Below are 276,358 nucleotides of genomic sequence, written 5' to 3' on the forward strand. Positions count from 1 at the left end.
TTGAGGATGTTTTGTGGATGTAAATGTGTACAGTGTGTGTGTTTGTGTGTGTTTGTGTGTGTGTGTGTGAAGGGGACGGCCAGACAAGGGTCCATTATTACTTGTTTATTATGCAAAATACACAACTCCACGTATGACTGAATAATGATTGTGTGAAGTTGTGTAGAGAGACACAGAGAGAGGCAAGGAAATCAGCCCAAACTGTGAGCCTGGATCTGGGTGACTGCTGAATGAGATTCCTGTGGATTTATGACCTGGTTCAGGATATTTCTCACTTCCTGAGAAAAGAGTTGCAGCCCACCACATGTAAGCCTGTCACAAATAAACCACTTTCTCCCTCCATCAGGTTACAGCTGGCAGAGAGAGGAAGGACAAGGCTGCGAGGGAGAAGAACTATACGTCCCCTCCAGACAAGACACAAGAAAACACAGTGTTCCTTCCCCAAACACGTCAACTTCAAGCCTGCCCTGCAACACAATTATATACAAATTGTCATTATTGGTCAGAATTCGTAAAGCAGGATTAGGCTTGCCCACTACTTTCTGTCTCAAAGGAATAGTCCGAGCTGTGTTTGTAACATGTACACACACAAAAGGCCCAGTTTGGGAAGCGTGGGAGAGCAGTGACACAAGGCAGGCTAACGCTCTGCTCCTCTGCCTGTTTGTTAATCAGCAACTTTTTGACGGTGCGGTTCCAGGAATCAGCTGTCGTTCCCATTCCCAATCACCTGGTTTTAGTGGAGAGCAGGAACGTTGGGGGGGAGGGGTCCTGTAAGAGTGGCACCTTCAGTGACTCTGTTGGGACAGCTTAGACCTGGAGATGGTGTGTGCTGTGCTGTGCACCCACCCACATACACACACTCACATACACACCCACAGACACACACACAAAGACATTCAGTGCCAAACAAAAACACACATTCCCATCCTTATTCTGTCACACAGCCTCACTGAACCAAGCTTGACACGCACACAGCTGCTCCTCCTTAGACTCAGCACACACTGACTCTGCTCCTCCTTAGACTCAGCACACACTGACTCTGCTCCTCCTTAGACTCAGAACACCCTGACTCTGCTCCTCCTTAGACTCAGAACACACTGACTCTGCTCCTCCTTAGACTCAGCACACCCTGACTCTGCTCCTCCTTAGACTCAGCACACACTGACTCTGCTCCTCCTTAGACTCAGAACACCCTGACTCTGCTCCTCCTTAGACTCAGAACACACTGACTCTGCTCCTCCTTAGACTCAGCACACCCTGACTCTGCTCCTCCTTAGACTCAGCACACACTGACTCTGCTCCTCCTTAGACTCAGCACACACTGACTCTGCTCCTCCTTAGACTCAGCACACACTGACTCTGCTCCTCCTTAGACTCAGCACACCCTGACTCTGCTCCTCCTTAGACTCAGCACACACTGACTCTGCTCCTCCTTAGACTCAGCACACACTGACTCTGCTCCTCCTTAGACTCAGAACACACTGACTCTGCTCCTCCTTAGACTCAGCACACCCTGACTCTGCTCCTCCTTAGACTCAGCACACCCTGACTCTGCTCCTCCTTAGACTCAGAACACACTGACTCTGCTCCTCCTTAGACTCAGCACACCCTGACTCAGCACACCCTGACTCTCTCCTATCAACCTGGCTGAAGATGAGTATCTAACCCTAACCCTGCTCAGTGGGGGGAGCTGTGTGTCCCATCTGTCCAACCCTTCAGCCTCACAGCCTCACGGCCTCACAGCCTCACAGCCTCACGGCCTCACGGCCTCACGGCCTCACGGCCTCACGGCCTCACAGCCTCACAGCCTCACAGCCTCCAGTTTCCAGGCCCAGGATGGCTTCCACATGTAGGGAGTGTCCCAGGCAGACTGGGGGGACTCGGGGGCAGACTGAGAGGCATACCAGGGGTCACATGTAACAACAGCAGGTTCATGATCTTGGTAAAGCCTGGCTGTCTCCTGCTCCAGCCCAGTAACGTTTTGACAAACAGGTCAGTACCAATGCTCCCTGCTGGGAGGCCGAGCAGGCAGTAGGGCCAGTGGAGACAGCACACACAGGTCTGGGGGTTGGTGCTGTCCAAACTATACTAATCCAACACTCTTTCCATTTCTCTCACATGTTCAGTATGTTCATACAGAGAGAGATACGCCCTCCTTTCCTGTCGTACTCTTTCAGTTCTCACGTTACTGAACATGACTGGCACACAGGAAGTTATCACAGGAATTAATCAAAACTTAATTTCAAAACAACCCTATGATAAGACTATGTCAAGGACAGGATTCAATGATTGACTTCTTCATTGGATTTCTGGTCCCGCCCAGGCCACACACCCTGAGGCTGTCACATGACTGAGGAACTGACTGGATGTGCTGTTGTTGAGTGGGACATGGAGTGTGACAAGTTCATGTTTGGATGACCACATGTCTTACGGTCACAGGGTTTAGCAAACATCTTTAACCTTTGAAAATGACCATCCCTTCCCTCATTGTTTACTGTGGACTCCACGAGAAGCCATGACACTTTGACCTTTAGGAAGTGACATGTGACGACTGCTTCAACATAGTTAACAGTGAGGCCAGAGGATACATCGGAAAATATAAAAAGAGCATGGACAACTGCTCATTAGTGAACACCTTTGCTAAATGTCGAATTAGTAGTGGTGGGCATAGATTATTTTTTTAAATCTAGATTAATCTCAATGTAATCTTGGAATTAATCTAGATTAATCTAGATTAAAATAGCTCATTTGATTTCCGCCGAAGGCATTCAGAATATGTGTGCTACCTAAATAATGCCTGATATTATGTCTTTGAGAACGGGTTTCTCAAGCCAGGTGAGCGGGGAGATTAGTTAGCTTGGCTGATAAAGCTGTGCTGACGGACATGCCTCGGTTGCACTCAAACATCGTAGTTTGACGATGACTCTTTCCCTGCGCTACATCAGTGCTTGGCCCGGCATCTTCCGCAATAGTTAAGGGATGCTTTGCGTTTAGGTGGTATTTGAGGTTGGAAGATCTCTTACAGTAAACTAATTCCGCATCGCACAAGGTGCAAACGACCTTAGTCTTGTCGAGGTTTCCATTGGGAAGCTTCTTTTTTTTTTTTTATCACCGAAGCAAACCCGGCGGCTTCATAGCTGCATCCATGGTAGCATGTCACGTTTGATGTGGTAATTTCATACACAAGGCATACACGCAGGTTCGAAGACTCGTTCTCGCCCCCTACAGTGCAATTTGGCTAGGTATACATCCGTGCTAAAATATCAAGGTGAAAGTCATCATAGCTTGCGTAGTACAGACCCAGCTCCCAACACAACTTTGAGAATAGATGAACAGCAATATTTTATTTTCGCCAAATAAGAGTCTCACATTAACGCAGCACGTTAACGCCGATAACGGCCCACCACTACTTATTACATTTTTATGAAGCGAGCAAGCGTCTATATAAAGGGTCTTGACACTACAGCAATGCAAGTTGTGTCCTCGTCTGGATTAGTATTTCAACACTGGATTCTCTAACGCATGTTAGACAAGGCCCAGCCAGGCCCCACTGTAACCAGGCCCAGCCAGGACCCACTGTAACCAGGCCCAGCCAGGACCCACTGTAACCAGGCCCAGCCAGGACCCACTGTAACCAGGCCCAGCCAGGACCCACTGTAACCAGGCCCAGCCAGGCCCCACTGTAACCAGGCCCAGTCAGGGCCCACTACTGGAGTAGGGAATGGAGGATGTTAGGAGTGGAACTGTGGTCGGGCCGAGGATAGATGGTTTAGAGGTTTGTGACGGTGATTGGGCTTGACAAAGGTTAGTTTTCGTCACAGAGAGAGAGGGGGGGGGGCAGATGGAGAGAGAAAGAGAGCGAGAGAGCGAGAAAGAGAGGGGGGGGGCAGAGATAGAGAAAGAGAGAGAGAGAGAGAGAGAGAGAGAGAGAGAGAGAGAGAGAGAGAGAGAGAGAGAGAGATGGTGGTGAAGAGATAAAGACCTGGGGGTCTAAGTGGGAGCCTTCTCATTTTCAGCGGTGGAGCAGAAACCAAGAGGGGGAGGGTGGTGATGGAGGGGGGTCTCTTAGCCATGTGAGCTCTCTCTCTCTCTCTCTCTCTGTGACAGTCTCTCTTATGTGGCTTCCTGACACAGAGATGCCTGGAGAGAGACACTGCAGGCCACAGGGTTTGGTTGCCTGGCTTTGTTGTTCTGAGGTGGAGGCTGGCTGAGGGAGTGGATGGTGGGGGGTCTGAGAGGATGGGAGTTCCTTGGACAGATTGTTTGCTCCAGCAGATAGCCAAGGCCTGGTTCCAATAAAAGAATTGAGGACAGATAATCTGTTCCCACAATGTGTCTGTGGGGTGGGATTGGCTCTGGTTGTGGATGAGCAGACATGCGACATTCATTAGCACACTACTCTTATTAACAACTCATGATATTCCTAGAACTCTGTTCAACTTTGAGTCATGTCATAAGAGTTTTATAAGCCCTATCTTAAATAATAAACAGTCCCAGGGCCCTTGTAGTACTGGGGCAAAGTACACCACATGGGGTAGATGACTGCCAAGGAGCCGATGCATCACATACTGTAGTTTACAGTGTGTGATCAAAGGCTGCCCTAATCTAGGGATCAGAGTAAGGGAAAATACATCACCTCACCATTGCGTTCCAGATTTACAGTAACACAGAGTCAACACAAGTAAATCAGCTGTCAGCCACTGGGGAAAGTACCAACTGCTGGAAGGAAGGCCGAACTGCACTACGCTTCTGTGACAGTGTGCCGGTGGGCTCTCTACGGTGACATCATCACAACAGAATCTGTGCAGCCTGAGTAGGGTGGTGTAGGAGGGCCCTGTTAAGGACGTCTCCATCCCTCCTGGACATGTAATGAGGCACACAGAACAGGATCCAGCCCTGTCTCTCCCACATGATCACGATCAGTGATCCTGTCCAAAGTTCCCATACCGGAGAAGACTGATAATGCTGGTCTGATTACACAGATGGGAGTTTGGACTCAAACAAAATAGATTTGTGCCGGGTAATTCAGAGAACCAATAGAGTACTTAGCTAGAACGTCACGGAGGTGTCTTCCACCCAGCCAGAGTAAACATACGATGAGGGACTGATAAACTACAGTGAGTTTACAAACCCTAGTATCAACTCTACAGGTTTCACAGACGCCAGTATAGCTGGTCAGTTCAGCCATCAGTTTAAGCACTATCGGTGTACCTATCAGCGTTTGTGAGCACATCACCGGTAGACCTGGTGAAACAGGTGGGCTGTGTCTTGATGGATTAACCCGTTGGCCTAATGTTCTTGAACACCCATTACTCTTGCAAATGGTGTCCAATTCCCCTCCACACCTCTGTGTTTCGTAAGCTGGGCTCTCTGAGGAAGGGACCAGGACTGAACCCTGACGGTGATCCAACATGGCCTCTTCCAGAAGGCAGCCGTCAGCCAGGAGAGGAAGACAGACACAGACCAGAGGGCTGTTTGGGGAGGGAGGCTCCCTGCATTCTCTATAAATCTTCCAGCTTTTCACATATCAGCCAAACCCCATTAGTTCACTCTCACCACTTCATCAGAAAATATTGGCCTGACTTTGCATGGCAATGTGTGTGTTTGTGTGAGAGAGGGAGCAAAAGAGTCAGTGTGTGTGATTATGTCTGTGTTTGTGTAAGAGAAAAGCTGTGTGGGTGTGCCTGTGAGTTCTCTTTGTGGCCTGGTTGATTGCAGTAAATAATCCACTTATTAAAAATATGTATCCAACATTATTTCCAAGATACACACCCCCCCACACCCACTCACTCCCTGACTCACACTCTCTGAGTAAAGTTAGTAACTCCAGGGCTGGAAAGAGTATTATGGTTTCACTTTAGGCAGTGAGCCAATATCTCACCCGGGTAAAAGTTGGATAAATCAAGGATGCCATTCAACCGCCGATTTTCTATTCTTCTTTCTCCTCCTTCCATTTCACTGCGTCTGCTGTAATGAACAGAAAGAGACTGGGGGGCTGGGGGGTAGGGGGTGGCTGACCAAAAGAGGTCATGTTTTGTGGTTGTGAATACAGAGACCAGAAAAGGAGTGAGGGATGCAGAGAGGGAAGAGAGAAGCACCAGGGAGGGGGGGTGGGGTGGGGGTGGGGGGTGATGAAAGGAGGGAGGTGTGGGGAGAGGACTGGAGGGTAGGAGGTGTGGTTGCGTTGAGAAGGGACTCCTGCTTTTAAAAACAGTGTCTCTGCTGTCTTGCACTGTGTTCTGGGTGACAGGTGACAGGTGACAGGTGAGTCACAGGGAGGTGTCCTCTCTGACAGCCCCTCCCTGCTGGTCTCTGTCATGTCTCCATGGAGACGTGCTTGTATTCAGCGCTGTCAGCCCTCTCTCTTCCAGATGAGGATAGTCATCACAGCTCCCGTTCCCTCCAAACAAGCAGAAGGGTTCGCTAACACACAAAAGGCGTCTTTGTTTCAAACTTCCCCTGTGACAGAGCCCTTGAGCTTTGAAGCTTTGAGCTTAACAAACCCTTTACAGTAGCTACAGTAGTAGGATAGCCTTTATTTTCAAAACAAACACCCAGTCCCGAAACAGATTAGGTTGCCTCTGTCCTGGTCTCCAGGATAAGAGTGGACCTGTGAGGCCAGAGGGTCAAAGGTCATCCAAGTGAAGGGCTGGCGCTCTGCTGGGCCAGGGGTCAACCTCCTGTTGTCTTAGTAACTCTACACAACTTGTTTCCGCATGACACAAATGACTGTCTTTGTCATCTCCAGCTTCAGTAAAGGAGGGACCCAAACCCATCTGCTTCCAAGTGCCAAGAGCCCCTCAGCTCCTCGTGACCAGTCAGTGTTGTGGTCCCTGAGGGTCTTATCGCCTCGGTGACCAGACCAGGGTTCAGGCCCTGCCCTGAGAACAACCGCTGTTGAGCAACGCTGGCCAAACTCCCTGAACTGTGGTCAGAAGGGGAGGTCTCCTCCATCGCTGTGGTTACAGCTCCAGATCAGCCAGGAGTGCTGGCCAATGCTTGGGCCCAGGGGAAGGGGAGGGCGGGGAGGAAGGAGAGAGAGGTTGGGAGGTCTGGTCGCCTCTTGGTCAGAGGCTGGACCTGGCGGAGTCTTGGCAGTCATTGAGTCTTCAGAGAAGCCAATGTGTTTGTTTAAGGATATCAACCTCTCCATTTACAGGAACAGAGCCCGTGGCCTGACTGCATCCTTCAAGCCACTAACAACTGCGTGACACCAGCTAGTTCAACTGCCACTGAATACTTAAGACTATACACAAATGAGGTTCTGTGCTGTGATTATAGCACTGTCAAACTTTTTTTATATCAGTGATGGTCGTGAGGATAAATACAGACATTCTTCTCAAGGACAGTATAGTCTTACATGAGAAAGTAAACAGATATGAGAGTAATTGAACACTACCGTATTTCCACTCCGTGATGTGTTTACCGGTTGCCAGAAAACATGAGAAGTCTTGTTTTGTTTGAGTCTTATCCATTAAACATACTCCAGCCTACATAGACAAGTGTCATATGCAGATGTGGAGCCAATCTGTGTCGAAACTGTCGAGCATAGTTGAGGACGTAGTATGTAAATTCAAGTTTGCCTGTGGCCTGAAAAAGCCCTAGTTTCCATTCACAGACTGGGCTTGTGGGCTATTCTCTACCCTATTTAGCATAGCACAGCGTAATTACATAACCTCATGTAATTACTGAGATGGAACAACATGCCTGTCCGCAATGTTGGACACCGTTGTCTTGAACTAGCATAGTACTAGAGGAGGAGGCATTTTGGGTGTCTCTTTGGGTGAGATCTTATCCTCTCGTTGAACAACTGATGTTTGGGTCCAAACTCTGAGTGTGTTTTATGTGAAGACGGAGTACTCCATGTTCTGTTTCATGGTTTTTAGATGCTCCACCTTATCTAATGAATTCAAATGAATGTGCTCCCTGCCCGGCCTTTCAAGACCCTGCTGATGGGTACTGATATGGAGCACCGGGTCACACAGAGGGCCTTGTGCTGGTATTACCCATAATAATGGGAGAACTGGTGAGACTGGGAGAGAGCCAGAGATAGAGCCAGATACAGAGACACAGGGGGAGAGAGAGATAGAGAGAGCCAGATAGAGAGACACAGGGAGAGAGAGATAGAGAGAGCCAGATACAGAGAGCCAGATACAGAAACACAGGGGGAGAGAGAGATAGAGAGACACAGGGACAGAGAGAGAGAGAGAGAGAGAGAGAGAGAGCCAGATAGAGAGACACAGGGAGAGAGAGAGAGAGAGAGAGAGAGAGAGATAGAGAGAGCCAGATAGAGAGACACAGGGAGAGAGAGATAGAGAGCCAGATAGAGCCAGATAGAGCCAGATAGAGAGAGACAGATAGAGAGACAAACTTCCATCTTGTCCACCTTCCTCTCCTTAACTGTCTCTCCCCTTCCTTACGCGAGAACACAAAAAACAAATTGTGAGTTTGACCACCTGACCTACAGTGCCCTCTGTTGGAAAAATGATGGAAGCGCAGTCAAGTTATCCAAACTCTAATAAACCATAATTTTTATTTAAAAAATAGATATTTCAGAGGATGATTAACTTCTGCAGTAGGCCTCTCTCAGGACATCCCTCCAGCACTCCAAACACACACCACAGCAGACTCCTCAACGCTGCCCTGCATGACAGATTACACCAGGTCAAAGCTATCCACACCGCTTCAACGACTACAACAACCACAGAAGATGTAAGGTGTACCTTTACCTGATGGACACTGAGATGTGACCACTGTGATTCCATACAGGTGAGATCTATACAGGGGTAGATACTGGTCTGTCTGGTTGCTCTCCCCTTTGTCTACCATGACAACCCCATCCCTGAAAGAGAGACCACATCAAACCAGGACCGAGGTATAAAGAGCTCTACGCACAGAGATGTGTTGAACATCAACCCTTCCCTGTCAGTCAGGGATGAGGTCACCTCTCCCAGTCTGTGTAGTAAAGGGTGTCGCCATGAATAACGATACTGAACGGGTAGTCATCTTGACATCTGTAGATCTCTCTCCTCTCTGAACCATCGGGGGCTATGCACTCCACTTTCATGGAACCTAACAATGAAAAACTGAATATAAATGTATTCATTGATATAGTATACTGTGTGATTTCATCCGTTTGGGTCAGTATTGTTGCAGAAGATTAAAAAAGCATGTCCAGGAGACCACACCTGCGTCTGCCCAGCACACATGCTTCGTCTGGAGGTCAAGGGTCAGTCCAGTGAGTAGCGTGACCCCCTGCTGGACCAGCAATCGCCGGTTCTGACCCGACACAGAGCAGCTCTCAATCCGCGGACCGTCGCGGTTCCAGTCAGTCCAGAACAGGGTTCTGAAGTCAAGCACGACGTGTTCTAAGTTGCCACTCCCCTACCTCAAACAAAACTCTTATTTCAAAGGACCTTTGACACAACTGATGATGCTGTGATAGACGTTTTTAAAGTATACATAGTACAAAGTGCCAGCAGACATACCCACTGGTAGAGTCCACAACGATGGCTCTGGGGTTGCTGAGGTCAGAGTTGATCAGGACGGCTCTGTCTCCACCAGCCAGAGACGCCACCTCTATCCTGAGTGAGCCACTGTCCACCCAGAACAGCCTTCTGGACCGCACACACACTGCCACGCCCTCGGGACGGCTCACACCTGGACCGCAGGCAGGGCTTACTGTTACTGTCTACGTGTGTGTGTGTGAGTGAGTGAGTGAGTGAGTGAGTGAGTGAGTGAGTGTGTGAGTGAGTGAGTGTGTGAGTGAGTGAGTGTGTGAGTGAGTGTTTCCTGTTAGATGACCTGAGTGGATGATGCTCTCTGGCTGTGCTCCAGCCTCCAGTGTGACTCTGCTGATGGTGTGACTGGCCACATCTGACCAGTACAGCTGGTTTTCCCTGCAGTCATAGTCCATCCCGACCACTATGGCATCCTACCAGGTGCACAACAACAACATTAGGCCCATTGTCTCACCTCTGATCCTGACTTTGATACAAATCTATGTGCCTCATAATTCATGTTCACTGAAACAGAGTGCCGTTCGGGGGTCAATATATTTCCAGGTTTGTGCGTTAACTGCAGTAGAGCTGAGCACACCTTCAGAGACAGCAGCAGCACAGCCTTCCTCCAGACTGCCCGGTGTCCGTCCAGAGGAAGAGCTGTGATCTGGTGTCCCTGAGAAAACACCACTGCCGGCCTTGGGGGCGGGGACACAACACCTGGATGGACCAATGGCTGAGGGGCTTGCGAGGGCACGGTTGGCAGGCCTACCAATCAGAAAATAAATGTATAAGCAACATAAAGGGTGGATTTAAAAGGCTGGAGAAAACAAAATTCTAAACAAAGTTTATACAAAACGTTTTTTTTGCGGGAGGGGGGGAAAAATATGTTTTGAAAGGTAAAAACATGTGTTTTTAAAGGACTTGAGATAAAAGTTTCCAAAAAACTAGTAACTTTTTTGTGTTGTTTTGTGTGACAAAAAAAGTTTGGAAAGGTTGAAAAGAGTGAAGGATGTGTGTACGTTAGCTAGCCTTCTCTGATGAACACAGACGACTCCACCTCACAGAGCACGTGCAGGAGGAGGGGTCTCCCTTAGCGACTCACAGGAGAGAGGTGCTCCCTTAGCGACTCACAGGAGGGGTCTCCCTTAGCGACTCACAGGAGGGGTCTCCCTTAGCGACTCACAGGAGGGGTCTCCCTTAGCGGCTCACAGGAGGGGTCTCCCTTCAGCGACTCACAGGGAGGGGTGTCTCCCTTAGCGACTCACAGGAGGGGTCTCCCTCACAACTCACAGGAGGGGTCTCCCCTAGCGACTCACAGGAGGGGTCTCCCCTAGCGACTCACAGGCAGGCTTGACGACGTGTCGCGAGCGTGTTCCCAGAACCTCTCTTCCATCTGGGTCGACACACCAGCAGAAGCTGCTGTCCCCATAGCACTGGACAGGCAGGAAGTGACCCTGAGCGTCACACTGGGGGATGTAGTCCTGAGGAGACTCCTGGCCACCATACTGCTCCTCCAGATCACGCCTCCAGCGCTCACACATGCTGTCTGCCGTAGGAGGGACGGGGGGGGGACACACACCTGGAACACGTGGTCATGGGGTGATTACGTGTCCGATTGTGATGTCATCATAACACATTTGTAGTTAGGATCGGAAGAACTGTAAATATTCCCAAATGATCTCAATCACACACAACGTAGTGGAAGTGTTTCCTCATCTCTTTGAGCCACTGGATCTGCAAGCCAAAAATGTGTTTTGTGGCACGACAGCGGAGAAAGCCATTGGAATGACTGATTACAGCTGTGCTTTCAGACTACGTCATTATCTTAAATTTAGAAATGCTGTGGTTTCCTTCAGTACATGCCGTACCGACCATGCAGCCAGTGGCAACAACATCTTGATTTAAAAAAAGTTCAATCAAGAATAAGCAGTGATTAATACTAGTGACTTAATACTAGTGACTTAATACTAGTGACTTAGTATCTGAAGCCAAAAGTTGACACATATCAAAAACATACAGTGCGTGTAAAATATATGTACACTTCAAAGTGTGAAGAGGAGTGAGCATACCTGCTGTGACACAGCTGGCTGGAGGGCTGCCAGGGTCAGTCATGGTTCCTGCTCTCTGCTGCCCCCTGCTGTCCACACACCAGCACTGCCCAGTCGAGCCGTGGCACTGCAGGGGGAGGTACTGGCCGTCCTGGTCACACTGGGGCAGGAAGGCCTCCTGTGAGGGCGGGCCTCCCCAGACACCAGGCCCCTCCCCCAGCAGGCTGGCCCTGTGCTGCTCACACAGGCTCGGAGGGCGGATCACAGGCCCCGGTACCACAGCTGGGCGCGGAGCGATGACTGTCAATAAATAAGGAAGCTATCAGGAAGGTTATATGATGTTTTAGAATGACTATCTCTGTGTACTCTTTAGCCGTCATCGTGTGCGTTACATCATATGTCCGTCATGCTAAACATATTTGACCAATCAAGATAAGATATATAGGCGTAAGGTCATCCATACCTGATTGGCCACACACCAGTCCATCTCCATGGTAACCGGGCCAGCACTGGCAGTGGAAGGAGCCCTCAGAGTTGGAGCAGGAGGCTAACGGGTGGCACTGCTTCAGATAGCACTCATCAATGTCTGGCCCGGGGACAGAGACAGAAACAGTCAAAGGTTCTAACAGTCACAACGTTGGCCCTGAAACCCATCCTTGAATGGCTCGACATCAACCCACCACAGTGGTCTGTTCTCAGCCACACAGGTGTGATCTGCTCTTACCCACACAGGTTCGCCAATCAGGGTCAAACTCAAAGCCGGCGTTGCAGACACAGTGGTGGCTCCCTTGCATGTTGACACATTGGGAGTGAAGCCCACAGCTGTCCAGGCCCTCAGAACACTCGTCCACATCTGTCCACCACAGACACACACACACACACACACACTCACACAGACACACACAGAGCACATACAGAGCACATACAGACACACACAGACACACAAACACACACAGAGCACATCACAGAATGAATACAAACACTTCTGCTCTGCCAGATCTTGCTCTTGAGATGTGAGTGAACGTCACCATAACAACTGCGTCCATCTCCTCTGTATCCAGATGCACACTGGCAGTAGTAGTCAGTTCCAGTCCCAGGCACACAGATGGACATGGGGTCACAGTAGTGTGCCCCAGCAGAACATGGGTTCACCCAGTCTGGGTCAGGCAGCCCCCCTGACAACACAGAACCACAGACACACACAGACACACACAGAGCACACACAGAGCACACACAGAGCACACACAGAGCACACACAGACACATCACTTCAGACTGGCATCTTTGTTAAAACTCCCCCTCTTGCAAATAAAGTAAAAACATAAATATATAATAAACTCTAATCCTGTACTGTACTATGTGTAGCATATAGTAGTATCATGCAAATGTAAGGACAAACTAACTACTGCAGTGTGTTTGCTATAGGTGGGTAGAACACCATGTCATTTGCATGGTTGACAGTTTACCTCCCACAGGACCAACAGCGTTGGAGATGGAATACATCAGACTTTGTGTTTCCTTGTTGTACATGACCAAGAGACGCTCAGTGCTGAGCTGCTGGAACTGGGTGTCAGGAAGCCATCTGTGGGCACAGCCCTTATACATCACATCCTGACGCAGGAAGTAGGACAGCTTCTCAAACCCTCGGTTGTCAGACACCACTGAGAAGTCTCGCTGCGATGAGGAAGTCAACACTGCCAGAACAAGACCATCCATCACTAACCTCTACACCGAGGAATTATCTTCTGAACTGTTTGCAATTGATAGCTTGATTTCAGTGCTGCTTACAGAGACATTCAGTTCAAGATACAAGGCAGTGCCTGGGGGTTTCTGGTTTACCCGAGTGGTTGTATTGGTAGGTCTCCTTGTATGGCTCCAGCTGCACCGTGGCACCAGCTGGGATGAGGGGCAGCTCTCCCTGGAGGAGGGTCTCCACCCAGGCAGGTTGGAGGGAGCCCAGCCCCTGAGCTTTCTGGGTAATGGTCAGATTCTGTTTCCCGGGGTGGAACGTCACTCTTGCCTGATGTGTACACTCGCCACCTTGAAAACACAACACACCAAGGGCTTCTTGTCGCTGAACAGTTCCGTTGAAAGGTTATACGCCACAAACTGAAAGTTGACAGGCTTTGACATACCTGTGAGATGGAAGCCATTTTTGTAGTCCTGGAGCTCTTGGGCAAACAGCCAGCCGAACAGGCCAATGAGAGGGCTGACTGTCATTAGAGCCCAGCCCACCTTTTCTGGGACGGGGCTGACTGACACATGGACCCGACCATCGGCCACCACAGCGTAACCATGGAGATCCACCCCCTTCAGCAAAACCTCAGTCCCGTCCAAAGTCAGTTTCCCGCTCACCTTGCCGTTCAGCCGCTGGGGGACACCTGATAAGACACAGGTCTCTCACACCGTGCTCCCCACGCACACTGCAGTTACTCAGTGACACTGCAGTGACACTTCAGTGACACTTCAGTGACACTTCAGTCACTCAGTGACACTTCAGTGACACTTCAGTGACACTTCAGTCACTCAGTGACACTTCAGTGACACTGCAGTGACACTTCAGTGACACTTCAGTGACACTTCAGTGACACTTCAGTGACACTTCAGTCACTCAGTGACACTTCAGTGACACTTTAGTGACTCAGTGACACTTCAGTGACACTTTAGTGACTCAGTGACACTTCAGTGACTTAGTGACACTTCAGTGACACTTCAGTGACTCAGTCACACTTCAGTGACTCAGTGACACTTCAGTGACACTTCAGTCACTCAGTGACACTTCAGTGACACTTAAGTGACACTTAAGTGACACTTCAGTGACTCAGTCACACTTCAGTGACTCAGTGACACTTTAGTGACTCAGAAAAAAGCCACAGTTGCCATTAACGTATCACAAAAGCTTATCAAGTGCTTATCACCAGCCAACCACAGACAGAGACCGAACGACTCACCCTGGGGCAAGCACCGTCTCCCGTTGCCGTAGTGACCAGATCGGCAGCGGCAGCAGGGGCCTCTGGGGTGGTCTGTGCAGTAGGCGTCCTGGGAGCAGAGGTGCAGGATGTGGCCACATGCGCTTAAAGGCCCGGGGGACACAGGGGGCCTTGTGGGGGGGGAGGGGCTCTGGGTGGGGGGGGAGGGGCTCTGGGTTGGGGGGGAGGAGCTCTGGGTGGGGGGGGAGGGGCTCTGGGTGGGGGGGAGGAGCTCAGGGTGGGGGGGGAGGGGCTCTGGGTGGGGGGGGAAGAGCTCAGAGTGGGGTTCCCCTGGAGGGGGGTTCCCTGGAGGGGGGTGGAAGAGAGTTTTAGGGGCAGAACTGGAGGAGCTGGTTTGGTCAAAGGGGCATTACTGTCGGACAGGACGTAGTAATCATCCACTAGATCTGCCACAACTGAGGCGACAGTGTCTGCTGCTGGTTCTCTGTGTCCAGCCCTGGCCTTGGCCCTGGGCTGAGCCGGGGGGAGGGAGGGTCCTGGCCCAGGGCTGAGGATGTCCTCGAAGGCAGAGCTGCTACCGATCTGGAACAGCCACAGCCCTCTCACACCCGCATTCCCCTCCCTGAACAGGGGAACACAGAGATAATCGTCACAACATCATCAACACAGTGTAACATTTCATACAGCATTTGGTTCATGTGCAGAGAACACAGTTGTCCCATGTCTGTGCGCTGCCTGTGCACACTGACTGGTCCAGTCTCCTAACACTCTGCCTGTGCACACTGACTGGTCCAGTCTCCTAACACTCTCTGCCTGTGCACACTGACTGGTCCAGGCTCCTGACACTCTCTGCCTGTGCACACTGACTGGTCCAGTCTCCTAACACTCTCTGCCTGTGCACACTGACTGGTCCAGGCTCCTGACACTCTCTGCCTGTGCACACTGACTGGTCCAGTCTCCTAACACTCTCTGCCTGTGCACACTGACTGGTCCAGTTTCCTAACACTCTCTGCCTGTGCACACTGACTGGTCCAGGCTCCTAACACTCTCTGCCTGTGCACACTGACTGGTCCAGTTTCCTAACACTCTCTGCCTGTGCACACTGACTGGTCCAGTCTCCTAACACTCTCTGCCTGTGCACACTGACTGGTCCAGGCTCCTGACACTCTCTGCCTGTGCACACTGACTGGTCCAGGCTCCTAACACTCTCTGCCTGTGCACACTGACTGGTCCAGTTTCCTAACACTCTCTGCCTGTGCACACTGACTGGTCCAGTCTCCTAACACTCTCTGCCTGTGCACACTGACTGGTCCAGGCTCCTGACACTCTGCACAGGGAGAGGGTAGCTCCGCTCTTCTGAGGTGGAGCTTTGCCAGCCGCTGAAGCCTGCTCTGGCCAGGAGCTCCACACCCGGGCTGTGGGAAGTCTTGGGCATGGTCCCCAGGAACTGCAGCCCCTCGGCGGGGTACAGGAGCAGGGCATAGGAGTCCTGGGAGTCAGAGGCCAGCACAGCTTGAAAGGTGTTCATCTGAGGGACACAGAAGAGCACCTGTGTCAAAACACAAACAGCAGCTAACTGGGCTGACTTCTGTCATTTTGGAGCCACCTTCACATATTCCAAATGTCACCACATCTATAATGTGACGCATGATCCTGACCGTGTCATCAGGGAGTCCTGTGTTAGACATGTCTGATGTGTCACCTTATCTGAGGACTCCGGCAGGAAGGGGAACTCCAGGTGGCGGCCGACCTTGTCCCAGGTTGTGATCACAGCCTGTTTTGGCATGAAATGAACTTTGGGAAAACTCCTCAGGATGAGCCCAGCCACGTGGTTAAGTATGTCCACCGACTCCTCCGTCCGGTAATACACAGACCCCCTCCGCCCGCTGGTGTCTATGTCCGCCAGAAAAGGTGCGATGGCAGGAAATCCCAAAGGAAATGCCCTGTCAACATATCCACTCTCTCTGGGGGGAGGCTGCAGGAAAATGATCCCATTGGTCGCTATCTGATAAGGAAAAAATTATAGATAGAAGCAGTCTTGTTAAAATCTGGTTAATAGGTATTTTCTTTCGTAGCTCAAGGCGCTGCTATGTTTGCTGAATTAAATAAACGGACAAGTGCGCTAACGTGATTACCATAGCCTATAGGCCTACCAAAAAAATGCAGAATCTAACCAATATTTCCACATGCAGCCTACACAAACTAATACCATAATCGAATTATCTCTATTGTATATATCGTTTAAATTATATTTCAGTAACAATGTTTGTCATTTGACATGCCCTACTTACGTAAAGATCGTAGTACTGAGCGTCATAGAAAAACAAAGGCTCTTTCAAGCGCAGAACTTCTGACACTTCATCATCGCCATTGCCCAAAATTGAATCACCAAACCGCTCTCCATAAGGTAAAATAATTGCCTCACTTTGAAAGATTGTTAAGGCATAGTTCAAAAAAAGTATCTCAAACGTTCGAGAGCCCTTCATCGTGCGTCTGCTCAAGTGAATCTGGATGATAGTAATTTACCAACAGTGGAGAGGAGGCGTTGGAAGGCGGTAATTTCATGGATCCAAACCGCTACCCACAGCCTGAGAGCCTGGGACACAGAAAGTGGAGGACACATGGTGATCTTGATGTCTGATCACGTTTAGTTAAAGTAAGACAAGTCAAGGTGTAAAGTATTTTAACCTTTAACCTGAAGTGGCCTTGTGCTGCAGTGTTGTATCCTGCTGTACTTTGCGTGGTCAAAATGCGTAAAATAAAGATTTCCACTGGGAGTCACTATTTTCATGCAGTTGCCTGTTGACATTTCTTTTCTGATACGCGCTGTGTTTAGTTGAGTGACGAAGACAATCCTCCGTTGACGAAAGGTTAGCTATCACCTCCTTGAAGCGTGGGTGGGGCAATGTGAACACTTCTCCTACCATATGTGTTTGCAGCATCTGAATGTTTCCTCGCTGTCATTTGAATTAAGTCTACGCTGCTTGAGGAATGGTCATGGGGCCAGACGATAAAATATGTTATCACTCTTTCGCTGTATCACAACACGTGTTGTCCGGGAATCCCACCACATCTGCGGTTATGTTTGCCACCGGAGTTCTAGGCAACTTGTCAGCTTTGGTGTTCTTGGCGATGCGGTGTAACAAGCAACGTCTGTCTCTGTTCTACGTACTGGTAACAGCGCTTCTCATGAAGGATTTACTGGGGACCCTGTCAGTCAGTCCTCTCGTGTTGACTTCTTATGCAACTAATACGACGTTGAAGGGAATGAAGAATGGCGAACAACTGTGCACATATTTCGGATTCAGTATGACATTTTTTAGCCTTGCTACTTTGGCCACGGTGTGCGCCATGGCGCAGGAGCGATACCTCGCCATTGGTCATCCCTACTTTCACGAGCGGCATTTAAACAACCGCTGTGGCTACTTCACCATTCCTGTTATCTACCTCTGCTGCATTATTTTTTGCGTGACACCTTTCATGGGCTTTGGATCCTACGTACAGTATTGTCCGGGGACGTGGTGCTTCCTTGACATGAACCCAAAAGATCTTAGGGGTAAAGTATACGCTGGCCTTTATGCCACTATTACCCTCGTTATGATTTCGGGCACTGTACTTAGTAATATAAGTGTCATTTACCACCTCGTTAAGATGCGCCAGAGGCGCAGAGCGCGCGGGCAGTGGTCCAGACAGAAGCGGTTCTACAAGCGGTCGCTGTCTCTGACCGATGAAGTGGAACATCTACTGCTTTTGAGTTTCATCACTGTGGTTTTTTGCATATGCTCATTCCCTTTAGTGGTAAGAGGGTCTTTGATACTTTTCGTTTCTCTTCCTCACATGTTATGTCATTTTCAAACCTCGAAGTCATCATAATGAATAGAGCAGCCCTATAGCTATATCCCGCTAACCCGTGTTGTGTTTGTGTACCACTGTAGCTCAGAGTGTATTTCAACTTAACAAACAGAGCGGAGGAGAAACACTACGCCGATCTAGCTGCTCTACGTATGCTGTCATTCAACTCCATAATCGATCCTTGGGTCTTCATCATATTCAATCCTTCAGTGCTGCGGTTCTTCTGGAGGAAACTACGAAGACCCAGAACCCCTCAGCCCTCCACGATAAAGGCTTGCCCCATTCAGCCTAAGCTGGTCAACTCGAGCTCCTCAACCATGGAGGCAGCAAACATGAACGCAGACCGGTGTCATGACCCTTGAGCAGGATTATCAGTGGGGTCCTCTCCTCTGACTAGCTCGATGACAAACCAAACAGGAAGTCATCTATCTTAGTTCTGCGGTAGCAGTCAAAAAGGGAATTGCATAGAGGAAGTAGCCTAACCCTTCACATGATGTAAGATAAGCTTGCGATCATGAACTGACAATAATGTAAAATATATTTGGGTGTAGCTTTTGGATATGAATATCTTGTCTGTTTTGTTGAGCTGTTGACCAACTGATATGCGGATTGTGCAGTTTCAAAGCAACATTTTTGAATTTCTATTCATCTTAAAATAGGTTGAGCCTTGTAATATTATGATTCATTTACTGTAAAATGTTATTTCTTTGTGATACTGTGCAGTTAATTTAAAGTGAAATGCAGCATCTAGTAAATACCATACATACTGTACATATTATACATATAAGGACAAACAGGCCATCTACAAGCATTGTCTTATGCTAAGGCTGAATTTAGGAGGTCTTATTCAAAATCGTGTTCCTTTTGGTACTTTGGTTTTAACTGTTCTTAGTATGCTTGCAGAGTATTAGATGAAGATATCCTTTTTTGTATTTTCAGTTCTCTAATTAATTGAGCATGTGCTATTCTCTCAGATCCCAAAGTTGACATTCAAAAATGGTTTCCAAATCAAAATAACTGTTTACTTAAGCTACTATGGCTGTTAGCAGATAACATCTGTGAGAATTGTTACTTTCTAAAATTGTGTAAGAGCTTTGGTTTCCCAAAAACCCAAACGTGTGGCTTGAAGGTCATTTCTCCAAAGTCTTTATTCCGCTCAAATGGCATTAGACCTTTATGTAGTGTTTTGTCACTTCCAGTCTGGGAAATGAATAAGAGACGTTGAGTTTGCCATATCCTTCCTGCATTGTCCTGCCATCTTGGCTTGTCTAACTTTGAATAGGTTAGGAAACAGCTGTTATTGTAAAAGGTCTTTATAGGACTGGTTTTTTTATTACTTGAAAACCTCTGACTCACTGGGAAAGAGATCTTAAACAGTTATTTATCAAGATGGAATGCACAACCGCCAGTAGCCCGCCAGTAGTTCACACAGGTTCTCCTGGAGCATCACAAGCATACACATCTGTGTTGTGTGAACAGCTCACATAATAACATGCAGTATGTCCCAACTGGAAATCATTCACAGCCTTTGCACTTGTTAGTGTCTTGTGCTGCCCAACATTAACAAACACTGACTAGGATAAATAAAAACCCAGTGAACTGTGAACAGGACAGTAACGTGTGTGCATGCATGAGCAAGCTGGGGCAGTTTGGAAAACACAGTCAGTCTTTGAACACTGACACCTGTGGTGGTGTGCTCAATGCTGCTGCCCTGAACCATCATACATCTCTCAGACTGGGTTACAACAGCTGATTTAATATGGAATTCATATAAGTATGTCATTTTAGTCAAGCATTATGTTCATACATATTAGCACATAGATTTGAGTAGTAATAAGGATTATGTAGTGGTTAAAATAGAACAGCATTACTTGTTGTCTTAGCACAGATGGCTCTGTTCAAAAGGACGTCTGTTGCCTCAGTCGTTATTGGAGGGCTTTTCATAGACATGCAATATGGGGGGTGGGGTGGGGTAGCAACAGCAGCACTAAAATCAGCATCATCTGATATTGTGTGTGCAGGCTTCTCAGAGCTACGTCAGGCTAAATTTGCGAAGCTAGCTATTTTAGCTTCGGTTTGACACATTCAAACCAAAATGTTGCACCACCTCCCTTCAAAGCCACTGCAGTGGCAGAGTGTGCGCAGGCAGGCAGATAGGTACAGACAGGTAGCCCGTCCAATTATTAGTCGTACGACTTTTAATGATTACGAAAAAGAAGCATACTTCAAGTTTAATTTGTAGGTATACTTAAGTATAAAAAGTATACTGTTATCATGGTACTTATAGTATACTAGCAATGTACTCATTTATATACTATTTTTGTACTAAGTAAACTGAATTGGCCCACTTTTTAGGTCATTTAGTACACTTTACAGTACACTTATAGTGTATTTGAGGTTTACTTTTGAATACTGTAAAGTAGCCTGTGTAGTGCACTTTTAGTTTATGAAGTATACTTCCTAAAGTACTTCAAAGTATACCTTGGAATACTCTAAAGTAGCCTGTGTAGTGCACTTTCAGTTCATGCAGTATACTTTCTAAAGTACTTCAAAGTATACCTTGGAATACTCTAAAGTAACCTGTGTAGTGCACTTTGAGTTCATCAAGTATACTTCCTAAAGTACCTCAAAGTATACTTTGGAATACTTTCAAGTGCACTTTCAATGAATGTAAATACTTCAAAAAGTAAACTCAATGTCCATTTACTATGATTTAATAATATATTTAAATGTTTAGGGGGCCTCAAACGCTGCCAATCTCGCGTCACTTCATGAGGAAGGGGGCCTTAGGGTTAGGGTTAGCCTTGGCCAAGTGACACTGCAGATTATTAGCTGACAGAAGCTAATTCCTGGGTACTCATGTTGGAAAATCCTGCTCTGTGATCAAATGTAACAGTCATTTCACTCATGGTTACTATGGTAAACCAGCACAACAATGACAATTAACCCACACCAAAACACTACATTCGAAGCAGACACATTTAAAAAACGAAATTCATGAAGTTACATTTGCATTTAGAACAAACGGCAAACTTATCAGTGAATTTTAACACTATTTACAGCCTTGCATCATGAGAATTGACCAGCCAAGGAGCCACGCTATCTTAATTTTTTCACTTATTCAATCCTTCTGCCTGCTTTCTCAAGTAGCTTTTTCCATTAATACTCAAATTGATCATTATTAGTATACGAGTATAGGGCTTCAAAATGTTTTGGCAGTAGTTAAGGTTACAGCTTCAGTACCAAAACAGATTCAATGTGCAATGCATAATAGATTTTCCTAGACATAAAGAGTTAGAATATACAAGATGGATCTACATTTTTTTACCTTGATGTACTTTAAAAGTATTTGGACTGTTTTTGCTGTATAATAATAGAAAATTTACATCCTACTCCAGAAGAAATGTATACCGTTTCTAAGCATTTTCCTTAAAAGTATATCAAAAGTGAACTATTTTCAAAGCATACTTAAAATTATATCAAAAGTAAACTATTTTCGAAGCATAATTCTTAAAAGTATATCAAATGTGAACTAAAAGTGTACTAGCCATATTTAAGTATACTTACAGTATACTTTTAATATACTTTTTTATAAGGGTAATTTGATATTACCGTCAAACCTTTATAATTAGTTGCTATTAAGATGTGAAGTTTATTTAGGCAAATATGACAAGAAACGCTTCTCAACAATATTGCCTATACCTGCCTTTAAATAACCACTAGGCCGACTTTCGATACTGCTACGCTGAATTTAGGCTAATAATACACTGTTGTGGGTTTCTTGGTTGACTGAAATGCAGTGTGATGTGTTTAAACCTCCCCAGCAGGACATTTCTAGGTAATGCAGCCTGACAGACCACAGAGTAAATGTTTGTACTGAATTTCAGAGCTTGGCAAAACACGGAGAACCTAAGACTTGAAAGGAACTATTCACATTGAACCTGTAACTTTGCCGTGTACCGATACGCTACATTCCTTTGAAGCCCTCTGTAACATGCTTGCGTGTAAAAAGGGCTATACAAATACATTTGATTTGATTTGAACATGGTTTCACAAATCAGACTTTTGAATGAATCAACATGGCGTTCTGATGGGATGTGGGTTTGAATTCTGTGTAAATGAAGAGATATACTTTGTGTTACTTCCCAACAGATTGCGCCATCATTTTATCAATACTTCCTGCAGAGATCTTCCTCCGTTGTGTTAATTCAACCAAGCTCATTAAATGGACCGGCAATACTTTTTTGTAGCGATACAATAATCAAGCACAACCGCAGCACAGTTGTAAAAGGCTTGGATTTTGGATTGGAATTACTACATTATTGATCATTACTGATCAGTAGAGTTGGTGGGGCTGCTTTCAAGTAAGGCATATCAAAACCGTTTCTATCACTCGCCTAAAAACTGATCACTCTGTCATGGCGAACTGCCAATTTCGTAATGGATGGCGCAAGTCCAAACTGACTAGCAGAAAAGCTTGTTTTGGAGAAGTTACATAGTTGTCATCTTTTGCTTTCAATCCATCTTGTGAGACTGTAGACCCCTCTTACCAGCACACTGGATACAATCCCATAGATCTTCAAGGCTTGCTGTAAGTGTACAGTAAGCCTGCTGAGACCCCCGTAGTGCAATACTCATGCTGTTTGTAGTGCCATACTCATGCTGTTTGTAGTGCCATACTCATGCTGTTTGTAGTGCCATACTCATGCTGTTTGTAGTGCCATACTCATGCTGTTTGTAGTGCCATACTCATGCTGTTTGTAGTGCCATACTCATGCTGTTTGTAGTGCCATACTCATGCTGTTTTCTGTTCCAGACAATCCTGTCTCTCCTTCGGGAAGTGCCCCTCCTGCAAAGGGAAACAAATGTTTGTGGTTTAGGCCTGCTAGTTACAGATCAACCCCCTGAGACAAGCTTCCTGTCACTGCAGTGGGTAGCAGAAAGGGGATATTAGTTGGGGTGGCCATTCTAAGGGAGACAGTTGATGAGAACCAGGCTTGAAATGACCTATTTTACCCCCTGACTTTCTCCACGCCATCAAGTGTTTACATTACATGATGATTCAGAACGGTTGGCTGGATTCAGTTCACACGCGTTTGATTAGGGCAGCAATGGCAGCTATCCAAACCACCAGGCTTGTGGATCTGCTACTTAGCATGTTCATGTTTCTGGCCCTTTTCCTAAGAGGTAGTGGGAAGGGTTACAAAACAAGTTGCAATGTTAGATCAATTACACTTGAGGTCTCACAAGTTCTGCTAACCAAAACATGCAACACAATTGTTTGAATAACTGACTTTATCTCCCATCTTTGGCTGTTGTAAACAGACGATACAAAACATCAGACAGATCCAAGTATCTCGTTCCTAGACTAAACACCTGCCAGGACACAATCCTTGAAGGGAATGTTGGTAGGGTTAGCATTCTAAAAACTTAAGGACATTTGAGCTTTTCTGAAGCTCCTTAAACTCAAGCATTTCCCAACAACAGGAGATTTTGGGTGAGCACCAGTTGATTGTTATAATTCACCTGTGCTGGGCCAACAGGAGAGTTGGATAGATGGCTAGTTGAGCCCTGGACCCTTGTCCCAGGCCCCTTGTCCCAGGCCCCTTGTCCCAGGCCCCTGGTCCCAGGCCCCTTGTCCCAGGCCCCTTGTCCCAGGCCCCTTGTCCCAGGCCCCTTGTCCCAGGCCCCTTGTCCCAGGCCCCTTGTCCCAGGCCCCTTGTCCCAGGCCCCTTGTCCCAGGCCCCTTGTCCCAGGCCCAGGCCCCTTGTCCCAGGCCCCTTGTCCCAGGCCCCTGGTCCCAGACCCCTGGTCCCAGACCCCTGGTCCCAGGCCCCTTGTCCCAGGCCCCTTGTCCCAGGCCCCTTGTCCCAGGTCCCTTGTCCCAGGCCCCTGGTCCCAGGCCCCTTGTCCCAGGCCCAGGCCCCTTGTCCCAGGCCCCTGGTCTGAGGCCCCTGGTCCCAGGCCCCTTGTCCCAGGCCCCTTGTCCCAGGCCCCTTGTCCCAGGTCCCTTGTCCCAGGCCCCTGGTCTGAGGCCCCTGGTCCCAGGCCCCTGGTCCCAGGCCCCTGGTCCTAGGCCCCTTGTCCCAGGTCCCTTGTCCCAGACCCCTGGTCCCAGGCCCCTGGTCCCAGGCCCCTGGTCCCAGGCCCCTGGTCCCAGGCCCCTGGTCCCAGGCCCCTGGTCCCAGGCCCCTGGTCCCAGGCCCTCCTCTAGGTCCTCCAGCTAAGCTGCTGCCCTCCCACACTGCAGCTTCATGGGGGTTCCCCAAACATCTGCTAAGAGGTTCTGGGACTTACTGTTGGGATTCAATGAAATACATATCAAGTTGTTTTATTTAGCTGTGTTTTAAAATGTTTACAGTAGTTGTTTAGAGTAGTAAAGTATAGAATAAATCCTTAGACCTTAAAACAGATACTGTTGCCATGTTACTTGTTATTATGTCTCGATGTAAAATCTTGTAATTCTAATGAGTTACCATTTTGTATTCATAATAAAACCCTATGTGTAGGCTCAGGCTGTATTGACTTAATACTGTCCAGGAATGTATTTGTATTATTGTTATTTATTTCAAATAACATCAAAAAGGTAACACTCTGAAGTCATATGTTCAGAAAGACATGCATAGTTCTTAATGGATTAACAGTTAGTAGGTGACTGAAATATGTAACCAGAAGGACAGAGCAAGTGTCCCATCATTTGATGTCACAAAGCAAGGCCACCCCACGCAGGATCCAGTGGTCTGGTGACTGGACTGTCTTTATCACCACCCCTGTGATGTAGGTGAGGTCTGTGCGTCGGGGCTTCTTGTACACGGGGCAGATGTACAGCTTGGGGTCCTTGGGGGCCGTGGAGTTGATGGCAAACATGTGGATGACGGGCAGCGGGGTGAACAGGACCTTTGGCGTGGACTCGATCAGACGGCTGTTCCTCCGGTCCCAGCCTGCCCCGTCCAGGAACAGGCCATACACAAACACCCCCTCCTGAGGAACACAGGGGACAACTTCAACCAGCTCCAAGATATCCACTCATTCTGCTATGGTGCCTGTCCAGAGCTCAAGCTGAACACTAATGAAGATGAGCACAGGCACCCGTGTGTGTGTTTCTATCTTGAGGGTTACAATAAGAAGCAGCAGTGTTTGTTCCTGTATTTGCTGGTTAAGACAGTGAGCGTACAGCGGGCGGGGCGGTGATCTCCTCTCGGCTCTGCTTCAGCACCTCGTTGTGCAGGGTGACTGTGTCCAGAGCCCAGCCCTTATGGGCCCTGGTCACCTCCTGCCTCATAGCAGTCAAGAACCCTGATATCATAAAAAGGACAAACATGGATTCACGTGAAGTTTGACATTACTTTAATTAAATGGACTGTCATAAAACTGATATTATAGAGCAAAGAACATGCTAAGATATCCAATGGCATTATGTTAAGTCAATAAAATTCCATGTTACCCATCGCCTGGGAACCAGACCAATCTGTCAGCTCATGTTTATTTGATCTGGCAGATTGGTCTGGACACCTACCCTTGAAACAGATTCCCCTCCAGCATGGTGAGCCCTGCCAATCACAACCCTTAATCTGATACAGGGTTTCATACGGTGACTGAACAGAGGACAGACGTAGAGGCTTTTTCATAAACAACCAAGATCATGTTTCATTGCTCTGGTTGGTCGTATCCATTTGTGTCCCTGGCATTTTGATCTGAATCCGTTGATAACAACCCCTGGAAATGTAAAATGCAGAACTGGGAGGTTCAATCACCCACCCTGTGGGTTGAAGAAGCCAGTCATCCAGAAGGTTTTGGGTCTTCCATCGAACACCCAGCTGTAGAACTGGGAGTTCCTCTCCAGCAGCTCAGTGAACCAGAAACCAATTGTGGAGGATTCCCAGGAGATTTTCTTCCACAGGTTAGGAACACGGGCGTCAAACATGTTGTCCAGAGCATCACGGAGGTTCTGAAATGAAAAAAACACTCAAGGTCAAAATAATCACTTAAATCTACTCATCAGTTCTATGATAAAGGCCAAAAATCTTGCTGCTGACCTCACTCATGATGATGGTGCCTTCGATGGCGAGCTTGAGGTCGACCAGGCTGGTGCGCACCGCGCCAATGATCCTCTGCATCCGGTCTACCTCCTGCCGGAGGAAGATGTTCATGGAGCTCAGGGCTCCCATCTTCAGCAGTCTGGCTTTCACCTGCACCACACAACAACATCACAACATACAGAGCATGGTGAACAGACACTTGTGGTTGGACCTGGACCGGCCATCTGAGCATGTGCGGTGGAGGCGTGGTTATCTCTGAGCATGTGCGGTGGAGGCGTGGTGATCTCTGAGCATGTGCGGTGGAGGCGTGGTGATCTCTGAGCATGTGCGGTGGAGGCGTGGTGATCTCTGAGCATGTGCGGTGGAGGCGTAGTGATCTCTGCACATGTGCAGTGGAGGCGTGGTTACGGGACCTCGTGAGGGACGTAGTTAGGAGGAAGCTTCTGCAGCATCTCATCGGCCAGCCTGTACACGATGGATTCTCTGGTCTCCCCGGCTCCTCCTCCGCTCTCCTTGGGCTGGATGTTGGTGATGGTCTCCAGCACGTTGGCCGAGGTGTTGGTCTGGTACCTGACACACACACACAGAGCCTGGTCACTGTACCAGCTACACACCACGTTAAGGACCATGGCTGGAAGTCTCCTGGGACTCACGTGATGTCAGCATTGGGGTGCAGGCCGAACACCTGGGGTGAGTCTGTTGCAGGTAGGGTCTGGATGTACTCCATGTACTGCTCTACGGTCTTACACACCGGGACTTTATACCCAGAGTAGAAGCAGAACGTTGGCTCAAAGATCTTGTCATGGAACCACACCTGTGGGTACAGTTTTCACCCAGTGGAAACCTGTGAGCATTACCTGAGGTTTCCATCTACTGCACATCGTAGACCCAATCCAGGAATTTATACAATCGCATCAGGTTGATGACATTACCCGTGAGAAGCAATTGAGCAGTCGTTTGTCATAGTCGTCAGTAACCCTTCCTCCATACTGCACCTCTCCTAGCATGTAACGCACTGTCACCCACGACACACCCTGCATCAGGGGACATGTCACATTAATGTGGGGATCAGTGAGGGGAAACAAATGCCTCATAACCTCAGACTATTTAGACCACACACCTTCTTGGGGGTGCATTCGTCTAAGTGGTTCTGAACAAACTGGACACTGGCAGTGAAGTCAGCAGAGTTGAACTCGTATGGAATGTTCCATCCCAGCGGCCCAAACTTCCTCCGTTCCTAAAAGGGTGAATGAAAGCTAGATCACATGACCTGTGGGACCTATTCCCAGCAGGTGTGAGTGCTGATCACATGACCTGTGGGGGAGCAGCACCTGTACGACGGTGTGCAGGAAGGCCACGTTGTACAGCATGGGCTTCCACATGCGCAGGCTGCTGACGTCCAGCTGATCCTGAGAGATCCCAGCAAACGTGCGCTTCAAGCCAGCTCGCACGCCCTGTGGCGGATCGTTGGTGAACTTGATGGAAGACTGGAAACAAGCAGAGAGGGTCAGCAGATCTGACAGAAGCACAGCCGCAGCCTGATGGAGGAGCTTCTGGGACTAACCTGTAGCATCAGGATGGAGGAGCTTCTGGGACTAACCTGTAGCATCAGGATGGAGGAGCTTCTGGGACTAACCTGTAGCATCAGGATGGAGGAGCTTCTGGGACTAACCTGTAGCATCAGGATGGAGGAGCTTCTGGGACTAACCTGTAGCATCAGGATGGAGGAGCTTCTGGGACTAACCTGTAGCATCAGGATGGAGGAGCTTCTGGGACTAACCTGTAGCATCAGGATGGAGGAGCTTCTGGGACTAACCTGTAGCATCAGGATGGAGGAGCTTCTGGGACTAACCTGTAGCATCAGGATGGAGGAGCTTCTGGGACTAACCTGTAGCATCAGGATGGAGGAGCTTCTGGGACTAACCTGTAGCAGCGTGATGGAGAAGCGTTCGTGGGGCTCAGTGGTGATCCACACTCTGAAGCTTTGGTTCATGGTCTCCGTCACAGTGATGGTCTCAAGCAGCTCGTCCATGAACTCAAGACCCAAATGGCAATTCTGAAGTAGGACCCAGCCACCCTGTGTACAGGATAGAAACATGTCCACTTGACCTGCTTCTTGCTGTGTGCCTGCAGACAGGTGGTGGCTGGGGGCTCTTACCTGTGCTATTGACATCTGGATGAGCTTCCTAGCATGCACCTCCTGCCCCTGTCCCATGGATATAGCTCTACACTCTGAACCACACACAGGCAGGAGGTCACACAGTTGAACATGTGGATCCTGCATGTGACAGAATGGGAGGAGGTCATGGGAGCAGGGCTCACCCAGTCTGAGCTTCTTGGCCAGAGCATCGATCTGGTTGGTTGGATCTGAGCCCATGGACAGGAAACAGATGAGAGGGGTGCGTGTGTCACTCTCCTCCCAGGTGTGCTCCAGGTTCAGGATGACAGGATCAGCAAACCTCATGCCCATCGAGTCTCCTACGTACTTCCGGGCCTGGGAGATGGTGCGGTCCGGGCACCAGGACCTGTGAGAGAGAACCTGGTCTGTAAGATGACTGAGTTGACATGGAGCACTGTCCACCTGCTGGTGAAAGGTCACGTGATCAGTAGCAGCTGGTGGAAGGTCACGTGATCAGTAGCAGCTGGTGGAAGGTCACGTGATCAGTAGCAGCTGGTGGAAGGTCACCTGATCAGCAGCAGCTTGTGGAAGATGTCCAGAGAGTCGTTGTATCCGTCGGGGATCACGCCCTCTTCTGGGGAGTCCATGTCAAACCACATCTTCCAACACTTCTCATTGCGAGAAACCTGTGGAATCAATATGGTGACAAGGATGCCATGTGTCCTCCAAGGAGCTTATTAGGATGACATAGTGGAACCTCATTTGAATTTTTTACAGACCTGGTTCATGATTTCAGTGAACTGGGGTAGTTTGCTGAGTTCCACCAAGTTCAGCCAGGTCAGATCCAGGATCCAGCGGAACGGCTTAGCGGGAGAAGACTTCAGATTTAAGGCAGCCCCCCCTGAAAACACAAAAGTCAAGTATACTTCCTGTATTGCAAAAACACTGGTTTACTTTCATACCGTTTATATAATTTGGATTGTACCTTTAATGAGGATTTGGAACTCGTTGTGCTTGACGTTGCCCTTTTGTAAGTCGATCTTGAGAGCCAGCAGGAGAGTGAAGATGAACTGGTGGGGTTCATACAGGCCTCGGACTGAGTACTTGAACACCTGGTAGGTCAGGTATTCAATGATGTTGCCAATGCGCTTCTGAGTCAGGGGAGATTTCTCTGACCTAACACAACAAAACACATCCAAAAAGGGATTTAAAAAAAAGGAAAGAAAAGTAAAGTATTTTAGTCACAGAACGAAGGAAGCTGCTGACTAGCTGGGGGAGGTGAGTGTCATACTTGGCCATGGACAGATCGAAGATCTTCAGGAACTGAGCCAGGGAGGTCTGGTACATGACGTTGACCATGCTCATCTCTGTGATGAGGAAGTAGAGGGTGCTGCCTCGCGAGGCGGCGGGGCGGTACTCCTCTGAAGCCAGGGTGATCTTCACCTCCGTCTCTGCTGCCACGTGCAGCTTCTCACTCACCTCCGCCGCCGTCAGCTTGGTCACGCTCAGGATCCCGATCATAGACTCATCGTCAACCAGGGAACCTTCAAGGGCACACGCGCACACACACGGGTAAATTGTTTAACACTGACACTAGGTTATTACAGTGTTTCAGAGCTACAAATAGAAAACTGTCTGTGTTCATCAGGGTGATCCTGGTAGCTCAGGGTGAGTGTACCAAGCAGGCTAAGACCTAACCACAGAGGACCAGGTTCTGTTCCAGCCAATCACTGCATGTCTACCCCTCTGTCCACTTTGCCATTCCTGTCTCTCACTAGCTAACTGCCTCATCCAATACAGCAGAAAAGGAGCAGAAACACGTTTCAACAGGCCAGTTCCCACCCTTGGTAGAGCTGAGCTTGTACAGCAGGTTGTCCTCCAGCTCCTTCATCTTCCTCTTATTGGCTGTGACGTCCTCCATCAGCTTCACTCTCTCTGCCTCCAGCTCCTTTAACATGGACACATACATGAGGCTGGCACCAGGCTGTCTTCTTGGTGGGTGTGACAGTGTTGCTAAGAGACGAGACTGACGTATTTCTCGGTGAGGATGACCCTGCCCAGCAGCTGGTTCTCCAGACCCTTCATGGTGACGGTGAAGTCGATGATGGAGGTCTTGGCGCTGACCTCTGGTGTGTATGCAGGGTTAGGAAGCTTGGTGGTGATGTAGAGCCGGAAGCCCTTCATCACATCCGTCTCTTTGTCTCCCACTTTCACCTAAAACCAACCACAGCTGGCTGGAACAGGATCTTTGTTTCCACAACAAGACAAGCTATGTTAGGAGTGTGTACCTTGAAGGTGGAGCCAGACTTGATGAAATTCTTCTCCAGCACGTTGTCCAGAGCAGGGTCCAGCTCCTCGCGGATGTCCTCTATGAGCAGGGGCCGTCCCTGAGACAAGCTGTCCTCCAGGTGGGTACGGAACATCTTGTGGTTCAGGGATGTGACCTGGCAACACACCCCGCTCATGACTGACTGAGGACACTCAATCACTTTGTGTGTAGTGTTCAGTTAGCAAACTAGTGTCCCAGCTGGGTGGAACACAAGAGGCCTGCCTGCAGATTGTTGACTTTTTCTTTCTGCTTGATCCAAGCCTTGCCCTGGGTCTGAGGGTCCATGAGCAGGGGGAATCTGGTGGCTTTGGTGACTATGATGCCATTCTGCACCGATAAATCATCTCCAGGTAATCCTTGCAGGTTCCATTCACTTATCTGTCAACAAACAGTACTTGAGTATGTTGATCTACCATGACAAGCTAAGGTTGTGTGAAATCCCAGGGAGCAGCACAGTAAATCAAACAGGGAGCCCTTGTGCTGGCTCTTACAGTGGGAGGGTCCACCAGCATGGAGATGACATTGAGGTTTTCTGAAAAGGGGATCTGCCGCTTGCGGAGCTCCGATTCCCAGATGTCCTTTAACAGCATGTTGCGGAAGTTCTGGTTGAAGGGTCCACAGTAGGACAGGAAGCCGGTCAGCTGCAGGACATCCCCCACCAGTCTGAGCAGAGACCACAAGACAGGCCACAATGTGGACACCTCTCAGAGAACCATATCGCATGACAAAACATCCTGCATGTATAGAAAACTATTACAGAATATCGACTGCAATATCAACGTTATACTGTAAAATGGTTACATGCGCTATTTAAGGGCATTTCCTTAGAAACGTGTCATGTTCCAGAATATATATATAATTGTTTTTATTTACTTTTAAGCCATATTACATTTCTCTTTGTGAAATGCTGTTTATCTGTGACCTGCCTGTTGATCTGGGATTTAAACTCTTTGCTCTGCTGAGTCCAGCGAACTTTCTCTCCACTCAGCCCATCGATAAGAGTGGAGGCTGCCTGCATCTTTTTCCTGCACGATTCAGCATCGTCCAGCAAGTCCTGAAAAGCACAAGCTGCAGAGTAGTACGCACAGCACTTGAATAACATCACTTCCTTAAGCAAAGGAAACCTCACCTGTTTTTCTTTCATGGCAGCGTCAAACTTGGCCTGCACCAAGTCCAGCTCGGCCTGCTTTTCATCCAGCTGAGACTGAGCCGAGGCCAGCTCAGCATTGGCTAACGTCAGCCTGCCCTCCTGGATGATCAGGTTAGCCTGTTCGCACACACACAAACTGTGTTTCACTGAGCTTTTATAATATCACCAACGCATGCAATGTCATCTTCTTATTCTATACTGAGGTGTAACCGGCCCTTCACCTTGAGTGGAAGTACTTCCTTGTTGATGCCAAAGAAAGTGCCCATAGCCTTGGTCCAGGACAGCAGGCCGGCTACATTACCGCACACTTTCTTGGCATTTTCAAAGGTGTAGTCCTCCATACGGAAGTAGGGCTGCAGAAGTTCCACCATCTCCTCGTTGATGTTGTCCTTGGGGAACTGCTGGAGGGAGGCCATGAAGCCACTGGCACCCATAAGCTGAATCACACACACTGAAAATCAACCTGAGGAAGCAGCGTGGTATGCAAACAGGGTGAACAGGAGGTAACTAACGGGGGGAGTGCAGTGACTGTCTTGCCTTGAGGGCCTCTGTCCATGAGGGCTTGTGACAAGGCCTCTCTGGGTCCATAGTTATGGTGTCCAGCTTCTTCTGGAACAGCAGGACGGCACAGTCCATAATCCTCATGATTAGATGGGGCGGTTTGGCCAGCTTCCTCACAGTGGCAATGTCAGCAGCCTTGATGGTCTGTGGAGATGGGGAACACGCGGGTCACAATATGAACAGCTTGCAGGGATGATGTTTTGCCAGGGTTTGGTGACCAGTGTGTGTGGAGGATCCTGAGCGTGATGACAGACTCACATTCAAAGCAGCCTCTGCCTCCGCTAGAGCTGGTTTAGCAGCCTGCAGTTTGACCTCTGCGTAGGCCTTCTCCGATTCTATTCCCTCCACTATTTTGAGGGCTCTATCTTTCACAATCTGGACCTCATTTTTCACAATGGAGGCTGCCGCAGCACTTACTGTCACCTCTGCCAGCACCTGAGTTTAGAGAACAGTTCAGGAGTGGTCCTGGCAGTTTGGATGTGATGACTGAGCTCAGACTGCTTACCTTGTCTGCTTTGATTGAGGCGACAGCCAGCTCTTTCTCCTTCAGCACCAGGTCTTTGGACAGTTGTGCTACAGACTCACTGGCCTCCATCAACTTAGACAAACCTGCGATCCCACATGTACTCACAACACTGACATCTAGCAAGAATAATCTTACTCCTAAAGTTCCTCACAGAGTTTCTGCTCTTGTTCAGTGAAGCTTGACTGGTAATGTTCCTGCATGTCCTTACCTATGTTCATGCGCTCAGCCAGGTTGTCAATGTAGTTGTGCTTCTCTGAGTAAACTGTTTTGTATCCATTAATGAAGGACAAGTATGATTTAGGAGTGACGTGAGTTCTTCTTCTGAACCTGGAGGAAACAAAGGAAAACAAGGCTGAAGGTTAACTAGTATCCGTCATAGACACAATATCACACACATTTTCACAGGTGCAAAGATGCATAATTGGATGCATTTCTCCTCCATACCTCTCAAAGTAGCTGTCGCAGGCTTGGGACACCTTGTCGTGGTACACCCCCATGGTCTGCACCACGCCAGCCTTGACCTCTGCAGAGCACACCATGTGGAACTCAGACAGGAAGTAGTTGGACACGGCCACCAGGGCCTCACTGGGCCAGGGAGTGAACCAGTCCATGGTGCAGCCGGATATCAGCCCTGGGAACTTCAGAGAGCGGGAGCGGAATTTCTCCCCAACCTGCCAAGGAGGAGAAGGGAGGAGATGAGCTGGTACTGTGGAGAGGAGTTCCCACTGTGTTGCACGTCAATACAGTTTGACCATCATATGTCACAGTCAGCAAGGTAAAGAGAGAGACAGGGTCCAAAAGTAACTTTTTGGATTAGCAGCCAAGGCATCCGGTAGATGAAAAGCCTAGATTTACCAGCCTGATACAGTTTTTAGCATCCCAAAAATACATTGCATTTACTATTGCGATTTGCTATCAGTAGTATTTAGCATGTCATCTTGCGATTCTCAATCCATATTATAGGAGCGTGGTAGTAATGGTGGTCAACACACAGTCAGTCATACCGGCGAGAAGCACAGCACCACGTGCAGGTTCTTCCTCGCCCGGGAGATGAAGTAGTCGTACAAGTTATCGAAGGTTGGCGGTATACGAGGCTGCTCCTTCTTCATGACATTGATCAGGTTCTGGGTGATCTCATCCAGCTCATCCCGAGCAAACAGGTTGGACACCTGCATTCAAACCACAGTGGAAGAAGAACGTTGAAAGCGGCCTTCTTTCATGTCTTAGATGGGTCCTGAGCGCCCTTACCTCCCCAGATGACAGCACGTTGTTGAGGTACTCAAGGAAGGCCTCATCCTTGATTTCGTTGTCTGTGAATACGAAGGTGATGCCTTTCCCATCAGCTCCTGCTGTTCTGTACAGTAGCTTCAGGTCATCCATCAGGTTGCTGATATTATATGTTCTAGAGTAGAAACCCAACAGACATGGCCCCTGTTGATCACTCTGTCCACCTATTATGAGCCTTAATGAAGATAACTGTAAAATAAGTCCAGCCCAAGTCCTATTTCATGTTGTTTACCTGGTCAGAGTGATTTGAAATATGCTGTATCCAGCAATGAAGGAAGCCAGTCGGGTGAGACTCTGCTTCCCTGACCCTCCCACCCCCACCAGCAGAGCATTCCCACAGTCTGTCCGGATGATACGCGAGATCTGTGTGGAAAAAGCAACAGACAAGAAAAGAATTGGACGTGTGTCCAGATCCAGACAGGGGTGCTGGAGGTGAGGCAGGAGCAGAGACCAGACCCAGACAGGGGTGCTGGAGGTGAGGCAGGAGCAGAGACCAGACCCAGACAGGGGTGCTGGAGGTGAGGCAGGAGCAGAGACCAGACCCAGACAGGGGTGCTGGAGGTGAGGCAGGAGCAGAGACCTTGATGAGGTGGGTCATGGCGTCGGTGAAGAACACCAGGTCTAAGCTGGCTCCTCGGACTGCTTCGTTGTACTGGGTCTGGTACGTCATGAGCTTGTCACTAAGGAAGTCAAAGCCGGGGATCTGAGAGAGGACATCACAGTGTGGTTATGATGCTGAATGAGTGGTTAAAGACAGAACGTAACTTTCCATTTCTGACTACAACTTGTGTTCACCAGCTCGTAAATTTTAGGAGCATCAAAGTTGGAGTCCTCGTTTTCCTCTCCAGTGGGTTCTGGGGCTTCTCTCAGGAAGTCCACAAAGTAAGGATCTCCATGGAGCTCTGCCCCCAGGCTGGGGTCCACATGCTCCTGGATCACCCTGCTGATTCCCTTCTCAAACCAGCTCTTATCCTCATGGCACACAAACCTGCAACACAAAGAAACCTACAGCTGAAAAAAAACTGGTTTACTATTAATAGGAGTATGAACTCGTACTTTGTGACTGGGATGTGATTGAGGTACCTATCTGCGATCACCCTGGTGCATTCACTCTTGAACAGAGCCAGGAGCGTGTGGACATCCTCACACTCCTCTGCTCGGATGTTGAGCATGCCCTGCCAGATTCTAGATAAGTCTCTCAAGTTAAACACGTAGTGGAACTTGGATGGTGTGGGCAGCATTTTGACCTGCGAGTTCACAAGTTAGAAAATGATTGTGATTTTAGATTTAGTGCCATGAACTGTACATAAGGACGGAATCTTTTCTAAAGGGTCATAAATGGGATTCATGGAAAGTAAGTACCTTGGTCCACTGCCACAGAATCCTGCCAGCAGACACAAGATACTTGACCATCTCAGAAACCTCAGGCTTGAATTCTCTGCATTCATGGAAATACCCACCGCCCATGACGCCTGTAGGAACGATTATTAATCATGTTTTTCAGTAAGATACTTCAATACACTCATCAAAAGCAGGGGTTCTTTTCAACACTTTTTAAGTCATCCATACAGTCGTGGGGCTCAAATCAATGTCTGAATTTCAATGTGCGCCCACCACCAACCAAGCCCCTTATACAGCTCCCTCCATGCCCCTTATACAGCTCCCTCCATGCCCCTTATACAGCTCCCTGCATGCCCCTTATACAGCTCCCTCCATGCCCCTTATACAGCTCCCTCCATGCCCCTTATACAGCCCCCTCCATGCCCCTTATACAGCTCCCTCCATGCCCCTTATACAGCTCCCTCCATGCCCCTACACTCACCTCACCAGCGCCCCCTAACTCCACATTAAAATCCACCCCAATCACCAAACCCTATTTGTGGCACAGTGAGGGGCCACACAACCCCCAAACCCAAGTTTCGAAAGGTGAAAATTATTTTATACAAAAATGTTTTTAAAATATTTCCAGTTTTGAAAACTTTGAAAAATACGTTTTGAAAGAAATGACAAAATATTTCCAAATTCTTTTCAAAATAGGTTTGCATCATTGATGAGTACCTGATGAGGACTGAACTTTTTCCCTTAAGAGCTAAATTAACCATCCCAAACTGTACTGACATTTTTTTCACGTCCCGGAAAAACTTTGGTCGTATGCATGTTATATGAAAACGTACCAAAGATCTTGTCGATGGATGTGTTGGAGGGCAGAGTGCAGTTAAAGACAGAAAACTGTCTCTTTAGTCTCTGGGGGATATCGTTCCTCCCACCCCCAGGGTGAATCATAGCCGCCAGCATCTGCAGGTCCACTATGGTGGTGAAGTCCCCAGGTTTGTCTAGACTGTACATCCCAGTCATCTCCATCATCTGACGGACTATCTCATTGGTGATCTGTGCATCGTACAACATGGTCAGTTAGAATACTCCATTTACCATTCCTGCTCCTGTTAAGCGGCCAGAAGGCCAGATATGCTTGTGGCTCCTATACCTGGTCTCCCCACGCGTTCACAACAGGCATGTTGATGTCATCTATGAAGATGGTCATCCTGCGCCCTCCTGGAGGGCCGTAAGTACTGCCCATTCTCTTCTCAATGTAGCTCTCCACTGTGCGCTGGGACAAAATATATCGACAACAACGCTCATCACAACTAGGGAGTCGGATGGCTGAGCGGTTAGGGATTCGGGCTATTGATCAGAAGGTTATTGGATCAATTCACGGCCATGCCAAATGACGTTGTGTCCTTGGGCAAGGCACTTCACCCTACTTGCCTCGGGGGGAATGTCCCTGTACTTACAGTCGCACTGGATAAGAGCGTCTGCTAAATGACTAAATGTAACTCAACAGAGGCTGTAGAGGGACAATAAGCAGGCCTCACGTAACCCTCTCATACCTGGAACATGGTAGGCTCAGTCGCGGAGGAGAAGTTAAGTGACTTTGAGAGGTCTGTTTCAGGGTCATATTTCTTTGTGTAGCCTTTTATCATCACTGTCTTTGCAGTTCCTTGTTCGCCGATGAGCAGCACAGCCTGTTCAAATCCATACAGACCTCAGTGAAGACTCACAAGAACCACTAATTAAAGTAGACGTGACTTCTTAAGAACAAAGGGTACCTTGCGTTGTTTTGCAATCGTCTCCAACAGGAAACTGGTTCTGGTGTTATCCACGTTAGGCACAAGAATGGAGGCATAGTCTGGCACACAGTCAGTAGGATAGATGTACTCTACCACATAGTTATCCCAATGGTCCCATTCACCTGAAATAGAAAAGTCTGTTTTATCAACAGATCCAAGCCTACCAGCATGGCAGCTCAGTATCCATGTCCTACTGTGAAAAGATGAGCATGGAAAAGTTACAGGTATTAGAAGTTACCCTGTGGGTTAACCATGTACTCAAAGATGGTCTGTCCCTCCAGTGTTTTGGGCAGGCTGACTTGGCTCTTGTGAGCCCTGAGGAAGGCCTCCAGCTTCTCCCGGTCCTCCAGCTCCAGCAGGGCCCCCAGGCTCCACATGAGGGAGAAGACGAACAGGCGCTCCAGCTGCATGGGGCTCAGCAGGCCCCCGGCCTCCTTGGTGGGGATCAGACCCTCCAGCAGGTTCACCGACTAGCACAACACACAGGAAGAAGGAGGCTGGCAGGGGGGACTTAACACTGTCAGCTGGTGTGTGTACTGCGTCCAGCTGTGTGTGTGTGTGTGTGTGTGTGTGTGTGTGTGTGTGGGGGGGGATTGAGATGTGAGTCTCAAACATGCCTGCATGATGTAATTGCACTCCAAAAAGTCCATTTTAGGTTTTAGACTTTGATTCATAAACACGTAAGCATCCTCAAATATCTTGTCGTACAAAGTCATGATGTTGTCAGCCTCCTGAGCACTGCGTTTGTTAGCCCATCCCTATTAGACCAGGCAGGAAACAGGCATGAACAACAAAGAAGAAGATCCTATACTGTATTGGTTCCCAGACCGTGTATAGACCAGAGCAGCCTCCCTACCTGAAGGATGGGCCTCCAGCTGAGAGCAGAGGAGCTCATGAACACCATGCCCACTCTGGACACTGTGGCTGGGGAGGCATTGTCCATGTTGTGCACCTCAAACACCAGCTTACACACGGGAGACATGACGATCCGGTCCCCGTTAGCCAGGGTCAGAGTCTTATTGTCGTCTAACACAGAGTTGAGGTTCTCTATCCAGATGGCATCTACAGGGCCGTCGAGCACAATCCAAATGAACTCCCCTGAAAAGATTAAACACAAGTCAGCTGCAATGTAGAGGTCAATTACCTAGGTCAATGACCTACCTTTATGTGTAGCTAAATGAGATGAACATCTGTCAATGGAGCTGATCTCCAACCAGTTAAAGATATGGGTGTACATGGCGTACCCTTCTTAGCTTTCAGGGTCTTCCTCCACAGAGTGGAGAAGATGCCGTCGGTCCAGTCATTAGTGGCTGCGTCAAGACGCCCAAACATCTGCGGGGCAGTGATGGCCTTGGGGTTCATACGCATCTCCCTGTGAGGAAGTCCACACTCTGTCAGAGCACGCATCAGGGTGTTGATGACCACCGTCTTCCCTGCGCCGCTGGGTCCTAGTGTCATCAGCCCGTGGCGCACACGTGACGACTCATACAGCTGGAAGCACACACATACAAAATATATCAATACTACTGCTTAAACTTGTAAAGGTCTACGAATAGATCAAATACTAATGAGGGGTGAGTGGTGTTTCAGAGGCACCTGGACGAGCTTCAGGTTCCAAGGTGGGTGGTTGACTATGCCAGCCAGCTGCACCTGGTTCTCCACAGCCACCTGCAGGTCGGCGTAGGTGCTGCCGTCCAGCTGGATCCCAGGGAACAGGTCACTGATGAGGCTCAGGAACAGAGGCTCGTCCTCGTCCACCTGGAACACACAGAGCCCACAAGCTGCCGCTGGTGCTTGACCTAGCAGGGAGGTCCACACTAGACCCAGAGTCCTGTTGTCCTACCAGTTTGGAGAGGTTCATGTCCCGGAGCACTCTCATGACGGTGCTGGACTCAGTGTCGGCCGGACGCGCTCTCTTATTAGCACCCAGAGTTCTCAGAACTGACAGGATGTTCCTCAGACCAAAATCATAATGGACCTGGCGCAAGAACGGACAACAGTCAACGTGGCTCAACATGATGGTGAATGGCTGTTCTGCTGAGGTTAGGGAGGTGGTGAGGTCAGTGAGTTTAGTGAGGGCGACAGCAGCACAACTGCTCACCTGTTTAGTCAGTTGCTCCTCACACAGTTTGTAGAGGACAAAAAACTTCTGAGCCAGGACGACGTTCTCAATAAAGCCACAGCTGGCCAGTTTGACTCTCATGATGATCTGGGAGAAGATGGTGGACACAGTGCTGACCCCGAGTGCTGAAGGAGTGGGTTCATCCACATAGAGGGTGTGTGGGAGCCTACCTGTCGGTCAGGCACCATCATGGACACAGTCCTGAACTGGACCTTCAGGTTCTCAGGGAGCTCCTGGCGACCAGCGTAGCCAGGGTTCTAAACAAGGGAGGTTAGCTGGACCCTTCAGAGTGTTGTCTGGGTTACACAGCTGTTTGTAGCATACGTTCTGTGGTCTCCCTCTCACCATGGTAATGAAGAGCCCAAACTCTGGGTTGAGGTCCACAAGGTCCCCATCAGTGAAGATGAAGTTCCGTTTTTGCTCCTTGCGGGATGACAAGACGACGTAGATCTGCTGAGCAGCTACGGACAGCACAGGAAGGTCGATCCTGTTGAACTCATCAAAGCAACCCCACGACCCTGACTGGGCAAGTCCTGAAAGCAAACACACAGCATTCCTAGTCACAGTGTACGCAGGAAGCCTGAAGTTAAAGTCAATACCTTTTCAATACATTTTAAGAGCTTTTTTTTTTGAGTAGTTTTTTTGCCATTACTTGTATGGACTAGTGTATCAATCCAACATAACTGCAAGTGGCTGGGAGGGACTAAAGCTCAAGAGAATAAATGACTAACCCACAGGCACGGTTTCTTCAAAGTAAAGAACAACTAGCCAATAAAGACCTCTCAAAGCCATCTGCATTAAAGTGGAGCTTAGTTAGTTATCAACCTTTATAAATCCTGCCCAGTCCTCTGAAGTCCATCTGGTCGGAGCAGTTGAAGACCACCACGTACTTCCCCAGACAGCGGCCCATGTCCTTGGTGGTCTCGGTCTTGCCCGTCCCTGCGGGCCCTGCTGGGGCCCCCCCCATGCTCATGCCCAGAGCCTGAGACAGCGTGATGTAGCACCTGGGCAGCATGGAGCACACAGGGGCAGCGTCTTCAGCCTGCTTCACAGAACGCTCATCTACCTCTCCCATCACCTGCTCCCCTTACCTGTCAGTGAGAGGGGTGATGACCAAACGATCTGTGCAGCCCAGGAACTCGTTCTGATATACGAAGTCGACATCAGTAATGGACACGAGGACGTGATCCACATCCTCCTTGAAGTAAAACCTGCTCTGCTTCAGCCACTCAAAGTCACTGGTGGATCTGACGTGCATCTTTACCTGAGGAGCAAGCAATCAAAAATATGAGTGGAGAACGACATGACTCCAAATGGTTGTCTGGTTTTCCAGTGTCTCACCAAGTCGTCAAAGATGTCCCTCTGATGCACATGGATGGTGACCAGAGTCTCAAACTTGACCCGGTCAAACTTGGTCAGGTCATGTGTGGTCTGTGAAATGAGCATGTTGAGCAGATCAAGGAACTTCTGGTTCATGAGAGGCATGATCTTCTTGTCATCTTTGGCGTTGCGCAGCGCTTCTTCTGAGTCTCGTGTCCACAGCATCTGGATCCCCAGCAGGCCCACCTGACCACACAAACACAGCACGCGCATTCTGTCACTCACTTTCACTTCTCTATGGACTATTCAACCCATTTTAACTCCCAAACCATGTTTGGTTTGAGTGGTAGTAGGATGGCCCTTTGAGCTGCTACCCCCACCTGTGCTTGGAACTGGTTGAGGAAGGTGAGGAGCTGGAAGCCGGTGTCGTTGATCTGGATGTCGGCTGCTTTGATGACAGAGTGCAGGGAGGACTGCTGCTGTTGCTGCAGCTCCCCCAACCACAGCTCCACCGGCCCCCTGGCCATCACAGGGTGGTCCAGCTACACACACACACACACACACACACACACACACACACACACACACACACACATGCGCGCGCGCACAGGCAGTCTAAGGATAGTTGGAGATGCTGCTATGTTAGTCAAATAAAAAGGATGCTACATACCGGCACTTTTTCTCCCTCTTGGGAAACTACAGCTATTATCTTGTCGTAGTCTTTGACATGGAATTCAACTTCGTTGACATTGTCAAACACTCCGAGGAGGTGAGGCTGAAATGTTTCACTTATCAATATATTTGTTTTAATTATTATCATAAAGATGAATATTGAGGATGTAGGATGTGAGGGGTCATTCATACCTGAATGGTGTGTGAATCACTGGCCTGTCCAAGGATCTCCAGAAGAGACGGATCAGACACAAAGAAGAACCTGGGGAACTGAAGCCTCTTTTTCTCCAAGTACCTGTTGATGCAGACAATGTTGTAGTTATCAGGAAAAATAGCCTCGTCATTTGTGTTTAAAAGATGGCATATGCAGCTTAATACTGTTTGGTTCGATTGACTGTCTTTCTAAGTTGCCATGGTACTGAATGAAGAGGGAGTGTGTTAGTGAGGACTGACCCTGTGAGAGACTTCTGACAGAGCTCCAGTTGCTCCTGGAGGTACGGCAGGAGCTGGCCCATGGTTTCATCTCCCACACAGCACTGCACCACATTGGGGATCTCATGAGCTCGCTGCATGATCTTGATCCAGGCTTTGTCAATGTTCTGAAAGCGCTTTGCTTCCTAAAGAGAAATCGTAATAGAGTGCATCTCAAGAGATGAGTGCATATTTATCCTAATGAACACTGTAGTGACTGTTTATATATTACAGATGTATAAAGACTGATGCTGTACTTGTGGTAGCTGTTTGGCAATGTCTCCTCCAACAAACACTGCCTCCAGGTAGACCCACAAGTTCTGGACAATGAGCCACAGCTCAATGATGTCAGAGGAGGTGGAGAGCTTAAAGACCCAGTTCTGGATGTCCTTCTTGAAGGGGGCATTATATCTGGGTAAAAGTGTTATGGCACCAACTCTTAACTACTGCTGTTTAAATCAGTTTGAAAACAGTTTGGATCCCAGTCAGTGGCCTTCTTGCTTCTGCAGTGAGTGTGTGAGTGTGTGTTGTTACCTGTTGCTGAGCAGTGAGCCCAGCAGCATCAGGCTGTCCTCCATGGCAGTGACAATCTCAGCTGTGTCGGTGCCTCGCAGCATCAGCTCTCCTCGGCCCTTGAAGTTCATGAAGCTGAGGGACAGGCTGGACCACACGTCCACCACCTGAGACAGCTTGGCTTCAATGTCCTTCTCCTTCACAGCTGAGATACAGATATCCTGAAACACAAACAGCGCTTCAACGAGGGAACTACGGACAGAGTAACACAACCACTGAAGTGTTATTAGCAACGTGAAAACTTTGCAGCGTGAGACCTTACTTACCTCAATGTCCTCCTTGTACTTCAACAGGGGTGCTTCCATAATGTTCTGCAGAGAGAAGGTGTCTGAATCCACTTCAAACTTGTGTCCCGTCAGCCCAGTGATGCGGTCCCAGTGCCTCTGCTTCATGGCCTTGTTGGCCATCATCTCCAGCAGGGGGCACGACTCGCTGAAGTCATCAATCCTCTTCTTTAGATCCTGGAAGGCCTTCCAGTCCTTCAGACCCTTGGGCAGCTTTCGACACCTAAAGGTTAAACATGTGCCTTCAAATCTCAACGGGAGAGGAAACACAGTAAGGTCTTCAGTACGCAGCAGGAGCACAGAGCCACATTACCTGTTCTGAAATTCTAACAGCTCTGCATTAATCTTCTCAATGTCCACCTCTGTCCACAGGATGTCGTAGTACCCACTGATGTTGTTCATCACCGTGTCATAAAGGCCATACAGCTTCTGCAGAAGGCCCAGCTCTTTCCTGTGATGATGACAAAAGTCAGACCAGCATCATTTTGTTTTTAAAGCCCATCCGGTAATAGATGGCTACAAACAAGGTAAGTGGATGAGTCACCAAATATTTACTCGTATGACCTCTCACTTAGTTTGCTGCAGAGTCTCGTAATCAGTGACTGGCAACCCAAACAGCTGCTCTCCTGAGGAATATGTGATAAACTTCCTGTACAGGTCATCAAATCTGGCCTGGGGATGAAAACCAAACAAGTGACCCACGCTGATAAGGTCTGTTCAGATACCTAAAAAATGACAATGCCAATGTGCCTCATCAGGCTCTACCTGAGAGATCTGAAGCCTCGCACTGGCCTCTTTAGGAGCAATCCCTGGTACCATTGGACCTTCCTACCAGGAGTAATGACAGATTAACATGTACTTATTCAGCAGACACTTATCTAAAGGGACTTGCTGCAGGGGATCTCGATCTGCAGTTAAATACTCATGTACCACTGTACCCATCTCCCTAAATGACATATGGTATGGTTTATTACGGAAATATGATTTTGAAACTCTCTCTTTACCTTTTCATACTGGTCTGAAAATGACGTAACATCCTTTTGGAAGACAATGACTGATTCCAACATGTTTTGCTTGAACTTGGGTTGAACACGAACTAGCTCATCTTGCACTGATCTCTGGAGAGCAAATGTTGAATTCATTGATATCACAGTCATATGTGTACAGCACACCAAAGGATCCTATAATCAACTGACCGCCTTGGACTGCAGTTTGATGAAGGAGTATCTGAGAGTATCCACCCCTTCTGCCTCCTCTTTAGTCACCTCCACTTCAAATCTATTCAGGATGCCATAGGCCTCCTGAGAAGACAGACACACACAGAGCAATGTGACAGCAGGTCCAAATCTGGGAGCACCATGATATACAGGTTATGCTCATACCTCGATGGGGCCCAGAGTCATGTCTATCTTGATCTCAGAGTCCCTGATGTGGGCCAGAGCTTCCATGGCGAAGCGGACATCCTCCAGGTCAGCAATGGGTCTGGAGAGCTTTTTGAGGTGCTCTGTAGTGAACGCTGAGATCTCCATCATCTTGGTCTTGTATTCCTCGTTCAGGTATCTGCACAGCAGCTTCTTCCAGGCCTTCGCCTCCACTGTCAGGGACATTTTTAGCGGAGCTACGAGGGAATCAGGGAATGAAATGATTCAATGTTCATGAAATTTGTTAGAAATCAACAGCTACAACACTAGTGTAGCAACAAACACAGTGGGCCTACCTGTTGACAATTCAATGCATCCCAGAATAATTGTCCCCTTGATATCCTCAATCTCTTGTTCAAAAGACAAGTAGTGCAGAATCTCAGACTTGATCTGAGTCAGGTATGGGCCACTGTCCATAAATTCCTATTCAGTTACCAGAATTAAGAATTGTATGAGTTATAAGTACCGCATGATGGAAGAACAGACACTACAACAACGTGTCTGAAATAACAAGTGTGTATCAGTAAGCCCCTCCGACCCACCTTGACTTTGGCTTGTCTGTCCTCCGCCCAGATCACCTTGAATGGGAGGAACAGCTTCAGGACATCACTAGCTGGTTTCCTCAGAGAGTTGACCGATGACGTCAGAAGGGCCACTAGCTTGCACACGTCTTTGTGCTCAGCCACACTCTGGTAGAAGTTCTTCAACTTGGCTACGCCCACAAAAACACAAAAGATGTTTTCAGTGCCAAACAAATCTCCTGATAGCAGTTCCTGGATCTGTGCTCCTCTAGGTAGCATTGATCTGTGCAGGTGGAAGATGTGGTTTGCATGCTGAGCTTTGAGTGGCCTCACATTTGGCACAGGGCTTGTCATCAACATAGCGCTCCTGCCCCCAGCGTGCTACTCCTCGACTGACCTCTAGGATCAGGTGCACCAGCCGGATGATGGCCTGCTGGATGTCATCCAGACTGGGCACCATAACCTGGAACCAGATCCAATAAGATTCTGACAAAGTGATAGAAGACAGTACACCTAAAACCTTCGTCTCCTTAAAAATAGCTTGTGTTGGAAAATGACATTACCACATTAGGAATGGCAAGGTGTACTTCAGACTGGATGAAATTGACCAGCTCATCTGACTTTGAGGTGAATCTGCCTTTTCTTGAAGACAGCCTAACGGATGTTCAAACAAATAATGAGTACTTCATAACACTAAGGTTAAGTAAACATTTACCTGATATAAAGACTACTCAATAAGAGTAGCATTCATATTTACGTTGTAACAAAAATCCTTCTCTTCAAAGTATCCAGAGATAATCTTGTTGCTTTGACCAATGCATCCAGTAGTTTGGAGCTGAAGCATGTGTACATCTCTTTGCACTCCTGAAATTATAAAAGGAGTTATTGATCCAACCTCTTCTGTCAGCATTCCATGTACTTTGCATCAGGACGTGCCTTTTCAAAGTCATCATCTTTGTCAGCTTCCTGGGAGTCTGAATTCAGTCCATCCTCGTCAGCCGACGCCTCAACTTCCTCTGAGAATGCAACACGTTTCTTTTCTGTAATGCAGAATTTGGAGAGGTCAACATAAACACGAATGTAACATGGAGTGTTGTGCAATTCATACTTTTGTCTTCTTTTTACTATTTTTAAAAAGTACCTGTAACAATTGGCTCCTCTCCAGTTTTTTTGTTTTTCTTGGACTCATAGATCAGCTTGAACGTCCAAATCAGCTCCTTCACTGCCTCCTCAACTTGTACGCTTCTGCGGTCTAAAGTATTCGCCCACTCTGCAGACTTATTCTAAAAAGCACGGACACAAACATTTTCTGACACTAGATTGACTTTTTTGACGTGGTTAAACAGTAAACCCTTGTGTGATGTGATTTCCTACCTCATTGATGCTGACCAGGTCTTTGAGCGAAGAGGACCTGGCCTCTGGGAGATCCAGCAGAACAGTCTCTGAGATGTCTTGAAGGGCAGCATCAACATGCATGTCACAGATGTCACGCACCTACAGAAACAGGCCAGGGCACACGCTCTAATGAAGAACCATCTGACATAGGGTTTATTTTACATTCCAACATCTCTCACCCATGTTTATTTTTACCTTTTGGAGCACCTGGGTCAGATCTGCCATAGCAACATCAACATTTTTGAAGAAGTTGTCTAGGATGAGAGATGACCAGTTTAACAGAACCAACCCATGACGAAGAACGCACTCCACCTAAACCAGATAGAAACACAAGTCATGATAAGCAGCAATACTACAACTACAGTCAAATGAGAGGGTTTAAATATTAAGTTTCAACAGCTTCACATTTGAAAATGTGTACAATCTCACATTTTTTATTTTGGATGCCATCATATTGTAGAAGAAAGCAGGTATCTTTTCACAGGTTTCCTCATAATGGGCAAGAATAGTCTAGAAGGAAAGAAGTCAAATAAATTGGACGGTTGTCTCTGCGTACTATTCCTGAACATGTCATAATGTGAGTCATGTGACCTCCAAGCGGAGGCTCTATTCCTGAACATGTCATAATGTGAGTCATGTGACCTCCAAGCGGAGGCTCTATTCCTGAACATGTCATAATGTGAGTCATGTGACCTCTAAGCGGAGGCTCTATTCCTGAACATGTAATAATGTGAGTCATGTGACCTCCAAGCGGAGGCTCTATTCCTGAACATGTCATAATGTGAGTCATGTGACCTCTAAGCGGAGGCGGTTGGACTTGATGGTGCGCTCCGTCTTGACCATTCTCAAGGCCTGGTCAGGAACCTCCAGGCCCATCTTCAGCATACACTTGGTCTCTCGGATGATCTCAGTGATTTTAGGATCAAAGTTAACAAGTAGTTTTCCAGTGCTTGGGTGGCGAACTAACAACGTAGCTTGTAGAGCTGTAATGTAAGAAAGTAAAAGTTTGCTGCTATATGACATTTTAAAAATGTATTCAACTTTTCCCTCTTGCTTGAAGGGCAGCAACATAGAATCCTATGTACATACAGTTGATTGTCATTTTGGGAAGACAACCCGAATTCCTCGTTAAAACCAGCATTTTGTGCAAGATAACTTACGTAACTGCCAGCTACCGGAAGTTGTTGACTTGGTTTACGCAATATGAGGAAGTGATGTGTGCCTAGTGAATTGAAGTGGGCATATGCAAGTTGGAAATTAATTGGTCTTTTGTCAACGTGCCAAGCGTAACTATTGGTGTTTCGGTCACAATGAATTAAAGGCAAAATGTCATTTTAAAATGAGTATGAATTTTCTAATCATGTACTAACAGTAAATATTAATATTTTCATTTATTCATAATTTAGTTTTCATTGGTTAGGCGGGCCACCTGTATTACCCTAGCAGTACACTAGTTTGGGAATCTCTGATCTTCAGGTTGACAAAAAACATGAGGTCATCACGTGATATAGAGACTTTTCAGAGTGACTTCTGGTGATATTTTTTTCCCAATAGGATGTAAAAAATAAAAGGATAGTGGTGGATGTTGTAGGAGTATGATGTAGTGCAAGTCTATAATAATAATAGGATGTAAAAAATAAAAGGATAGTGGTGGATGTTGTAGGAGTATGATGTAGTGCAAGTCTATAATAATAATAATATATGTCAGATAAAAGTAGTGCGGCTTGCAGAGAGAAACCACACATCTTAATTGGTTTAGAGTATGTCTAAAATATTTTTCTTCACAGATGGCTTACCATATTGGAGTTGTGTGACCTCCCTGATCCAGGCTCTGTAGTAAAGAAGCTCAAACTCGACAAACACTGCTGCAGTGCGGTTAAACATCTTGACCACCTCCTTTCCCTCCGCGGTAGACAGGATGTTTGAGTTTTTCTATGGATAACATGATTACACCTCAAGTTAACCTACAGAGTGAATTTGTGAGCATACATGTTAAGGTTTGAAAGCTAATTAAGCTCATAGTCCTACCTGTATGTAGTCTATGGGTTCCTCTATTCTCCTGTACAGCTGCTTGACCCAAACAATCCTACCAGCTACTGGAGGCATGTTCCTGGCTAACGGAGGGTCCTCTCTGTGTGTCTGGTAGAGCTATAGGTGCCAAGTTTTAGATCCACAGTTATACAGAGGTTAGACACATGCAACTCTGCAACTTGAATTGCAAACTGTTAGTGAACAGACCTTCTTCACATACTCCAGCTCTGAGACATAGTGCTGAAAGATAAGGCCCACTGTGTTGGAGGTTTCTGCTTGTAAACAGGGCATGTTCAGCTTCTGAAATCTGTGGATATTAAAACTATTAATTTGCCTGATATCACAGAGTGTTGGACTGACCGTTCATTAATGAGCCACTTAAATCTTAATTAACATTTTAAATGGTTGCAGCTGGTGCTCCACACCTCTGAAGGAGACCAAGGGCTTGCTGAGAAGATAGGATTTTGGAGAAACAGGAATTCATGAAAATCTGTAGCTGGTTCTAATGGAGAGAATGTAAATCATTATCAGTAATAAGCTTTTAATTTAAGTCACACACCAATTCAAACATATTTTTTTCAAACGAGTAGTATCTGAAAAACCAACCTCAAGGTTATTCATCTGAGTCATGAATTCAGCAAAGTCCACTTCAAACTCGGCTTTCCTCGGAGCCAAGATATCATACTGCTTCTTCTTCATGGTTAAGTACATGTTCTGGAACTTCCCAGCCAGGGTATCGATCCCTTCAATGGTTGATACTCCAAGAACAGAGAATGTCTTCACTGCTGTAATCATTTGGGTTATCTAGACAAAGAAGAAGTGAGTAAAATACCCTCAGGATCAAAATAGCGTGATGGAATTTACAATGTTGAAAGATAGCACAAGAACGATACACACCTTTTCCAGTCTTTTGCAAAACCCTTCAAACTTGCCAAATATGTACATCTCAGACACTTGGAAAGGCTTTTCCCCAGGCCTCCCCATGGTCTGTCTCCTTGTCTGGTGGAAGCATGTCTGATACTCCCCATACAAGCTGATACAGTCCTAGAGACACCAGAGAAAAGACAGACTATCTGTTCAAAGCACTGGATGATTTTCATGTTGTGCTTGACTGTTGTGTGATGAACATGTTTACCCAGTCACCTGTATCTTGTTGATGATGCCCTGTGTGTCCTGGTCCCATACTCGACAGGACCCCTTGTCAGTAATATAGGCTCTGCATGCTGTCACCATCTGATTTGTCACCTGGCACAGTTTACATCCACATTTGATAAACACTTCCCATGAATTAAAACTCAGTCCCCAAGTTGTCGATAGCCTCACAGGAAAACATACTTTGATGAAGAGTGAAGTCATTCTCTCGGATGTATTGTAATATTGTGAAACACTGTGAATCATTCGAATGGCATTGATAAGGTTCGGAATGCTCTTGGCCATGGTGACCTGAAAAAGCACATGCACGCATTACACACAAACAAATCAAGGCTCAAATTAGTGTACAACCAGAATTCATCTTAAAATATACCGGATCACAGTTGTAGAGAGGTTGGCAGACTTTTTCCAGGGTATACAGGAATTTCACGTTATCTTTGGCCTCGTTTGCACAATTTGTTATCCTGACATCCAGCTCCTTCCATGTCTGCATTATTGAAGAAAGATTTGCCAATAAAAGTTGTTTTTTTGTTATCTTAGACATTCATTATATCGCTTGACAATGGCTTTACAGCAGTCACCTTCAGCATTTTGGAGCGGTTGATATTGAGCACGTTCACCACTGCCTTGCACTCCGGGCCCTTGATATGCTCAATGATTGAGTTGAACTTGGCTGACATCCTCTTCCAGTGCTCTAACTCAGTCAGTGGTCCAGAAGCATCAGCCTCTTTCCTCATCTGGTCGCTTTCTGTGAGGACCTGGAGAACACAGAAAAGGCTGTCTTACAAGGTACAACACAATCATAGAATATATTAGACTTTTAAGTAGAAGTGGGTTTAAAATATATCAATGCAAGCATGTGACACACTACAATATGTACCTGTTCAATCTGTTTGTACCACATCATCAACACTCCTTCCAGTTGATGAACCACGTCATTATCTGCAGCTGCTGTCTTAATGTCTTCAAAGGACACCAGCCTGGAGAAGTCTACACCTTCAGCTGGCTTCAGCTCAACAGTGCCTTCCATGCTTACTTGGATTCCTGAAGTGTATCATAGCAGTAATAGCAGACGACATACGTTTACATAACATATCCACTGTCATTATATTTATCTAACCTAATGACAATACTGTAAATAGGCTTATGATTACAATTTAGACTTCTCTCTTACCATCAAGGAAACTAACATAGCGGGTGATGGTGTCTTTGAAGTTTTCTTTAACTTTTTCTCCATGTTTAGACTGATTTAATGCTCCCCAGTTTTCTGTTGCATTGACAGCTGGCAATAAAATCTTTGAGTACAGATTCATGGTGCCTTTTAGAAGACCATCAGTGGCATCAAGCATGGAAAAGAATACCTCCTGTAAAGCAAAGGGTTATGACTTTTCTGGTTGTCTTTTCCACATCTCTCACATACTTAATATAAACTGCTTCTTCAATGAGAAATGTCCCTTTAACAGAATCTCACCTCATGTATGCTCTTTGGGTTGACGGGCGTGTCCACTTTAGTTCGCACAAAAAAAAGGCACAACCCTTTAAGACATACTTCTGACAAATTGGCCACAAACAGTCTCATTAGCTTGGCTCCTTTTGCAGTTCCAGGGAAAGTGCGTCCGCATTCTGAAATGTAATTCAGCTGTCAATTTAGGTAGATGATAAAGAGGTAACTTTTGGGCAATGAGTGACATTAATTAAGTTAAAAGTCATGATTGTGAGTGATGATTAATTCACCTATTCCTGGGACCTCAGTCTCCTGGTACACAAATGCAATAGTCTTACGTCCACCTTTGGCAAAGAACTCATCAAATTGGGCAAACTGTCAAGAAATCAACGTCAGTTTTCGAACCCCCACTTCGTGAAAATACAATATATAATTTGGATAAAGGAAGGGAGCTGATGTTCCAGCATAAGTCTCAAACGCTTGACATAAAGTGACAACTCACAGACGGAGCGTCCAACATAAAGTCCTCCACTGCAGATAGCTCAAGGGAAAGCCTGTCGGACAGAACCTCAAAGATGTACTTGTGCCCAACGGTAATCTGTTTCCTCCTAATCTCTCTCGCTTCCTTGTACCTGGCCTAAAAGGGCAGACAGTCAGTGTCTTTCTGAATGTTCTCACCAAATGTGTTGATAAAGCACTGGCGAGCCAATGAATGACATCTAGACAGTAGTGACCTGCTTCTCCTTCATTGTCTCCTGCACAGCCTGAACGTTGCTGCCGGACCGACGGAACTTGCTTGCCCTTCGACCAACTGCTCCTCGAAATTCACCTTCCTCAATGGTGTCCGCCATACGGCTGGAGTCAGCTGTGCTTTCTGGATTATTCATTGTTACCTGAATACCCAGTAGTTTATTGATAATAGCTATTACAGTAATATTAGTAATAAACACTTAGCTAACACTGTTATCTTAGGTTGTCTACTAATCTGGCAAATATGCATATGACCGTGGTAGGCTACTTACGATAACAGTAGTTAGCTAGGCTACAGTATGTATAGGCAGTTTGAACAATACTGTAAACGTACTGTAGCACTACGCTAGTTAGACTAGGTTAGCTAGCTCTACTTTACAGCTACTAAATATTTGCTAGCTAGTGAGAAAACTCGGCTAGAGTAGATTTAGCACCATGAAGAGCTAGTACTAAACGGCGATCGGTTAAACCACCTAGCTAGCTAGCACTAGCTCCAGTAGCTAAACTAACTCTTACCAGTTACCTTGCTAGATTAAATGTTCCTTTTTATTCAGAGTTTACGGTTGGTGTTCCATCTGGCGACATTGCTCATATTTATTTCGCTCGTTTGTAAGTTTTCGTAAATTATAAATCTCACTTTTTGTTCATTTTCTCGTCAGCTATAGGCTTACAGAAATCAAGATAATTTAGTGACTAACTTTCAAACGGTTAATTTATTTAAATTCTAACCGCCGCTTAGCAAATACATAGTGCTCGAGACGGCATTTCCATCTAGCAGAGACCGGAAGACTGGATTTATTAGCGTCTTATTATAGTTCCATACTTGGCATCTAGATAGCATCCGGCTAAACCAAATATGGGCATTTTTGAGGTGAACATACATTTGAAAGACGAGAATTACCCACGTAAATCTGGGGTGTGCCCACTTTCCACGCCATCCAAAATGCAAGAACCAAACCGTATCAACCCATTAATATGTCAGGCATTTGGACCCAACGGCCAAATAAGTGTAGAACAGCACTGTTTCCGCCCTGTAGTAGGTTGTTTTGGATTCATCTTGGGTTGGCTACCTAGAAGTTTCTACAAATTGACTCATAAACCTGTGAGTCATCTAATTTTATGCACAAGACAAGAGGGAGGTTGTTTTGGTTAGAATAATTACATTGTATAACTACAATTACTTAATTCGGCTAGCTACCGTGAAAGTAGCCTAGCAGTAGCTAGCTCCACTAGTAAACTACTAGTGCCACTGTAGTGGTCACGAAACATCACGGAATGTTACTAGAAATGTAATTTATGTATTATAAGTTGAATGCTGGATTTTGTCTGGTGACACGGATGTTAAAGTAAAGCCAAATATTATACATCAGATAGGCAATCTAATCCACCAGAAAAATATAACCTAGATTATGACTGAGAGGTACAGTATGTTACAGATTTAGGATTATGCAAGAACAGGTATGTAAAACACACACAGGTAACAATACTTTGCTTAAGGCACAAAGACACACAGTTTTAAGATGCCTTAGCTCAGAGTGACACAGCATATACCGCTGGCCTTTGCCCCAGTACCTGAACAAGGTGTGTTGTTTAATCAAACATGTTAAAGGAGACCTGACTAGGAAGAGGCACTGAGAAACAACTGTGCTTTACTTCTGTCGACCAGCCATGTCGGGAAACCCAGCCGTTGTGATGCGCCTCGTGGCCTCAGCATACGCTGTAGCCGAGAAGGCTGGAGCCATCACTCGGAGGGTCCTTCAGAGTGGAGACCTTGGCATTGTGGAAAAGGTAGGCTGAGATTCAATGGCATTTCAATGCGTTACAAGCAGTGAAACGCATGTATTGTCTCTCTTATTGAAGCGTTATCGCGGTGGTACTCCTGTGTTCCAGACAGGAGCCAATGACTTGCAGACACTGGCTGACAGGCTGGTCCAGCAGAGCATCTGTGCTTCTCTGTCGAAACACTTTCCCCTAATCACCATCATTGGAGAGGAGGTAGGCGTGTGCAAGAACAGTCAGGCTACCAAATTAAATTAGGGTCCACAATAACTCATAAGTCTGATCATCACCCATTTGAAAGGATCTGCCAGAAGAGGAAGTTAAGGAAGATTTGATTGAGAGCGGGCAGTTTGAAGAGATCCTGCAGAAGGCCTGCCCAGTTGAATACAACACCCTGAAAGAGGAGGAGGTAAGAGGGGCATATGTACAGACAGATGTGGTTCTGCCTTACAGTATATGCTATACATGTCAGAAATCAATTGTGTGTGTTGTGTTTCCCATCTTAGTTGGTGGTCTGGGTTGACCCCCTTGATGGGACTAAAGAATATACTGAAGGTAAACTGGTTCAAGAATTTTAACAGTGGTTTTTGTTACTGCAACTTCCCTTCTCCATCTCTCTGGAGCCTGTGTGTATTAGCCTTCACGTCTCCACACCCTAAAGACAAAAAGGATGGAGTTCCTCCTTCCTTGCATGACGTCAGAGATAGGAGGGTTTTGATTGACTTAGTTGTCCATCGCATACAGTTACTTTGTCAATGTAGCTGGTCGTCACAGCGACACCTCATGACCATGCAGTGGAAAAGTGCTTTCAGGATTGCTCCTGTTCTTTTACTCTTACCTCTCTTCCCCTCTCACCTCTCCCCCTCTCTCTTCCCCTCTCACCTCTCCCCCTCTCACCTCTCCCTCCCTCTCTCTCCCCCCTCTGTCTTTCCCTCTCCTCCCTCCCTCTCTCTCTCTCCCCTTCTCCTCTCTTCCTCTCTCTCCCCCCTCTCCTCTCTCTCCCCCCCCTCTCTCTCTCCCCCTCTCCTCTCTCTCTCCCTCCCCCTCCCTCTTTCTCCCCCCTCTCTCTTCCCCTCTCCTCTCTCCCCCCTCTCCTCTCTCCCTCCCCCTCCCTCTCTCTCACTCCTTTCTCTTCCTCTCTCCCCCTCTCCTCTCTCTCTCTCCCTCCCCCTCCCTCTCCTCTCTCTCTCTCCTCCCTCCCTCTCTCTCCTCCCTCTCTCTCCTCCCTCTCTCTTCCCCCCCTCTCCTCTCTCCCTCCCCCTCCCTCTCTTCCTCTCTCTCCCCTCCCTCTCTCTCCTCCCTCCCTCTCTCCCCTCCCTCTCTCTCTCCCCTCCCTCTCTCCCTCCCCTCTCCTCTCTCTCTCCCCCCTCCTGTGGGTCCGTCGCTGCTGACCAGCGGCGCGGTGTCTCTACCTCCCAGACCAGGCCGAGGTGTCCCACACCAGGCTGGATGCTTCTGAGCTTCGACGCACGGCTCTCCGTATGGTGACCGGAAGAGGGTCTTGGGACATGGAGGGACATGTGCTGGATACTGGGGTGGCTTTAGTGAGGAAGGGGAAATAGCAGTAGAGGGTTGTGGGCTTTCGTTTTTAATTCCAGCTTTATGTAGTTGACGGTTCCTCTACTGTCTTCTTTAGGCCTCCTATTGGAACATTCTGGATGTGTGAGTGCTGTATTCCGGTTCAGCTCAACTCAACTCACTGTTATGTCATCTGATCTTAGGGCTTTTGGATCATGTGACTGTGCTCATTGGAATCGCGCATGGAGGAAAGGCTATTGCTGGGGTCATAAACCAGCCATTTTACAATTATGAGGTACTAAGATATTGAAATGAAACATGTTATCCTGCCTGACTGATGAAGTCCTTTATGAACAGCATGTGTGTGACTCGTAGCTTGGGGCAGGTGCGCAGATGGGCAGGACCCTGTGGGGAGTGCTAGGACTGGGAGCCTTTGGGTTTCAACTACAGGAGGTCCCAGATGGGAAGCGCATCGTCACTACCACCCGTTCCCATAGCAACAAGCTAGTCACGGATTGTGTCGAGGCCATGGAGCCTGACGAGGTGATCAAAGTGGGCGGAGCTGGAAATAAGGTAAACATAGGTGAACAATCCATGTAAGATAGTGTGTTTGCTATAAATGTGATATTGAGTTGCCCTCCTTGATTCTTCCCGCTTGTAGATTATCCAGCTGGTGGAGGGGAAGGCCTCTGCCTATGTATTTGCCAGTCTGGGGTGTAAGAAGTGGGACACATGCGCCCCTGAAGCTATCCTGCATGCAGTGGGAGGTAAACCACATCCTCTCTGTCCAGCCATAGGATGAATGCACCTCTCATGAACACCACACAGAAATCTCTCCTCTGTGTCACATTTCTCTCTCTCTCTCTCTCTCTCTCTCTCTCTCTCTCTCTCTCTCTCTCTCTCTCTCTGTCTCTCTCTCTCTCTCTCTCTCTCTCTCTCTCTCTCTCTGCAGGCAAACTGACAGACATGCATGGCAATGCCTATCGTTATGACGCCAATGTGAAGCATATGAACTCCACAGGAGTGCTGGCCACTCTACGCAACCACCAGTACTATGCCAGTAGGGTGCCCCAGTCTGTCCTCCAGGCCCTGAAGACCGACTGACACAAAGAACCTCAGCTGGACATGAATGGGCCCATACGATATGTGGCAGGGGTAAAGTGGGATATAGATATTGTTAGAAGATAGTTATTTGCTTATTCACAATCATGTACCTCATGTTCTTGTAAGTGAATCAGAATGCATGTTGTTTTTGATATCTGTTGTATAATAAAAACACTGGTGACTGAACAGTAACATTCACATGACAAGCATGGCCGAACATCAACATCACTCTTCTGTTTATTTCATTCAAAGGATCTGAAACACTTGTACAAATCTTTAGACACTTACAGTTTCCAACTTGAATAGACCAACAGATTAACAAGGAAAAAGGCAAGATTTGAACCAAAATCTACATTTGTTTTTAAATCATTAGAATATTCCTGTAAATGTTCATTAGTTGGATGAAAATGACACTGATGCGCAGTGTGATCTTATATGAATGTACAGATAGCATGAACACCCATGTTTACATTTGATATTTGGATCAGTCACTTTCACACGTTCTTACAAACATGCACCAGTAGGTGGCGCACTGTTTAATGCCAGTGCCATCTCTGCCTTCCACTGCGCTTGGTGAGCGTGTGCACAACCTCGCTATGATGATGTCATCTGCTATGTTTACATCAACTGAAAGTACAAAAAAGTAGCAGGATTTTACAACTGGTAACAACACATTTGTGCCTTTCATCTCTGAAGTGTCCTATTGCACTTATCAAGATCAATGCATTCCTACAGGCAGGCACAGCGGAACATGTATTTCCATAACAAACAGTCCTTAGTAATGGAAGCAGGATCAGAGAAGTTGCTGGTATGCTTGATTTAAACAAACAGGCATGATAACACACATCTGATGTGCAGGTCCAGGGTTAGGACCCAGACACTGTAAGGTTGCTTATCAGCCAACAGAATTTCATACACAGATATGTAGTAGAATGTTTACTTGCAATGAGTCCGCTTTCATACCATGGACCAGTTGTTTAATATAAATTTTATTTGCGTCCTGTTAAAACATTTTCATCTCCATGAGGAGAAAACATTCTGGAGTCCAACGGGTTGGTATGACACCATACTATTCGTTACCATACCGAATCAGTGTTAGTAGAAGGCTGAGATGTCTAGTACCAACAAGGTGTTAGTGCCTGGGAGGGGAGGCTCTGACTGCTGGGAACTGCAGGGGGCGCTCCAAAAAGCATGGTTCTTAAATCAGCCAACCAGGTTTGAACATTACAGCTCTTGAAATTAGCAAAAAAATATACTTTAATGAGTTACCAAGAGCGTCAATTATTTAGACAATTCAAAAGATAAATAAAGCACACAATGTTTTGTAACATCTGTCTGGCCGACTAACAATTCTGGCTTTCTGGAACGCCCCCAAAATCTGGAAGAACCTGGAGCAGGGGGCCCATCACTCAACTCTCTCTAACTCGCGCGCACACACACACACACACACACACCAATCAAATTCCCCATTTGTTGATCAGAAGGCAGAAAAGTGTCCTCTCCAAGAGACTGTCCCCTTACACTAAAGGTTAGGTTCATATTGCTGCACTTTGGAATAGCGAGGGCAGAGCAACACGTCGTTGAAAAAACACCATCGTAAAAATACCAACAAACAAGCCAAAACAAAAACATTATTCACAGCAAAATGTATGTTAACACTTATATGAAAGAGCTGATGGGGAGAAGGGGTGGTGGAGAGCTCCCCATTGGCTAAGGAGGGGGCTTGGCAAGGGGGGGGCAGGGAGTGGGCCAATCATTCACCTCTTCTTGGGGACTTGGGCAGTACGGGGTGGAGTGACCGGGCGTCCAGAGTTCACCCCTCCGTACTGGTACTTTGCCTTTTTCTCTGACGGCTTCAAGATCTAAGGGAGACAGAGGCACAGCTGAGCAGCAGACTAGCGAAGCATCGTGTCATCCACAGGGCCGCGGTTCTACTGTGTTTGGGGTTCTTACCTGAAAGGAGCACATGAGAGACTCGTCCACACTCATCATGCCTCCAGCGTTGTCAAACTCCCCACAGTAGTTGGGGGCGGAGAACAATGTCACCAGTTGTCTTTTGGCAAAGAACTCATAGCCGTCCTCAACCACCTGTATCATAGCAGAGGGCAGGACGGAATCTCTCAACAACCTTCCCTCCTAAACAAGGACCTTGACATGCAAATCAATGAAACTTGTCCAGTGACCACAGCAGGAGGACTGCTACGGAACAGAGGCCAGATAGGGAGCTGTACCTGGTGGGCTCTGCAGATGAGGTCCAGGTCGTGCCGGTTGAGGAACTTGCTGACGACGTCGGCCCCGAACGTGAAGGAGACCCCGCGGTCGTTCTCGCCCCAGCCCTGGACGTCCTTGTCGGGGTCGGACCACAGCAGGTCGCACAGCAGGCCTGCCGGGGGAGGACAGCGGTCACATCACAACTCAGACAACACCATCATCCTCCACCAGCACGTGGTGATGACACACCTGTGTCAGGAACATCAGTAGGTCTCATGATGCGGCGGATCTGCTCCATGGACTGTAGGTCAGGGGACAGACCTGCAGGACAGGAGAACAGCACGATGGACAAAGACTTGAATACAACTCACACACAGGAAGAAACACGTCACACTACATGTGTGAGGGAAGTCACTGGGGAACAGCAAGCACACCTCCGTGACAGCAGAAGATCTTCTCGTCGATGATGGCGGCAATGGGCAGACAGTTGAAGCAGTCCGTGAAGGTCTTCCACAGCTTGATGTTGAACCTGCGCTTGCCTGGGAAACACAAACGCATGTCAGTCAGACAGCATCACAGGCACTGGGGAACACAAACACGTCAGTCAGACAGCATCACAGGCACTAGGGAACACAAACATGTCCTTCAGACAGCATCACAGGCACTACGGGAACACAAACACACGTCAGTCAGACAGCATCACAGGCATTAGGGAACAAACACACATCAGTCAGACAGCATCACAGGCACAAGGGAACACAAACACACGTCATTCAGACAGCATCACAGGCACTACGGGAACACAAACACACATCAGTCAGACAGCATCACAGGCACAAGGGAACACAAACACACATCAGTCAGATAGCATCACAGGCACTAGTCAGTCAGACAGCATCACAGGCACTAGGGAAGTCACATGAGCACACACAGAACGCAACCTCAAACACTGGACCACTTAAAGTGACGTGTCAGGAGGATGTTCCCCGTCTCACACTCATCGTAGAAGCCGTAGATGCGGTTGATGGAGGCACACTCGTGGTTCCCCCTGAGCAGGAAGAAGTTCTCGGGGTACTTGATCTTGTAGGCCAGCAGGAGACAGATGGTCTCCAGGGACTGCTTCCCCCGGTCCACGTAGTCCCCCAGGAACAGGTAGTTAGCCTCCGGGGGGAAGCCTCCATACTCAAACAGCCTCAGCAGGTCTGTGTACTGGCCATGGATGTCACCTGGTGGGGGTTTTGGGGTGGTGGTCGGGGGACAGAGAAACGAGAGATGGGTGTGAGAGGAGAGACTGAAAGCAGTGAAGAGGAGAGAAGGGTGGGAGTCTGAGCCATGACTGTACCTGCCTGAGGGGAGACTGAACTGTCGTTCTTCTGCTCTCGCTTCACTGCCACACAGACACAGGGGAGTCCCCCTTATAGATCTCCCTGCTCTACTTCCAAAGCACCAGCTCTGCTGCTGTAGGGAACCCTAACTACCAACTCCAGCCTCTACACCACGTGCATGCCAACGTGTGTGTGAGTGTGGAGGAGGCCATTCAGGCCTCTTCAGAGACAGCAGGTTGGCATTAAGATCTGTTGACCTCTGGTAGAGGAAGTAGGGACAGGCACCAATAATATGGTAAAAAATGATCTAGCCGTTATTTAGACTACAGTACAGTCCGAGGGCTGTATGGCAGGCAGGGTGCAAAATGTACTGACCACAGGGCTGCAGTGTGTACTGACCACAGGGCTGCAGTGTGTGTACTGACCACAGGGCTGCAGTGTGTACTGACCACAGGGCTGCAGTGTGTACTGACCACAGGGCTGCAGTGTGTGTACTGACCACAGGGCTGCAGTGTGTGTACTGACCACAGGGCTGCAGTGTGTGTACTGACCACAGGGCTGCAGTGTGTACTGACCACAGGGCTGCAGTGTGTGTACTGACCACAGGGCTGCAGTGTGTGTACTGACCACAGGGCTGCAGTGTGTGTACTGACCACAGGGCTGCAGTGTGTGTACTGACCACAGGGCTGCAGTGTGTGTACTGACCACAGGGCTGCAGTGTGTGTACTGACCACAGGGCTGCAGTGTGTGTACTGACCACAGGGCTGCAGTGTGTGTACTGACCACAGGGCTGCAGTGTGTACTGACCACAGGGCTGCAGTGTGTGTACTGACCACAGGGCTGCAGTGTGTACTGACCACAGGGCTGCAGTGTGTGTACTGACCACAGGGCTGCAGTGTGTGTACTGACCACAGGGCTGCAGTGTGTACTGACCACAGGACTGCAGTGTGTACTGACCACAGATCTTGAGAGGAGCCTCCAGCTCCAGCAGGATGGGCTGGCTGAGGAAGATCTCCCTGGACTTGATGCACAGCCCCCTCACCTCCGCCTCGGTCATCTGAACGATCTTCCCCGGGCGACATCCCCGCACTGCAGAGGAAGGGTCACCACCATCTTCATTAAAATGACACGTGTGCTCGGCTTTGCATATCGACGGATTAGACCGTTATCATGTCCATGCAACTGATTTTCACTATCCCCATGTCACGTGTTACCCATGGTAACATAAGCCCCAGGCAGAAGCAGATATCCAGTGCACCACTAAGGTGAAATATTTACATCAAATAATAATCTGTCAAAAGTACTTTTTGTCAACTAAATGTGACCAATATCAAGAGTAATGGCAAATGACAAAAAAAAAAAAAATAAGATCTGTAAAATCCTCTCCTGTAAAATTATGAAGTGTGTGGGAAGAATAAAGAACCTCTGAATAGTTTTAGGCAGGTTTTTAAATAGTATTTCAGTCAACAGAAATGTTGATGATGTAGGTGTGACCCAGAGCGCTGAGGGCCTGGTGCTTAGCTACTGGTGTGAGAGGCAGTGGGAAATGTTCCAAGTGGGGCAGGCCGAGTGCATGGAACCAAACACCACACTTAACACAACTCAATGTTGGCCTATTTAAATGCTATTGACTCGGTAACTGTGGATATTACTCTCCATTTAGGATATTTATTATCTGCCTAGCTGAACTAATTAACCTTCCTCTTGTCTTGAAATAATACCAACACATTACACTTAGTTTACTTCGACCCAGGGACCCAATTCTTTCATAACAACTCGACTTACCTGTGGATACAAATGTGACATTTGGCACAATTACAACTATATGTTTAGAATACAACCAAATAGTCCTAAACAACATCAGCTGTCTTGTTAACTCTCAACCCCCCGAAGGTAAAACTTTAAAACATATGAATGCCAGTGTACTTAAATTCAATGTTTTATATCATAGACATAATCTTAGATTTTAATAAGATTTCAGGTCATTATGACCCCAGGACAACAAGAGGGTTAAGTGAGTGGAGACCAGTGGACGAAATGTTAATAACTATCCGCTGCGTTACGTTAGTGTTATTGTAGTGTGACCTTCGTAGCCACAGCCAACGATACGGGCTGCAATGACAAAAATCGCTATTCTACGTACACACGGTTAGAAAACAGCCTTACAGCAAAATACCTTAACTCACGTCATGAAAAAAAAACCATCAACCGCTAGCACATTTTTGTCTGGCCAGAAATACTGATTTATGATGGGTGTAAAGCTGTACCAACGTTACAAATAGACGGCGATGACTGGGGAGGGGGGTGTGTTCCGCTATGTTGCTTGCTATCTAGCATACCGAGGAAGCTGACAAACTGTTTACGATATTTTAACTAGCAGCTACAGCTAGAAGAAAAGCTACTTCGCTAGCTGGACAACACCTTAACATAGCAGACAGACGAATGTTGATTCACGTTGGTGAGCGACTGAAAAACAATAAAGAGAAGTCGGTCGCTGTTTCAACCCAACTGCTAGAGACAGCTAATGTAGCGTTTCACCACCAACCCTTTTTACTTGGCAGACTGCCGCGCTGGGCGAAAACGGACGACACACGAGCTAACTCTAGTGCTAGCAACATTAGCTAGCCAGCGTTATCAAAACATTAGATTACCTACAGTAACTGTAGTTCTTCATGACCTGACCCTGATCAGTAACAGTAAAACAATATTGAAATGACTAAGGTACCCATCACACAGTGATAAGAGCAGTACAGGATAGCATAGTTACCTTCAAGCAATCGAGAGATGATGCTGTCTACGTTCAGCTCGCTTTCCGCCATGTTTTCTAATAATCTCAGTAAAAGAATAATATGAAACCCGCCGCCAGGTGACGTCAAAACAGTCCAATAATCAATGAGCCAGACTGCTATTTAGAGACTTGAAGCAATGCATTGCCAGCCTCCACATACTGAAAAGTATTATGCAATAATGCGTAATGAATGGCTCGATCATCATTCAATATCTCCAACTTGGTCCAAATATCAACGTAACTAGAATATTACACATTCTCTGATCAATTAAAATTAAAAGCATAATTTTGGCATCAACCTTTATTGTTTAAATACAAAATGATGTAATAATTGCATACATTATAAATGGTAATTGGGAACATAAAACGTTGGTACTTTTTATACAATAAAATAAAACAGGGGAAATATAAATAATCTACAGTTATATTTACAGAATGCTTGGTAGAAATTGCAAAACCCGTATTGTGTGATTATGTGTGCGTGTGTGACCGTTTGTGTATGTGTGTCTGAATGAGAGAGAAAAATTAAGAGAGAGAAAGAAGGAAAAAAAACTGAATTGAAAACAGTAGGCCAGTATCATCAACATAATCATTTCACAGCGCCTTAGAAAACAGTTCCTTTCATCTCTACCACTTTCTCCTCCTTCTTCCTTAGGTTCTGACGCTGTCTGTAAGACATGAGCAGCCAGGTGACCCCCCAACCAATAAGTAAACCGACCACAGCAAGAACTGCAGTGACCCACACAGGCACAGAGGAGTCACACTGGGTGATGGGGGCTGTGGGGCCTGGAATCAGGCTGGTGGTTGCGACTGGAGGTTGGACAGTGGTGCTGGGCTGTACAGGTGAGCTTGGGAGGCTGTTGACCTTGGTAAAGATGAACGGATGATCCTAAAGGGGGAGAACAAAATAAGTTGCAAACAAGCAAATAGACGTAAGTGATACGTGCGCAACATAAACTCATCTCAGATAAGTTGAACACTTGTACCACCAGTAGACCGTGCTGCCACACTGTGTGTGATGCTTAAGGGGTTATTATGGGATGTCTCCATACCTCAGAGGGGCACTTGATTTTGGAGCGATCATGGGTGAAGTTGTTGTACATGTGTTTCCTGCCCACCGGCTCCATCTGTGAAAACACCACCAGTGTTACTAATAACTAACCAACCTATGAACCTGGAAACACAGAGCACAGCGTTTGAGCTCAACCACTTGTGCTTATGGTTTGATCCTCCATGTCTTCCCTCTCGCTCACCATGTTGTTCCAGAGAGCGATGGCCATCTCCGCATGGCCTCGTTCGCTGATGTGGAAGCAGTCCACAGAGAAGAAACTCATGTCAGGTACTCCCACCTGTGAAAACAGACGGTTAGTATGTGTGTACATGTATGTGTGTGTATGTGTGTGTGTTTATGTGTGTGTATGTGTGTGTACATGTATGTGTGTGTATGTGTGTGTGTTTATGTGTGTGCATGTGTGTGTGTTTATGCAGGGGTACTCACCCCAACGTAAGGCATGAAGGAGCTGTGTAGGTACGGTTGGAGGACGACAGTGAAATCCTCCCGTCCATCGTAACGTTCTCCAGAGATCAGAAGCTCACTCTCGATCTGTTCAAAATAAATATGAAGAGAAGAGGAGGAGCTAAGTCTGGGTGTTTGAGCAAGAGGGATTCATCTGTCGTTTATTCCTGTTAAATCTCCAGACCTAGAATATCAAACAATGTGACTTTATTATTAGTTGTAGCCTCTTCCCCCCTACCTGGTACTCCTTGTTGATGCGTTTGATCTCTTCCAGTTCTGGAGAGTTATCATCTGGACTCATAAGGCAGGGACACTTATTCCTGTCCAGAGATTAACCATACATTTTTAACCATAAGTGGATATGTGGGCCATAAGAATGACACCCTTTTTTGAAAGCAGGTTTTGAATTCAATTTTTTTTCTCGAAAATACTTTTTCAACCTAAAAAATTGAGCTATCTTTTTGTTATTATCAGTGACCTATGCACTTTGTAAAGCTCTCTCTTGGAAGTCGCTTGGGATAAAAGTGTCTGCTAAATGAATACATGTAAAAAAAACTATCATTTTAGAAAAAAAAATCCAAAATATTTTTACCTCTGAAACAGGGAGCACAACGTGTTCTCCTGCTGCACCCTTCGAAGAGGCTCAAGTTGCAGTACCTCAGTAACACTGACCATTACTCTAGGTACCTGGAGAGAGAGAGAGACAGAGAGAGAGAGAGAGAGGAGAGAAAGAGAGAGAGAGAGAGAGAGAGAGAGAGAGAGAGAGAGAGAGAGAGAGAGAGAGAGAGAGAGAGAGAGAGAGAGAGAGAGAGAGAGAGAGAGAGAGAGAAATGGCAATAGGTCGTGAGAATGTACATTTTGATTCTCATTTCAACAGACGTGTTCAGAGTATCTACTGATCCACCAGAATGATTCTCATTTCAACAGACGTGTTCAGAGTATCTACTGATCCACATGAATGATTCTCCTCACAGACCTGTTGGTACAGCATGTCCAGACTCAACATCAGGTTGTGACTGTAGTTCTTTGGAGTCAGGTTGTTCTGTGGGAGGCATGGCACAAACAACCCTTTGTTATGTATCCACACTCTGTAAAAACACGACTGCTGTGTCACCGTTCCGTCAGTCTGGTGTGTATCGCTTGGAGAGTACACATACCTGGTCCACGCAGTAATGACAAAGATCACTGCCTCCGACAAAGATGGTCACTAGCTTCCAATCATTTTCAAAATCCACTTGCTTTGGGTTCCACAGACAGAAGAAGACATGGAGGATGTGGAGGACAGAAGCCCTAGTCAGATGATCCAAGCTTAACCCACTTTACTGACAGTATCCAGTGTGAGTAAAAATGTTACCTTGTTTTCTTTCATGGCCTTGATCAACTGTTGGATCTGAGCTGGGATCTCACTAGGAAACAGCAAACATGGGTATAAGTGGGACTGACAGGAGAGGAGGAGAGAGACGTGTCAGGTGGAGAGAGTCTGCTGTACTTACAGGGTCATGGCCCCCGCCACGGCCATGTTGAAACCCTTCTGCCTTGAACCTTGACCTCTAGAGAAGCCCTGGAGGGAGGGGTTGAACTTCTTCAGAATGTCTAGAAGAAACAAACAGTTGTAGAGACAGCATGGACTACCATCTTTATAGGGTTAGGACGTGTACAACGCCACTATCTGTATGTCAATAAGTTGTCCACTGCATTCAGAGAGTGACATCTACTGGTCACATGGGAACATTGCAACACTCACTTGGCAGTGTAGTGACAGTCTCCAAGCTCTGGTCACCTCCAATACTGCAGGAACACAGACACACAAGAATATTTGTTTTGTAAATGTCTCTTTCATAGAGACTAAGAGGCAGAGACTCAGACCAAGCTCTCCAACAATGACCATGCATGGTCAGGCAGGCCTGGTGTGTGCTAAAGGCTGTGTACATGTAGGAGTGTATAATAAGGCAGTGCTGCACCTCCATGAAACTCCTTTGTACTCTCGGTTGAGTTCAAGGATGTTCCTTGACTTGGCTGCAACCCCAGCCTGTGAAGTAAGAACAAGCCGGCTTCAGTCCAACTGATGAACGAGGAAACAGATATGATATTAAACAATTCTCTGACTAGATAGGAAACCAGAAATCATGATACAGATGTTATATAATGCTGTTGTCTGCATAAAAGATATTGAACATCAAAGGAATATCACAAAAGTTGAACTAGTTAACAATAACAACTGATAAGAGAGGTTCATAGATCATGGACACTATAGACGGTTTGCTTAATCACTCACCCACACCCACCCACACACCCACACACACACACACACAGCCACTCAGTCTTCTTGTATTTTCTTACAGTAATTGAGTCTCCCAGTGCTGCCACCACCTTGATGTCTGCTGGTCGCAGTTTGTGAACTGGGAAGAGGGGAACACATCAGTTAGTACTGCACCAACTCCCTGTCATCTCCACCACCCTCTGTTAGGGATCCAGTGAGGTGAACCCTGAATCTTAGTCTCACTCGTGGTAGGCACAGATCTCAGTCTCACTCGTGGTAGGCACAGATCTCAGTCTCACCTGAGGTAGGCACAGATCTCAGTCTCACCTGAGGTAGGCACAGATCTCAGTCTCACCTGAGGTAGGCACAGGTGTGGATGGAGCCACGGATGAACAGGAGAGATCGCTTCCCCAGTTCTAGTGATAAAGATGGACACAGAAGCAGAACAGAGTGAGTCCATCATCTTTAAGCATGTTTCACTAATCTCCTGTATTGATAAGTGACTCACAGCTGACAGTTTGGTCACCTCTGTATCCAAACAGGATGTTAGAGCCGTTTGTAAGGACCTACCGTGATTGGTGGAGGTTTTGGGGCGGGGCCCTTATAGGTGTAATTGCTGTTCTGGTAGGTCTTCAAAAATGGTGAGTCCTAAATGAAAAAAAAACTTAAATACATTTTTCTGAAACTAAAATACTTTCAAAGGTAGAAAACGTGTCAGAGATAATAACCTTTGATGGGCACTTCAGGGGAATTTCACTGGAGAACGCCTGCACTGCAGTCTTGTTGCCAAGAGGCTCCAACTGTGGATAAACCCAATGAAAAGGAATGATTAACTTCTAAAGGCTAACGCATGTCGCGGCTCCTCTCTGGGTTCATTTATGACGTCTGTGTCTCGAGTCTGACCATATTGTTCCAGAGAGAGCGAGCCATCAGAGTCTGGGCCTTCTGGCTGAGATGGAAGCAGTCAGCGCTGAAATACGAACGGTCTGGCCTTCCGTCCTGGAACACATTGGAACATTAGGATTGGTTTGGGTCTAAAACAATCTAGAGAGAACGTCGCATTGCCTGTGTGGTTGAATTCAGTCGCATTGCAGGCAACGCTACCCTCCTGAGCTCACACACACCGGCGATTGCAAGTCTGTAAGCATCATTTTCACTGTGACCCCCCTGTGTGGGTCAACGAGTCTCAAGTCTCTGCCCACCATTCTGCAGACAGGGCTTACCTCCAGCACAGGCACGATCACGTCTCTGAGGAGAGGCTGAATGACCACCGTGAAGTTTGGGTGGGTGTCATACCTGCCCGACTCCACCAGCACGTTCAACGACCACTGAAATGATCGAAAGCAAGGGGATTAGAATGCATCACACTATAAATACATGACTGATAGTTCTGCTTTTACAAAACAATGAGTGCGCATCCACGTGGTGTTTGTCATACCTGATAATCTCTGATCAGTTCATCCATCTGCTTTAACGCTAGAGATCCTTCTTTGGGCAGGATGACACAGGGACACAGGATGCTGTGGAGAGGACAAACAGAAGCTCTACACATCTGAACCCACTCTGATCCAGGGATGCAAGGTAACCATGATGTAGGACTGCTGTGGGCAGAGCAGGGACAGGTTTGGAGGGGAAACGTACTTGACCAGCCAGGTGGGGCACTTGACCGAGGGGTCCTGGTGGGCCTTCCTCAGGGAGGTGATGTCTATGGGTTCCACCAGGTTCACGATGGCCCGGGGCACCTGGCATTAGGACAGAGAGACAGACAGACACAGGACCAGACACTAACATTAGATTAAGAGATATTCTTCTCTTCCTGAAAGACTTAGTCCGACTAAGTAAAAGATAAACCCAAATGGAGTAAAAGGGGACTTGCCCACAGTCCTAACCTCTTTGTGAAGGTAATCCAGTGCCTCTTGAATGTGATGTAAAAAGTTTTCCACAGAGTAAAACAGCTGTGGGGAAAAAGGGGGGAGAGACAGTTGACTTTTAAAGAACAAAAATCCCAAGATGCAAAAACACGTATTACAAAAGACGCAATATTAGTACTCACTGAGTTCTGGCAATAGGTACACAGGTCATTGCCTCCGATAAACATAGTGATGATCTTCCAGTCAGATTGGAAATTGATGCGCTGCAAGACAGAGGGCACCATGACAATATGCATGTCAACCAAGGAGTATTGTTCGGAAGCTGTCCAAAAACTCTATGAAATACTTCTTATCACTGAATAACACATCTGAGCCGTCTTACTGAGTCATTCTTCATGAGGGCCACAAGGGTTCGAACTTGCTTCGGCATATCCCTGAAAACACACAAGAAGAAGACACCCGATGAACCTGATCACATGGAGGCCAGGCAGGAAGTGTGTTGGCATGGTGCAGGTGTTCAGAGAGCGGTCAGGTGGGACTCCTCACTTGGCTTTCCCTCCTGCCACTGCCTGGTTGAGGAAGGCCTGGGGGGTGTCCTGTTTGCCAATGCCCGTAGAGTAGCCAGTCACGAGAGGGTTAAAGTGCTTCAGGATATCTAAACAGCAGCAAAAGACAGTGGGATGAGGCTCGGGGAGCGGAATCCACTCCTGAATGAGTCCACAGAGGGGGTGAGGCAGAGCACTGGAGGCCCATGTCCTGTCATTAGGGTTAGCTGATTATGTGAATCACGAAGACAAGGAGAAGAGAAGGACTCACTGGGAAGTGTTGTGACGGTGGTAAGGTTCTCGTCTCCCCCCATACTGATTTGCCAAACAGAGACAGAAAACTGTATGAGTCAGGGTTTATTAATACATGTAGCTAACACTCAGACAAGTGATTAGATAGTGGGAATGGCTGCACTGTGGTGACCCACCTAAAGGAGAGCCCTCTGTACTGTCGCAAGACATCCAGTACATTGGTAGGTTTGGAATCAATACCGTTGCCTGCCTGTGGATCAAAAACACAGGTGATCATTGGATGAGTGTCAGAAAGCAGGTGGCTAAGTGCGCTCACCTCACAGCAGGTGGCCTCACCACTCAGGTACAGGTGAAAGGAGAAACGTCCAAATGCCAGACTCACTGTCAGAGAGTCTCCCACGGCGGCCACCACCTTGATGTCACCTGGCCGGAGAGCGTGAACTAGGAGGACGACACGGGATCAGGACGGACATAGCAACACACACACACACACACCACAACACATTTAACTCATCAGTTATAAACTCACCTTACACACCACAACATATTTAACTCATCAGTTATAAACTCACCTTACACACCACAACATATTTAACTCATCAGTTATAAACTTATCATTTCACCTTTGGGTGAAATGTTACTTTGTACAATACTGCAGGTAAACAGTGTTCAAGGTCACAGTGGAGGGTTTTACGTGTACATGTAACACGTGTAAGTTGTTCTTACCAGAGTCTGGAGGGTGGCTGGAGGGGCTGAGGTCCACACATGGCAGCTCAGTGCCCGTGATCTGACAAGACACACAGAGCACGTCCACAATCAGCAGCATGAACAGAGTGTGTACTGTGAGGAGCTCCATGTGGCTGAGACTGAGACCGTCTGCACCGGCCCTGGTCAACATGGCCAGGAAACACTCACTGGATCAACACGAAGACTAGGCTCACTGTGGTGGGAGGCTACTGGAGAGTTCCTCTGTGTCCTTAGGAAGGGCCGGCTCTGAGAGAGAGATATATGGGGATGGAGAGAGGAAGGGAAAGAGAGAGAGAGAGAGAGAGAGTGGGAGAGAGAAATAGAGATAGAGAGAGGGGGGGAAGAGATAGATTTATCTCAGTAACATTTTGTTACAATTATGTGTTGTTGTTTTCTGTGATAAACTACTTGCGTTGGTGATAGCCGTGCACAGTTTGTACGTGAGAGGGAGTCTTTCCTACCTCAGTGGGACACGGGACAGATAAGATCATGTTATTGTCCCCCATGTTCTGCCGGCCACTGGTAGACTGCAGCTAAAAGACAAATGAGCCCATTATTACAGTGTTCATGGGGGCCTGGATAGAGAGCGTGGACAATGACTGTGTGTCGTCAGAGACACGGCCTCTGCAGCAGGCCGGGGGACTCACCAGGTTTGCCCACATCTGCACCATCAGCTCGTCTGTGTGACGTGACTCTTGTATGGCAGAAGGCCTCCCACTCTGTTGAAGAGGCACAAAAGAACAGTTGTGTGTGAACATCCAGCCCAGCGCCTCCAGCTGCTGGGCCTCACTGGTGACTGACAAGAGCGTGTTTGTGTGCTTCATGTCGGGAGGTGCTGGTGGATTCAACCGCTGGTCACTCACGTCGACTGAAGCGCTGTTTGTGATGAAAGGAGAGTCCTGCAGGAGGACGGCAAAGTCAGGCCTGCTGCTGTACCACTGCTTCTCCACCAGGCGGCGAGCAAGGGACTCCTGGTGGGTTTAATTGAAACACTTGTTAGGAACTGAGGAAGTCCATGAAGATACTGAATGGGAGATGAGAAGACCTGTTTTACCTGAATGGCCTGGGTAAGTATGGTCTGCAGTAGTTTCTGTTCACCTTCGCTGTTTCTCTCCATACATGGGCACATCCTGCCAACACAAAACCCAAACATCTCCCATGACAACCAACCAAAAGGATCAAATCCCGGAAGAAAACATGTGTACAGTAACTCTAAAACTCAGTTTGTTCTTTAAAAGCCGCACCTGTTTTGGTGGGCTGGACCAGTGTCATCGTCGCCGTTCCATACCGCAATGCTCACAATGGTTCGCTTCAACTGTAAGTACGTACAAAGCAGTCATAAACTTTTGCTCAATAACTTCAGTTAATCCCCAGGAGAAGTCTAACTTGTAGTGGATAGATGTGCCAGAGGCCGTATATTATCAGACCTGCGAGTGAAGCACTCGTAGAGCAAGATCTAGTTGTTGCACAGTCGCCTCCACGGCTGAGGTGACCTGCCGACACACAAACACCATGTTTGTCTAGACATGTTTGTGTTGACATGTATGTGGTATTATGGGCATGACTAGACCATGAAAAGACTGAAATGTAGAAGGACGTTGTGGGTGAGATTTATTTTGTCTTTGACCTCTGACCTTGTCCTGACATTCGCAGATATCGTCAACCTGGATGAACAGCAGCACCAGTTTCCAGTCTCTGTCTGTGTCTTCGTCCTGTCGGAGGAAGGTGAGATGAGTTGCCGATGGGTCAAATTAACCGTTTCAATACACTAGGTTGTGGTTATTGGAAAGAGGTAATTTTTCGAATACCTGATTATTGCTAAAGGAGAGAGACAGTTCCTTGGCCTGCTCGACTAGACTTCTGAAAAATTGTAAAGGATTGATAATGAGACACACACAGGCACATGCACAGGTGTATATTTCTTTCTTGGGAGAGTTTTGACTCACCTGTGCTGTGAGATGTCGGAGGAATATGGGTTGATTTGATCAGGTAGTCGACTGGTCAGGGATGGGTTGAATAGAGTCATGACATCTTGAAGGAGGAAATTCAGACGTTTTGTTACTTTAGAAGGCCTTCGAGGAATAACAACATAAATGTGCAGTAAATGTGACACACAGGTCATTGATGGTGGGTTTGGCCTCCTGCTATCGCTCTGTATCAGTCTTTTCTTCTTCTGTGGTTAGATATTAGTAATGTTCTTTTGTCACATGCTTTTTTATCAGTGAAACTGATAGCAATAAATACTGACTTCCATTTGCTGTCAACTAGCTCTATAGAGGTACAACTATCAGAGCAGCAAAGATATCATACCGTAGTATGAAGTTCATATGTGCTCTTTTGAGGTTCTTCAAACTCTATTATGATATGTATTAAGTGCAGTAATAATAGAGCCCACAGTGAAGGCACTCTGTTGATTGTTTCAAAAGAGCAATTGGTATATTAATTAAAGAAAGACAATGCCATAATGACGTTCAGTAGATAGACGTGCCTTAAAATGTATATTGTTGCAAACTTAATCTTTTCTTCATCCACAGACATTTCCTCCAAATACCTTAGGAGTCGCTTAAAATACTCACTCAGATTTTTTTATGAAATTGTAACATTTCAAAACTAATTCGAAATAGGTAAGCCCAAGATACAGACCAAGAGACCCTCTGTCAGAGCACAGTTAGATTGAACCATAAAACACAGCTAAACATTTCAGTATAGGCTTACCATGAAGCTTTGAAAGCACATTGGACAGCTTACTGCTGCAGGCAGAAAGAAGGACATATTTTTTATTATCATTATCAACATTTGAATGCTTTCACATGATTTCTTATGATCCAGAATGCTGGCTATCCCATATCCCAGAATGCACCCCAATGTTACTCACCTGTGTGTCTGGATGTTTCCGATAGCAGCGACCACGGCTAGATCTGAGGGTTTGACGCTGTGAACTGGAGAGAGAGGTGGAGTCAACGTCTTTACACTGGGTTTCAAATAGAAGACTTAAATTAACCACAGTCACACTTTAGATACAGGAGCTTGTAATCAGCGTTATAGATGATAAGACCTCCATGAGATACTTATTAGCATTAATTTGTTTTAATAAGACTGTATAAGTGTCAACAATATTGGTAAGGGTTGGGGTTAGGGGTCAAGGCTAGGGTTCCTGCTAGGGTTTCTGCTTAAAGTCATATTTCAGGACATCACATCACCACAATTCAATTGGTTCTAGGCAGTCTTCTACTGGGATGCTGTATGTACTGAACTGAGTGAGATGCTAGATGCTGTATGTACTGAACTGAGTGAGATGCTAGATGCTGTATGTACTAAACTGAGTGAGATGCTAGATGCTGTATGTACTAAACTGAGTGAGATGCTAGATGCTGTATGTACTGAACTGAGTGAGATGCTAGATGTATAGAGCTGAGGGTCCAGAGCCAGACCAGTCAGTTCTGTCACCACTCAATAACACACATGGACACTCATCTGACTACAGGATAATCAATGCTTGGAGATCAAACTCACCTGAGGTAGGAGGGGGCTGGGAGGGTGGGGGAATCACAGGGCAAAGTTGTGCATCGGCTTTGGGATGAAGATGACAACAAAAAGGAATCAGATACTTTCGGTTACAAGTGCTGTAATCAAGTAATGAATTCTCACACATAGATTAATAACAGGAATAAAAGTCGAGTCCATAGACAGAACCATGCATCGCTAAAACGAAAACATACTCAAACTGCAGTTACAGAGTTTGTGTTTCCATATTTGGTAACATTAATTTTGTGAATACTTGAAGTGTTTTTAGAATAAGAGAATGTAAAGAGACCTGATGCCATGGAGAGCACAAGCAGTACGACTGTAAGCAGAGACATCCTTCTTCTGTGTGTGTCAGTGATGCAGCTCCTAAACCACCTGCTGTGTGTCAGTCTGTCTGGCTGACAGGTAGATAATACACTGCTCAGTATCTCCAGGTCCACTACACTTCTGCTCAGAGCAATTAACAAATATACCTGCTGACACATCCTGAATATGCAGAGGGGGTGGGGCCAATTATTCAATGGCATGGCCATGACACTGTCGTCACGACAACTCCAGTACCTGCCAGTCAGCGAAAACAGAGGGGAGGTTGAAAGAGACAATGACAGAAAAACAGCAAACAAGGAGAGAGAGCAAATGAGAGACAGACAGAAATAGCGAAATAATGAAAGAAAGAGATTTAAAAAACTGAGGATGAACAGATCATGTAACGTACAGAGAAATAGTGTAAGGGCACATTTAGATTAGTAGAAGGTCATTTGAACTGCATGGAAAGGCCAATTCAGCATTTTATCTTAATAAATAGTTTGTTCATCAGTTGTAAGAGAGAAGATCATCTTTAAATCAATGCTCTTATCTCTCAGTTTTTCATACTGTGCAACCACACTTTTCACTCACAAAATGTCAACACATGGCCTTAACTATTTGAAAAATTAATAAACATATCAGGTTAAAAGTTTTGCCACTCTTATATTCTTCAGTACTTGTGTCAGCAAGGTCATGGATTCTGAAATATGTTCTTGTTGTATCTGAGACTTGTATCTGTTTTCAGCGAAAGGTAACATTGTGTGAAAACTCAGAGATAAGACAGAGAGAGATAAGGTTCTCAAACCCTCAGGTCACACCACTAGATAAAACAAGGGCCCACGTGTAGAACCAGGACTGCAGAACAAACGGACACCTCAAGAAAATGACAAATCCACATTTATTATTCACAAAAAAGGAACGTCACAAAAGAGGTTTGAAAGACTTGTATTTGTGCTTGTGTTCGTGAAGTGGATTTGTAATCATGGTTCACCTATGAGTGCGTCTTCAGAGCAGCTGAAACCTCAGGTGACCTAACGCTTCACATCAGGACAGTGGGAGGTCTTCCTCATGAACCGTCATTATCTTGGAGGATTTATTCAGAAAATATTATTTATAATATTATTTGTTGTAATAATTTATTATTGAAGGACTTGTTGGAGAGTGCAGGGAGTGCCGGAGGGGTGAGGTATATTTAGGAGGTTTATTATTATTTTATTTCTATTCTATTTTAGCTTATCATAGACGTCATCTATGTTCTTAGTACTTATGTTGTGTTATGCCTTATATGTTCTACATACTCTTATGGTTGCTTGTGTTGTCTTGTCCCAAGAATTTCAGTGCCCAGTCTGACCTTGTGTTGTTCTGTGCATCTGAAAATAAACATTTGAAACTTGAGATGTCTCACTACAACACAGAATGAAGGAGATCTGTACTGTATGTAATATTGTAGACATTTTTGTACTCATTTACTTTTTGAAAGCGGTATGATATGGGAAATCCTTAAGTTGATCAATGAGCTTCCAATCCATCAAATAAGAGTGGATTTATTGCTGATCACAATCAATTTTTAATCCTGATAACAGACATTGTCTTTGCATAAGAGTCTATTATCTCCCTCTCAAGGACAAGGGTGTTCTTGCTAACTCTGTAAGGGTTTAGTGTTTAGGGTGGAGATTGAGATTGGGGGAACAGTTCCCATTCAGTGCTAAATGTATTTGAGCAATCAAAGAAGACAAAGTGTCCATCAGTGCCACAGTAAGCACACATTGTAAAGAGAGGTAACCTGCGTAACTACCACGGCAAGGTCAGGTCTAAAACTTCCGGTGAAGATAGAAACATTACTTTTTAATAAACAGAAAAGGTTGTTAACCCTATTGCTCTCTTTTTTACCCTATAGCTACACTGCGCTAACACGCTTCTTGCTTTTCATTTTGTCATCAACCGATAACATGTCACCCTCCTGGAGATCTCTCCCATTTCCAGGTTTTTGTTAGAAACTGAGAAGACATGTTACATCCATAGGGAACAAATGGATCGCTATCGGATGTTGTTGACTTGGTTTGTGCAATATGCGGAAGTTATGCGTGCATTGAATTCTGCGTGTTTTTATTTATTTTATTTTATGATTTTATGAGGTGTATGCAAATTAAGGCGGAAATGTCAGTTCCATGTCCAGGTCTTACGTCAACATGTAAATATTTTGATACTTATTCATTTTTCATAGTTTTTATTGGTTTGGCGGCCCACCTGTATTACCCGGTCACAGGTTGGGAATCGCTGGTGTAGTAGGATTGTCCTTACTGTAGTCCCCCAGCACTCAAGCTTCTGATAACAGATACGTATTTGGTCTCAGAATTGGTCACAGAATACTGTCAAAGACGATGTTGTTTCTTAGATGTTTTGAAGGACCCTCGTCAGAGCCTGTTTATCTATATTAGACATTCTCTGCCCTCGTCGTTTACTAGTTTGACCGCCCCCTTGTGGTTAAATGATAAAGTACTCAAATGTTGGGGGCGGGGCTAACGTTGCCGGATGTGTTGCTCCAGCGGAACAGCTGTGGACAAAACACGACGTTTATGAGTAGGTTGTCTGCACGTCGAGTGCAGCGAAAGGAAAACGCACAACGTTGAAGAGAACACAAAATAAAACGAAGGCTAGAAATACCGTCTGTATATAAACCGAAAGGATACTACGGTGAGAAAGTTCCTTCCATATGTTGTGTTACTATCGCTTTTTTCAAACTGGATGAAGTAGCCTACTACTGTTCCATGATAATACAACGATGGAGATATCCATGGATTCCATTCACGTGTAATGGATTAAATTATGGGATGTGTTGATACCTTTAAATGGGAAACGTGTTTTCAAGTAAGGAAAGTTGCCTGTTGCCATAATGTATAAGACATCATGATGGTATCGCATAGCAGCAGACTTCCGTGTTTTTTCTGGTCTGCTAAGTTAAGGACAATAATACCAGACATCAGCCCACCATCTTTGATCTTGTCGCAGTTTCCTTCCCTCTCTAGCTGTGTCGCAAAACTGAATGAGTGTGAGAAAGTGTTTGATAGGAGTTCTGTCTGTTCTGATGGTCAGCCGCGCAGACAGCAGCAGAATGGGCCGCATCTTCTTGGACCACATCGGTGGCACGCGGCTCTTCTCCTGTGCCAGCTGTGACACCATCTTGACCAACCGCACGGAACTCATCTCCACCCGCTTCACCGGTGCTACAGGAAGAGCCTTCCTCTTCAACAAGGTGAGCCCAGTCACTGCAGCCAGGACAGCGAACCACTGGCAACATGCTCATATGAGTAAACAACGGCATAGTTCTGTTGTCCACCTCCCTACGTAGGTCCAGACACAGATATGTTTGCATGATCTGGTGTGGCCCCCGGGCTTGTTACTGATGTTCAGCCTTCCACCAGGTGGTGAACCTGCAGTACAGGGAGGTGCAGGACAGACTGATGCTGACAGGCAGGCATGTGGTGAGAGACATCAGCTGTAAGAACTGCAACAGCAAGCTGGGCTGGATCTACGAGTACGCCACGGAGGACAGCCAGCGCTACAAGGAGGGCCGTGTGATCCTTGAGCGGGCCCTGGTGAGGGAGAGCGAGGGCTTTGAGGAGCACGCGCCCTCAGGGATCTCCTTACAGCCCAGCACCCCCGATAACTGCTCTCTCGTGGGCTAGCAGCTCCATCAGCAAAGAATCCTGTTGAGAATTGTGTGCATCTTAGTCATGCATCACTTAGTGTTAGTCTTAGAGGTGCCCACCCAGACGGTCGTATCGCAGACGTGCACAGCAGATAAACCACACCATCGGCCTGCAGTGGGTTGTGCAGATCACTGGTCAGTCTGTGTATGGAGGTGTGGTTGAAGAGCTTTGCGCTTAGACAGATGCTTTCTCACCTCAGTGTCACAGTATCCCAGCGGCCAACCAACTACTGCCATTAGTTGATGCACTTGGTTGGTTTTGTTCAGAGCTAAATGGTGGAATTCCAAACGAGTTATCAGTGTATATCCAATTGTATATCTTTCACTTTTCAACAATTTAGCTTTTATTTGGATATGTTTGTATTGAGTTTGAATTGAATTCTGTGTTGTACGTATGTGACCAGGCTTCTCCCTTTATGCACACTGTAGCTCTGTCCTATTAGCTCTGTCCTATTCTAGATCAGACTGGACTCCATATTCTGTTTACCGTTGAAACCAGGCTTTATTTTATTATTATTGACCCTGTCCAGGTACCCATTTGTATTTCTTTGACATCACTTTGAGACTTAAATAAAGTGACAAATCTGAATCAACAATCAGACTCAAGTCTCATATCCTTCAACCTCTGTAGGAAGTCATGATGTTTTGAGTTTTAATGATCAAATGATGAGGAAACAGTTCACGTCCTCTAATCCACTTTATTCTTCCTCGGCGAAAATGAAACTTAATAAAATAAGAGAAAATGGAACAGAATTATGTTCTTTTTATACATTTAACTAAATATGCAGCTCTATGCTAGTGTGTAAGTAAATCAAAACAATATATGGTTAAATAAAATTTCTTTTAAGATACAGAAAGATACTCATTGTTTCCCCATTTCTCATAAGCACTCAAGAGAACAGGTCTCAAATGATAAACTAGGTCTTAAACTACCAGCCACGTCATCTCTCCTCACTGCTGCTCAGATCATCCTTCGATCTCCTCTCTCAGGATTGAGGTGGTTGGTGAGCCAGAAACGAAGAGACAGAGTGACTGAGGATCAACAAAGCTGCGTGACTTGCAGGGAGGAAGAAGAGAGGCTGAAACAGAAATGATTGGAGCACAAACTCCCAAGAGAGTGTGTACATGGGTAAAGTAAGAAAAGAGGGGGAGGGCTATTACAAGAAGAAGACAGAAACCACTCATTCAAAGGGAAGGCAGAGATGGAAAAGGGCTCTGCTCCGGAGGTTCTGTGTGACCCGAGTCCATTTGTTCAGTGTCTGATCCAGCTGAACACAGGGGGGGTGCATCATCTTTCAGGGCTCGGCGGTCCGCAAGTTAAACAAAGCTGACGACAGTTCATAGAAACAAACATGGCCACACGAGAACTGAGCCGGAGGGGACATCCTTACTCTACACGTACACACACGTGCACACATGCACACGCGCACACACACACACACACACACACACACACACACACACACACACACACACACACACACACACACACACACACACACACACACACACACACACACACTGAGGTTCAATCCAATGCCATGCAGGAGTCAAACCATTGGTTGATTGGGCAGGAGGGAGGAGGGTGAGGGATGGAGGCAGGGGGTGATAACCTGAAGAGGCCACAGGACAGGGTTATGTTCCCCAATGACCGAGTACTGGAAACCTGCTGACGACTAAGGGCCCAGTAAATTCAGACGGGTCAGTTTAATCATGTTCTGGAAGGGTCTTCTTTTTCAACTAATGATAAAGCAAAGGAGGTGCAGAGGAGCCTCGGGGATGCGGGGAAGGGGGGCAGTGTGATCAAACTGACCGATCTTTCTTTACAGGAACCCCCCCTGAAGACTGGGTGAGTTAAGGCTGTGTGAAGATGGGAGACTGAGTCAGGCCCCACAGCTTGCCCTGGGGGCCCTGGGACCAAGATGGTGCAGTCCAGAGTACGGTCCAGACGGTGTCCCAAATAGGGATCAAGACTTTACAAGACTGTGTTCAAGCTCACAACCAGAATTGGGGGGGCAGGTCCGAGCTAATGCGACCATGCCATTTCCCTCCTCAACCCCCCACCCCCTCCCCTCCCCTCCCCTTGCCCCTCCCTCCCCATACCCCCCCCCCCCCCCACCCTCTCGCTCTAAGTGCCTGCTCTCTGATTGGCTGGGCCGTGTGAGTGCTCAGGAGCACTCCTCCCCGATGCGCTGGCAGGAGCGGCCCACCTTGCGCTCCAGCTTCACCATCTTGAGGACGGCCTCCTCGCGGCCGCGGCCCAGGTGGTCAAACAGACAGTCATGCTGCTCAGGGAGCCTGTGCAGCATGCAGAACACGTAGCCTGGGGGGGGGGGGAGGGGGGAGAGAGAACAACATTATGGAAGGTGAGTATGTGAAAAGCTAAGCCCGTGGGTTAGCCTGTGACTGGAGGGTTCTGGTGGTTAGGGTTAGCCTGTGACTGGAGGGTTATGGCGGTACTGACCACAGCGACACGAGCCCAGTTCCTGCTGCACCAGCTCTAGTTTGGTTTGGCAGCGAAAGCAGCGCCGGCGGTTCTTCTGCTTGGGCCCCCCGCAGGGCTCCTCACTCCCCCCCGCCTCCTCGTCCGTCCGGGCCCGTTTCTCCGGTGACGCCTCGCTCTCAGACCCTGAAGCTGGACACAACCAATGACATGACACCAGACCCACGCAGGACTGCTGTAAGCTGGGTGCAGGATGTGACGGCAGGGCTGTACCTGAGTCGTAAGGACGTTTGGTGGGAGTGCACAGCATGCCCTGGGCCGTCTCTGTGCACGACACACCTGTGAGAGGAGAAAACAAAAGGTTCTTCAGAGCAAGCGACGACAATGACATAACTGACAGGTGTGACACCCTGTAGCCCAGCCTACAGACAGTGTGATGGGAGAACCACCTCAGCATAGGCAAGCCTGTTAATACAACACACCTGTGTCTGTGTTGAAAACAGACACAGGTGTGAAACTTAAACACAAGGTTCTGTCCTGAGTTCAGATCAGTAAATGACTCTCGCTTTAACAATGCATCATTTACATTTCTTTGGTGAAAAAACAACAACACTAAAACGTATACAAGTTATACTAAACTACAATACAGTTTGGAATATGAAAGGAGATAGTCTGTGGACTTGTTGACAGATGGTTGGAGCATCCGTTGTTCCTATGTAGGCCAGGCAGAGAGGTGCCATCACCGGAGCTACAGCACCAGCCGGCCATCACCGCGGCCGCCCCAGCCTGTGGGAAGACTGAGGGAAGCAGCCTGGCTGCTGCCAGGCCACAGCTCACGGATCCTCCATGTGAAGCTCACAGCTTTGCTCTTTACCCCAAGGATTCCACCCCCTGCGACATACTGCAGCGCTCAACAGACGTCTAGGTCCTAGTGTGAGTGACGCCAGCTGTGGTAGCTTCTCAGTGGAGTTCAAACCATTGGTTTTCTCCCAGATTACCAACTTACCCTCCTGTGTGCCAGAGAACACAGGGAGAGGATCATCGCTTGGCGGTTGGTCGGAGCCACTGGGCTGAGACGAAAGGGACTGGCTACTGATGCTGCTACTCTCGCTACTGAAGACGGCTGATTGGCTACTCCCAGAGGCCGGGGCGGGCTTAGGGGCACAGTCCTCATCTGGCTGCTTTTTCTGGATATCTGAAGAAGAAAGAAGGGGAACGAGAAGGAAACGAACAATCAAAATGTTGGTTGACACTGTTAAGGAGTGGCGCATGGCTCTTTATACAATGATATGTCCTCAGCACTGCTCCAACACTGACAATCAAATGACATGCATGTGAGGGCCAACATCCACCAGACCCAGAAATTCGGACATGGAAGAGAGTGACAGTACCACACATTCACCCTTCCCTTCTCTGTGTAAGACTCTCTGCGAGGTTCGGCAGAACTCGGACCAACAGTCAGGGCTTTCTCTTGAAGCGAGAGCGGATAAGCAGAGCTGGTGAGTTCCTGCTGACCTGAACCAAGCTGCTTCCTGTGACGCCAGACTGACAACAGACCTCAGCACACACCCTGCCAGGTCTCCCAGGAGCCAGTCTCACTAACTTCACAAGCCCTACCAGGTCTCCCAGGAGCCAGTCTCTCTAACTTCACAAGCCCTACCAGGTCTCCCAGGAGCCAGTCTCTCTAACTTCACACACCCTGCCAGGTCTCCCAGGAGCCAGTCTCTCTAACTTCACAAGCCCTACCAGGTCTCCCAGGAGCCAGTCTCTCTAACTTCACAAGCCCTACCAGGTCTCCCAGGAGCCAGTCTCTCTAACTTCACACACCCTGCCAGGTCTCCCAGGAGCCAGTCTCTCTAACTTCACACACCCTGCCAGGTCTCCCAGGAGCTATTCCTTCACACCCCAGCAGCGTTCCTGGCTTCATGCTTTCCTTGTCGTCTGGAACTCAACTGCGCCCTTAAATCCTGCTCTGCGCTTGGCTGTGTTTTAGCCTACGGTGTTTGTGATGAGCTTGTGTTGGTGAGCTGTGAATCAGCCACACAGCGGCCATCTGTGGCCCTAAGCTCCTCCCACCTGGTCTCTCAGGTACACAGACGGGCCTGAAACAGTCAGTCACTGTCCAGACATAGAGAAGTGTGATGTACTGACTGCAAAGCCCACAAGAATACTCACCAGCAAAGCACTTGGAGCAGAGGTTCATGGTTTTACTTGACCTGGAAAGACAGAAAAGCAGGTTAAAAACAGACACTGTCTTAATGGTTGCCTTCATTCAAATGGACAGTAATGCCCCCGATACACAGTTCCTTAGTCTTAGCAATCATGTCTTCTCATTTGCCACAACATGACAGACAGGGCCCATCTGAGTGCTGTTCAGCTCCCCTCCAGAGCTTCCATCCTGACCCATTTCTGTTGCCAGACAGTCAGACCTAGGAGGTTTCCATGGTTACATGGAGTGAGTGATAACAAACGGATGGTCGGGTGACAAATGACAGAAAGTCATATTAGGGAAGGAGGGGGGAGAAAGCCCTAAAGGCTGAGGTGACAGGGTAGGGGAAGTGACACTGTGTAAACAGCAACTAGTATAAGGTAGCCATAAAACATATATTTGGCAAAGAATGAGTAACCAGCACACACTGCAGTCTTTTGATGTTATCTGTAACTGTGGAACAAGTTGACGCAGGAGGGAGGTGACCAAACGTGCAAGAGCCTATCCTAAAAAGGACTCATGGGACAACAGTTGCACCTCCTTATCAAACACCAGGCTTCTAACACACGACACCACATTCACAACTTCAGTAGTCTAGTCGTCAATTATTGGAAAAATTAAGAATGAAAAAACAAACAAGATCAGTATGTGGACTGGAAAGTAAATCTCAGGTCAGGTTCCACAGGGCATATTATATTTCCTGTTTGGTCATTGATGATACAGTAACATTCACTGTCATACACTGTTCACAATATAATAAATAAAATATATTTGCTCAGAATCTATGGTCTACATTTCCTCCCACCGAACACATGCTTTTCTCCAACATTCCATAAACTCCATCCCTGTATGACCTCATGTTTCAGAGGGATGTTCTCCTTCTGGACCTCTCCAACACCTCTTTAAAACAAACAAACAATGTCCTTTACCGGGACAGATCGGTCAGCTGTGTTCTGTCAACATGGGACAGGCTGAAGCTGCAGAGGGGATGCAGCCATTGTGCCTGCAGGGGGGAATGTGACCAATGCAGGGTCACAAATGACCTGGGCTATATGTTAGACTCCTAACCCTGAATGTCTGTTTGGACACTGTCCCTCTCATGAACACATGCACAGATGATACCTGAGGCCAGAGGTTTGATTTTTCTGTATATGCCTTCAGCCAGATTGACATCCTCTGCGTTAATTTTACCAACGATGAAATGGCCCAAAATAGGAGTGCAGCATATTCATCCCAGATACCCATGAACTAGCACAATGATGTGTGTGTGTGTGTGTGTGGAGGGGGGGGGGGGGGGGGCAGTCCGAATATTTACTCAAATTCAAGTTACAACAGGGCAAGTCAACGCCACAAAAACAGTGTCAGTAACGACTGACACAAAAAGCAGTTTCTGGTTTCCATCTAAAGGATGCTTGCAAGGATGTTTAAGTGACAAGCTTTAGACACCAAAAAAAAGCAGGTGTTGTCCTTGGGCACGTGTAATAAACATGTCAACTGCATCACCTGACACTGACAGGTGTGAGGGGTCCTTAGATTGACTGGAGAGCAACCGGAGGGTAACACCCCAATATCCTGTGTGTGTGTGTGTGTGTGTGTGTGTGTGTGTGTGTCAGTCATAGTATGATATAATCCACCCCCACCACACGTCTTATTCTTTAAATAGTGTTCTAATGAAATAAAATAAAAACATATATTATTTTGTAGGCTACTCAATGAGTCGTAATACTGCTAAATGCTTACAAAAACGGAAATTAAAACTAGATAACGGTATTAAATCCGAAGCATTCCACAACCAGACAATATCGGATGAAGGGAAAATTGTTGCCAGTACTGTGAAGTATCAGCTGTAGCCTAATAGAGTGACCGTTTCAACTAGACTTCAGGCTTTGGGAAACCTCGGGCAAATTTCTTATGTTATAATACATTTCATTGACTACAAATGTGAGCAGGTGTGACAGAAAATACTAGGGTGGTCACACAAGGAAAATACAATACGATAGAAATGAATAGGTTTCCAGATCTCAACTTCTCCCAACCCCCACCCGGCCTGCACAACAGAACAACAATGGGTTTATGCTAACATTTACTTCCTCACCCATTATATCGCTTTATACAATCAAGATTCTGGAAAATAAAATACAACGTCTTACCCCCAAAATCCACATGGACACCGAGGTGGTAAACTTGGTGGTTTTCTGCGTTCGCTACCAGTATCCCCCATGACTTAAAATTAGAAGTGTACGCGAGGCTGGGGATGAGACAAGGGCCTAGTCGTTATGAGAATCTTCGGTAAACTAAAAGTTGAAAATATCCTCTTCTAGAAATAATCCCCAGTTGAAGCGGACCGGGAGTTGGAATGGCTTTGCCGACACGAGCGGCCACAGAAAACCAAACGTTCCGAACAACTCCGTTTGGATTGATTGATCATCCAAGTGTCCTCACGGGACTCAAAGCAATCAGCTGGGTCTCGACTACAACTAAACAGCCAGGGAGGGGTGTCGAATCGCTTTGTCCAACCTGTAACCTAAAACAAACAAAAAACACATATGACTTCCATGTAATATCGATAAGCAAACGTTGCAAGCGCTGTATCAACAAGCCTTTTCGAAATAATCCTTCTTACCATTCGCTCTTTTCCTCTTAACACAAGGTGCTACGTCCCTGTCTATGGGACCACCCAGTCTATGCCGTCCGATGGGGGCAAAGCCAAACTGTATTCAGAGTAAGCAGGTCACGGCGTTTTAACTCGTCATGGACCTCAAAACCGTGTCATAGTACAATGTAGGTTATTCACACAGGCCAAACCTACAGCTTCTGAATTGTTCCGTTTGTGAAACCTGTAAGTAGAAAATGCATTATTTAATAGCACTATGATCTTATCTTAACAGCTACATCGAGCGTACTGTACATTGTGTGCCTATGTACATCCAAAAACGTGTACATTTTATACCTTTACATTTAAGATACTGTATATTCTTGATTTATTTAATCAAACATATTTTGAAAATGTTGTATATATAAGACACAGGACAGCAATAATCCACAACTTTGAATACAGAATCATTCAGATGTTTATTGCTGCTGGTATGGGATAGTATCAAATCCAGTTCAGAGGCTGACCAAACATTGATTATTAATCAACAAAGTTAAAGCAATTCATTTGGTCTTTAGTTTACTGATTTCTAGGACATTTGAAGCCACACACGACACATTTGATCAATGGAGATCTGCTAATTACATTAGATCACAAACCATTGTTAGAAGTGAGACAATTACAAAACTTTGTTAGATATCTATCTATCTGCATTAAGAAAGGGCCCTGTTTGAAAACAGATATAACTGTACGTTAATGGCAGTGATAGAGAAAATCAAATAAATAACCCCCTCAACAATGACAGTAATTACTATCACACACTACAGAAACACAACAAACAGAATGCACTTAAATCTATTAAAGGGAGACAAATAAAATACAAAGATATATGGGGAATCTCTTTTCTAGCTAATCTAGTCTAAGTCAAAGTCCAGCCTTGGACCCTTGTCATGCTAACAGCTGGGAGTCCAAACATCACAAAGCGCGTTTCCAGGTGAGGGCACGACGAAAGAAGTTCATGGATTAAGGAATCAGATAAAGTGCAACCAAAAACGAAGCAAAGAAAATGACTGGTAAAATAAAATATATAATGTATTAATAAACAGAGAAATAATAACTGTTGCGATAAATCAGAACAAATCATGGTCAACAATAGACTTGAACAATTAATCCAATACAGCACAAACAGAACCATGTCCAGCACTCTAAAAGGTTGGATAAACCCAGAACGTGTCAAAGTAATATAGACCGTTTTTGTTAAAACAGCAATAACAGGGAGCACTCACCCAAACTGGGCCAGTAGATTGTATGTACATATTCCTACAGTAAATACAGACTTAAAGTGCCAAATATCAGCTGCTCTCAGTAAAGAGTCTTCAAATATACTACGTTCTCAGCTCCAGTGCATAATCTGGTTCACACTTCTCTCCAATCCAATAACAGTGCGAATTACTTCATTACCTTTTCAAGCAAAACATTCAAGTGCTTTGCCACACATAGTCGATACAGGTTGGCTTAAGCCTTTAACCAACACACTCAAGGTGTGACTTCCTCGGCAACACTTTGATTCTAACAAGTGCCAATAAATTACTTAATGTCATAGATTTCACAAAAAGTATAAACCAAAGAGTTGAACTATTTGTAAATGCTAATCGTTACAGATTACAGTTTATTTACACGACGACGAAGAAAAAAAGATTAGGTAGCATTATTGCCAACATCACTATTGTGATACTAGTTACTTTTTGGACAGTTCGACTCCCTGGCTGTAGTGGTACCTGGCCAGTATAGGCACTGACAAGCACCAAGCAGTACCTTTGCACTACCCTCAAATGTGAGCAAGTGTCTTCACAATCAAGTATGAATGCATTGTATTCTATAAACATGTTTCTCTTCATTCTGTGTCAAATCAGATAGGACTGGACCCCCCGGAGTCTAAAAACAGCCGCAATCGACGTACAATTCTTGTTAACATTTTCGAGCTAGCTATAGACTTAAGTGTTATTATCAAAATATTTGCTTTTAGCAGCATGTTCTGGCTGGAAAAAGCCTGTGCAAAAATGACGTCTTGCATTTTCCTCCAAGAAAATAGTGAGGACTTGTCCTAGTGCTGTGGCTGTGAGGAGGAGGAGGGAGAGGAGGAGGCCTGGGAGGGGAGCAGGCTGTGGGAGCGTGAGGGCCGAGGAGGTCGAGGCTGCAGGGAGCCCGACTCTGGAGACTCCTGCCCTGGACTGCCCTCTTTAACCTCCGTGTCCAACTGGGCCGGACACTCAAAGTGGACACAGTGAAATACCTGCAAAGCAAGCAAGAGGTAGTAAATACAGAGGGTGGAACATGCTAGGGTGTAGAGGACCTCATGAGGGTTGGATGTGCAGCCTAACCTCGTTGGCAGTGTTATGAGTTCCCACAATGCGGATAAAGGACGCCGGCACCTTGTCGAACTTGAGAGTCTGCCAAGATCTGACAGAAAGACATCAGGATGTAAAGTGACAATCAATGGAGAAGGGTTGGTGAAATGTTATTTTAATTCATTCGTTTATTTTATTTTTTACATCCGAACAGCCCAAGTTCTTAAGTCACAGAGTGACAGTGTGTGGCAGAGCCAGAACTGTTGTCACAAGACAAGACTCACCGACATGTCACCTTGGTACGATCCACTACCTTTGTCCACTGCTGCTGGTTGGTGGAAACCTCGATGTAGTAACTATAGGAGCGCTCGTCACAGTCCCACAGTAGTAGCCTACCCAGAAAGATGGAGTACGACAGCACATCTTACTTGATTATGTGTACTGTTGTATGTGCAGACAGAATGGACATGCATCCGCTTGACCACACAGACAGACAGACAGACGGAGGTAGACAGACGGAGGCAAACAGACAGACAGACAGACAGACGGAGGCAGACAGACGGAGGTAAACAGACAGACAGAGACAGACAAAGGCAGACAGACGGAGGCAGACAGACGGAGGCAGACAGACGGAGGCAGACCAACAGAGGCAGACAGACGGAGGCAGACAGACAGAGGCAAACAGACAGACAGAGATAGACAAAGGCAGACAGACGGAGGCAGACAGACGGAGGCAGACCGACGGAGGCAGACCGACAGAGGCAGACAGACGGAGGCAAACAGACAGACAGAGGCAAACAGACAGACAGAGGCAGACAGACGGAGGCAGACAGACAGACAGAGACAGACAGAGGCAGACAGACGGAGGCAGACAGACGGAGGCAGACAGACGGAGGCAGACAGACGGAGGCAGACAGACAGACAGAGACAGACAGAGGCAGACAGACAAAGGCAGACAGACACACACCCACACACACCTCAAAGAGTCTATGGTGTAGGGCTGGGCCAGCTGGATGACGACAGCCCCAGAGCCCAGCTGGTGGCAGGTATAACCTGAGTCCCAGTCATAGTTGCGTGTGTCTCCGTTGAGCAGGGCGTTTCTGCTGCGGCTCACGCCCTCCACCACGCTAGAGCAGGCTGCAATGGTGGCCACGTTCTCACTGGGCACTACAAGCAGGAGGGAGGGGGGAGGAGACGCAGGAGAGCAGGAAAGAATATCATTGGTTGGTACGGGTACAAAGGGATGTAGATGATTAGAAGGAATGGTTATCATTTAAAGAGATGAGAATAGAGCCTATGACTTGGTATGGGCAAATGATCTCTGTTAGAAATAACATTTGAATAAGAGTTTGCTATTCATGCTTACCAAGAAGACCCTTTTCAAGGGTGAAGGGACGGTTGGTGAACATGCATTCAAAAGCCACTAAATGGAAGACCTTGTTGACAGTGTTGTGGGTACCCACGATGCGCACATACCTGGGATACAAAGACACACTGCTGTGAAACTGTAACCAGCCACAGCCCCCCCTGTTCCCTAACCAGCCCCAGCCCCCCAGCCTGCCCCCTAACCAACCCGAGCCCCCCAGCCTGCCCCCTAACCAGCCCCAGCCCCCTAACCAGCCTGCCCCCTAACCAACCCCAGCCTGCCCCCAAACCAACCACAGCCCCCCAGCCTGTTCCCTAACCAGCCCCAGCCCCCCAGCCTGCCCCCTAACCAGCCCTAACCAGCCCCCCAGCCTGCCCCTTAACCAACCCCAGCCCCCCAGCCTGCCCCCAAACCAGCCACAGCCCCCCAGCCTGCCCCCTAACCAGCCACAGCCCCCCAGCCTGCCCCCTTACCACCCACAGCCCCCCAGCCTGCCCCCTAACCAGCCACAGCCCCCCAGCCTGCCCCCTTACCACCCACAGCCCCCCAGCCTGCCCCCTAACCAGCCACAGCCCCCCAGCCTGCCCCCTTACCACCCACAGCCCCCCAGCCTGCCCCCTTACCACCCACAGCCCCCCAGCCTGCCCCCTAACCAGCCACAGCCCCCCAGCCTGCCCCCTTACCACCCACAGCCCCCCAGCCTGCCCCCTTACCACCCACAGCCCCCCAGCCTGCCCCCTAACCAGCCACAGCCACCCAGCTTGCTCCCACCAGACCAAGGAGGATTGGGTGTTTTTGTTTACCTGCACACACGAGGAGTAAAGAAGAGGTTCTGCCAGGAGCGACACAGGTACTTGGAGTGATCCACCACGCGCACCCAGTCCAGCTCGTCCATAGACACTTCAATGTAGTAGGAGTACGACCTGCACAGAAAGACAAACGTAAGGTGAAAAATCTCATACACAGATTTTTAACATAAATCACTGTGTAACAACGGTTTAGTAAACACTAACTCTGATAAGGATGTTAATCAAATGTGTTCCGTAATCTCAGACAACACATTAAAATGAGCGTGCGCTAGGGGGAGTCTCACCTGCTGTCTCGGTCCCACAGCAGGATGCGGACGTGGTTGATGATGGAGGGCTGGCCCAGCTTCACCTGGATCCCAGCTCGGCCGTCCTCCTCGATGGGGTGCCTGGAGAAGCCGTGGTCCAGGTCGTAGTTCTGGGTGTCTCCGTCCAGCAGGGCAGACTTGAGCTCCCCCTTCACCACCTGGGCGCCGTACTTCATGGTGGCGATGTTCTCCTCGGGGGCTGGGAAACAACAGCACACGATGGAAGCAGGAAACAACAAGCAGTCTGGTTCTGTTGAAGATCGCTCACAGGTGACTGACTGTGTGGATAACTGTCTGTGTGGAACTCACTGAGCATGCCGCGGTAGTTGAGGTCCATGTCCCGGCTCTCGGAGCGGATCTTGATGGCGTCCAGCAGGTGGTCTGGGCTGAGCAGACCAGAGGGGCGCACCACGTTCAGCATCTCCGTCAGGCTCATGAGAGGCAGACGCACAGCTGACATCACTTCCTGGGAGGCGGCCCCCTCTCCGTTGTGGCGACACCAGCGACACAGCGCCTGGAAGATCTCCTTCTCACTGGCGGCAAAAGAGTCCCTCCTCACCACGGTCAAAACAGCCGTCTACTCAGGGACAACAACAACAAGAGATTCAAGAGAGAAGTTTTAAACATTGTGGCGTTTATGGAACTACACGTTTTTATGGTGCGGCTTTTTGTCCAGGGTGGGGTTTAATAGAAGACATACCATAGGTATGTGCCATAGGTATGTCTTGGTTCATGTTTATGCCCTTTCTACAGTCTTATCTCCCGGGTTACCTTGGAAAGCGTGAGGAAAGCCTCTGACGCCAGGACTTCGGGGGCGTGCCGGTCTATATACCCACAGCAGGCCGCACTGAGCGTGCTCAGAGAGTACAGGCTGGCCACGTCAAAGACCAGGCACACGTTGTGCGTGTGCAGGATGGTGCGCAAGAACTCGGAGGTGGAGTCCTCTAGTGGCTGGAGGCCGTAGCGGTGCGCCAGACCCAGGAAGTCCAGCAGCACGTCCTCGCGGGCGGAGCTGAGGCTGGCTCGGCCTGTGTACAGGTAGTGCAGCAGCATGGAGAAGGCCTCGGCCCTGGTCTCCTTCAGGCACACCTCCGCCAGCGCCTGGGACTCCTTCATCCCACCATACAGAAGAGCCCTGGAGGTCAAGCAGAGTCTGTCATCCTTAACTGGATTACCTTGTGCTTTGTAATTAACAAGCAGGCTGTTGGTTGATAGCTTTCTAGAACCAGAGGAAGTTCTAGATCATTTCAAACGGGGGGGGGGGGGGGGCTGTACTGTTTGAGTTGCCAGTTACATTAAAAAGTATAATTTGCCATTTGGTTTTCTTCACTGCATTGCAGGCATTAACAGGCAAATTACCATGTTTATAATTATTCAGACTTTACAAATAGGGGGGGCAACAACAGGTCCAAACTTTAGAAAGTTAGATGCACATCAAATGGGCACAAAACGAGAACCCTCTGAATAATCCCAGAGCAAGCTACCAACCTGAAGTAGTGGCAGCGCGCGGCCAGGATCACGCGATGTGCTGGGAACCGTTTCTCTTCCACAATGAAAGTGACATCACTGTATTCTTCACCTGGCACCAGCGCCCCAAGCTGCTCTGACAGCAGGTGGATGTGATCGATCTCCGAAACGGAGGCCAGTGGACGCAAGGGGTGACTGTTACTCATTATAATAGTATTCCAAAATCACATCTGAAACAAGGGCGATATTTTGTCATGGTTAATGTTAGTAAATGTGTGGTATGAATATATTCATGCATTATCTGATATGGACGTTTTAAAACTAGAAAAGGTAGCGTAAGGTTTGACTTTATTTGACTAGTGCCAGTAGCGTATCATCAGCATATCAGTAGCCTATTTTATAAGTAGGAGCTTTCAACGATGGAGTCATACATCTCATTATGGCGTTTTTTTGTCACAATGGGAGGGCTGGTATAGAGTAATGTAACCTAATTGGCATGTAGAAAGTGCAACCGTCCCCACTGTCGCTACACTAGCTTACATGTCAGCTACAGGACGCTAGAGTTGCACTTGCGTAAAGAGCGTTTAGCTAGCCTAGCTAACTCATTTATCTAGCTAACGTTACATAGCTAACGCCTAGCTACATACTGACAGTCCAGGAAACTGGAAAACACGTCCTGAAAGACCAGTTAGTCTAGCTAGCGTGCCTAGTTCTAATTTGTGGGCTGTTCCGAGTACACATTGTTATTATGACATACCTTGACAAGCTAGACACATAAGCTAAACCGTTCTGGTCACAACACAAGTGTTACAGTGCAGTTATTATTGTAGCGCTTGGCTCTAGCTAGCTTACGTCTTGACTGAGAAAAACCATTTCGTTACACTTATAGCAACTTCAACTACAGTCAGTACAGTAGCCTAGGCTACAGTACCGAGCACAATAGCCAACAGTTCCATCAGTCCATGCTCTGCTAGCTGTCATATGTAGTAATATACACTTAACCTGGTAATAGCTAAACATATCTTTTTATTGAAATTCAATTCAGTTATATTTCTGATTTGGACTCAGCTGTTTGTCTGACGAACGAAACTCACAAGCTACACAGTTGTTAGCACTACTAGCTAACCGAAACGGCAGTTTGGGTTTCAGGCGCGTGACGTACCAGGCAGCTCAATCGACGAGTCCTCCTTCTTCGTTCGACTTACTTTTGTCTATAGACAATGCTTATTTCCAAAATATTTTGTCCAAATGTACTATGTACTTCACAGGTTCGTTGTTATACTAAATAAGATGTCAAATCCAGCTTTTGCACCTCCACCACCACAACAACACGAAAAGGTCATAACCCGGATGTGATTTAGGACAGTTCTATTCACAAGAAAAAGGCGCCCTCTGCAGACTGACAAGTGAAACCATGTAAAAACAAACTGCCATAAAAATAAACGTGTTTATTTGGCCTACAAAATAAATGTCAACAATTCACAACCATATGTGTTTGCAATTAGGGCAGTTCTAATACATAAAAATCATGTTCTGTACAGTGGTGCTTGTAAAGTTTCCCTGTGCCCTAAAATGTATAATTTTGCAGGTTCTTTCATAGGCCTGCATATCAGAATCATAAATGCAATTAAGTCGAATCCCACAAAATGTAAGATCTATGAAGTTAATGGGACCATATTGTTTGGACTTAAAATCTCAATCCAGTATCCGTCAGGGTCCTGTATGAAAGCCAGTCCCTTCATTTTACCTGTTTGGGAAGGAACATGGCACTGGTATCAACTAAAGAAGACATCCCAACTGTGATTTATTGTGTGTTTAGTTTGTTAGAAACATACCCTGATCTGGTTTCTTGACAAATGTTACTCCTTGTTCTTCAAATATTTTACAGGCTGCATACACATCAGGTACAGCAATACCGATGTGCCCTGCATATAATTGTATTATCAGAGGAAGAGGGATGGGACAAAGAATGATCACATATGAATATCTTCAGTATGTACAGAATAGCATTTGATAATCCTGTGCATTTTCTCACCAAAGCCCCGAGGTTCGGAATTTCCGTTGTGGTATGCAATGTTGTCATCCAACTCCGAGCCCCAGTTGCTTATACACAAAGAACATTTTTAAATGTATTGACTCTGAAAGCTAATAAACCATGAAAGACAGGAAACTACTGAATCTTAGACAGGAAACTACTGAGTCTAGGACAGGAAACTACTGAGTCTTAAACAGGAAACTACTGAGTCTTACACAGGAAACTACCGAATCTTAGACAGGTAACTACTGAGTCTTTGACAGGAAACTACTGAGTCTTCAACAGGAAACTAATGAGTCTTAGACAGGAAAAAGCACCTACTGTGTGAGCTCCAGAGTGGCTCTGCGAGAAAATGTCCATGCCGTCCTCTCTTTCATGTTCACGGGGATGTCCGTCTTTTCCTCGTACCCCAAGGAGTAGAGAGTAAATGACATGGATGTGAAGTCTATTTTCTGAAGCAAACTGGAGGGCAATTACAATCAGGACATTGTTGCAATGTGGGGAAATATAGGACCCAAAGGTTAATGCAGGCTACTGATACTCACGTCATGCCCATGACGCGGGTGTAAAAGTCTATGGCTTTCACAGGGTCTTTCACCCTGAGATTGGTTTGCTGCATCATGAAGTCCTAAGAGAAACGAGTGAGAGTGAGAGTGAGAGAGAGAGAGAGAGAGAGAGAGAGAGAGAGAGAGAGAGAGAGAGAGAGAGAGAGAGAGAGGAGTGGGGCAAGTTGTTACTTGCCAAAACATGGTCTTGACTAGGCTTTCAACTGCATTCCCAGAAAAACACAACTCTACATAGCTCAAAGTCAAGGCCATGTACATATTGTCAATACAAAAAATAATACAATACATTCACACGAGTGGCTGTTCTACCGTTGTAACAAATTCTGTATTGCCCTTTCCCAGGGAGGGCTGGGTTAAACAGGTTTGGTTACCTATATATCACACATATAACACACACAAAAACATTTATATTCGCATTCATATTTAACAAACCTTGGTGATGGGGTCCCCTTCCTTGCATGCTGATTCCACGGCCTCATCGGTCAATGTTTTACTCGACATTTTAAGGTGGGAGACAGTTGGCGTGGGAAAGCAGTTAGAATCTATACACTAAGTAGCACCGCCCAGGTAAGCTATGTGCCAAAGTGTGTTCGACATTGACTGCGGCTGCATGAAGTCGAATACACCAACTATCATGTCGAGACAGTTGACACTTCACAGCATGACACAGGTGTAAAGTAGGAGGAGTTACAAGTCTCATAAATATTTCCCGGATGATCATACGGTTAATGCAAGCCAAACCGTCGAAAATAATAAAAATCTGTTTTTAGGAGTTGATGAAAAAGAATGGAGAAATTATTATAGCAAAACTGGTCTCAAATACATGACCCCTACTGATGGGGGAAACAAAACTTTCTGTGAGAAAGTGAGAAAGGTACATATGTACAAAACAAATGTAGGACAGCCAACATAAAGGGAGGAATGATGTGATCCAGGTTCTTGGGAATACACCGACCCGACCTATAATTATAGACTTTTATACAGTAGACACAGCGATCCTGCTCTTTAAAGATGGCGTCCCCATTCATTTATTGGGAACGTGCTTAGTGCACATTTATATACAGTAGACACAGAGAGCCTGCCCTTTAAAGATGTCGTCCCCATTCGTGTTTTTTTTTATTGCTCGAAAAAGTACAAAGTATACAGATAATCACACTGAGGTTCAAAGAACAGCATACAAATGGCGTCCCCGTTCATTTTCTATGGAAAGTGCTCAGTGGTGCAGTGAGGCAAGTGAGAGCGCTAAACGGACCGCGCCATAGTTACAGTTCCGGCTCGCCCGGTCTTACGCAGAACAATGGCTTGCCTTGCTCCTTTATTTTTTATTAACAAAATGATTATTACATATCTTTGAATAAACATATTACAAGGCTATAACAACAATCATACACGCAGTGGTTCCCAACCCTGGTCCTCGGGAACACCTGTCCTGCATGTTTTAATTTAGATGTTTCCCTGCTCCAACACACCTGATTCAAATGAATGGTCGTTAACAGGCTTCTCTAGACCTGGATAACAACCCATTCATTTGAATCAGGTGTGCATCCAGCACAGGTCCAGTACAATTAAAGTTTATGAAAGGTGTTATTCAGGACGACTTTGCGTAAGGTAGACTTCAGGAGGAGTATGTTTGTCTGTGTTTGATGGTGCAAATCACTCCACTCTTAGGCCTCAGTGTGCCTGTGTCGGCGATGTCGAAGGACTGGCCGGGCAGCAGGCTGAAGTCTAACCTCTGGAGCAGTTTGGCCATCACAACCGTGGCCTCCATCTACACGCACAAACACACATTCACTTTAAGAGATCAAGAGACCTTATCAGTGTGTGTGTGAGAGAGAGTGTGTGTGTGTGTGTAAGAGAGAGAGAGTGCAGTGTGCGTGTGTCCACACCTGTGCAAAGTTTTGTCCCAGGCAAGATCGTGGTCCTAGAGCAAAAGGGTATTAGCAGTAGTAGGGCCTGGCAGAAAAATTAAACATCAAAACATTGTTACTGTCTTGTTAGCAGCATTGTAGTCACCTCACATGGTGGATATAGAATGTTCCAGATGGGCCACCTACTTGGCAGCATCAGGGTGAAACCTATCTGGGTCAAAAGTCAGCGGGTCCTTAAAGAATTTATCCAGTCTTCCAGTGACATAGGAATTGAACTGCAACAAAACAAGACAAGACATGTTCAACACCAGCCGTAGATAAATAAGTCATACTCTAACAACTCTAACAATAAATTACTACTAAGAACAACAATTAAGTATAACCTAGGCCTGTCTGTTTAGTGGACGTGATTCAAGCCAGCGTTGTGTAGATGTGGCTGCAGCGTTGTGTAGGTATGGCTGCAGCGTTGTGAAGATATGGCTGCAGCGTTGTGTAGATATGACTGCAGCGTCGTGTAGATGTGGCTGCAGCGTTGTGTAGATATGGCTGCAGCATTGTGTAGATATGGCTGCAGCGTTGTGTAGATATGGCTGCAGTGTTGTGTAGATGTGGCTGCAGCGTTGTGTAGATGTGGCTGCAGCGTTGTGTAGATGTGGCTGCAGTGTTGTGTAGATGTGGCTGCAGCGTTGTGTAGATGTGGCTGCAGCGTTGTGTAGATGTGGATGTAGCTTACAAAGCAGACGACTCCTCCTGGTATCCGGACACCGCTGATGACCGTGTCGTCCGCCAGCCAGCGAGACGTGGAAGGAGCTGTGGAGTACAACCTCAGGGTCTCTTTCAACACCTGAGAGAACACCACACAAAAAAAACAGATAGAAAGTTTAAAAACTGACCGACTATTACCACACAAAAACAAACAGATTACTATAAAATTACACAAGCATACAATTGTTATTAAGAACATTATATTTAGCAGCTGTATCTTCCGTTATTAAAAAAGCTGTCACACCGACAGTTAAAAACAAGCACACACCCCATACAAAACCACCAACTAAGAATTGAACAACATCAGATATCAGAAGTTATCAAGATGGCTTCTGAGCATCTCTGGAGTTAACTCACAATGACCAGCAGAGGTTAGTAGAGTCACTAGAAAACAAACTGATTTGAACAAATTGAACCTGAATTGGACTGTTTGCGCAACAGGAACTTTGTCCCCTTTTTCTTTGCAGGCGTTTGATAATCGTACCTGTGAAAGGTAACCCATTTTCCCCAGATCATCGTAGCTGATCTCCTGCTTCATCCCAACAACCTCATCCACCTCTCTCGTCACCCTGGTGAACATAAACATGTATAATGACTATAAGATGAATACAATTAGGATACATAGAAATGTAGGCTACGGATGTTTGTAGATTTAAGGGATGTACTCATGTAGTGCATATGCAGTGTCACAGTGTCAGTCTATCTGAACTGTTTTGCTCACTTTGCTAATATATCTGGTAGTCGTGCCAGTTCCATAATGGTAAAAGCAAGTTGATTTGCTGTGGTTTCTTGTCCTATAAAGAGGAAAAGGACATACATGCAGCACCAGTACAACTAATTATAATTCAGAAAATAAAAAATCAGTCTATTAGTGTAGAAGGGTTTCCTATAAAGTCTCCCATCTGCGATGAAAACGTCACAAAATAGTCCCACATCTGTTCCTCATCCACTTTATCCACGAGTTCCTCTAAAGTGATATATCACAATAAATCCATTGCACATAATGAACACACATTTTTAACATAACTTAAAAGGTCTAAAAAAGACTCGATCAAAATGATATGCATGTGTAAAACTGGAGGCAAACGCAGATTAAAATGTGTAGGCAACATTTCGAGATATCTCGAAACATTAACTTTTCAGTACGACACACACACACACACAAATCCTTGCTGTAGCCTACCGAAGAACAATCCCTCCCCAATAACAGGTACTCTGACTGACCACTTAACGAGCAAACTGTGGCATGCGCAGAAAAATGCGTTCTTGCTGGTTTCTCTGACCTAGCTTAGAGACTACATCCTGGAAGTTGCATTGCGATCTGGAGAAGATTACAGACAAGTTGGCCCGAAACACAATCCTATAAATATTTTCCACGAAGAGCGATATAGTTCACTATCGAGAACATGGCATTCTTCAGTTCTATTGCAGGTTTCTCCTTTAACGTTCTTGCATTAATCTTTGTTTTATGCTGTGTCGCATTTACCAGTTACTGTTTGTATATTAAGTACATACACTGGAAGTACGATCATATACCTGGGCCGCCACGAACGAGGTGAGTCCTAAACTTTGGTCTCGATGACTAAAATATCTAATCTGAGAAGTTTTTATCTAATCTGAGACTATTATTTTTTAAATGAATTCTTAGGTTATGTGCTACAGTTGCTTGCAATTGAACTATGACCCACAGACTTCATTAGTCAGTGCATTAATTTAGATTGATAAACCAGGAAAAAATGTACAGTATCCCAATCAACGCCAGGTGGGTATTCCAGAAAGCAGGTTATGCAACATACCTGTCTAAATTAACCCAACAGCTGGTTTTTCAACGTTGTTACAACGCTGGGTTTCAGATGAACTATGTCCCTACCAAAAATGATATCAAGGCTGATATCAAACTTGCGTCCCCTAACTGTTGTAGAGGGTTAAGCAAGGGGAGTTTCTATATAGGGTTTTCACCGACGTCACGTTCCGGGCGGCAACCCGGATGCGCGGCCATTGTGGAGGCACTCAAAAAAAAAATGGAGTATTGTGCGCTTTGGATACTTTAAGTGAATGTAGCCATGTCTAAACAACCGAAAAGCTAATCAAAACACGTCCAAGATGCGAAGGCATATAGGGAAGGACTTGGACCACAAGAAAGGCGCTATATTTCGAGAAATTACGATTTATTGGCGGTGCAGATCCCTACGAGTTAGCTCCCTCTTCTTAGATCCGTGACGACCCGGTGATTCTTCCTTCAGTTGCATATCCCGATTTAGTCAACTACCTGGTTTTCTTGCTGAGCCCATACACAGCGCAATACCTTAAATCCTACAAAGGTTTGGAGGCCTATAACCAGATGGTGTGTGGATGGGTGAGGGAGACGCAGTACCAAGTTATCAACGACAGTTGTGTTGTGAAGGCCAAAATAAGTAACGCAATAACGTCTTTAATCAACCTAACATATTCCAAATGTCTTTCTCGGTGTGTCTTATTGGTACAACCTGAAACACGGTAATAATTACCTTTGTTTGTAAATTATTAACTCATCTAACTCCATAATAGGCAAGCTATAGCCTGGTTTCCAGCCAAATTTAGCCCCGCCCACAAAAAAGATTGGTCGGGAACTTCGGTCTGGAGTTGCTCGGTCCGGGTTCGGTTGAAACACGCCCCATAGTCACAGCCCAACGGAGCGGTTTCAGACTCATATTCTGACTAGAATTATGAGTATGACAACATCAGGCTAAGCAAACTAGCTAGCCACAGTCAAAGGCGTAACAAAAACCTGCGCGCCCTTAAAGATCCTGTAAAGCAAATTCCATGATTTGCTTCTCAGTACATTATATACTTGAGTTCCTGAAAGCTTGTCCAAAGCACAAAAACTTTATTGCTCTTAAATGTGGAGAACAGTCTCCCTTCTGTTTTCAGCTCAGGTTTTGTATAGGCGGAGCCAAAACCCAGCCGATCTAAGTCACAGCGATTCTGATCCACTTTTCCATGTTGATAAGAGCATTAAAATGAGAAAAAAATTATGGGACAAAAAGAAATCAATGGACATTTAGAATAGATAAAAATGTGTGATTAATTGCGATTAATCGCGAGTTAACTATGACATTAATGCAATTAATCGCAATTAAATATTAGTATAGTTTGACAGCACTAATATAAAGGCTTTTATATGTTTATGGTTTTCCCTACTGGTAGCGCTGATATCTATATATGGACAGTGACGTTGTTACTGACCAAATGATCGCTCGATGGCGGTCGGAAAATGAAGTTGCCATGCAGTGTGTCGGCCTAATAGGCAGTGGATGATATACTGCTTTGAAAATGTCAGGAGGCAAATTTCCTGGAGGGGTTGATGCCATGGATGTTCTTATTGGTAGAGGTGTATTGCCGCACACAGGTTCAGCACAACAACTTTGTATTCCTTCCTCCAGTTTTCTATTTGGACACACTTCCCATTTCCTGAAGGTGATGCGTGAGGATCGAGTTGTACACGATTTGTTCCTCCAATGGTGAGATGCGTAGTCACATGGTGCTGTGATCGTCTTTAACATTCTCCTAAGATTACCTCATATGCTACTCTCTTGTTCTCTATGTGTTAGCGCTGAGCGAACTGACGATGCTGTCTCCAACAGGGCTGAAGAATATGGACCTGTGTACCGGATAAATGGCCTGCATGCTATTTTCCTTTGCGTATCTTGCCCAGAAGCCACAAAAGTAAAATATAGGCGTGTCCAGAGCATTTCACTTTCTTGTTGTGTAATAAGTAGACTAGAGCAAACAATCTCATGCATGAATTGTGGATGAAAAAACTGATAAAACCAGTCCGCCCACCAATTTTTCACACAATTTGTATTGTCTTCACAGGATATCCTGATGTCTTCTAAGTACCCCAAAGATGACATGGTCTACAAACGTCTATTTAGCTTGTTTGGACAAAGGTGAGACGCTCCTGAATATAGCTGCACTGTTCGACAAGTAATATATATAATCATTCTACTGAGCCAGTTATTTATTATACATTATGGACACGGTGGTGGTTGGGGTTGTCATGGTTGTTTTGATTTCCTTTAAACATATTTTTTTTATAATACATATTATATTTAATGACCCCATCCTCATTTATTAATAGAAAAAGGCTGTCCCACCCACATTTGAAAACACACCTACACATCTGACTTACCCAGTGGATAAAAAATCAAATTCTTTGTCATCTTTTGTTTCCTCTCCCTCTCTCCCATCCAGGTTCCTAGGAAACGGCCTAGTCACGGCCCAGAATCATGAACAGTGGTACAAGCAACGCCGTATCATGGACCCTGCTTTCAGCAGCGTGTAAGCTTCACCTCCTGCTGACACAGAAAAAAATTACAAAAATGGAGGTCCTCATGTGAGCCTTGAAGCCTACGACGTCTTTGCTCCTTGTCTCTGTCAGGTACCTGAGGGGCCTCATGGGTCAGTTCAACGAGAGGGCAGAGCTACTGATGGACAAACTGGGAGAGCTGGCAGACAGCAAGACAGATGCCAACATGCACCAACTGGTCAACTGTGTCACTCTGGATGTCATCGCTAAGGTTAGGTTGTGTTTGGTCAGGTCACTATCAGATAATAGTAATCAACTGATGTAACCTTCTTTTATTGATCTTAGATTCAACCTAGAAATGAACTGGGCTCAACGTTCTTGTCACATAAGAATCATAATGGAACAAACATCAAAAGGAAGCCAGTCATGGGCTTTCGCCCAGCGCATTCGACCAATCACAAACCCCACCATTTATGTTGTCAATTCCAGGTGGCATTTGGAGTGGATCTGGACTTGCTGAAGCAGAAGGACTCCCCTTTCCCTCACGCCATACTGTTGTGTCTGAAAGGGATGGTGTATTATTTGAGGGATAACACCTTCCAGGTAAAACTAACTGACCTTGAGATCCTACCGTGATTATTATGCTAACTTCTAACAGGCAGAGTTGCCTAAAGTACACATCCTTCAATCGAATAAAAGTACAGATACTCATGTTTATAATCAAAGACTGACATGTAACATACTTAAGTAAAAATTTGCCATTACTACTACTGTTGAACCTCACCTCATATTAATACATTAATACAAAAACACACTATAACCATCCAACGCATTCGCCAGGAATCCTTTTTGATGCAGACAACAACATCTCCCACATATATGGCCATGGGTGATCAGGAATGTCTCTATTCTCAGTCATGTGAACATCGCTAACTCCCTCAGTCTCATGCACAACGTACCAATTTTTTCAACCTTTCCAAAAGTTTCCAAACCTTTCAAAAAAAATATTTGTTCAACCTTTCAAAACGTATTTCCCCAAAAATTAGATTTTTTTTCTTCTAATCTGAAGCTTTTATGCAGATCATCATGCTAAACACTAACAAGTGCCTATGTAACAGGTGTACCATTGGTCACGCTGCTTGTCAGTATTGGACTGAGTTGAACCAATTCACCTCGGTTACACTTCCAACACTTTTCCAGTACATGCCGAAGAACCAGAAGTTCATCCGTGAAGTGAAGGAGGCCGCTCTGCTGCTGAGGAACACAGGTGCTGAGTGGATAAACGAGAGGAGGGAGGCGATCCAGAGAGGAGAAGATGTTCCTAAAGACATCCTCACTCAGATCATCAAAACAGCCAACAAAGGTTCTACAAACAAGTTAACATGAAACTAACAATACCATTTTGTCCCAAAAAGATATGAAAATGTGTGTTCATTATGTGCAGTGGATTTATTGTGATATATTTATCACTTTAGAGGAACTCATGGATAAAGAGGATGAGGAGCAGATGTTGGACAACTTTGTGACGTTTTTCATCGCAGGTGGGAGACTTAGGAAACCCTTCTACACTAATAGACTGATGTTTCTGAATTATTATTAGTTGTACTGGTGCTGCATGTATGTCCTTTTCCTCTTTATAGGACAAGAAACCACAGCAAATCAACTTGCTTTTGCCATTATGGAACTGGCACGACTACCAGATATATTAGCAAAGTGAGCAAAACAGTTCAGATAGACTGACACTGTGACACTGCATATGCACTACATGAGTACATCCCCTAAATCTACAAACATCAGTAGCCTACATTTCTATGTATCCTAATTGTATTCATCTTATAGTCATTATACATGTTTATGTTCACCAGGGTGACGAGAGAGGTGGATGAGGTTGTTGGGATGAAGCAGGAGATCAGCTACGATGATCTGGGGAAAATGGGTTACCTTTCACAGGTACGATTATCAAACGCCTGCAAAGAAAAAGGGGACAAAGTTCCTGTTGCGCAAACAGTCCAATTCAGGTTCAATCTGTTCAAATCAGTTTGTTTTCTAGTGACTCTACTGACCTCTGCTGGTCATTGTGAGTTAACTCCAAAGATGATCAGAAGCTATCTTGATCATTTCTGATATGAGCAATATGGTTGTAATTTAAGTATTTGGTCTGTCGAATCTTGGTTGATGGTTTTGTACGGGGGCAAAATCTTGTTTTGAAATGTAGGTGTGACATTTTTTTATAACTGAGGATGCAGCAGCTAAATATGATGTTCTTAACCACTGTATGTGTGTGTAATTTCATAGTAATTTCAGTAACAGTCGGTCAGTTTCTAAACTTTCTGTTTTTTTGTGTGGTGATCTCTCAGGTGTTGAAGGAGACCCTGAGGTTGTACCCCACGGCTCCAGGTACGTCTCGCTGGCTGGCGGACGACACGATCATCAGCGGTGTCCGGATACCAGGAGGAGTCGCCTGCTTTGTAAGCTACATCCATATCTACCGTATTTTTCTGAAAATAAGACGCATTTGGAGCTTTGTGTTTGTAATTACAGTACAGGCCGCACTGGAACGGGAACAACAATACCGTAGCAGCGATTAGCGTTGGGCGGAACAATACTCACAACTGTTTTGTTTACCCAAACCACTTTCCCATTGGACAGCTTGGATAACGACATTGGCTAATTCAACTTTGGTAGTGTAACCAAGCTCTTTGTAGGTTCATTTTAGATCTAATTGTATATGATCGTGTGGACAATAAGACACAGACGCGGTCTCTTTTCACAACTTGTATTTTCTCACTGCTCTTCTTGACATTCGAACAGCCCTCACTGACTTCACGTAATGCTTACGTCAGCATCAAGCCTATGGCAACTCCCTACTTTAGCAAGTCACTGTATTTCCAAGTCCTGATAATGTAACTGAGACGACACAGTAGAAATAATTCCTCTTTTAAGTAATAAGCCCCCGTTCAAGTGTTGAGCATTAAATTAGCTGCACGGCCTGTAGAGATCTTGAGACTAAGCCACCTTTTTGTTCTAAAACCGGGCTATGAGCCGCTTCGAAATATAAGCCTGACAACTGTAAAATCAGGGTTCAAGCCGCGGCTTTATTTCCGAAAAATACGGTACACTACTGTGTATAGTGTGTACAAGATTAAGAACTGTATATTTATTGTAGATTTAGATTCTAGTCTAGTCTAGAAAGTCTGCTAGGAAAGGATCAAATAATTCCAATGTACCTGTACTTATTACATATGTTAAATAAACATATGTAGCCGGTGTGAATCGGTGAAACTCACTCCTCAGGTATGTAATGGGCCACCCGCGTCAACGAATAGCTAGCTTTTTCTTTGGCGTAGCTGGTAGTGGTGGCGCTTGGCATGTCAGAGGTGGTGAGTTCGACTCCTGGTCGGTGCGGCCAGATACCTCTGATGGTGTTTGCTAGCAAAACCACGTCCGTTACATACCCGTCACACATACAACTTTTACTTGAATCTCTGCCAAATTGATCCCCTTGTGGCTGATGTGAACATGTCTTTCCTTGTTTCAGTTCAGTTCCTATGTCACTGGAAGACTGGATAAATTCTTTAAGGACCCGCTGACTTTTGACCCAGATAGGTTTCACCCTGATGCTGCCAAGTAGGTGGCCCATCTGGAACATTCTATATCCACCATGTGAGGTGACTACAATGCTGCTAACAAGAAAGTAACAATGTTTTGATGTTTAATTTTTCTGCCAGGCCCTACTACTGCTACTACCCCTTTGCTCTAGGACCACGATCTTGCCTGGGACAAAACTTTGCACAGGTGTGGACACACACACACTGCACTCTCTCTCTCTTACAGACACACACACACACACTCTCTCTCTCACACACACTGATAAGGTCTCTTGATCTCTTAAAGTGAATGTGTGTTTGTGCGTGTAGATGGAGGCCAAGGTTGTGATGGCCAAACTGCTCCAGAGGTTTGACTTCAGCCTGCTGCCCGGCCAGTCCTTCGACATCGCCGACACAGGCACACTGAGGCCTAAGAGTGGAGTGATTTGCACCATCAAACACAGACAAACATACTCCTCCTGAAGTCTACCTTACACCATCAAACACAGACAAACACGCTCTGGATAAGAGCGTCTGCTGAATGACTAAATGTAAACAAGGTCCTTCTGAAGTATATAATAACACCTTCATAACCTTTGACAAAATGTTTGTGTATAATTTCATCATAATATTGATGTCATTTCTCTAACCATATCTATCATGCTCTGAAAATACACTGAATGATATACTGTAAAAATTAAACATAAACATGAACCCAACCACAAACTGTTGATGGTTTAGGATTGATCGCTCAATTTAAAATATATTCTATCTTCCACTTCTTATCTTTTTGCCAATTAAAAAACATTTCCTTTTTCTCATTCTCTGCTTTGATACAAGTGGAATATTTGAATCGACAGACAATTGCAGCAATATGGACTGGATTAATAGGGATAATGTAGTCTAAATTGTATTGGACAGTGCTTGATGCAGACGTGGAATATTACAACGTTGACATCAAATCAAATAGATGTTGATTTGTATTGCCCTTTTAACTTACAGAGGGCTACACTGATGCCCATAGATGTGCATCTTTAACCAATCTAAAGCCTCATGGAAAACAACCTAGAGTTTCGAAAAGGTTTTCGACATTTCAAAAAGATATGTTTCGAATCATGATTTTCGTACCATAGTTTTTGTTTTTTAGTCACATTGAACAGGAAGTTATTGTATACAAAACGTTTAGGCGAAATAAAAAAATTCTGGGCCTGAATCTTAAGTTGATTGGATCAACAAATTAACCATTTTCCGTAGGCCTAAGAAAGAAAGAAATTCCTTAAAGTTGTGGGCTCCCAAACAACTCCGACTACTGATTTATGACTATAGGCATCTCAGACCACTGAACAATGGATCAAACAGGGGCATGCGCAGAAAAAAAAACTTTCCTGTTGCTGGTTTCGCTCATCCTAGAAGTTGCATTGCGATCCAGACAAGTTTAAAAGTTTCCCAAAATATATTTGGCATAATCGAAAATTTCGTTTTTATGCGAAGAGCGATATAGTACACAGCTATCGAGAACATGGCATTCTTCAGTTATTTTGCAAGTTTCTCCTTTATCGTACTTGTATACATGATTGTTTTATGTTGTGTCACATTCGTCGGTTATTGTTTGTATATTAAGTACATACACTGGAAATACGATCATATACCTGGGCCGCCAAGAGCGAGGTGAGTAGTCCTTAATGGGGTCTTCACGAACGAGCCATAATATTGATCTTATCTGAGACGTATTCATCTGTTCTGAGACGTATCTATTGGAATCTTGACTTTGTATTCCTTCTTTGAATACTTTGCTTAGATTATGTGCTTCAGTTAGCTGCAATCGAACTAAGACCAACATTGGTTTGTTGGCATTCCGTCAGCTGTTGTGACTCAGCAAGGCTGTTGAGACTCAACCTGAAGTTTGCCTTGTCCACACAAACTAATGTCAATGACATGAAATAAATTATGAGGGGCCGTCTAGGACATAACTATTGAGACACTGTCACACTCACTACTGAGACACTCTCACACATACTAATGAAACACTCTTACATTCACTACTGAAACACTCACACTCACTACTGAAACACTCACTCACACATACATACTCTTTAAACCTATGCACGCTCATATATAAAACATTATACATACTTGTCTGAAACACTTATATATATGAGAAACACACACGCATACATATATACCTCTGTGTCATATACACATACATATGAAATGCTTACATGCATAAGTGAAACATTTATACTTATCCGAAACACTCATGCATGCACATATGAAAATGCATATATATATATATGTATATATATATTGTTGAACACTTACACATTCATAACTGAATCTCTTGCATATGACTACAAAGATATACAAAGTTTAGATGTGCAAGTGTTTCACATATATTTGTATAAATGTTTCAAATGTGTATGTAGCCTATCCGTTTTTTAGTTATATCATGTATGCATGCTCTTACAAGAGGATGTGCAAGCGTTTCACATGTATTCATTAATAATTTGAGCAATTTAACCAGTGAATGTGACTCAGTTTTAACTAGCAGGGAATTGCTTCTTTTTTTTCGGAATTAGCCGTCGGACTGTGTTCAGACATAGGCAACGTATTGGTGTCGGACCTTTAGAATACACGTCCTTGAGCAATGAAAAACTGAAGAACTGATTCCACTGCGTCTCAATGACCGTCCGACAGCATCAATCTCCTATTGACGGATCTTCCAACGCTGGATACGGATTCCGCGAGCCAGTAGACTTCCAATAACGTATGTCTCACCAGCATTAGGGCTACTCGTGGAAATCCCCCTAATGGTTGTCAGTTCTTCATTGCTCAAGGACGTGTATTCCAAAGGTCCGACACCAAGAACTCCTCTTTTATTGACTCCAAAAAAATCAGGTCCTTCCCTCGAGCGAACCATAGACAGCATATAATTATTCAGGGTAATGATGTGGTCCTCAAGCTATCTAAAAAAACTATTTTCTCCTGGGTCTTGCTGTCGGCATTCAACGTAGCACAGCACCCTATTTAAAAAATCAACGATGTCATCGCAATTGGCAATTACAAATAAGGCCTGCAGACTGATAAAAATAGTTAGAAGTTGCACCTTCATATTTAATCACAAAAATGTAAATGTCACGCTCTTGCTGCCACCATTGACCGTTGGCTAAGATTGGCGCTTTGCCGCTGTTCAAAACCTGCACTATTTGCTTCCGCCTTCCTGTGTAACTGACGACCTTGACCTCGAAGTTTCATTCATGCATACTACTGAAACGCTCTTATATGTACATTATAATGTTTTATATATGAGCTTGCATAGGTTTACAGAGTATGTATGTATGGGTGACTGTTTCAATAGTGAATGTAAGAGTGTTTCAATAGTGAGTGTGAGAGTGTTTCAATAGTTATGTCCTAGACGGCCCCTCATAATAAATCCACAATTAAAAAATTCCCATTCAGGAGTTTTCGGTTGGACGTTTTTGACATTATGCTATTTTCTAGGGGTTGATAACGTGGATTTTATTTGTAGAGGTTAATAGCCGCACACAGGTTCAACACAACAATGTAATTGTATTCCTTCCTCCAGTTTTCTATTTGGACACACTTCCCATTTCCTCAGGGCGATGCGTGAAGATCGAGTTATACACGATGTGTTCCTCCAATGGTGAGATGCGCTATCTGCTGCTCTGTGCTGTGACCCTCATCTTTAACTTTCTCCGAAGATTACCAAATACGTTCCTCTCTTGTTCTCTGTGAGTTAGCGCTGAGCGAACTGACGATGCTGTCTCCTACAGGGCTGAAGAATATGGACCTGTGTACCGGTTAAATGGCCTGCATGTTGTTTTCCTTCTTGTGTCTTGTCCAGAGGCCACAAAGGTAAAATATAAGCCTGCCCAAAACATTTCTGGTTGTGTAATAAATAGAGCAAACGTTCAGCTGCGTTTGACTGCAGTTATCCGTATCCTTGTTACATTTTCCTAATTTAGCAGACACTTTTTTTCCACTTTTTTTAAAAAATCCCAGTTGATGTACAAATAGTGCATATAGAAAGTACAGCAGAAGGTCAAGGTTCAGAAGAGCATCGTTTGCAAGGTGGCTAACTAAGCTAACATTAGAACTGCAAAAACAGTGGATGAAAAAAATTATAAAACCACAGTCCGCACACCAATTTTTTCTTCTTATGTCCGCCCTATTCTCCTGTAATTTAAACACGCAATATGTATTGTCTTCACAGGATATCCTGATGTCTTCAAAATACCGCAAAGATGAAATGGTCTACAAACGTCTATTTAGCTTGTTTGGACAAAGGTGAGAGGCTCCTAAATATAGCTGCACTGTTTGACAAGTAATATTTCATCTTTCTATTGAGCCAGTTATTTATTATACATTATGAACACGGTGGTGGTTGGGGTTGTCATGGTTGTTTGGATTTCCTTGAAAAATATTATTCGATATATATTTAATGACCCCATCCTCAGTTATTAATAGAAAAAGGCTGTCCCATCCACATTTGAAAACACACCTACACATCTGACTTACCCAGTGGATAAAAAATCTAATTCTTTGTCATCTTTTGTTTCCTCTCCCTCTCTCCCATCCAGGTTCCTAGGAAACGGCCTAGTCACGGCCCAGAATCATGAACAGTGGTACAAGCAACGCCGTATCATGGACCCTGCTTTCAGCAGCGTGTAAGCTTCAAGTCCACACAGAAAAAAAATGGAGGTCCTCATGTGAGCCTTGAAGCCTACGACGTCTTGGCTCCTTGTCTCTGTCAGGTACCTGAGGGGCCTCGTGGGTACCTTCAACGAGAGGGCAGAGCGACTGATGGACAAACTGGGAGAGCTGGCAGACAGCAAGACAGATGCCAACATGCACCAACTGGTCAACTGTGTCACTCTGGATGTCATCGCTAAGGTTAGGTTGTGTTTGGCCAGGTCACTATCAGATAATAGTAATCAACTGATGTAACCTTCTTTTATTGATCTTAGATTCGACCTAGAATTGAACTGGGCTCAACGTTCTTGTCACACAAGAATCATAATGGAACAAACATCAAAACGAATTAATTCAAGATTTAAACGGTACAACTGTTAGCCAGTCAAGGGCTTTCAGCCCAGCGCATTTACCCAATCACGATTAACCCCGTCATTTATGTTGTCAATTGCAGGTGGCATTTGGAGCAGATCTGGATTTGCTAAAGCAGAATGACTCCCCCTTTCCTAACGCCATACTGTTGTGTCTGAAAGGGATGGTGTATAGTTCGATGGATCTTACCTTCCAGGTAAAACCAGCCAGCCATAATACAGATTATCATGCAAACTTCTAACGCGTGCTTATGTAACAGGAAGAGTTGGCAAAAATTCACATATCCTTCACTCAAGTAGAAGTGCAGATACTCAAGTTTTAAAAGACTGGTAAAAGTTGAAGTGCTGACTAAACTTTTAACTCAAGTCAGGAAAAGCCAGGAAGTGTGGACTCTATATTCTCAGTCATGTTGAGATTGCTAACTCCCTTTGTCTTGTGCATAACGTTCCTTTTTTTCACAAATATCTGTTTGCCACACATACTTAAAGGAGAGGAGGAGAACAGAAAAGCCTAAAACAGTGTAGAGTAAAGCAGAGCAAAGTACAATAGAGTATAGTAGAGTCAAGTACTCAATGAGGCTTACTAATTTGGGGAATTTTTGTAAAAACTTTTATTCGAAAAAAAGTTCGAAACCTTTCAGAAAAAAACATCTAAACCTTTTTTCATCCAAAACCTTTTTCGAAAATATTTTTGGGGGTAATCTTTTCAACATTTTCAGCTTTTTTTACAAAATATTTTTTCAACCTTTTATTTTTCTAAAAGTTTTTACATGACACAAAAAAGTTTCTAGTTTTTTTCAACCTTTACAAACATCGTTTTAACCAGCTACGCTACTGTAAAGCTAGCTCTTTGATGGTTCGGGTGTTTGGCATTTCTACATTTACATTTATTCATTTAGCAGACACTTTTATCCAAAGCCACTTCCAAGAGAGAGTTTTACAAAGTGCATAGGTCACTGATCATAACAAGCCCCAAAAGCATTGGGGGTAGCCAAAACAAGAAGCACACATTGTGAACAACCAAAAAATAAGTGCCAAAGGGAAGGACCATAAGAGCATGTAGTTAAGCAAGTTACAATTGAACAACATGAATCTATAAGTGCAAGTGTACCTGTAGAAAAGCAAGCAACAGTAAAAATAAAAATAAAATTAACTAAAATAGAATATTTCGCAGCGAATACAACCTATTTCTACTGAGGTGAGTTGAACCAATTCACCTCGGTTACACTTCCAACACTTTTCCAGTACATGCCGAAGAACCAGAAGTTCATCCGTGAAGTGAAGGAGGCCGCTCTGCTGCTGAGGAACACAGGTGCTGAGTGGATAAACGAGAGGAGGGAGGCGATCCAGAGAGGAGAAGATGTTCCTAAAGACATCCTCACTCAGATCATCAAAACAGCCAACAAAGGTTCTACAAACAAGTTAACATGAAACTAACAATACCATTTTGTCCCAAAAAGATTTGAAAATGTGTGTTCATTATGTGCAGTGGATTTATTGTGATATATTTATCACTTTAGAGGAACTCATGGATAAAGAGGATGAGGAGCAGATGTTGGACAACTTTGTGACGTTTTTCATCGCAGGTGGGAGACTTAGGAAACCCTTCTACACTAATAGACTGATGTTTCTGAATTATTATTAGTTGTACTGGTGCTGCATGTATGTCCTTTTCCTCTTTATAGGACAAGAAACCACAGCAAATCAACTTGCTTTTGCCATTATGGAACTGGCACGACTACCAGATATATTAGCAAAGTGAGCAAAACAGTTCAGATAGACTGACACTGTGACACTGCATATGCACTACATGTGTACATCCCCTAAATCTACAAACATCAGTAGCCTACATTTCTATGTATCCTAATTGTATTCATCTTATAGTCATTATACATGTTTATGTTCACCAGGGTGACGAGAGAGGTGGATGAGGTTGTTGGGATGAAGCAGGAGATCAGCTACGATGATCTGGGGAAAATGGGTTACCTTTCACAGGTACGATTATCAAACGCCTGCAAAGAAAAAGGGGACAAAGTTCCTGTTGCGCAAACAGTTCAATTCAGGTTCAATTTGTTCAAATCAGTTTGTTTTCTAGTGACTCTACTAACCTCTGCTGGTCATTGTGAGTTAACTCCAGAGATGCTCAGAAGCCATCTTGATAACTTCTGATATCTGATGTTGTTCAATTCTTAGTTGGTGGTTTTGTATGGGGTGTGTGCTTGTTTTTAACTGTCGGTGTGACAGCTTTTTTAATAACGGAAGATACAGCTGCTAAATATAATGTTCTTAATAACAATTGTATGCTTGTGTAATTTTATAGTAATCTGTTTGTTTTTGTGTGGTAATAGTCGTCAGTTTTTAAACTTTCTATCTGTTTTTTTGTGTGGTGTTCTCTCAGGTGTTGAAAGAGACCCTGAGGTTGTACTCCACAGCTCCTTCCACGTCTCGCTGGCTGGCGGACGACACGGTCATCAGCGGTGTCCGGATACCAGGAGGAGTCGTCTGCTTTGTAAGCTACATCCACATCTACACAACGCTGCAGCCACATCTACACAACGCTGCAGCCACATCTACACAACGCTGCAGCCACATCTACACAACGCTGCAGCCACATCTACACAACGCTGCAGCCACATCTACACAACGCTGCAGCCACATCTACACAACGCTGCAGCCACATCTACACAACACTGCAGCCACATCTACACAACGCTGCAGCCACATCCACACAACACTGCAGCCACATCTACACAACGCTGCAGTCACATCTACACAACGCTGCAGCCACATCTACACAACGCTGCAGCCACATCTACACATTGCTGGCTTGAATCACATCCACTAAACAGACAGGCCTAGGTTATACTTAGTTGTTGTTCTTAGTAGTAATTTATTGTTAGAGTTGTTAGAGTATGACTTATTTATCTACGGCTGGTGTTGAACATGTCTTGTTTTGTTGCAGTTCAATTCCTATGTCACTGGAAGGCTGGATAAATTCTTTAAGGACCCGCTGACTTTTGACCCAGATAGGTTTCACCCCGATGCTGCCAAGTAGGTGGCCCATCTGGAACATTTTATATCCACCATGTGAGGTGACTACAATGCTGCTAACAAGACAGTAACAATGTTTTGATGTTTAATTTTTCTGCCAGGCCCTACTACTGCTACTATCCTTTTGCTCTAGGACCACGATCTTGCCTGGGACAAAACTTTGCACAGGTGTGGACACACACACACTGCACTCTCTCTCTCTTACACACACACACACACACTCTCTCTCACACACACACTGATAAGGTCTCTTGATCTCTTAAAGTGAATGTGTGTTTGTGCGTGTAGATGGAGGCCAAGGTTGTGATGGCCAAACTGCTCCAGAGGTTTGACTTCAGCCTGCTGCCCGGCCAGTCCTTTGACATCGCCGACACAGGCACACTGAGGCCTAAGAGTGGAGTGATTTGCACCATCAAACACAGACAAACATACTCCTCCTGAAGTCTACCTTACGCAAAGTCCTCCTGAATAACACTTTTCATAAACTTTAATTGTGCTGGACCTGTGCTGGATGCAGACGTTGAAAATTACAACGTTCACATGATCAAACATGTTGATTTGTGTAGGCCTTTTAAGTCAGAGAGGGTTTCACAGATGCCCATACGTTGGCATCTTGAACCAATCTAAAGCCTCAAGGAAAACAACCTTGGGTCAGCAATATCTTGTCGGATAACTGCTTCGATTCATGGCTCATCAAGAACAGCGCTTAATTTTCGTAATACGCGGGTCTAAATTTGAGGAAACGTCTGAACCAATAGGTGCATTCGACATGGACTGCGGCTGCATGAAACGACTGGCGAGAGTAGCCGCTTGCAGTCGGGGAGGAGTTAAAAACAGCTCTGTGAAGTCGGACATTTCAGCTTCTCGTGGTTCGGTGTGTTGACGTTAGTCACGGCCGATTAAGCGCTGCTTTGCTTTACTTTACTTTAATTATAATTAAACTTAATCTTTCCGTTAGTGAAGAGGCGGACTAAAACCCCTTTTTTCAACACATTTTGTATTCAATTAAACTGTTAGGTCCGGATTTGAGCGTTGGCGAAACTGAAGGTGTCAGAATAATTACAAATCACGCATCAAAGTTGTCGTATGTGAGTCTGGCCAATGATGAAATAGCTGTTTCGTCATTAGAACCCGTGCAGTTGCTCTTGAGAAAATGTGCTCGGCTACACAGCCGGCAGTTCTCGAATCGATCTCACGGTACTTTGATGGCTACGTCACAGCGACCAAGCCTCGGCGCCGTCTCAAGTCGTACAAAAAGTCTAACCAAAATTCACTGTTTCAAGTCAGCCGCCTGCAGCCGGCTGCAGCGCTGCATGAAGTCAGTCCATGTCGAACGCATCAACGCACCTAATGATAATCAATTTAAATGTTCCGCGTCATACGCATACCCTGCGTTTGTGCTGCGTCATATCCGTATGTTCTGTCCGGTCCCAGGTTTTTGTCCCATGAACCCAGACATCATTCCTCACTAGGTTGGCTGTCCTAAATATCTATAAATGTACTAGGCCATTTATTTTTGCAGTGTACCTTTCTCACAGTTAAATAAAGTAAAAAAGTAGAAGAGTGAAAAAATCGTCCTTTCTTTCTCATTCATATATTTACATTCAAATATTTATAGTATATTTGTTATTCTCAATTGATTTTGAGCATCACCGCATCTCTTTTGGACCATCCTCTCGGGAATGCAGTCTACGGGCAGAGCAGTCATTCCTTTCCCAGTACACGTTGCTATGTGATACCGGAGCCCTCCCACCGCCGACGCCATAGGAGTCCCTTCCTGTGGAATTCCTTGTTCCAAACAACGGAGAACGCGCTGATTTACTTGCACAAACATTGATCTCTTCTTCGGGATAAACCACAAAGTAAGAAACATTTTCACAATGTGATATCAGAATGTTTTACAATGCTCTAAAGTTACCCCCTTATATTGATAAAATAAATTGGATATCTAGAAAGTGTTATCTTGTAGTCTGTTTGTAATGTTAGCATGTGCAGCCAGTGGACAACATTCGCTGGTCAAACAGAACATGTGTAGCTACAGCGTTAAACTAGAAATCTGTCCTCAACGGGCTCCTATGATCTAGATGGAAACATGTGGGTCTGTTTCAAAAGGCTGCAAAGACAATCAAGCTAGTATGAGACAATAGTATCACAAACGGAAAAGCGCCGTAGTTAGCTTGTTTAGCTAGCCCACGAAGTATACCGACTTGAACGTTGCTCGTCATGATGTTCATGGTCATGGATGGTCGTTCACCGTGCCTCAGTCTGGGACTGGCTTGCTTCGTGTGCCCGGTGTGTTTGGAAACGGTCCAGATGTTCTTTGCAACAGCTGACCACAGCAAACGCATTGCAGTGTTATAGTAGTTTTTGTCATGTACTGTACGAGTGATATTTTCACCCTTCATCTGTTCATATATTTGTTTTATGGGTCCTGGTCAGATGGCTGAGCGGTTAGGGAATCGGGCTGTTAATCAGAAGGTTGCCGGTGTTACAAGCCAACTGGTTTTCAAACCTACTAGTTTCCCAGCTGTGCGTTCACTTATCAGTCTGCCTCTATCACCAGATTATTCACAAAGTCACAAACATATTAAAGCCAAATCAAAATGCCAAATCAAGATGTTACCTGAAGGCCAAGGTGATTAATAAGTACGTAACTGATTTGAAGTAATTCTATGAGCTAAAATTACTCGCAGTGTAAAACAATGTCCTTTGGTTAATTACGTGCTTTGCTCGAGTACGATCGAATCCCACTTCATGCAGGCCTGCAAATGTTTTATTTTGTCTCTATGTATTTTGTCGTGAACGGTAATGTAGTGCGCACGTAGCCTATACTTTTATATTCGCCTCAGCAAATATGAGATCCGACTGGAAAATCGCCAGTAATATGTTTGTGAATTTGTGACTAATCTGGTGATATAGCCAAACTGATAGGTGAACGCACAGCTGGGAAACCAGTAGGTTTTGAAAACCAGTTGGCTTGGAACACAGGTTGATTCCCCGCCGTGTCAAATGACGTTGTGTCCTTGGGCAAGGCACTTCAACCTTCTTGCCTCGTAAATGTCTTAATATCACCAGCGGTTCATAATAGATCGGGCTGGTGATTGATACGTCAGTGGGAACTATTAGGTGATAGGAATGTTGACATAAAATTCTGCTTAAGTTGCTGGCGTACTGTCAGAAAACAGGTAATTTCAAGTTGCATCTGGCGTAACCTAGGTGTCCTTTCAAGATCCTACGCTGATGGAAGCTGTTATTATTTTCCGCCCATGCAGTTCCTCATTAAGTCGATAGTATGTTTGTGTGTGTGTGTGATTAGCAACTGGTGTTCATTTAACCAGATGTTCTTTGATGAGTGGGACAGGAAAAGATGAGACGTTGGGATGGTTGGACTAGCCAGAGCCTCAACCAGCGGCAGCATGACCAACAGGACTGATCAATAGTGAGGGCTTTGGCCTGTGGGGTTAGTGGGCTCTGGTATTTCTGCTGGTGCTTAGCTTCCAGTGTAAACACAGCTTGTCATTGTTAATTGCAGGTCACTGCTACGAGGGTGCCTGGACTGGTCTTTTTGTTGAAAGTGTTCCTTTCTGGTGTTAACCTAACTCTCTAATCCACATCTTACTTACTTAGCATCATGTAACCGCAACAAACAGTGAGCTAGCTAAGTGTTTTACTTAGTGGGTGGAAGAAGCATCTGCAGGTAGAAACCCCCTACTATCAGCCCAATGGTTAGAGTATCCAACTGCAGATCAAAAAGTTGCAGGTTCAAATCCTCTCTCCCCTCCCCCCTGTATATTGCTTTGGATAAAAGCGCCTGCCAAATAAAAGCTGTACGTTTCTGTTTCCGATCACGCTTGATAAACTAGGCTCCCCTAGAGAGCGATTACACATTTCTGAACACTGGGGAGATTGGGAAGAAGGATTGTTGGAGTGGAACAAGTCTAACGATCCAGGGCTCAGGACCTGGGTTCCCTTTTGAACTTCTTTCATTTGGTTTGAAACAATTGAGAGTACAGATGATCCTCTCCTATTTATATCATCTGGACTTGCTCTATCCACCAATTTATGGTAAATAAACCATATCTTCACAGGCTTAGAAACACTGTCTTCTAGAATATTCTGTGATCAGAACTACTCTCTGTCGAGGTCATGGTTTTTTTTATCAGAGATTCTGGAAGCCAATGGAATGAGATCATTCAGGCCTAAAATATCACAGATCAGGCTACATTCTGCCATGGTCAGAATTCACTGTAAGTAGCCCACCTATTAAGTATTTTACTCCACCTATCCCTCTTATTCTCTTCCTCTTCCTGCTTCACCTCCTCCTCTTCCTGCTTCACCTCTGTCTTGCATGTAGAACATCCAGGATAGTCCTGATCTTTTAGAACTCACACAGTCGATGGGGCTGTTGTATTTTCTACATGGATACTACATGTGGATTACATACACCATAGCCTACCTCTTACAGTTGATGGAGTTTAGCGGTCTCAACGCTGAACGTAGTTCTGTGTGTGTCCAGAAGGTGGTGGTCAAATTCTAACTTTGTCCTAAAATCCAAAGATTTCATGTTTCCTTTGGAAAGAGAGCAAACTTTGCTTGAGCTTGTAAATATTTTTGGCAAAGGAAACCTCAAGCAATAAATGTTTTTTTTTTTTTTTAATTTGTTCCTCATGAACACTAAGTTATCTGAACCAACAAGATAAAAATAAACATAGAAAAACAGATGTGTCCAGCCACAAGTTTATAGATAGAAGGGGGATGGAAAAATAATCAGCACTTCAGATCAACGTAGAGATATTTACTCCAGACTGTTCAGTGTTGGGACTAGAGCTACTTGTTTAAGCGAGAGTGGTGGCCTGATGGCTTGGTGGAGCTTCACAGTGTCTGACTGAAGCAGTTTCCCTGGGAACTGACAGGAATATGCCAGGAGTGCCCAGGTGTTCAAACCCAAGAGGACGGAGGACACGTTTCCTATAATGTCTTTGTAGACATTTAGTATTTGTATTTATTCGACTTTGAACAGGTTCAATTAAAGATACAGCTGAATTTACTTAGTTCCGAACGTTGAATCAGTGCTAGCATAGTGTGTGTTCTATATGACATATGTTACATACATTCAGCTGAAAATCTCTGCTGTAGCTGTCAGTGCTGTCACTAATTCAGGAGACCTGCTACGTGATTGAGATGTGCTGAAGACCAGTTAAAGAGAGTCGTTCTAGCTCACAGATGCAGTCTTTGTGGACTGTGGCCTTGACTGTAAATTCCTCTTGTGAGTTTAACAGGCCTGACTGACTGAGGCCCAACACACTGAGACTGTCTAACTCTCACTCTCGCTCCTTGTCTCGCTCCTTGTCTCTCTCTGTGTCTCTCTCCGTGTCTCTCTCCTTGTCTCTCTCCTTGTCTCTCTCCGTGTCTCTCTCCGTGTCTCTCTCCGTGTCTCTCTCCGTGTCTCTCTCCTTGTCTCTCTCCGTGTCTCTCTCCGTGTCTCTCTCCTTGTCTCTCTCCGTGTCTCTCTCCGTGTCTCTCTCCTTGTCTCTCTCCTTGTCTCTCTCCGTGTCGCTCTCCGTGTCTCTCTCCTTGTCTCTCTCCTTGTCTCTCTCTGTGTCTCTCTCCGTGTCTCTCTCCTTGTCTCTCTCCGTGTCTCTCTCCTTGTCTCTCTCCGTGTCTCTCTCCGTGTCTCTCTCCGTGTCTCTCTCCTTGTCTCTCTCCGTGTCTCTCTCCTTGTCTCTCTCCGTGTCTCTCTCCGTGTCTCTCTCCGTGTCTCTCTCCGTGTCTCTCTCCTTGTCTCTCTCCTTGTCTCTCTCACTAACTCCTACTCTTGCTTTTTCTCTCTCTGACCCTAGGTGTCTCTCTAACTATGCCTAATCTGAAGCTTGAAACTGGACATATGAAGAATAGGTTACAGGCAGATTCTTTTTATTTATATATATATATATATATATATATATATGTTTTAACAGCAGCTTCCTCCTCAGTGGAACATTTGGAGGACAAGTGTCTTCTTCAGCTGCTCTGACATCCTCTGGTTCCAGATAATTGAGTCCCTCAATCAAATCTGGCCCAAGGTTTATGACCCCCCCTTCCCCACACACACACACACACACACACACACACAGACCGACACACACACCCCAGACAGGCCTAATTATTTCAGATAGTCTTTCAAACGTCCCCTGACAGGGTCGTTATCTTGTTTGAATCACTCTTTCGAAGATCTCCATGGTGAGAGCTTGGTGTAACTCCATGGTGAGAGCTTGGTGTAACTCCATGGTGAGAGCTTGGTGTAACTCCATGGTGAGAGCTTGGTTTATCTCCATGGTGAGAGCTTGGTGTATCTCCATGGTGAGAGCTTGGTGTAACTCCATGGTGAGAGCTTGGTGTAACTCCATGGTGAGAGCTTGGTGTATCTCCATGGTGAGAGCTTGGTGTAACTCCATGGTGAGAGCTTGGTGTATCTCCATGGTGAGAGCTTGGTGTATCTCCATGGTGAGAGCTTGGTGTATCTCCATGGTGAGAGCTTGGTGTATCTCCATGGTGAGAGCTTGGTGTAACTCCATGGTGAGAGCTTGGTGTAACTCCATGGTGAGAGCTTGGTGTATCTCCATGGTGAGAGCTTGGTGTATATCCATGGTGAGAGCTTGGTGTAACTCCATGGTGAGAGCTTGGTGTAACTCCATGGTGAGAGCTTGGTGTATCTCCATGGTGAGAGCTTGGTGTAACTCCATGGTGAGAGCTTGGTGTATCTCCATGGTGAGAGCTTGGTGTATCTCCATGGTGAGAGCTTGGTGTATCTCCATGGTGAGAGCTTGGTGTATCTCCATGGTGAGAGCTTGGTGTATCTCCATGGTGAGAGCTTGGTGTATCTCCATGGTGAGAGCTTGGTGTAACTCCATGGTGAGAGCTTGGTGTAACTCCATGGTGAGAGCTTTGTGTATCTCCATGGTGAGAGCTTGGTGTATCTCCATGGTGAGAGCTTGGTGTATCTCCATGGTGAGAGCTTGGTGTAACTCCATGGTGAGAGCTTGGTGTAACTCCATGGTGAGAGCTTGGTGTAACTCCATGGTGAGAGCTTGGTGTATCTCCATGGTGAGAGCTTAGTGTATCTCCATGGTGAGAGCTTGGTGTATCTCCATGGTGAGAGCTTGGTGTATCTCCATGGTGAGAGCTTGGTGTATCTCCACCTTGTAACTGGTCTGGGTGCACTGGCTCCTGTTCTGTGTACTAGCCTAGCTTGTGTCTGTCCCGTGTGCTAGCTTACATGAATCTGAGCTTAAAGGCCTGGACCTGGGGCCCCTGTTTCCTGTCTGTGTGCAGCTCTATCCTGGAGACATGTCCCATCTGGGCCTGGCTGTGCCTTAGCCTGCCCTAGCTGGGTTTGTCTTGTGCCCATCTCTCAATCCCTCCATCCTCCCCCAGTCTTATCAGTAGATTGTTGGGTTCTGTAATTAAAACCAGGCTCCTCGCCCCCTGAACCCCCCGCACCCCCCACCCCCTCCCCCAGGATCCGGAGCCTGAGATCGGAGTAATCGATAGTGCATGGTGCTCCTCACAAGTCATATGTGAAATATTACAGGCTTCAACATTACACTCTGCTCTCAGCTATTTGACCTGGGCTTGTCGGACCAGGCCAGAGGAACAGTGTGTGTCTGTCTTTCACCCGGGCCGGGCCAGACCAGACCAGACCCGGCCAGCCTATCTCCGTCACTCCTGCAGCTGTCACTGTTAGTGTAGTTGATATACTGGGGGGGGGGGGCTGAGGAGAAACAGGTGTTGTGTATTAGTTCCACTGGTTTATTCCACCCCCTTCCCCAAAAAAGAAAAGAAAAGTGGACTGGAGTCAATAGAGATGTCAGGGAACTTTATTGTAATATATGGCAATCTGACTTTTAAATTGACCATTGCTACAAAGAATCACCCTTCCTGGTTTTCTCTTGGAAAGAGAGGGATGGAGAGAGAGAGAGAGGGAGAGACAGAAAGGGGGGGTAATGTGGTTCAGGTGAACCAACCTCAAAGACCGACCTGACAGATGGAAATTGTCTTTGAACCTCTGCAGGTTTTTGTTTACGTGACATACGTCCAGCACATGCGTCTTATCTCCAGTTATTTCCTTTAAGGTCCGCTTCTCTGGAGACGACGTCCTGGACTGTGAGGACTGTGAGGCATGTGCTTCAGCCACACCATCCTCCCAGATCATCACCACTGGAATACACACTCTTCTTCCTGGTCAGTGAGTCAGTAGTCTTATTGGATAAGTGTCCAACATTACATTTTTACTGCTTTTATGCTTAAATATCTCCATGAATATGACCGAGGAAGAACCAGTCACACAGTCCAAACAGGGACTGTCCTTTTACCCTGCTGAGAGTCCTAACCTGGAGCAGGGCTGGAACAGTACATCGTGGTACAATATACCGCAATGCAAAATCTCTCTCTCCTTCGCTCGCCCCTTCTACCGTTCCTTCTCTTCCTCTCTCTGCTTCTACGTCTTCATCTCCCTCTCCTTTCAGACAGTGGAACGTGGAAATGTTTCTCTGTGGTGCTGTTCCCCCACAGCCCATTAGTGGAGGCCCGGGGGAGGCCCGGGGGAGGCCGGGGGGGAGGCCGGGGGGGAGGCCGGGGGGGAGGCCGGGCCCCCTCAGGCATCCCTGTGAGTCCATGTTGAGTAACGATCCACACATGGGCTGTGTAACATTCAGGAGCTGTCAACACTCAGCTTCTGGGATGTTTGTAGCTTTTGAGAGTTTCCAAGCACCTCCACACAGAAATCCTCTTTGCATTAGTATCTTCTACTTGGGTTTGATTTTGAGAGTAAATAATGTCATGTCATTTTACCACCTTTTTTGGTGAGATGGTTTATACGGTGAACAAGTGGTCAGAAGTCTCAGGTGTACTGGCCATCCTCATCTCCACCTTCTAGAACAATCTGAAGCTTCAAACTGGCTGGTACCCCCCCCCCCCTACAGGGCAGCTGCAGTATGTCATTAACAGGTGCTCAGTAACAGAGTCAAGGTCACATTTCTGCATATCATGTGTGTATCAAGCCTGGAGTTCCTGCTCTCTGGCCTCTCTCTGGCCTCTCTCTGGCCTCTCTCTGGCCTCTCTCTGGCCTCTTTCTCTCTCTCTGGCCTCTCTCTGGCCTCTTTCTCTCTCTCTGGCCTCTCACTGGCCTCTCTCTGGCCTCTCTCTGGCCTCTCTCTGGCCTCTTTCTCTCTCTCTGGCCTCTCACTGGCCTCTCTCTGGCCTCTCTCTGGCCTCTCTCTGGCCTCTCTCTGGCCTCTTTCTCTCTCTCTGGCCTCTCTCTGGCCTCCCTCTGGCCTCTCTCTGGCCTCTTTCTCTCTCTCTGGCCTCTCTCTGGCCTCTCTCTGGCCTTTCTCTTCCACTCCATTTGTCCCACTTTTTTCTGGTTCTCTTCGTCTTTCCTTTCTCCCGTTCTCCCGTTCTCCCGTTCTCCCGTTCTCCCGTTCTCCCGTTCTCCCGTTCTCCCGTTCTCCCGTTCTCCCTCCCTCCCTCCCTCCCTCCCTCCCTCCCTCCCTCCCTCCCTCCCTCCCTCCCTCCCTCCCTCCCTCCCTCCCTCCCTCCCTCCCTCCCTCCCTCCCTCCCTCCCTCCCTCCCTCCCTCCCCAGTTGCTGACTCACCTCTATGAAACTGCTCTTTCATTGTCTCTCTCTCTCTGTTCCCCCCATCCCTCACTCTGCAGACCAGACCGTGAAGGAGGAAGGCCAGCCCTCCTGTCCGCCACAGTCCCACTGAAAGGCGTCCAAGAGTCTGTACTTTAATTCAATAAGAGAGAAATTGAAAAAATGTGCAAATTCCTTATTCGCTCTCTGGCTGAAGGTTGAGGAGGGGGTCCCCCCCCATGTGTGTAAATCTTCCCAGAGTCCCATCTGCATGGCTCGAAACAGTTAAGAAACTGTTCATTAGACTGACACAAACCAGAGAGGGTCACAGAGGGAGAGGGGGGAGGGAGGGAGGGAGGGAGGGAGGGAGGGAGGGGGAGAGAGAGGGGAGGGAGGGGGAGAGAGAGGGGAGGGAGGGAGGGAGGGAGAGAGAGGGGGAGGGAGGGAGGGAGGGAGGGGGAGAGAGAGGGGAGGGAGGGAGGGAGGGAGGGGGAGAGAGAGGGGAGGGAGGGAGGGAGGGGGAGAGAGGGAGAGAGAGGGGAGGGAGGGAGGGAGGGAGGGAGGGGGAGAGAGAGGGGAGGGAGGGAGGGAGGGAGGAAGGGGGAGGGAGGGAGGGGGGAGAGGAAGGGGGAGGGAGGGAGGGAGAGAGAGGGGGAGGGAGGGAGGGAAGGAGGGAGGGAGGGGGAGAGAGGGGGAGGGAGGGAGGAAGGGAGAGGGGGGAGGGAGAGGGAGAGAGGGGGGGGGGAGAGAGGGGTGGGGTGGGGAGCGACAGGGGTGAGGCCATCTAATCCAGTACTTGTGTTTAGGTCAAGACCTTTGTGAAGTCTGAGTCCATCTATAAATTGGTCTCAAAGGCTGCAAAGACCTGCCAAGCAATCGTTTTAACATCCCTCCTCTCATTCTCCATCCTCTCATCCTCTCTCTCTCTCTCTCTCTCTCTCTCTCTCTCTCTCTCTCTCTCTCTCTCTCTCTCTCTCTCTCTCTCTCTCTCTCTCTCTCTCTCTCTCTCCCTCTCTCTCATCCTCTCTCTCTCCCAGAGGGGATACTGGTTTTGATAGTGCTAGCCAATGCTTTTGCTGGCCTCTAGGATTAAGAATGGTTGGGGGTTTATATGTTTCATTTCACTACTGTATCCACTACTATCTGAGATTGAGTTTTTCTTGCAAATGATGGTTAGATCCAAACCGTACATTCCTCTGAGCGGCGTTGGCTGCCTGACCGCTGTGTGGAGAGGAAGGAAGGAGTGAGGAAAACAGCGACATCAAAGCTCTCCGGTTTAAGCACAACGATAAACCAACATGGTTCTGTTGTGGAGGAGCAGGAGAGGGGATGGATCAGGGGAGTGGCTGACCTGACGATGCCCAGGGCCCAGGGCCCAGCGCTGGGCAGTGTGTCTGGACTAAAGGAGGGGGCTTGTGGCCTGACCAGCCCCTCTGATGGGGGCTTCCACTAATGAGAGTCTGGGCTCCAGCTCATGGCTCTGCTCTGCCTGGGGCCTGATGAGGCTGAAGAGTCTGGCTTCTACCCTCCAGACCTTCTACTACCTGAACTGAGGGGAGCAGTCTCCCCCTCCTCCCCTCAACATCCTGTCTCCTCTCTCTCCTTCTCTCTTTCTCCCCCCACCATCTCCCTCCACTCTTTCTTTCCCTCCCCCTCTCTCTCCCCCCCTCTCCTTCCTCCACATCCCTCCCTCTCTCTCTCCCCCCTCTCCTTCCCCCACATCCGTCCCTCTCTCCTTCCTCCACATCCCTCCCTCTCTCCTTCCTCCACATCCGTCCCTCTCTCCTTCCTCCACATCCCTCCCTCTCTCCTTCCTCCACATCCCTCCCTCTCTCCTTCCTCCACATCCCTCCCTCTCTCCTTCCTCCTCATCCCTCCCTCTCTCCTTCCTCCACATCCGTCCCTCTCTCCTTCCTCCACATCCGTCCCTCCCTCCTTCCTCCTCATCCCTCCCTCTCTCCTTCCTCCACATCCGTCCCTCCCTCCTTCCTCCTCATCCCTCCCTCTCTCCTTCCTCCACATCCGTCCCTCTCTCCTTCGTCCACATCCCTCCCTCTCTCCTTCCTCCACATCCCTCCCTCTCTCTCTCCCTCCCTCTCTCTCTCCCCTCCCTCTCTCCTTCTCCCACATACCTCCCTCGTCTTGTCGTTCTCATCCTTCGTTCCTTGCCGTGTGTTTCCTGCCTCTCGGGAAAGCAGTTCAGTCGTTTGGTTTCTCCTTCAGAACATGAGGTCTCTCAGAGAGGTGAGGCCAGCTAGCTCTGTACCCACACTGACTACACACACTTACTCACACACACACACACACTCACAAGTGCACCCCCGAATACACTCAGGGTGGGTGTAAAGAGGGGGGGTGAGAGAGGGGGATGGTGTCGGGGGGGGGGGGTGAGACAGGGGGTGTGTAAGAGAGGAAGAGAAGTCATGGTGAGGGGCAGTCTCTCTGATGTCCTTGACGAGGGCTCTAAATTATCACTGACGGGGTCTCCAGGTTATCACTGACGGGGTCTCCAGGTTATCACTGACGGGGTCTCTAGGTTATCACTGACGGGGTCTCCAGGTTATCACTGACGGGGTCTCCAGGTTATCACTGGCGAGGGCTCCAGGTTATCACTGGCGGGGTCTCCAAGTTATCACTGACGGGGGCTCCAGGATATCACTGGCGGGGGCTCCAGGTTATCACTGGCGGGGCCTCCAGGTTATCACTGGCGGGGGCTCCAGGTTATCACTGGCGGGGGCTCCAGGTGATCACTGACGGGGGCTCCAGGTTATCACTGACGGGGGCTCCAGGTTATCACTGACGAGGGCTCCAGGTTATCACTGCCACGCCAACTCATCGTCATGTTGGGCCTTGGAGATACATATATACATTATCATTCTCAAATCTCTACGGATGTAGCGTGCTGGTAATCAGACCAAACACACTTTATCGTGTTGTTTCGTACGTTGTATATTTTGGTTTCATTACATTCCTGTTGTTATATAAAATAATTGAACAAGTCTCTCTCACTTTTTAACACAAAACAATGGCTGTTGTTTTGTGCCCCCCCTCTTCTCCCCCCCCCCCCCCCCCTCCTCCCCCTTAGAAACACAAGCAGCGCTGTTGGTGTAATGATCTGTTCAATCACATTTCCAAAGCTTCAAGGTGAAAGCTACTTCCCCTTCCTGGTTTGATTTAAGTGGCCCTTAGCCGTGCTACTGTAGCCAATCAGAGTGGATTTATGGGGTGCATCCTCAGTCGGGGGGCAGGAACAGGGCCTCTGTGTTGACATCCCCCTCCAGGTGTTTCTGGAGAAATATTAACATCAGTACAACCAGGGCAGCTTGGACTGACTTCCTCTTTCTCTCCCCCCCATGTCCTCTTCTCCCCTCCTCCCCCTCTCCCTCTCCCCCTCTCCTCCCCTAATCCTCCCCCCTCCTCTCCCCCCTTCCTCCCCCGCCTCCCTCTCTCCCTCCTCCTCCCCCCCTCCTCCCCCTCTCCCTCTCCCCCTTTCCTCCTCCCCCCCCTCCCCCTCCCCCCCTGAGCGGGGCTTTTACGACCTGCTGACGCACTCAATCACACGTCAGTGGCCCCTCGTTAGTGGCCCTCGTTAGCGGCCCTCGTTAGCGGCTCTCGTTAGTAGGGCTGCTGGGCTCTATGTTTTGCATATTCCCAGTTCATGTCCAGCCGTGCGCGCCTCTTGGGTTTCTAGTAATTGGGAATTTTCACATGACCCTGATAGAGGAGAGAGGGAGGATAGAGGGAGGGAGGAGAGATGGAGGAAGAAAGAGGGAGCAAGCAGGGAGTGTTGAAGGGAAGGAAAGAGGAGAGCTTGTGAGTAGATGATATGAGGAAGGAAATATAGAAGGAAGAACACAACCAAGGATCAAGCAGTGGACCAGACTGCAGTGTGTGTGTTTGTGTGTATGTCTATACATTAATATCAGTGTTTCCCATGCATTGATTTATTTGAGGCGGCCGCTACAATTAAAAATGAACCGGGGGAGAAAAAAAGAATCTCGCTACAACAGACCTTGGAACAAAATTAGAGACGAAAAAATTAAAATTGCAACATCTGGAAGACAAAGGTATTGCAGTTGGACCCTTCTCAGATTCTCAGAGAAGTGAGATGGTTCGATTGCATTCTGGGATTTTTGGGTCAGAAATATTTTGGCTAAAATTTATTTGGTTTAAATTTTGGGGATCTGAATCACACCATTCCAATCGAGCAGCCTGAATTTAGTTCTGAAGCTTGAATGTGGGATTTTTCAATTTTATTCAAAACCAACACATTTGGTGGTGTTTCAATTCAGTGTCAATATTGAATGCAATGCAAAGAATTTCTCATGTGCGAGGTGTGCTCGCATGACTTGTTTAGTCCCTATCTACACTCACATCTAGATACTAGGACATCACTGTGGGCTGAGACACACTTTTTGACCACGTCTGGCTCTTCCTCTGCCTACCACCACAAACTGAAGATAAATGTGGTGTTATAAGATACACAAGCCTCTGGCTAACACAAACTTCTCACCTCACAGGAGCAGGGGAACAGCCACTCAGGACAAGTTGATGCAGGGTGCTGATCGCTCTCTCGCTCTCTCGCTCTCGCTCTCGCTCTCTCTCTCTCTCTGTGTGTGTGTCTGTATCGCTCTTTCTCGTGTGTGTGTATTATAGATCTAGGGTGTATGTGTGTGTGACCTCTGACCTGTGGTAATGAAAGGTCAGGGTGGAGGATGACCTGGAAGTGCTTTGTCCCTCTCGCCTGGGAACACAAACAGCACCAGGGTGTGTGCACACAGGAACACACACACCCTCTCATACCCCTACACACACACACACACACCCTCTTATACCCTTACACACACACACACCCTTCCGCACCCCTACAGACACCCCCCCCCCTTCCTCCCAGCTCTCATCACAGTAGATCCCCATGGTGATAGCCCAGGTCACCTGATCCCTGACTTTCAGAAGTCATTTACATACATATCACCATTTACATATCTGCCAAGAACGGAGACAGCTGAAACAAGAGGGGGAGAGAGAGATTCCTCTTGGCAGTCGGCCAGGTATGGCAGTAGCTCCTTTCTGAGCTGCTTTTTGGACTCAATCCCTCCACCCTCCTTCCACAACCCAACTTCCTCCTCCATCCCTCCCCCTCCATTGCTGTCCTTGGCTGTTAAGCACTTCAGGAAAAGGCATCCTTAAGTGCTCTTTCATGTGTTCGCATTTCGACTTATTGAGTTTCCCTGGCATGCACATCCAGCCTGGTCTCTGGGGGAGGGGGGAGGGAAGGGGGGGGATCATGACAGCATGGCTCCTGTAGTGAACACACGCACGCACACGCATTCAATGCAGCAGTGTTCACCATGCAGCAGTGTTCACCATGCAGCAGTGTTCACCATGCAGCAGTGTTCATTAGACAGCAGTGTTCACCAGACAGCAGTGTTCACCATGCAGCAGTGTTCACCATGCAGCAGTGTTCACCATGCAGCAGTGTTCACCATGCAGCAGTGTTCATTAGACAGCAGTGTTCACCATGCAGCAGTGTTCACCATGCAGCAGTGTTCACCATGCAGCAGTGTTCACCATGCAGCAGTGTTCACCAGGCAGCAGTGTTCACCAGGCAGCAGTGTTCACCATGCAGCAGTGTTCACCATGCAGCAGTGTTCACCAGGCAGCAGTGTTCACCAGACAGCAGTGTTCACCATGCAGCAGTGTTCACCATGCAGCAGTGTTCACCATGCAGCAGTGTTCACCATGCAGCAGTGTTCACCATGCAGCAGTGTTCACCATGCAGCAGTGTTCACCATGCAGCAGTGTTCACCATGCAGCAGTGTTCACCATGCAGCAGTGTTCACCAGGCAGCAGTGTTCACCAGGCAGCAGTGTTCACCAGGCAGCAGTGTTCACCATGCAGCAGTGTTCACCATGCAGCAGTGTTCACCATGCAGCAGTGTTCACCATGCAGCAGTGTTCACCATGCAGCAGTGTTCACCATGCAGCAGTGTTCACCATGCAGCAGTGTTCACCATGCAGCAGTGTTCACCATGCAGCAGTGTTCACCATGCAGCAGTGTTCACCATGCAGCAGTGTTCACCATGCAGCAGTGTTCACCATGCAGCAGTGTTTACCATGCAGCAGTGTTCATTAGACAGCAGTGTTTACCATGCAGCAGTGTTCATTAGACAGCAGTGTTCACCAGGCAGCAGTGTTCATTAGACAGCAGTGTTCACCAGGCAGCAGTGTTCACCAGGCAGCAGTGTTCACCATGCAGCAGTGTTCACCATGCAGCAGTGTTCACCAGACAGCAGTGTTCTTTAGACAGCAGTGTTCATTAGACAGCAGTGTTCACCAGACAGCAGTGTTCACCATGCAGCAGTGTTCACCAGACAGCAGTGTTCACCAGGCAGCAGTGTTCATTAGACAGCAGTGTTCACCAGGCAGCAGTGTTCATTAGACAGCAGTGTTCACCAGACAGCAGTGTTCACCAGACAGCAGTGTTCACCATGCAGCAGTGTTCACCAGACAGCATTGTTCACCATGCAGCAGTGTTCACCAGACAGCAGTGTTCACCAGACAGCAGTGTTCACCAGACAGCAGTGTTCATTAGACAGCAGTGTTCACCAGGCAGCAGTGTTCACCAGGCAGCAGTGTTCACCAGGCAGCAGTGTTCACCAGGCAGCAGTGTTCATTAGACTGCAGTGTTCACCATGCAGCAGTGTTCACCAGACAGCAGTGTTCATTAGACAGCAGTGTTCACCAGACAGCAGTGTTCACCATGCAGCAGTGTTCACCAGACAGCAGTGTTCACCAGGCAGCAGTGTTCATTAGACAGCAGTGTTCACCATGCAGCAGTGTTCACCAGACAGCAGTGTTCACCATGCAGCAGTGTTCACCAGGCAGCAGTGTTCACCAGGCAGCAGTGTTCATTAGACAGCAGTGTTCACCAGACAGCAGTGTTCACCAGACAGCAGTGTTCACCAGGCAGCAGTGTTCACCAGACAGCAGTGTTCACCAGACAGCAGTGTTCACCAGGCAGCAGTGTTCACCAGGCAGCAGTGTTCACCAGACAGCAGTGTTCACCAGGCAGCAGTGTTCACCAGGCAGTAGTGTTTGTATCTAGCTGGTCTCGTAGCAAAGCGCTCTCTCAGTCTCGCTGCCTGAAAGGAAACGTTTCTCTTATCCGTTACCGTGGAGAGAGGTTTCCAGGGGAACACCAGGCTCCCGAGCACAAACAACAACCGGAGAAACTGTCTTTGAAAGCAGAAACAGGAGAGATGAGCCTCTCTCTTCCAGAAGGCTCTCTGAATTACCCCCCACCCCTCTTTACTCAGCGGCTGGGGGGGAGATTTGGGGGAGGGGGGCATCCTGGGCATCCAGGGCATCCTGACACAAAAAGGAGTGCTTTTTAATCTTAGTATCTATTCAGGCTGTTGGAGACCAGTGGATGTAAGAAGCTTGTCTGATTCACAAGTTATTGAAAGGGTTCTCATGCCATCTCTTGTTCTGTGCTCCTCCTACACACACACACACTATAACACACACACCTCCACATTCCTGTCCTCGTATTGTCATGTGGAAAGCAAACAGAAGCTTAGACAGACACTAGGCCCCTGTCACTGAAGCTCCAGACCTGCTCTCTGGAGGGAGGGAGGGAGGGAGGGAGGGAGGGAGGGAGGGAGGGAGGGAGGGAGGGAGGGAGGGAGGGAGGGAGGGAGGGAGGGAGGGAGGGAGGGAGGGAGGGAGGGAGGGAGGGAGGGAGGGAGGGAGGGAGGGAGGGAGGGAGGGGAGGGGAGACTGCTACCTTCCCAGTAGACCAATAGCCATCATGCTGACTTGTTTTAGATTTGCTTAATCTTCAGAGAATTCCAACTGTTTCTCTCTCTCTCTCACCCCCCTCTGTCTGTCTCTCTCTCTCACGCCTCCCTCTGAAGGTGTGTAAGCAGGAGTTCTCCCTGGTTGGGATCTGGTGTCCTGAGCAGGAGTGACTTGTCTGGGATCAGAGTGTGACTGAAGGCCAGGCTCATTGCAGTAATTGGCTCTGGTCCATGCTGAGAGCCGAGGCTGAGGGCTGAGGGCTGAGGCTGAGGGCCGAGGCTGAGGCTGAGGGCTGAAGGCTGGGGGCCAAGGCTGAAGGCTGGGGGGGTGAGGCTGAGGGCCGAGGCTGAGGGCCGAGGCTGAGGCTGGGGGGGTGAGGCTGAGGGCCGAGGCTGAAGGCTGGGGGGGTGAGGCTGAGGGCCGAGGCTGAAGGCCGGGGGTGAGGCTGGGGGGCCGAGGCTGGGGGCCGGGGGGGTGAGGCTGAGGGCCGAGGCTGAGGGCCGAGGCTGAGGGCCGGGGGGGTGAGGCTGAGGGCCGAGGCTGAGGGCCGAGGCTGAGGGCTGGGGGGGTGAGGCTGGATATGAGCAGGGTAGGACAGGGGTCCTATGACGAGGTCTGAGGTTGAGGCCACCATGACCTAAAGGCTGGAACAGAGACTTCTACAGTAAGTGTGAGGGGACTTAATAATAATAAAGATCATGTAAAAATAAGAACATTATTCATTCAGCAGATGCTTTAATCTTCAGAGACACACAGGGATTTGAACCTCGTCCCCTCCTTTCCTTCTGTCCTCCTCTCCCCTTCTCCTCCCCTTCTCTCTCTTATCCTCCTCTCCCCTTCTCTCTCTTATCCTCCTCTCCCCTCCTCTCTCTTGTCCTCACCTCCTCTCACCCCTCACCTCCTCCGTTGACCTTATTAACGAGGAGAAGGGGGCTGTGTATGACCTCACAGCTGGGGGCGGAGTTAACCCGGCGGTCATGAGAGGAGCTCCTATGGAAACCTCCAGGAAGCGTGTCACATCCTCCCCCTCTCTCCCTCCCCTCTCTCCCTCCCCTCTCCCCCTTCCCCTCCCCTCTCCCTCAATTAACATAATTGTTGTCCAGGCTTGTTTTTCAGCCAGCTCCTGCTAGAATCATTGAGATGATTTGAATCATGTACAGTCTGAGATGAAAAAGGCTTGTGTGGTTCCTTCCCTTGTGATGTTTTCTCTGAGTGGGGTGAGATCATGTGAAGCCTGCTTACCTACAGCCAGGGTAAGCAGGCAGGGTTCTTCTTCATAGCAGTAATGAGAGCGTGTTCATTCAGCAGACGCTTTTATCCAAAGGGACGTTCGGGCGGTGGGCGTGGGGATTTGAACCTGTGACCTCCTGATCAGCAGTGAAATGCTCTAACCACTGAGCGGTAGCTACGTCTGCAACCTGTCAGCCCAGCTTGGGGAGCCATAAAACACACGTCCACAGAATCAGGTTCAAACAGCCGAGGGGTCCAGTATATCAACACACACACACACACACACACACACACACAGCTGCCTGGCTCTGCGTAGAGTCCTAATGAGGATGCCAGAGAGCTCTCATGTCTCCCTCTGGAACAACAGCTCTACAGTGACCACCTCTCTCTCTGTCTGTCTGTCTCCTCTACAGTGACCACCTCTCTCTCTCTCTCTCTCTCTCTCTCTCTCTCTCTCTCTCTCTCTCTGTGTCTCTGTGTCTCTTTCTCTTTCTCTTTCTCTCTCTCTCTCTCTCTCTCTCTCTCTGTGTCTCTGTGTCTCTTTCTCTTCTCTCTCTCTCTCTCTCTCTCTCTCTCTCTCTCTCTCTCTCTCTCTCTCTCTCTGTCTCTGTCTCTCTCTCTCTCTGTCTCTGTCTCCTCTACAGCTCTACAGTGACCACCTCTCTCTCAGTTCAGAATGCTTTATTGGCATGACAGTTTGGGTTGAGCAGTATTGCCAAACCAGTCCATATTGGGTGGACCCTCTCTGTCTCTCTCTCTGTCTCCTTTACAGCTCTACAGTGACCACCTGTCTCTCTCTCTGTCTCCTCTACAGCTCTACAGTGACCACCTGTGTCTCTCTCTGTCTCCTCTACAGCTCTACAGTGACCACCTGTCTCTCTCTCTGTCTCCTCTACAGCTCTACAGTGACCACCTGTCTCTCTCTCTGTCTCCTCTACAGTGACCACCTGTCTCTCTCTCTGTCTCCTCTACAGCTCTACAGTGACCACCTGTCTCTCTCTCTGTCTCCTCTACAGCTCTACAGTGACCACCTGTCTCTCTCTTTGTCTCCTCTACAGCTCTACAGTGACCACCTGTCTCTCTCTTTGTCTCCTCTACAGCTCTACAGTGACCACCTGTCTCTCTCTCTGTCTCCTCTACAGCTCTACAGTGACCACCTGTCTCTCTCTTTGTCTCTCACAGCAGCTCGTGGTGAAGATGGAGGTGAACTGAGCGCATGAATGACGCCTCCACCTTGGTCTGCATCATTCCACTGGTAGGACACACACACACACACACTCCCGTTCCACAGTTCTGTCATCCTCACCTGTTGACAGTGTGAAGCTGATCCAGGTCAGGGGGAAGTCAGTCTAGTCTGTCCTGTAAACTCTCTCTCTCTGAACATGCAGGTAGACCTGTGTGTGTGTGTGTGTGTGTGCGCACGCGCACGCGTGTGTACACGCTGTGGTGTGGAGGGCAAAGCAGCTGTGTCTGTTTTGTAGCGTAGGACAGGGCCTGGTGTTGATTCCTAGAGGATTGCTGCTACACTACACCTCTCCTTCCTGCACAGCTGCTTCCTGTCCAAGCTAATAAGGCCCGTGTAGCCCAGACCAATCTCTCTCTGTGTGTGTGTGTGTGTGTGAGAGACTAGTCAGTCATGAATTCCAGAAAAGTCACCAACAAACCCTCAGTAGACCAGCTATGCTACCAGTTCACCCTGGTAGGAGAGAGAGAGTTAAGGCCAATTTATACTTCTGCGTTTTTACGGACACACACACAGGGAACGCCCTCTCCGTCAACGAACTCCTTCTCCGTGTCCTCTCCGAGCCCCTCGCAGAGTTCTACGTGCACCTCCTGATTTTCCTGACTATCAGAAGTCTGTCATTTACGGATACCCCGTGGCTGTGATTGGTCCGTATTAAGAACCGCTTGCATCAGGGGCGGGGTTGCCGTGACCAACAAGAGAACAGAATCCTTTGACCGCCATTGTTGGAAGTTGTTACAATTCATATTTCAGCTAAACAGTACATGTAAATCAGCATCTAAATTTAAATGTGACGAGAGTTAGACAGAGAGAGAGTTAGACAGAGAGAGAGTTAGACACAGAGAGAGTTAGACACAGAGAGAGTTAGACAGAGAGAGTTAGACAGAGAGAAAGAGAGTTAGACAGAGAGAAAGAGAGTTAGACAGAGAGAAAGAGAGTTAGACAGAGAGAAAGAGAGTTAGACAGAGAGAAAGAGAGTTAGACAGAGAGAAAGAGAGTTAGACAGAGAGAAAGAGAGTTAGACAGAGAGAAAGAGAGTTAGACAGAGAGAAAGAGAGTTAGACAGAGAGAAAGAGAGTTAGACAGAGAGAAAGAGAGTTAGACAGAGAGAAAGAGAGTTAGACAGAGAGAAAGAGAGTTAGACAGAGAGAAAGAGAGTTAGACAGAGAGAAAGAGAGTTAGACAGAGAGAAAGAGAGTTAGACAGAGAGAAAGAGAGTTAGACAGAGAGAAAGAGAGTTAGACAGAGAGAAAGAGAGTTACACAGAGAGAAAGAGAGTTACACAGAGAGAAAGAGAGTTACACAGAGAGAGAGTTACACAGAGAGAGAGTTACACAGAGAGAGAGTTACACAGAGAGAGAGACACTCGGGTCTTTGATGATAGCGTTCACCTTTCCAGCCTGCCTCCCAGAGCAGCTTTGATGCTGTCAGAGTAGTTAGCGTGTGGATGGCGTCACCACCAGTCCTGAGGTCATATCCAGTGGTATTATCCTAATGAGGGGCTGGGATGTTTATCCCACCTGAGCTGTCTGGTGCCAGCTCCTCCCCCCCACCCTGTGTGTGTGTGTGTGTGTGTCAACAGCCCCCTGGTCCAGTAACAAGGTCTCCTCCAGAACTCCAGGTTAAGTGCCAGCTTGAGTTTTTCAAGTTCAGGATGTGTTAGTTGTGATAACCCCCCCCCTATTGGGTTTGTTAGTTGTGATAACCCCCCCCCCTATTGGGTTTGTTAGTTGTGATAACCCCCTCCCTATTGGGTTTGTTAGTTGTGATAACCCCCTCCCTATTGGGTTTGTTAGTTGTGATAACCCCCTCCCTATTGGGTTTGTTAGTTGTGATAACCCCCTCCCTATTGGGTTTGTTAGTTGTGATAACCCCCTCCCTATTGGGTTTGTTAGTTGTGATAACCCCCTCCCTATTAGGTTTGTTAGTTGTGATGTCATGTGTGATATTGTTGAAAGGCTTCAGGGGTCCTTTACACTCACACACACAGTCACTCTCTCTGTCACACACACACACTGGACACACACACACACACATGTGCTGTAGATGAGGTAACTGAGTCTAGGAGCCATGTAAATGCTGCTTCAGCTGGATCCATCTCCTCTAACACATTCATCGTCACACAGACAGGAACCAGTCCTGGTCATGAATGATTCAAACAGGTTAAAGAGGCCTGTCTGCTGTCTCTCTCTCTCCTCCCTCTCTCCTCCTTTTCTTTGCTCCACCTGGACAGACGACAGCAGCGTGCTCACTTAGGAGGAAGTGATGTTGTGTAGGTGTGACACCTGAGGAGGAAGTGAGGTCGTGTAGATGTGACACCTCAACTCTGATCCTGCTTCAGCTGCATGTAGTCTGTATATTTAATATTCAAGAAGAGAGACCCTCGCTCTGAAACTCCTGCTCCCTCCTCCTCCCCTCCTCCTCCTCCCCTCCCCTCCTCCTCCCCCTCCTCCTCCCCTTTTCCTCCCCTCCTCCTCCTCCCCTCCTCCTCCCCTTCTCCTCCTCTCCTCCTCTCCTCCTCCCCCTCCTCCTCCTCCCCTCCTCCTCCCCCTCCTCCTCCCCTTCTCCTCCTCTCCTCCTCTCCTCCTCCCCCTCCTCCTCCTCCCCTCCTCCCCTTCTCCTCCCCTCCTCCTCCCCTCCTCCCCTTCTCCTCCCCTCCTCCTCCCCCTCCTATGCCAGATGATCGGACTGTAAGGTTTGCTACAGTCCATCACAACACCAGTGCAGTGTGGTTCTGCGGTGTGAAGGCCTTGAAAGGTTCCGTTAGCCGGGCCTTAAAGCCTCCCTTTGTTTCTTCCAGCCCCCCCTGCGAGACTGACATTTACGGCCAGGGAAAGTGGCCCCGGGCTGGGGAGAGAGGAAGAGAAAGGCCCCTGGAGTGGTGGAGAGAGGGAGAGAGAGTGAAATAGGGAGGGACACACCAGAGAGAGAGAGAGAGTAGATCTCGTAAATCCTTCTAATTTACTGCCATAATTACTCCTCTAAAGGTGCGAAGTGCTTCAACAAAAACACATTGTGTCAGGGGATGAACGGCTGACAACAACGCGTGCTCTCTCTCTCACACACACTTCTCTCTGATCAGAGGGAGCTGGTAGGTTTACAGAGGAGAGGAGAGGAGGAGGAGCAATCACCTCCACGTGAGTCACGTGAGTCAAGAGAGTTCCTGACTGGAATAAGTGTGATGGAATCGTGGGTGTTTTATTAGAAGGTCATGAGTCTTAACAATGTTGTACTGTGGAAATACAGAGGCTGTGAAAAGGTCAAATTCAGCATTGGTCTCCGAACCACCCTCCGTACTCACTGCATCTCCGTGTTCTGACTCGGAGGTGGAGAAGATCCACACACTTCAGGAAGGTCATGAGATACCAACATGCAACCCTCTCTCTCGCCCTCCCTCTCCCCCCTCCTTTCGCCCTCCCTCTCCTCCCTCCTCTCGCCCTCCCTCTCCCCCTCCTCTCTCCTTCTCTCTCCCTCCCTCTCCCCCTCCTCTCTCCTTCTCTCTCCCTCCCTCTCCTCCCTCCTCTCTCCCTCTATGCCTCTCTTCCTTTATCCCTACCCCCCTCTACCCCCCCCCCCCCCCACTCTCTCTGCAGGCTTTTAATTGGTTCAGTTTTGAACAGGCTGTGTTGGTCGTGTTGCCTAGCAATCATAACAGGCTGGGTACGAGGCTCAGAAGGTTCTAGAAGGGTTAGGACCCACAACTGTGCCAGCAAGCACTTTATGAGCCTGCTTCAGTCGTGTGTGTGTGTGTGTGTGTGTGTGTTTGTGAATGTGCGTAGATACTGTGAGTTTATAAAAGAGAGCGAGTGTTCCCTCATTATGCCTTTCGGGGGCGACCTGTTGACCCGTATCATGATGTCACTTGATGAGCCTCACTCTGGTCTCCTGTACTCAACACCCTCCAGATAACTGCGGGTCTCAGATCAGTGTCCCTGCCCTGTTTTATTGCCATATTTCACTGTTTATAAATATTTATACTCATATACAGCCGTCTAATAAAGTCAGCGTTGGCTCAGCCCTGGACGTCTTTCCAGTTATGAATGTTTCATGTTAAATAGTGCCTGTTTCTCATGCCAAAAGAGCTGCACCCACCCTTTGAGTCATCAAAATAACATCTTGTTTTCTCTTGGAAAGAAAAAGAGAAAAAATTGCTAACAGCCCTTCACCCCTATAAGGATGCATATACATGCCCCCTATGCACACACACACCCTCATAACCCCAGGGTGTCATACCACCCTACTCCCAGGAGAGAGGAGAGATGGTAGAGGAGAGGAGAGATGGTAGAGGAGAGGAGAGATGGATTGGAGGAGAGGAGATATTGATGCGTTCTTTGACGGACTGGGTGTCTGAGAGAGAGATGTCGAGAAAAGCTTCCGCCGTCATTCCCTGTTAGCCCCTGTCCTTTATGTTTACCTTTCCAGACATCGATACTCTGAGATGTTTGCCCTTCCCTTGTTCTTCTAAGACACACACACTGAACATCCTAGCCATCTTCAAACCTCATCAAACACACACACACTGAACATCCTACCCTTCAAACAGACACGCACACACATCCGCAGTATCATGGCAGTGTGTGAATGACAGAACTGCTCATGACAGTGTTTATAGAAGCGGTTTGTCAAAGCAGCCATTTATCATAACCCCGCTGGTGTCAGTGATACTGCTACTCTCTCTGCTGGTACTGCACACCTTAAACACACATGCACACACACACCTGACACACACACATGCACACAGACATATGCTCATACATGCTCATATACACTTGTTGCCAAAGACAAATGACTCTGGGAGATCACTGTCAGTTTTTCTGGACACTCTGAACACTAGTACATTAGTAGAATCATATATATATATATAACCCAAACCCTAGCCCCTCTCTATCTAGTGGTATATATATATTCTCTATCTAGTGGTATATATATATATATATATATATATATATATATATATATATACCACTAGATAGAGAGGGGGAGCTACAGTATGGTTAATGTCCATCTCCGAGGGCGTGGCCATACATGGAGAGTTTTGAGTTTTTCTCAATCAGAACCCGCTGGCTGGACCCTGCGGAGCGCTGGTTCTGCTAGTGTGGGCAGATGAGCCAGCATAGCAGATAGCTTTAAGTTAAAACTATATTTTTATCTTCTCATTTAACTTCACTTAATAGATAGTTGAAAACATCCGTTGATGATAAGCTGACTTTTGAGTTGCTAGCTAGCTAGCTGAAAAGGAGCGACAGTGATGAGACCAACGTCTTTATAAAAAGTGATGAGAGTTTTTGACTAGTTATGCTCGGAGCGCTACAGAAAAACCCTTCGGATTCAGATCCGCGGCACATCTAATGGCTACTCAGAACTAGAAGGGGAGACAAGGGGGGGGAGGAGAAAGAGGGAGACAAGGGGGAAGGAGAGAGAGAAAGAGCAAGTCTTTCATCCCTCAACTGACTCTAGTTTGGTTCCCCTTAAGACACTCACCTGTGAAAAGCCGGGGTTTATTTTGGAAAGAATGCTAAACAACGTCTCGGCCCGGATCCAGCAGCAAAGAGCAGGGGGGCTGTGCTGGAGTGCCTGTAAAACTGTAATGAGAACAGCCTTTGACACTGGACGTGGTCTCTCTACAGACGATAAAAAAGAGTCTTCTCTCTAACGGCGTACTGTATCTGGCTAACTGGTTAGCTGCCAGGAGCTTAGAGAAGGAGACTGGGGAACGGTCTCTTTGCTATACTTGGCCATTACTCATTCACACAGAGCAGGGCTAATGGACTGTTCTGTATCGGGCTTAAGGTGTATATTAGTATTATTACTTAGCCGTGAACAGATCCAATAAATTGGCCTGCACTTTACGTGAAGAAAGCAAGTGAGAGAAAAGGAGGGGGGGTTGTGTGAGGGAGTGAGAGAGTGAGAGTGAGTGAGTGAGTGAGAGATGGAGGGTTATAAGAGAGACGTGAAACGTTCATTGTGTTAAAATGTCAGCAAGTTTTTTTCTGCTTCCTCTGTTCCCTGGCAGCTGCTGGGTAGGGATTAGACCCGACTGGCACACACACACACACACACACACACACACACACATACCCTCCCCTCTCTCCTCTGGCCCTCAGGTTGGTGAGTGAGCAGACCCAGGATGAGGTTGGAGGTGCTGTGTGCTCCTGGACGGGGCTCGTCCTCATCTAGTCCAGTCCTGGTCCTGGTCTAGTCCAGTTCTGGTTCTGGTCTGGTCCTGCTCTCTCCATTTCCTGTCACACTTCCCCAAAAAATGTTATCTGTCCAGTAAAGCATGAAAAATACCCCCAATATATGTATGTATGTGTGTGTGTGTATATATATATGTATATATATATATATATATATGTATATATATATATATATATATATATATATATATATATATATATATATATAATCTTAAAACAAAAGCTGTAGCATGAGGATATTCCTGCTGGTTTCCCTTCGTGGAGTCAGACTGAAGGTATTTAACACCCCCGTCCCAGAACACAACTGCCCCTTCCTACCCCTGTCTGCTGAGCAAGAGAGAGGAGGATGTGTTACCCACTGGGGATGTGTGTGTCCATACCTCAGAGACTCAGCCAACTTGATGAACAAACGTTTGGTTTCCTCAAAGACATGTTCCCCCCCCCTCTCTCTCTCACAAACACACACACCACACTTAATACACTCTTCAGTCATCAGTCTCCCATGTGAGTTTCTAGTCTTCAGCTTCCTTAACTCCATTCTCGAATGTTCTCAGATAAACCTGGTTAAAGTCATGAAGGTTCGACCAGCCTCCTCCTTTCTGATGGATTCCCAGATCTGCTCATCTTGTCTCTTTCATGATCCTTGGGGCCCCTGTACCTTAACCGCTCCTGAGAACTCTCGGCCCTGGCCTAGGCCTCAACCCCAGCCCAAGCCAGCCTCAACCCCAGCACCAGCCCCAGCCAGCCTCAACCCCAGTCCCAGCCAGCCTCAACCCCAGCCCCAGCCCCAGCCAGCCTCAACCCCAGTCCCAGCCAGCCTCAACCCCAGACCCAACCAGCCTCAACCCCAGTCCCAGCCAGCCTCAACCCCAGTCCCAGCCAGCCTCAACCCCAGCCCCAGCCCCAGCCAGCCTCAACCCCAGCCCCAGCCAGCCTCAACCCCAGCCCCAGCCAGCCTCAACCCCAGCCCCAGCCAGCCTCAACCCCAGCACCAGCCCCAGCCAGCCTCAACCCCAGTCCCAGCCAGCCTCAACCCCAGCCCCAGCCCCAGCCAGCCTCAACCCCAGTCCCAGCCAGCCTCAACCCCAGTCCCAGCCAGCCTCAACCCCAGACCCAACCAGCCTCAACCCCAGTCCCAGCCAGCCTCAACCCCAGTCCCAGCCAGCCTCAACCCCAGCCCCAGCCAGCCTCAACCCAAACCCCAGCCAGCCTCAACCCCAGCCCCAGCCAGCCTCAACCCCAGCCCCAGCCAGCCTCAACCCCAGCCCCAGCCAGCCTCAACCCCAGTCCCAGCCAGCCTCAACCCCAGTCCCAGCCCAGTTTGTGCCTCCGAGGGAGGTTAGTGTCTGGGGGGTGTCTGTCCTCGCTGCAGAGGTGTGAGAGGCTCAGGTTTCCCTGCTTCCCAAAGCCAGACACACAGAAGCAGCTCCGGAGCCTGGCCCCTGGAGGGAAGCCCCCCTCCTTACTCTCTCTGCTCCCCAAATCTTCCCTTCCCCTTCTCCCCTTCTCCCCTCCTCTCTATGGTCAGTCTCCCCCTGTCCCCTCCTTGACTGCCCCCCCTGCAGAGCCAAGTGGGGGGTCCAGGGTTACCTGACCACTTCATGTTGGCCTCCTCTGACCCGTCTAGCCTCGGTTCAGCCTCCTCACATCAGATCACCCTTAACTATTAACTCTCTCTCACTGTTACAGTACCATAACACACCTAAACTATTAACTCTCTCTCACTGTTACAGTACCATAACACACCTAAACTATTAACTCTCTCTCACTGTTACAGTACCATAACACACCTAAACTATTAACTCTCTCTCACTGTTACAGTACCATAACACACCTAAACTATTAACTCTCTCTCACTGTTACAGTACCATAACACACCTTAACTATTAACTCTCTCTCACTGTTACAGTACCATAACATACCTTAACTATTAACTCTCTCTCACTGGTACAGTACCATAACATACCTTAACTATTAGCCAAACGTACATTGGTTCCATGGAATTAATTCTAGCAGTTTACCTGTGCTGGACACGCTAAATAGCCATTAACCATCTCCCTTCCTGGAGCCAGCCCCACCACTGCAGATTATTATAGTATATGAGCCGTGTCCTGATGCTGGCCGACAGCTCAAATTAAAGCCAGGTATAGGGTCCTCCGTCTTCCCATCATGCACCGTCATAAGGCGTCTCCCCCGCTGATTGTGCTAAGTGCGGCGGAAACCGTCCACCTACTTCCAGAACAGATCGCAAAACGATGAAGCCAAAACGAGGAAGATTTCTCCAGTTTTTTAATTGTGTTTCTTCCTTCCCCCGGTCTCGTCCCTTGCCCGCTTTCCGTATTTTATTTCTTTTTATCACGTTTTCTTAATCGCTTCATGTAGATGTAATTATAATCATAAACGTCTAACTGTGTGGCTAAACAGTTGGTTGGGTTGAGTTTTATCCGCATGGGAAAGGTCCGCTTTGAGCTCCGAATGAGACCGCTAAACCCAAAGTTATTTCAAGGGGTTTGTAGAGCAGGGTGGGAAGTTCTCAAGCTCGAGAGAGTATTATAAGAGGTTACAGCAACTAAAGCTGTTTAATACATCTGGACTGTAATCTTTAATTTGGACTAGAACATGCAGGCATGACATGGGCGGGGGACATACTGGTTATGGCTGTTGGAGTAAGTCCAAAGCATAACTCCTCATTGATCCTTGTGTAGCGAGCAGTCATTTTTGTGATTTCATGATTGCATCGTTGTTGATTTTGTAGTTGCAGTTTAAGAGTTTTAACTACTGACTACATATAAAGCGTTTTTACAGTGTAAATAATTACATTCTCTAGCTATTAACACATATTTAGCTAGCATGCATTGTGAATCCCACCAAAGCAAGAACGCAGAGGTGACCTGTAGGCTCCTTCGTCTAAGCGAGTTTGAGCTTGGTCTTGTACAAGAGGCTGTGCCCTAATAAACGTGGAGACTGGTTGAGCTGTAAGCGGACCCTCGTCCAGCTGTTGTGAACTAGATACAGGCAGCGAGCGGGTTAAATCAGAGAGGCTTGGAGCACCGGGACCGTCCTATCGCTGAGCTCGTGCGCAGTTCCAGCCCACCGCCTTCCTGAGCCCGAGACACGGCGCATGTGTTTATCATTCTCGCCGTCCGTTCCCCGTGAAAAACGACCTGCGATTGTCGCGACCTGTTGCTCCGTTTCGGAGTAATTTTGTTGTGGATATTCTAAACGGAAACCGTTTACGGTACATCTATGTTGTGGGTAAACGCGGCAACTGCTTAAAGCAAGACTATCAGTATTCAACAAACCGGTAAGTATTTTTTAAACCTGTGAGAGTTTTTGTCCGTAGGCTACTTTTTTTTTCTTCGGCAACTGTAGATCCTTGATCTTTTGAAATCTAGGTAAATCAAGCTGTAACTGTGTTGTGGACTAATGGGATTTTTGGCTCCCTGCTTTGCAAAACTGAGAATTCAGATTAGTGATTTGATGTGACAAAAACTGCTTCTCCGTTTTTACGGATTATCAACAGGAAGCCCCGCTAAAAGAAAATGTTTTTTGGAAATGGGATGACCCTAATTCTTACAATTTTATTTGATTAGCCTACCTTTTGGCCGATTTTACATCATCCATTCGTTTTTATCAAAGTTGGCTGTTCTTCCCTGGCCTGGAGTGAATATAGTGTTTGCACAGTTGTAGAAGTGTTTAAAATGTATAGCCTACATTTTGTGGAATGGGAATATTTTCTCCCAATTATTTTTTTTAAATGCGAAGATAGTATGCAAATTATATTCATAACTTACTTAACAATTATAACTCTTTAGTTTTAAGGATGATAAAATAATAATTTCACGGATGTTTTTGTAAATTGTTATTGTTCGTTAATGTACTTCCGTATGTAAGGAAAAGTTGCGTGTGATGCCTTTCTCTATCTCAGCTGGAAGCGCGTGTTCACGGCGCGAGGAACAGACAATTAGAGCGACGGACTCGGTCATGTACCCGTTTTAGCTTAAAACAGCACAGCCCCGGGCTAAAGTGCGTCGTGTTGGTATGTCAAACCCCAGCTGTGAAAATGAGGCCGGCGATGTCAGACTTGTCAGTAGGCCCTCAAATAACTCGTGAAGGATTTTGAACGTTTTAGACAATCCAGTGAGTCATTTCTCAAAGGCGTTCGTTTCAGCTTCGGCGACTGACAGCAGAAATTCTGTTATTAGTCGGCACTCGACAGTTATTAAACGTCTTGACAGAGTCCTCATAATTACGATCTATTAGCTTTAATTAAAGGGCAGGCGTAGCTCACCTTCTGTCGTGTACCTGCTAGTTTCCAAGGGCCTTACCCCATAATCACCAACTTGACATAAAAGAGAGAGAGGAGGGGTGCAGACAGATGATCCATTTCTCCAAACTCCAGTCCCTCTCAGCCGGCCTCATCAGTTGGTGAGACAGTGTTGGGGATGTCTGTCTGAAGGGTTCTTGTGTTGGAGCAGATGCCCTAAAAGTCTCACCTACTTGTAAAGGCTCATGGTCAGAGCACACACACACTTACAGATACACACACACCCACCCACCACACACACACACTCAGATACACACACACACACACACACATAACCTTTCACAGAATTCTTATGGCCCAAGGAGCAACGGTGAATACCAATAGATAGACAGATAGATGTGCATAGCTTTACTTTTTACATTTGAATCTTAAGATAAAAGTCAACATTTAAGTAAGCTTGTCAGTTTATTGGCCCTCGAATTACTGTTTTTTGGACCTTGTCCATTGTGATATACTGAGGAATTCTTTCCACAGTGGTCTGTCTATCCCCTTCACACGGCGCCACGCACTCACACACATTCTCATGTACACACACACACACACACACACACACACACACACACACACACACACACACACACACACACACACACACTCTCGGCCCTGATCCTAGCTGTCTTTCTCATGTTTCCCCCCCAATCATGTTGACGCATCCCAGAACCCACCTGTCACACACACAGTCACGTACACTGTCACACACTCACACTGTCACACACACACACTGTCACACACACACACACTGTCACACACACACTGTCACACACACACACACACACACTATCACACACACACTGTCACACACACCCTCCACCCTGTGTAAAAGTTGAGGATGTGTGATTGTGTCTGAGTTGGATACAGGGCAGTCTCCAGGTGAAGTATTACTCATCCAGCTGCCTTCACACCTGGACAGATGTGTTCTAGGGTGTGGGGGGGGGGGTGAGGGACGGGCGCCGTGCCAACATCACCCCCCCCCCCACACACACACATACACACACACACACCCCTCCATTACCTTTGAAACACAATGCACCGCTTTTGAATCATGTTGAGCATATTGTGGCAAGACCCTAGCCAGCCTCCCCTGGCGCTGGTCTAGATCCCTCAGCGAGCCTTCTGACAAGATTAAGGTGAAAGGGGTTAGCTACTGTAACTGTCTTAGGTAGAACTTCTCAGGTATAACTATGGCTCCACCTGAAGCATTCTGTGAGAAGCTGATTTTCACTCAGTGTAATGACGTCTTCCTCCTCCCTCTCACCTCTCCCTCTAAGTGGAGTCAGATTTCTCCCTCGCTCCTCTCTCCCAGCCCAGCTACCAGCTCTGTGAATAGAGTCAATGTTCAACTAAATGTCAATATGGCTGAGCTAAAATGTCTCTCTCCCGCTCTCTATCTCTCTCTCCCTCTCAGAGGAGTGGCCAACTCGGCGCTAGGCTTGTTGCCGGGAGACGACCATGGCCCTGAGCGACCCCAGCGGCGACCCCCTGACCCTCAGCAATGGAGGGCTCCCCCACCCCCCGAGAGCCTCCCCCAGCCCCGACGCCCCCAGTAGAGGCCTGCCAGTTGGGGGTGAGGAGGAGGGTGAGGCCCCCTGCAGCTCCTGGACCCAGGAGCCGCCGGCGTCCAACCCAGCCAGAGAGCGCCTCTGCCGGGCTCGAGGGAGCCAGAACGGAAGGGTCAAACCCAACGGTTCCCTCCGGCCTCCTGCCTCCTCCTCCACGCCCGCCCCCCACCTCTCTGACTCTCAGAGGCTTGCCAAGCTCCTCCCCCTTCCTCCTCCTCCCCTCCCCCTCCTCTCCCTCCCCCCTGCCGTCACCACTGCCCCTTCCACCCCCCTCTCTGCTGCCACAGCAACCAGCAGGAGAGTCTCGTCTTCCAGAGCCACGGCCACGCCCCCGGACCCCTTGGCTCCACTCCTGGACCACCTGGCCCCGCCCTCCACCCTGGCCCCTCCCCCTGTGCCTGTTGTGTGCAGGCGACTCCGCCCCCCTCGCTGTGTCTCCAGCACCAGTGGCAGGAGCACCTGCAGAACCACGGCGCCGCTGGGATCAGGTAACACAGTTTACTGATCTCTGTCCCTTAACCTGTCTGCCTGCCTGTCTGTCTGTCTCTACCTGTCTGTCTACCAGTCTGTCTGTATACGTCTCTGTATGTGTGTATGATGTATATAACCCTGTGTGTGTGTCTGTGTGTGTGTCGTTGAGAGAGCTGGTCCCTGCAGTCTGCCCCTCTCCAGACAGAGGCTAGTTCACCTGCTGCTCCAACAGAGCCCCTTTCATACACACACACACACACACACACACACACACCCCTCCCCCAGCCCTCACCCTGGCCCGGGGCTGAGCTGCTCTAGATGATACCAACCTTCTGTTCAAGACATGTAGCACATTGTGAACGCATGTCTATGTTTACTGGCTACAGTAGTTTTATAACAAGGCTCTCTTCATTGGCATACGTGTTGCTACACGATCCCTGATGCATTTAGGGGATTTTTATAGCTCAGTGGTAGAGCATGGGGATGGGTATAGCTCAGTGGTAGAACATGGGGATGGGTATAGCTCAGTGGTAGAGCATGGGGATGGGTATAGCTCAGTGGTAGAGCATGGGGATGGGTATAGCTCAGTGGTAGAGCATGGGGATGGGTATAGCTCAGTGGTAGAGCATGGGGATGGGTATAGCTCAGTGGTAGAACATGGGGATGGGTATAGCTCAGTGGTAGAGCATGGGGATGGGTATAGCTCAGTGGTAGAGCATGGGGATGGGTATAGCTCAGTGGTAGAGCATGGGGATGGGTATAGCTCAGTGGTAGAGCATGGGGATGGGTATAGCTCAGTGGTAGAGCATGGGGATGGGTATAGCTCAGTGGTAGAGCATGGGGATGGGTATAGCTCAGTGGTAGAGCATGGGGATGGGTATAGCTCAGTGGTAGAGCATTTGATGGCAGATCAAAAAGTCACAGGTTCATAAAGGATAGAACCTTGTAAGCCCCATCCATGCTCTTACCTTCCCCCTGGCCTCTCCTCCCCCTGGCCTCTCCTCCCCCTGGCCTCTCCTCCCCCTGGCCTCTTCCCCCCTGGCCTCTCCTCCCCCTGGCCTCTCCTCCCCCTGGCCTCTCCTCCCCCTGGCCTCTCCTCCCCCTGGCCTCTCCTCCCCCTGGCCTCTCCTCCCCCTGGCCTCTCCTCCCCCTGGCCTCTCCTCCCCCTGGCCTCTCCTCCCCCTGGCCTCTCCTCCCCCTGGCCTCTCCTCCCCCTGGCCTCTCCTCCCCCTGGCCTCTCCTCCCCCTGGCCTCTCCTCCCCCTGGCCTCTCCTCCCCCTGGCCTCTCCTCCCCCTGGCCTCTCCTCCCCCTGGCCTCTCCTCCCCCTGGCCTCTCCTCCCCTGGCCTCTCCTCCCCCTGGCCTCTTCCCCCCCTGGCCTCTCCCCCGCTCCTGTGAGAGGTGGTGAGGGTTTGATGGCCGCTCTGTCCTCTTCCTGGGCAAACACAATACAGACATTATCAACATGGAGACAAGCCTGCCAGACAGACAAGATCATCTCTGCTGTTGGCTGGCTGGCTGGCTGGCTGTGTGGGTGGGTGGGTGGGTGGGTGGGAGGGTTTCAATACTCAGGGCCAAATTCCTACATGTATGCAGGTTCCAGCCTCCAGCCTGAGACAGCTCTTCTGTCTGAGTGGCAGCAGTGTTCTGTGGCTCCAAGGATGTTGGTCCAAAAACACATGAACTGATAGCTGGAGCCCTTTAATAAAACCACATTGAGGTGTTTCTCTCTCTCTCTCACATACAAACACTTACACACAAATACATATGCACACACATACACACAAACACACACACGTGTTCTCCAGTAAACTGGGACGGCAGGATTGAACTCATTTGTCAGCAAACAGTTTTTTCAAGCGAGTCATATTTAGCAAGACTGTTCTGTGGGCCCACCACTGCTGCTCATCCGAAACTGGACCCGTTAAATCCTCTCATCATCCTGTGTTTAGGATCTCCACAGGGATTCAGTGAGCAGGAAGAGAGGATAAAAAAAAAGAAATGTTTGCGGTGGGACTTACTTCCTGGAAGTCAGTCCGTCCTCCTGGTTGAGAGGGGTTGCACTGTGGTCGATCTGGATATTTTTGCTGATGTTCTTCACATGGAAATGTTCCATGTACATCCCATCCAGAAGCCCCACAACTCCAGCCCTGTGAGTGTGGGGGGAGAGATCTGTGTAGCCAGATCTGAAGGGTACACTGCCAACACACACAGACACACACACAGACAGGCACGTTACCTAGAGTCTCTCTGTAGCTGGTTGGATAGAGGAGAGGAGAGAGAGCTGGATAGCATTGCACCCATTAGATCAGAGATCCCCCCCTCCTCCCCTCCTCCGCTCCTCTCCCCCCTCCTCCTCCTCCTCCTCCTCCTGGTGGGAACAAGGAGCAGATGTGGGCTCTCCTGTAGAACGCTCTCTTGTTTAGTAAACAGGTCGCTCTTGTTCACCGATGACAGGTTTCAATTACAGACCGTGTACTCCAGCTCTGAGTCTGACCCTAACCCTGGCCTCTTTCTGGCCTCTCTCCCAGCCCCCTGGCCTCTCCCTGGCCTTTCTCCCAGCCCCCTGGCCTCTCCCTGGCCTTTCTCCCAGCCCCCTGGCCTCTCCCTGGCCTCCATCCCAGCCCCCTGGCCTCTCCCTGGCCTCCATCCCAGCCCTCTGGCCTCTCCCTGGCCTCCATCCCAGCCCCCTGGCCTCCTGCTGGTATTGTGTGTCTGGACAGCCCCAGATGGACAGATAAAAGGGAGGATCAACTCTGTCAGACATACGTCTCTTGTCAGAACCAAGACCAAGATTCTGTTTCCCCTTTCCTCCCCTCTCCTACCCTCTCCTCCCCTCCTCTACTTTCCTCCCCTCCTCTACTTTCCTCCCCTCTCCTCTAATTTCCTCCCCTCTACTCTACTTTCCTCCCCTCTCCTCTACTTTCCTCCCCTCTCCTCTACTTTCCTCCCCTCTCCTCACACACACACACACTCTCCTCTACTTTCCTCCCCTCTCCTCACACACACACACACTCTCCTCTACTTTCTTCCCCTTTCTCCTCTACTCTCCTCCACTCTCCTCTCCTCTCCTACCCTCTCCTCCCCTCCCCTCCCCTCCCCTCCCCTCCCCTCCCCTCCCCTCCCCTCTCCTAGCCTCTCCTCTACTTTCCTCCCCTCTCCTCCCCTCTCCTTTCCTCCCCTCTCCTCTCCTCCCTTCTCCTGGAAGGGGGTTGGTTGGCATGGTGACTGCAGTGCCACTGTATCCGAGCTACTGGATGTGGGGGAGATGGGGGGAGTTGGGGGGGGGGGGGGGAGGTGGGGTGAGGTGGGGTTAATGCCCTGGTAATTTGAAGGAACTAAGTCAGACAAGATTGTGTCAAATATCAGTTTTGATCCCCGCAAGGCTGTGATCCTGGAGATTAGGGCAGGGATTACTGGCATGATCGCAGCTCTCGCCTTCTCGGCTGTTACACTCCCCTTAGACACACACACGCATGACCATACCCACGCATATATACAGAATATGTAGACATCAGTGTTGGGGGTAACGCGTTATGTAATATAACCCGTTACATAATATTATTACTTAAGTGAGTAACAAAGTAATATAATGCGTTAGTTTTTGACATTGAGTTGCATAAATTGTCCAAGTTACTGCATGAATTCAACAAAGGACTAAAATAGCCTTATAAATACAGATTGTTGCCTAAACGACACTTCCTGGGCGCCTTAGGCTAGCCTACTGTTTGCCTTTGATTCACGCTGCAGGAAAACACAACAGCAATCATGGCCGCAGTACGTGTTACATTTTTTGGGTGGAAATATTCACACTATTTCGCTTTCATTGAAGATATAGGAAAAAACATTGAAGTGAATTGCAAACTGCGCCCCAACAAAATACTATCTATTGCAAAAGCAGCACTTCAAAATTTAAAAAACACCTCGATAGTGTCCACAGAGAAACAAAGATGGAAGCTAGCTAGCAAAAAATCCACTTTAACCTTGAAAGATGGCGATCTGCTATGGCGAAGCTTTTTTGATGTTTAAGATTGTTTGAAATGAATGTTCTTCTTTAAAGAAACACAATTTTGCATCTGTAGCCTATGTACTTGCACATTTTTTACAAAGTCAAACTCACTAAGTAATAATATTACTGTGTGTACAGAAAGTAATAATGTAGCTTAATCACACTACTCTTACTGAACAATAATAAGTAATAACTAATATATTACTTTTTTGAGTAACTTCCCCCAAAACTGGTAGACATACACACAATATGGTCACACACCCTCATGATCCCATGTAACATTAGCTCTCTGCGGTTTTAACTGCAGATTTTCACTCTCTTGTTCTCTTTTTCACCAACATTTTTTTTTAAATGATGCGATAACAGAACATTTGGGTGGTTCAGTCCAAATATTTGACTCTCAGAACAGTGAAGAGGCTAAACCTCTGAACGATGTGTGGTAAAAGGCTGAGGACAGATCTCTCTCTGTGTTCCTGCCTCTGTCTGGTATCTCTCTCTGTGCTCCTGCCTCAATCTGGTAGAGACATGTATGTAAGTATGTATGTATGTATGTATGTATGTATGTAAGTATGTAAGTATGTAAGTATGTATGTATGTATGTATGTATGTATGTATGTATGTATGTATGTATGTATGTATGTAACTGAGCAGGTGACAGCATGGGTCAGACCCACCCTAGACCCAGAACAAGGACCCAGGCCCCAGACCCAGGCCCAGACCCAGACCCAGGCCCAGACCCAGAACAAGGACCCAGGCCCCAGACCCAGGCCCAGACCCAGGCCCAGACCCAGAAGAAGGAACCAGGCCCCAGACCCAGGCCCCAGACCCAGGCCCTAGACCCAGAACAAGGACCCAGGCCCCAGACCCAGACCCAGGCCCAGACCCAGAAGAAGGAACCAGGCCCCAGACCCAGGCCCCAGACCCAGGCCCTAGACCCAGAAGAAGGACCCAGGCCCCAGACCCAGGCCCAGACCCAGACCCAGGCCCCAGACCCAGGCCCTAGACCCAGAAGAAGGACCCAGGCCCCAGACCCAGACCCAGACCCAGACCCAGGCCCAGACCCAGGCCCAGGCCCAGGCCCAGGCCCAGACCCAGAAGAAGGAGCCAGGCCCCAGACCCAGGCCCTAGACCCAGAAGAAGGACCCAGGCCCCAGACCCAGGCCCAGGCCCAGACCCAGAAGAAGGAGCCCAGACCCAGGCCCCAGACCCAGGCCCTAGACCCAGAAGAAGGACCCAGGCCCTAGACCCAGAACAAGGACCCAGGCCCCAGACCCAGGCCCAGACCCAGAACAAGGACCCAGACCCAGAACAAGGACCCAGACCCAGAACAAGGACCCAGGACCCAGGCCCAGGCCCAGACCCAGAACAAGGACCCAGACCCAGAACAAGGACCCAGGCCCAGGCCCAGACCCAGAACAAGGACCCAGACCATGTGCCACCCTGGGGCAGAGACAGCACGGTTCCCCAACCTCACAGGACCCTCAGGGGTTAGGGCTCAGGGCAGCGTGGAAACCTGCCCTCCTCACACACCTCTCGCTTAGAGTCCAGACTCAGGCCCCTGCCTCTCCTGCCTCGCCTCCCTCTCCTGCCTTTGCATTCCTGTTGGTTTAGACCGCCGCAGGTTTGGATTGGTTTCAATGGATCCTCAGATAGCAGGCATTCCTCCTCTCCTCTCCCCCGCTTCTAAAGAAAGGTCCACTCTTATTATTGCACGCTGCTTTGAATCTGACAAGTTGGATTTTCTTTTTTCTCTCTTTGGAAGGAGAGGCAGGTGGTTCCCATGGCTCCCCTGGAGTTGAACACAACACGCCATGTGACTAACTACAGATGGGTTCAGATACGTTCAACTTTCATCATGATCTGATCATTTATCCAGATCTTTAAGGGTGGAATGTTTTGCTTGGGCTGCGTTGTCACACGACCACGCCAGCGGGCCTGGTCACATGACCACGCCGGCCTGGTCACATGACCACGCCAGCCGGCCTGGTCACATGACCACGCCAGCCGGCCTGGTCACCCCGGGGGCTGGATCTCAGGGTCAGTTTGATGAAGATTTGTGCTTTATCAAGAATAACAAATGTGCAACACCCACTGTGTCCTGACTGGAGCTGGGCTGGGCTTGACCCTTTGAGCAGGGTGTTGGAGAGAGAGGTGTAGAGAGACAAAAAGAGGGAAAGGGAGAAAGAGTTGCAGAGAGATATATAGAGAGAGGGAAAGGGAGAGAGAGTTGCAGAGAGATGCATATAGAGGTAGCGAGACGCTGACTCCTGGAGAGGGAGAGGGAGAGAGTTGCAGAGAGAGAGAGAGAGAGAGAGAGTTGCAGAGAGATGCATAGAGAGAGAGAGAGAGAGAGAGAGAGAGAGAGAGAGAGAGAGAGAGAGAGAGAGGGAGAGAGGGAGAGAGGGAGGGAGGGAGGGAGGGAGGGAGGGAGGGAGGGAGGGAGGGAGGGAGGGAGGGAGGGAGGGAGGGAGAGAGGGAGAGAGGGAGAGAGGGAGAGAGAGAGAGAAAGATGCATAGAGAGAGAGATGCATAGAGAGAGAGAGACGCTGACTCCTGCTAGTTGTAAAGTTGAGGATTAGGCCCCAGAGGACATGGCTGCTCTGTCAGTTGATTTGAAAGAGAAGGTGGCAACCTGAGCCTCTTAAACTGCACTGGAAGAAGCTGGTGTTGATTCTACACACACTTTTACAGTAGAAAACTAACTTAATGATCTGAGTTACACCTTGTTAAACTGCAAACATATCAACAGGTGAGGTTCCCTGGTTTCATGAGTACTTTGAGAGGGGGAAGGAGGGAAGAGGGGGGGGGAGGAGAGAGGTAGAGGAGAGAACGTGAGGTGAGGAGCCAAACAGTGACTAGTGGCTGGCCGTGCTGTAGCTGAGCTCATGAAGCAGATGAAAGCCTCTCTCTCCTGGAGCGCAGGATCAAAGCTGGGCTGAGCAGCACGCTGTCATAACTTCACATCAGGTTCTTCCTCTGTCAAGCTGCAAGGGCTGCAGCTGGCCAGGAGCAGGCTGGCTGGCTGGCTGGCTGGCTGGCTGGCTGGCTGACTGGATGGTTGGATGGCTGGTTGGTTGGCTGAATGGCTGGCTGACTGGATGGTTGGATGGATGGATGGATGGTTGGTTGGTTGGTTGGCTGGCTGGCTGGCTGGCTGGATGGATGGCTTGCTGGCTGGCTGGCTGGCTGGATGGCTGGCTGGCTGGCTGGCTGGCTGGATGGCTTGCTGGCTGGCTGGCTGGCTGGCTGGCTGGATGGCTGGCTGGATGGCTGACTGGCTGGATGGTTGGCTGACTGGATGGCTAGACAGCTTCATGTAGTAACTATTACTCCATAAAACTTTTTATTTTATATATAAATACACATAGGTGTAGACCCCCCCCCCCCCCCCCAGATCCGGTATAACTGACAGAGATGATCCCCCTGCCATCCCAGCACTGCCCACAGTCCAGCCCCTCACTGACAGAGATGATCCCCCTGCCATCCCAGCACTGCCCACAGTCCAGCCCCTCACTGACAGAGATGATCCCCCTGCCATCCCAGCACTGCCCACAGTCCAGCCCCTCACTGACAGAGATGATCCCCCTGCCATCCCAGCACTGCCCACAGTCCAGCCCCTCACTGACAGAGATGATCCCCCTGCCATCCCAGCACTGCCCACAGTGCAGCTCCTCTCTCGCCAGGCAGGGTTCAGCTGCCTGCTGCAGGCTGGGAGAGGGAGAGGGCCATCTCATAATAAAGACATCTCCGGGACAGCTTGTAACTATCGGCTGCAGTGTTGAAATGCGACCTGTGTGTGTGGAATCTGCCCGCCGTCGTTTTTCACCAGCAGGAATGTGGAGATGGCAGCTCAGGGTCTGGACCAACAGGAGGATGTAGCTGTCCATACCCCCCCCCCCCTCTCTCTCTCTCTCTCACACACCCCCTCTCTCACACCACCCTCTCTCTCCCCCCTCCTCTCTCTCTCTCTCTCTCTCTCTCTCTCTCTCTCTCTCTCTCTCTCTCTCTCTCTCACACACACCTGCTCAGAGTATGCCCATGCAGACAGAGTTAGCTATGGTATGAGCTTATCTTGTCTAAGTTTGGACTGGTCCTCTCTACTCCCTGTTAAAGCGGATCTTTAAGAGACCCAAATAGCGGTTAAAGACATAAAACCGTATTTACAAAGGCAGCGCACTTGAGTAAAAACGCAGATTACCGCTGCTGGGAGGTATAAGGGAAAGTGGGTGTGTATATTTCTAGCTTCTGTTTGCTGAACTTTTTTTTTTCCTCCTCGAATCACCCATGGTGGCAGTAACATGCAGGCAATTTTTCCCGTCTTTTAACAGTGCGCTAATTAACACTAATGGGTGCTGATTGCCCGACGAGGATCTGGTTTGATAAATACCACGCAAAATGCGGAAATACACCGTCCGCTATTTGCGTTTGGGCAAAGGCGCAGATAAAGCTGCGGTCGCAATGTTAGTAAATGAGGCTCCAGTCTGTTTTATTATGCGACATCACAAGCTTGTAAGAAGTGATATCCTGTAGATTTTCATGGACTGGGGCCTCATCTATGGTCTAGAGCCATGGTCTGAGTCTGGGGCCTTGGCCTGAGTCTGGGGCTTTGGTCTGGTCTGATTGAGCAGATTGCTCCAGTCAGAGGGTCTGTGTGCTCGGCTGAGTGTCTGATTGTGTGCAGTGTTCCTGGCGAGGCTGCCTCACAGGAGGGGTTCAGACGGGGATGACAGTAATTGCTCCTGCCTCGACTCCCAACGCCTTATTCCAGGAATATCTCTGCGTCTGTTAGCAGTTTCCCCCCGGCGTTGACCCCTGACCTCCCCCCTCCCCTTTCTTCCCCCTCTCCTCCAGTGAGACCAAGGCGTGTGCTGGCCCGTTCCTCTGCTCATTAACCCAGAGATCCAGGGACTCCCCACAGCCAGCAGAATAACAGCTAACAGACACTTGTAGCTGTGGAGGGAGGGAGGGAGGGAGGGAGGGAGGGAGGGAGGGAGGGAGGGAGGGAGGGAGGGAGGGAGGGAGGGAGGGAGGGAGGGAGGGAGGGAGGGAGGGAGGGAGGGAGGGAGGGAGGGAGGGAGGGAGGGAGGGAGGGAGGGAGGGAGGGAGGGAGGGCAACTCTGTTGGTTGTCGTTCTGCTGTATTTAGAAGTTGTGTGATCATCAGTCAACACAGCTCACAAGCCCTCCCTCCTCCTCCCCTCCCTCCTCCTCCCCTCCCCCAGATCTCTGCACACTCAGAGCCTTCTGGCCCTCCTCCCCCAGTCTGCCTCCTTCAAGGACATTACTGTTTCATCGTCCTACCCTGCTACTGACAGACCAGCTCAAGCTGGAAACAAAGACGACTTGTGTATGTATTTGTGTACTTTTAGTCATGTAGGCTATTTGGTACACATTCTCTGGTAGACAATAATGGTTTCACCAGAAAACAGTTTTGGTTTGTGAAGTACAGTGGCCTAGGTCCAGGCAGGATGACGTGGAAACATCCAATTGTTTGTCAGCTTTTGCGTAATATAAAAACAGATGTTTCTGAAAGTGCGGACCTATTTCAGCTTTAAGGCCCAACGCGACACAACGCAATAACGGCACCATTGCGCTGTGAAAACCGTTATTTCACAACGGCTTTTAGCTGTCGAGGAAAACCTAAACTGTGACGAGTACCCGCGTTTTCCCTTTTTCTCCCCAGATATTTTGCACTGAACCCAGCCGGGAGTGCTTCGCAAGTCACCTTCTGTCTGATTGAGCAGCATTTATTCAATATCATGTCATACTAGAACACTGCAAGCAGACATGATGGGTTCTTCTGTTCTGACGTGAGAGATAATCTAGACGTGTCGTTAATCCAGTCCGTTGGACCGTGTCTCCGAGCAAAATTCCTCCACTTGCGCCCCTTACAAGGAAATGCAACAGAAAACAGACATCAATCAATTTACAGAGTTTTTCCTTGGCTTCCGATACGTGGTTAAAGGAAGAGAGACAGAGGGAGAGAAATAACGACCCAATGTGTTTTCCATCAGTCAGTGTTGGTGCGCTGGAGCCAAACGAATATAAAAAGGTGAATCTCAGGTTCATGTTTATGACTGTTTTAAAGCAGGACTGCTGATGTCTCTGGGTGTGTTAATGAGCCCTGCCGTGCGTCTCTGTGTACACACATTGTTTTAAGACTCACGGCCGACCAACATCTGGTCAACATGGTCTGAGAGATCAGCATTCCAGTCCCATAGGTTCTGTTCGTGTGCGCCTTTCGTTGCCGTGGCAACCTCTAATTACGGCATTCCACGGATTCCCTTTTAAGGGGGAGTGGGAGGGGGCACAGATGACCTTTTGGCCCCCCTCTGGTATATTGCTCCAATCACAGGCCCATCCCGATTGGCTGTGGTAGAGGGGGCCTTTGAGCTCACTTCCTGTTTGGCTTTCCTGACTTCCGTGTTGTTTGGTGCCTAGCCTTAAACAGCTTCGTTGGTGTGGCTTCTGCAGATAGGAGCGAGTTATCAGACTGATGTAACTGCATGTAACTGGAGATACTCATGTATTTCTCCAGACTCCAGCAGGTGGATGGGGTTGTTCTAGATGGTTCTATGTGGTGATGGTTCTATGTGGTGATGGTTCTATGTGGTGATGGTTATAGATGGTTGTGTATGGTGTGCTTTTACAACCACTTACGAAGAAAGGAAAGAAAGATTTCATGAAAAAACATGTTCTCCTCTCACATGGTTACCCACAGATACGGGATGGGGTCCAATCTCTGGTTTTGACTTGTAAATGTAAACCTGATTGATTTATTTCTGTTTTTCAGCCCTGCAAGGCCTTTCCGCTTTCCCAAAAGGTAAGATCGTACTATCATTATCTGTGTGTGTGTATACTCTCCCCTCCTCCTCCTCCTCCTCTTCCTCCTCCTCTCCTTCCTCCTCTTCCTCCTCCTCCTCTTCCTCTTCATCCTCCTCCCCTACCTCCTCCCCCTCCTCCTCCTCCTCCTCGTCCTCCTCCTCCTCCTCTTCCTCTTCCTCTTCCTCTTCCTCCTCCTCTCCTTCCTCCTCTTCTTCATCCTCCTCTTCCTCTTCATCCTCCTCCTCTTCATCCCCCTCCTCTTCCTCCTCCTCCTCTTCCTCCTCCTCTTCCTCCTCCTCTTCCTCTTCCTCCTCCTCTTCCTCCTACTCCTCCCCCTCCTCCTCCTCTTCCCCCTCCTCCTCCTCTTCCTCCTCCTCCTCTTCCCGCTCCTCCTCCTCCTCCTCTTCCTCCTCCCCCTCCTCCTCCCCCTCCTCCTCCTCTTCCTCCTCCTCCTCTTCCCCCTCCTCCTCCTCTTCCTCCTCCTCTTCCTCCTCCTCCTCTTCCCCCTCCTCCTCCCCCTCCTCCTCTTCCCCCTCCTCCTCCTCTTCCTCCTCCTCCTCCTCTTCCTCCTCCTCCTCCTCCTCCTCTTCCTCCTCCTCTTCCTCCTCCTCCTCTTCCCCCTCCTCCTCCTCTTCCCCCTCTTCCTCCTCCTCCCCCTCCTCCTCCTCCTCTTCCCCCTCCTCCTCCTCCTCCTCTTCCTCCTCTTCCCCCTCCTCCTCCTCCTCCTCTTCCTCCTCCCCCTCCTCTTCCTCCTCCTCCTCTTCCCCCTCCTCCTCTTCTTCCTCCCCCTCCTCTTCCTCCTCCCCCTCTTCCTCCCCCTCCTCCTCTTCCTCCCCCTCCTCTTTCTCCTCCTCTTCCTCCTCCTCCTCCTCCTCTTCCTCCTCTTCTTCCTCCTCCCCTTCCTCTTCCTCCTCTTCCTCCTCCTCTTCCTCCCCCTCCCCTTCCTCTTCCTCCTCCCCCTCTTCCTCCTCCTCCCCCTCTTCCTCCTCCTCTTCCTCCTCCTCTTCCTCCTCCTCCTCCTCCCCTTCCTCCTCCTCTTCCTCTTCCCCCTCTTCCTCCTCCTCCCCTTCCTCCTCCTCTTCCTCCTCCTCCCCTTCCTCCTCCTCCTCCTCCTCCTCTTCCCCCTCTTCCTCCTCCTCCCCTTTCTCTTCCCCCTCTTCCTCCTCCTCCTCCTCCTCCTCATGTCTGTCAGACATCAGCAGATGAGTCACTCCTCTCCACTGAGTCACCATAGTTACCAATGTGGAGAATGTCTCCCTCCCCAAACTCCCACAATCCTCTCTGCTGCTCGAACGTGTTTGTGTCATCTCAAGCCCCAGCAGGAGAATAACCATGGCAACGGGGGCCTCAGTAGATCAACACCCCAACCAGCACCTGGGGATGCTACATGCTAACAGCATGCTAACAGGCCTAGCTGTTGTTTCTAGTCAAGAGAGTTTTTAAGCACTATCCTCAGTAACACTTTATACATTTATATCACAGTAACTATACACTAACCCCCCCCCCTACTTTCCTGGGTCAGCTCTAATAAATTCATCATTATTTATAGTTAGTGTACTGTATTACTTATTGTTACTGAATGTACAGGCTTATAGCAGTAGATTTGATTGATTGACAGTGTGATTGACCAGTGTCTTGTCCTCCCTCCCTCCCCAGCTATGCAGAGCTGATAGCTGATTGGCCGGTGGTGGTGCTGGGGGTGTGCACGGTGCTGATCGTGGTGTGTGCCCTGGTGGGGGTTCTGGTCCCAGATCTGCCAGACTTTTCTGACCCCTTACTGGTGAGAATGTCCACCTTCCTGTGTGTGTGAGAGTGTGTGTGTGTGTCTGTTGTGAAAAATGATTCATGTGTGTGTGTGTGTGTGTGTGTTGTCTAGGGGTTCGAGCCCAGAGGCACTGCCATTGGCCAGCGTCTGGTCACATGGAACAACATGGTGAAGAACACTGGCTACAAGGCCACCCTGGCCAACTACCCCTTCAAATACGCTGACGAGCAGGCCAAGAGGTGAGCACACACACTCTCTCGCACACACACACACTCTCTCACACACTCTCTCGCACACACACACACACACACACACACACACTCTCTCGCACAGTCTCTGACAAGCAGACCAAGCCTTATCCAGTCCCTGTTGAGGGATGTGTGTATGGTTACTCGGAGCGGGCGGAGGGAGTCACCGCCCTGGCCACGCCCTCTGTGATTGGGCCTCTGACAAAAACCAGCTTCCTGTCTCTGGAAGAGGATGTGCTTCCTCTGAAGACCTGTCTGTACTCCTCCTTATCGTCTCTCCCTCCTCCCTTCCTCCTCACTCCCATCCCTCCTCCCTTCCTCCTCACTCCCATCCCTCCTCCCTTCCTCCTCACTCCCATCCCTCCTCCCTTCCTCCTCACTCCCATCCCTCCTCCCTTCCTCCTCACTCCCATCCCTCCTCCCTTCCTCCTCACTCCCACCCCTCCTTTCCTCCTCCTCCCTCCCTGAGATCTGTTTCTCTGGTCTGGTTATCATCATAACGATAATACAATGATTACTCATAGTCATTAGTCATTACTCTTCTGATTGGGAACCATTTGCAGGCTCCTTGATTTTAGCATACACATTTCCAGTGATAATTTGTGCCTTGAGCAGACTAACTTAAATCAGTATCTATATGTATGTGTATATATATGTATTAATAGTATATATGTGTATATATATTCCTGCTCATGGTGGTTCCAGTCACCAGGAGGACCGCTGGGCAGAGGACCACTTTGACCGAGATAAAAGACAGGCAGAGTGGGACTTCAGCAAAGACAGCTTCTTCTGTGACGTTCCAGGTACAAGCCCCCTCTCCTCCTCTTCCCTCCTCTCCTCCTCTTCCCTCTCTTTCTCCCCCCCCCCCCCCTGTCCTCTCCAACTTCCTCACTGTGTTTATGTATTCCCTGTGTGCAGGTGACAGGTATTCTTCACTGTGTTTATGTATTCCCTGTGTGCAGGTGACAGGTATTCCAGGCTGGTGTTCAGCTCCACGGAGGGGAAGAATCTGTGGAACATACAAGCCATCAAGTCAATGTGCCATCTGGACAACACACGGGTAGGGATTCCAGCATCATTTACACTAGTAGTCTCTAATGATTTGTTTTAAGTCAATTAGGAATGTATAATTACTTGTCATTATTGTCTTGATTGGTTGATTCATATTTTACCAGGCAGGTGAATTAAGAACAGTTTGTGATTTACAGCAGCAGCCTGAATATAATCTAATAAAATGTATTGAGAAGAATGATGATGATGATGATGATGAGGGATAATGAGTTAATGAGTTCACCTGACCTGCCCCCCCTCCTCCCAGGTGCGCTCCCACCCCCAGTACTGGAGCCTGTGCCAGCGCACGAGCGATGCGTCCTGCTGCCCCAGCTGGACACTGGGGAACTACGTGGCCGTCCTCACCAACAAGTCCTCGTGCCAGAAGATCACGGAGCGCGACGTTTCCCACACCCTGAAGATCCTGCGCTCCTGTTCCAAGTTCTACCACAACGCCACGCTGGGCCCGGACTGCTGGGACGCCACCACTCGCAGGAAGGACCAGCTCAAATGTGCCAACGTGCCCAGGAAGTGCACCAAGTTCAACGCCGTATACCAGATCCTCCACTTCCTGGTCGACAAGGACTTCCTGAGCCCCAAGGCCGTGGAGTACGCGCCCCCCCTCCTCAAGCACAGCATGCTGTTCTCTCCCACGGAGAAGGGAGAGACCATGATGAAGATCTACTTGGACAACTTTGAGAAGTGGAACGCCTCGGATGGCGTCACCACGGTGACAGGGATTGAGTTTGGGATCAAACACGAGCTGTTCCAGGACTACCTGCTGACGGACACAGTGTATCCGGCCATCGCCATCGTCATCGTCCTGGTGGTCATGTGCGTGTACACGCGCTCGGTCTTTATCACCTTCATGACCATGATAGCCATCATCAGCTCCCTCATCGTGTCCTACTTCCTGTACCGGATGGTGTTTGACTTTGAGTTCTTCCCCTTCATGAACCTGACGGCCCTCATCATCCTGGTGGGGATCGGCGCGGACGACGCCTTCGTCCTCTGCGACATCTGGAACTACACCAAATGCGACAAGCCCAACCAGGAGCTGTCGGAGACGGTGAGCATTACCCTCCAGCATGCCGCCCTCTCCATGTTTGTCACCAGCTTCACCACGGCCGCCGCATTCTACGCCAACTACGTCAGCAACATCACCGCCATCCGCTGTTTCGGCGTCTACGCCGGCACCGCAATCCTGGTCAACTACATCCTGATGGTCACCTGGCTGCCCGCCGTGGTGGTTCTCCACGAGCGCTACATCCCCAGCCTGTTCCCCTGCTCCCCGCCCCCCCAGCAGGGGGCGCTGACCACACACTCCCTATGGTACGGGCTCTGCCAGCGGGCCAGCAGCTGCCTGTTCAGCATGTCCGAAGCCTCGCGGATCTTCTTCGAGAAGGTGCTGCCGTGCATCGTCATCAAGCTGCGCTACCTGTGGCTCTTCTGGTTCCTGGCCTTCACGGTGGGAGGGGCCTACGTAGTGTGCGTCGACCCCAAGATGAAGCTGCCCTCGCTGGAGCTGTCCGAGTTCCAGGTGTTCAGCTCCTCGCACCCCTTTGAGCGCTACGATGCCGAGTTCAAGAAGCTCTTCATGTTCGAGAGAGTCCACCACGGGGAAGATCTGCACATGCCCATCACCATCATCTGGGGCGTGACGCCCGTGGACAACGGAGATCCTCTGAACCCCAAGAACAAAGGCAGGCTGGTCCTGGACGGCGGCTTCAACATCGCCAGCCCCGCCTCGCAGACCTGGATCCTGAACTTCTGCCAGAAGCTGAGGAACCAGAGCTTTGTGTTCCAGTCCGAGGAGCAGGACTTTACCAGCTGCTTTATTGAGACCTTCAAGCAGTGGATGGAGAACCAGGACTGCGAGGAGGCGTCCGTCTACCCCTGCTGCAGCCAGTCCACCTTCCCCTACAAGCAGGAAGTGTTCCAGCTGTGCATCAAGAGGGCCATCATGGAGCTGGACCGCAGCACCATCTACCACCTGGACAGCAAGACCCCCGGGCCACGCTTTGACATCAACGACACCATCCGCTCCATCGTGCTGGAGTTCCAGAGCACCTTCCTCTTCACGCTGGCCTACGAGAAGATGCATCAGTTCTACAGCGAGGTGGACACCTGGATCCGAGAGGAGCTGAAGGGAGCGCCGGCGGGGCTGCGGCACGGCTGGTTCGTCAGCAACCTGGAGTTCTACGACTTGCAAGACAGCCTGTCCAACGGCACGCTCATCGCCATGGCGCTGTCGGTGGTGGTGGCGTTCAGCGTGATGCTCCTGACCACCTGGAACATCATCATCAGCCTCTACGCCATCCTCTCCATCGCCGGGACCATCTTCGTCACCGTGGGCTCGCTGGTGCTGCTGGGCTGGGAGCTCAACGTGCTGGAGTCGGTCACCATCTCGGTGGCCGTGGGGCTGTCGGTGGACTTTGCCGTGCACTACGGCGTGGCGTACCGCCTCGCCCCGGAGCCCGACCGCGAGGGCAAGGTCGTCTTCTCGCTCAGTCGCATGGGATCCGCCATCGCCATGGCAGCGCTCACCACCTTCGTTGCCGGGGCGATGATGATGCCGTCGACCGTGCTGGCGTACACCCAGCTGGGCACCTTCATGATGCTCATCATGTGCATCAGCTGGGCCTTCGCCACCTTCTTCTTCCAGTGCATGTGCCGCTGCCTGGGGCCCCAGGGCACCTGCGGACAGATCCCCCTCCCCAAGAGGCTCCGGTGCCAGGCCTTCGCCCAGGGCACCGCCAACACGCCCTCCCCCCAGCGCAAGAGCTCCGGCCCGGGGAAGTACCACCTGGACGGCCGGGGCGGAGATGTGGAGCACTACGAGCTGGAGCCCCTGGCCTCCCGGGCCGAGGAGAAGGCCTCGGAGGAGCAGGAAGCCGGCAGCCAGCTGTACAACGCACTGGCCCCGCACCCTGCCCCCTGCTCACACGCACCGTACACAGGCAAGGAGGTGAGTAGAGGAGGGGATCCCTGCCAGGAGAATGGACTGGCCCCTCTGGCTTCAGACCTCCCTCCCCGTCCCCTGTACCCCCACCCCCCCGCCTGTACCTGTGACAAACCGCCGCCCTCGGCCACGCCCTGGATACCCACTTCCTGCTCCGCCACCTCAGGAGCCCCCCAAGATCACCCCTGCCCCACGTCCCAGTTCCCCCTCTCGGCCAGCCATGGCCAGGGGCCGCTCTCAGCGGCAGACCCGGTCTACAGGCCCGTGGAGTGCCACATGCACTACGTCCACTGCCCCCCAGCCCACTTCCATCCCCAGACTAGAGTGCCCAGACCAGGGCCTCCTCACAGCTGTTACCTCCAGAAGTACTGCGACCACACGCGCCTCCAGGTCCCCCAGCCCCAGGGGTCCGCTGGGGACACAGACACGTCCATCCTGGAGGAGAGCCTCGTGGCTGGAGGCCCATGCACCTACTGCCCCCCCGGCGCCCAGGTCCCCTGTCCCGGCTCCTCCCTTCCACACACCCATGGAGCCCACACACACCCTGGGCCTTGCCCAGCCAGACCCAGCTCCCCGGGCAGGGAGGAGAGTTGCCCAGCCGGGGGAGCTGGGGCGCGGCTCAGTGGGGACACCAAGGGGTCCGCCGTGGTGCCGAGCGAGGCTTGTTGTCAGATACCAGGCGGCCAGGACGAGCCTAACCCTGTGACCTCGGTGCGGGACAACAGAGTGAACAGGAAGTGGAAACAGAAACCCAGGAAGGAAAAGGCGAACTCTTCTAAGAAACTCTTCTGTTTTAACAGGACTTTGAAAGTCAAGTGCAACGTGCCAAAAACAGAAGCCAGCGTGCCTGCTCTCGCAATCAACTCCAAACCCTCCACTGAGAGTTTGTGCTGACAGCAAAGAAAACGAAAAACATTTTATTGAAAGTTTTATCGAAAGAATATACAGAGCGTCCGACCACATCAAGACATCATGTGCGTCCTCATCCCTGCTCAGTCAGGAATCAGAGACCTGTCTTTGTCCCAAGTGCCTCATCATGTGTCCTGAGTCATCCTGTCGCCCATCCTCTTCTCCAGGTGCTGCTGTCTGTACTGGATTACCTGTCTCAGGCGTGCTATTCATTAGTTTTTTCATGTTGCCTCTCACCTCAGAGCCCATATGAAAGATGTGCTGTATAATTATAAAGTCATTTTAACACGGCTGAGACAGTCTGCTTTGTTTTTCCATTACACACACACACACTTCTACGCACACACATGTACACACACACTCACACAAACTCATTCATTGAAAGGGACCTAGTGGGAGTGGTCAGAGGGTCTGAACGCTACACCTGTTTCATTGTCTCAGTTCTGGCGTCTGTGTTAGCTCTGCGGTCTGGCACCAGGCCACAGGTCTCTCAGGGCTGCCTCTCCCCTCCTCCCCCTTCTCCCCTTACCCTCTCCTCTCTCCTACCCTCTCCTCCTCCCCTCACTTTCTCCTCATCCTACATGGATCCCAGTGTAAGTCCTGCTCCTGGGTAAGACTCGTGAGCCTGAGTTGGAGTCTCAGAGCTAGGAGAGGCTAGAGGAAGCCTTCCAGGGTGTCCCTGAGTTGGAGTCTCAGAGCTAGGAGAGGCTAGAGGAAGCCTTCCAGGGTGTCCCTGAGTAAACGTGCCTGTGTTTACCCTGGGCCTGTTGTCTGCTGCCTTGCTCTCAGGAATGCTACACACCCACACACACTCTCTTCACATCTCCGTGTGTGTGTGTGTGTGTGTGTGTGTGTGTGTGTGTGTGTGTGTGTGTGTGTGTGTGTGTGAATGGAGGGGGTGGGGGAAGGGTGGCACAGAGAGAAACTAGTGACACACATTTACTGACTTGTGTGGGCAGAACTTAAGTAGAAGATGTGTCATTGTGTGTGTGTGCGCGTGTCCTTGTCAAGGATACTTCCTCATGTTTCTGATAGACCAGATCATGCACACAGCCACAGGATCACTGCTAATTGAACACAATTGAGTATTATTATTATTAGAGGTACATATACAGTGGTGTGATCACTTTTACACATTGGAAGTGAAACGAGCTATAGGAAACTGGTGATGTGGAGCTAGACCTCTCTCCTTCCCTTTCTCCCCTCTCTCCCTGTCTCTCTTATCCCCCTCTCCCCCTTCTCTCCCTCCCTCTATCCCCCTCTCCCCCTCGTCTCTCCCTCCCTCTATCCCCCTCTCCCCCTCGTCTCTCCCTCCCTCTATCCCTCTTTCCCCCTGTCTCTCCCTCCCTCTATCCCCCTCGTCTCTCCCTCCCTCTATCCCCCTCTCCCCCTGTCTCTCCCCCCTCTCTCCCTCCCTCTATCCCCCTCGTCTCTCCCTCCCTCTATCCCCCTCCTCTCTCCCTCCCTCTATTCCCTTCTCCCCCTCGTCTCTCCCTCCCTCTATCCCCCTGTCTCTCCCTCCCTCTATCCCCTGTCTCTCCCCCCTGTCTCTCCCTCTCTCCCCCCTGTCTCTCCCTCTCTCCCTGTCTCTCCCTCTATCCCCCTCTCCCCCTCGTCTCTCTCTCCCTTCTTCTATCCCCCTCTCCCCCTGTCTCTCTCTCCCTCTATCCCCCTCTCCCCCTGTCTCTCCCTCCCTCTATCCCCCTCCTCTCTCCCTCCCTCTATCCCCCTCTCCCCCTGTCTCTCCCTCCCTCTATCCCTCCAAGGCCTCTCCTTTCTGGAGCAGAACACACCTGTTCCTCAGAAGGTCAGCTGGGAAACAGGTCACCTTCATCCTTCTCCCCCCCCCCCTTCTCTTCATCCACCTCCCCCCTCTCCATCTTTCTTCTTCCTTGCCTGGGAGGAATATCAGCGCTAACTGATTCTGGGGCAGTAACTCAGGATATATCCTGGCACCAAACACTCATTCACCCCCAGAGCCCCCATGGCTGATGGGAAAAGCAGTTCTCTATTAAAATGCCATCATTTCATCTGACGGACAATTACACTTCTTTCTCTCTGAGGGTGGAGGCAGAGGAGGGTGGAGGCAGAGGAGGGTGGAGGGAGGCAGAGGAGGGATGGAGGGAGAGGAGGGTGGAGGGAGGCAGAGGAGGGTGGAGGGAGGCAGAGGAGGGATGGAGGGAGAGAAAGAGAAAGGAAGGGATGGAGGGAGTGAGTGAGAAGGGGAGAGAAAGAGGAAAGGAAGGAGACAGCAGGTGCTCCATCAACTGGTTTACGACCGGGGGGGTTAAGTATCTGACTGTGTCTCTGGCTGGATGATCAGCCCTAGACTGTGCACCGTCTCATTCAGCTGGCTGTGATAAAGGGACACCATTACAGCTTACACTTGATTAATCTAGCAGACACTTTTATCAAAAGCAACATTCAAACGGTGTGTTAGAAAGCACAGTCAAAGACCAGAGGTGCATTGTTCTAACAGTTTTCCGGTGGTCAGAGTCAAAAAACTGTCTTTTTTCTAGGCGCTGTGTAAAGTACTGTGTATGGAATAGGCGTGGTGCGATGACAGCCAACACAAACTGCCAGTTTTCCTGGTTTGGAAAGAGAGTTTGGACTGTTCAGTTTGATCCCCCCCTCCTCTGTTCTCCAGATATGAAGAGAAGAATCACAGAGTTTCCATCTATACTTTCCTAGCATTCCCTTTTTTCACGCTGGAACACAGTCCTTGAGTCAGACCACCTGAGGGTACACCTGGGGGAGATCTGTGTTTAAGATTGTTGTTTCCAGACGGTGGTGGTGAGGTTCTCTCTAGAGCCTGGGTCCTCTCCTGTATTTTTTCTAAACAGACAACCTCTGAACTCAAGGGAATTCTCATATTTGCTTTTGACACAAGGTCAAATATTGGCTGTGGTGCCTAGTCCAGCGGCCCTGTTCTGAGAATACAGCACAGCCCTTAAATACCTCCAGGACAGACGAGTCGACTTTGTTAACTGGATAAATATTGAGTTTTCCTTTTAAAATGGCATTTGAGTCTTATGTATTTTCTACAACATTCAATGTTTTGACAGTCATTTGTTGCTCATACATGTCTTTAACCAATAACTTCATATCTTCCCTTTAAAAATACTATTCCGTGGCTGCGCCCATTCATTTCGAGGGACATTTACAGGACAACAGAGGAAGTGGAGAGGAGGGAATACAAGACTTCAGCAAGAACCACAGCCCAGGAAGGAAGTTTTACTCAGCCTAGTGGCTTCCTGTTTGCTTCCTGTTTGCTCGTGATACAAGTCTATATTGAGGAGGTGGTGAGGAAAACTGATTCACTTCTAGTCAAATGTGTAGATACTTTACCAAACCAGATACACACAGAGATTTACTGATTGTTTTACATATCCAGTTTTTGATAGTACATGTTTGTTGTTTTACAAAATTCACAAAAGATCCACTTTCAATGATTGAGAATCCCTGCAGACAAAGGTTGGAAAGTTTGAAAATAATAATCACAAGCTGAGATTGCCATCTAGTGGTAGAAAAACTCAGTCGCTCCTCTTTGGTCTTCTGTGTAACTAAATGCTTTAAGCGACTCAACGTTACACCAAAAAAAACACTGTAGTATGAATCGGTAAAAACCTTACAAAACATGAACTCAAAATTCTCAGGGTAAAATTGAAAGCATACAGACGCCTATATAAAAACTATTTACCAACGAATAAAGCATCACATTTCAACTACTCTGATCTTTTCCAGTTCAACATCCACTATGTTGTTGTTCCCAGCGTCCTGAGGTTTCCTGGCCTCCTTCCTGTCCTTCAGGATCTGGGACGTGAGCCGGTCGTAGAACCACTCCAGGTCCTGCTCGTCCTCCGGCCAGCGGAGATACTCTCTCTTCTGGATAAATGTCCTGATGGCCTGCTGCCTCATCAGTCTGTAGTGGGGTACCTTGAACCACAAAATATACAATTAAATTAATACTTCATTAGTTGTACGTTTATTTGTTCTTTACTTCTGGGAATTTAACTAAAAGACACAGCCAGAATAATAATAAGTTACTATAAGATATATATTCGTAGTAATTAGTTCATAATTTGTTTCGTAATGTCCTCTTTCGGTCATCCATGACACGTACCTTACCCGCCACCACCACGATGAGAAGGTTCCGGAGTTCCTCCAGCATGCGGCTCTGGGCCAGGGAGAAGGCCTCCAGGCACCAGCCGTCCCTCAGGAACTCCTGGGAGACCAAGCACACAGTCTTCCTGCTGCTGAACACCGCATCCCTGATGTTGTTCAGGTGGTTCTCTCCCGGCAGGAAGTCCCTCGCCTCAAAACAGCATCGCAGTACGTTGTCGTCTGAGAACTGGGCGTCAAGCCTCTTCAGGAACGCCGTCTCCACCCACTGATAGTCGTTGTTGCTGAAGCAGAGGAAGGCGTCGTAGGGGACGTTGGCGTCCGCGGGGGTCTCCTGAGGGGGCCCCTGGAGAATACGGCCTTTCGCCCGCTTGTAGAGGGTGAACAGGTAGCCGCGGAGACGCGCAAAGGCGATGGCACCGACAATGACGAGAAGGAGGAGGGTGGTGCAGACGATGAAGAGAGAGAGCTTCAGCGCCCGGACCTCCGCCTCGTCGTCCTCCTTGCAGCCTTCCGTGTTCAGCTCAAGCAGACGCATGCCGTGGAACTGAGAGGGGAACTCGCAGTGGAACTCTTCCGTGGGACTCAGGAACGTGGCGTTGGTGGTGTTGAGGAACGTGAGGAACCCCACCAGGTTGCAGTCGCAGTAAAACGGGTTCCCCATCAGGTTGATGAAGCGGAGAGAGCGTAACGCCAGTGGGTCAGGGTGAGCCAGGACGTTGTACGAGAGATCCACCCTCACCAGGCTCTCAGGGAAGATGTTGGGTTGGAGGTAGGTGAGGAGGTTGAAGGAGAGGTCGATAAAGGTCACAGAGGTCAGGCCCTTGAAGATGCCCAGGTGTAGAGACTGTAGGGAGTTCTGATTCAAACCGAGAATGTCAAGTTGGCTGAGGTTGTCGAAGAGGTTCAGGCATTTCCCCTGAGCCCAGATGGTCTGCAGGGAGCTCCTTTCTAGATCAAGCACTTTCAGACTGCTCGAGACGGGGATGGAGATGTTGTTGTTCAAGGTGCACCACATTATGAAGTTACCACCATATTGGAGGTACTGCAGGTGCTGGAGATTGGATAGCAAAGTGTACACATCTTCTAAGTTAGTTAACCTGTTATTCTGGACATTGAGGATTAGGCTGTTTTCAGCCAAACTGATAAGGCCAGGTAGAGACATGGGTACAATCTTGTTATCATCCAATCGAAGTATAACCAGCTTTGGGAGGGGTGAGAGAGTAGGGATTATTCTAATGGAGTTACTTCTTAGGTCAAGGCCCTGTAGATTGAACAAGCCATTCAAAGCTTTATGTTCAAAAGCTCCTATGTTGTTAAATGATAAATCTAGGACTGAAAGAGCGGGGAGATTCTCAAACGTAAACCTGTGGATTTCTCCAAGAAGATTTCGAGACAGGTTAAGCGTTGCCAATCTTTCAAGACCTGCAAATGCGCCAACTTGAATCTGATTTATGGTATTGTAGGATAAATTGATTTCCTCTGCGCTTCCAAATGGTCTGAATACTTCTTCCTGCAATGCAAAAATATGTCCATTGGATAAATCTAGTGTCTTTATTTCACTCCCACTTAGGCCCTCGTATGTGAGCTTGTCTGGATCTCGGAAGTTGTTGTAGGAAAAGCCTCGACCGGCACCATGTTTTAGGACAAGATGGCTGATTTTGGAGCCCTCTATTGCTTTGAAAAAACGCTTCAACATGTTCACATCGAATCCATTTACAGACAAATCAAGAGTATCAAATGACATGCTGCGAAAGGGGTTTCCACATCCTTCCCAGTCAAAGCTTTCTTCATCCATGTCGTTCAGATAGACACTTATCAGCTGTACGAGACGGAAATGTTTGTTCTGAAAATGCACTAAATCGTTCTCACATATTCTACCCATCCGGTTCAAAGTCAGGTTCAACTCTTTCAACTCCGACATGTTTGCAAAGAAGGGCGCGGGTCGGATTCTCTTGACGTTGTTTGCAAAAAGATCCAGTATTTCTAAAGACACCAGAGGACTTAGATAACGCTCCTCCAGAATAGACTCATTCAAGCCACATTTGAACAAGGAAAGAAGTCTCAGATTCGACAGTCCCACAAACGCTTCTTGTTCGAGTCGCAGCCTTAAACTGTTTCCCAAATACAACCTCCTCAAGTCGCTCAAGTGAAGGAAGGTATTACTCCTGATCAGCAGAGATCCGCCTTGCTGCCACGCCAGGTCCAGTTCCTGAAGCCTCCTCAGGCCAGACAAGGAAGTTGCGTTGACCTCCAGGATGTAGTTCATGCTGATGTCCAGGTGAGTGGTGGAGGGAGGGAGCGCTGGTACTGCTCTGAGGGAACACCTAGAACAGTGGGCCTTCGTCTCAGACGGTGAGACTTCTAGAAAGCATTCTTTAGAACCACTCGCCACATCGAGGTAGACGAGGACGGCTAGCAGAGCAACGTTCCTCCTCGTTCTCGTCATCATCGCCCTAGTAACAAGCAGATTAAATAGTCACTTTCTACTGTTTTGTGATTATTATTTACCATTGACCCCTACAATGGTGCACTGGATTGATAGGACTACTGTTTACCTCTCCCGATATTGACATGGGCACATTGCATGTTTACAGAGTGGGTTCATAGTCAACTGGTTTAAGACAGCATTTAATTAAAACTCATGCTTGTGATGAGTAGACCTTCACAGGTATACTGGCGTTAAGTGGTTACTGTTGAAACTATTGACAAATGTAATATTGACCTTTCCACTACAATGTCTTCAAATTAAGAAGAGATCTAAACCCACCAGAAATAAAATATTTCCTAGTTGTGATCTTGTCAAACATGTATTACGGTATTTTAAAAAACGGTTCTGTTTTTAATTCGTTAATAGTTGTCCTAACTTGATAGTTAAGAGTCAAGTTTGTTAGTCCAGCCCTAAATTCAGCACCGTGTTGCTAATTGAAACATTCAACCTACTCTTATTATAGGAAGATCTTGTAAATCAAACTAAAGAAAATCTGTTATATATATATATATATATATATATATAGCTTATAATATCCTACGGACCAACGATACTTACCTTCGCGAGGTTTAGCGAATACGTTCTTCCAACACGCCTCTCGGGTTGGCTTTTCCGAAGTTTTGTGGGCGTTCAAGTAATGGATCATTGGATTTATTTCTTCAACCCAGTAGGCTATATGCCCTACCCTACTATTTAAGCCGTTTGCTTCCGTAAAACTTATGTTCTCATTTTTCGCCATGTTGACATGTTCGGGGGGGATCTTGCATAACTTTCCTTTTCGACTGTTGCTTTCGCAGTAGGATTCCACAGGATTGGTCAATTAGTCTTAAGCTCCCTAAACCGGAATACATTAAATGTATCATAGACTCCTAACTCGACATTAGTTTTTTTTAATTAACCACTTGGATGAAATAAACACATTTACAGGGGGGAACCAAATACAACAGTTTTCTTATTTGTTATTCTTTTGCATCTATAACTTAATCAACTTACTAGAATTACAAGTTTGTTCCTGAGGTTGTTCACACAAGTGACATCATAAGAAAGCCCGGGATGTCTTCAGCAACGGGAAGAAAAAAAAACGGGCAACAAAGGAAGGATATGACCGTTGGGCCGGTTAGAAAATAATTCTGACTGTCTTGACCCAAACACATATGAAACACATACTCACATATGAAACGTTCACCCACATTCATACAACTGCAAACGCACATCCACATGTGAGTAGAACCCTCATCAAGTAGTGCTCATCAATGATGCAAACTTTTTATTCGAAAATAATTTGTAAACCTCTCAAAAGTTTTTTTTCCCCGCCTTGAGCAGAGTAGGCCTACAGTAGAGTACAGTAGAGTATAGTAGAGTAGGCCTGCAGCAGAGTACAGTAGAATACAGTAGAGTATGGTATAGTACAGTAGAGTACTACAGTAAAGTACAGTAGAGTAGAGTCCTCATCAATGATGCAAACTTTTTTCAAAAAGGGGCCCCCAAAAATAGGTAAAAACAAATACACAATTCTATATTATATAAACCATCATCCTTGAGTAAATATATTTCAACTATAATAATAACATCACTGATCTCATTGTTTTTTTATTCTTTTTTGCAATAAAAGTTTAATATATATCCCCACTGACCAAAAAGTTAACATCCATATTGACCGACCACCCCCCTGTATCTGCATGAAATGGTTTGGTCCTACCTTCAAAACATTTTTTATGGTGGCTTTTAATCTTGCATCAAATAGTGAACTGCATACTGTATGCAGATTTGCATGAACAAATCACCAGCAGTAAATATTGTGCCAGTACTAGTATTGAACTAAAAGAAGCCAGTGGCAAGTCTTTAATCAGAGTTATGTAAAGCTTTTGATCGGACAGGTAGGTCCGAGAGATGTGGTGACAACAGCTGTGCAGAGGGGGCCCAATTAGATTTCTTTGTCATGGGGCCTACATTCCTGGCGGTCCCCCTGTTCTGGAGGATATTTATTGATTGGCCTACTACGTAATTTAAACGTTGATAGTTGACTGTTGTGTAACAATTGCAAGGCTGCAGTAAGACAAGTTAATAGAATGGTACTGCACTCACTGTCTACACTTTACATATCTTTTTGTTTAAAAGCGTATGCTACATGAATACAATGTAGCCTAAATGTATCGGCAAAAACAACTGTTTAACTATGAACAGAATCCATTAATTTCACATAAAATAAATGAGTAGGCCTAAGCTATGTAGCATGTGAGGCGATTGCAGTCGAGAAAATGCTGTAGCACACAAGACAAACACAATAACACTGCAAACTGTTTTAATACACACGATGGCGCTCTCCCCACAAAGAAATATATGTCCTACACATGAGCATGTGTTGGCAATGCAGGTCATTTACAGCATGATAAATGACGATTCCCAAACGTGGATCTTGCATTGAAGGCTACGTATTTACACATGACTGGTGTCTATTAGCATATATTCTGACCCTGTGTAAACATATTTACATAGAGGCTTCAAACGTAACAACAGGCATGAATTTAACATTCGTCCAATGCAAGTTAACAGTCTAAACAAACAGTGTTACTCAAACGCTTATACATTCACTATCACGCCTAGTCAAAAACAATTCTCTGTTATTTCAAATCAAGTGTCTACTTTATAATTCACACTTGTACTGTTTTCTGTCGTTACTTCGTGTAAATCGTGCAAATCGTCTCCTTGAGTTTTGGGGGCATCTGAAGTCTGTATTTGGCCGCGTTGTTTTAGGAAATAATGGGTAAATAAAACCATAACTAAAATAACAATGACTATACATATTACTATTCCTAGCAGACCCCCCGCTGTGACAACCGAGGGACTGGATGTGGAGTTCATCAGAGGTGGAGTGCGGACATCGGACGGTGTTGTTAACCACGAGTTTTCCACAGTGGGGAGTGTTTCTTTCTGACAGTTGGTTCCATCAACTAAAACGTACCCCACACCACATAGACACACAAAGCTTCCGTACGAATTTATGCACTGTTGTTCACAGTGAAACATTTCACACTCGTTAATGTCCACGCAGTACACATCCTCGTCTCTTTCGTCTTTTATGTAACCGTCCGGACAGTAGCATTGGTGTTTATCGTTAGGGTCGCATTCGGCAAGACACTCCTCAAAGGGGCAATGCGACTTACATGTATTAGGGTCTGTGGGTGCGCTAATGTAGCCGTCATAACACGAACAGTTGTAGCTGCCTTTGGTGTTGGTGCATTTGTGTTCACAGATAAATTCGGCGCATTCATCTATGTCGACGCACAAGCCGTTTGTTGTCTTGTATCCATCTTGGCACCGGCATTCAAACCCACCTGCAATGTTCACACACTCGAAGTTGTCGCCAGGACAGTGTAGCTCTTTCACACACGTGTTGACATCCCTGCGTACTTTCCCGCTCTCTGCCGACGTGAAACACGACTCGAGACCATCCTGGTTTTGGTAGCACATTTGCACACATCCAAAGTCAAGACAAGGGTCAGTTGTCGCGTACTCACATGTTAAATTATTATCGTTCTGTACTTTCCCAGGAGGGCAAATGCATACATTTGGGTTCACTGACAAACAGTCAATATCACAACCTCCTTCGGTTACCTCACAGTGCCATGGTGCTTGCATCCATTTCTCAGACAGACAAATAAATTTCGATTCATGTTGGCTGTGTACGGCAGTGGATCCTGGTGGTAATGACGCCATATCCTCTCCTCGGAATCCTAATGGAGTGATGTACTCCACTGACTCGCCGCCGTTTACAACGAAAGGGTTGCAAGTATTTTCAAAATAATATTCACACAGGAACCCTGCTATCTCTTTGTTACACGATTGCTCAATCCACTTAAACCCCATGTTGGACACCGACACGCATCTATCGGAGCAGGCTGTGTCCTCGGTTCCCCAGTTATGGAAGTCGGTTGCATTATCTCCCGTTATCCACTTGTAGCCTCGTAAATCAGAATCGTCGACGGGACAGTGTCCACTTTGTAAATGCAAACCAATCCAGAAGTATCCATTTAAACTATCTAATAAGACTGATATAATGTCATGAGATACGGTGGACCTGACAGTCATTAAATTCCCGTGCTGTCTTTCGCAGTGTTGTTGAGCGGTTTGGAAGTCCGTGCGGTTTTGGAACACCGAAAAACATTGACTCCCGATACAGTATCCGCTCTGTGGTTTTCCGTTGCCTCCATACAGCACAGTGAGAGCAGTCAAAATTCTTATCATGTCCTTCATTTTTTAACTCCGTTGTGAGAAAAGTCGAAGCAGAACTTAGTTCTGTGCGTCTAGTGTAACTGGTTGACTGTAATTACATTCAAGTGGGAGATTATCGGACAGTCTCCATATGTTAACGCGTTTGTCAAGGAAGGAAACTGTCACGACCCACCAAGGGCTGGCTTCATTACATCTCTAATTACGCACGCAAGGCGCACGTCTTTCTCTGTCACATGCACACATTGGATCTTTTGTCAAGGGATTTGATAAGATAGCTATGTATGTATATAACAAAGGCCAAGTTGAGTTAAACCATACCATTTGCACATGGCCCATATTCAAACAGGCGGTTCAGGCAGTAGCATAACTGATAAGAGGCAAAACATGATGCTATAACCACTATTGTAGATTCTACCCCACCCCTGTGCCTTGTTATTTGTTACTTATATTTGCAGTAGCCAATTAAATCAAAATACGGAGAACAAAATTAAATAGTCTATAGCTCATGGTAGCCTAAAGAGAAAACCAATGTTTTAGGGACCCCGCTTCATATTGACATCTTTTTGTACGATTCAGTTGTTACTTGCTGCAAATAGTAAATATTGTCTTGGCCTTTTAAATCAATTTGAAATGTGCTACAACAACGTTTGTGTATATGGCAGACAATGGCAATCATCCCTAAAATGACCATTACTGTACAAACAACAATCCCAAGGACAGTTCCAGCGCTTGCTTCAGTATAAGGATAATCTGTAGGTCTAATTTCGTTAGATGTTGTATCAAAACTTTTCACACATTTCTCATCAATCAAAGAAAAGCCCTCAAAGCAGGAGCAAAAATAACTTCCATAAGTGTTTGTGCAATTCTGTTCACAGCCATAGTGTTTACATTCATTAATGTCAACACAAAATTTCTGCCCTGTGTCCCTCTCATCGTCAACATATCCTGGTGGACAGCGGCATTGGTACGTGTTGGGGTCGCATTCAGTGGGACATTCCTCAAAGGGGCAGTGCATGTCGCACATTGTGTGGTTTCTTTCTGAGACGACGTAACCGTCCTTACACGAGCATATGAAACTGTCTTCTGTTGGAGTACAGTTGTGTTCACATGGACGTGGACCACATGGATGTTTTACAATTTCCTTGCAGCCCTTCCCGTCCTCTTCCAGTGCGTGTCCCATGAAACAGTCGCAAACGTAGCTGTTATCTCTTCTGGTGCACATGTGGGCACATCCGATGTCATCGCAGGGATCACTACAAGAAACGTTATTGTGTCGGAGAGTTTCTCCAGGTGGACAGGTGCACCCATCTTCTGTACATACATGATCACAACCGCCGTTTAATATATCACATCGCCATGGCGCATGCACCCACATCTCATTGAAACAAATATATTTCCAGTCAAAAGGTTTGTGTGTAGCAGTGGTCCCCGGGGGCAATAATGTGAGGTCCTGGACTTCAAATCCATAATATGTCCTATACATAACGTATGCATCGCCTATGACAGTTATGGGGTTGCAGGGATTTTGTAAATCATATTCACAAATAAATCCATCGATGTTATCATTGCACGATTCCACCGTCCAAACGGCATCGACCGTTGATACAGACACGCATGAGGAGCAACTGGAGGACTTTTCACCCCATTTCTGGAAGGCACCTGAACCCTTTCCATCGATCCACCTGTGTCCTCTCAAGGGGGAAGAATCGTCGGAACACTGACCACTGGGCAAATACAAGCCAATCCAAAACTGTCCTGTAAGATTACCCAATAAAACCGAAACAATATTATGGAATTCCAATGATCGTATTGACACCAAGTGTCCGTTTTCAAGTTTACAATACTTTTCAGCAGATTCGAAGTCGATTGAATTTCGATACACAGCAAAGCACTGCTTCTCTGTGCAGTATCCGCTGTAGGCTTCCCCATTAGCTCGCGGGAGGAGATAAAGAACAGCAACAAGTAGTCCAACTGTAGACAACATTTTCGGGTTTAAATGCTTAAAACGCATACAATAATCTATTAACCTTGTATGGACCGAATTATTTCCGACTGCGTGTTAAACGAATATCAGCTCAATTTATAAAAGCCTGCCTCCATGATGTCCGTCTATCAAGGAAGGAAGTTTTATGGCGTTACCTCGCAAAGTAGCATGCGCCCACACACACGCGCGCGAACACACGTCCCTAGTGATTGCTTCTATCTCGTAGGCAAGTCGATTATGTAATATTTGGAAATAAAACCTAATACCCTCTAACCCCCCCACTCCACTGCTAAACCACTGCCCACAATCTGTTCAACAAGGTTCAGTTAAATGTTGCAGGAAGAAACATTTCTGTCTCTCGACTATCCCAGTCTGTTTCAGTCCTAAATTGACTCAAATAATAGTTAAATTATTTTGGACTGAAAGGTCAATGAATAGTGGAACAAAGAATAAACTTTTTCAGCATGTAACAGACCAAACCGTTGGCCCAAAGAGGAACATTGCACAAGTTTTTCTTATAGGCTGAAGTTTACTGTGGGTTGTGGAGTTGACAGTATGGTTGACTGTATGGTTGGCAGTATGGTTGGCAGTAGGGTTGACTGTATGGTTGGCAGTATGGTTAACTGTATGGTTGACTGTATGGTTGGCAGTAGGGTTGACTGTATGGTTGGCAGTATGGTTAACTGTATGGTTTACTGTATGGTTGACTGTATGGTTGGCAGTATGGTTGACTGTATGGTTGGCTGTATGGTTGACTGTATGGTTAACTGTATGGTTGACTGTATGGTTGACTGTATGGTTGGCAGTATGGTTAACTGTATGGTTGACTGTATGGTTGGCAGTATGGTTGCTTGTATGGTTGACTGTATGGTTGACTGTATGGTTGGCTGTATGGTTGGCTGTATGGTTGACTGTATGGTTGACTGTATGGTTGGCAGTATGGTTGGCTGTATGGTTGACTGTATGGTTGACTGTATGGTTGGCAGTATGGTTGGCTGTATGGTTGGCAGTATGGTTGGCAGTATGGTTGGCAGTATGGTTAACTGTATGGTTGGCAGTATGGTTGGCTGTATGGTTGGCTGTATGGTTGACTGTATGGTTGACTGTATGGTTGACTGTATGGTTGACTGTATGGTTGCTGTATGGTTGACTGTATGGTTGACTGTGGATATTCGAAGTATGAGGAAGATTGGTCAAGGAACCTCTCCCAAAAGGAGAAAGTGAGTCCCGACTTTGACAGGAAATAGAAGGTGGGCACACTTCCTCTGCCCATACCCCCCCCACACACACACACACACACACACACAAACACACACGCACACACTGACCCCACCAAGTATGACAGAGATGGAGGGGATCAGCACTTTGCTATTTCCTTTAGTGAAAGTGGGTGGAGACGAGGATGGAAGGACTGGAGCCAGTCACAGGAAAGAACCTGTTGTTCACACGAAATACAACAAATGTTGAATATTTTCATTTAATATGGGATATTATCCAATTTAAGATAAGGACAGCTTTCATGCTGAGGGCATTGAACTTTATTCACATGTTACTGTACACAAGTTAAACAGGTCCAACTTAAATACAGTATAATCTAACCGCTCCTGTGTTCTACAACCGATAACTTTATTTGTGTTTTAAAGGTCTGTTTTAGTTAGAATGTTTATCTTTTCAAGTGGGCGACCAAAGATAACATGAGCAAGAAAACACGCTGGTTCTTTCCAGATCTTAACAGGCCATGTTTTCATAAGTCACTTTTATGATTTAAAGAGGCCAGTGGCCCTGCCATCAAGGGTGTAACCATGGTTGCTTCCCATGACCATCACATCCGGCGCCCTGCTTGTCTCGTATGTCTACGTGGCTTCCATGGTCATGGGACACACCTAACGTACCAGCGAGGTGGAGACTTTCATCCTTGTAGGAGGAAATGAGAGGTCTTCCTGCTTGGGTGTAGGACAGGATGAGGAGGAAGGTAGGGAGGTAGGGAGGGAGGGAGGGAGGGAGGGAGGGAGGGAGGGAGGGAGGGAGGGAGGGAGGGAGGGAGGGAGGGAGGGAGGGAGGGAGGGAGGGAGGGAGGGGGGGAGGGAGGGAGGGAGGGAGGGAGGGAGGGAGGGAGGGAGGGAGGGAGGGAGGGAGGGAGGGAGGGAGGGAGGGAGGGAGGGAGGGAGGGAGGGAGGGAGGGAGGGAGGGAGGGAGGGAGGGAGGGAGGGAGGGAGGGAGGGAGGGAGGGGTGCTCCACACCCCAGGGGAGAGCCACTGCCCCAATGACGAGAAACCCTGTAGAGGGGTGCCACACACTCACACACACTCACACACACTCACACACACATACAGAGTACATACAGACACACTCATTTGATCATTCATTTTGATCTCTATGGCAGTTGTAGAATTGTCCTTTGATTCAATTCTACATATGCCACTATTTTTTTTTTTCTTTCACATAAGAAAATCTTTCATGGCTGCTTCTGTGTTAAGACTGTGATTCATATCCCTTCATCAAGGTTTTTCAGTTCAACGATAAACGTGAACTAAATCCTTCCAGTGACACCAACATTTCATTGTTCCTCATTTGCTTCCTTTGGTTGACCTTTATTGACATCTAAGGAACTTGCCTTTACAGTAGGAAATAGTGTTCTTTTACCTGAGATGCTCTTATAAAGATTAGGTGATGGGTGTAATCATGGACTGTGTTGTAAAAAAAAATGATTCACCATTTAAATTTAAACTTTTTTCAAGATTAGACACGAGAAACACACCAAATCACCAAAGTAAAAACACAATATTTTATTAATTTAGCAGATGCTTTTATCCACTTACAAATAATATCAAATATGAAGGCCTGTCCTAATTAACGCGTTAATCTATGAGATTATTGTGGCCGAGATTAATGGGCTAAAATATTTTAACGCAGTTAACGCAACTTTGTTTACTTCTGGTGTGTTGACCCTTGACAGGAAGCCGTTGTGTGCCTGCAGGTCAGTTACACAGAAGAGACCCAGATGGGAGTTGTATTAATTGTGTGAAACAAATACAATTAAACAACAGTGTCTAAAATACACGCTGTCTGAAGTGATTACTCGTTAATTTATAAGATTTAGTCTTTAGAAGAAATACAAACTTAATTGCGTTTAATGTAGATTAATGAATTTCAAAATGGGAGATTACAAAAAAAAAGGTTTTGTCTATTGTCAGCCCTACAAATATGATCTATCACCTGTAACTATGCATCTAGTTACTGTATGGTGTACAATCTAATCTTTATATCAGAGCAGCTCCACCAAAATAAGCGATAGAGAAGCAGTCTTATACTGCTCCTGGAATTCCTGTCTGATCTAACAGGGTGGAATCCAATTGATTTAATCTAGCGGGGCGTCCTGAATAAAGACAGATAATGAGAAGATGTGTCTTGGCAGAGGAAGAAGTGAGTCCAGCAGAGATCAAGCCTCAGGGAGGAATGTGTGCGCAGCCCCTGAATGTTTGGTCGTTTTTCTTTCAAACAGGAAGTCTTGTAGAGAGACTTCTTATCGCCAGTCGGTTACTACGGAGGGAAACCAAACAAGTGATAGTTTGACACCAGGTTGATTCATGGACACAGTTTCCGTGGCCACCTAGTGTTGTCATGCCAACGTCCTCATGCTCCTGCTCCAGGACGGTTGTGTTATTTGGGTACAACACAACACACAACACAACACACAACACAACACACAACACAACACACAACACAACACACAACACAACACACAACACACAACACAACACACAACACAACACAACACACAACACAACACACAACACACAACACACAACACACAACACACAACACAACACACAACACAACACAACACACAACACAACACACAACACACAACACAACACAACACACAACACAGCACACAACACAACACACAACACAACACAACACACAACACAACACACAACACAACACAACACAACACAACACACAACACAACACACATCTTCAGAGAGACAAGCTCGTCTGGTACGCCGACAATGCCCCTCAATCTCTCGTTGTTTGGAGAGGAATGTTTTGAAATTTGAACAAAATAAACCCAACACCTGTTTTCTGAGGGGTACGATTCTCTGTAGGCAAGTGGATTATTGCTTACTTTCTACTCTGCTAACACTCAAAAAACATTTAATTTCACTGCGGTTCCTATTAAACTATAATGCGGCTTTAGATCCACTTTGGATGAGTGTACTGGGATTTACAGTGGGATCAGTCCATTCTGTTGAACATTATTCTGAACCCACCACCCCCTGCTCCCACCCCCTGCTCCCAAGGCCCCTACCTCCTCCTACCCCCCTCGGTCCCCCCTCCATCCTCCAATCCGGGCCAGAGAGCTTGGCACGCTGCCAGGAATGTGATGAACTTGCAGCGACCGCCGTTTCAACAACAAACACTTTAGCCAGGCGTCTGTTCCTCCATCACCTTCACAGGACTGAGAGGCACCAGCCTTCAGAGACACCACACCTCACGTGTCAGGGAAGTCGTATCATGTCGTGTTGAAGTGGTGGAAGTGGCAGGAAGTGATCTTGCATTATGTCTTCTGGCCAGTGTGAGTCTCTGAGCTCTGAGCTCCTGATTCTATGTGCTTGTGTGAAATTAAAAAACGTTTGCCGCAGAACATGAGTTTATTTGATGATTCATTTAATCGGTTATAGTTATGTCCTACCCACTTTTTATTATTGTGAAATACTGGATGTGTGTGTGTGTGTGTGTGTGTGAGTGTGTGTGTGTGTGTGTGTGTGTGTGTGAGAGTGTGTGTTGTTCATGGAAGGTTATGTTGGTATGATGACCTCAAGTAAAACATAAATATAATATTTGCAATCCTTGTTTCCAAATACATTTACATGCATGTTTGGTTGACATGCAATGAAAAATGCATGTCAATCAAAAATACATTGTGTATTTCATATTTCATAATTATTTTATGATATTTGTTTATGTAAATGAAAGCATAACAGTGAATAATGATTTAGGAGAATGACAGACTGTATGTAACCTCCAGTAGAGAAACCAGAACAGATTCATGCATCATTCCCTAACAATATTAATCCGTCCTGCAGGACTGAACTGACTACAGCACAAGCCGGATAGTTTTTATGCATGCTGTAACATCTGGAAATAATTTACATGTACGGTGAAAGTCGTTTTGAGAAAATCCCTGTGCATCTCTGGTCTCCCCAGAAGGACGGTGGTATAGATACCAGATGCAGGTCCTGGTTACTCTGACTGATTCTGTTCTGTTGTGTTGCCACAAACTGATCAACTGTCGGTTAGAGAAAACCAGGTGTGTCATAAAAATGTAATTACTTCACAATAGTTTTACAAGGTTCTAGACAAATTAGTTTCCACATGAAATAAAGCCCTGTACGTGTGCCTGTGGGTTTGATGTGGTCTGGTTCCTGGGCCTGGACCTAGGAGAAATCACACGCCTGGTGAACACAGAACCTTATCCTGATTGTGTTCCTTCATTTGTATCAGTCTGGAACCCCCAGGGAACCCCACTGATGGACTGAGGGGGGGGGGGGGGGGGGGCAAAGAGTGAAAGAGAAAATGAAAGTGAAAGAGAGAGTTAGATTGAGAGAGAGAGGGAGGGAGAGAGACTGACAGAAAGTGAATGAGTGAGAGAGGGAAAGTGAGTGAGAGTGAGTGATTGAGTGAAAGAATGTGAGCTATCTCAGTACACTGCACTGTCCAACAGAGTGATAGCTCTCCATAAACAAAACAGCATCGAAGTCAAAAGAAAGAAAACAAGACACTGCTTCAACTGCAAACAAACAAAAGCAGACTTTCACCTCTGTCTTTGCCAGACAGTGTCTGTTTACCAGCGTTGTGACTCAGGCCGGCCTCTCTCCAGACCAGCCAGCCAGTCACCCAGGGACTCGCACGCTGATCTTGTTTCCGTTCTGGATGTGTTGTGTTTTTCTAACTACGTTTGTGTGTTTTCCGTGGTATTCATTCAGACGTAGGTTTCTGTCGTTCGTCACCGTAAAGGTCAGGCTCTTGAGATGGAAACCGAGGGTCTGGAACGTCCGCTCACCACGCGTCCCACTGCTGCTGCAGGAGTGACGTGATACTGGCTTGGCAGCAGAGAGAATCCCTGCTGAATCCCTGGTAGTAGACCCGGCCCTGAGGGACTTTCTACTACCATGTAGTTCTGAGTCAGCGGGGCTGTCATCAATGACCCACAGTTCCTGCCTTGCTTTCATCATTCAAATCAAATCCATCTGTACAGACTTTTTTACAAGCAGGGTCACAGAGGGCTTCACATATGCCTCTCAGATCAATACCTATAACCAACCTAAACCTCAGATCAGCACCCTCACCAACTTAAACCTCAGATCAGCACCTTCATCAACCTAAACCTCAGATCAGCAACTATAACCAAGCTAAACCCTCAGAGAAGATAAGGAGAGCTCTTGAGGAGTGGCTGAGCGAGGGATTCCCTCCCCCAGAGACGATTGCTGGGCGTCACTCTGCTGTCTCCGATCGACCAGTCGGGTCTGACGAGAGTCAGCGAGGGAGCCGTGCGTTCACTTCCTGTGTGAACCGTCACCATGCTGAAGGAATGCTGTCATGGTCTCCTGGCGTCACCACGGGGACGACCAGGGTTGCCAAAACAATCTTACCGAAAGTCGCAATTGGCTCTCAAAAAATCCTTAGATTATGTGATGACGTTAATCCAAACCAAATTGAGTTTGTCATCCAAACCCATCACAGAGGGGGAAGTACAATTACAGTTATTTTGCCACAAAAACGAACACGGAGATTTCGAAATTAGCTCCAAATCCCCAGATTTGTCGCTAGTCGCTAGAGAAAATGTTTAGTTGTTAAGGAAGGTGAAGACACGACACCCAGACGCTGTATCACAGGATTGACGTTAGCCCAAAGCTTAAGTCACGTGCTGCGAGTGTCTCCACAGCCTAACAGAGCATGTCATGGAAAGAAGACGTAAATGCTTATTGGACTGGGGGGGGGATTTTGTTCAGGATTTTATATGAATTTAGCCTACCCAAGAGAGCTGTTTGTTCACTCACAATAGTGGAAGGTGTATAAATTGTGTCAACAGAAATCTGGACAGACGTTTCACATCCTGACTCCTGTTAACGATAAATCAATTTCCAACTGAAAGGAAATAGTTACAATCCTCAGGTGACTGAACAACTCCAGGAAAACCTTCAGAATGGAACATGCCAATGTTGGCGTGACAAACACCCTTCCAGTTCCCAGTTGCACTGGTATTGTGTTTGGCACATCAAGACCACAGATGAAAACTGTTTGGAAGAGAGAATATGTGGGGCCTGCTGTATTTATTGCCTGCAGTGTTCCACTTTGTCATTCTTTGTTCTCGCCAAGCGCCCGAGCCCTTGACTGTGCTCACCCTGAGAGAGTTTGCCAGCTCTGCTAACACAAGTGACAATGTGAATTTCAGTACTTGTTAGTAAACATGTTCCAGGGTTAGGGAGAGCGACTTCCTCCTTCCTCCCTAGACGGAGCAGCGTTTCCCTTCTGGCCTTGCTGAGGCACTGGCACGTTATGTTGCTTTCAGCGGTGAAAGATACTCATCTCCTGCTACAGCAACAGCCACATCAAGGTATTGTTTGCGCTGTTAAGGAGACATTGTGTGTGGCCACATTAAATAAGACTTTTCCCAATAGTGCATGAATAGCATTTCTCGCCTCTCTCAATTGAGTTTCCACAGACACGGACAGCATTATTTACGTCTTCCTCTAAGCTTTTGCATTGTTGCACTCCATGACCCAGTGAAGGTCAGAGGGCTTTTGTTGGGACCTTAGTAACTGAAGGGGAACCTTAAAATAGTTCAAAAACATTCACTTTTTCTAAACTGCTGATAAGATTATGACTTGAACTAGTGACCCCACAGTCTCCAGCTTGTCTGTATCTTGCTGATATATTGAGAAACGTAACTTTCCAGAGAGAACAGAGGTTAAGAAGGCTTGGAACAACCGTCCTCATTACAAGTTTCGAAATCCCCCCATGTTGGACAGCCTTCCACCTATTATTCTGGAAGTTACTGAAGCTCTTGGCCTGTATTTTTTAACCCAATTTTCATCTGTAGACAAAGAGACCAGTCAGCCCACTAACAACAATATTAGATTCAAAACCTCGTTTGAAGAAGCCACAGCAGCCAGCTGTAATCAGCTGTAATCTAAATAACTGGTAACAGATGCACTGCTAACCACAGCGTGAATGTCTTCGTTATTCTTCAAACATCGGATCGTCCGTCTAAGATTCATCATTCCTTCCAAGACTTTATAACAACCCACAGTTTTGGGGATGTGGTTGTTATTGCCGTCTCCACACCCGACTGCCTCAGCTACCAGATTCCGTGTAATTTTCATTCTACGTACTAATAATCAAAATGAAAAACTCCACGCTAAGAAAACAAGCTCTGTGTAAAAAGCAAACGCAGGAGCAGCAGTTGACATTCCATTCCACTGCATCCAGCCAATCAGGCAGCGTGTTCTCATTAGCATCACACAGAAGTTTTAACCTCGGCGGGCGATCAAGAACACATCTCCTTACATAGACTATGACAAGGTGACCTGGTAGGCATGACCCAGGAAAGATTGATGGCTGAACAAGTGTGCAAAAACGTTTTGGATTCCAGAAGACGTTCACAGATATGGAATGATTTCAAATATCCATGAAGATTTTTTTTGTTTGACGTGATTTGCTTATCTGAGAAATATGTTTGTGTGAAAGCCATGTAAACATGACGTACTGTATTTAAAGAGCACTGTTGTTCTAGTTAGATTACGATGGAGATCAACTGGATCCCAGTTTCATTAAAAGCATCTTAGTGGTTGAGAAAAAAACTTGAACATTTCCTGGACAAGCAGTCGTGTAACTGCTGGGAAGCTAGTTCTCATGGGATCCAACGCTTGGTTAGATCCTGCCATTCAAAGATAAGCATTTACCATCAACGATATGTATATTGTTTTAGCAGATTATTTTATCCAAATCGATTCACTGTACAAGGGGTGATTTTGTCCCTGTGAGGAAGTAGCATATTAAGACTTTTTTCTTAATAACTTTCAGTTTCATGTAAACAACATAGGTACAAACGCAAAACCAACATGAAGATACAATATACTGGAGTTCATGATCTGTCCTCCGGAGAGAAAGAGAGGGAGAGATTGTGTGTGTGTGTGTGTGTGTGTGTGTGAGAGAGAGAGAGGGAGGGAGAGATTGTGTGTGTGTGTGTGAAAGAGAGTCCTGCTATACACGTTTTCTATCCAAATGTTTATGTTGTTCCCTCTGAGATCCATGTCTGTGCGGAACATCTCTTCTTTTGTTTTCACAGGGTTGTTCTTTCCGTCGCTGCCAACCACATTAAATCAGATACGATTATTGTGCAACCAGAACCTTCCTATTCTGTCTGAGAAGGCACCGTCTCTTTTCAGCTCTCTCTGCAACAACAACCGCACAGCCTCCTCTGACACTCTGACACTTTACCCAGCATAGCTGTAAGAGGGTCCAAAATAGCGCTACACTTAAATGTAATACTGCCCAGATGACAGTATTATGGGGCTCTTTCACATGCAGTTTCTGTACACAGCCCATGTACTGTGTACGCACTCAACCTGCAACCTTCACCCTGCATGGCAGTACGACTGCAGGCCTTGAGTGTATGTTTGAACTGGAAAAGACACTGTCTATGTAGGCGCTATGGCAACGCCCAACTGACAATTACAATGTGATGTCATTTTGCAATTGAGCTTTTTTCCCAACCTGTACAGGGGGTGTTTGAACCTTTCTGACTGGCAGTCAAATGCTCCCTTTCTCTCTCTTTCTCTAGCTCTCTCTCTCTCCCATTTTCTCTTCCTCCCTCTTCTTTCTGGCTTTACCTCTTTCTCTCCATGTCTCCCCATGTCTCTCTCTCACACACACACACACACACTATTGCTCCCTTTTCACATTCAGTCTGCATGTCGTCTACAGCAGCTGCGGTGTCCTCATCACAGACAGCTGTTCCCCCATCTGTCTCTGTCTTCTGATACACCAGTCACATGTCTTCATTGTTTATGTAAGTCTGGAGAGAGTTTCTTCAGTGGACAGATGGCTGGGTCGGTTTTGAAGGAGAAAGGTCTATCCTTCAAAGTGAATGGATAGCAGTTATCTAGACAGGCATGGTACAGACTGGTACGGCGTTCGGCGCATGTGCAGTGAAACCTTTCATCAGTGTGGTGTTTCTCCCACGTATCTCAGTGAGTCAACACCTGCTTGGAATCTATAGGATCTGGAAGTGGACATCCCCAACACAAACATGTGTACCTCAATAAGTCACCTAAAGTCCAAAAAGTTAAATATTGAACTTTCCTGTGATACAACTGGCAGGCAAAGACTACAAAACTGTTTATGATTTTTCTGTTGAAATCATTTGTTAGTCCAGGTTTACTGTCCCCTGGAGAGAAGGGGGGGGGGGGGGGCAGGGTTTAACCCAACTTGAATTTCAGTCAGACATATTCACTCACCACAAGTGTTTGTTATTGCTAAATAGATCAGTATTTTAAATAGTCAAAAAGATTGTTTTGTATGACGTGAAACACGCATAATTAATCAGTCGTCTCTTCATCCACAGCTGGAGAAGGAATGCATGTGGAGTGTGTTATTCTGTGGTAACAAGAAAGCTTCCAGTGTATTTAGGGTTAGGGTTAACATTACGGTACATTAAGGTCAACTTTTCTCATTCCCCAGAAGTGGATCTTCTTAAGGACCAACTTGTCTCTGTCCAAGTCTTGTTTAAAGCTGGGTCCCTTGGTGTACATTTATAATACATCCTTTCAAACACTGCTCCCTTCTGGAAGGGAAACTAACAGTTCATCTGTGAAGCAAGGCTTTCCCACAACTGCCTATAGTAAGCTTAGGAGAGGAGACAGGAGAGGAGACAGGAGACAGGAGACAGGAGACAGGAGAGGATCTGGACAACAAGCCCAGATTTCCTCCAGGAGATCCAGAGAGGCAGAGTTAGCTGAAGCCAGATGTTCTGCATTTATTACACAGTGTACTGTGTGTGAGGGGTCACAGTGTTCTGCAATGCACTGTGTTCATGTAGCATTTGGTTTTATCCAAAGAGACACAGTACAGAGGGATATTTGAACCGGAAACCTTTGCCTGCAGTCAAATGCTCTGAGCTATACCCATTTGTGAGCTTCTAACCTTTAAGTTCAGCTGGTATGCACTGTGTAATCTTTGTTGTGAGTAGTTAATGTAAAAAGAATGTCAAGAATGTTTAAAAACATTCTTGGCCATAAGCAGCAATTGACAATATGTTACTTTATGTTGTACTGTACCTGCGAACTCTCTTATTAGAGACTGCATCCATGAAATGGTTTCATGTTACTCTTAATAGATGATGTACGTGATTGTCTCGTCATTACAATGCACATCCTGCACCCTTTCATAGGCACTATTACACCCTATTGGGTGGATCTGACAAATATACCACTTTGCCCTTGTCTGTGATGAAGTCAGCTGGAAGAGGTTAGTGTGAAATTGTTTGGGCTTCTTTCAGAGTGCAGTATGGGTGAGGCCAGTCTCACATATATATGTATTCTATCTCTGGGAGAATAACATTTCCTTGAGTCACATCCAGTCCATAGATACAGATAGACACAGTTCCATATAAAGTGCTTTGAGGGAAATCCAAGAAGGATTAAAAAAGTTAAACATGACTCAGTCGAGCCCCATACCTCCCTCAACACACACACACAAACACATACTCACACACACACATATTCACACACACACACACACTCACACACATACAAAACCAATCTCTAATTTCCTGGCTCCAGTAACTGTCCAAGTGTCAGGGGCAGGGCTGCATAACTGTCATACTCTCATCTGTTTTCGTTTATCTCATGTCATGACCATGGCCAGCTAGACCCTGCAGGCTTCACTCTGCTCTACCATTCTACTCTACCAGTACTATACTGTACTCTGCCCTACCCTACCATGCTCTGCTCAACTCTAGTCTACTGTTTCATACTGCTCTACCTCTATAGTCTGTACTGTTCTACCATACAGTCCTCTGGTCTAGCATCATTAACATTGCTATGCTGTACTGTGTCTCTTCGCCACTACATTTGTACTCTTCTCTGCTCTTTGTGTTTACAGTGTCGTGCACAGCATTGTCCTGCTGTTGCTTCCAGCTGTCTGTTCTACAGGGTGCAGGTTGTCTGTCTGTTCTACAGGGTGCAGGTTGTCTGTCTGTTCTACAGGGTGCAGGTTGTCTGTCTGTTCTACAGGGTGCAGGTTGTCTGTCTGTTCTACAGGGTGCAGGTTGTCTGTCTGTTCTACAGGGTGCAGGTTGTCTGTCTGTTCTACAGGGTACAGGTTGTCTGTCTGTTCTACAGGGTACAGGTTGTGTCATTGCTCTGAGCAGAACCAGCTGGTGTAAAAACCCAGCAGAAGGTGGCGCAGGGGGGCTCATGTGTTGTGCATCATGAGGTCATCGCTTTCAGCATGCTGCCCTGGGCAAGATGTTCTGGTAAAAGGAGAGCCCCTTCTCTCTGTCTTCTGCCTGTCTGACCTAAAGTCAGGGGACTGGGGGATGGGGGCTGGGGGCTGGGGGCTGGGGAGGGGGTGTGTGTGGGAGTGAGGGGGGGTTGCAGTCAACTCTTCAAGACCATGAGGAGCAAAATGAATACACTTAATTTTAGAATGGGGGATATATTGAAAATTTGACATGCTTCGACAATTCCTGATTCTGTATTGTGTTGTAATGGAGACTGACAACGATTAGGGTTATCTAAAATGTTAATATGTGCTACTTTTATCATGTTACTAATGAATGTAATGTATGCATGTCAAATAATAATAAATACAGCTCGTTAAATGCAATCTACTGGAATCTAGGCGTTATTGTTTGCAAGATCATAAACAGACCGGTTGGCGCAGAGACTTGGCATTCCACCGCAGTGTACCCCGTCTCTTCAAACAGTTAGGACACTACAATGAAGTCAGAGTGCAAAATGTGAAACATATTTGTAAGGAAAAAAACAACCCACTTATATTTTCCAAACACTGCCTGTACTTTTTTTTTTAGGGGAAGTGTTTGAATATCCCTTCATAGAATGGAATATTTTGGAAGACTACACCTTCGAGTTTTGTAGGCTACGCTTTGTACGTTGACATGGGCGTTGGTGATTGTTCCTGAAGTTCTGGTGTGATTTTGCAGTGCCTGGTGAGTGCTTGAACACAAGCTGGGGCTACTCCCTTTTCAAAACACACAAATCGTTTTTCATGGCTCTACATCATCCACAGCCCTCACCTGGACACACAGATCATCCACAGCCCTCACCTGGACACACAGATCATCCACAGCCCTCACCTGGACACACAGATCATCCACAGCCCTCACCTGGACACACAGATCATCCACAGCCCTCACCTGGACACACAGACACACCCGGATGAAAGGGTTTCTGTTCCTTTCAGTGTCTGAGACTCAATCAAAAGCGAGAGACGACTCACGTGAGCCCGTCATGGGCACGATCAACAACTTTGCCCATAAAACAACAAAGGTTTATTGGTGATGAATCATATGTCGTTTAATTATTCATACTGAAAGCACAATAACAGCATGTGGCTTTAATATGAGAGTGTGCCAAATGTCTGTTCTTGAAACATTGTTCTGAATTCTGGTGCTTTGGGCAAAGCTAAAATAACATTTGTTCTTTGGCAGTCAGGCAGATGATTCTTCCACATCAATGTCGACAAAGGACACATATATAATCCAGAAAAGTGTGTGAACATATTCCAGACGTATTTTGAATAATTGCTTGATCAAATGTTCATTTCATATTTCCTCAAAGGATTTCTTTACAATGTACATTTTCCACAGTATGACTGTGAAATATTAGTCCTAGTAGAGGACATTGGGTATTAACATTTACATTTAGCAGATGCTGTAATCCAGAGTAACGTACAGGGACATTCCCCCGAGGCAAATAGGGTGAAGTGCCTTGGCCAAGGACACAATATAATTGAAAATGCTCCTTGATATCAGAATCCCAGAAGGTCTCCGATGCCATGTTAATAAGAACAATGGGTTCACTAAGCGGATCTCAACGCAGAGGAGGGATTTGAACCTATGCCCTCTTGAACTGCAATCGAATGCTCCTACACTGAACTATACCCACCCACATAGAAAAATTACAGTACACTTTATAAAAAAGGTAACATAAGATTAGTATTATTTATGGTGAAATTCAAATGTACTCAGGTTGGAGAGAAGCAGGCCCAAGGTTTCAAGCGAACACACTTGAAACCTGATAGTCACACTGGTGTAGTCTGTTGTTGCCATCTAGAGGTGAAAATAAATAAACATCCATTGGTCCTGTCTCATTCTCTTACAACTTCTGACCCAAGTCACCTTATTTATGTTATGCTTGAAAAACTTGTACTCCTCTACTTCTTGAAATACATGTTTTCCAAACATACTTGTAATCCTGAATTGTTGCCTTATTTTGCATGCTTGCTTGCATATTCCTTTGACCCTGCCGTCGCAATAGTGTAAATCCTAACTGGGTTCAATAAACTGCTGCTCTGCTCTGCTCGCTCTAACAGGCTCTGCTCTGCTCTAACAGGCTCTGCTCTGCACTAACAGGCTCTGCCTTACTCTAACAGGCTCTGCTCTGCTTTACTATAACGGGCTCTGTTCTACTCTAACAGACTCTGCTCTAACAGGTTCTGCTCTGCTCTAACAGGCTCTGCTCTAACAGGCTCTGCTCTGCTCTAACAGGTTCTGCTCTAACAGGCTCTGCTCTGCTCTAACAGACTCTGCTCTGCTATAACAGGCTCTGCTCTAACAGGTTCTGCTCTGCTCTAACAGGTTCTGCTCTGCTCTAACAGGCCCTACTCTAACAGACTCTGCTTTAACAGGCTCTACTCTAACAGGCTCTGCTCTGCTCTAAGAGGCTCTGCTCTAACAGACTCTGCTTTAACAGGCTCTACTCTAACAGATTCTGCTCTGCTCTAAGAGGCTCTACTCTAACAGGCTCTGCTCTGCTCTAAGAGGCTCTGCTCTAACAGACTCTGCTTTAACAGGCTCTACTCTAACAGGTTCTGCTCTGCTCTAAGAGGCTCTACTCTAACAGGTTCTGCTCTGCTCTAACAGGCTCTGCTCTGCTCTAACAGGCCCTACTCTAACAGACTCTGCTTTAACAGGCTCTACTCTAACAGGCTCTGCTCTGCTCTAAGAGGCTCTGCTCTAACAGACTCTGCTCTACTCTGCTCTGATGTGTACTCTACTCGTGTTGAGTCACTTCTATTACCTCTGTTCTTACTGGAGTTTGGAGGCCATCTAGGTTGTGAGTAAATGAAACTTTTTTTCCATTTCAGTTGCACCCTCCCTACTAGTTACTTTGCACTGTTCCCAGTAAATGTGGTGCTTTTGCGATGTGTCACTCCTTATTAGTTTCTGACCTTGTATGTCACCTTAGTGTGGCCATACATATGGGTTACCAAAAATGCTACTCCGCTGTACTGTATACTGGTACTTTGCAGCATACCTGGTGAATGTGTAAGGCTACCTTTGCACTGCTCCACCCTCACCCACCCCCTCCACCACGCACACATACACAATATAAGAAACCGCTTCATACAAATGTCCCCGCAAAATGATTGATTCGTATGAGCTTCAAAACTACCACCTCATTTTACCCAACTAGGTTTGACTCGTTGACGAAGCACAATTGTCGTTTCCCGTTGGCTGGATAGTACACGTCAGCACACAGTCTTCTAAGTTACTCCCAGCTCATAGCTGTACAAACCACCCACTTCCTAGTTAGAGAGCTATGACACATGACACCTCTACGGGTAAGTCGTCTCAACAGCGTTCCTCAATAAGTGGAAACATTCAGATAGGATTAAAGTCAAATGTATTTCCTGAATACAAAGCCATTAAGTTTTCTATCGAACTTTACCAAACAAAACATACAGCTATTCGATTATCTGTTACTTCGCTTCACAGGTGTTCACGAACTCTTGAGTAGGAGCTAGTCATCATCGGTTTCGAACGAAGGAGAATCCCACGTCGACTCAGAAAAAAATAAATTATAACTTTCTGACAAAGTGAGGTTCACGGACACCGCAGGCACGGGAGTTCACTATGTTGCTATTGCCAACCACATGAACTGGATAATGAGGACGTTCACTGTAAGGTGATTCACAAGCTTTTTTTCTATTTAAAAGCTGCCATTAGTTACGACAATGAGGTTTCGTATTCTTAAAAAGAATCTGCTTGTTGCATTGGGTCTCTCATTCATATTTGTTACGGTCATGTTTTCAACACGTGTTTTAATATCTGGCGACGACACAAGTAGTGTCGCTCATGAGAACGTTTTACCTGGAGACACGACGTTTCAATTCGACTCCGTAGAGGACATGAAAACTTCGGTTTACAACAGCAATTATAAACAAAACATTCAGAACAGAGATACGTTTTCCGGGGAACCTCAGCTGGTTCTAGTGATTCAGGTTCACAACCGACCAGACTACCTCAAAATACTAATAAAGTCGTTGGAAAAAGCAGCTGAGGTTCACAGTTTTCTGCTTATTTTCAGCCATGACTATTTTTCAGAGGAAATCAATAGCATTGTGCAGGGGATAACCTTCTGCAAAGTCCTGCAAATCTACTTCCCCTTCAGCACTCAGCTGCATCCCTCAGAGTTTCCTGGACAGGATCCAAGAGACTGCCCGCGAGACCTGTCCAGAGATGAGGCTGTTAAGGCGGGATGTGTTAACGCTGAGCATCCTGACTCCTATGGCCACTACAGAGAGGCCTCCATTACTCAGACCAAACACCACTGGTGGTGGAAGCTGCACTTTGTGTGGGAGCGAGTGCAGGCGCTGCAGGGATACAGTGGCTTCGCCATCTTCCTAGAAGAAGACAACTACATCTTACCTGACTTGTATCACCTGTACAAGGACATGTTAGCCTTCAGGAAGACCAGTTGCCCAGACTGTGACATGCTGGCTCTGGGGAACCACGACAACTTGTCGGCCGCCTTCTTCAAGCTGTCTGACAAGGTGAGGACCACGGGTTGGATGTCCACCAAGCACAACATAGGCATGGGCATCTCCAGGGAGGTGTACTACAAGCTGATGGGCTGTGGGGACGACTTTTGCTCCTACGACGACTACAACTGGGACTGGACTCTGCAGCACCTGTCGGGCGGCTGCATAGCCAAGCCTCTGAAGGTACTGGTGGCCCAGGGGTCCAGGGTCCTCCACACCGGGAACTGTGGCCTGCATCAGAAGGAGAATTGCCGCCCAGAGTGGGCCCTGCAGAAGGCAGAGGAATTTCTCCAGCAGGCCAAGGACTCCCTCTTCCCACAATCCCTTGCGTTGTCCGTCGCAGAGCCGGTGGAGCACAAGGTCCATGTGAAGAACGGGGGCTGGGGGGACACGAGGGATCATATTCTCTGTAAAAACTATGCCAAACGTCTGTAGAACCGTGAGTGTTTTTCTCTGATGTCACGTCGTATGGGATGTACCGAGGAAAATAAAGGCCATTAATACTTGTTCTTTTCAGGGTTTCCAGAGGTCGCAGCCTGTTAGGATTTGTGTCTGCGATCGTCCAAAAGATGGGATGTGTTTTGGAGACTGTTTTGAGTGCAGCTCATTTTAAACCTTGTTGATGTTTCTACCAAACACCATTGCCAAAGATCTCAGTCATTTTGTCATGCGTTGTGCACACATGCACGTTTTAATTAGTAGCTTTTCCCCCATCAGGTTTCCCTTTAGTTGGGTTTATAAGAATTCTTAAGCTTACTTAATGTGTTAAAGGGGCATGTAATGCTCCTGCATCAGTTAGGCATAACGGTAAACATTCCTGAACCATTCGCCAAATAGTGTGCTAACTGGTTTGCTTAAATGTGGGATTTCTGTATTGGTACACATGCTGCTTACAGTAAAGCTAAAGCAAAGAGGCAGACACTATGACATATGCTCAATGCCATGTTTGGAAGTGACACCGATAAATGATTGCTATTTTGCCACTAAGTCGGTGCTCAGGTTGTCGTGGACTGTCAATAAACATTACAGTACTTATATACGTACACTAACTTGAGTCATAAAATAATACCTTTCTTTAGCCCTTGATGAAGGTGGAGAAAGAGAATGTTTGTGATTAGGTTTAGGAATACTTTGTGATCTTGAAAAGTATAAAGCTAAACATATTGCTCCGACTGACTTAGCTGAGGGTGAGTTTGCGTTTTCATGTTATTTACATAGATTATAGATCCTATGTGTGAGGCCTGACCAAATTGACGTATTGCACATACAGACATACACACACATATATTTGAGGGAGTTTCTTCATCTTGGACGTGGGGTTCTTCAAGTTAACCATGGAACTCAATGCCTTTACAGATGGTTCTGCTATCTTTGTAATATACATGATGATTGTATCCTTGATGATTAAACTGTATCAGATTTATTATTGCAAAGCACAATCTTTTCAATGTAGCTTCCTTTAATGTAAACTGCTGTTTACTGGGTGACGGAGAATGTGTTTGGAAGTTCAATGATGAAATGTAAATACTGTACATCTGTCCGTCACTGTCTTCTGACTTGAATTTTCTTGGTAGTTCAATTTTTTTCTCTGAATGTTTGACGAGATGGGAAAATAAAAACGTCCTTGTTTTCCTTTGGTTATATTGTCTCATTTGTCAGAGAATTTGAACACAAGTTGTAAACCATGACAACATTTATTAATAATGTTGCTGCGCTGTTGCATAAAACGGGCGTACACACAGAAACTTTAGGTAACTTCGCCAGGAGTGTATAGTCATGTGATTATTAAGCCCCGCTTCAACTGGTCAGGACCTTTATGATGCATTTATTTCCGGAAGTTGGCTATCTGGCTGGTTAAACGACTACGAAGCAGGATTTGTTTACGTTAGCTAGCACATTAACACCAGTATAGAAAAGGTAAAAAAAAAACATATTGTTGTAGTAATGTCTATATTTCTGAACTGAAACGTAGTTGTTTTTTCAGCTTTGTTACTCGATAACGATGAAGACAGTTAGCTACTGTACCTTGCTAGTAAGCTAGACTTGCGAGCCAGCTCTCTCCCAAACAAATATTAGCTGTCACTTTGTACTGAGCAGCATACGCAATGGAGATGCTTTTTTTTTTATGTATGCTTTATAAACTTTATTTCATCGACACATTCAGTCGATAGTCAATCTGTTGTTTAAAAAATTGTGTAAGATTGTTAGCTGGCTGACTACTAGCATGCTAAACAATAGGCCAAAAAAGACTGAGCTATTCCCTGGGCGGAACAAACGGCCATTCTCACCCTTTATTCAACGCCTCCAAGTTTATTAAAAATTCTACATTTCTTTGTCTCATTAAAACACCAAATATTACTATTAAAGGCAAACCAACAATTAAAGGTATCATATTAAGAGTAGAAGGTGTCTCCGTGGCGTTAAGGCGAACACAGCTTCAAACAAACGAAATGTTAACATTCAGTATTTGGTGAATGTACGAAATAAAACAAGGAAACTATGTCAGCCTCATAAGAGCTATCCACCCTGTGAAAAGTAGGTAACATGTCCTGGATTGTCATGGGATTCTATATCGCTTCCAGCAGATCTCAAGTTACACCATTGAATCCCCAGAATGGCGCATTGGTTCCACCGAAACCCATTGAAAGCTACAGCACCAGTCTCCTTTAACTTCTATGGAGTTGCTGGAAGCCAAGCTGCAAACAAAATATGCAAGTATGTCATTTGGTCATCGAATTGAGTTTTAATGTTCAGCATCATGCAATATACTGTATTTGTTTTGCCTCAATCGCTTTTGGACCAATGGGATTTGATGCAGTGGTTTTCTTTCAACTTTCCGTATCAGTGACTTGAGAACCACCAGGGCCAGGCTCCTAGACATGTTCACAGATCTAACCTGCAACCCTGAGATCATGAAAAATGCTACAGATGCATACTTCTCCCTCCTACAAGGTTTGTACTGTTCAGGTGTCACTATCCTTCCCCCAGTGTCTTAAGTGATGAGGAACTATGTCTGTATCAACAAGCTCTTGCTTGTCTCTCTGAATGCTTAAGGCTTCATAGTGTCACTGGATGGTACCACGCAAGAGAACAAGCTGCGGTTTATGCAGAACTTCAAGTGGACCGACACTTTACAGGGGAACACACCAAGGTAGAGACTGTTCAGAGGCAAGGAGGCATGGCATTGGATTTAGTTTTACATTATAATAACTGCTGGTCATCTCTGTCTCTCTCTCCCTCCCCCTGTACTGTATAATAGTGCTCAGCAAGATGCCATCTTTGAACTGGTCTCTATGGCTTTCAATGTTGCAGTCTGGTACACCAAGTTTGCCTCAAGACTAGCAGGAAAGGAAAAGTAAGTGACAGCAGCGTAGCTAAAATGTATTATTACATAGTGCCCTTAATGAATGCCTTGTCAAAACTACACACATGACACATTCCTCCTGGTTCCACCTCTTTTCCAGCATAACGGAACCTGAGGCTAAGGATGTCCACCGGAGCCTGAAACTGGCTGCTGGGATATTTAAACACCTCAAGGTAACTGACCTCACAGCTCCTACTGTTCCTCCACCCTAAGCATGCTACAGATAAGAACACAGAACAATGGTTTTAATGCTTGCATCTAACAGACCCTTTCATCCAAAACCTCTGAGCTATAAATACGTGCCTCAGGTGTGGGGGGGGGGTGTAAACACTGGTCTCCCTGGGGTGTCTCCCGGCAGGAAGTGGATATCCCTCGCCTGATCACACCAGCAGAGAAGGGCCGGGACCTGGAACCCAGGGTCATAGACACCTACATCCTACAGTGCCAAGCGGAGGCACAAGAAGGTCAGGGTTAACACTTGACCTCGATCAAATGTGCTGATAATAATAGCAGCTCATAAAGGATTAGGAATGATTTGTTTATTACAGGTTTAGATTATTGATTATAGGTTAAGACAGGCCACAAGGAAACTGTCAGGAGGAGCAAGACCAAAGGATTCCAGCTCACTCGTTACAAATGGGAAATAAACCTGAAATGCTGCAGTATCTTCAATGAATCTCCGGTTATGGACAGAGATTGTCACTTGAACTGTTAATCATTTGTCTCCCTTTGTCATAGTGACCATCGCCAGGGCGATTGAGCTGAAGCACAATGCCACTCTCATTGCTGCCTTGGCGTTCGAAACAGCCAACTTCTATCAGAAGGCTGGTAAGGCATTCATATCTGATCACAATCACATTTGACATGTTATTACATCTTAGTGTGATTTCCTGATGCATCATTATTCATGATGTTGTAAATAAGCGTCAAGATGTGGTCTGATTTGTCGTTCCTGCTCTCCTCTCTCCTGTGGTCTGATTGGTCCTTCCTGGTCTCCTCTCTCCTTTTGTGGTCTGATTGGTCGTTCCTGCTCTCCTCTCTCCTCCTGTGGTCTGATTGGTCGTTCCTGGACTCCTCTCTCCTTTGGTCTGATTGGTCGTTCCTGGTCTCCTCTCTCCTCCTGTGGTCTGATTGGTCGTTCCTGGTCTCCTCTCTCCTCCTGTGGTCTGATTGGTCGTTCCTGCTCTCCTGTCTCCTCCTGTGCTGAAGACCACACTCTGAACACCCTGGAGCCAGAGTGCAGCAGCAAGTGGAGGAAGTACCTTCAGCTGAAGCAGCATTTCTACATGGCTTATGTAAGTCTCACAGCAAGGGGGACACACAGATGTGCTGTTTTCAATGTATAATGATACCTACGTTCCTGGTTAGATATGCATGTAGGCTAATCTTTGACAGCTCTACTGGGTAACATGTAAACACCAGTTCTGAAGTCAGGGTTAGTGATGGGTGTTCTGTGTCTTGCCTACAGGCCTTCTGTTACCATGGACAGACCCTGCTGGCTAGTGACAAGTGTGGAGAGTCAATCCGATCACTCCAAGAGGCCGAGAAATGTTAGTATTCCAGTCCACTTCCTGTCCCTGTCTTTTCCATGTTCTTGTCTCTGTCCCTCTTCCTGCTCCTGTTCACTTCTGGTCTCTTCCCTCTTCCTGTTCCTGTTCACTTCCTGTCCCTTCCCTCTTCCTGTTCACTTCCTGTCCCTTCCCTCTTCCTGTTCCTGTTCACTTCCTGTTCCTTCCCACTTCCTGCTCCTGTTCACTTCCTGTTGTCCACTGTTCCGTAGAGACTGAAAGAGCTACCATCACGAGTATTAATTCCTTTTTACTTCTCTGTTGTAATGAACAAATCTACCTGGCATGAATGTACTTGTGAAAACCACAGAACACTTTCCAGGTCACGCTCCCCTCATCATCATCATCAGCAGCAGTTGTTGTTGTGTTGTGAATGTGCAGGTTACTCCAGGGCCGAGGCTCTGTGTAAAGAGTACCGTCACACCAAAGGTCCAGGCAGCACAGCCAAGCCCTCTGAACAGCTGTTCTTCCTCAAGCTGGGCGGCCAGATCAAGATCACCCTGGAGAAGTGCCAGCGAGAGAACGGCTTCATGTGAGGCTAGCACACACACACACACACAGATATAAACAGACATGTGTGAAGAGACACTCAATGATGCACAAAATATAAATATATACTCCCTGTCAAACACACACACAAAGTTTCAAGTCCATAAGACGTACGACCATACACAGACACACTCACTATCACAAAATATGTGAAGTTTATAGAGTCTGCCTCATGTATGACATGTGATTATATAAAAGTATAATTGCCTTGCCTTGAAAGTTGAGGTGTGGAAAATGTATGTTTGTGTTCAGATAAGTTGAAATGTTAAAAGATGCAGTTTGTGTTTAGATACTTCCACAAGGTCCCTGCTGATGCGCCCCAGCTGGAGCTGAAGGCCAGCTACGGGCTGGCTGATCCAATCACCTTCGAGCTTCCGCCCCTCAGCGACCTGTGCACCCCGGAAGTCTACGCAACCTTCGACCTAACCAAGGGGGCTAAAGATGAGAAGGTGAGAGGTGTTCACCTGTTCAGACGTCTGAGACGGGACCGTGCAGCCCGTCAGGATAGGGCCATGTGACATGATCTACCAGCAGAAAGGGTTCATTCAACTGGTTAACTTGGGATTTACCAGGGGGTACATGCCATCACTGTAACTGTGATTGGGATGTTTCTTTATTGAATATTTATAACATTATCTGCAGTACTTTGGTGTACTATGTGGTTGAAAGTGTCTGCTGAGTAACTGCGATGTTTGAGGTCCTGAGTGTGTGTGTGTGTGTGTGTGTCCAGGCCAAACCCAAGGAGGTGGAGGTGAAGCCAGTGAAGGAGCCTGACTTGAAGCCTGAGAAGGACACAGGATGCGTGCTCTCCTGAACACACTCTCACACTCTCACACACACACTCTCACACACACTCTCACACACACTCTCACACACAGTCACACATAGATACACACCCTGGCTGCTTTGACTCCTAAGCATCATGGGAAGGTGACTCTCCCCGCGGCCTCTACAAGCCTCCACAGCCTCTAACAGGGGACAATTTAGATCAGGAGAGGGAAATCAATCAACAATTAACAACAATTCAAGAAAAGGATGCATGGAATGTGTTCATACATTTTGTTTGTTTTTATCTGTAGTGTTTTTTGAGGTTGCATGACTATTGCAGTTCATTTTATACATGGTAGATAGCTGTTTTCTATTTTCTATTCAGTTTATAATACATTTAAATATTATTGGCTCTGTTTTGAGGTTGAGGTATTCTTAACTATCGGGACTGTAGGGGATTATAAAAAAACGATTTTGTGTTAGAAACTTAATTTATTGTTTTCCTGTATACATAGTACATAATATATAACTAGTGAACCACTCCAACATTTCTATACAATGTATGGTAGAACAAATCACATATTTGATTTTTTTTTCCTGTATTTAATTTACTAGAAGATCTAAAAACACTCCAACACAAGCCTATTGTACTGCTCTTGTAAAGCTCTGTCGCTGGAAAATAGTTTATACTGAAATCTGATGTATTGAAATGATATACTCTGTCTAGCTGCAGACTGACTGAAACTCTTTAGTCAGACTGTCCACAGGCACCACTGGGTCATACTGATGGTTTGATCTCCTGTAGGGTATAAACATATTTTAAAACCTTTCTGAAGGAGTTTATGTATTTGTTGTGCTTTAGAAATGTAATTCTCACACTTCAGCTGCTGTGCTGGGTGACTGCTACCTGTCTGCAGTCAGTTACCCTGCTGGGTGACTGCTACCTGTCTGCAGTCAGTTACCCTGCTGGGTGACTGCTACCTGCCTGCAGTCAGTTACCCTGCTGGGTGACTGCTACCTGCCTGCAGTCAGTTACCCTGCTGGGTGACTGCTACCTGTCTGCAGTCAGTTACCCTGCTGGGTGACTGCTACCTGCCTGCAGTCAGTTACCCTGCTGGGTGACTGCTATCTGTCTGCAGTCAGTTACCCTGCTGGGTGACTGCTACCTGCCTGCAGTCAGTTACCCTGCTGGGTGACTGCTACCTGTCTGTAGTCAGTTACCCTGTTTTTAGCCTAAATAACTTAACTGTGTTATGTAAAATGAATTAATCTCATGTTGATGATTTATCTCTGAATGACAATGATGTACTCATCTTGCAGTGAATGCTTTTAAATATCTCAGTTAATCAGTTACATTTGGTAATAACTGTATAACCATAAATCAAATATGTCTAGGACCTATACAAGACAATGCAGTCCTTGACATAATATAGGTTTACATTCCATTAAAAGTTATTTGTAAATGTAGCAATGTGCAGAATGCTAAAAAATATAACTAGTTGAAATTGGAGAAAAGGCTTGGAGACTACGATTGATCTTTGTGCCCTTATGTTAAGAGCAAACCATCGATGTGATTTGAGTAATGGGATTCTCACTGAAAAAAATGTAATCCATTGTATTTTTAGAGGACCCATTTTCTTTACTCCTTAATTAAAGCAGCTGTTGCTGTGATGACAAAGTTGCCATGTCATCATTACAATGTACACACAAGCCAACTGTAGCTCTTTCTCATCCAATCATGTCTTGTCTTTGACAATGTGTCTCAATAAAGTTACGACTATGAAACTGGAATCTGCTTTGTGTGATGAGGAACAGGGTCTGAGCAACACCAGTAGAGAGCACAGTGCACTTCACACGACATGACCACATTCTGCACAGCACTGCCGGCCTAGCCCCTGGGTCTTGTGTTTGAAGCTCTCAGAAGGAGGCCTAGCTTTCCTTGAGGGTGAAACTGACATCAGTTCTACTCAACAAGAGAACAAGAATGGGTGTCCACCTGACTCAGGTAGGCGTCGACCTTCCAGGAACGTGTTAGACAGGAACGTCACAGACATGGTAACTGTAGGACACCTGAATTCTGTTTCTTTCAGTACCTTTTAAAGATTTTCCTTTTGTCTGTCACAGTGCGTGTGCTTGTAAGGTATATGTTCGCTGCAAAAACCTGCTGGGTTGCTAAAGTACCAGGAAAATAAATGTGTATGTGTTGAGGATGAACAACAACCTCCAGGAAGTAAGTGCTATTCAATATGCAAAAGTACAACCTGTTTAAAGCAAATATCTCAAATTGTTGTGTGTATCTAGGTCTTTAGTTTCCTGTACCTTAAATGAACGGAGCGAATGTAATAATATATCTAGGCCGGGTTTCCCAGATTATCGCTAAGAGCTTCTTAAGAGTGTTCTAAGAACGCTCTAGAACGCTCTTAGAACGCTCCTAAGAAGCTCTTAGCGTTAAGAGCTTCTTAACGAATCTGGGAAACCCGGCCCTGGACCTTTCCTTAGCAAATACAGGCCATGTGAGGTGTGCTAAGTCTATGACGGCACATGTGTAAACACACACACAGTGCCTAAACATTAGCATACTGTACTGGACACGCCCAGGTATCAGACAGCTTTTGAGACTGTATATCTCTCAGGGTGTTGACGTCCAGGAGACAGAGTTTGGGGGTCTCTCCTTGTCCAAGGAGAGGAGGGTCATCCACTTCTCTAGCGGGGAGACCCTGGAGGAGGAAGGCAGCGAGGAGGAAGAGGGAGGGAAGGACGAGCCAGCCTTCACAGAACCTGCAAACACAGTGAGTTCAAGACGTCTCTGTGCTGCGGAGACAATAGAGCGTCAGAACGTGGCCTTGATTGGGCTTTACGTCATTGTTGGCAGAGACTAAATGAAAGATGGTGTTGTATATGAGTCATGAGATGTTATTGTTGCACTGTACAATGTTTTTGGTTTTTTTGTTCACCACACCTGGTAGCTGAGATGTGGTTAGTTTACACTGTGCCTGGTTGCTCAGATGTGGTTAGTCTACACTGTGCCTGGTTGCCCAGATGTGGTTAGTTTACACTGTGACTGGTTGCTCAGATGTGATTAGTTTACACTGTGCCTGGTAGCTCAGATGTGGTTACTTTGCGATGTGGCTAAATACAGACCATTCCTTGACTCTGACCACTGAAATACTGTTATAACAATGCACTTGTGATCCTACTGTGTATGTATGTCGTTCTGGGTAAGTATTTGACAATGAATGAAATGTGGAATGTTTAACAGTGACTGGTTGTATAGGGTCATCATGATGCTCTGTCTGTCATTAACTCTCTTTCTTTGAACTGTGTGTCCATTGTAGAGCAAATTCTCCTGGAGGACTGTGGCCATGATGTCTCTGCAGAGTAAGTATAATCATGTGATTAAACCACATGTTGTGCACACAATATCTCTACGGTGTGTGGGTGAAACAAGTGTTGATCCATACTCTTAATTTGATCATTTGCTTTTAGCATGTGATTTTCTGGGAGGAAAACTGGCAGGTGTATTTGGACTGAACGCAGCTAAGTACCAGTATGCCATAGACGAGTTCTGCCGTAACAGCAAGGTACCTGTCCAAACCTCTCCATGCTAGCCCAGCTGGTTCTCACACACAATTCCATGCTCACAATTCAACATTAAACACTTAATGGAGGATTAGGATTAGGGGGATCGAGAATTTCAGATATCCATGGACAACAACAAATAAAATCATTTTACAGTAGATTTTTACCAGCCTGTACAAAACAGAATGATTCGGATCTGTAACAGCTTGAAACAGAATGATTCGGATCTGTAACTGATTAAAACGGGAGAGGAATATCTTTTCCGCTGTACTTTCTACATGGACTGTTTGAATATCATCACATGTACATGTAACTGAAAGAAATGTAAATGTGTAATATAGAAACAATGAGCATAACTCTAAGGTTTTTGTAAGGTGTACACAGACAGTCAACTACCACACATTGTAATGGTTATGTCATGATGTTATAGTTAAATCATTTGACAATGATTAGAATAATGAAATAGGATTAGGAATAGTAATAATGAAGTAATGAAGGCCCCCTCCTGCTCAGTCTGCAGATCGGAACCCAGACGAGGCCTCACCGGACGACAGGACTGAGAAGGTGCGCCTCTCTCCCAGGGACAGCGTCGCATACGGAACAACCGCTTCCCCTGCGTTCCTCGGTCCTCCAGCCCCTCGTGAACACTCTGGAGACACGAGCGGAGGATCTCTCAACACGGGGTACCAGGAGGACCATGAACAATGATATTTGTTTAAATTACATTGTGTAAATTACATTTTGATAAACAGTTGGGCTTGAATGAGGTGATGTGCTGTGCTGTCTCTATTTTTGTCTCTGCCGCTCTCTCTCTGTCTCTCTCTCAGGACAGAAAACGTCAGTCTTATACACTTAAAACAATACTTATATGGACATCAGCTGCAAATGTATATAATAAATCTAAATAAATACTGGCAAAAATAAACTTGTCAGCAAAGCAACAATAACACAATCTGACCACGGGGGGGCGCTGCAACACCACTGTGACAGACAGTTGCCTCTCTTTTTTTATTGGAGGAAATGGTAAAATCGGAACAGCGCCAAAAAAAACTACCAGAGGCCGTCAGAATATTACATCCGTAGTGGTTTAATACAACGTTTCATGGATTTTTTCATGGATTTTTAGATACAGCCCTCGGTTGCGGGCAATACGAGATTAAATACATCGTAATTCTTCTCAAATATATATGTATTAATTTGTTAATACCATGTTTATTAATGTAATATAGTAGGACCATGTCATCGACGAGGTGGCCGAGTGGTTAAGGCGATGGACTGCTAATCCATTGTGCTCTGCACACGTGGGTTCGAATCCCATCCTCGTCGATAGTTTTTAATTTTAACTTAGGTGATACTGTAATTGTAACCGTTTTATTTAATGTACTTTCCATTATTTAATATGATTACATTATAAGGATTTCCTGTATAATGGGTCGAAAATAGATTTGCTAATCCCTTGTGCTCTTCACACGTCGGTTCAAATCCTGTCCTTGTCGACAATTTTCATTTTGAATTTAGTTCAAGTTCAAGTCTTTTATTTGTCAGGTACACAGAACAAACTGGGCACTGAAATTCTTAAGACAAGACAACGCAAACACCTGGCATGACATATAAATACACAGAACATCATTTACATCTATGCTGAGCTTAAATAAGTGAAACTTCCTAAATATACAGATAGCAATAAATAATCGACTATACTAACCCTAATACTAAAACTTCCTAAATTACAGATAACAATAAATAATACACAATGCTAACCCTAAATGCACATAAAACCTATATCAACCCTATGGTTGGTAATTTAGGTGATACTGTAACTGTTTTAATTAATGTACTGTCTATTATATACAATTATTACATTATAAGGATTTCCTGTATAATGGGGAGAAAATAAATGTTATAGCTCAATGAATTTTAAGATGCAATTTATTGATGTAAATATGTTGTGATGAAGTGCTGTATTCCATGTGTTAAAGAACAATAATAAACTAAGAAAGACAGACAGAGAAACAGAGAGAGAAACAGAGAGAGAGACACAGAGAGAGACTTACAGAGAGAGAGACTTACAGAGAGAGACTTACAGAGAGAGACTTACAGAGAGAGAGACTTACAGAGAGAGACTTACAGAGAGAGACTTACAGAGAGAGCACAACTCGCAGTTGCGCATACGGATGTATCATAACCAGCTGGTCCGGTTGTGTCTGAACACCAAACGGATCTGCTCTTCAAAATTGTAGATTCTACAAGCTTTCTAATTGAAGATACTCCTGGGGTATGTTGGCACAGCCTACAACAACGTATCTAGTTGACTAGCTAGCTAATTAACTACACGTTTGATATGTACTGACAAAGACAGTAAAACAGCTTGTTGCAGAAGCTAGCTAGCAAGCCAATGTGACCGAGTGCAACCGCTAACAATTACTGTTAGTCAGACATACTGCTACCTTAACCAGCCAGCTATCCTGTCTGTCGCTATCCAGCTAGCCGTATACAACAACATCAACAGTGGAGTAGATATCTGCTGACCGTGTGAACAGCTGTTTAGACGTGAAGCCTGGTGTGAACAGATGATGGACCACATACTAGAGCTAGTGTGTTGCCACAGACCATTTAGAGCTCGTGTAGCTACAGATCGTAGGATAATAGAGTTAATCTTAAACTTTGAAGTTCAAGTTGAACCAGTAGTTCACGCAGTTTACTGAGTTTGGGTGGAATGATGAGTACCTATCGCAGTCGGTTCTTATAGATGATAGTCTCAGTTAAAAACAGCACGTCATTGTTTATCATTTAGAGAAATTTCGTTGTTTATAGTGTAGCTTGCAGGATGTAAATCAAAAGACTTCTGACAGTGATTGACAAGTGGGAGGCTGGCCACGCATGACCCGTGAAGCTTGTGACTTCACCGTCATGCTATTAAAACGATCATTTATGGGGTGCTACCAGAGAATGTCTAATATGGGGAGAACTCCCACTCTCGGGGACCTTCCGGGTCTGAACTGGTTGCAGTTCCACTCAAGTTCCATATGAGGGCGCTAACGGTCGAGTGCAGAATGAATGGAGGTCTATGGAGCTATACCCCTCAAAATCCACTTTTCTCAGGATATAATTTTTTGTCTAATAATTTAAATTCTGAATTCGAAAGGGGAGGCAAAAAAAATACACACCGCTGGGTGTTAGATTTTTAAAAAGTCGCCTTTCTGTTCTAAAAAGCCTTTGAAAATGTAATTGACGTCATCATACGACCAGAGCTATTGCTTGACGGCAAGCTCTGGTTACTTCCACTTTTCTCTCGAGGCATCAACAACACAGCTGACAAGTTAGGCTCTCCCTGTCAATACACATGCTAGAAAGAGTTTTGGCTTGCTAATGCTGTTGCTAAGGTTGCTAATGCTCTGACATTCTGGTTCTGCTTCGGATGCCATCATGCGGGATCTCTGGTCGTAGTCAGTCCTTCACTAACCAATCAGCATTCGTTAGCAGAATGCTAGCGTGTTATGGCCAACAACGACTCACCCTGTAAGAAATAAAAAGGACATAAATACTAATTCATTCAACTTTCGCCCTGTAATCCATGTTGAACATGCAAAAACTACAATCAAATCTGAGATTTATCAACGACAATCAGGCGAAAGAGACAAATTTAGCCGTTTAGCTCCATAGACTCCCATTCATTTTGCACTCGACCGCAATCACTCCCAGTGTAAGTCTGGTGGAACTGCAACAAAATTTCGGTACAATGGGGCTTAATAGGGAGTGGGCAGGCTCTCCTTAAACAGGCTCGGGTGCTACTTTTAATGCGTCTGATTTAGTCTGTACACGATCTTCCCATTTAATTGTACTACATTTAATTGTGGATTATGTGAACATTATAAAACTACCTCATTATTTCAGTTCCTTAATCTGATGTGTTTTTTTCGCAGCCTCTTTCCTGCAGGTCCGGATGGAGTTTCCGTGGCAGGAGCGCCCTCTGCTGGCCGGGAATGGTAGTGTAGCGCGTGTGGACAACAGCAGCTGCTTCAGCAGCACTCAGAGCACTGTTCTGAAGGGCGTCAGCTTCGGGGGCGTGCCTGTGGTGCTGCTCATCGACTTCACTGTTTTTCTGGTGTGTGTGTGTGTGTGTGTGTGTGTGTCTGCCCGTCCGTAGCGCACGTGTGCCCAGGTGCTAACCTTTGGTTGTGTCAAGTGGCAGTCAAAATGAAACTCTTGTTTTTACATATTTCAAACTGCACACATAGAAACACTCTTTCACTTCCTCAAGACTACACATGTAAATGCATGCATTGGGATACAGTATATGTTGGTAATGAAACGTTGGACATTCCTTGAACATACCCATTGAACAAGTCACCAGTTTTGACACAGTACTAACACAGTAATAACACAGTACTAACACAGTACTAACACTAATAACAGTAATAACACCGTACTAACACAGCAATAACATTAATAACACAGTACTAACACAGTACTAACACTAATAACATTAATAACACAGTACTAACACAGTAATAACACAGTAATAACAGTACTAACACAGTAATAACACAGTAATATCAGTAATGACACAGTAATAACAGTACTAACACTAATAACAGTAATAACACAGTAATAACAGTAATAACACAGTAATAACAGTAGAAACACAGTAATAACAGTAATAACACAGTAATAACACTCTGCAGGTGCTGCTCCTCCTGTTCTCCGCCATCAGGGGGAAGCTGTGGGACTACGGCCGGCTGGCGCTCGTCTCCGACAGCGAAGGGTCAGTCACCTGCTGCTTCTGTTTGACCCCTGACCCCTGCACTCTATGAACTCTGACCCTTGACCCATCGCTTTGTGAACGTTGACCCCTGACCCTGCCCTGTGTGATTCAGGTTCAATGAGATGTCCCACCGTCGCTACGGACGGACACTGTCTAGTGGGGAGGAGTCTGAGCATGAGAGGGTGAGGGAGGGTGTGGTGATGTCATCATCATCATCATCGCTGCAACAGCAGTGCTGTATAACCATCTCATGACTGTAATAACTGCAATGATCCTGTCTTTCTTCTTAGGGGTTCTGCTCCTGGCTGCCGTTCATCATCAGGATGGAGTGAGTGTGTCTTCTCTACTGTCTGCTGTTATGATGATATGGTAATCATGTGTTAGACAGTATGTGTGTGTTTATTTAACTGTTGTGTGTGTTTTACACCTTTATTCTGTGTGTGTGTGTGCAGCGAGGACAAGGTGAAGGCCAGGTGTGGTATAGATGCCGTTCACTACCTGTCCTTCCAGCGTCACCTGATCGTCCTGATGGTGCTCATTACCATCACCTCTGTGTCTGTTATCCTGCCTGTCAACATGTCTGGAGATCTGCTGGGTGCGCACACACACTCACACACACACACACACACACACACACACAAACACATCATTATACACCCTGCAAACAAACACACCACTAATTCAAACACACAAGACAAACAGGATGTATGTTCCTCACAAACACAACTTAAATACAGAGCCAACATAAGCTCCACCCCGCTGGAGCAGCTGGCGGACTCACTATCAACCTCCAGACTTCACAGTTGCAACAGAGCTGTGTGAAATCAACAGCATCTCAAGTACAGAAATAACAGTGTTTGATCACGCTGTTGCAACACTTTGGAACTTCGGATTTGTCTCGTTTCAGGAAATGACCCCTACAGTTTTGGGCGGACAACTGTTGGTAATCTCCAGAAAGGGTAAGAACATGAACCTTGTGCAAACAGGGACTTGGAACAAATAATTCGTTTTGATATCAATGAGATTTATTTTTATACATTTTAGAAACCTTTTCACTGATCTAGAGATTTAATTGATGTTTGCTGCTTCTACGATGAAAACAATATTAAGTTAATAACATGATAACAATGATGTTGATACAGTTGTTTATTGTGTGGTGTTTTGCGCCCTGTGTAAGGAACAACCTGCTGTGGCTGCACACCGTGTTCGCAGTGCTCTACCTCATCCTGACGGTGGCGCTGCTCAGGAGACACACCTCCCAGATGAAGGGCATGCGCAGAGAGACGGTGCCTTCACCTGCTTCCTGTTTCCTGTTTATCTACATCCTCCTCCTCTGTTTACACACACGCACCCTCACACACTACAGCTGAGTTTGACCTTGCTCCCTCCCCGCTAGGCCAGAACCACTCTGTTTGTGCGTCCCATTCCTAAAGAAGCCAGCGACCAGGACGTCAAGACCCACTTCAGGTGAGCTGACCTCCTGCCTCAGCCTGCTTCTCAGCCTGCTTCTCAGCCTGCTTCTCAGCCTGCTTCTCAGGGACCACACACAGACCACTGCTCTCACAACTGTGTGATCAGACCTTAATCATGTCTCGGTCTGGTTAGGATGTGTTACCTGAGTGCTCTGTAACCAGCCCTCTCCTGATCCTTCCTCTCTCTCCTGCTCTCCAGTGAGGCCTACCCCACATGCCGCGTGGCTGATGTGCACCTGAGCTACGACGTGGCCAAACTCATGCACCTTGACAAGGAGAGGTGGGGCTGGTGGGGTTTATACAGGACCAGGAGAGGACTGTATTTAACCAGACTTATGATTCACAAAGAAATCTCTGTTGTGAACGAGACTTACAAGGAAGGCTGTGGGAATGCTGCAATGATGTTTCATCTCCTAGGAAACGAGCAGAGAAGAACCTGCGTTACTACGAACGTGAGCTGGAGCGCCAGGGGAGGAGGAAGGTGATCAACCCCCGTCTGTGTGGTTTGCTCTGCTGCTGCACCACCCGCCACTGTGAGGAGGTGAGGCGGACTGAACCACTGGAGACGGGAGACGGGGGGGGGCTGGACCTCAGGACTGAGAAAATGTAGATGTCGTGTAGATGTGTGAAACATTCCGCTCTCTGGTTTAGTTTTCTAGAAATTAGTTACGTTTTTGTAAATCCAGTGTTATTGTACAGCAGTATAATTTGTGTATATGTGTGTCTGTGCATGCATGGCCATGTGTGTGCTTGCGTGTGTGTTTGTGTGTGTGTGTGTGTGTGTGTGGGAGGGAGCAGGTGGATGCTATAGACTTCTACAGCCAGCAGCAGGAGAGTCTCCAGGAGCAGGTGCAGACCCAGAGAGAGCTGGTCCCACAACGCCCCCTAGGGATGGCCTTCGTCACCCTGCAGTCTGAAGCCATGGCCACATAGTGAGTCTGCTCTAACCCTGCATTACACACCTGGTAGTTAATGTAACCTTAATGCTGCCAGATAGTGTGCTTACCTGACCTGCCTCTGTTGAAGTGTGATTTAGATTGACAGTGATTCACAGCTGTCACTCATCTTGCAGCATCCTGAGGGACTTCAACGCGCTGGCCTGTGGGGGCGGGGCCTGTGGGGGCGGGGCCAGTGACGGCTCAGCCAGGTGTGTGTGTGGGTGGGAGCCCCAGCCGTCGTCCGTCAGCCCGGCCCTCAAGGTGTGTGTGTGTGTGTCGGTCTAGGTACATGCTGTAAAGTACTACAGAAATGTGTGTGTGTGTATGCTAGTAGAGTGTTACAGTAATGTGTGTGTGTGTGTGTGTGTGTGTGCAGGTGAAGCAGTGGAGAGTGCAGTATGCCCCCAACCCCAGGAACGTCTACTGGTGAGAGAGTACTGTCAGATGCTCCAGTCAGTCTCCCTGCGTCTCATCTCCCTCATGTTTACAGGAAGGGGAGCACAAGGACAACTGAGGTGTAACTGAGAACGACACGTTTAACTATTCTTCTTGTCCTCCTCCTTTCTTCCTGTTTGTTCTCTTTCTCCCCTCCCTCCTCCCCTCCCTCCTCCCCTCCCTCCTCCCCTCCACCCCCTCCTCCCCTCCCTCCTCCCCTCCCTCCTCCCCTCCCTCCACCCCCTCCACCTCCTCCTCCACCCCCTCCTCCCCCTCTTCCCCTCCCTCCTCCCCTCCACCCCCTCCTCCCCTCCCTCCTCCCCTCCACCCCCTCCTCCCCTCCCTCCTCCCCTCCCTCCTCCCCTCCCTCCACCCCCTCCACCTCCTCCTCCACCCCCTCCTCCCCTCTCTCCACCCCCTCATCCCCTCCCTCCTCCCCCTCCACCTCCTCCTCCACCCCCTCCTCCCTTTTCTCCACCCCCTCATCCCCTCCCTCCTCCCCTCCACCCCCTCATCCCCTCCCTCCTCACCTCCACCCCCTCCTCCCCTCTCTCCACCCCTTCCTCCCCTCTCTCCACCCCCTCATCCCCTCCCTCCTCCCCTCCACCCCCTCCTCCCCGCCTCCTCCCCTCCACCCCCTCCTCCTCCCCCTCCACCCCTCCCCTCCTCCCCCTCCAGGGAGAACTTGTCTGTCCAGGGGGTATGCTGGTGGCTGCGGGTGCTCCTGCTCAATGTCTTCCTGTTCCTTCTCCTCACCTTCCTCACCACCCCCTCCATCATTATCAGCACCATGGACAAGTTCAATGTCACCAAGCCCATCTACTACCTCAACGTGAGAACCAGAGCACACACATACACTTACGCACACACACACACACTACTAGGTACGTGTGTCCATGTTATTGTTGTTCATTGGTCGGTCAGGTAGATGTTTTGTCACTGACCTGCCTCCTAGTGGACATAGCCTTAAGAGTGTGTGTGTGTGTGTGTGCAGAGTGCTGTGGTCAGTCAGTTCTTCCCCACTCTGCTGCTGTGGTCCTTTTCTTCTCTGCTGCCCACTATCGTGTACTACTCTACCCTGGGAGAGGCCCACTGGAGCAGGTACACACACACACATATACACACACACACACACACACTTTCTCACACACACACACCTAACAGTTCCTGTCCTGTGTGTGTGTGTAGGTCCAGTGAGCAGCTGAGCATGATGCACAAGCTGTATATCTTCCTGCTGTTCATGGTTCTGATCCTGCCTTCCCTCGGACTCACCAGGTCAATAACAACAACATCCACAACACTCGTCAATAACAACAACATCCACAACACTCGTCAATAACAACAACATCCACAACACTCGTCAATAACAACAACATCCACAACACTCGTCAATAACAACAACATCCACAACACTCGTCAATAACAACAACATCCACAACACTCGTCAATAACAACAACATCCACAACACTCGTCAATAACAACAACATCCACAACACTCGTCAATAACAACAGCCCTCATCACCAGCGTGTCTGTGTATCAGTGTAACAGCTTGTCTTTCTGTCAGTCTGCTGTTCCTCATAGATAACCTTGTTGACCTCAGCAGGGGAAATAACCGTTAATAACCCGATCTCTGAAGGTGACACATGGTGTGGCATGTTGTTGTGTCATGGAAGGTTATGGTTCAGAATATAATGTCAGGTTTTCTCTCCCTGCTCAGTCTGGCTGTGTTCTTCCGCTGGCTGTTTGATAAGGAGTTCCTGTTAGACGGCAAGCTGAGGTTTGAGTAAGTATTCCTGTTCTCTGTTCCACCTGCAGTATTCCTGTTCTCTGTTCCACCTGCAGTGTTCCTGTTCTCTGTTCCACCTGCAGTATTCCTGTTCTCTGTTCCACCTGCAGTGTTCCTGTTCTCTGTTCCACCTGCAGTATTCCTGTTCTCTGTTCCACCTGCAGTATTCCTGTTCTCTGTTCCACCTGCAGTATTCCTGTTCTCTGTTCCACCTGCAGTATTCCTGTTCTCTGTTCCACCTGCAGTATTCCTGTATAAACCCTCCTTCCTGACTGTGCTGTATGCTTCAGCGCTTCTCTCTTTCTCTTCTCTCTCTCTATCTCTCTCTCTTCTCTCTCTCTCTCTCCAGGTGTGTGTTCCTGCCTGACCAGGGGGCGTTCTTCGTCAACTATGTCATCGCAGCCGGCCTGGTGGGCTCTGGCATGGAGCTGCTCCGGTTGCCAGGGTTACTGCTCTACACCATCCGCATGATGTTGGCCCGCTCCGCCGCCGAGAGGAAGTACGTCACCCAGGTGAGTCTTGGTTACCAAGGTTACGCACGTCGCTCGGGCGAGTTCTCTGTTGCCATGGTTACGTCCCAACGTGTCAGGGCTGCAGAAGTGACCTTTGACCCAGTGTGTGTGTGTGTGTGTGTGTGTGTGTGTGTGTGTGTGTGTGGTCTCTCCAGAACCAGGCGTATGAGTGTGAGTACGGATCCATGTACGGCTGGACTCTGTGTGTGTTCACTGTCATCATGGCCTACAGCATCATCTGTCCTGTCATCGTACCTTTTGGTGAGCACACACACACATATACACACACATATACACACACCCAGACACACACACATATACACACACACACACCACACACAGCCTTCCACTCTTCTTCCAGCTGTTTGGTTCCTACTCATCAACCCCCTCCCCCCAGGTCTGTTGTACCTGCTGCTGAAACACCTGGTGGATAAACACAACCTGTACTACGCCTTCCTACCTGCTCGCCTGGACCGGCAGGTGCACCTGGGAGCTGTCAATCAAGCTCTGGCCGCACCCATCATCTGCCTCATCTGGCTGTACTTCTTCTCTGTCCTCCGGACAGGTACACACACACACACACACACACAGATACACGTACATATACACACACAGATACTGTAAATACACACGCACTGTGTATAAACGCACACATTCACATTCATACAGATAACCCTAACCCTGTATCCATACATATGTGCATGTATTTACAATTACATGTACGTAGCTGTACGTAAGCAGATTTAGTTAAACAGTTTTATGTGTGTGTGTGTGTGTGTGTGTGTGTGTTTCAGGTTTCATGGCTGACACCTCTCTATTCACTCTGGTGGTCATGTGCATCACCATCTTCATCTGCATCAGCTACACCTGCTTTGGACACTTCAAATACCTCAGCCCACACAACTATGTGGTGAGTGTGTGTGTGCCTGTGTGTGTGTGTTCTACCTCCCCCAACACCCTTCTTAATGCCCCCCTCTGCCTGTGTGTGTGTGTGTGTGTGTGCAGGTAAAGGAGGAGGAGGATGCTGAAGGACTGCAGGAGAACAGCATGGTCAGTACTGAACACCCACACCTTGACCTGTGTGTGTGTGTGTGTGTGTGTGTGTGTGACAGAGTGAGTGAGTGAGCGAGGGAGTGAGTGAGTATGTGCTTGTGTGTGTGTGTGGTAATCAAGATATACAACAGCCTTTGTTCCTGCACACACTGAGTTTGTCAGTCCTCCTGTCTGCAGCCCTACCTTCCCAGAGTTCTTTACACCACGCCCGCCGCATCACCAGAGGGGGGGAGATCCTACCCATCGTATGGCTCGACCGAAGGAAGCCCCGCCCACACCAGCCCATTGGACGATAATCCCCTGGAGTCATAGAGGATTGGTTCTTCTGAACCAGCTAGGCCCCCGCAGCCAATCTGGAACACACCCCAACATGTCCAACTGTAGGAGACACTGGGAACCAATCAGCAATCCACACCTCACCCTAGCTAGCCACCCTCCAGCCCCCCACACCCTAGTTAGCCACCCTCCAGCCCCCCACACCCTAGCTAGCCACCCTCCAGCCCCCCACACCCTAGCTAGCCACCCTCCAGCCCCCCTCACCCTAGCTAGCCACCCTCCAGCCCCCCACACCCTAGCTAGCCACCCTCCAGCCCCCCTCACCCTAGCTAGCCACCCTCCAGCCCCCCTCACCCTAGCTAGCCACCCTCCAGCCCCCCACACCCTAGCTAGCCACTCTCCAGCCCCCCACACCCTAGCTAGCCACCCTCCAGCCCCCCACACCCTAGCTAGCCACCCTCCAGCCCTCCACACCCTAGCTAGCCACCCTCCAGCCCCCCACACCCTAGCTAGCCACCCTCCAGCCCCCCTCACCCTAGCTAGCCACCCTCCAGCCCCCCTCACCCTAGCTAGCCACCCTCCAGCCCCCCACACCCTAGCTAGCCACCCTCCAGCCCCCCTCACCCTAGCTAGCCACCCTCCAGCCCCCCACACCCTAGCTAGCCACCCTCCAGCCACCCTCACCCTAGCTAGCCACCCTCCAGCCCCCCTCACCCTAGCTAGCCACCCTCCAGCCCCCCTCACCCTAGCTAGCCACCCTGCAGCCCCCCTCACCCTAGCTAGCCACCCTCCAGCCCCCCACACCCTAGCTAGCCACCCTCCAGTCCCCCACACCTTAGCTAGCCTTCCTCCAGCCCTCTTCCAGAAACCTTAGCAGAATAAAGCGAACAGAAATCTAGGTGCCTTAGCCATAGATCAATCATGCAGTATTGACATATCTATTATCTCATATGCTTTTACCAAGTTTCACTGCCGACTCTTTCTTTGCCTCAAGTGCCCTCTTAAACTACTGGTATGCCTAAAGACCTTCAGAGATAACTGTCCAAACCTGGACGACCTTCTGACCCCTGGAGACCCAGAGCCCGGGACACACTGGTGGTCATGGTTACTTCAGCACCTCGGGTGGTCATGGTTACTGCAGCACCACTGGTGGTCATGGTTACTGCAGCACCACTGGTGGTCATGGTTACTGCAGCACCACAAACCTTCATGAAGAACTGCACATTCATGTTTGTACTGTACACAGTCTAGTCATGCTCAGAGGGAGATGCCTCACCAACAGATGGCAGGATTGTACCATGGATGTTTGTATGTTTTATAGAACCGCTGCTCTATGCCACCAAGACTTTCAAAGGTAATATTTGCAAAACACCAAAAGTATTGAAACGTCTTGAGTCAGAGTTATTGCAAGGCAAGTTCATGTATTTACATGTGAATGCGAGGATACATTTGTTTAACTGTTTTTCACAAGTGATGGGTCAAAACGTTTTTTTAAGTGCTTTCCAAAGTGGTTGTGCTAAATTAAATTATTGTGTGGACAGTTCTTTTTACAACGTTTGTTTAAATGTTGATTTATCTGTCCAATAGATAAAGTTGAATGTTTATATATGTAACTATGGGAAGTGGAACTAAACTTTTTATACTTTTCATGTTTTTTCTTTTATGAAGTTTAATTTTAAACTAATGGTAAATCAGTTTAAATTTGCCGGAATAGTTGTTCAGGCTGACAGAACCTGGCAGTGTACAAGCTGGCAGATGAAGCGGTAGTGCTGTTGTCCTCTGCTCATGTTGCTAATAAAGATTTGGAATTAGTCCTCAACAAGCATCATCAGCCCCCTCATTCCTTTTTTTAATTTTACCTTGAAGTTGAAACTTCACAGCACCAAAACCATCATCACCACAATCGGAATATACCCTGAACTGGGATTCTTTGAGGTGAGTGAGGAAGAGGCTGATGAAATAAGATAACTGTCTCTCTTTCTCACCTCTCATCTCCTCCTCCCTCCTAATTGGATTACTGTTTATGTCTGAGGAGAGAAAGGAAGATGAGACTGGCTCTGAGTATTTAGACTCGGCCGATGTCTGGTGAGTTAGATCAGGTGCCAGATGAAGGCTGATCGCTGGTCTGGGCTACCATCCATAGACTGCATTAAGGCATTTATCCTCTGCTAGATGTGGGTGAGTGCGTGTGAGAGAGGAACCCATTGAACCCGGGGCCCTCACATTCTTGCCATTTTGTGCTTCATCAAACCATCAACACAATTCTATAATCTTTCTTTTTATGAGCACTGAACTCACCAACAGCCTGTGTGAGTTAGGTGTATGTGTGTGTAAATGTGTGTGTAAGTGCATGTGTGTGTATCGGATGGTAAACTCTGCTAGACTCCGTTGGGTGTCACTGTTCCTCCATGTCACCACCATGATCGATGGAGCTCACCTCTGACCCTGCAGATTTGTATACAAACTCAGTAGCAGCCAATCACATCATCGCGTGGGCCGCCGTCAGCCAATGGGACGCCTCTCATGGATCGTACTCCGCTGAGTTCCCACCTTTTGTCCCTCCGGATTAGTTCCTTGGCAACGGTGGTCGCTGGGGAGGTGAGTTTCCCAGAGAAGTAACCACACACACACACATTTACCCCCTCGGTCATCTGCTGATCAGACACATCCTCGGACGTGAAAACGTCCACATTCCGAGCCAAGATGGTGAGGTTGATGAATGAGGGTGGCATAAACAGGTGTGAGTGAGGGAGGGAGGGAGGGAGGGAGGTAAGACCCAGAGGTCACTCTGTCCTCTGTATGTCTGGTCCCAGAGCAGTGTGTGTGTGTGTCTCCCCTCCTCCCCTCCTCTCCGCATCAATAGCATGAGATTCCCCACAGAGGCCCTGTTGGTAGACTGTTTCTCTCACACACACACACACACACACACACACAAGGCATTAGCTTGTTAATGTGTGGCGTCTGGCTGAAGGCAACTTGGGAAGTCAGAGCAGGTACCGTTGCCCTTCCCTACTGGTCCAGAGTCAGTTATGAGACTCATCTAAAGCCAGCAGGGGGAGAGGAGGTGGGTAGAGCTGTGCTTAGATCAGTGGTTAGGATTGGGGATTGATGTAGTTGCTAGTAAACAAACATGCTGTGGCTTAGTGGTTGAAGGTTGTGTGCTGGTATTTTAAGAGTGTGTGTCCTGGTTTCAGACAGTGTCCTACTGTGGTGTACTGTCTACATTAGTCAGCTCTCAGGGGAAACTGACAGTGAGAAAATTGTCAATCTTTGACGCAAAACCCAGGATCATCCTTTTCATACACATTTGCAATAATCTCTTTTCCATGTTTTGTACTTCCTGCCCACCCCCCTTCCTCCGTCATTCCTCTAACCCTTTCCCCTCCTCTCCCCTCCCCTCCTCTCCCCTCCCCTCCTCTCCTCTCCTCTCCTCTCCTCTCCCCTCCCCTCCTCCCCCCTCCCCCCCCCCTCCCCTCCCCTCCTCTCCCCTCCCCTCCCCTCCCCTCCCCTCCTCTCCCCCCTCCCCCAGTTTCATCCTCTCTTCCGTTCCATCTTGTGTCATGCTGTAGTTCAGGGATCAGAGCATCCTGCATCCTGGCAGCTGTGCACAGGGGTTACTGTCCCACTGTCCCTCTCTCTCTCTCTCTCTCTCTCTGTCTCTCTCTCTCTCTCTCTCTCTCTCTCTCTCTCTCTCTCTCAACCCTACCTCCCTCTCTTCCCTAGACTCATTTATCTTATCCTTTCTTTGTTCCATTTCATGAGATTTCTTAATAAAAACTATATATATATATATATATATATATATATATATATATATATATATATATATATATATATGTTTTGATATATGTTTATAAAACCATCCAACGCAATTTCTTAAACATGTAACTTTTTGTAAGTAATTTGAATATGTTGTAGCTAATAGTTTGTTACAAAAACAGCAACAAAACATCCCAGTTCAGTGCGCGCTGTGCGTTGCTGTAGCAACACAACTTGGATATTTGTTTTCCCTAGCAACCGGACTGCTTACTACCGCTCATCTCACACCAAGCAATGTTTGCCCTTTAGACTTCTGTCATTTCCTATTTTTACGTATATTTTGCCATTTAAAGTCACGTATTGACTCGTAAAATGGATTCCAACACGCTATACTATTCATTGGACCTCGTTTCTGGAACTGGGTTGACTTTGAGCTGTGAGCAAAGAGCGGCCCTGCATACTTCCCTGGTGATCCTGAAGAAAAACTACAAATTCAACCGCGTCCTGTTTTGGGGCAAGATTTTGGGCATAAAGGGCGACTATTTCATAGCACAAGGAGTTAAAGATGATGAAATGCGTGACAAAAATACCCTCTACAGGTAAGCGGTATTACTAGCTAAAAAAAAGTAGTAGTAGTCTATGACATCTACTAGTACTGATGGTTCTGTGTCAAAAGAAGCTAACAACGTTACTAGATATATAACGCTAGCTCGTCTCGTTAACTACCTTGCACAATATCTAATTTACCTACAATCATGATTGAATTTCAATTCAATTCTGGGGTCACCTGTGTGAAAGCGTGTTCCCTCCTCTCTAGTTTTAACTGTGTAGACTGGCACATGCTCCCGCCTACCACAGAGGACATGCTGGCGGAGGTGTCGGCGGCAGCGAAGGGCCGTTTCGTGGGCGACCCGTCCCATGAGTACGAGCACACGGAGACCCGCAGGCAGGGCGAGGGTGACGAGGCTGTAGAGGAGGAAGTCTCGGTACGGGTGAGCGTGACGAGCTGTTGTTGAAAGGTCACGTAAATGTTGATACAACGGTGTTTTACTTAGCATTCGTGATTAACGGCCGTGTAACGGACTCGGTTGCGTGTAACTGTTTGAGTCGTGACTCAGTGGAGGCTGTTTGTGGTCGCTCAGATCAAGGTGAAGGAGGAAGTGAGGCTGGCAGCCACGGTCCACACTATCGATACGGAAGTGTCCGTGGTTCCACGAGGAGCCTTTATCCGGAGTCCCCACGGCCTGGTCCAGACCAACCGCAGCTTTGAAGGTCCGCCCACGTGACACATCCATTCTGTGTGTATAGTTGGTTCTGGTCAAGTGTGCGGTCCCTGGAGAGTTAAGAAACAGCATGTTATTGCTTGGAAATGTACCAGACAACACTTGTGTGTGTAGACAGTGAAATGTGTGCATGTACATGTGTGTGTATAGACAGTGTAAATGAGCATGTGGATGTGTGTGTGTATAGTAACTGTGTGTAGACAGTGTATGTAGATGAGTGTGTGCATGTAGATGTGTCTAGCCTGCGTGTGTGTGTCGCAGGTCTGTCGTTCTCCGAGGCGGAAAAGCTGAGAAACTTCTTCCACTTCACGGAGCCCCTGAGTCTGAAGCAGAAGTCCATCCTGGAGACTGCTGAGCTGGACCCCTCCATCGACTTCCTGAACCCCCTGAGCAACGACGTCCCCAAAGGTACCCCTCTCTCTCTCTCTCACAGTGGAAACATGCTGTTTCACTGAGTCTGCTCAGACAGCACGATAGCTGGTGTCTGAGCTTGGCTGAACAGTGATGTACTCCAGATGGAACAGATTCCAGAGTATGATGGAGAAAGCTGCGTGTGTTTAAACTGTCCGTCACTGATGAATATTTAGGGCAACATTTAATGTGGAGGTAAGAGCTATAGCCCGGCTACTGACGGCTCTCGTCCGTGCATGTCTAAATGACAGTATCACTGTCATGGTTTAATACACAGGGAAACCACAGGCTTAGTGTGATGGTGAGAAACACTCCAATCTGAGGAAACCTTCTAATGTTTTGAGGTTGTTCAGCTGGATTCACACTAGCAAACAATACGCGTGCGTGTGTATATAACCACCTAATCAAAACATTTCGTAGTTGTCAACAAAAGACTACTTAGTGTAGTCCATTTGTGAAACGTTGCCAGACCATTCAACACACAGCCTTGTCTAACAGGACAGAAGTCACATAATTAAGAACTTCACAATGTCTATGAACTCAACACAGAAGCAGAAACTGAGTCCATGGTTCCAGGAATGTGGAGGATGTCACATCACAGACAGTTTATCTAGAACATTTCTCAGACACAAATCATGTTTGATAGTTTGAGGGTGGAAAAGACCCAATCCTCAGAAAACTAACTGTCTGCAGCTCAGCTATCAGAGCTCACAGGCGCCCGTCTGGATCACTGAGGTGAAGATCCACGAAGCTGTTTAGCCAGACGCCCTGATCCACTTTTAGAAATGCCTTCCAGAGCGAGGAGGTGAGGAGCTGACGTCCAGCTCAGTGTTCCTTGAATGTTTTGGTTCTGGATCTTGCTCTCTCGGCATGAACACGGTGGTCCCCAGCCCTGGGTGCCTGGGTGCCAGCCAACACAACAGCTGCAGGCTGGGTGGCCCACCTTGATCTGCAACTCACATTAGGACAAGTACAAGTTACATACACACTAATGCAGGACAGCTCCATTCTGAACCTCCTGGTAATCCAGGACAGCTCCCTTGTAACCCTAACCATCGTACAGGACCAGCTGTGTGCAGCTACATGCTGCACAGAGGGATTGGGTGTGGTGGACAAGGAGTCTGGAAGCAATAAGATACAGACAATATGGAACTGTTTGTGTGAGAGATGATGCCAAGTCGTTAAACATGGATGTGCTATATGTCTGCTGTGTGTGTGACTGTACTGTATGTGTATAGGGTCATGTCTACGTATAATACTGTGTGTGTGTGTGTGTGTGTGTAGGATCCTGGAGCCTGCAGTTTGAGCGGGGCAGCAGTGTGTGTGTGCTGCGTAGCCTGCTGTGGCTTGGTCTGACAGGCTACCATGTCCCCAACACGCCCCAGCATGGATACATCTACATGGGCGACGGACTGAGGAACATGGACCTGCCCTTCATGCTGTAGAGCAGCGGAACACGGAGCTGTCTTCACTCTAACTCTCTACACACGTACACAGGACTTAACCTTACTTTCAACTCTACACAAGCTCACTCAAAAAACCTTTATAGTTTTATTTACGCAAAATATGTTTTCCCAATTACTGAAATACAAAATCAACATGAAATAAAAGTGGATAGTTGCTGTTGTGCTTTACTTCCATATGCCAAGGTGGAAGTTCTCACACACACACACATAAACAGAGAGAAGATGGAGTAAACGGATACGTTTTATTTGCACATCTGGGTTGATGTTACGTACACACACTCCACATCCCACCTACATTGAAGCTGTGAGACAGGACTTGCTTCCAGAAGGCTGTGGCAGAGTTAAGAGTTCATGTTCTGAGCATCTTCAAAGAGAAGCAGAAACAGTAACTGGTCTGGCTGTTTGAAGGTGTGGAGATGACTTCTGACCCGACAATAAATCAATACACGAACAGCTGCATTCCAATGGAGTCTCCTGAAAGTTCAATGGACCAATCCAAAACGAGAGGGCCATTCTTGAAGACAGGCAATGTTTGAGGTACAGGGGTCAGGGCCAGTGTCAGGGGTCAAGGTTGGAGGTCAGGGCTAGGGTCAGGGCTAGGGTCAGTGTTTGAGGTACAGGGGCTTCTTGCCATAGCGTATGTTGTCAGAAAGAGCAACATGGCCGACGGAAACTCTTTTCTTGCACCACTTCAGACCAGACCGGTAGATTGGCTTCACAGAGTCCACAGACCAGCGCGTCAGGTACCTGCACAAGAACAACACAGGTGGGGCTGTCAGGAGGGGGGAACCACTGCTCTGAGAACACCCAGGCCTGCTCTACAGCTGGGTTATAGTCTCATCATCAGAGGAACGCATAACTATGAACCTGCCATATGTCAAGGGAGGTACTAAATCCAAATTCTTTCAATTCAATGATGTGCACACACGCATGTAAACACACACACGTGCACATACCTGTTGAGCTGGGGCCTAGGCTTCTTTGGAACATGGCCCTCGGGTAGTTTGGGCTTGTGGTCAGGGAGGAGACCTGGAAGACAGCTGGGCCTTTAGAACGCTGTGGGAGTGAGGTCATCTCACTTCCTGTTGAACTAACAAAACATTTCATGCACAAGCTAACCTGCCCCACACACACACAGGCTAACCTCCTGCCCCACACACACACCCACACAGGCTAACCTGCTACACACAGAGTCTAACCTGCTACACACACACAGGCTAACCTGCTACACACACACACACCTGCTCTGAAGGCCATCTGGACGCAGGCGGAGATCTTGCGGTGCTCAACAGCACAGAGGCCTGTGATTCGTCGAGGCAGCATTCCTCCGTCTGACCGGATGAACTGACTGAGCAGGAGAACATCCTGGAGGAACCAGACCAGAATATCACTGACCCTGTATCGCTGACCCTGTATTGCTGACCCTTTACCGCTGGCCCTGTATCGCTGACCCTTTATCACTGACCCTACTGAGCCTGCTTCAATACTAACACACACTAACCCTGGTTATAAACTGTATATATTTAATGTATTTTTTTTCCCCCATATTGCCCTGGTCCAAATATCAAAACGTTCCCTGAGCTATGATTGAACTGATGCTGGTTATGTGAATAAGCCATCAGCATTTAAATGATAAGTCATGAACAGATTCATAACTGAAACTGGACCATGTAATGGATGGGTGCCGTCGCTGTGCCAGTGATGCAGCCTTACCGTGTAGTTGTACTTGTTCTGCAGGTTCCAGCGGTAAATGGGACACTTAGCTGTGGAGTTGGGGGGCTCCAAACCTGCGGGAGACTCCACCATCACCCCTTCAATCTGAGGTCGCAGAAGGACATGCTTGAGTTAGGGTACCACACACCCACTATCACACAGAATAATAATCATATGTATTATTTAGCAGGCCAAAGAATTTAGCATAAACATAGATATTTTAAGTATATGTTTGCAGTATTGTATGCCTACTAGTAAATAATTAAAAGTGTACCAAAAAGTGTTAACAAGTATGCCGGTTCAGATGACAAACTAACTTGAACCATAATATTATGCTAGATAAAATGACCGACCAAATTCAAGAACTTACGATTGTCGTTTTGCCGTCTTGCTTTTCTACCACTGTTGACACACAAAACAGTTGAATCTTAAAGTCTTAAACTAGAGGATTAGATATGTTCAAGTGTTGAAATAATAATTGTCCCACACAGAAACACCTAGCCTTGTTACAAACATTAGCTACATTCATAGCTAGCTACAGTAGCTTATTTGTCGATGTAGACTAATAGATGAATGCATCAAGCGTGTCTTGTGGTCTCATTACCGTAAAACAAACGCGAACAAGCATATGACAATCGTTCATATAATGTTTATGACATCAAGGCTAGCTTTGGCTTACTTAACTGGTAGCTAGCTAGCAATCGTGAATGCATACTGCATTGCTACTCGTCATTAGCCGGCGGTTAGCAAGGACTGCGATTCTCACCCTCACGGATTCCCCTCGTCTGAATATTTACAAAAGCTGGAAGTTGGGGAAAAATATTAATCCTCTTCGGAACATTTAGACTCCCTCTGCTAGCAACACCTTTAACACCAGATAACGAAATCCAGATAGACCGTAACACACCGCGCGCCGCCATGTTGGAATTTTGACCTTCTGCCAGTTCCTGGTGCTCTAGGGCATTTCCGGTGTAACAGCGACGCCCTCGGTCTCTGCACAACCTGACCAATGACCTCCAGGCGGAGAAAGTGTAAAGAATTGAACGGAGACAAAATAAATACAAATATTCGAAATGCGAATTTAAATAACTGTAAGACAAACTATAGGAAGGGGGGATATCGTCAGTCTTACCTGTTGGTGCTTCAGTGTCACAAAGCCAGATTCCAGGAGCCGTACAGGATACTTGGACTGTTTTCAATTGGTTTCCATACTGGACTAATTTGGGTGTAATAATTAGTGAAAAGGGATGCGGTGCAGGACAAATTGTTTGGGACTCTCTTGTACCCATATCCCGCAGAAGCACCCAGTGTACTAAGCTAACCAGATAGGATCACTCTCATAATAATATGATGTTCTTCAAGTTGGAGTGTAGGCCTATTTGGAGCTGTCAGTTCATTGTTAACTATAGCAGAATTGGTGTAGGATGTTCTTTCAAGACGTGACTAAAATATATATTGTTTCCTTCTTGTACTTGATGTAACATGAGGTTTAAAACAATTGTCATGTGACAATAGTTTCACTACACGTTTCACATCGGTGACAGCCTGTTAACATCTCCAAGGCCGATAGAAGGAGATAAACCAGTGAAAACACAAGGATGGGGGTGCCTATGTAATGGTCTTGTTATCCTATCCATACACTGATCACGTAAGGGGACTTTGTAGGTAGGCTTACTTGTCATAACAGATACAGTAGCCTACATCTGCTTCTCTGAATAAAAAAGTTCACATCTTCATACTGCCCAGTGGCGACCTTCATCGACTTTAAATCACTTGTTCACAAATGCATCTGAATTGCATGCCTAAACCTAGGCCAGTTGGGCCTACAACTCTCTCCTCCCCGGTGTATTCTACTGGGTTAAACGGTCATTTCAACAACTACACGCAAACCAAAAAAGCAACCAAATCCCGTTCTCATGAAATGACATCGGCTTGAAGTGGAGCAGGGGCTCAAATCAAGTTATAGCTTCAGCATGAGCCAACATTTCCTGCCGCACTCTTCGGCCCTCTAGATTTACGGTCAGTCATGCGGAGGAAACACGGTATTTCCAGATGTGCGGAACATGTAGCCTCTGCTGTGATTTGTACCCATGTGAGGATATGACTCCAAATATATCAGCATGTTCAAGGGAAAGGTATAAATAATAAGGCGGTAATGTATACGAACATATAACACGTTCTCTGCATCACTGGTGTTAGGTTCCTTGTGTTGATGATCGTGCCAAGATCCTCCACATAGCGAGGGGTCACGGAGCGTTCCTCGACTCTAACCACCGAAATAAAGTTAGAACTACACTGATCCTTGATTTCTTGCTATTCTTTCTATATTTTCTGTACGTATCTTAGGATAAAAGCCTCTTCTTAATTGAAGATAATTTTTATGTCACGCACGCAGCAGGGGCGGATCTAGAGATTTTTATTCGGGGTGGCAATGGGGTGGCAGAAGGAAGTTGTTGGGTGGCTTCCTGGAGGCAAATCAAACCCAAAGTAGGGGGGTACAGTAGTCCCTATGGTAAATGATTAGGCTACAACATTTTAGTTTAAACTTTACACTAACATTAATATTATTTATTGAAATGTTCTGTAATGTACAAATAATATTTTTCCATGGGAAGATTGAGGTTCATGTTGTTTAATTGTAACTTGTTTCACTACATGCTCTTATGGTTCTTCCTTTTGGGACTGTTTTTTCACAATGTATGCTTCATGTTTTGGCTACCCACAATGTTTGGGGCTATCTTGTTGTTATGATCAGAGACCTATGCACTTTTGTAAAGCTCTCTCTTGGACGTCACTTTGGATAAAAGCGTCTGGTAAATGCATTAAAAAAAATATATAACAATAAAAAAATTGGGGTGGCAGTATTTTTTATTGCGGTGGCAGCTGCCCCCCCTTGCCACCCCTTAGATCCGCCACTGGCACACAGCTCCTCCACCCAGCTCCTTGTTGGACGGGAGGCAGGCGGAGGGGTGGCGCAGCAACATGCCCTGACTGTGTAACGGATCCAGGTGGCTGTTCCATGCCAGACAGAAGATAAGGAGACACCGCTGATGCTGGGATAGATAGCGCGAGCGCCGGATCGCGTGCCTCAACCTCTCTTCTGAAAACACAAAAGCTGTTGATGATAAACTTTACAGACAAAACGTTATTTTCATAGAAGACTAGAGAAGAATAAAGGGCCAGCCCTTCAATCTTCACCCCTATTCTCTCCTTTAATCTTTGCCATTGGCATACAAGACGCCACTATTATGTTATAAAATGTAGCCGCTTAAAGTAGGACAGGCAACAGTCTCAGAACTCAAGTCTGTGGACTTTCATTTTTACAACCTTAGTTAATTACGTCAAAATTAACTATATACTCCTAGTCTACTCATCTCCTTCTCCTCCTCACCTCCTGGTCTCCTCAACTCCTGGTCCTCTTCACCCCATGGTTTACTCATCTCCTGGTCTACTCATCTCCTTCTCCTCCTCACCTCCTGGTCTCGTCACCTCCCCACCTCCTGGTCCTCCTTACCTCCTGGTCCTCCTTACCTCCTGGTCCTCCTCACCTCCTAGTCTCCTCACCTCCTGGTCCTCCTCACCTCCTGGTCTCCTCACCTCCTGGTCCTCCTCACCTCCTGGTCCTCCTCACCTCCTGGTCTCCTCACCTCCTGGTCCTCCTCACCTCCTGGTCTCCTCACCTCCTAGTCTCCTCACCTCCTAGTCTCCTCACCTCCTGGTCCTCTTCACCTCCTGGTCTCCTCACCTCCTGGTCCTTCTCACCTCCTGGTCCCCCTCACCTCCTGGTTTCCTCACCTCCTGGTCTATAGCCCCCCCCTTTGACTCCTGGCCCCTCCGACAGAATCATTAGTTTAGGAATAACAGCCCTCTTTTCTTTACCTCGGGGTGAGGTTGTACCTTTCAACAGAACTAGTTGTGAAAGGGAAACTATTAAGATGGCCTGGGGTCCTGAACATGGAGCCCCTCTCACGTGATTTACAGACGTTGCTACCGGATACGCTCCTTACAGGGGTCAACAGAACATTAATGGACAGAGAAGGTTCCAGTGGTTGCCTAGAGACAAGGAATGCCTCTTCATTCTGAACACCCCGTTTTGATCTAGTTTTGATCTTGAGGGTCACAGTTGAGTTCAGCTGCCAGGTCCACCAAGACAAAACTCGTTTACAACCCTAACAGCTGTTTTTAAACCTATTTGTCTTCATCGATGTTCAGAAAGTTTTTCTGGCAGTGTTGCCATGGCGTTGACTAACTGGGTCTGCCGTGGTGGGGGAAAGGAGCTCCAGAGACAGGAAAACCACAATGGAACAATAATGTGTTCATGTATAAAAATGTGTTCATGTATAATAGTGTGTTCATTTACCACGAGGATATGTTGGTCTAGCAGACCTTTTCTCCAAAGTGACGTAGGGAGGGGATTTGAACTTGAGACCTCTTAATCTGCAATCAAAGGCTCTATCGATCCCATAATGATACCCAACTCGTAACCATCACTGCTCCACTGGACCAGTGAGGTTCAAAACTGTTCAACAAGTCCTTGAATGTCGCCTAGCCCAGCAGAACTTTGGGCCGAGATGTAAAAAGCATCTCTGGTGATCCAATCAATGAGCAGAGAGGGTTGAATGATAGAGATTACTGTCGCCCCACAGTCACAAAGACACCATTGTCTCGATGACCCTCTCCCTTCGTCAAGGACACTTAAGCGGTCACATTCCTTGAAAGAAGCCCCAAAAAATTCAGTTTAAAGTGTCCGGCCACCATCTCTCCGCCTTTGATATTCAAATGAAACATGGCCCAACACAAACAGAGGGAAAGGGGAGTAAATCAGATTGGATTTCCCTCAGATGAAAAGAAGTGTCCTGACACCTTCACAGCGAGCGCTGGGAGACACTGGGCGCTCATGTTGGTTTAATGTCATGGTGGGAAGTTATGGCTGCAAGGAAAGGTTACCCGCCTCACCAGGCCTGCTGCAGAAGCTGTTCCACACAGCCGGAATGGAGCTGAGGGGATGAGAGGAGCTGATCACGCCACACACAGCCCTGCCCCCGCCCCCTTCATCCCTCCTCATCCCCTCTCATCCAGACGAGCAGATGATGACTAGCTGTGTGTCCTCAGGGCTGAGGGGACTTGGGGCTTGTGAAGCCGTCTGGCTGAGCCGGCACACAGACGCCTTGCAGAAACCGTGGGAACAACCCTGCTCCTCTCAGTCAAGCAGCGCTGAAGAGTGGATCTGCCTCAGCGCTCCTTCTGCTTCATAATGACGGGCCCTCACCGCTCGCCATCCCAGTCATACACTCGGCTCCGGGCCTCAGGCCTGTGTCTGTTTCCTCTGACTGCAGGAGCGATCTGCACCAGCAGACCCCCCCCCCCCCCCACCCCCGACAGGATAACTCATTCCCATGCTGATGGAATGTCTGGATTTGCCTTTCTTCCCAAGTGATGGGCAGGGCCTGGCATGGAGCTGTCACTGGCGGTCTGTCCTGAGTGGATCACTGGGAAGAGCTGATGGAAGTGACCTCAACACAATTAGTCTATTTGAAGAGAAGGGATTTGAGGAGCTCTTGGAGGTGAAGAATAAGTCTGGTGAATCACCCTGGCACAGATTTGATGTTGCCAGCTTCAGACCTGCTGTCTCACTCCCTCCCTGTCTCCCCTCACTCAGTCTCTGTCCCTACATTTACATTTACATTTAGTCATTTTAGCCGATGCTCAGATCCAGAGCGACTTACAGTAAGTACAGGGATATTCCCCCGAGACAAGTAGGGTGAAGTGCCTTTCCCAAGGACACAACGTAATTTGGCACGGCTGGGAATCGAACTGGCAACCTTCAGATTACTAGCCCGATTCCCTAACCGCTCAGCCACCTGACTCCCCTCCCTCCCCCTGTCCCCCTCTCACTCAGTGTCTCTCTCTCTCCCCTGCCCCCCCCCTCTCCGCCAGACACCCCTCCCCTCCCCTTGGGCGTACGTGCTGACTGGCAGCACCTCCTGTGAAAAATCAATGCTTTTGGAGAGTCCCTTGTACCAGCACTTCCCCCTCTCTCTGGCAGCAGTCTAGTCCCCTCTCTGCTCCCCTCTCTGCTCCTCTCTTATCCTCTCTTCCTTTCCTCACTTCCCCCTCTCTCTGCCAGCAGTCTAGTCTCCTCTCCTTCTTCTTTCTGCTCTCCTCTCTCCTCCTCATCTCCTCCTCCTCTCCTCTCCTGCTTCTCTCCTCTCCACCTCCTCTCTCCTCCTCCTCTCCTCTCCTGCTTCTCTCCTCCTTATCTCCATCTCCTCTCTCCTCTCTCCTCCTCCTCTCCTCTCCTCTTCTCCTCCTCCTCCTCTCTTCTCCTCCTCCTCCTCTCCTCCTCTCCTCCTCTCCTCCTCTCTGCCAGAGGGCTCTGCTTCTGTCCTCATACTCCGTTGGTGCCTTTGTCTCCGACACAAGCTGGTCTACTGACACACACACTTGCAGACACACACACACACGTCTCAGTGTGTTGCTGGCCCCCTGGATGCATCATTAATGCAGGAAGCGTTTGACACAATGACCGCCCGGATCCTCAGAGCTCCTATTCAGATGAAAACAAGCTCCACTCTCCCTGGCACGCCTCTCCTTCTGGGTGTTTAGTTTCTGATGCACCTCCTCCTGCACCTCCTCCTGCACCTCCTCCTGCTCCTCCTCCTGGGTTTTCAGCTCCTCCTGTCGTTCTTATTCAACAGAACTGTTGTCTGATCTCTCCCAGTCAACCCTCGGGCCAGACAATACATGTAAGAAGCCTTGCTGCTTGTTGAGGTGGAACAGTATAGATATGTTTCTGGATTTTGGAAGAACTTGAGTATTTGTGCGTGTGTGTGAAACCGCCAGTGTCGATTTGTGTGTTTTTGTTGACATGTCTGTGCTCTTGAGACCTGGCTAAACGTTCTCAGAGCTGATTCCAGACATGGACCGGGGATGGATCTGAGGCTACAGCCAAGGAAACGATCTCAGGCGACAACGAAAGGAAAACAATAAACAAAGATTTAATTAAGTTCAGACTGTCTTTCTGACGCACACACACACACAGAAGCACTGCTCAGACTCCCAGCCCCACTGAGACCATCTCTACTTCTCTCTCACAGCTGTGTTTCTGACAGCAGACGGTCTCATCACAAGCAGTGCATGCAGACTGCACAACAGAGAACCAGGGATCAGAGTTATCGTGGTTCTAACAGCGTTCTAACAGGGTACTAGCAGCATTCTAACAGGGCTCTAACAGGGTTCTAACAGCGTTGTAACAGCGTTGTAACAGCGTTGTAACAGCGTTGTAACATCGTTGTAACAGCGTTGTAACAGCGTTGTAACAGCGCTCCGCTCCGGTCAGATTCAAGGAGCATCAGGGCGACCCCCAGGGTGGTCAGGTGACCCAGAGCTGTGCCATCAAACACACAGGCACTGATGTTTTCTATTTTGAAAGTGTGTGCTGGATGAACATGTAATCAAAACACACTTAGCCTGACAGGGGACTGGCCAGCAGGGGGCAGTGGTGATATTCAGGATCCTTACTTCCTCTCCCCCTCTCTCTCTCCCCCTCTCTCCCTCTCTCTCCCCTCTCTCTCCCCCTCTCTCCCTGTCTCTCCCTCTCTCTCCCCTTCTCTCCCCCTCTCTCTCTCCCCCTCTCTCCCTCTCTCTTTCTCTCCCTCTCTCCCTCTCTCCCTCTCCCCCTCTCTCCCTCTCTCTCCCTGTCTCTCCCTCTCTCTCCCCCTCTCTCGCCCTCTCTCTCTCCCCCTCTCTCCCTCTCTCTCCCTCTCTCTCTCTCTCTCTCCCTCTCTCCCTCTCCCCCTCTCTCCCTCTCTCTCCCCCTCTACAGACTCAGTGCCTGTTGGGAGATGAATCTCCGCTGGTCATCGTTGAGGTCACTGGCATTCCGGCCCTACCTTACACTTACTGACAGCAGAAGTGGTCATCATTTTAATGCCCCCGATGAGAAATTGTTCCCTTTTCTCCTGAAATGTATACAAACCGTTCAGAGTAATCAGAGCAAGGGGAATCCACCTCCGCGCAGAGCCAGGAGGAATGTTTCCCTGGCAGGTTTACAAGTTAAACGATAAGACATAAACGTTTATGGGAGATTATAGCTTTTATCTGGATGAACTGCATAAGCCTCTGTGGCCCTGTTTAAACCATTGAATCATAAGCAATACATGACTTTTTGTGTGTGTAGACTCAGGGTTTCCAAAGTGAATACCTTTCCACCACAGTCCTCCTGGTTCGCCGTGTGTTCTAGAGAGCATGTCTGCTTTCTGGGAGCCCTGGGGAGACACTCGTGACCTTTGCCCTCCAGCTCTGTCCTCACTCCATAGGGAGTGATTCACAGGATCAACTTGAGACTGTTATCTGACACACAATCACTGCCGTCGGTCACCGCTGTTTCCAGAGAAACTCCAATCAGAGAGGAAGGCACGTGTTCTTCCGGTCTCTATAATGGAGGAGGGGGGAGGAGGGGGAGGAGGGGGGAGGAGGGGGAGGAGGGGGGTACAGTAAACTCAGTCAAGTGCTCCTCCAGTCTAAATCCTCAGCCTAATTAGGAGACATTCGCTGACAAAAGATTTGAAACAGAAGAGGACCTGGCCTCCCTATCCTTCCCCTAACTCCCCCCCAGCAGACCACCCCCCCCCACCCTAGAACCCCCCCCCACCCTAGAACCCCCCCACCCCACCCTAGAACCCCCCCACCCCACCCTAGAACCCCCCCCCCCCCACACCCTAGAACCCCCCCACCTTCCCCTCTGAAGTCCCAAGTCTCAGGCATCACAGTAATCAACTGTTGCTAGATATCTGATGCAGGTTAGCTATCTGCTATCTGCTATCTACCTGATGCAGGTTAGCTATCTACCTGATGCAGGTTAGCTATCTACCTGATGCAGGTTAGATATCTGCTTGATACATGATGCAGGTTGGATATCTTCTTGATACATGATGCAGGTTGGATATCTGCTTGATACTTGATGCAGGTTGGATATCTTCTTGATATCCGATCCAGATGAATGTGCTCGATGGCAATGAGAAGACAGATGTCTTCAATCTGAGGTTGTGTCTGTCTCTCCTCCATCAAGTCTGTCTTGCAGCTGCAGCCTAGTCTCCAGTGCTGTACCCCCCTCAGCCGAGCCACAGTTTTACTGTCCTGAAACTCAGCACCAGGACAGCTCTGTCTGTGTCACCAGCAGCACATGCAACACCAGCCCAGACATGAGCTGGGAGGAACCGTTAAATCACATCTTCAAAGACGAGGCAGGAGGGGTTTTATGTCTGGGTTCTATTGTTCTATTGTTCCATATTTTTATGCTCAAGAGTTGAAGTTACAGAGACAGCATGTTTCATTTTTAAGATGTTATTATTAGTAGCAGTATTATATATTATTAACAGAAGATCGGATTAGAATCTGAGTGGTTGGGTGACTGGAATGAAATGCCAAAGACCCAGACCTGACACTACTATGTGCTCTGGGGCTGGGAGGGATGAGTCCAGCTTCTATGGGTTAGACCTCATCCCTCCAGCAGGGTTTAGAAGGAACTGGTGGGGGGGCGAGTCTGGAAGGAGCCGAGTCCACTGGGCAGCACATGTTTCAGGTTAGGATGATAACATTTGGATCTTTTCCTTTCTCCACGCAGGGGAAGATGCAGGTTAGCCTGGCGCTGTCCCGCTAGGATCCTCCTCCTGGGGTTCCCTGCGGCCTCAGAGCTGCCTGGAGGACAGCACACAACACACAGTCTTCACAACATGATAGTAACAGTAACTTGACACAATTCAGGTCTGTTCAGTTGCATAAATACTGGAAAAGGCTCAATACTAAACATCTGGATGAACGTAAAAGATAAAAAAATTATTCCCATAAAAGAAAGACATATGAGTAATGCAGTCCGGGAAAAGTTGGAAGAGGAAAAAGTCAATATTTGGATTCATAAACGCCCCCCCCAGCTCACAGTATAGTATAATAACTGAAATGTCTCAGCGTCGAGGAAACCATCTCCATGGAGCAGGAGATGGGTGTCAGGTCTGAGTAGGTCCCTGGTGACGCGTCCTGTTTGATCCCACGTTGCAGGCCTGCTCTGAGGCCCTGCAGCCCTGCTGCTGAGGGCCCTGCTCTGAGGCCCTCCAGCCCTGCTCTGAGGCCCTGCAGCCCTGCTGCTGAGGGCCCGGCTCTCAGGCCCTCCAGCCCTGCTCTGACGCCCTGCAGCCCTGCTGCTGGTACTGGAGCTTCTGGCAGAGAAAGGACTTCCTCTACGCTGTTAAACTGTTGCAGAGAATCCCCTGCCGGCAGGAGTCCTCATGTGCCCATGTTTTCTCTTTGGGATAAACAATATAAACTGGAACCTAGCATAGGGACCCTCACATACACACAGTGCCCCTCACACACTGGGAGGGAGAGAGGGAGGGAGGGAGGGAGGGCACTGCAGGCAGATGAAGAATACAGGGAACGAGCCTTCCAGCTGATGAGAAACCTCAGGTCCCACAGCCTCCCTGCTCCCCAGCCTCCCTGCTCCCCAGCCTCCCCCCTCTCCCAGCTTCCCCCAGCCTCCCCCAGTCTCCTCACTCCCCCAGCCTCCTCACTTCCCCAGCCTCCCCCAGCCTCCTCACTCCCCCAGCCTCTCCACTCCCCCAGCCTCCCAGCCTCCCTGTGTGCTTAACGCTGAGGAGAGAGACAGCCCAAACACACATCAAAGCCTCTTCTCCGGAGCCGTACCCCAGATCGGGTCTTTAATGTTCCTGACCTCCCAGCTGTCGGGGAGAGGGGAGGTTGTGAGCTCTTTGGGGGCATTTCTAGATCTTTTTCGACCCCTGGTCGTCCACTTCCTCAGTGCCACTCCAGCTGTGAGACGGTTCCAGGAACTCTAGCCCTAACCCATTCTGCTGCGTCAGATCCCACCAAGCAGCACGATGTGTCAGCAGAATCAGGACTGAAAACTGCAAAGATCACTGTCCCGTTACAGCTTTCTAGAAGAACCACCCTGGACTGGGAGGGTCAAACATTTACATCTGACATGTTGTTCATTCAGCGGACGCTTTTATCCAAAGCCAAGTGGAAATAGTACATATAGAGAGTACAGTAACAGTTATTGCCGGTGAAAGGATGGGTGCAGTTTAGTGCTTGAGCGCTTGGCTGTACTTATTTATATTTTCTTAGCATGTGCTATATTAAATGTAATATTTCATATATATACATGTATATTATTCGTGTGTGATTTACTTCCATGCTGACATGAACATGAGAAGCGTTCTCCCGTGTGTCTACCTCCTCACCTGGGATGGGTTTCACAGATGGCGGCAGACACAGTAGATATTTGATTGATCCCCAAGGGCAGAATGCTGGGGGTGTTTACCCAGCGCCGGGTACCCAGCGCCGGGGCAGGCTCTTCTCTGGGGCCTGTAATCTGCTCTGAGCTCCAGGAAATCTTCAGGTATTTGGTCTGAGGAAGATCTCTGTGAGAACCAGTGTGTTTTAGCAAGAGATTCAGAACAGCGAGTGTCTTCGGCTCTCGGTGTTTACAGAGGAGCAAACACAGAGAGCAGATGTAGTTGGTCCTGAGAGGCTGTTTGCTGCCTGTGAGGGCCATGCAGAGAGGCTGTTGGACCTCACAACCATGAGACAGCATCATCACAGACTGGGCCTTGAGTCCCAAACCAGACCCCCTCCTCTCCCCCTTTCCCTCCTCTTCCTCTCCCTCTCCAGCCGCAGTAGATTAGGGGTCTGTATGGAAGAAGCAGCCTAGGAGGACCCGGGAGGCTGTAATGTAAAGCAGATATTTAGCTTTAGCACAAACGGCTCGCCCACTGACAAAGACATACCTCTGTCATCATCCAGGAAATCATGTTAAACTCCCCCACTCAGGCCTCGTGGATCACAGCTCCAGCCCAGATCTCCGAGCACTGTCTCACTGGGTGCAGGGGTTTACCTGTCTGTTCCTTCAGAGATCTTTGCCCCTACAGTAATATCAGCATGGCCCAAGGCTCTGGAGGGTTCACTCACGCTTACGTCTACCTCTTCCCCAATCTGCTACCAGAACGTTTGTTCACTTTTGATCTTAATTAGACGACATGCAGATGGAGGCTCCGCCCACCCTCAACCGTGAAGAGCTGGCTTTTTGGTGGCGTAGCAGGTTGAAGCTGTATACTGTAAGCTGACCTGTTGAGCCCAGCTTTGGTACAGTATTCTGACGGAGGAGTAAACATCCATCTTAACACTTGTACACACCCGGCGAAAACGAGAGGAAATCAGGGCGAGAACATCTGCTTCCGGCGTGTCCCTCTCTCCCGGGCGCCTGGCGGTCCCATGTCCCCAAAATCAACGTCCACAGCTGCCCTGCCGGCACTCCCTCCTCCTCCTCTGCCGGCACTCCCTCCTCAGCTCCCAGGGGCTGTTCAGAGTGTCTATCCAAGCTGTTGTTCTTTAGAACAAGCCTCCCTGCTCAGACCTACCTAATCCCTGAACACCTTCCTGGGATTTCGGCCAGAACGCAATCAAACTGGCTGCCAATCAACGACAGACCTCAGGGGACTTCCTTTACACAAGGAACTGTTTGTTAGTTATTCCTACTGTTATGAATGATCACTTTTGCTTCACTGTACAAGGCTTTAAAACTGCCCATGGGTTTTCATTTTCACGATGGCTAGAAATGTCCCTCGCATCTTATTCTCCAGAAACGTCTGCATGCTGGTACTGGTATCAGGTTTGCTTTGGTCTTACCCAAGGGGGAGGAGGGGGAGGGGGGGGGGTGTTTATATAACTAACGTCTGTCATTAGATGTGGCTCAGAACAACCACAGAAAACAGGAATATCATCTGGACGGAGTTTCTACTATCCTCTGTATGTAGAGTTGCGGGACCTCAGGTTAAGTGTGTGTGAGTGTGTGAGTGTGTGTGAGTGTGTGTGTGCGTAGAACATGAGGATGTCCCTCCCCAGGCCTCGTCCCAGCAGAAGGTCTGTGATCTCTGCGTCCGAGCAGCAGACCCAGGCGGAGGGGATCCCTAAACTGGGGCCCTGCTGGAAACTCAATTACCTCCACAGCACCCTGGTGGTCACAGGGAAAGAACCTGAGGGATAATATTGCTTTTCAGATGGCTGAAGTTTGTCTCGGATGAACGGCCACAGGCCCCTTTCAGCTGTTTGGGTTGCAGGTTCTGACAATCACCAGTTTGAATGATGTTGTTGTTGAACATGTTTATAAGATGGTGCAGCTTGTTGAACATGATTATTTAATGTTGTAGGCTGTTGTAAATGTTGATAAGAAGTTGTGAGTTGTTGTACATGCTGATATGAAGTCGTAGAGTGTCGTACATAAATGTTGAAACATAAGCGGTATGTTGCTTGTGTGGCTCAGATTGGAAAAGTAATTTTTCACGGACATCGCTGATCGTCATGCCTGTTTTTGGTAATGGATCGTTTGCTCCGTTTACCAGTTCCCAGTTCTTCTCTATGAACACATGTTACATACATGTTACATGTTTAAAACACAGTTGTGACTGCTGCAAGCGCCAACACTACAGTCTGTATTAGTTTGTAACGTCACGGTAACTTAAGGTTCTCTCTCTGACAAGCCGGGCTCTCCGTCTTGTTTTACGCGAGGCGGAAACCACTTTGACGTCTGTACACATCTGGTTTCCGGGTCAGAGAAGTTGGCAGAGGAGATCATAGTTACTAACTCAAACGATCTGCATTTTTGTCTCTATACAAACAACTGTTCATCAGCGCAGAGCCGAGCGGCCTGTGAGTGTAGTCTGTAGGGTGACTCTGCTGAGCAGAGCTGGCTGCCTGCCTGCCTTTCTGTCTTCAGTGTTGGACAGCAGCATCAAAGCAGCAGCGACGCCAAAATCATCCATGATTTCTCTGTCCCTGGCCCAGAGGCGTTAACATCCAAATGAATCTTTATTAAATCTGGTCACTCTGGGATGTGAAAAGCACATTAACTCATACTCATATAACTCTATCATACTCATGCAGACAGTCCAAATTCCACGCCAAGCCAACCACACCGCAAAAACAAGGATCTGTTTGACCCTTTTCCGTAATATGATGAGCATGTCGAACGACAATCCTTCAGTCCATGTCCTGCAGCTCCACGCTCCATCACACTAACTGAGACAGCCTGTCTGTCATGTGTTCCTGACCCCACTAAAGGCCCCATTTCAGGGGTGGTGATCTTCAGTGGTGTCAGAAAGCGAATGACGGTGACAAATCTGAAAATAATCTTCAGCGGGGCCCTCTTGCTTCCCTCTTTCTCTTCCTTCTTCTCATCCCTCTCTCATCCCTCTATCATCTCTACTGCATCTCTCATCTCTTTCTGTCGTCAGTGCCTCCCTTCTTTCCAGGGTCAGGACCTCAGGACAGCTTGAGGAAAGGACTGATGAGCAGGTGGATGTGTTGGCAGAAACACTACTCCCTCGTCACTTTGCAAGTCAACACGACACAGCCTCCCAGACACCACGCTGGCCGTCAACATCAACCAACAGAACCCGAGTCTAATGACACAAGCTGGATTCTAAAGTGTCTCCAGTAAAAGGTGAGAGGCTGCTTTGTGTTGAGAGGTACATCTCAACCTAGCTAGCCTAGTGTGCTGTATGCCAACTAGCCCCTCACAATCCTGTGAGAGAGAGAGAGAGAGAGAGAGAGAGAGAGAGAGAGAGAGAGAGAGAGACAGAGACAGAGACAGAGACAGAGACAGAGAGACTTATGACTTGTGAAAAGGTGCTCTACCTCCATTTCTCTGTGGGATCAAAATATATAAACTTGACCCAGAAGAAGGTTGTGTTTTCTTGTATTAAATGTTTCCAGGCTTGTGAGTCCTTATTTACACAGCCCCAGGGTGCCAGTCTGTGTTTTCAATGTTATTATTTCCTGTCAGATGCTGTTCCTCCTACATCTCAGTCCTCCCACCCAGACAGAGGAGACCCCCCCCCCACACACACACGTAGCCCCCCATTCACCACACACACACGTAGCCCCCCCATCACCACACACACACGTAGCCCCCCCATCACCACACACACACGTAGCCCCCCCATCACCACACACACACGTAGCCCCCCCATCACCACACACACACGTAGCCCCCCCATCACCACACACACACGTAGCCCCCCCATCACCACACACACCTTCCCTCAAACGTGGGTCCAGGACCCTGTTCCTTCCTCGGTCTGGTCCAGCCTGAGCAGGGAGGAGGGCTGGGCTCCTGGCTGGACGTGAGGCTTCATCCTGGGGGTGGAGGGACCAGGACTGGGGCCTGGTGAGGGGCCCCTCTGTAAGGAATGAGGTGATGACAGTTGCATGTTGTTTGTGTATCTAAAGAAAACAAAGTGAAGCCGTTCTGAACAAGTCTGCTCTCTCTCAGAGTGACAGGCCTCGACCTGAGACAGCTCAGGAAGTTTGGTGAACCCAAAACAACGCAAGGCCTGTGTGTGTGTGTGTGTTTTAAGTCGTTTCACACATGATTTGCCGACTGCAATTTGAAGGTCATTTGAAAGAGACCGTTTATTTTTCTTTTTTTTTTAGGTTGTTTTGTTGAGCCAAGAACCAATCATCCAGACTTCCTCTGAAACAGCCAACGTTAAAAGCTCCTTTCCTCTGCTGTCAAAAAGAGCTACTGTCCCCCTCCCCTCCCTCTCTCCCCCTCTCCTCCTTCTCTCCCCTCTCCTCCTTCTCTCCTCCTCTCCCTCCTTCTCCCTCCATCCCTCCTCCCCCCTCCCTCTCTCCCCCTGTCCCCCCCCCCCTCCCTGTCCCTCCTCCTCCCTCCTTCTCTCCCCTCTCCTCCTTCTCCCCCTCTCCTTCCCCTCCCCTCCCCTCCCCTCCCCTCCCCTCCCCTCCCCTCCCCCCCCCTCCCCTCCCCTCCCCTCCCCTCCCCTCCCCTCCCCTCTCCCTCCCCCTCCCCTTGAGGAAGGTCAGTATCAGGGTCTTGAATCTGATTATGGGTACAGAAATGTCACCATGGCTGAACAGTGCTATTAATGACCTGTCCTTAGAAGACCTGCTCTGGTATTGGCCCTGACTCCACCACACACACTGTTGTTCTGGCTTGGTGTGTGTGTGTGTGTGTGTGTGTGTGTGTGTGTGTGTGTGTGGGGGGGGGGGGGGGGGTCAGGGTAAATCAGCTGTGAGATGTTCCGGCCAGGTATGCAGGTCTGACAGCTGCATATATCTCAGTTTACATCAAACTGCCTCGCCCATTAAGGTTACTCACATGATTCAGTGTGTGTTTGTATATATATGTGTGTGTGTATGCCTGTGTGTGTGCAAGTGTGTGTTCACATGACTAACCTCCGCTTGTTGTTCATCATCATCATTAATGTTCCAGTTGCCATCACACCTTGTCCAGTACCTCAGCTCTGCTGGTCTACTGCAGTACAGCTTACATCACTTAACACCTGGTCTGGGCACTGGTTGAGTTGGGGTAACAACACACACACACCTGCTCACACTTACACACACTCCCCCACGCCCCCCCCCCACACGCCCCCCCACGCCCCCCCCACGCCCCCCCCCTCTCCCACACACACACAGCAGGCTGGGTAGGGTGCCCTCAGTGACCTGTGCTCTGCCCTCAGTGCCGTTTCATCTTGTTCCTCCTGATTTATCCCAGTTATCTGTCTGACAGGCTGCCAGGGAGCCTGTCTGCACACCCACACACACACAAGCCCTCCACCCCACACACACACACACACACACAAGCCCTCCACCCCACACACACACACACACACACAAGCCCTCCACCCCCCTCCACCCCACACACACACACACACACAAGCCCTCCACCCCCCTCCACCCCACACACACACACAAGGGCCCCCCATACACACTGACCATTCAACACGGTGTGTGTGTGTGGCAGTATTGATGTTGTCGGATTCCAGCAAGAATGTCTGAATACATGTAGAGGCAGGCCTGACTAGCAGAGTGTAGATGCAGGCCTGACTAGCAGAGTGTAGAGGCAGGCCTGACTAGCAGAGTGTAGAGGCAGGCCTGACTAGCAGAGTGTAGAGGCAGGCCTGACTAGCAGAGTGTAGAGGCAGGCCTGACTAGCAGAGTGTAGATGCAGTCCTGACTAGCAGAGTGTAGAGGCAGGCCTGACTAGCAGAGTGTAGAGGCAGGGTTTAAGGGTTGGGATGCTGAGTTGCTAATCCGTATAACAGCGGAGACAGGGCCTAGAGCCGAAGCTTTGATCCCACATGGATGAAGACAAAAAGCACTTAAGCTTCTTAGACGCTCTCTACCTCCTCATCCCCTCCCTCACTTTCTTCTTCTTCATCTTCTTTTAACTCATCCTTCACTTTTTTTCACCTCACAACTTTGAACCCCTAACTCTCTCAGACACACACACACTCGTACACACACATTATTCTGGAAGCTGTGTCAGTAGCCAGGTGCCTGTGATGTGTTTGTGTCTCACTTCAACTCAATGAGTTAAAACGTAAATAAAAACAGCTGTCTTAAAGCTTCTAGCAAACGCATGTTTTATAGGTTACAGTGTGTGTGCGTCTTTGTGTACATGTGTACTTGTAGATTCTGATCTGAGTGATTTGAAGAATGCATGTATGTGTGTATGTGTGTGCTTCTGCTTGTGGTTGTCTGTGTGCGTGAGGGTGGGTACACAACGTTGTGTTTGGTTTCAGTCACTGTGGACCCAAGGAAAATATTCCAGTGATTGATGGGATCATGTGATCAAAGGCAGAGGCTACTGACTAAGGGAAAAGTGAAATGATTTGTTTTACCATTCTGTGATGTGTATGAATGGGTTTGTGTGTGTGTGTGTGTGCCTGTTAGGGTCACTATACACACCCATTCATACACGTCACTAAATGGTAAAACACACTAGAATGTGTGTCAGGTAAGTGAGCCAGTGTGTGTGTTTCCCTTGCTGTGGCAGAGGCCCAGTGTGTTCCCAGCACTGTAGATACAACAAGCATCTGAAGCCCTCCAGGTGTGGCTCACACACACACACACAAACACACAGGTGACACACACACGGACACATACACACACACATAGCAAAACACACACAACAGAGCACACAAACACACGCAGCAAAGGTTAAGGAGTACAGCTGGGAGCTACTTGCACTCCCCCTCACCCCCCCCCCCTCCTCTCTCGCTCAGTAATCTGTCTGTCAGTGCGGTAATTAACCCGAAGAGTAAAGTAAGCATGACTACTGAACTGCCCTTCTCCATCTCACATTCTTCTCCTCCTCTCCTTCCCTCCCTCACACTCCCTCTCATCAGCGGCAGGCTGAGGGGGTCTGTTGACTGTGGGGTGGCTGGAACACGTGGAACAATCAAGGAGTAGCAACGGATCAAGGCTGTGTTTCCCGATAACGATGGATCGTAGCAACGATCGAGCAAAAAACGAAACCATCGATATTTCTTACATGCGTTTCCCAAACATGCTCGTAAGGAGTAGAATAATCTTTCAAGAGCTACAAAGCTTCAAGAGACACTTTAGCTATGGTGTCTTTGGGAACGGCCTGTAAAACTAAGATTCGTCGTACAATGGATTCTACGATCAACTTCGGCTTACGACGCTTTTGGAAAACGCAGCCCTGTACTTCTAGATCAAGTTGTCTTAATGAAGCGTTAACTTGTTAAATCATTCAAAGATCTCCCTCCACCAGGGCCTGTGGCTCCTGCTGGTGCTAAGAAATCCCGTTAAAGTTTTCGACCGACTCGTTACACCATGAAACACACGAGAGCTCAGACTGCAACTCCTGCATCATGCTGCGTACTGGACTGAAGTCCAAGTTCACATGACGGCCAGAACCCTGGAGAACCCTATAGAACCCTGGAGAACCCTGGGGAACACTGGGGAACCCTGGGGAATCCGCTACAAGCTTCCGAATAAGGAACATCGTAAGGTTATCCTGTAACACTGTTTCAAAGGTCCCCGCGCTCTGCTGGCCTGTAGGGGGGCAGAAGAGGCTTGGATCAGGGCAGGAAGTTGGGCTTTGTTGAGAACGGGAAGTTGGCTGGTTGTTTTATACACTTAAATCACATGAGGGAGTCACACCTCTGAAGAGAAAGAGCCTGACCTCTCGACTCGCCGTTTTAACCTGCTTCGAAAATAAATCCAACAGGACACTTTAACGCTCTCTTGGCAACAATGAAAGCTCTCTACCCATAAACAGAAGTTAGTCCTAAGTATAGCTTTAAAGCACAATCGTTTTTTTGCAAACTAAATACTTGTCGTATTAGTTGTAATAAAAGCACTGTAGTAGTAGCAGTAATGTACCTTTTTTCTACCATGTGATCTACCATCTAAACTACCATGTAAGATACCATCTACACCACATTGTAAACCACCATGTAAACCACCATCTACTCATGGCTGAAAGGTGAACATGACTTGCCTCTCCTCTGAACCTTAGTTCTAGGAGTTAGGGTCTTTTCTGTTGTGGTGTTGATTCCCAGTTGAATGTTGCAAGCTGAAAACGTTGCTATTTACCACAAAGTTACAGTAAACAGCCCTTGCTGTACGTGTCGTGATTACACCTGGTTGAGATTCTGCTGACTGAGTAACAACACTGTCAAACTCTGCTAGAAGATGAGAGTTTAAGTATGAAGAGAGAGAGAGTTTAAGTATTTGTCTTCACAAGAGGCTGACATGGAAACATGGACTCATTCATGTGTTTACACGGGTCCACATCTGTTTGTGTGTGCGTGTGTTACAGTATGTGTACGTGTGTGTGTGTGTGTTTGGGTTCATCGGGTGTGCAGGATAAATGTGGTGTCAGAGGACAGTAACTGTGGTGAGTGTTGGGTTGGGAGATTTCTCTGAGGCTTGGTTTCCCTGCTCTGGTCACCTTCCAGACACTCAGGGGAGATAAGCCAACATCTCTCTTCCCCTGCCTGGTGGGGGAGACAGCCTGCTATCTGGAGAACACACACACCTCTGTACCACTCTCTCCACCTCTCCCACTCGCTCCCTCTTCTTCTTTCCCTTCTCTCTTCACCCCTCCCTCTCTACCTCGCTTTATAGCTCTCTCCCTCTTCTTCTTCTCTCCATGTGTTCCATGCCCTCTCTCACACTCCTTCCTCCCCATTTACAATTTTCCCTCGTTCCTCTCGAACCCTAAATCTCAATATCTCCATTGTGTTCATGACAAACACCACAGAGAGAGAAAGAAAGAGAGAGAGGCAGTTAAGCTCCAGAGACAGAGAAACAAAGAGACAAACACAAATCGATTTGTCTTTGAAGACTGGGAAGGAAAACCCCAGAAAGAAGAGAAGACAAGTGAAGCTTCCAGGAGAGAGAGGGGGGCAAGACAGAATGAGAAGAGTCTGGAAATGGGAGAGATGGGGGGGGGGAGAAAGAGAGAATGGGGGTGGAAGAGGAAGAAAGAGAGAATGGGGGTGGAAGAGGAAGAAAGAGAGGGACAGGACGATAGAGAGGGAGAGAGAAGGAGAGACAGAGAGGGGAGCGGTGGGCTCCAGTGATTAGACCCCAAGAGGAAACAAACTTCTTAACGTAGGTGGTCGAAGGCGTCCATTAAATATGACATCATCACGGCCACTCCAACGCTGACCTCCTGAGAGCCAAGAGGATTCAGATGGAGCCAGAAGCAGGGGGAGGGAGGGAGAGAGAGAGAGAGAGAGAGAGAGAGAGAGAGAGAGAGAGAGAGAGAGAGAGAGAGAGAGAGAGAGCCCCCAGACACATTAATAACAATCATTAATTTAACAGACACTTTTATCGAAAGCAACAGTACACATCTTGGTCTGCAGCTATATCTCCCCCCTTTACGAACGTTAGGGAGGGGATCTCACACTCGGCTTGCTTCATGACAGGACAGGTGGGGGCGTTAATCTCAGGAACAGGAGTGTGTGACATTCTGTCTACGGCAGCTATGCCAGGGGAACAACAGAGAATGTGTTGCATGTGTTGTAGCTATGCCTCTTCTACTAGAATGTCAGGCAGTTCATTTGTAACCAGTGTCATCTCAACGCTGACACACCATGTGTGTGTGTCTGTGTGAGTATTTGTATTTGTAAGGCTAAGCTACTGCAAGGGGCCTCATGAGATAGATCTCTCCCTTTGATTAGCTCCCTCCCTCCCTCCCTCCCTCCCTCCCTCCCTCCCTCCCTCCCTCCCTCCCTCCCTCCCTCCCTCCCTCCCTCCCTCCCTCCCTGCCTCCCTCCCTCCCTCCCTCCCTCCCTCCCTCCCTATCCGGTCCTCTCCCTCCCCCCTTGTCTTTGGGGGTTGATGGTCAGGTGGGGTCAAGAGTTTGGGGGGAGTGGAAGCCGTGGGGAGGGTGGTCAGGGGGTTGGGGGGGAGTAAGTTGGGGAGAAGGTTGCTGGGAGTGGAAACACATGATTGCCCCCAAAGGGTTCCTCTGGGGGGGGGGGGGGGTTGCTGGAACACAGGAATCATGAAAATGGATTGAATGTGTGTATGTGTGTGTGTATGTGCATACATTGGTGGAACGTAATTAAGCGTGGCTCTTTGTGACGACACTCATGTAAGTCCTGAGTTAACACACCCACCACCCCTCACAGTGTTCACCTCCCAGACACAGAGAGACAGAGAGAGAGAGACAGAGAGAGACAGAGAGAGACAGAGAGAGACAGAGAGAGACAAAGAGAGAGAGAGACAGAGACAGATACAGAGAGAGAAATAGAGAGATAGAGAGAGAGAGAGAGAGAGAGAGAAGAGGATAGAGAGAGAAAGAAGAGGATAGAGAGAGAGAGAGATAGAGAGATAGAGACAGAGAGGGATAGAGACACAGAGAGAGAGACAGAGAGAGATAGAGAGAGAGACAAAGAGATAGAGATAGACAGAGAGATAGAGATAGACAGAGAGACAGAGAGACAGAGAGAGAGGGAGAGAGAGAGACAGAGACAGACAGAGAGACATAGAGACAGAGAGAGAGAGAGGTTCTGCTAATGGAGTGCTGGCCGTGCTCCAGGTGGGATGTGTCGCCGGGGGCAACGGGACAAGAGGAGTCTGATAAGGTCTCCTTAAGACACACACCCTTTACAGGACAGGAATGTGTGTGTGTGTGTTTCAGGCAAGGAGCAGGAAGAAGGAGAGAGCTGTTCTAACCATAGTTCCACGTTCTCAAGTCAACTCAGAACAGAAGTGCACTACAGACCCTGGAACAATCTGCACCAGTGTTGGAGCACAGCAGGTAAACAAGAAAACCACTAAGGGTTTCATTCTCTGAACACTTCAACTGTCTCCTAGAATCCTTTCTTTCTTTCTCAATCTCAATCCCTCCTCTCCTTTCCTCTCTCTCCCTTGACCCCTTTCTCACCTCCTTGAATCATGATTCTTTGATTCTTTCAGCTTTCTCACTTCTTAACGCTCCTCCATGTATCCAGATGTTGGGATGAGTCTCTATAACAACACACTTATTTTATCTTTTAAACACATCTCTCCCCACAGCCTTCCCCGCCAGGATGTGAACCTGCAGAGATGCAGAGCTGACTGGATCCACACTCATTTACATTTTACATTTAGCAGACGCTCTTATCCAGAGCAGCTTACAGTAAGTACAGGGACATTCGCCCCCGAGGCAAGTAGGGTGAAGTGCCTTGCCCAAGGACACGTCATTTGGCACGGCGGGGAATCAATCCGGTAGCCTTCTGATTACTAGCCCGACTCCCTCACCGCTCAGCCACCTGACTCCCCATGACTCAACCATGACATCAACCAACACTCTACTACTGTTCAATATTCATCCTTTATAAACAAAGTATGGTTTCAGCTGCTTCCACAGCAAGCTGGCATGAGTTGATTGATGTGAAGATGGAGGGCAGAGCAGCAGTAGAGATACAGGACAGATAGAGGATAGAGCAACATGCAGATGTTAAAGGAGATATTATAGCCTGTTGAAGCTTCTGGGAAACATATGATCGACACACCACGAGGTACTCAGAGAGGGGGATGAGAGGAGGAGGGGAGATGGGGATGAGAGGAGGAGGGGGATGAGAGGAGGAGGGGGATGAGAGGAGGAGGGGGATGAGAGGAGATGGGGGATGAGAGGAGGAGGGGAGAGGGGGATGAGAGGAGGAGGGGGATGAGAGGAGGAGGGGGATGAGAGGAGGAGGGGAGAGGGGGATGAGAGGAGGAGGGGGATGAGAGGAGGAGGGGAGAGGGGGATGAGAGGAGATGGGGAGAGAAGAGATCAGGCTTCAGCGGTTCCCAAACTCCATTGTCACCCCTGGTGCGCTCCTCTCAGCCCTCTACTCATCTCTCCCTCCTTACTCCTCTACTCATCTCTTCCTCCTTACCCCTCTTGCCTCGTTCTACTCCTTTCTTTTCTCTCACCACCATCCATCACTTGATGACTTCCTCTCCTTCTCCAGAGCTCTATTTTCTTTCCCCTCCCTCGTTTTCTCTGTTAAACTGTTCTTTCTTCTAACCACAACAATCCTCCCATCCTAGGTCATCTATATTCCTCTCTTCCACCCCCCTTTCATCTTCCTTCGCTCTCACTGCTCCCGCTCCCTTTTGCTGTCCTTTGTCTCTCCCTCGCTCCCTCTGGTCCAGGACAGAACGCTCGGAGGATATGAATGACGCAGGATGTGAGTCTGACTGCTGGATGTGAGGCTGACTGCTGGTCAATATTGACTCTCCCTGCAAACCCCACAAAGAGAGAGGGAGGGAAACTAAGAGAAAGAGAGAGACAGAGACAGGGAGAGAGACAACAAGGGAGAGAGACAACAAGGGAGAGAGAATCAGATAAAAAGCAACAGAGAAAGAGGGGGAGAGAGAGAACTAACCTCTGATCCTGGATGTTTGTCAAGAGATGCTTCAGCATTAGGCTTGACGTTAGAGGACACTTTCTCTCATTTAGCTTTCAGTAGGAGAGAAGGGAGGGAGGGAGGGAGGGAGGGAGGGAGGGAGGGAGGGAGGGAGGGAGGGAGGGAGGGAGGGAGGGAGGGAGGGAGGGAGGGAGGGAGGGAGGGAGGGAGGGAGGGAGGGGGAGAGAGCTAATCAAACAGAGATCTATCTCATGACGTCCCTTGCAGTAGCTTAGCCTTACAAAGACACACACACATGGTATCTGTACATCCCTATCTGTCCATCCGTGTCACATACATGTGTTGGCATGCAGTCTTCGTCAGGGTGACAATAATCACCGCTTTCTGTGCTGACATGATTCCCCTTTCCTGGCCGGCCTCCCCCCCTCACCCCCTTTTCTTCTTCACAAACAGGTCTTGATGTGGCTGATAGTGTGAAGCTGCTGTTCCTGCATGTGGAGAGGTCATTAGAGGTCATGAAGAGGTCAGGAGTTGGTGGACGTCATGGAGCCAGATACTGTGAGCTTGCCAGCTGTGGGGTGATGCTGGGGTCCTCTATAGGGCTGTCCCCAGCCATGTGTAGAAAGTGGGTCATCCTCAAAGACACCCTCCTCCCTCTCCTCCCTCTCCTCCCCCTCCCTCTCCTCCTCCTCCCTTCCTCCCTCTCCTCCTCCCCCTCCTCCTTCCTCTCCTCCTTCCTCCCCCTCCTCCCTCCCTCCCTCTTCCTCCTTCAGTACCACAGTGCCGGGGGCTCTGAGGAGACCGGGTCTAGGACAGGAAACAGGAAACTAACTCACAGGAAAGAACACTGAGCAAAAAAACTAATGTCCTAATGTAACTAAGAAGAGGGGACATTACATGTGTGTGTGTAAATGTGTGTGTGTGAATGTGTGTGTGTGTGTAAGTGACAGTGTGTGTGTGTAGAGGATATTACTCTCTATGTCTGCTGTCTGGATGAGCTCCAGTTTATTCTTTGTTGTGTTACACAAGTTGGGCCTCTGCACCATCCCTGTGTTTACACAAGGGTTATTACAATAAACACACGTGTACTGTACACACACCCACACACACACATGTATACACACTGTCCACAGTGTGAAGTTGATTCACGTTCTCCTCCTATGGAGCCTGTCCTATGGAGTGAAGGGGGACAGTCGTATGTGCTGACACCAGCATCAACACAGCCAGCAGACACTGAGCCTTACTGAGCACTAAGTATGCATGTGTGTTCTCTGTTCTTCCTTCTCTCTCTTCTACCCTCTCTCCTCTCTTTCAGCACCCCTCCCACCCTCTCTCCTCTTTCTGCCCTGCTCCCACCCTCTCTCCTCTTTCTGCCCTGCTCCCACCCTCTCTCCTCTTTCTGCCCTGCTCCCACCCTCTCTCCTCTTTCTGCCCTGCTCCCACCCTCTCTTCTCTCTTTCAGCACCCCTCCCACCCTCTATCCTCTTTCTGCCCTGCTCCCACCCTCTCTCCTCTTTCTGCCCTGCTCCCACCCTCTCTTCTCTCTTTCAGCACCCCTCCCACCCTCTCTCCTCTTTCTGCCCTGCTCCCACCCTCCCTCCTCTCTTTCAGCACCCCTCCCACCCTCTCTCCTCTTTCTGCCCTGCTCCCACCCTCTCTCCTCTTTCTGCCCTGCTCCCACCCTCTCTCCTCTTTCTGCCCTGCTCCCACCCTCTCTCCTCTTTCTGCCCTGCTCCCACCCTCTCTCCTCTCTTTCTGCCCTGCTCCCACCCTCTCTCCTCTTTCTGCCCTGCTCCCACCCTCTCTCCTCTTTCTGCCCTACTGCCACCCTCCCTCGTAGTATCCACCACAGATGAGAAGTAACGAAGTACATGTTCAATTTTGACTGAAGTCACATACTGCAAGCTTACACATTCAACTGCCCAAACAATACAAAAAACATTTCACAAATTGACAATGCTATGGCTAACCTTGTGCCATAAACAGTAGGAAGTGGACCGTAACATTAATTAAATGTAGAGCTAGCTAAGCACAAACGCTAATAACTAATGTTACAGAAATGTTACAGTAGACGGTACCTGTTTGCTTGGGGTGAGTCAATTGACTTAGCTGTTACACAACCCAGCCAAATTGGCTAAGTTAGCTAGTTAGTTTAGCTACTGTAAAAGCTAACAGATGTAGCTAAACTATGCAAACGGGCTTGTCACATCGGCGTTTGTCCCACACAAACTTTTGTGAGTGCTGCTCGGACAATCGGGACCACAATCTGCTCGTTTTATAGCTTTCAGCCACAGCTTTCTCCTGTTCTTCTAAAATGGGTGTAATACTCCGGGGATATAGAACAATTTGAGCCTGTGTCGTTATCAATCTCGATTTGTACAGCGGACGGCAGTTCTCACATCTACGAGGAATCTTTACCGCGCCATGAACGGCGCTAGATTAGGCCTGTGATGACGTAAATCCAAACCACATTCGGGGCGAGCGGGAGGGGATACAACTTTCTATGACAACCAGGAAGTATAAATACAGTTATGCTGCCGCTCGACATCGAAAAACGTAGATTTCCAAAGTTGCAGAAAGTCACCCGATTTGCCCCTACCTCGTCGTTAAGTTAGATTTTTATTATCGCTACGGAATGTTAAAAGTCGCTACATCAAGCAGCAAATTCTCTAAATTGGCAACATTGCTATCATTGTATTCGGGGCTCTCAAGTTTGATCAATATTAGGGGGGGGGGGGGGGGTCATATTACAGATATGGCATAACTTAGCAAACCATTTCTTTTAAGCCTTTGGAAACGTTTTTCCTACTTCAGTATATGTTCAGTAAGTGTAATGTTGGGGTTCCTAACCCTCCTGGGTTTGTGGAGAGTTTGAGGACCACACATGTGCACGCTGAGGCTGGACAGGGTGTCTGTGTCCTCGTTAAAACCTTGTCTGGGAGAACAGGAGATGGCTGATATAACCTCAAGATAAGACACTTACTGCTGCCCTCTCTGAGTTACAGCCAGGTCCTCTGGGACAGGGGGAGAGAGGGGGAGAGGGAGGGAGGGGGGAGAGAGAGGGAATTTATATATGGTCTAGTGTCTGTCAGCGAGAGCAAGAAAGAGAAAAGAGGAGACTTGTTACAGGAGGAAAGGAGAGGAGGAGAGGAGGAGAGAGGAGAGAGGAGAGGAGGGAGAAAGAGAAGAGACAGAGGAGAGGAGGAGAGACAGTCACTATGTTAACATGATGGTATCAATTTGAATCTAGCTTTATTCGGATAATGCTAATTATTGGGGCAACTGCTATTATCCTAAGAGGGTTTTCACGACGCGTCACGTCATACTGAAGTATAAACCGAACGTCGTCAAGGAAAATGGTTAATTATGGCCGTGTTTCAGGTTGTACCAATAGGACAGATCGAGAAAAAACATTTGGAATATTATCGACTTCCAAAAGTTATTAAAAACCAGGTAGAGTAATGCCAGAGATTATCAAAGGAAAGGAGGCGCTTGTGGTTGGCAATGCTCAACCAAGATCTACCAGGGAAAAAACAGAATTGAAAGTCACTTGACTACACCTTGAGTATCGCAATGATATCATACAGTTAAGGTTAGGTTGGTTAAAGACGTTATTGCGTTACTTACTTTGGCCTTCACAACACATTGGTCGTTGATAACTTGGTACTGCGTCTCCCTCACCCATCCACACACCATCTGGTTATAGGCCTCCAAACCTTTGTAGGATTTAAGGTCTTCCGCTGTGTATGGGCTCGGCGAGAAAACCAGGTTGTTGACTAAATCAGGATATGCAACTGAAGGGGGAGCCGAGTCGTCACGGATCTAAGAAGAGGGAGCTAACTCTAACTCGTAGGGATCTACATCGCCAATAAATCGTAATTTATCGAAATATCACGCCTTTTCTTGTGGTCCAAGTCCTCCCCTATATGCCTTTGCATCTTGGACACGTTTTGATGAGCTTTTTGGTTGTTTGGACATGGCTACATTCACTTAAAGTATCCAAAGCGCACAATACTCCATTGTACTCAGTTATTTACACCGAGTGCCTCCGGGTTACCGCCCAGAACGTGATGTCGGTGAAAATCCTCTATATATATGGCAGTGAATAAACCGAATCATTGGCCGAAAGCATTTCATATCCCAGTAAGATACGTGGCGCTGTTTTCATTACAACTAGTGGTGATACAGCCCTTTCCGCTTGACATCTTCACCACTACCAACAACTTATCGTCTTTTTCGACTTCCAGGTCACAACCTGGGAGGGAGGGCGGAGGGATCTCAAGCATCCACAAAGACGTAGAGTCCAGTTCATAGTCCAATTCACCGTTTACAAGCATGCGATGTCGGAATTATCAACCGGATCGGATCGAGTTATCTTGGGGTGTCGATCAAATCGTAGTCGGACCCCAATTATTCGAACAAAGGTTTTTACAAGAAAGGGATCATCCTATTTCAGTCCAAATAAGCCAGTAATTCGAATCCATGTAACCACGGTGACTGAGAGGTGGCTAAGATGGAGAAACTGAAAGCGATAGAGAGGGATGGAATGGAGTGAGAGAAACTTTTGAAATAATATTCCACATACGATGACAGTACAGACATGGCAGCACATAAAGCATAATAAGAACACTGTACATATTCCACATTCTATAAGACCTTAGTTCAGACTTCGCTGATGTGTCTGTTCTAAGAGGAGAACACCAGGAACATTCGGACAAGAACACCAGAGCATTCCAGAACACCAAAGCATTCCAGAACACCAGAGCATTCCAGAACACCAGAGCATTCCAGAACACTTCTACATCACAGTTCACCACTTCTACTGCGTGTCAAAGTTTTCTGTCAACACCACATGTCGCCCCCTTCCCAACCCTGTCTTGACCCCCCCCCCCACCCCGTACACATAAATTACTCTCCTACGAGGTGAAAGGTCAAAATGCTATTATTCAATCCCCCTTCTTTGGTTCGTCCCTACTTGATTTACTTGTGTCATATTAAAACCACAGCTTCTTTACTGGGACAGCGCACAGGCTGAACAGCTCTGTGTAAACGTGAAGAGGTTGGGGTGAGTTTTTGTAGACTCCCCAGTGCACACACACACACTTATAGACTCCCTTGTTCACACACACACTTATAGACTCCCTTGTTCACACACACACTTATAGACTCCCTTGTTCACACACACACACACACACACACACACACACACACACACACACACACACACACACACACACACACACACACACACACACACACACACACACACACACACAGACACACACACACACACACACACACAGCCTCAGACTCCCCTGTGTGTGAGGCCCACCTAGCATGGCGCTACACCTCGTAAATGAGCTGGAGGTTCCCTCCCCCCACGGTGTGGGATTACACCCCCCCCCACACCCACACCCACACACACACACACACACACTTCACACACATACGCTATGTGTGTGAACCTATGCACAGGCAGACCTTTGCGCTGCACACGAGTGTAATTCATTTGTGTAATTTCTGTAGTTAAAACTGACCTCAGTGTTTGTATAAAAAATTGGTATAATTCAATTTGTGATACATCATCTTGTGCTTGATTTGACAGTAAGAATTCCTGCATCACTGCTACATTTCCACCATCTTCTCTGACATTTACAGTTTCAAACTTGAACAAAGAATTTTGATGTCTCTCTTTCCCTCTTTCTTTCTTTCCAAACTCTCCTCACCAAAAATGACAGACTGCCTTTATCTGTAAAAAGCCATGAACTTTCCAGTAATCTAATGACGGAGATGTCATAAGCCTGTATTAGTGTGAGATGCACTATTGCTCATGCGTCTGTTGGGAAATTATATTTCCGATGAGATTACACTCAACAGTACAGAGCCAGTGATGGGCAGTTGGCATCTAACTAGAAGTGCAAAAAGCAATAGGTTAGTGCAAATAGTAATAACTGCAATGCAGAGTCATTGTTTATTAACAAGCTGGCGAATGGATGTCAGTGCTCACACTAAATGTACCAATGAGTAAAAAAAGATTATATATATATATATATATATATACTTTGGGGCCTGTTTGATGTTCAAACATGAATTATTTATAGTTTAACTTTCCTGATTGTGCCTTTCTCTTTCTTTCTCATTCACCCTCTCCCTCTCTCTATCTCTTGGTCACTCTACCTCTCTCTCTCCCTCTCTCTATCTCTTGGTCACTCTACCTCTCTCTCTCTCCCTCTCTCTATCTCTTGGTCACTCTACCTCTCTCTCTCTCCCTCTCTCTATCTCTTGGTCACTCTACCTCTCTCTCTCTCCCTCTCTCTATCTCTTGGTCACTCTACCTCTCTCTCTCTCCCTCTCTCTATCTCTTGGTCACTCTACCTCTCTCTCCCTCCCCCTCTCTCTCTCTTCTTCTTCTCTCTCCCTCTCTCTCTCTCTCTCTCCCTCTCCCTTTCCCTCTCTCCCTCTCACCATTTTTGAAAAGAGGTCAAACCTCTCCTTAATGATGTCACTGGGTGGGTCCATTATTCCAGGGGGTCCCAGGTCAGGGTCCTGAACCCTGCCGGACCGGTCCATTGGAGCAAGAGAAGGGGGGAGGGAACCCCTAGCTCTGCTGAGTGTTGAGTCTAGTCCCAGACACACATACTCTCACACACACACACTCTCACACACACACCCTTTTCCTGTTTCCCTTACACATATTCACACGTGAGTCACACCTATAAGTCTGTATGTGTCTGTGCGCTTATGTAAGTGTGTGTGTATGTATGAGTGTGTGTGAGTGTGTGTGTAAAAGGGAGGGAACATGGGTGTGTTCTACAAGGCGTTGGTGGGGATGGGGCCTGTCTCCTTTCTAAAGTCTTAATGAAGTGTGTTCACTGGAGAGGAATGCCTCAAGGATTCGATTCCCTTACTTTGTGTGTGTATGTGTTTTAGTGCATTGTTTAATGTGTGTGTGTGTGAAGGTGCATGTGGAGACCAGTGTGATTTTAGAAGGCTTCCTGGTTAGGCTGTATTGTGGAATGCTTTCCGCTTTCACAAACTCATTTCTTAGCACTTTATAAAAAGGCGTTTTCTAATAGGACCATGAGACAGCGTGTTGTGTGCGTGTGTGTTGTGTATGCTTTAAGTTACTTCAAAGTTGAGCACACAAAGAAGAGTCATTCTGACTCATGACTCATTCGCTCACCGTTAAACACAGACTGAGCCAAGTGCATACCAAGGTCATGATTCATTAACTCAATCATTCATTTTCACATTCAATAGGTTTGAAATTCATAAGTTCTCAACTTAACTATCCATTCACTCATTTGTGTATAGTGTAAATCATTTTTCTTCCATTTACTGACTGACTGATTGAACTGCTCGGTAGCATGTTCTCTAAACGATAGCTTGCTGAAAAAGCAAGCGTGACTTCAGCCCAGGTCCTGGAGTTTAGAGGACAGCAACAGCAGTTAACTAACACGACTCAGGAATAAAAACAGATCAAACACAAGGAAACGTTCTGCTGCGGAGTCTCTGTGAGGCGTGAAGGTCAGAGAGCTCATTTTTACAGAGAACAAAGAGAAAACACAGAGATAAGAAACTACATCTGGTCTGAGGAGCAGGAGGAGGGATACACAAAGCAGAGGGGAGGCAGGGATGAGGCAGAGGGGAAGCAGAGGGGAGGCAGGGAGGCAGAGGAGAGGCAGGGAGGCAGAGGGGAGGCAGAGGGGAGGCATGGATGAGGCAGAGGGGAGGCAGGGAGGCAGAGGGGAGGCATGGATGAGGCAGAGGGGAGGCATGGATGAGGCAGAGGGGAGGCAGGGATGAGGCAGAGGGGAGGCAGGGATGAGGCAGAGGGGAGGCAGGGAGGCAGAGGGGAGGCAGGGATGAGGCAGAGGGGAGGCAGGTTTCATGGTGTTCAGGTGTGCCTTGGCTGGGATGGGACCAGTGCCTGCCTGGTTGTGCGTGCGCTCTGAGGTTGGTGCATGTTGTGTTCAGGCCTGTACAGTATGTTATTCTGTGTGTGTGTGTGTGTTTGCATGCTTGTGTACAGTACACACATTTATTTTTCTGCACGTGTGTGTGTTTCGGTGTGTGTATTAATCTTGAACTCAGGAATGCAGTGAACAGCTTTCCCCCAGCCTAGGGGATTCGTTTACCTGTAAATTTCCACGGCTTTGATTACGAGGAATTCCATCTCACACAGAGAGGTCAAACACACTCCTATTCAATTCGTCAGAGAATACGAGCAAACAAGTCCCGACAGGTCACTGGCTCTTCCGGTGCCGTCGCTAGTCAGCTCTCGCTGCGACACTCCTGATTCTGACAATTTCCCTGAATGCACGGTCTACATGGTGTTCGTTTGGCAGACACTTTGATCCAATGCGACGTACGAGGACTTCATACAACCTTGATTTTATGATGTAACAGTTGCTGTGAATTTGTGTTTTAGGAGCACAGAACTCTGGATGTCAATTAAGTAAATATTAGCAGTTCAGAGAGTCTCTCACACACAGCGTGAGACAGGCCAGGTCGATTCTGACTTACATCCTGCTGCTGGCAAGGACGATTACACGGACGACTAGATAAACGCTGTCATCCTTCCCCTTGGCTGTCATCCAAACTTCCTTCTTCCTCCTGGCTGTCATCCAAACCTCAACCAACCAGAATTGCAAACGTTGACATTTCCTGTTGACATTTCATATGTGGATCTGTCCTGTGGGACCAGAAGAGAGCACTGTTTACATAACAGTTGTGTACACGTACTGTACAACTACACACCGTGCAGCTGGGCCACGTCACAATGAAACCACTTCAGTTTCTATCTCAAATCATCAAAGTTAATCATTAAATGAAAGGAGGTGAATAAAAGTTGGTAACTGGTATCGTTGTCCCATTCAACGGATGAATCAGACCAGGTGGTTTGTGGTTGTTGAAACGCTGATAGATTATCTCAACTACACGATGCACTGACCTGCAGGAGGTCAGACCTCTGTTAATGCTGACAGGTCCACACAGAGAGAGAGAGAGAGAGACAGAGCAAGAGAGAGAGAGAGAGAGAGAGACAGAGCAAGAGAGAGAGAGAGAGAGAGAGAGAGAGAGAGAGAGAGACAGAGAGAGAGAGAGAGAGAGAGAAAGGCAGAGAGAGAGAGAGAGAGAAAGGCAGAGAGAGAGAGAGAGAGAGAGAGAGAGAGAGAGAGAAAGGCAGAGAGAGAGAGAGAGAGAGAGAGAGAGAGAGAGAGAGAGAGAGAGAGAGAGAAAGGCAGAGAGACCTGTTTGTTATGACTAAACTGAGTAAATAAATGTGTGTACATGAAAGCAACAGGGATCAGTACACACAGGAAAGCAGGGTTAGGGTTAGCAGGTGTTTGCGTGTTTTTGCATGTGTGTTTACGTGTGCATCTGTGCATGTATATGTGTGTTTTAAGAGTGTTTGTGAAGTTACCAAGCAACATCACCCACCTGGGTCATCACAACACAAGACTGAGATTCCACAGAACACTCCAGTAAGTGAACATTGTTCTCTGTCTTCAAACAAAAATCAACTGACTGACTACATTTACATTTGGTCATTTAGCCGACGCTCTTATCCAGAGCAACTTACAGTAAGTACAGGGACATTCCCCCGAGGCAAGTAGGATGAAGTGCCTTGCCCAAGGACAAAACGTCATGTTGCACAGCCGGGAATCTAACTGACAACCTTCTGATTGGTAGCCCGATTCCCTAACCGCTCAGCCATCTGACCGTCTTTACTGGAATTCAACACCAGTCAGCAGGGTTTCTCCAACATTAACGTCACTCTTCATGAGAGTCCACGAGTGTTTCCCAGCCTGGAACCACCGACAGTCAGAAGGTGAGAGGTGTTTGTAAGACCTGGCAGGATGCAGGTCAGGGCTTCATGTAGGTTTCTTTACTTCCATGTCATCTTCAGCGTCAAAGCAGCAGACTCCCTCAGAACCACCCGTCTAGAAATACCCCGGATCGGAAGGAGAGAGAGAGGAGGGACAGAGAGAGAGGGAGAGAGAGAGAGAGAGTGAGAGAGAAAGCGAGAGTGAGAGAGAGAGAAAGAGAGAGAGAGAGAGAAAGCGAGAGTGAGAAAGAGAGAGAGAGAGAGAGAGAAGAGTGAGAGAGAGAGAGAGAGTGAGAGAGAGAGAGAGAGAGAGAGAGAGAGAGAGAGGGAGAGAGAGTGAGAGAGAAAGCGAGAGTGAGAGAAAGAGAGAGAGAGAGAGAGAGAGAAAGCGAGAGTGAGAAAGAGAGAGAGAGAGAGAGAGAAAGAGTGAGAGAGAGAGAGAGAGAGAGAGAGAGAGAGAGAGAGAGAGAGAGAGAGAGAGAGAGAGAGAGAGAGAGAGAGAGAGAGGAGAGAGAGGGAGAGAGAGGGAGGAGAGAGCTGCTTTGCTGATTGCCAGAGCACTTGAACTTTTCTAGCTCTTCATCTGAAACATGTTCATGTTCATCAAGACTAAAAGTCTGACATGCTGCAAGTCAAGAGGAGGACGGACTGTCACACACACAGTCGTTACCACACACACACACCAGAACAGTTTAGACGTGTGCTTCCTCTCCACGGCACGCTCTGCACAGCTGCCGGGGGTCAAAGGTCATCAGGGTTCTGGATGGTGGTGTGGTGGAGAGGAAACAACATTTGTTGGCCTTTATTTGAGCGCAAAATAGTTTTGAGCTTCATGTAAAACAAACAGCCGTTTTTCAATTGGTAAAACCTTGTCTAGTGAAGGTGATGTCTTTTTGTCTCTTAATTTTTCAGCCCCACCCTTATGTTTCTTAGCATGGTTTTCCAAATCATAAACATGTAAAACTGAAAGCATGCAGCCAAGGAGCTCTCCACCTTTATTACTCATTTAACCCTTGTGCTGCCTTCGGGTCACAAAAGGTTCATAACGAACCATCGTTGTGTTTACCCAATTTTACCCAATACAAAGGCAAAAAAAATAAAAATGTTTTAACCTTCGCAATGTGGGGGGTCTGAGACAGCCCAACAATTAAAAGAAAATGCTTCACTTTGTTTTTGTATGTGGTAAAATTGTCGCAAACGACGGTGGGTCACAATGACTGATGGGTCAGAATGACCCGAGGAGAACACAAGGGTTAAAAACTATTTGATGAATCAAATATAAAAGCATCATAGAATGTAAAGTAAAGTAACAGCTAGCTGGCGTCAGTTACTTGTGAAATGTATAGATAATGTTTAACAGTCAAATCTCAATTTAGCTTGCACCTAACATATTTCAGTGTGCTAACATTAGTTGACCTAGCTTACTGTCAAAGATCGTCAGACCACTGAGATAGGAAAGGGCACCCACGGCGAGCTTGGGAAGTTGAGTGTGTATTAGTTTTTTTTGGGGGGGGGCACCATTGTAACTTTTTTGAGCAATCAAATATATCTCTTGTTCTGCCTGTTTTGTGATATACATGCCTAAAAGGTGCCTAATATTTATATAATATCTGCATTATAATTATAATAACAGATTTTTCAGTTGGCAATTTTTTGGTGCTCCCTCAGGACGTTATCCTGCGGACAGAGCATGGTGTTAGGGTTATGGGAGTGGTGGCACTGGATGAGGGCTTGCTTTCAGGGTGTCTACAACTGTCAGAACTTCTGTGCAGGAATATGATGTGTCTGTAAGAGCGGTGAGAGAGAGAGAGAGAGAGAGAGAGAGAGAGAGAGAGAGAGAGAGAGAGAGAGAGAGAGAGCTGCTAACATGCTGCTGAGACACAAGGAGGAGAAGGGGATGATGAACTGAAAGAAAGTAGCCCTTCTCCAACACACACTGTCCCCCATCCCCCCACACACACGCACACACACACACACACATTCCTGTATGACGTGCTGACCCCACCAGCCACCAGACAGGAACAGCAGCAGACCAGGCAACCAACGGCACCCAACCATTTCATCTCTAACAATCCCACAGCCCAGGGCATTGTGTGTGAGTGACCCATGAACACACACACACACACATCTTTAGTCACTCAGGCTTGTGGATACACACACATGGTCAGGTCTTGGCCAGGTCACCCCTGCAAAAAAGAGATTCTTAATCTCAATGGGACTATCCTGGCTAAGTAAAAGTTATAATAATAATAAGATGTTGGCAGACTTCCAGAACATCTCTCTTGTGATGATTGGCTGTGGATGTTATCAGGTGCTGTGGATGAGGAAGCTGCCTTCAGGTTCCATGTTTCTGAGGAAGAGCAAACACTTTTTCTTCTTTCTGAATCACTACATTCCAGAGGCTTGCCAAAGCCTTACCCTCTTTGACACACACACATTACCCAAGACATGATCTTTTCCAAGGGAAGATGGAGGGGAGAGGAAGAATGAGGGAGGAGAGAGAGGAGGGAGGAGGGAGGGATGAGGGAGGAAGGGAGGGAGGGAGGGGAAAGAGGAGGGAGGGAGGGAGGGAGGGAGGGAGGGAGGGAGGGAGGGAGGGAGGGAGGGAGGGAGGGAGGGAGGGAGGGAGGGAGGGAGGGAGGGAGGGAGAGGAGGGAGGGAGGAGAGCGGGAGGAGAGAGGAGGGAGGGAGGAGAGAGAGGAGGGAGGGAGGGAGGGAGGGAGGGAGGGAGGGAGGGAGGGAGGGAGGGAGGGAGGGAGGGAGGGAGGGAGGGAGGGAGGGGAGAGAGAGAGGAGGGAGGGAGGAGAGCGGGAGGAGAGAGGAGGGAGGGAGGAGAGAGAGGAGGGAGGGAGGGAGGGAGGGAGGGAGGGAGGGAGGGAGGGAGGGAGGGAGGGAGGGAGGGAGGGAGGGAGGGAGGGAGGGAGGGAGGGGAGAGAGAGGAGGGAGGGAGGAGAGCGGGAGGAGAGAGGAGGGAGGGAGGAGAGAGAGGAGGGAGGGAGGAGAGAGAGGAGGGAGGGAGGAGAGAGAGGAGGGAGGGAGGAGAGAGGGAGGAGAGAGGAGAGAGGAGGGAGGGAGGAGAGAGGAGGGAGGGAGGGAGGGAGGGAGGGAGGGAGGGAGGGAGGGAGGGAGGGAGGGAGGGAGGGAGGGAGGGAGGGAGGGAGGGAGGGAGGGAGGGAGGGAGGGAGGGAGGGAGGGAGGGAGGGAGGGAGGGAGGGAGGGAGGAGGAGAATGAATTAAGAAGAAAATGGGGGGGAATAAAGGCCAACAGAAACTCCTTAGTAATGTGCACCATCATACTTTGGCAGTGTGCCTGGGAGGCTTCAGTGACGGTGTGGAACTAGGAAATATCGAGCAAATATCTATAGTTGATGAAGAAATGTGTGTGTAATAATGATATGAGTGTGTATGAGAACTGTGTAATGATGTGAGTGTGAGGACCAACGCAGCAGCAGCAGCAGCAGCAGCAGCAGTAACAGCAGCAGCAGCAGCAGTAACAGCAGCAGCAGCAGCAGCAGTAACAGCAGCAGCAGCAGCAGCAGTAACAGCAGCAGCAGCAGTAACAGCAGCAGCAGCAGCAGCAGCAGCAGCAGCAGCAGTAACAGCAGCAGCAGCAGCAGCAGTAACAGCAGCAGCAGCAGCAGTAACAGCAGCAGCAGCAGTAACAGCAGCAGCAGCAGCAGTAACAGCAGCAGCAGCAGCAGTAACAGCAGCAGCAGCAGCAGCAGTAACAGCAGCAGCAGCAGCAGCAGCAGTAACAGCAGCAGCAGCAGTAACAGCAGCAGCAGCAGCAGCAGTAACAGCAGCAGCAGCAGTAACAGCAGCAGCAGCAGCAGCAACAGGTGCAACTCACGTGACCGTGTGTCGGGGATGATGTTATTTTACAAGTGGGTACGAGAGATCTCATTAAGTGTGTGTGCGTTCAAATAAGAGTGTGTGTGCACATGTGTATGTGTGTGCGTGTTTCACTAACGCACATGGCGTGTGTGTTAAGACACACACACACTCTGAGTCAGCAGAAGCAGGACTGTGGTGACACGGCTGGTGTTATTCTTCAATTAAACTATGAAGCCAAGAAACTCTCCTCATCCCTGCTCACCTTACACACCAGCCCTCCACTCTAAAAGCTTTCTCCCTCCTCTCTCTCTGCAGCCCATCTACCTCCCTCCCCCTCCACTCTCAAAGTGTCCCTTCATTCTTTTTGCATTTCTCCTCCGTCACTATTATTTAAACGTTTTACTTACTGACACACACACACACATACACCCACACACACAGACACACAGTGACATTAAGTCATTTAGCAGACGCTCTCATCCAATTTGCATGGCCGGGAATCAATCCGGCAACCTTCTGATTAATAGCCCGATTCCCTCACCTGACCCCCACACACACACAGAAAGGCCTCAATCCATACATAACAGATCCATAGCTGAGCTACCAAAAAGTTGCTGTGTTTAAGCACAACAATTCTCCTTGACTGTGAACTTCCTGTATGTTGGCTGTGCAGTTTGTTTCACATGCAGTACCCTAACCCCACAGAAGAGGGCAGCCCTGCAGCTTTGGAAGTAAGCTTTGATTGGACGCAGATCTCACAATATTCTCATTCAGAAATTCTCATGTTCACTTCCTTTGTGATGTAAATCAGACGGTCTGAAAACTGTTGTTGATATTCACTGTAGGATAAGACTATTACCAAGTTCCACAATGGTGTGTGAGACAGTGTGAAATGTTTTCTTATACAGACACACTCCACTATTCTATGAAATTATGATGATCAGGAAGAGGAAGAGAATGCCGATGGTTTTATATTTTCAGAAATTATATTTTTTAAATCGAAACGCACAAATAGACTATTAAACTAATTATAATTCCTTGACTTTTGGAAGAGTGCAATAGCGCACGTTCGCAAGAGATTTGAACGGATCGGTCTTTTTTTGATCTGCCGGCTGTCAGGTGCCGACCGGACACCTGCAGATCCCAGCAAAGGAAACCCAGAAACCTTGTTTAGCTCTGTGAGACGAGGGGAAAAAACCACTCGACACAACACGCACGCTCCAACTTTCCATGACAACGACGCACAGTGACGCTGGGATGACCAACGCTCAAATCACATGTGCTGGAACCGACCGGCACGGCTGCGTTCGCGAAAGCACGCACACACCTGTACGTGGTCGGAGACACACACGCACCAAATCTCCCTAGTCCTAATTCGGTTCGATTCCAATGTCCAGGGATTTCGCTGGTTGCATGAGAAGTGATATTCCGTTTAATTTCCCTTTATAGCTCACGGGAGTTTCCATCTACGCAGTTGGGCATGGTACAGGATTAGACATATCTCTGCCTACGTAATAATTAGGCTACATATTCCGTAATCTATAAAATTAAATACATTCAAATTTGCAGACAAAGTGACCTCGATCTCAGTTCAGTTGGTTCTTCACTGTGTTCACATAGGCTAAAAAAATAACAACGCTGTTCCAGTTAAACAGAAATGCAGGAGCTGGTGTGACAGACTCGTAGAAATGATCAATCTATTCATTTTCTTATTTACATGTTTGTTTGTTTACTTATAATGTCACATGTTCTTATTATCCTATAACGGCGTAGGTCTACGCATACGGAACAAACCCAATGTAGTACAACAACCATGCAGCCCTACACTTTAACGGACTCGCTTTTACAGTAGTTCGTCTTTGAGGTTATCACCAAAGTCAAGGTTTAATAGATGAACTTCAAAACCTCCTGAGCTCCAACGGGTTCGGGCCAGTGCGCAAACATAGGTCCGCCCCCTCCATTCACCAGCAGCCAATCCGCGGTGTCTAAAGCTCCCAATCCGCCCGTAGACCGACCGTCTGAGCAGACAGCGTCCTCGCGGCTGGAAGAGACGGAGAAATTTTAGACCTCGAGAATCTTTTACGGTGATGTGTTAACGATTCAGCAAGGAAAGAAGACTGCTGGATCAAACGAATTGGTAGAAGGAACAGGAAGTGAAAATCAAACGGCGGTTTATCACACGGAGAGAAGTTTTGAAGGAAATCCAGAATGTTGATTCAGTGAATGTGATTTCAAGTGTAGCTCTAGACTGGCACGACAGTTGCAGGAGCGAAAGTTTCAGTCGCCGCATTTTCCCTTTTTCCAATGGACACGCACTTGGAAACGGCTAGGACACCAAGCATGGGATTACTTTTGTAATGTGGATTGCAATTGCCTTTCAAGAAAATAAAGATTTATTACAGAACAATGTGAGAAGGTACGCGTCTTGGATTCTCATGTTTCTGGATATCTTGAAAATTATTGGCAACAGTTGAAAGAAAGACGTTATGCTCAAAGGATTTTCGTCCAGGTGTCGCTCCGACCGTGGGACCGGAACGGACCTAACGCCTTTACAGCAGCCAGTTTACTGTTTAGACAAGTTCTAGCAGTCATACTTTGTTATCCGTGTTATAAACTTCACAAATGCTTTGGCAGAAATCGCTACAATACTGGATTGGATTTTAAATCGACGTCTGCATTTGGAATTTCAATCATGAACTTATTTGACAGTTTGACACTACTATTTTTGACGCTGTTGGCTGTCAGGGTAAGTTATGTGGCTTAAAATGAAAGGTCTTCAGTTGGGACAGAGAGAAATAGACAAGAGTTTCTGAAATGTGGTCAAGTGTCGTTAATGTCTTGGCCGTCCTTGTCGCTCCCCCGGCTAGGTCATTGCTCATGTTTAAACCTCAAATATTTCATGGCTTCAGGGATAATTAAATAGTCATTACGCAAACCTGACTATAGACTTCACACATACAGTCCTGCGTGGTGGGCGGTGCATTTTGGTTGCTAAGAGGGAATATGTAAAGCTTCAGGTCGAATGTTATGAAGTTTAGAGTCGGGTGATTGCGGGCCTGCTAAAACCACCTTGGCGATATTATTACGCTTTAAAGGCGCAGCGGTCCATTTTGAATTATAGGAGAAGCAGGTTCTATTTTTATTATGTCACAAGATTTGCACCAGAAAAAATACAAATTGCATGTCATGTTCAAAAAATGTTTACGGTATGGATTATATAGCATAGATACATACTTCTCCATCGGATAGTTGTTGAGACTTGAATATGACTTGGCCGAGTTTTCTACTTAATCATTAATTTAGACCACTGTAGTGCCCAGCACCGGAGCAAAGGTTGACAAGAATATTGCTGTTAGGCCTATACAATTATTTAAGTGTGACCTAACTCCATATTTGATCGCGATGTGAGAACATTTATTTAACCTAAAGGTAGTCTAATGTGTTACTATAGCTAATTCTTATTTAGCCAACTATTCACAACCTGACACTTTTTTTTAGCTGTTCGTCTATAGCACTATCTCCAACTCGATCGCAGCTTGCTCGTGACTGACGGGCTTTCTGTGAACGACTTACAGCCTAACCACGTTACCGAGTAGCCTAGACTAAGGTACATGACTACTAACACTGCAAATTCTCGCAAATCCCGTCCTCATTAATAAGACAGTTTACAAGCTCCGGGGGCCTCGTGTAAAACCCAATCATCGGGCCCTCACACCACCGAAGGGGGCGGGCTCTGCAGACACACGAGGGCCCCCAATGTTTTTCTTTTTTAGATTTAAATTAAATCGGTCACCGCTTGTCCCAATGAAGGCTAGTGTGACGCACTGATAATATCTCCCTTGCCACACGCAATGTTGTGTCTCTCTAGTGTGTGCGTGTGTGTGTGTGTGTGTGTGTCTGTGTGTCTGAGAGTCAGTGCGCATGGGCAATTTTGTGCCGAGACACGCTGAAAGCAAGCAGATCCCTCGTGAATACGTTAAATTATTGCCAGCCATACCGGCTACAGGTTGCTCGTCTTCATTGAGATGTTAATTTACCAGGGTAGGAACATTTTCGAAAACTGAATAACTTAAAAGTTAATGACAATGTCGAATTTGGCTTTGACACAAAACAAACATAGGCTAGTTGGTGATCTTTGACAGCGTCTACGTCATATCGAAAGCCTGGCGCCACGTAGCCAGTCTGAAGTGGTTAAACATATGTAACTGCCACTGCCGAGTGTAATTATGTCATGTTGGCAGAAATGTATAACCTCGAACGTGTTACTCTTTGCTCTCTCCCGTGCAGGGAGCCCACATACCAAAGGAAGGCGGGAGAAGCGCGCATGACGGTAGGTGTCTCGTAGGGCATCGTGGGAACAGCTTTCACGGGGCTTCCTCGAAGGCAGAAAGCCAAACGGGATTGTTGAGGTTCACGATGACAAGAACAGGGAAACCAACAGTGCTCTCAGGATTTACATATAACTGCAGCGCCACCCAGGGGACGCCCGAGTAAAAACAACATTAAGAACACAGTAGGCCTGTTAGAATATGTAAATAACACTGAGAATAGGAACACATTCCGAATCTGGAAAATTATTTGAGGTTAAGATGGGGAAATTAGTATTTTAAATGGAGGATAGGAATTTGCTCTTTGGCCCGTCCTTGTTTTTTTTTTTACCCAATCCAAAATTGCACAATATGTTGTATAATCAGAAGCCAGCACTGGCGTGGTTTTGTGTCATGCTGTGTTGGGTTTGGCTGGGGAACCTACTCTGTTAGGGGTGAGATCTGCTCATCCCCAACCTCACCCTCAGAGACACTCTTCAGAGATGTGGCCATGGGTTACCCAACATTGGCATCTCTGGGGAGGGGAGGGGAGGGAGGGGAAGGGAGGGGAGGAAAGCTGAGGGAGGATGTGGAGGGTTAGGGTAACTAAACTGAGAGAGGGACAAGGTCACGTAGATTATCTTGACTTGATATCAAGATATAATATAGATTAGCAACCAGAGGATTTTATGTGTGTGTAGTAAGATGGTGTGTAGTAAGATGGTGTGTAGTGATATGGTGTGTAGTGAGATGGTGTGTAGTGAGATGGTGTGTAGTGAGATGGTGTGTAGTGAGATGGTGTGTAGTGAGATGGTGTGTGTCTCAGTGTGTTGTCTTCTCCTGTCTACAGCTGGAGCACCACAGAAACACTCTACACACTGCTTACTGAAGGTGTGTGTGTGTGTGTGTGTGTCCTGCAGTGATCCCCTTCATGGAGGTATATAATAAGAGCCTGTGTCGGCCCAGAGAGTTGCTGGTGGAGATCCTGCAGGAGTACCCAGAGGAGGTGGAGCACATCTACATCCCGTCCTGTGTGGTGCTGACGCGCTGCGCAGGCTGCTGCAACGACGAGATGCTCCAGTGCACCCCCACCTCAACACACAACATCACCATGGAGGTCAGAGCCTGACCCCTGACCTCTCACCCTACACCTCCCCACACATCACCCTGGAGGTCAGAGCCTGACCCCTGACCTCTCACCCTACACCTCCCCACACATCACCATGGAGGTCAGGCCCTGACCCCTGACCTCTCACCCTACACCTCCCCACACATCACCCTGGAGGTCAGGCCCTGACCCCTGACCTCTCACCCTACACCTCCCCACACATCACCCTGGAGGTCAGAGCCTGACCCTTGACCTCTCACTATGATACTTCTCACTTTCTCATCTGACACAAATATACCCAAGTGGAAAGCCAGTTGACTTGTGTTTCCATGACTACACAAAAGTGTAGTCACATACTGCAAAATGCACATACTGGTTACTTTAGTATATGTCCATATATTTGTACTTATCCTTTGTAAGTAGACTTTAAGTATAATATTCTTTCACTTGGGTAGGCTTGCCCTCTGACCTCTGAATCCTCGTTCTCTCTGACCATGGACATGACATGACCTTTTAACCTCACCTCTAACCCCTCTTCCATCACCCCAAAACATGATGTCACTACGAGAAGATACACCATGACCTGACTCCTGACTTCTTATCTCCTAACCTGTACCCAATACACAAATATTCCTTAATCCTCAATAATTTACCTCCCTCTCTCCCTCCCTCCATCTTTCTTTCTCTCAACAACACTGACACAATCTCTCTCTCTTTGTCTCCCCAGATAAAAAGAATAAAACCACAAAGACAACAAAATGATATTTTTATGAGTTTTACAGAACACAATTCTTGTGAATGCAGGTAAGAAAACACACACACACACACACACACACTGTTCACCTAAGACCCATGTCTCCACATAGATCTCCTTTTCCTGTCATCTTTTCTCTGTCCCAATCTCAAACACCTGAACAGGTGAACCCGTGTCCCAGCTCTCCAGAACGCTGTGTCTCAACACAGCTCTCACACACAGCTCAGACACGCTATTCAGGGCTGGATACACTTCTCTTGCCATTATCATTTTTATGACCAATCATAGTTGTGTCAGATAATCTCCAAGAATGCTGTTCAGGTGAATGAGTGACATTGTTTCCTTTACAACCCTCCTTCACAAACCTTTTTTTTTACAAATCTCTACATAATCCCAGGGTCAGGACTATCACACCACAATGTCCACAACTACCAGAAACAGCCACCAAAAACTCCTTTCTGAATTGAGAAGAGACTTTTTGGGAAGCTTTTCTGTACTCAGATAGAGTACAAGGTCCTGGCCCTGCAGTCCTGATGTAGGAATCAGAACTGGATGAACATGAACCATGTTCAACACATCTTCCAGTTCGTGTTGACGTTTTCTTTGACCTCAGAGCAGAGTTAGGAGTATTAAACACTGTTTCCTAACTCCTGGCCCCATGGATCAGCTCTGCCAGCTCCACAGTTGCTCCACACAGTGCTATCAGCAACAGAGCTGTCCAGTTGAGCAATGAAATAACTTGACAAGCCACTATTGTTGTCAGATGTGTGTGTGAGTGTGTGTGTGTGTGTGTGTGTGTGTGTGTGTGAGTGAGTGTGTGTGTGTGGGGGGGGGGGGGGTGAGGTATGCATGTTACACAAACAATTTGCGTAAAGAAATTGGAGAAAGCAAGTCTTGTGGGAGAGTGAAGCCAGTATTGCCATGGCGACTCGGAGAGACCAAGTGTGTATGGAGGACCTCACAGGCAGTCTGTCTCACGTTGATGATGCGTACTGTTTACCTGGACACAGCCGCTTGGGTGCAATGTCATCTCATGCTGTTTGTTTCTCTGTTTCAGGCCGAAGCCAGAGGTGAAAGAACCGAGAGAAAAGTGAGTAGAAACTGCTTCTGTGATCGGTCATTAGACTCTGGATCTGGTAGGGGATTGTGGGTGCCTGTTATGTTTCATTCTTGTTTCCATCTCTTTCTCTATACGCCTCTCTCTTTTTCTGTGTCTTTCTGTAACTCTCTCTCTTCCTCTCTTTCTCTCTGTCAATTCCCATAAATCATCTGGATCCACTTTTCATTCCACTTCTCATTCCGTTATCATTTTGATGACCAATCATAGCTGTTTTACACATGTAATCTCCCGGAATGCTGTTCAGGTGAACGAGGTCATCGCCCTCTCTGCACCTGGCCTTTACATCCTCTTTACCATTCTGTTCCTCACCTGCTTTTCTCCTTCCTCTCTCACTATCACCACCCTAACAGACGCCTAAAGAGCTCACCTCTCTTTTATTGCCTCTTCTGATGTTGGCAACCTCCTCTTCAGGCTGGGTTCTGTGTTTTCTTCACTTTTTTATGATCAGAGCTGAAGACGGTTTGTTTGTCTAAACAACAGGGGTTAAGGATCTGAGGGTCATTCCCCTCCTTGCCTCCTCCCGCAGCCATGGGCAGGCTCCTCAGCTGGGGTTTATGTACATGTGTACGTCTCCTACGATGTAGATAAGAATTGGATCTTGAGGCCGTCGCTGACCTTGGTTTTAACTGCTTATGGTTCTGTCTTCAGCAAGTTTCCTAACTGGAATGTTCCGGGGGTCGTTCAACTCCTGTTGAGCTACCGTACTCCACTGCGACCTCTGACCCCCCGGCCGCTGTTTAGCTGCTACCGGGAGGTTAATGATCAGAGGTGGTGAGGGGGAGGGGGGCTAAGCCGTTAACCTGCTGGTGTTTGCTGGGCAGTGATCCATGTTGTATTAGCGGGTCTCTCAGCATCTACCTAGCGACCGCAGCAGGCTTGTTCAGCAAGGCAGTGGTGGTGCATATTAATGTACTCACTTACCAGACGCTTATCCACAGGGAGGATTTGAACCTGCAACCTCTTGATCTGCACTCAAAGGCACACTGAGCTATACCCAACCCTAGGGGGGACTTTTACCCAGGAACTGGAGTGGGATTATTTAGCGGGTGTTTGAGTGCTGGGGTAGACAGTTACCTGCTGAGAGGTGACAGGGCAGATCAAGCAGCTTGGCTGGATGTTCCTGCAAGCTGGAAGCTCGATTCTGCTGAACTGGGCCAGAGAACTGGAACAGGGCTGAAATAGAGCAGTCTAATTGTTCTCTGTTTGTGAGACCTGCTGAGGGAGAGGTTTGGCTCCAAACGGTGTTTTTCTCGAGCCAAACAATTGCATAAACTCTCTTTGTCTAATTTGAACATGAGATTTTTTAAAGAAACAGGTGCATGTGGCTTTTATCACTGTGTTGGGTAATATATGATATATGTCATGTATATGAGTAAAAGTAGGCCTACTATATAAATATATAATAATATATACCCATCCATTCACGCATTGGTCAGCCAACTGATATCTGACATGTGGCTGTGCTGCCTCCCTCACCCTCCCAGTCGTCTCAGACATTCTGCGTTGTTCTGCTTGTTCTTCACTTCCAGAAAATCCCGGAGTGGCAAAGGCCAAAAGAGAAAGAGAAAGAAAAACAGAGACAAAAAGACTCGTGAATCGTATGTCAGTTCCGCCTCCTTCCTGCGCCTGAGTGCTGTTCAGCTGGTCTTTACGCTCGTGTGGGAAAAGCTTTTTTGTCCTTTTTAATTTGCGCTGTTTAATTTTCCCACTGACCACACTGATTGGCAGAATGCTTCTCCGTACCCATCAGCTACACCGCTGACACTAAAATCCAACCTACGCATAGAGTTGTCAGTCTATTTCTGCGTTGGCTAATACGTTGGTGTTGTTAGCATTTTAGCATACAGTGCTAAGAAAGCACCTTAGCTAGCACAGTTTGATTAGCATGTTAGCCACACAGGCTCCTGAGTTCACTGAGCATCCAAGCAGTCACAGCAGAAGCAGACTTTCAACCCCCCATGATCGGCCTTCAACTCCCACCGCTTCTCCCCTGTTCTTCCCCATTCCCCCTCACCCATTCCCTCTCACTGTTCAGTCACCCCTTCCCAGCCCCTCTGTGCAGGTCCTCCCCCACCTCCCTGGGGTGTGACGGAGTGCTGTGATGGATGGTGGGGTGGAGGTCTCCTCTCCTCTAGTGAATAGAGATAAATAGTGCATTTAGAAAGTACAGCAGAAGATCAAGGACCAGAAGAAAGTGCATAGTTCTAACTAAGTATATATTTGGAACTAAGTTCCAAGAATTTCGGAGGTCAGTCATTTACCAGACACATTGTAAAGTAACATCTCAGCTACCAGTCACAGTGTAAAGTAACCATATCTCAGCTACCAGACACAGTGTAAAGTAACATCTCAGCTACCAGACACAGTGTAAAGTAACCACATCTCAGCTACCAGACAGTTTAAAGTAATATCCCAGCTACCAGACACAGCGTAAAGTAACATCTCAGCTACCGGACACAGTGTAAAGTAACCACATCTCAGCTACCGGACACAGTGTAAAGTAACATCTCAGCTACTAGACACAGTGTAAAGTAATATCCCAGCCACCAGACACAGTGTAAAGTAACATCTCAGTTACCAGTCACAGTGTAAAGTAATCATATCTCAGCTAACAGCCACAGCGTAAAGTAACATCTCAGCTACCAGACACAGTGTAAAGTAAGATCTCAGCTACCGGACACAGTGTAAAGTAACCACATCTCAGCTACCAGACAGTATAAAGTAATATCCCAGCTACCAGACACAGTGTAAAGTAACCGCAACTCAGCTACCAGACACAGTGTAAAGTAACCACATCTCAGCTACCAGACAGTGTAAAGTAACCACATCTCAGCTACCAGACAGTGTAAAGTAACCACATCTCAGCTACCAGACACAGTGTAAAGTAACATCTCAGCTACCGGACACAGTGTAAAGTAACATCTCAGCTACCAGACAGTGTAAAGTAACCACATCTCAGCTACCAGACACAGTGTAAAGTAATATCTCAGCTACCAGACACAGTGTAAAGTAACATCTCAGCTACCAGACACAGTGTAAAGTAATATCTCAGCTACCAGACACAGTGTAAAGAAAAATCTCAGCTACCAGACACAGTGTTAAGAAACATCTCAGCTACCGGACACAGTGTAAAGTAACCACATCTCAGCTACCAGACAGTATAAAGTAATATCCCAGATACCAGACACAGTGTAAAGTAACATCTCAGTTACCAGACACAGTGTAAAGTAACCACATCTCAGCTACCAGACACAGTGTAAAGTAACATCTCAGCTACCAGACACAGTGCAACAATAACAAATATCCCAGATAGTTACAGTGTCACAATGACAGCGACAGAGCAGGACCCCAACCAGCATGGCTTTACAGACCATAATAATCTGCTATCTGCGCAATCACCGCTCTCGATGTTGAGTGTTGAGTCTGTCTCGTTTTGCTTTGTCTAGTACTCGTCCCTCTCCTCCTCCTTTCTCTTCATCCCTCAGGTTTTGGTCGTCTTCACAGACCCAGTGTGCCTTTGTAAGCGATGAGAAGATAGCCGAGATGGCTATCACTCTGTTCCTCTTGTGTGAGCTATGTAAACGAAGGAATCCTTTTGGTTGCCAAGTCTGTTTTTGTTCTGTTGTTGCTTACATGGTTCCAACCACAGAAAGAACACATTGTCTTAGGATTCATGGCTGCAATGTAATAGAACATATTTCCAATGACTAGAGGTTTTAAATGTATGTTACTGGTCGGAAGTTTGTACTCTTTGAAGATGGTTTTGTCCACCTTCCCATATGGAAACAGAATGCTATTGCCCTATCTAGTTTGGTATTGTTCATCATCATTCAAACCAGTTGTATCTTTAAACCGCTGATTTTCCAACTGAAATGTTTAACTGAGTAGAAAGTCAAGCCATGATTCAGCTTTTATTCAATAAAGTCTGAATCTTCCTATCAGTTCACCTACAGAGTCTTATTTTACTGCACACCAAGGACACGGCTGATACAGTTAACTCACAGAATTAATTATTAATACGATCTGAATGTTTGCTGTTGGGTCCTTTTAGTTTAGCCTGAGTTAAAATGTTATGTTTTGTGTATTAAGTCACAGCCGGTCCAACGCCTGCTAATGCATGTCTAACAGTAGCCACTGTGTGCAAAGCATCTTAAACATGTTCCCCCACACCCCCTCCATACCCCCCCATATCCTAAGAGGTGGGGGTCTCCTTATCTGGGGGAGCGGGAGAGGGGTGGGGGGATGGGGGGTAATCTTTCTGCTTGCATTCATGGACGATTTTAAAGTGTGCATGTGTGAGCGTTTGTGCATGCATGAGTTTGAGTGTGTGTACATGTGCAGTACCACCCAGTCATGTCCCATGCTACACCTGGGGGCGTACCAAAAGGCACATTCAGACACACACTCGCAAAAAAGATCAGGTATGTTAAGTTACAGCAAAACCAAAGTTGTGTTTTATGAGAACAATTTAATAATGCTCCCTCCCTCCTTCCCTCCCTCCCTCCCTCCCTCCCTCCCTCCCTCCCTCCCTCCCTCCCTCCCTCCCTCCCTCCCTCCCTCCCTCCCTCCCTCCCTCCCTCCCTCCCTCCCTCCCTCCTTCCCTCCCTCCTTCTCCCTCCCTCCCTCCCTCCCCAGCCACTGTGAGCCATGCTCGGAGAAGAGGAGACGGTGGTTTATTCAGGACCCGCTGACCTGCCAGTGCTTCTGTAAACACACGGAGGCCGACTGCAAGGAGCGCCAACTAGAGCTCAACGAGAGGACCTGCAGGTACGTGCAGGCCTGTGTGTGCATGCCTTGTTCCTGTGTAATACTATTTCTAATGTCTCTCTCTCCTCCCCCTCTCCTTCTCTCTTTCCTTTGCCTCCCAAGATGTGACAAACCCCGGAGATGAAAGGTCAATCTACAGACAAGACAGAAATGAAGGAATATTCATGAATATTTCACAGCACAGCACTTTGAACTCTCGACCCAATGCTCTCTCTCTCTCCTTGTAGAACAAACAGACTGAGAAACCACAGAGAAAACAAGAGAGAAAGAGAGAAAAATTAGAAGAAAAACACATCAAAGAAGTGACAAAGAAAATTGATATGAAAAAAAAAACTCCCGCTGTACATCTGTGCACCGCGATAAAAAAAAAGAATACAGAATTTGTATTGCTGCTAAAGAAAACAAACTGAAAACCACAGAGGTCCCAGAGCCTGCGGCCGACTGCTGGTTTTAGACTTGTGTAGCTCCACTGTGGTCTTGTTGGCAATTCATTTATGCAAAAACTTCACTGGATACTTCTACTGTGGCCACGTGCCAATCATGAACAACTGTGTCAAGGCGTGGAAGAAACAAGGGTAGAAGACTTCCTGTGAAGCAGGAAGGAAGGAGAGAACTCTGACACAGACTTCCTTTCCTGTCAGAGCCAGAACAGCCAATAGGAGATGGTGATCCAACCCTTTGTGAAGTCACTTCCTTTTGCAAGTTGTAAATGTGTACAACTTCCTTCTTGGTCTGATGCTAAGAAAAAGGACGAGGTGTCGTTTGTGTCTAAAGGGATTCTGATTCTGTCAAGGCTTGCACCGTGGAAACCACTAGTAACCACATATTCAGTAGCAGCTTGGATTCCATTGAGAAAAAAACTGTGCCTCACAAACTGTGCTGAGAAAACACTCAAAATACTTTTAAATTATTTTTTGCTTCTTTAATTTTTTGTTTTGTAGTAGGAGAGATGTCTGCCGTTGAACTCATGAAGCGTTGGATGTTCTGTCACCACTGTTCAGTCAAGTCACCGTTGCTCAATATAGATAATTTATAACACTAAAGATTCTTTTTCAGTATTCAGTCTTTTCCACATATTTAATTGGATCTATTTATACAGTGTTATGTCCATACTGGCATCCCCTCCCCTATCTTGGTGGTGTCAGGGACAGCTCCTTCTCAAGCTAGCTACCTGGAGAGCCCTGCTCTTTGCTTTTTGTGACAAAGATTAAGACAAATACTATCTAGACATTCCTTTCATGGAATTCCTTTAATTCCTTCCTTTCATGAATCTATTCTGGATTTGAAAACTTTTATCAGAAGGTGTAGGTGCTGTGTGTGATTTTAAACCAGTGCTATTGCCTTGTGTGTTTGTTTTGATGTATGCTTTTGTCTTTATTGGTACACCCAACGTTTGTGTGTGTGTGTGTATGTGTATGCGTGTGTATGTATGTATGTGTATGCGTGTGTGTGTGAGAGAGAACATGTCCTCGCTTGCTCCTCCTCAGATCTACATCGTGCAGATAGTAATAAAGGCTTTGCTACAAGCCGAGCCCTCCCCATCACCGTGGGGCTGTATGTACAGCGATAAGAGTGCGTGTCAAAGTGCCATCTCAGTGTAACCTTGGATTTCATTACTTATATTGTTTCCTTTCCAATATTAATGTGTTTTTTTGTGACTGTGTACAGTAGTAAAGCATATTTATTTACAAATTATATTGTTTTTTTTATATAAAATGAGTAAACGGTTGCTGTGTTTTGAAGGTTGTCTGGATTATGATGTCAGGGGTGTTTAAGGCTGGTGTCAAACTTTAAAGGGACACACAAGTCAGTTTCTCTTGTGTTAAACGCATAGTCAAAACAACGCTCTTTCAAAAGAAGAAAAGTCTACACAGCCCACTTAGACCATACATTAGCAGAATGATATAACCAGTATCATAAGTTATCATAACTCAGAGATTTCTTCTTTTGAATGTGTGTGTTGAACTATAGCCACAACATCAAACATTTGATAAATACTTCAACTGACCTTGTAACTGCTTCTCCCTGAAGAGCATTACAGTGTAAACAAACCCCCACTAGACGTGTCTACACACCCCTACTTAGACCAAAACGTTAGCTGTATGAATAAAACATCATGTTAAGTGATCGTGGTGCAGTGATTTCTTATTTTGAATGCAGAGAGTTAATGTGGTAGGCCTACACAGCAACCAGATGCTATTGTAAGGATCTTCAAGTTCAATAAATACCATTTATTTGGGACTTCACTGAGTTGGCGTTTACCTCCATCAGTGGGATAATTACTGTGAAAACCGGCGGGAAGGGATACAAGGGATAGTCACGAAGACAACAGCAGGAACCTCAACTCTCTACATTCTGGCTTCTTAAGAGAACTCAACCATCCCGTCGGGATAAACTAAAGGCATCTAAAGGTACAATAGGTAAGATCATTTCAGTAAAAAAAAAAAAAAAAAGATGTGTTCCCTTTAAACAAGTCGTGTAAGATCATGAGGCCCTTGAGAGTGGTTTAGCAACACCAACAGCTCAGTGCCAGTGGAATGTCGATTTATAATTTTGGAGCGGCCCTATACTTTCCAGACAATTATGTTCCAGCAATCCTGTTCCAGACAATTGCATTTGATGAGGCAGGATTTCTTCCTTACTAATTTTGTGATACCGCTATCTGATTGAGCTGGAGGAAAACGTGGAGGAAAACGTGGAAGTTCAGATTTTAATGTATGTTCTACTTGTTGCGATTTTAAACTGAATTTCAAATAAGAGTCCCAGACACATCTTACACGTCTTGACAAAACAAAGCTATAGGCCTAGCCTACGTGCAACCACAGAAATTAGCCCGCATCAACTAGCCTATATAGCCACTTGGCCCACTACACTGTTGCCAGGACGCTCTAGTAGCCCGCTAGCCCGTTAGCATGCCTAATTCCCATTTAATGTGGATTAAGGGGCGGTTGTTGGGTCTTTTGTGTGTTTGTTTTGAAACAGCACTTTCTTAGTCCGTAACTCGCCACTTCTGGCAGGATTAGCCTGTTGGCAACCGGCGCTAATAGTGGTAATGCAGCCGTGCAAAAGCGTTCTCTAACACAGCCTTTAGCTCTACGTTACAGCCGTTTATAGCCAGACATTATCCTTGCTAATCTCGGGGCCCCTTTTCACGGGGGCAAAACCCCCCCAAAGAATGTCATATCTGAATGAATGTATGTGTGATTTGCCAAAGATCATGTAGTAGAGGTGAGATTTTTATGTTCTCCTGTGCAAACGTAGCTAGGCCACGCTAGTAAACAAACACACCATACTTTACACTGACTGTTGGTTTAACTGCAGTCTGTAACATTTGATTGAAAGAGACGTTTTAATGTGTGATCCAGCGCTGGCGTTTTTCTTCACTCCTACGACTTGTTTCATCAGGGGGGATATATTATTGAAAGAACAGCGTGATGAAGTGGGTTCTTGACTGAGAGGGAACTGTGGTTTCCTACCCTCGTTTTAAATCAGACGTTGAGGTCAGTTTTCTGTCCTGTGGTAGTTTAAACACAGAACTTTCCCACACACTCGATCTCATGTTAGTTCTTATCGCTGCGTGGAAAAAAGTATGTTCCCATATACTGTGTCTCTTCATTACGGTCGGTCAGTAACGTATATACATCAACATCCACAGGGAGCCCATGACTGATCAGACTAAATGTTATTCTTTGAAATAATGAGAAAATTAAGCATAATTTGGTGTTCTATATAAAAGCCTTCAGACTTTTACCCAGAGAAGATGTAAGATAAGACACAAAGTTTAATGTGTTATTATTTGTATTAGCCTATTAAATACAAGAGATCAATGTCAGATCCCAGCTTGTAGGAAGGGACACGGGGACTCAAGGTTGTATACATTTCTTCCACTAAAGGTACTTAAAAAAAGTACAAAAGCCAGTTAGATGTGATGGTCAAGGGAACTAGTGTTAAGAACATGAGTGGGACATAAACCCACTTTTTTGAAAACTGCAAATCTGTCTGTCTTCATGTGCCACTTTAACCACAGCCACTTAAAATCCAGCCCCAGGCTTCTGGGCCTACACAGTGGCCTGCTGCCCCTGGTTAACCCTCCTTGAAAATGGTGTCGCAATCATCTTGGGCGGCATCCCTCTCTCGCTCTCTTGGAGAAGGGTTAGGGACCTCTGTCACATTCCTGACTGACTTTACTGCCATAGACGAGATAACTGCATGTACTCAGACACTACAGGCAGCTGCCCATACATCAACACATTCTATTCATTTAGTGGACGCTTATATCCAAAGCGACAGATAATGATCTGCATTTACCAAGAGCAGTTCAAAATAACCACGTTATTAAACTGTAAAAATTTCGAAAAAAAAGTTTTTTTGAAGGTTGAAAAAAACAGTTTGCATTATTGATGAGTTCTTGATGAGCACTCTACTGTGCTCTACTATACTCTACTGTGCTCTACTATACTCTACTGTGCTCTACTATACTCTACTGTGCTCTACTATACTCTACTGTGCTCTACTATACTCTACTGTGCTCTACTATACTCTACTGTGCTCTACTCTGCTTTACTCGGTTTTAGGCTTCTTGGTTCTTCTCCTCTCAGAATGTGTGTGAAATAAAACTTTCGAAAGGTTGAAAAAATTATTTCTAAAAATGTTTGGGAAAAAATTGACTTTCTGGTGGCGTGTTGTGTGTGGACCAAATCTTTTGGGAAAAACGTTTCTAAAGTTTGATAAAATATTTTCGATTGTTATGTATGAGACAGATGGAGTTAGCGATGTTCACATGACTGAGAATAGAGACATTCCTGATCACCCATGGCCATTTATGAGGAAGATATTCAAAACTGTCGGTGTCAAAAAAAAAATCCTGGCGAATCCACTGCGTGTCTATAGTGTCTTTTAGTATTACTGTATTCATATGATGTGAGGTCCAACAGGTAGCAGTCATGGCTGCTTTTTACTGAAGTATGTGTCAGACCCCACACTTCATTACTTTAACTTGAGTGAAAAAGTGTAGTCAGTACTTCAACCTTCACCAGAGTCTTTTTAAACATGAATATCTGTATTTCTTCTGGAGTGAAGGATGTGTGGACTTGTGCCATCTCTGGACGTTTGACCCAGAGAGAGAGAGAGATTCTTTAAATTGCTTCTGGTGTGAAAGTTAAACCTGACCTAGTGAACAAGGTGGAGATTGAGGTGTAGGTGGAGGGGTGTGGGAGGGAAGGAGGATGCCGTAGCTTTAAGAATGATTCAGCACAGCATGG

General features: G+C 47.3%; 23 protein-coding genes, 1 non-coding gene and 1 pseudogene across 43 annotated transcripts; 13 read left to right on the top strand and 12 right to left on the bottom strand.

The window, feature by feature from the left end:
- Window positions 1-8,552: 8,552 nt before the first annotated feature.
- nid2b (nidogen 2b (osteonidogen)) lies at window positions 8,553-16,168 on the bottom strand. The gene is made up of 19 exons (XM_084700296.1): window positions 16,109-16,168; window positions 15,788-16,008; window positions 14,902-15,102; window positions 14,502-14,623; window positions 13,686-13,931; window positions 13,390-13,590; window positions 13,017-13,244; window positions 12,580-12,726; window positions 12,276-12,404; window positions 12,015-12,137; window positions 11,573-11,851; window positions 10,846-11,049; window positions 10,099-10,268; window positions 9,805-9,934; window positions 9,489-9,660; window positions 9,189-9,346; window positions 8,946-9,072; window positions 8,730-8,842; window positions 8,553-8,638 (listed from the first exon to the last, which is right to left on the bottom strand). The coding sequence occupies exons 1-19, from the start codon at window positions 16,166-16,168 to the stop codon at window positions 8,553-8,555; spliced, it is 3,117 nt and encodes a 1,038-aa protein (XP_084556422.1).
- Window positions 16,169-17,428: 1,260 nt separating this feature from the next.
- ptger2b (prostaglandin E receptor 2b (subtype EP2)) lies at window positions 17,429-19,570 on the top strand. The gene is made up of 2 exons (XM_084700757.1): window positions 17,429-18,278; window positions 18,416-19,570. The coding sequence occupies exons 1-2, from the start codon at window positions 17,472-17,474 to the stop codon at window positions 18,692-18,694; spliced, it is 1,086 nt and encodes a 361-aa protein (XP_084556883.1). The 5' UTR covers window positions 17,429-17,471; the 3' UTR covers window positions 18,695-19,570.
- A 5,305-nt stretch (window positions 19,571-24,875) lies between these two features.
- LOC146287520 (dynein axonemal heavy chain 8-like) lies at window positions 24,876-52,288 on the bottom strand. 3 transcript variants are annotated; one of them, XM_084699887.1, is made up of 93 exons: window positions 52,151-52,288; window positions 51,612-51,770; window positions 51,380-51,514; window positions 51,168-51,252; window positions 50,905-51,056; window positions 50,608-50,797; window positions 50,314-50,477; window positions 50,015-50,191; window positions 49,807-49,920; window positions 49,617-49,724; window positions 49,425-49,526; window positions 49,179-49,325; window positions 48,888-49,085; window positions 48,707-48,783; window positions 48,489-48,588; window positions 48,279-48,398; window positions 48,047-48,182; window positions 47,046-47,233; window positions 46,680-46,760; window positions 46,446-46,562; window positions 46,230-46,349; window positions 45,997-46,138; window positions 45,792-45,895; window positions 45,613-45,719; window positions 45,419-45,509; window positions 45,189-45,318; window positions 44,877-45,046; window positions 44,631-44,757; window positions 44,296-44,531; window positions 44,110-44,214; window positions 43,918-44,031; window positions 43,679-43,741; window positions 43,485-43,585; window positions 43,227-43,364; window positions 42,896-43,136; window positions 42,591-42,790; window positions 42,314-42,467; window positions 42,039-42,202; window positions 41,778-41,880; window positions 41,584-41,688; window positions 41,294-41,455; window positions 40,935-41,159; window positions 40,685-40,857; window positions 40,419-40,597; window positions 39,939-40,126; window positions 39,764-39,850; window positions 39,573-39,680; window positions 39,315-39,449; window positions 39,068-39,229; window positions 38,716-38,962; window positions 38,328-38,569; window positions 38,089-38,229; window positions 37,710-37,941; window positions 37,451-37,593; window positions 37,232-37,366; window positions 36,829-36,951; window positions 36,518-36,731; window positions 35,706-35,815; window positions 35,427-35,590; window positions 35,139-35,331; window positions 34,924-35,046; window positions 34,576-34,706; window positions 34,305-34,458; window positions 34,061-34,225; window positions 33,501-33,727; window positions 33,265-33,383; window positions 33,036-33,139; window positions 32,789-32,965; window positions 32,507-32,674; window positions 32,191-32,406; window positions 31,949-32,086; window positions 31,746-31,873; window positions 31,311-31,482; window positions 31,042-31,197; window positions 30,779-30,934; window positions 30,522-30,704; window positions 30,333-30,438; window positions 29,782-30,034; window positions 29,476-29,666; window positions 29,270-29,391; window positions 29,058-29,176; window positions 28,694-28,896; window positions 28,530-28,603; window positions 28,296-28,448; window positions 27,703-27,858; window positions 27,492-27,608; window positions 27,304-27,405; window positions 27,025-27,185; window positions 26,785-26,941; window positions 26,369-26,521; window positions 26,091-26,280; window positions 25,507-25,628; window positions 24,876-25,313 (listed from the first exon to the last, which is right to left on the bottom strand). In XM_084699887.1, exons 2-93 carry the CDS (start codon window positions 51,762-51,764, stop codon window positions 25,026-25,028), a joined length of 13,806 nt encoding a protein of 4,601 aa, XP_084556013.1. In that variant the 5' UTR covers window positions 51,765-51,770; window positions 52,151-52,288; the 3' UTR covers window positions 24,876-25,025. The 3 variants fall into 3 exon arrangements, with proteins under 3 accessions (XP_084556013.1, XP_084556014.1, XP_084556015.1); XM_084699888.1 differs by lacking the exon at window positions 38,089-38,229; XM_084699889.1 differs by lacking the exons at window positions 47,046-47,233; window positions 48,047-48,182; window positions 48,279-48,398; ... (13 more) ...; window positions 51,612-51,770; window positions 52,151-52,288 and adding an exon at window positions 46,944-46,951.
- A 70-nt stretch (window positions 52,289-52,358) lies between these two features.
- Window positions 52,359-56,234, top strand: bpnt1 (bisphosphate nucleotidase 1). Of its 4 annotated transcripts, none has more exons than XM_084699892.1 (10): window positions 52,359-52,498; window positions 53,294-53,415; window positions 53,518-53,622; window positions 53,708-53,815; window positions 53,913-53,961; window positions 54,802-54,885; window positions 55,128-55,219; window positions 55,300-55,497; window positions 55,586-55,691; window positions 55,877-56,234. In XM_084699892.1, the coding sequence occupies exons 2-10, from the start codon at window positions 53,296-53,298 to the stop codon at window positions 56,026-56,028; spliced, it is 1,014 nt and encodes a 337-aa protein (XP_084556018.1). In that variant the 5' UTR covers window positions 52,359-52,498; window positions 53,294-53,295; the 3' UTR covers window positions 56,029-56,234. The 4 variants fall into 4 exon arrangements, with proteins under 4 accessions (XP_084556018.1, XP_084556017.1, XP_084556016.1 ...); XM_084699891.1 differs by lacking the exon at window positions 52,359-52,498 and adding an exon at window positions 52,523-52,729 and having other exon boundaries at window positions 53,237-53,415; XM_084699890.1 differs by lacking the exon at window positions 52,359-52,498 and adding an exon at window positions 52,524-52,729.
- Window positions 56,235-56,239: 5 nt separating this feature from the next.
- Window positions 56,240-62,461, bottom strand: LOC146287522 (serine/threonine-protein phosphatase PP1-beta catalytic subunit). 2 transcript variants are annotated; one of them, XM_084699895.1, is made up of 9 exons: window positions 62,332-62,461; window positions 60,522-60,653; window positions 59,235-59,465; window positions 58,674-58,778; window positions 58,489-58,560; window positions 58,260-58,411; window positions 57,982-58,116; window positions 57,790-57,890; window positions 56,240-56,655 (listed from the first exon to the last, which is right to left on the bottom strand). In XM_084699895.1, the coding sequence occupies exons 1-9, from the start codon at window positions 62,381-62,383 to the stop codon at window positions 56,652-56,654; spliced, it is 984 nt and encodes a 327-aa protein (XP_084556021.1). In that variant the 5' UTR covers window positions 62,384-62,461; the 3' UTR covers window positions 56,240-56,651. The 2 variants fall into 2 exon arrangements, with proteins under 2 accessions (XP_084556021.1, XP_084556020.1); XM_084699894.1 differs by having other exon boundaries at window positions 56,240-57,890.
- Window positions 62,462-62,691: 230 nt separating this feature from the next.
- LOC146287523 (phospholipase B1, membrane-associated-like) lies at window positions 62,692-73,367 on the bottom strand. Its single transcript, XM_084700297.1, has 42 exons — window positions 73,358-73,367; window positions 73,057-73,072; window positions 72,419-72,514; window positions 72,259-72,293; window positions 71,490-71,574; window positions 71,352-71,403; window positions 71,178-71,255; window positions 70,971-71,036; window positions 70,788-70,858; window positions 70,598-70,673; window positions 70,407-70,514; window positions 70,191-70,262; window positions 70,005-70,076; window positions 69,712-69,789; window positions 69,523-69,583; window positions 69,179-69,237; window positions 68,973-69,046; window positions 68,816-68,859; window positions 68,546-68,654; window positions 68,382-68,433; window positions 68,182-68,262; window positions 68,018-68,083; window positions 67,770-67,870; window positions 67,567-67,648; window positions 67,352-67,456; window positions 67,032-67,127; window positions 66,857-66,928; window positions 66,699-66,776; window positions 66,484-66,544; window positions 66,209-66,267; window positions 65,830-65,897; window positions 65,613-65,656; window positions 65,362-65,461; window positions 65,223-65,274; window positions 65,026-65,106; window positions 64,845-64,910; window positions 64,461-64,555; window positions 64,107-64,188; window positions 63,851-63,955; window positions 63,606-63,701; window positions 63,405-63,479; window positions 62,692-63,241 (listed from the first exon to the last, which is right to left on the bottom strand). The coding sequence occupies exons 1-42, from the start codon at window positions 73,365-73,367 to the stop codon at window positions 62,957-62,959; spliced, it is 3,264 nt and encodes a 1,087-aa protein (XP_084556423.1). The 3' UTR covers window positions 62,692-62,956.
- Window positions 73,368-75,911: 2,544 nt separating this feature from the next.
- Window positions 75,912-77,679, top strand: LOC146287524 (protein yippee-like 5). 2 transcript variants are annotated; one of them, XM_084700789.1, is made up of 3 exons: window positions 75,912-76,068; window positions 76,468-76,627; window positions 76,797-77,679. In XM_084700789.1, the coding sequence occupies exons 2-3, from the start codon at window positions 76,487-76,489 to the stop codon at window positions 77,058-77,060; spliced, it is 405 nt and encodes a 134-aa protein (XP_084556915.1). In that variant the 5' UTR covers window positions 75,912-76,068; window positions 76,468-76,486; the 3' UTR covers window positions 77,061-77,679. The 2 variants fall into 2 exon arrangements, with proteins under 2 accessions (XP_084556915.1, XP_084556916.1); XM_084700790.1 differs by lacking the exon at window positions 75,912-76,068 and adding an exon at window positions 76,088-76,242.
- A 1,524-nt stretch (window positions 77,680-79,203) lies between these two features.
- On the bottom strand, window positions 79,204-84,486 carry LOC146287525 (AN1-type zinc finger protein 3-like). Its single transcript, XM_084700108.1, has 7 exons — window positions 84,359-84,486; window positions 83,886-84,259; window positions 81,702-81,742; window positions 80,533-80,721; window positions 79,800-79,865; window positions 79,548-79,718; window positions 79,204-79,406 (listed from the first exon to the last, which is right to left on the bottom strand). Exons 2-7 carry the CDS (start codon window positions 83,954-83,956, stop codon window positions 79,252-79,254), a joined length of 693 nt encoding a protein of 230 aa, XP_084556234.1. The 5' UTR covers window positions 83,957-84,259; window positions 84,359-84,486; the 3' UTR covers window positions 79,204-79,251.
- Window positions 84,487-84,788: 302 nt separating this feature from the next.
- Window positions 84,789-91,971, bottom strand: LOC146287526 (BTB/POZ domain-containing protein 9-like). The gene is made up of 11 exons (XM_084700378.1): window positions 91,786-91,971; window positions 90,645-90,853; window positions 89,928-90,291; window positions 89,466-89,733; window positions 89,136-89,355; window positions 88,846-88,965; window positions 88,043-88,152; window positions 87,654-87,843; window positions 86,961-87,068; window positions 86,710-86,788; window positions 84,789-86,621 (listed from the first exon to the last, which is right to left on the bottom strand). Exons 2-11 carry the CDS (start codon window positions 90,827-90,829, stop codon window positions 86,433-86,435), a joined length of 1,833 nt encoding a protein of 610 aa, XP_084556504.1. The 5' UTR covers window positions 90,830-90,853; window positions 91,786-91,971; the 3' UTR covers window positions 84,789-86,432.
- An 80-nt stretch (window positions 91,972-92,051) lies between these two features.
- On the bottom strand, window positions 92,052-93,853 carry LOC146287527 (lactoylglutathione lyase-like). The gene is made up of 6 exons (XM_084700379.1): window positions 93,657-93,853; window positions 93,204-93,286; window positions 92,980-93,120; window positions 92,659-92,726; window positions 92,459-92,548; window positions 92,052-92,370 (listed from the first exon to the last, which is right to left on the bottom strand). Exons 1-6 carry the CDS (start codon window positions 93,723-93,725, stop codon window positions 92,279-92,281), a joined length of 543 nt encoding a protein of 180 aa, XP_084556505.1. The 5' UTR covers window positions 93,726-93,853; the 3' UTR covers window positions 92,052-92,278.
- A 455-nt stretch (window positions 93,854-94,308) lies between these two features.
- On the bottom strand, window positions 94,309-97,265 carry LOC146287528 (cholesterol 24-hydroxylase-like; annotated as a pseudogene). Its single transcript, XR_014758485.1, has 8 exons — window positions 97,235-97,265; window positions 97,082-97,144; window positions 96,579-96,651; window positions 96,342-96,426; window positions 95,826-95,936; window positions 95,279-95,367; window positions 95,111-95,177; window positions 94,309-94,992 (listed from the first exon to the last, which is right to left on the bottom strand). The product of XR_014758485.1 is annotated as a cholesterol 24-hydroxylase-like (transcript).
- On the top strand, window positions 97,100-104,548 carry LOC146287529 (cholesterol 24-hydroxylase-like). Its single transcript, XM_084699297.1, has 15 exons — window positions 97,100-97,412; window positions 99,280-99,357; window positions 99,481-99,562; window positions 99,713-99,786; window positions 100,091-100,177; window positions 100,278-100,416; window positions 100,635-100,748; window positions 101,346-101,508; window positions 101,621-101,686; window positions 101,786-101,858; window positions 102,011-102,095; window positions 102,503-102,613; window positions 103,684-103,772; window positions 103,874-103,940; window positions 104,063-104,548. Exons 1-15 carry the CDS (start codon window positions 97,264-97,266, stop codon window positions 104,213-104,215), a joined length of 1,530 nt encoding a protein of 509 aa, XP_084555423.1. The 5' UTR covers window positions 97,100-97,263; the 3' UTR covers window positions 104,216-104,548.
- Window positions 104,549-105,102: 554 nt separating this feature from the next.
- On the top strand, window positions 105,103-143,702 carry LOC146287530 (cholesterol 24-hydroxylase-like). 2 transcript variants are annotated; one of them, XM_084699299.1, is made up of 18 exons: window positions 105,103-105,400; window positions 107,316-107,393; window positions 107,524-107,605; window positions 107,964-108,037; window positions 108,331-108,417; window positions 108,505-108,643; window positions 108,897-109,010; window positions 110,059-110,221; window positions 110,334-110,399; window positions 110,499-110,571; window positions 110,724-110,808; window positions 111,212-111,322; window positions 111,776-111,864; window positions 111,966-112,032; window positions 112,153-113,726; window positions 119,976-120,084; window positions 131,696-131,765; window positions 143,683-143,702. In XM_084699299.1, the coding sequence occupies exons 1-15, from the start codon at window positions 105,252-105,254 to the stop codon at window positions 112,303-112,305; spliced, it is 1,530 nt and encodes a 509-aa protein (XP_084555425.1). In that variant the 5' UTR covers window positions 105,103-105,251; the 3' UTR covers window positions 112,306-113,726; window positions 119,976-120,084; window positions 131,696-131,765; window positions 143,683-143,702. The 2 variants fall into 2 exon arrangements, with proteins under 2 accessions (XP_084555425.1, XP_084555424.1); XM_084699298.1 differs by lacking the exon at window positions 143,683-143,702 and adding an exon at window positions 137,858-138,039 and having other exon boundaries at window positions 131,693-131,765.
- A 24-nt stretch (window positions 143,703-143,726) lies between these two features.
- disp1 (dispatched homolog 1 (Drosophila)) lies at window positions 143,727-162,364 on the top strand. Its single transcript, XM_084700298.1, has 8 exons — window positions 143,727-143,961; window positions 144,021-144,324; window positions 155,108-155,137; window positions 156,796-156,919; window positions 157,016-157,143; window positions 157,858-157,955; window positions 158,115-158,212; window positions 158,471-162,364. Exons 1-8 carry the CDS (start codon window positions 143,727-143,729, stop codon window positions 162,056-162,058), a joined length of 4,605 nt encoding a protein of 1,534 aa, XP_084556424.1. The 3' UTR covers window positions 162,059-162,364.
- Window positions 162,365-165,400: 3,036 nt separating this feature from the next.
- tlr5b (toll-like receptor 5b) lies at window positions 165,401-170,824 on the bottom strand. Of its 3 annotated transcripts, none has more exons than XM_084699340.1 (3): window positions 169,245-170,824; window positions 166,202-168,651; window positions 165,401-166,009 (listed from the first exon to the last, which is right to left on the bottom strand). In XM_084699340.1, exons 2-3 carry the CDS (start codon window positions 168,645-168,647, stop codon window positions 165,819-165,821), a joined length of 2,637 nt encoding a protein of 878 aa, XP_084555466.1. In that variant the 5' UTR covers window positions 168,648-168,651; window positions 169,245-170,824; the 3' UTR covers window positions 165,401-165,818. The 3 variants fall into 3 exon arrangements, with proteins under 3 accessions (XP_084555466.1, XP_084555464.1, XP_084555465.1); XM_084699338.1 differs by having other exon boundaries at window positions 166,197-168,651; XM_084699339.1 differs by lacking the exon at window positions 169,245-170,824 and having other exon boundaries at window positions 166,197-169,166.
- A 147-nt stretch (window positions 170,825-170,971) lies between these two features.
- Window positions 170,972-173,390, bottom strand: LOC146287533 (thrombomodulin-like). The gene has a single exon (XM_084699341.1). It carries the CDS (start codon window positions 172,938-172,940, stop codon window positions 171,318-171,320), a length of 1,623 nt encoding a protein of 540 aa, XP_084555467.1. The 5' UTR covers window positions 172,941-173,390; the 3' UTR covers window positions 170,972-171,317.
- LOC146287534 (thrombomodulin-like) lies at window positions 173,099-175,058 on the bottom strand. Its single transcript, XM_084699342.1, has one exon. It carries the CDS (start codon window positions 174,928-174,930, stop codon window positions 173,467-173,469), a length of 1,464 nt encoding a protein of 487 aa, XP_084555468.1. The 5' UTR covers window positions 174,931-175,058; the 3' UTR covers window positions 173,099-173,466.
- Window positions 175,059-190,730: 15,672 nt separating this feature from the next.
- Window positions 190,731-193,617, top strand: LOC146287535 (alpha-1,6-mannosyl-glycoprotein 2-beta-N-acetylglucosaminyltransferase). Of its 2 annotated transcripts, XM_084700913.1 has the most exons (3): window positions 190,731-190,780; window positions 190,935-192,419; window positions 192,498-193,617. In XM_084700913.1, the coding sequence occupies exon 2, from the start codon at window positions 191,174-191,176 to the stop codon at window positions 192,413-192,415; it is 1,242 nt and encodes a 413-aa protein (XP_084557039.1). In that variant the 5' UTR covers window positions 190,731-190,780; window positions 190,935-191,173; the 3' UTR covers window positions 192,416-192,419; window positions 192,498-193,617. The 2 variants fall into 2 exon arrangements, with proteins under 2 accessions (XP_084557039.1, XP_084557038.1); XM_084700912.1 differs by having other exon boundaries at window positions 190,935-193,617.
- A 139-nt stretch (window positions 193,618-193,756) lies between these two features.
- Window positions 193,757-200,020, top strand: brox (BRO1 domain and CAAX motif containing). 3 transcript variants are annotated; one of them, XM_084700588.1, is made up of 13 exons: window positions 193,757-193,897; window positions 194,563-194,695; window positions 194,826-194,932; window positions 195,035-195,131; window positions 195,240-195,335; window positions 195,445-195,517; window positions 195,703-195,808; window positions 196,083-196,172; window positions 196,554-196,639; window positions 196,813-196,894; window positions 197,294-197,444; window positions 197,751-197,910; window positions 198,192-200,020. In XM_084700588.1, the coding sequence occupies exons 2-13, from the start codon at window positions 194,595-194,597 to the stop codon at window positions 198,273-198,275; spliced, it is 1,233 nt and encodes a 410-aa protein (XP_084556714.1). In that variant the 5' UTR covers window positions 193,757-193,897; window positions 194,563-194,594; the 3' UTR covers window positions 198,276-200,020. The 3 variants fall into 3 exon arrangements, with proteins under 3 accessions (XP_084556714.1, XP_084556715.1, XP_084556716.1); XM_084700589.1 differs by having other exon boundaries at window positions 193,766-193,897; window positions 194,566-194,695; XM_084700590.1 differs by having other exon boundaries at window positions 193,778-193,897; window positions 194,594-194,695.
- Window positions 200,021-200,041: 21 nt separating this feature from the next.
- LOC146287537 (protein FAM177A) lies at window positions 200,042-202,575 on the top strand. Of its 2 annotated transcripts, XM_084700591.1 has the most exons (6): window positions 200,042-200,234; window positions 200,354-200,459; window positions 200,863-201,018; window positions 201,565-201,607; window positions 201,716-201,810; window positions 202,322-202,575. In XM_084700591.1, the coding sequence occupies exons 2-6, from the start codon at window positions 200,439-200,441 to the stop codon at window positions 202,514-202,516; spliced, it is 510 nt and encodes a 169-aa protein (XP_084556717.1). In that variant the 5' UTR covers window positions 200,042-200,234; window positions 200,354-200,438; the 3' UTR covers window positions 202,517-202,575. The 2 variants fall into 2 exon arrangements, with proteins under 2 accessions (XP_084556717.1, XP_084556718.1); XM_084700592.1 differs by lacking the exon at window positions 200,042-200,234 and having other exon boundaries at window positions 200,276-200,459.
- Window positions 202,576-203,052: 477 nt separating this feature from the next.
- Window positions 203,053-203,134, top strand: trnas-gcu (transfer RNA serine (anticodon GCU)). Its single transcript has one exon. It is a non-coding gene; the product is annotated as a tRNA-Ser (tRNA).
- Window positions 203,135-203,959: 825 nt separating this feature from the next.
- On the top strand, window positions 203,960-214,872 carry tmem63a (transmembrane protein 63A). Its single transcript, XM_084700356.1, has 24 exons — window positions 203,960-204,083; window positions 205,732-205,913; window positions 206,494-206,573; window positions 206,686-206,755; window positions 206,864-206,901; window positions 207,026-207,168; window positions 207,481-207,532; window positions 207,751-207,859; window positions 207,970-208,040; window positions 208,245-208,325; window positions 208,463-208,586; window positions 208,844-208,977; window positions 209,118-209,244; window positions 209,360-209,409; window positions 210,097-210,250; window positions 210,413-210,519; window positions 210,607-210,693; window positions 211,138-211,203; window positions 211,556-211,718; window positions 211,874-211,979; window positions 212,116-212,283; window positions 212,513-212,628; window positions 212,724-212,768; window positions 212,949-214,872. Exons 2-24 carry the CDS (start codon window positions 205,752-205,754, stop codon window positions 213,081-213,083), a joined length of 2,388 nt encoding a protein of 795 aa, XP_084556482.1. The 5' UTR covers window positions 203,960-204,083; window positions 205,732-205,751; the 3' UTR covers window positions 213,084-214,872.
- A 2,257-nt stretch (window positions 214,873-217,129) lies between these two features.
- rsph9 (radial spoke head component 9) lies at window positions 217,130-220,157 on the top strand. 2 transcript variants are annotated; one of them, XM_084700610.1, is made up of 5 exons: window positions 217,130-217,405; window positions 217,624-217,798; window positions 217,949-218,078; window positions 218,351-218,497; window positions 219,785-220,157. In XM_084700610.1, exons 1-5 carry the CDS (start codon window positions 217,179-217,181, stop codon window positions 219,943-219,945), a joined length of 840 nt encoding a protein of 279 aa, XP_084556736.1. In that variant the 5' UTR covers window positions 217,130-217,178; the 3' UTR covers window positions 219,946-220,157. The 2 variants fall into 2 exon arrangements, with proteins under 2 accessions (XP_084556736.1, XP_084556737.1); XM_084700611.1 differs by having other exon boundaries at window positions 217,624-217,792; window positions 219,785-220,155.
- A 37-nt stretch (window positions 220,158-220,194) lies between these two features.
- mrps18a (mitochondrial ribosomal protein S18A) lies at window positions 220,195-222,640 on the bottom strand. The gene is made up of 6 exons (XM_084700609.1): window positions 222,446-222,640; window positions 222,050-222,081; window positions 221,680-221,784; window positions 221,208-221,331; window positions 220,923-220,995; window positions 220,195-220,713 (listed from the first exon to the last, which is right to left on the bottom strand). Exons 1-6 carry the CDS (start codon window positions 222,597-222,599, stop codon window positions 220,569-220,571), a joined length of 633 nt encoding a protein of 210 aa, XP_084556735.1. The 5' UTR covers window positions 222,600-222,640; the 3' UTR covers window positions 220,195-220,568.
- Window positions 222,641-261,052: 38,412 nt separating this feature from the next.
- Window positions 261,053-273,224, top strand: vegfab (vascular endothelial growth factor Ab). 4 transcript variants are annotated; one of them, XM_084699748.1, is made up of 8 exons: window positions 261,053-261,787; window positions 263,329-263,371; window positions 264,269-264,465; window positions 265,184-265,260; window positions 266,268-266,300; window positions 267,860-267,928; window positions 270,966-271,097; window positions 271,200-273,224. In XM_084699748.1, the coding sequence occupies exons 1-8, from the start codon at window positions 261,734-261,736 to the stop codon at window positions 271,219-271,221; spliced, it is 627 nt and encodes a 208-aa protein (XP_084555874.1). In that variant the 5' UTR covers window positions 261,053-261,733; the 3' UTR covers window positions 271,222-273,224. The 4 variants fall into 4 exon arrangements, with proteins under 4 accessions (XP_084555874.1, XP_084555875.1, XP_084555877.1 ...); XM_084699751.1 differs by lacking the exon at window positions 261,053-261,787 and adding an exon at window positions 262,605-262,648; XM_084699750.1 differs by lacking the exon at window positions 261,053-261,787 and adding an exon at window positions 262,910-263,082.
- Window positions 273,225-276,358: the final 3,134 nt, after the last annotated feature.

Source organism: Hypomesus nipponensis, chromosome 6, assembly GCF_054491055.1.
Source record: "Hypomesus nipponensis isolate SF chromosome 6, ASM5449105v1, whole genome shotgun sequence".
NCBI lineage: Eukaryota > Metazoa > Chordata > Actinopteri > Osmeriformes > Osmeridae > Hypomesus > Hypomesus nipponensis.

Coding starts and splice junctions, on each gene's coding strand:
- LOC146287523 (XM_084700297.1), bottom strand. Junction 71,404..71,489: donor TCCGACATCTCACAGCACAG/GTGAGTCAAAAC, acceptor ACAATTTTTCAG/AAGTCTAGTCGAGCAGGCCA. Junction 64,189..64,460: donor TTGTGCTCCCTGTTTCAGAG/GTAAAAATATTT, acceptor ATCTCTGGACAG/GAATAAGTGTCCCTGCCTTA.
- LOC146287525 (XM_084700108.1), bottom strand. CDS start 83,956: ATGGGGGATACTGGTAGCGAACGCAGAAAACCACCAAGTTTACCACCT. Junction 80,722..81,701: donor CTGCTCCAAGTGCTTTGCTG/GTGAGTATTCTT, acceptor TTTCTTCTTCAG/ATATCCAGAAAAAGCAGCCA. Junction 79,407..79,547: donor ACTGGGCTCGTGTCGCTGTG/GTCAGTACCGCC, acceptor CCCCCCCCCCAG/GCTACGTGTTCTGCATGCTG.
- LOC146287529 (XM_084699297.1), top strand. CDS start 97,264: ATGGCATTCTTCAGTTCTATTGCAGGTTTCTCCTTTAACGTTCTTGCA. Junction 100,417..100,634: donor CTCTGGATGTCATCGCTAAG/GTTAGGTTGTGT, acceptor TGTCAATTCCAG/GTGGCATTTGGAGTGGATCT. Junction 101,687..101,785: donor TGTGACGTTTTTCATCGCAG/GTGGGAGACTTA, acceptor TCCTCTTTATAG/GACAAGAAACCACAGCAAAT.
- LOC146287533 (XM_084699341.1), bottom strand. CDS start 172,940: ATGAAGGACATGATAAGAATTTTGACTGCTCTCACTGTGCTGTATGGA.
- LOC146287527 (XM_084700379.1), bottom strand. CDS start 93,725: ATGTCGAGTAAAACATTGACCGATGAGGCCGTGGAATCAGCATGCAAG. Junction 92,727..92,979: donor GCCACTCTGGAGCTCACACA/GTAGGTGCTTTT, acceptor TTTGTGTATAAG/CAACTGGGGCTCGGAGTTGG. Junction 92,549..92,658: donor TTCCGAACCTCGGGGCTTTG/GTGAGAAAATGC, acceptor AATTATATGCAG/GGCACATCGGTATTGCTGTA.
- nid2b (XM_084700296.1), bottom strand. CDS start 16,168: ATGTCTAACACAGGACTCCCTGATGACACGGTCAGGATCATGCGTCAC. Junction 15,103..15,787: donor AGTGTCAGGAGCCTGGACCA/GTCAGTGTGCAC, acceptor TCCCCTGTTCAG/GGAGGGGAATGCGGGTGTGA. Junction 13,591..13,685: donor AAATGGCTTCCATCTCACAG/GTATGTCAAAGC, acceptor TGTGTTTTCAAG/GTGGCGAGTGTACACATCAG.
- LOC146287520 (XM_084699887.1), bottom strand. CDS start 51,764: ATGAATAATCCAGAAAGCACAGCTGACTCCAGCCGTATGGCGGACACC. Junction 47,234..48,046: donor GGTCACACAACTCCAATATG/GTAAGCCATCTG, acceptor CTTACATTACAG/CTCTACAAGCTACGTTGTTA. Junction 43,365..43,484: donor GAGACTCTGCAGCAAACTAA/GTGAGAGGTCAT, acceptor TCATCATCACAG/GAAAGAGCTGGGCCTTCTGC.
- tmem63a (XM_084700356.1), top strand. CDS start 205,752: ATGGAGTTTCCGTGGCAGGAGCGCCCTCTGCTGGCCGGGAATGGTAGT. Junction 207,533..207,750: donor GTTGGTAATCTCCAGAAAGG/GTAAGAACATGA, acceptor GCCCTGTGTAAG/GAACAACCTGCTGTGGCTGC. Junction 208,041..208,244: donor GACGTCAAGACCCACTTCAG/GTGAGCTGACCT, acceptor CCTGCTCTCCAG/TGAGGCCTACCCCACATGCC.
- disp1 (XM_084700298.1), top strand. CDS start 143,727: ATGGCCCTGAGCGACCCCAGCGGCGACCCCCTGACCCTCAGCAATGGA. Junction 144,325..155,107: donor CACGGCGCCGCTGGGATCAG/GTAACACAGTTT, acceptor TCTGTTTTTCAG/CCCTGCAAGGCCTTTCCGCT. Junction 157,144..157,857: donor GCTGACGAGCAGGCCAAGAG/GTGAGCACACAC, acceptor TGGTGGTTCCAG/TCACCAGGAGGACCGCTGGG.
- rsph9 (XM_084700610.1), top strand. CDS start 217,179: ATGGATTCCAACACGCTATACTATTCATTGGACCTCGTTTCTGGAACT. Junction 217,799..217,948: donor AGGAGGAAGTCTCGGTACGG/GTGAGCGTGACG, acceptor GTGGTCGCTCAG/ATCAAGGTGAAGGAGGAAGT. Junction 218,079..218,350: donor GACCAACCGCAGCTTTGAAG/GTCCGCCCACGT, acceptor TGTGTGTCGCAG/GTCTGTCGTTCTCCGAGGCG.
- mrps18a (XM_084700609.1), bottom strand. CDS start 222,599: ATGGCGGCGCGCGGTGTGTTACGGTCTATCTGGATTTCGTTATCTGGT. Junction 222,082..222,445: donor GACGAGGGGAATCCGTGAGG/GTGAGAATCGCA, acceptor GTGTGTCAACAG/TGGTAGAAAAGCAAGACGGC. Junction 221,785..222,049: donor AAGACGGCAAAACGACAATC/GTAAGTTCTTGA, acceptor CTGCGACCTCAG/ATTGAAGGGGTGATGGTGGA.
- LOC146287524 (XM_084700789.1), top strand. CDS start 76,487: ATGGGCCGCATCTTCTTGGACCACATCGGTGGCACGCGGCTCTTCTCC. Junction 76,628..76,796: donor GAGCCTTCCTCTTCAACAAG/GTGAGCCCAGTC, acceptor GCCTTCCACCAG/GTGGTGAACCTGCAGTACAG.
- brox (XM_084700588.1), top strand. CDS start 194,595: ATGGCGCATTGGTTCCACCGAAACCCATTGAAAGCTACAGCACCAGTC. Junction 195,809..196,082: donor CCAAGCGGAGGCACAAGAAG/GTCAGGGTTAAC, acceptor CCTTTGTCATAG/TGACCATCGCCAGGGCGATT. Junction 196,895..197,293: donor ACTCCAAGAGGCCGAGAAAT/GTTAGTATTCCA, acceptor GTGAATGTGCAG/GTTACTCCAGGGCCGAGGCT.
- LOC146287530 (XM_084699299.1), top strand. CDS start 105,252: ATGGCATTCTTCAGTTATTTTGCAAGTTTCTCCTTTATCGTACTTGTA. Junction 107,394..107,523: donor CACGATGTGTTCCTCCAATG/GTGAGATGCGCT, acceptor TGTCTCCTACAG/GGCTGAAGAATATGGACCTG. Junction 110,809..111,211: donor AAATGGGTTACCTTTCACAG/GTACGATTATCA, acceptor GTGTTCTCTCAG/GTGTTGAAAGAGACCCTGAG.
- LOC146287535 (XM_084700912.1), top strand. CDS start 191,174: ATGAGGTTTCGTATTCTTAAAAAGAATCTGCTTGTTGCATTGGGTCTC.
- LOC146287526 (XM_084700378.1), bottom strand. CDS start 90,829: ATGAGTAACAGTCACCCCTTGCGTCCACTGGCCTCCGTTTCGGAGATC. Junction 88,966..89,135: donor CTGTGGGACCGAGACAGCAG/GTGAGACTCCCC, acceptor CTTTCTGTGCAG/GTCGTACTCCTACTACATTG. Junction 87,844..88,042: donor CCTTGAAAAGGGTCTTCTTG/GTAAGCATGAAT, acceptor TCCTGCTTGTAG/TGCCCAGTGAGAACGTGGCC.
- LOC146287537 (XM_084700591.1), top strand. CDS start 200,439: ATGAACAACAACCTCCAGGAA. Junction 200,460..200,862: donor TGAACAACAACCTCCAGGAA/GTAAGTGCTATT, acceptor TATATCTCTCAG/GGTGTTGACGTCCAGGAGAC. Junction 201,608..201,715: donor GGCCATGATGTCTCTGCAGA/GTAAGTATAATC, acceptor ATTTGCTTTTAG/CATGTGATTTTCTGGGAGGA.
- LOC146287522 (XM_084699895.1), bottom strand. CDS start 62,383: ATGGCGGAAAGCGAGCTGAACGTAGACAGCATCATCTCTCGATTGCTT. Junction 58,561..58,673: donor GATCTTCTGCTGTCACGGAG/GTGTGCTTGCTG, acceptor CCTGTCCTGCAG/GTCTGTCCCCTGACCTACAG. Junction 57,891..57,981: donor CTCTCATGTGCTCCTTTCAG/GTAAGAACCCCA, acceptor TGTCTCCCTTAG/ATCTTGAAGCCGTCAGAGAA.
- bpnt1 (XM_084699892.1), top strand. CDS start 53,296: ATGTCGGGAAACCCAGCCGTTGTGATGCGCCTCGTGGCCTCAGCATAC. Junction 53,816..53,912: donor ACACCCTGAAAGAGGAGGAG/GTAAGAGGGGCA, acceptor TTCCCATCTTAG/TTGGTGGTCTGGGTTGACCC. Junction 55,220..55,299: donor AGCCATTTTACAATTATGAG/GTACTAAGATAT, acceptor TGTGACTCGTAG/CTTGGGGCAGGTGCGCAGAT.
- tlr5b (XM_084699338.1), bottom strand. CDS start 168,647: ATGATGACGAGAACGAGGAGGAACGTTGCTCTGCTAGCCGTCCTCGTC. Junction 166,010..166,196: donor TCGTGGTGGTGGCGGGTAAG/GTACGTGTCATG, acceptor TTGTGGTTCAAG/GTACCCCACTACAGACTGAT.
- LOC146287534 (XM_084699342.1), bottom strand. CDS start 174,930: ATGCGTTTTAAGCATTTAAACCCGAAAATGTTGTCTACAGTTGGACTA.
- vegfab (XM_084699748.1), top strand. CDS start 261,734: ATGAACTTATTTGACAGTTTGACACTACTATTTTTGACGCTGTTGGCT. Junction 263,372..264,268: donor CGGGAGAAGCGCGCATGACG/GTAGGTGTCTCG, acceptor TGTGTCCTGCAG/TGATCCCCTTCATGGAGGTA. Junction 271,098..271,199: donor CTCAACGAGAGGACCTGCAG/GTACGTGCAGGC, acceptor TTGCCTCCCAAG/ATGTGACAAACCCCGGAGAT.
- ptger2b (XM_084700757.1), top strand. CDS start 17,472: ATGGTCATGGGGCCAGACGATAAAATATGTTATCACTCTTTCGCTGTA. Junction 18,279..18,415: donor TATGCTCATTCCCTTTAGTG/GTAAGAGGGTCT, acceptor GTACCACTGTAG/CTCAGAGTGTATTTCAACTT.